At 43.0% G+C, this 235323-nt stretch overlaps 1 protein-coding gene across 1 annotated transcript; it reads right to left on the bottom strand.

The window, feature by feature from the left end:
• Positions 1–11033: 11033 nt before the first annotated feature.
• ATXN1 (ataxin 1) lies at positions 11034–234775 on the bottom strand. The gene is made up of 7 exons (XM_034063405.1): positions 234552–234775; positions 228325–228445; positions 203229–203327; positions 170724–170847; positions 100665–100786; positions 20340–22377; positions 11034–12179 (listed from the first exon to the last, which is right to left on the bottom strand). Exons 6-7 carry the CDS (start codon positions 22215–22217, stop codon positions 11649–11651), a joined length of 2409 nt encoding a protein of 802 aa, XP_033919296.1. The 5' UTR covers positions 22218–22377; positions 100665–100786; positions 170724–170847; positions 203229–203327; positions 228325–228445; positions 234552–234775; the 3' UTR covers positions 11034–11648.
• Positions 234776–235323: the final 548 nt, after the last annotated feature.

Below are 235323 nucleotides of genomic sequence, written 5' to 3'. Positions count from 1 at the left end.
AAAGAAACTCTAAAATTAAACTCATCTTCTGGACATCTCAAAAAGCCACACACAAGGACTGGTACAACTGACCATGCTGAGGAGCAAATCTAGGCCACAAGCTGATCCCTGGTGATTTTTAGAGTGTGTTGTCCACATTAGAAAAAGCACAGAATATCTTCTAAATAGCCTGTTATTTTAAATATCTTCCATCTAACATGCAGGACATAACTGTGGTAAGACCCCTTCCTGGGCTTTGGATGTGGATAAGGGCCTTATTATAAAGCACAGATTTATGCTTGTGCTGGCTTTAAGGATCCTTTTTCCTGCCCACATATCATAAAGGAGCCTGAAAGCAGAAGAGAAACAGGCCCTGTGAATAAAGGACCTGATTGCTATTCTCTCCTGCCTGAAAATACCAAGTTAGGAAGATTCCAGGCTTGTTTACCACAAACCCTACTGTGCGCTACATACTGCTCTCAGCTGCATTAAGCCAAGAGGACAGGCAGTATTAATACTCTGCATCAGTACAGCTGCAGGAGGTCACCATTCCTTTGTTTAATGTGATATGACAGGCAGGGTGAACACCTCTGCAAGCAGTGGGGTTAGACCATTGTGGCGCAGGCCTGACCACAGGTGTGTTTCCACGCTCGTGCCTTCATACGTGGGAAGAGCCGCAGTCTGCTGTCTTCCGCCTACTCCGGCTAGCGCTTTTCTACTTTTTTTAGCTACATTTCTAAACAGAATTTAAGGAATGCATATAAAAATATATATTTGTAAACGTTTTTTAAAACCTCCATACGCACACTGAACACCTTCATGACAGGTCTTTGGAGCCATTGTCCCCCACTGGGGACATGGGGAGACTGCTTCTCTGCAGGTGTGGCAGGCATCTCGTCATGGATCCTCCCACCCAGGCAGGCTGCACACTTACACCCAGTTCTGCCTGGGGCCACTTCTGCACCCACCTGCCTTCCCCTTTCACACATACCTCTGCCTGACCAGGGACTGTAAGGGAGGGATGGGGATAGGCTCTGCTGAAGTTGTCCCCTGAATTCTCCAGGCTGTGAATGACATTGATGCTAAGAGTAGTTACTGATAAAGCTTTGACCTGGGTTATTTGGTTTTCTGAATAGCAGCTCTTCCCATCATCTTGATAAGCAGCATGTTTTCTTTCGATTTCATTTTCTCCTCCTTGCTCCAAAGTGAGTGAGGGGGGAGAGAGTGGCTGCAGAAGGGCTGATGCAGTGGCATGTCTGCATCTCACCCAAGTTCATATGCAGGTTTTGTTCAAGGATAACCCTCAACTGTGTCAGTGCTCACCACTGACATTGTACATATCTAGCTCTCAGGCTGGAAAATGGAAAAAAAGAAAAGCCTGAGCCCTCCTTTAATATCCAGTCCTGTGCTGTAGTAGTTGCCCTTCATTTAGTCCCAGGTCCTGTGCCCTGCTCAAGCCTGCTGCTGCTCTCACAGGACGTGGGGCAGTGGGGGAGCTGAGGGCATGCTGTGCCTGGCAGGTTGGTCTGAGAAGAGACCGCAACCACTGACAAACGCCATGTGCCATTTGTGGATCTACCTCACTGCACATTTAACTGGTTCTCTGTTACTTGGTGTCCTGTGGTAAATGACATTTGTAAGCATTTAGTGTTAAGTGATTCCCTACCCCACCCCAACCCCATTATGTCCAGAGGAATGCTGTGAATGGGATAACCTGCTGCTTGCATGATGTAACCCAAGGTCGTGCCAGCTTCCCCCAGCAAGGCACTTGCTGAGCACCCAAGAGCTGTGTTAAGGTTTGGCCCACTGGCTCCACAGTGATTTATGCCAAAGACCTACAAGTAGGGATGCTGAAAAGGGCAATGCTAATGTCATTAAAACAGTCTGTGCTGAGCATGTCCAACTCCAGCTTCTTGAAACCTAAGGACACCTAAACCAGCTCTACTGCTCACAGCCATATGCTGGACTCTCCCTGCTGCAGAGTGCTCGACCGGGAGGGCTGACTGGCCCTCCTGCCCATGCAAGCCTGCCTTACCTGGGCACTCCCCTTCACAGGCAGCAAGGTCTTGGCATGGCAGCAGCCTGGCTCACACCCCAGTGCCTGTGTGGTGGCTGTGAGGTGCATGTGTATAGGCCTCCTCGTGGGCCTGAGGCCAGCCTGTTAGAGGAGTGGGCCTTGAGCCAGCTCCCTGCCAGCTGCAAACCGAGCCTCCCAGGTCTCCTTTCCCTGAAAGAAACAAGTGCAGGGACCCAGGGAGTGTGGGCCTCTCCCTTCTCCCCCATGGGGCAGGGGCTTTGGCTGTGCTCTTCTCTGCAGCTGCCTTCTCACTGTAGGGCATGGCGAGGCTGAATGTAGGTTGGGGCCACCCTGTAAATAAGAAGAGTTTAAAGTAGGAGCAGGAGGAGCTGCTGCTCACATTTGGAGGAGCTTATCTCAGATGAAGTGTGTCTGTATCTTCCCTTCAGATAGTCAAAGGCAGGGGGAGAAAGGAGGAGTGTGTGCAAGAAGCACAGCAGCAATTAGCCAAGCCCCTCTGTGTTGGGCCAGGGTCTGGGGTTTTCTAGTCAGGGACATAATGAGAGTTTGAAGCTTTTCCTGAACCAAGCACTCCCTGGTTTGTGCCGATTGAGTTCCCCGTCTTGAACAGACTTCCTTCAGCTTTCTGCCAGTGTTAGTGCAGTGTCTGTTCATCACCACCTCCCACCCTGCCACCTGGGGATGTTGCTTTTTAGTTGCTAATGCCAGTTTTATACCAAAAGTTCTCTGTTGGAGCCAGGAGGGCTTTTGCAACCAGCGCCAGGTTTGGCCTTGCTTATGCAGAAGAGAATAAAACAAAAAGCTCAGGCCCGGGACAGCCATTGCCTTCTGCAACAGCCAGAGCCAGCAGTGGAAGCAGGCCAGGCCCTTCTCTGCATCTGGGAGCTGCGTGTCTGTGCCCAGGCTGCATGCAGGCACAGCTTTGCGCCCTTAAGCACAGCATGGACCATCCTGCTGCAGCCTTTGCTTTGCTTGCGCTCATTCAGGTGCTTAAACAAGCCCTCCCCAGCATTTACTTGATACAGTGTTTACTGGTTGACGTTTTCATACACAAATAAACAATTCAGAATCCCAAACTCCTTGGTGTTGCCTGTGATGACTGTGAAGTGCTTGCGTGTAATTGGCCACAAAGAGCTGACAAGTATTCAGTGTTCTCCTGCCCCCCTTGGCCCTGCTGAGGTGGTGATGTCGGGCGCTGCTGACCCTCACCGGGAGCAACCGCGCATGGCAATGTCCCTGAAAGTGTTTGTAAGTTGTGAGTGGAAAGTTTTTGTTACACAATAAAGAGCTTCTCTCTGAGGGTCTGGAAAGGGTTTTATGCCCGTGAATGGCTACGTCCGTGTTTCTGCATCACTGCGAATAAAAGCAAATGCAACGCTCTCAAATGCATCTGAGAGCATTTGTGCTCTCAACCCCCCTCCATGGCAGGGGGTTGGAACTAGGTGATCTTTCATGTCCCTTCCAACCTGAACCATTCTGTGGCTCTATGAAATGGGTTGCTGGGAGGTGGGGATTAAATTGGGGAAATAACATCCCTAGGAAAGCTCTCCCATTCAGTCGGAAGCGATAAAGACAGAACATGTGCTTGCAATTGGCACTGTTATTTTATTAGTACGAGTATACTGAAACAATAAACTTGTACTGGTATACAGACAATTTCTTTAAAACAATTTTGTTCAAATTTTGAATCAAACATTGTTTTATTATAATAATGAAATAATTTCTACCTAGAAAACCTGCAAGCACCATCAAAGAAAGGGACCATAAAATTCAATAAACAGACGCGAGTGTATCCTACAAATAGACACACCACCATTAGAAAATAGAATATGAATTTTTCCATTTTTTTTAATATTTGTTTTAAAAAAGCTAGTGCAAGTACAATATTTTACACTGGAATTACAGAGAGTATGCACGCATATGGAAAAAAGTTCTCCTGTCACAATAAAAGCTCTTAACTATGTCTGTATGCACTTAAAATCTTCTCCTCTTTTCAATAAGGTGCAAAACGTTATTCCCTCCCTATTTCTCCTTTGTACTGGCCATGTCAGCTCAACTTCTCCCCAACACAAAGCTGCGATATCCCTTTTTCTGGGCCTACCCTAGGGACTACACTGGAAGTGGGATTTGCAAGAACCCTCATTAGTAATACCAGACAATTTAATTAAAAAAAGAAAAAAAAAAAGACCTTAAAAACTGCTGCTGTAGAATGGCTGAACCTGACCCGGCACGGCCAAGCGCCGGGAGCCGTGACATAGCTAGTACAAAACGGTTTTCAGTAGCTCACCCGGACTGAAAAAGGTTGGGACCCCCCCACCCCCCACTGTAACACTGCCAAAAGAGCAGCGTCCAACAAGTTAATATATTATTCCAAAAACAAAACAAAAAAGAGAAATCCAACATTAGTGAGTTTCAACATCAGCTGACTGCCGTGAAGAGTCCTACCTATGCCTTAACAGATCAGTAACTTCGCCAGGAGGCCAGTGCAATGGCCAGGGCGAGGACACAGACCCAGCCACCCTCAGTGACACAGGTCCCACCTGCCTGCCTGGGACAGGAGTTCTGCAGAGCGTGGTCAGCGAGAGAGCACGTGGGTCCTCGAGTTTTAAAGCAAACACCAGGGAGGGATCCCCACACTGGCTGGTGCCAAGGGGCAGAGCAGGGCTGTCCAGGGAGCCAGCGGTCCCACACCAGCTCTGTGCCAGCCAAGGATCCCAGCCCTGAGGTTTCAGCAATCCCATAGTACAGCAACGACAGCTTCGACAAGTGCCTAACGCTGGCTGCAAACAACACTTCCAATGCATACCTACTGCATGGTCGAGGGAAAGGGCACAGGAGCTTTGACTGCTCTAAACAGAAATGAACAAAAAGGAAACAACCTTGGATGAAGCCTCCATCATAAAATCCTCAGTGGAAGACTTGAGTCCTTTCAGCTAACAAGAAGAAAAAAAACTACAGAAACCTTAGAGACTGTTATTGTATAAATACTACCTGTTGGCTGAATGCACTTCATTGTAACACAACTGGGGCTGGCTTTCTGAGCACCCGGGGGCCACCTGGACAGGGCAAGTACTTTTGCCCTGCATGCCTACGGGAGCCAAAGCTTGGGTTACCTCTGGGGAGGGGGACGGGAGCAGCCTCAAAGCCCAGCCACCCTACCGCCGGCTCCCAGCTGCCCAGCTCAATCTTTGGACAGGAAAAGGACCCTCTCTCTCAGAAACTGCTCCAGGATCCTCTCCTTTTGGCTTCTGACAAACACCACTCTCACCATTGCTCAAGACCATCATCACTGGAAACGTACTCTGCATGAGTGGCTCTAACACAGAGGTGAGGAGTGGGGCAGTGACAGGGGCTGCAAGGCCGGACCACCTCAGGTATCGCTCTGCTGCCAGTGCTGGGCTAGGATCCCTTGTTATAAGCACTTCTTGCTCAGGGTTATACTCTTTGGGTTTCATCTGGAACAGGAAGTGCTGAAAAAACATGGAACAGCATCCCAGAGAGAAGAGAAAAACCATGGGACCGAAAGCTTTCAGGCAGGAACTAAGCAGGTCGTGCTCAGCCAGCAGCGGCTCTCCGACCAAGGGCTGCTGCGGCACTGCCAGCCGTGGCCCAGGTCCTGGTGCCGGCAAAGGGCACAGCCAAGGCCTCCCTCAAACCTGGCTGTGCCCTGTGGGCTGCTGGGGCTCCCTCAGCACAGGCAGGAGAGACTTAAAGCCAGAACAGAACTGGAGAGTGAGACTCTGGTTGTGCACAGTAGCCACCCTTTGAAGTGCCCGGTAGCTGCACTCAAGAATTGCTGCTCCAAGGTATATTTCAGCACAGGAATAAACAGTATGAAGCATGACTCCATTCCCCGGAAATGGGACCCATGTAATACGAACAGAAAATTAAGCACAGTTGTTCTTTAAGAGCCTTTTAAGTAATAATTTTTCCTGGCCAAAGCCAATACAAATCAGATCATCTAGACATGACATTTTCTATATACAAAAAACATGAAACTTTCAACCTTTCTCTGCTTTTGTATTTAAAAACTTTTTTTTTGTTTTTTTACAAACAAGGTATGAAACTCACTGTTCAAACAGAGCCATCTCTTTGTCAAACACTGAATGAATCATTCCAACATTCATTTTTCTTTTGTGCAATTGTTTAAAACATTACCTGTACTCCTCAATGTGAGTGCTTCAAAAAAAGTTTCTATTTTTAATAAGCTTCTCAAATTAGGTTTACATCAAAAAATATTCCCACAAGGTATAGTGCTACAAGAAAAGATCCTATCAGTAAAGGTAACACATCTGAAGCGAGGTCGTCTATGTAAAAGAAATTGAACTCTGGAGTAGAGGTGTGCAACGTGTTTGGAGTTCCCCTATCGACACAAAGCAAGGCTGTCCTCAGGACAGGGAATCAAGTGGGCACGTAGGCATACGTGCCAAAACAAATCACACGCATTTATTCGTGTGCAAACAGACACTTCTGTCTGGGGACGTGTGTGTGCACGAATGCGGATCCGCATCAACAAGTTCTCATTTTGCTATGGATTTCAGGATTTGGGGGGGTGGGAGGGTTGGATAAACCAGAGGAAGGGAAATTACTGCCTGCACTCTGGTGGTGCCTTCATTCCCCTTGCCTGTCACATCAGCACTGGCCAGAGCCCAGAGCGGACCCTGCTGTTACCTGTGGTGATGGGAAGATATGGAAATTATTTGTACAAGAGCACATCCTGTTTCACCCTTTGTCAAGTTCCTGGGACAACAAAGTGTTTCAACAGGCCAAATCCCCCCTGCCAGCCTGGGGCTTCTGCCCTGGCAAGCCTGAATGAACCCCAAGTCTCTTCCATCTGCCTGATTATGGTCAGGATCTGGCCCTGACTGAACCAGACTTCAGTTTCACAAAGATTTATACACGTGCTTCACAGTGAGCTCCTGAGCAGCCCTGACCGGCCAGCCTGGACCCCCTGTATGCACGTGTGTAAGTGTTTGCAGAACTGGGTCCCAGGATGTGCAGAGCACTGCCCCAAGAGGCCCCCTCTTTAAAATAACACTGTTGTTAGTGTTTAAAGATATTGAGGATTTGCTGTCCTTGATACAGGCTTCTTGTTTTAGCAGTTGCAAGAATTAACAGAATTTCACCATTTCCTTTGTACTATTGGCAACACACATTAAAATAAAATAAATCTCTGCAGAAAGTGAATTTTCGTGATTACCGACAGCTACAGTTCACGCTGAGCCTGCTGCTTTTGTATTGCAATCTAAGTGAGATCTACAAAGTTTAAAACCATGAGGTGCAGGAAATCCAAACTTGTCTGTAACATTGTACATCCCTACTCCGGAGCAGTAAAAGTGCTGCTTCTGGTCACATCAGTGTACCACACATATGCCAGCCCCATCCCTGAGTAAAAGGTGTGAAAGGTTTCTAAATGTTCCTTGATTTAAGGGAAACGAGAGTAGTGATGTCACTTCCCCATGCCGAGAAAATGACGGGAACGACAGGTCGAACAAAGCGACAGTGGGACAAAGGAATTAAAGGAATAAAAAAAGGAAGGTGTCTCCCCCCCTGCTCCCAAGGCCTGCGTCTTTGAGGAAAAGCGAGCCCAAGGGCAACGTATGAAATGAGAAAATAGGTCAACAGCAACTCGGGTTTGGGTCTCGACCAGAGGCCTCGAGGTAAGTGACATCAAACTCAAATCCCCCGTGATGTGGCCCAGACAAACTGAAACAATGCCTAAGTTAAACACTATAAGGAACAGTCATTTTATATATATATAGATATATAGATAGATTAGCTAGATAGACAGATAGATTATTTTCTTTTTTAGAAATCCCTATAAAGAGGTTCTTGTTTTATTTTTCTTTGCCCTGACTAATTTCTTGGTGATTGTATGCGTTTCGTTGTAAACTAAACAGGCCTGCTACAAAAAGAAAGAAAGGAAAAAAAGACAGAAAGATAAAGAAAATTACTGTCAGTTACTATTGCAAAGCAGATGCTGCAGAAGCAGTGGCTCAACCTTCTCCTTGGGCTTCGCCTCAGCATCTCTACAATAGCGAGTGGAATTTCTGCGTACACCCAGGGATTGATGGCACTTCCCAGGCATGGGGACTCGCTGCAAGGGATGCTCTGGGGAGAGGCAAAGCCACCACCTTGCAAAGGACTTGGTCTCCAGGGTGGCTTGTCTCTCCCTGATGGGAGCCAGAATTTGTCTGCATGCCATACAGCACTCAGCTGCACTCAGCCGCACTCCGCCTGGATGACACGCAGACATCAATACCTTTATGTTTTTTCCTTTGTTTTTTTCTTTTTCCTGGATCTTTTTTATCATCCAATACAAAAAAGGTTTGTGTTTCCTGGGGCAGGGGATGCTTGACCCTTAATATATTTTCTTTTCTTGGGGAGGGGATGACAGGGGGGGACAGGAAGGGAGTTATTAATAGGGAATCAAAAAAAAGGTAGAAAGAAAACCTATTGAAAAGAAGAATAAAATGAGGGGAGATCAGAAGTGGGTATGAGATCTAGCTAACACCGCACGGGTGAGTCTAAGTTGGCACATAAAGTATTGCACATCCTACGAAAGCCAAAGCATGGAAAGGGACAATTGTTTGGAAAGAACCAGTTATTTTAGAATTCCTCAGTCTGAAATACAAGCACAGAACTAATACATTCCTATTGCTCCAAACTTGTTTTTTTATTATTATTATTTTTTATACTTTTTTTAGTGTTAGTTGAATAGATCCAGTCAGTTTAATAGCCCCTGCTTCCTTATTAACCACAAATGTGTATGCATATGGTTGTACTTGAGATTATCTCTCTTTTCCCGAGTACACGTGAAGCATGGAAATAGTGGTACGACTGTGAACTAAAACTTGTAATTCTTTCTATTCCTTTACCATCAAAGCTTAAAAACAAACAGGAAACAAAACGAAACAATAAATTGCAAGTGCCCTGAGCAGAGTATATGGAAGATTAAGCAACTTCTCTGAGCAGAAATATTAACAAATAAGCACTAACTAAGCAGTGTGACTGTGAGAAGAAACCCACTCAGCTATTTGGTAGCCTGCTGAGAGGTTAATAAAATTCAAGGAAATTCAAGAAAAGTTTCAAGCTATTTTAAATGTATTTCAACTTTTTGGTGCACCCCAGAATACGGTATAAAAACAATTAGGTCTGGTGTGAGCTAAATTTCAAGTAACAAGTCACAGAGTCAAAGCTGGGGTTTGGGGTTAACATTTCTTCTCTTAAATAAAAGCACTGTTATTTCAGGGGAGAGGGAAAATGAGATTTAAAATACATTTGTTCACTTTAGGTTACTGCGTTTCTAACAATGGACTTTTCTTTCCTTTTCTCCCTATCAATCAGTACAGCTTCTTCAAAACTACCTGAAGGATGTGAACTCGCCAACCAAACCCAACGACACAGATGCTCGCTCACGTAGGGCCCCGAGCGCAATCCCACTGAAAGACAACGGGACCTTTCTAGTGGCAGCGACAGGCGTTAGCACTCAGCCCCGGAGTACTTCATACTTGCACCTCCCCGAGGCTCATGCAGGAGGCTGGGTGCACAGCACCTCAAAGGATCCGGCCCTACCTGGGGAAAGAAAAGACTGAATGGCATGAATCCCCCCTGCATCCTACTTGGTTTGTACCAAACTCTTGAAATGTCGCCTTTCCAATGGGAAACGATGCAATTAAAATAACAAATAATAATAATAATAATAAAATAACAATAGGTTTGTTTTCAAAACAAACAAACACCTTGCTTAAGTATAGAAATGTTTCTTGTGGAAAACTCTCTCAGCAAGTCTGAAGAAAAATTCTCAGAGGTGTCCCAGTAGGACCTGGTTCTGTGTGGCAGAAAGACCAAAAATGAACTCTTGAAAGGAACGTAACCCTATGAAATGGCCTAGAGCGTAGGCAGGTTAGTGAGTAATTGCTACATTTGTTTATGCTCTTTCAGAACCCCCCCAACCCACAACATTATTAGGTAAAAACTGCAGGAATACCACACAAATGATAAACTCAAGATGTGCAAATTGCAAGATTCTTTAAAGTCCATCTTTTTCAAAAACACTGGACAATGATTTTTTTTTCCTCTTTCCTTTTTCCTTTCTCATATTTTTTTTCCTTTTATTATGTCAGCTCGCATATGCCTTTAACTCTTTCTCAAGCATTAAAGTTTAAAAAGTGCCTCCTATTAAGTAGTCCTTTGTGGACAATGACTGTCACATACTAGTTCAGTAATTCACATTCATCCCTTTGAAACCACATTAAAACTTTCAGCATCTTGCCTGTGAGAAAACTATACATAGTTGCATGTAATTACAGTGTTGAAGAGATTTGTTTGTTTGTTTGTTGTTGTTGCTTTCCGAGCAGATTAAAGTGAGATACAGTACGTACTGAGTGTTAGACCAGGATGCTCAGCAATAAAGTGTGAACAGCATTTTAAGTGCTTAAAGACATTCTAGGTTCATCTTCAACAGCGGATTCCTGTGTCACACCGCAATTTGAAAGAAGTGGCACCAGTTGTCCATAGTCATGAACTAAAACCAGTACTAGAGTTAAAGATTTGCAATCTAACTGCAAGCCATGGATGCCTGTGATCTCAAAGGGGCAGTATGCGTCTACCTTGTGGAAGCAAATGTCAATGGCGTAACCCGATTGATTTGTCTAACACTGCACAGAAACAGGAGTGAGCCTGAGCCAGGCACATCCATGGAGCCGCAGGCCTCCTCGCACATTCACGCACACCCAAGCCACACACACGCACCAATACCTCCACCACACACTCCCCTGCCCTGCAGGACAACCTGGCAGGGTGACCGGTGCGGAGGCCAGAGAGCCTCCCCACCAGCTGACTCTGGGCAATGGAACTGCACTAGCAAGCAGAAAGGAAATGTTGGTGTGGCAGTTGCTTTTAGGAATAAAAATCAGTGCAGTCAGACCCCATGGGGGGAAAAATATATATATACATATACACACACACAAATATATATATATATATATATATAGTAGAGCCTTGAGTAAGAGTTGGCTTGTTGTTGAAAACATCAGAGACTATCCAATCCTTCTCAATACCACCCATGGGTTGTGTCCTCAGCATCCACCTGGGGTGAGGAAACCTCTTGACCAGCCCGCCACAGAGCCGCAGTCCCTCCTCAGGACTGGCGTGCACGCACGCACATGCACGCTCACACACACACATGCACCCACATGTGACATACACCTCTGCTACAGTTCCCTTCTCCTGACCTCCCCCCCAAAAAACCTGGAACAGGAACCAAAACAACAAAACAAAACAAAAAACAAAACAAGGACAAAAGAAAAACAAAATCACAGCTGGACCCTGTCCTACACGAGGTGTTAGAAAACAGGAGCCATGACAACACATTCATTTCCACTAAGGGTGTGTGAAGCAGATACTGCCCCTTCTGTAGCTCTCGATAAACCTAGTCACTGACAAACACTTGTGGAAAAACATATGCACCAGTCTCCTGCATAATACCAGCTGCAACTATAACAACAAGGTTATAACATAAACCTAAAATAAGATGATAACATGTAAATACTGGGTTATTTAGTCTACAGTACAGTAATCTGGATAAAAATGACAAGGGATAGCCTAATTTCCTTTCCCCAAACGACTTTTACTTTCCTACATTGGATCGACCTTCAATGCAAATCTTAACCTCCTGAGGAATAAAAGAAGGCTTGGGAAGAGTCAAAGGTGGCTCCTCTTCTGATTTCTCTAGTTTTCGTGTTTCGGGGGCTGACCACCTCCTCTTCCTCGTTGCCGGGGGCTTGCTGGGTTCTGTTTTGGTGAGCAAAGGTGCTGCAGGCAATCCTATTTTGTCCGGAAACTTCAGTTCACCGTTCTCAGCTAACATCTGTGCGCTTCCCTGATTAATCCCGTTTTCCTGCTCCGCATACCTGTGTCTACTTCCAGCTAGACTGTCATTCTTTGAATGCTTCAGCAAGATACTAGCTGAGTCCATGGGCTGGCCCTTTTTAATAGAGCCGTTCTTCAGGTTCTTGAGCGTGAGCGATATGCAGACGTCCCCCACCGAGAGTTTGGAGCATGGCAAATCAAAGAGCTGGCTGGTTCTCTCGGGGCAGCAGGATGACCAGCCTTGTCCAAATACAAAAAAAGGGTATTCTACCAAGACTTCCACGCTGACCTGCAGGAAGAGAGGGGACAACAGAGAGAGACAGAGGGAAAGAGAAGAGAGTGTGAGATGACCTGTGTGCATGTGCAGGGCAGGCACCACTTGCTGCCGTGGAGAGGGATAAAGCTAAAATCGCAAAACTGCTGTTCAGTTTCTGCAATATCAGTACATTGACCAGCAGCCTTCACACCTATCCTTGCCACACGACTGCTAATGCTTTCTCCAAGCTCAGCAAGCATACCACAAGGCATCAGTGTGAATCAAGCTTTACCTTTATCCAGCTGCTACAGAAGCTTAAAGGGCAAACGAGCTTTGGCATGTGGCAAACTCCATTCCCTGTCATGCCCCTGTGGTACCTAGAGCCTGTCATCCACGTGTAAATACACTTTCCAAACAGAGGATTGCTCAAGGGAAGCTCAGTTCTGACAGAGTTTTCTAAGCGACCACAAGAGTGTCATCCTCACCTCTGCTCAAACAAACATGTACTTACCAGTGTGAAACAGTTGAAAGCATGCTCATTTCCGAAGGAAGGCCATGAGCATGTACAGAGTTGTAGCAATAAGAGCAGGGAGCATGACCCTGCCTTCTGCCAGCAGCCCTGTTAACCCCTCCAGTTTCTTCCCTTCTCACACCTGCTCTCATGCTTTGCAGTTGAGTTGACCTCCTGCACTTCCTCAGGGAGAGAGGATCATTTCTCCTCCTCCTTCTGCAATTCCTGCACTGGGTCTCCTTTTCTGCACTCTGTTCCTTTCCCCTTACTTTAAAAAACACATCTGGTTATGAATCCTACCTAACCATTTTACAGGAAGCTGCCACAGCCAGGAGAACAGACCAGCAATGGGCACTCACTGCTCCTTGACCTTTTGAATGCTGGGCCTTGAGGTCCCAACATGATAAAAAGCACCTAAATACCTGCTTATCTTTGCACCTGTCAGCAGTTTAGTGCTCACTGAACAATGTTGTGTCTGCAGGCTCAAACATTTGATACGGCCCCACACTATTCACCACCCATGGGGCCAAGTGCCCACCCCAGCACATCACACGAGGGCAAGAAATTTGGACCAATACTTTTTTTAACACTTGGCATGTGATTTTAATTTGCTGTGTGTGGCACAAGTGAGGTCTGTTACTTTAAGAGAATGGCTTATACTGAAGTCCAATATCCATGGCTCTGCTTCCAAGGTCCCTGTGTCCTTAGGAGCTCTTCTCAGGCATGGTGGGCAAGATCTTGTTCTCATATTGTAACCCTTGTTTGGTAGGGGCTGAAGGGTAGAAGAACAGCTGATTACAAGTGCTCATCTCATTTCTGAGGCACCCAGCAGGCATGGAGCATACCAGCTGCCTGGAGAGCCTTCCCTGTCCCTGAACGCAGACTTACTTGAAAGGAACATCACAGCAGGCTTATGAAGCCATCTCTCACCTTGTAAGCGAGTAACGCTGTCATACCGAGCATAACTTTGTATCGTCAAAAGCAGATTTCAACATCAAAGAACAGAAGCAGTTTGAGATGCAGAGTGCACTCCAGTGTTCAAACACCTTTGTTCATAACATTAAGTGTGAACCTTGGGATGAATTTGCATGGCCTGTCTCCCAGAAGAGGTTGGACTCAATTGCAGTACAGCACCCGGCAGCCCTGATGCTTTCTTGCTAGTGCTGCTTACCCTCAGAGACACCCTGCCCAGAAGCAGAGCCAGAGGTACCTTTGCAGTTCTCCATGCCTTTTGGGCAGGAAGACTTGATCAGGGATGTCCCACAGTTCAGATGGGGACTTAGAACCAGGAACCCAAAGATTACCTTCAGATACTGACTATGCCTCCAACTGGTTAAGCCCATGCCATGCACTAGCAGTCAACTGCTGTTTATGACACAGTTGATAATGACAGAAAAAGACCTTATGATGTCTATAAATATACGCTATGTACCTCTGCAACTAGGCCAATGAGTAACACTGCATGCATTATCCTGCCACTCCACCTGCCCAACACAGTAAGCCACTATATAAGGAATTTCAAAAAGAACAGTTTAGAGGCACAAGATAACCCCCAACACATCAATTTCTGTCATATTAAACCTTTTCCAACCACAACTGTCTACCAAGAGTCATCTACACACATGGCAATAGTGTGGGATAGTGTAAGCAACAGGACCTGGTTTATGGTCTGACCTATGGAGAAAGTAGGGTGAGGTAACCATGAAAGTCCCATCCTTCTATGTCGTTGGATAGAAAACACTCCAGTGCCAGATTTGCCTAAGTATTTGCTAGAGTCTGGGATCTTATTCCATACATATGCATCTTAGCAGGGGGTCTGACTGGGAGAAGTGGTCAATATCCATATCTCCCATAGACTTAAATGGAAACCACTCTCTACACAGAGCTGTGGGCTCCCTAATGGATCATTCAGTGGACACAGCTTTTTCCCTTTATATTACTATGTCTCTCCAATTTGTTCCTTCCTGCCTGCTGTATTTTTTTCCCTTCTTTTTCTGCTTTCCCATCCTTGTCAAAAGCTATTTGTATCTGTGGGAATCGTACATGCCTGTGTGCATCATACTCGCTGACACAAGTTCCTCTTGATGTGAACACACTTTCACCTCATGTGGCATCCAAAACACTTGCCTGAACTGTCAATCACTGAAACAAATCCCAGAATTGGTGGTGGTGATAATGTGTAACACCAAATAATAAAGATGGTGAAATGCCAGAATTTCCATGATCTGTTCACAGTGTGCATGTAGCACTATCAATTTGAAATGGGCTCCCTCATGATTATCAAGCCCTGTTTTAGCTGTCTGCTTCTGGATTCAGCTTCCTTGGGATTTAAGATAACAATTCTCTACAAGCAATAGCAGTCAAAGCCCTTTAAAGTGTTAAAGTTCAGTAAAAACAACAGTACATAACTTTTTTTCTGCACTAAACCACTACAAATTAATTTTAAATCTCACTCTCCCAGTATCATCCCATGATTAATGTAGAAGAAAAAGAAGTTTGGAACTTGTTTTCCAGCTATTACAACAATAAAGCAAGAAACGAAAATCTTAGTCGCTCTTCAAGCACAATGAGGCCCTACTGCAAACTATATTTCTTTTTCTATTTTTTTAAGACTGACTAGTGAAAACCCCCACAACTGTTCAGTGCAGCCACTGAGTATCGGTGGTTTTCTATAACCCTTTGTAATTTTATTTCTCAGCCGAACGCAGTAGGTAAGGTAGGCAATTCAAACTGCTCAGGAAACCCTGGCTGGAGCTGGAACATGGATGATAGGTGCTGAAAGATCTGATGCCCGGAAAATATCCTTCCCATCATTCAGAAATGCAGCAACTTTAGTCTCGGGGCTTGCTGCTGCAACCAATGCAACAAGCACTAAAGGAAAAGATGCCTAATAAAAGTGGTTTGAGTGAACTGTATTTTAATCAATGTAAATATGCATTTTCCAATTAAGTGGCATCAGGTTTCCCTGTATTATTAACATGTGATGAAATGAGGAGTGGCAGGCTGAAACAAAGAGAAGGAAGTGGCTCTGGAACCAGTGTACAATTAAGCAGCGGAGATCTCCACAGAAGGTTTTGTTGCTGCTGTGAAAGATTCCTTGGGTCCAAAAAAGAACTAACTGTGCAGCTTGGTGGAATAGAAGATCTCCCTCTCACAGAGAGAAGTCTCTGCAGTGCCATTCTCCCACATGATGTCCCTTACTCTGAGACTCTGGGACTCCTAATGTTCCCACCACGCCAAACAACACCTTCCTTCACCCTGTACAACATGTGGTCTGGTGGGCATCCACCGGATGCATCTAGCCCAGCTGTACTACATCATTATTATAACAAATGCCTCCAGGCTTGAAGATTAGGGGCTACTGCTCTCCATGTGATCCCACCATTCCTCAGGAGAAGCAACCTCTATCCACAAGTTTACTGGCTGCTGAGTTTATCACATGAGCTCTTATCTGCTGCGCTCCCAGAATTCAGTAATACGTATCCAAAGACAGATCACAGCTGCCTCATCACTAGGAGGAAAAGGACTTATTGCCCCATGACCAGGGGCCATGGGCATCACATGAGGGGAAGGTTCAGAAAGATCTCCATCTGCAGCAGTGAACTGAGTCAGCATCTCTTTTTCCTTGTCTGTTACAGTGCGAAAGATAATGAAAAGGAGAGTGCAGAGTAAAAGAAGTAACTGGTTTGTTTGTCTGTGTGCAGATACAAGGGGAAAACTAAACTGGAGGATAGTCCAAAAAAAATACACACTAAACAAAACTAGCCAGAGCTACTAACTAGACACTCTAACAGGACTTTTCCATCTCCAATGTCTATGATTCTGCTTTGTTTACTTTTAAGGAAAATTAAGAACTGTAAGTGCAAGGTCCTGCACCTGGGTTGGAGCAATCCCAGGCACAGCTACAGGTTGGGCAGAGAAGAAATTCAGAGCAGCCCTGTGGAGAAGGACTTGGGGGTGTTAGTCAATGAGAAAATGAACATGAGCCAGCTTCAGTGTGTGCGCGCAGCCCAGAAAGCCAACCGTATCCTGGGCTGCATCAAAAGGAGCGTGACCAGGAGGTTGAAGGAGGTGATCCTGCCCCTCTGCTCTGCTCTTGTGAGACCTCACTTGGAGTATTGTGTGCAGTTCTGGTGTCCTCAGCATAAAAAGGACATGGAACTGTTGGAACAAGTCCAGAGGAGGGTCACAAGGATGATCAGGGGACTGGAGCACCTCCCATATGAAGACAGGCTGAGAAAGTTGGGGCTGTTCAGCCTGGAGAAGAGAAGGCTGCATGGAGACCTCATGGCAGCCTTCCAGTATCTGAAGGGGGCCTACAAGGGATGCTGGGGAGGGACTCTTCATTAGGGACTGTAGTGACAGGACAAGGGGTAAAGGGTTCAAACTTAAACAGGGAAAGTTTAGATTGGATATAAGGAAGAAATTCTTTACTGTGAGGGTGGTGAGGCACTGGAATGGGTTGCCCAGGGAAGTTGTGAATGCTCCAGTCCCTGGCAGTGTTCAAGACCAGGCTGAACAAGACCTTGCATGGCATGGTTAATGTGAGTTGTCCCTGCCCATGGCAGGGGGGGTTGGAACTATATGGTCTTAAGGTCCTTTCCAACCCTAACTGTTCTATGATTCTATGATTTTTCTTTCTAAGCTATACCTGAGGAATGATTAGGAACTGAAATGCAGGGATGAAAGCAAGCATTTCAGAGAACTTCGTTTGCACCTCCTGTGTATTTTGGCCTTAACATTAATGGAGGTAAATTACTGGCTTCCTCTTGTTCTTGGCAGCAAAAGAAACAACAGGTAATAATGATGAAAGTGTTATTACAAGAATAATATGTGGAATTGCAACAAGATGCAGATCCATGGGTCTTTTCTTATAGCAACTTGAATGCAGAGGAATAACAGCTAGACTTCGGGTTCTGGTCCAGTTGATATTTACTTGACTTCTTCCTAATCCAGAGTAGGGATGCTATAAAATGGAAACCTCGCATCCCTCCAGGGCTAAGGCCAGCTATTTCACAAAAAAGGCATGTAGCTTTAGGTAGGTTAATTTTCCTCTAGGTTTCATACCTGGAAGAGGGTTTGATTTGTCAGGTGATTGGAAGACAGGGAAAGGAGGGAGGATGACCTCTTTTCTGCTTCAGTGTTGTGCTGGGGAGGGGCTGCTGTGGGCTTACAGTGATAGGATACAATAGCAGCTGCATGGTGCCTCCCTGTTGACATTACAGTTGCACAGGCTCAGCTAAAAATAATCTCCTACCTCTGTCCCTCAATTGGAGAGAAAATTAGCTAATGTTTGCACAGAGCCTGAAAATACAAATTCATCACTATTATAATGACTTCCCAGAGATCCCTGGGAAGAGTACGCAAGTGAGCCAAAGCTAATGATAACAATGCTATTTTTGTATGGCACTTACTCTTTACAACTTATCCCTTGATAATACCATTTGAAAAGCTCCCTCCTTCCAGAAGTATGTATGCAACTGGAACTTAATTGTAATTTAATACTTTGCCAAGCTACACTACACACGCAGATACATCCCCCCTGTACTTCAGAGTCAAGAGGTATTTAAGTGCAGCAGCACCACGGTGCCACTGCTCAGAGCAGCACGACTAAATACTGTTCTTGCAACAAGAAGTCTAAGCCCTCTTCATGTTAGGCAATTTTCTAACGAGTAATGATTGCTGTACACCTGCTAATAAAGCTAAATGCTTTCACGTAACAACGCTAGGCTGAGGGAGGTCACAGAGACTTCAAGCACAGAGAAGCATTCCCTCTCTCTCTCTGTCTCAACCCAGGCAAGGGAAAACCGTCAGAGCTGTCCCTGCTATGCAGGGACACAGCTGATCTGGGAAGAGACCCAAGTCCTGGAATCTGCAGGAAACCTAAATTAAACCCTCGTTTCTAATCATATCTCTACGTGACTCGCCCTCCATTCTGGAAGCATCCCTGGTGGGAAACACAGCTGGGGAGTATTTTGGCTGCGATGATGTCAGCCTGCTCCTGATAGGCTTCTCCGTAAGGTGCCACTGCTGGGTGAGACCCATGTGCCTGGCCCTGGATTTTTACAGGCTCGGCTTGCTTTCTGCCAGAGGATGGCACTCCACCCCCTGCAAAGGCGTTCTTCCTAGTGCCCAGGACTACACAGCACATCGCCTGCATTGACACATCAGTGAACGAGATATGACACAAGTGCTACCTGCTAATCTGTACCCCTTCTGCTGGTGCAGGGACTGCTGGCCTGGCTGCAGGGAGAGAAGCAAGAGCGAGATAAAAACTGCCAATGGAAGATCGCTACTTTTGAAAACTCATTAATCAAAGCACCAGGGCAAATTACAGTAACTGGTCCTGATCCCAGGACAGTTCTTCTCATCACAAAGCCCAAAATGCACCAAATTGCAGTTGAGCAGTGTGTGTGTGTGTGGGGGGGGGGGGGGGTGGGGTGGGGTGGTGGTGTGGGGAAATCACATCTTTATACTGAAAGCATGAGAGGCCCAACTTCTATCAGCTGTGCAGATGCACGCACACACATGAACAAAACTACACAGGGAATCTGCATGTTAGATATGAGAAAGGGGATATGTCATATGTAGCAATTTACCATGTACGCACAACTGGGGAAGGAGAGGCCACAGACTGGTGTCTGCTCCTCAGTACCATCACTGTTTTTCTTCTCCAAACTCAGCCTGAGGTGCTTTCCTACATATGTCCACATCCAACTCCTCAATCCCCCTCTCTCATTATGGTTCTCCAGTGCTGAGGGTGTGTCAGTGAGTTATAGATGTTGCAGTTCAAGTTATAGATGTTCTAGTTCGCAGCACTCAAACTAAACGAAACAGATTTGCAATGAGATTATTTAGACTGAGTACCTATAGGAAGCAAAATGCTATCCTGTACATCTGAACTGCTTCAGTCTCAGTGCAGCAGAATCTACACTGCTCAGAAAATGGACAGCAGCATGATGATGCTTTATGTATTAGCTCTCAATATGTGTTAGTTCTCAACCTAAAATACCTTTGGGAAGTTACAGGTTTCCTTTCTACATTGCAGACCAATGAGAAACAAAAGTCAGAAGCACAGCCCAGCCACATAGATGTTTTTTTCTTTCAGAATTTCCCTTGAACACACCATTATGTAAGCTATGCAGTGTCTAAACCATCTGCAACTGAAGCCTCCATAGGACTCTGTAGTGGTTTCAACAACTTAGGTGTGTGATGGAGCCACTCCCAGGCAGTTCCAAGTTTTCAAGCCACAGAAATTCACTGCCTTGTGCCCTACCTATCTCTTAAGAGTAGTATTTGAGCTGAATCTAACCTGAGCTTTCTAGTGCGGAAGGTAAAAAGTCACCTATCAAAATGCAAAATATATCCTCTCGTACTGCTTACGCCATTTTATATTTTAATCAAAACCCATGTAATTCTTCTTGTGGGTTCTCCAATGTAAGAAAGACCTGGTTTACATCCAAGAGGCTACAATTATCACCAGTGTGACCCTGGTGGCTCCCCTGGCATGGCAGAAGGCACGCGTTTTGGACCATAGTTTGTATCATGGATGGATGTGGATGACAAAGAACCACCCCCGTGCAGATCCAAAGTGACTGAGATGTTCTGAAGAAAGCTGCACCTGGGGGAACACAGGGTGTACCCCAATCCAACACCCCTACCCCACCATGCATTGCCATTACCTGTGCTCGATGCTCCCCAACTGCAAACTGTATCACGGCAATGCCTGGGCTATGGCTGTCTTCAATCCTCTCCACAGTGCTGGAGTCTATTTTCAGGTCATTGCTAATTTCTGCGCTCTGTATGAAGTCTTCTGTTTTCAAGTCCTCTACTTTCTTCAGCTCCCCGTTTGCCAGCTGAATGATCGACCCCTTCATGAAGTAGGGGGGCAGCGTGGGGGGCGCGGCGGCGGGGGAAGCGATGGACTGCACCACAGGCAGGTGGATCTGTGCCTGCACCATGGTGGCCTGGTAGGCGGGCTGGGTGGTGAGGGGCTCCGCGCTGAAGTTCTCGCTCTTGGGGACGGCGGTGGTGACGAACGTGTGAGGCACTGCTGCAAACTGAGGAGACGACGTGACAATTGCAGGTGCGACTCCTGACGGCTCGACGTCCGCACTGCCGACTGGTATCAGCAGGGACTGGGTGCCAGGGATCACGAGGTGCTGCGGCAGGCTGCCATGGTATCCGATGGCTTGCTGCTGACCACTCAGGTAGCCGATCACCGGTGGCTGGGTCCCGGCGTAGAAGGCTGTTGCCGGCAGCCCGACAGGGAGTTGCTCGGAGGCGCTGTGGGTAGTCTGAATGACGGTGTGAGGGGACAACGTGGCCACTGCCTTCACCCCCTCGTGGCCCAGGGCCTGCTGCGGAGACAAAGCGTAGGACCTGTGGGCTGGCTTTCCTAAGTGCAAGCTTCCCTTGTCATTGAGGGCTGATGGAGAGGTCTCACGGTTGGTGGCCTGCTGCACCTCTATGTCTGCTGTGGGTGTGCTGCTGTTGGGGACTACCATGATGGAGGCTCGGACACCTGAGGAATCCCGCGTGCCGTACTCGGCAGGGCTCGAGTGGACCACCACGTGCCTGGTCTCGTAGTGATGGGGAACTGGTTTATTGCCTGCTTTGACTAGACCCATGTCGGCGGAGGGCGAAATGCCGTATCTCCGGCTCTTCTCAATCTCGCCATTCAGTACCTCCTTGGCCTGCATCGCCTGCAGCCGGCTGCTCTCAGGCTTCTTGGGGGGATCCCTGGTGATGAAGTGGCCCCCCGAGTCAGTGTACTGCACGACTACTTGCGAGGAAGGGCCGAGCGTGAGGGTGTGTGGGATCACTGTCTGATGGGGGTGCAGAGGGACCGGGATGGTTGGAGGAGAGACATTTCTGACAGTGCCCTGGGAAGAGCTGGAAATATGGACGTACTGGTTCTGCTGGGTGGGTGGAGGAGACCCAGCAGCGATCAGTCCAGGCGTCCTGACCAGGTGCGGCTCAACTTTGTGCCCCTGCTGGCTTAAGCCGCTCATGCTGGCCAGTAAAGTGGAATAAGCCTCCAGCTGGGAGCGCTGGTTTGGAGTGGTTGCAACGGCCGTGGCTGCCACGGCGCCGGTTGCAGAATTGGCTGTTGGGGAAATCAGCTGTGAGGGGATGAATCCGGTGTACGACCCGCTGTACTGGGGCCCGACGAACTGGAAGGTGTGTTGTAGGTGCGTGTACTGCACAGGGGAAATGGGGGTCCCTGACTGGGAGAGGGCAGGCGAGTACACCGTGGGAAGGGTGGTGGAGGCTGGAACGGACCTGGGCGCGCTCGGTGGAGAATAGTCCAGCCCTGCAGACAGCGACTTGTGCAAACCCTGCTGCAAGCCTGCCTCCACCGACGATGTCCCCCCAGGCCGGTGCCGGCTCCCCAGGCTGCCCTGGCTGCTGGGTGTGCTGGGGAGCCATGCTAGGTTATCTGCACGGTGGTTTTCGTTTGGCAGGACCGGCTTCACCTCTGAAGGCAGGCTGGTGGCAGGGATTTCTCGCTTCTTAGGTGGCAGGCATTCATTGCTCCGCTCTTGGTTGGATTTCATCTTTCGCCGTCCCCCCTCCACTGTGCTTGCTTCACTGTCTGGCTGGCTCTGATTTCAGTCTGATAAAAGGAAAGTCACATTTGATTTCTGCAAGGGATCCAGTGACTTCATGAGGAATCATCTCCCCGTGAGCACAATCCTCCGACAGCTCCTCTGGATTCTGCAACGAGAGGGCGGGCAAGGGAGGGGGGAAGTCACACTGTAAGCACTGAGAAATGAGAATGAATGAGCAGACACCCCGAAACAGCAAGTGAGAAAAAGAAAAACCTCAGGGAAAAAAGGCCCACAAACAGTAGGCATTGCCTCTCTTGTGTCAAGGAATAGTTGACAGCTGCGCTGTAAACGACAATGAAAAATCTTTAAAGCAATGGATATGTCTGCTAAAGCATCAGGAAAACAATTAAAGCTTTAGGCATATAAGAAACTCTCTGGCCCTAACTTGCCACATTTAGCAAGGTTCACTTGCTGAATTTCCCTAGGTTCACCTTTTTCTTTCTCTCCCTGTTTCTAAGGTGCCCGGTTCACTCTTCCAGCCTCTGCTTCTCCTGCAACAATGACATTGCCTTCACCCTGATGTGTCCTAAAAAGCACAGGAGCATGGCAAGGAACCCTGAGGAACAGGCATGCGCTAAATATTTACATTAGCAACAAGTAGTTGTTAGTGGTGCAGAGGGAAGGTGGTGGATGACTCCTGAACCCCTCGAACCCCCGCGTCACCCACAGGGTGACTTCATATCACACCAGGCAGGGCTGTAGAGGCAGCAGCTGCCCCTGTCCCCCTCCACACCACTGCTCATTCAGGGGCATACATGCCCTTCATCTACCAGCCTGAGCCAGAGATGGCTCTGAGCCAGGTTTTTAATGTGTGGGTTTTCTTCCCCAGCACTTTGAAATCCCCCTGCTACTGACACCTCACATGCAGGGGCCCAGGCAGCACTCTGCAGTGGGAGATGCTCCCTGTCATGCACAGATTGGCTGCAGCCAGGTGCTGGTACCATCCGCATCTCTTGTGGGATATGATCCCTCTGTTTCGGATTATATTTTTGATCATGGAGGCTGCAGGTATCATAGAATCATAGAACAGTTAGGGTTGGAAAGGACCTTAAGACCATCTAGTTCCAACCCCCCTGCCATGGGCAGGGACAGCCCACACTAAGCCATGTCACCCAAGGCTTCATCCAACCTGGTCTTGAACACTGCCAGGGATGGAGCATTCACAACCTCCCTGGGCAACCCATTCCAGTGCCTCACCACCCTCACAGTAAAGAACTTCTTCCTTATATCCAATCTAAACCTCCCTGTTTAAGTTTTAACCTGTTACCTCTTGTCCTATCACTACAGTCTCTAATGAAGAATCCCTCCCCAGCATCCCTATAGACCCCCTTCAGATACTGGAAGGCTGCTATGAGGTCTCCACGCAGCCTTCTCTTCTCCAGGCTGAACAGCCCCAACTTTCTCAGCCTGTCTTCATACAGGAGGTGCTCCAATCTCCTGATCATCCTTGTGGCCCTCCTCTGGACTTGTTCCAACAGTTCCATGTCCTTTGTATGTTGAGGACACCAGAACTGCACACAATACTGCAAGTGGGGTCTCATGAGAGCAGAGTAGAGGGGCAGGATCACCTCCTTCGACCTGCTGGTCACACTCCTCTTGATGCAGCCCAGGATACGGTTGGCTTTCTGGGCTGTGAGTGCACACTGAAGCCGGCTCATGTTCATTTTCTCATTGACCAACACCCCCAAGTCCTTCTCCACAGGGCTGCTCTGAATCTCTTCTCTGCCCAACCTGTAGCTGTTCCTGGGATTGCTCTGACCCAGGTGCAGGACCTTGCACTTGGCTTGGTTAAACTTCATGAGGTTGGCATCAGCCCACCTCACAAGTGTGTCAAGGTCCCTCTGGATGGCATTCCTTCCCTCCAGCGTATCAACAGAACCACACAGCTTGGTGTCATCAGCAAACTTGCTGAGGGCACACTCAATCCCACTGTCCATGTCACTGACAAAGATGTTAAACAAGATCGGTCCCAACACCGATCCCTGAGGGACACCACTCATTACTGGTCTCCAGATGGACACTGAGCCTTTGACCACAACTCTTTGCGTGTGGCCATCCAGGCAGTTCTTTATCCACTGAGTGGTCCACCTATCAAACTGATGTCCCTCCAATTTAAAGACAAGGATGTCATGTGGGACAGTGTCGAACGCTTTGCACAAGTCCAGGTAGATGACATCCACTGCTCTACCCACAGCCATCAGTTCCGTAGCCCCATCATAGAAGGCCACAGCCACATGTCTACATGCTGAGCAAACTCAGTCCTGTGGATGCCTCACCAGGAATGCTTGTAAAAACACATTTGGGTTTCCTGATTCAAACCAGGAGCCCTCACACTGTAAAAGCTCACAATTTTATATCGACCTGATTTTGCTATTGGACCAAAACAGTTTCATTTTCTGCTCTGCATCACTTAATTCACCCAAAGGCAACAAAGTCTTCCTGACTCTTTCGCTATCTGCTAAGGAAAATGCCTTAACTAAACCACATCATGCTTGGGAAGAAAACAAAGAAGGTCACAGTCTCCCCCTACCTTCCTGAAACCTACCTAGCCTAACAGGCTTTATGGAGAATGAAACACTTCCCCAGTCCCTGTCCAACCACCACTTGTTACATACATTTCCGGCTGTTTTAAAAGGTGTGCAAGAATGGGTGCTGAGAAACCGCACACTCCACATGACTAGCATCCTAACAAGAAAAGCATGCATTACATGGAAGAAAAATGGGAGACAAAGAATTCAGAGTGGATGTGAAAGAAGGTGGAAGTAGGATATAGCCTACTTTGAAGTGAATGCTGAGCAGCAGTAATAATACTTATCCTATGGCAAGTAATATTCCTTTGGGGAATTTCTTTCCCTGCTGCCTTGCTTCTAATGAACAATAAGCCTGATGTTTATATGCGTATGCAGTACTTTGAAGACATACTAGGCAGAGATTAAACCTATCTTTAAGAGCCCTCTTTATGTTTATGGTTCTCCAAACTGCTGTAAGGCCAAACCTTTTGGTGCTTCGATACAATCAGTCTTAAGTTAATTATTCCATTGCTTAAATATTGATAAACAGTAATAAAACACCAACAGCCACAGAGCTGGGGACGGGGCTAGTAAAGCACTGTTTTGGGGTGGATTCTTGGCTTTGAGGTGAGAGGGAGGACAAAGGGGCTCGAGGCACGTTCAAAAGAGCAAGAGCCAGTGATGCCTTGAGCATGGCACCCACCAAGCAGTGGCTCAGCACCGTTACCCAAACCTGCCCCAACCCGCCAGCACTGCCACCTTGATGCTGCAACCATGGCTGGATGAGGGCATCCAGAAGACAGGGTCCTTGCTGTATCAGCACAGGTCTTCCCCCTCCTCCTAACAGTTGCTCAGCGTGTCTTGGCAACAGCTAAAATTATTATATTACACATGACTTACAGATTTTTATTTTTAAGTTCGACTAAAAATAAAATCACCGAGCTCACATTTGCGCAGTCATCCTTGGCTAACTTTAGCTCACTGTAGCCCTGGCTGCCCTGGGCAGTTGGCTTTGGCAGGTAAGTCAGCAGCTCTTGGCTGAGGCAGCTGCCTGGGGACACTGTGGGGGGACACCCTCAACACAGGGCACTCGTCCTACTCCCTTTGCCACGGCCTCAGATCATCCTTCATTCTCATGTGGAGATGAACATGAGTTGCAAAACCAGAGTTTAAATACACTCCCATGGGGAAAAGTGGGGAGCAGAAGCCTGGCCTCTCAGCCTGAAACAGAGCAGGAAGATTGTACATAGGGACAAAAAGGGACAGTCTCTTTTGCTGTCACAGATAAACCAGGCTCTCCAAAACTAGTTCCAAAAGTCTAAGGCATCTGGGTTCAGCTTCTCTGCATCGTAAGTACTACTATGAAGCTCTGTGAATCATAGGATGGTTTGGATTGGAAGGGACCTAAAAGATCATCTAATTCCACCCCCTGTGCCGTGGGCAGGGACATGTTCCACTATCAGGTTGAAACCTGGTAAAATTTCACTCTGCAGGAGCTGAAGCAAAGGTTTTGTTCTGCTAAATAGCATCAAATCACTGAGTTTTGGGTAGCCTCCAAGTCAAAGCTAATATTCTTAAAAATATAAAATATAAAATATTTTGGGTTTGGGGTTTTTCTTTTGGTGTGAATCTTTCATATGGCTGATTTAATCATCACCAGTAGCAAAAGGGCTGCCCAAAACCTCCAGGAGCTCACAGGGGGAATGAGAAGCTTAATGGAGACAAGGGATGTGACATCCACAGAGTGGTGCAGACTGCCCCACTTTTCCAACCCCAAGTATTTGATGGTGAGGCTCTGAACTCTAACAGACACAGAACTGTATCTGCAAAAATGCAAATGTGCAGCATAAAACAGCCTACTTCTACTTCAAGACTTAAAAGTAAAGTGGCACGCTTTCAGCATAATTCAAGTTCCAGCAACAGCAAAGATAAGACAAGATTGAATTTGCTCAGGGAGATGACCCAAACAAGAGTGTCTCAAAGACAAGAGGTGCAAGACCTGGTTAAACTCTTCTTTGCTGGCCTAGAAATATAAACGCCTGCCTTCTGCTGTGTGCTGCAGGGTTTCTTATTTGTACATTTCTCAACTGTGGATCGGGGTCATTCTTCTGACTGTCAAGATTTCCTTTCTCTTTAACATCAGAGCTGCTGATCACGAGCAGCAAACACCAGGTAATTGTTATGCTCCTGCTTTGTATGTGTGTGTATGTGTCACAGTGTGTGCGTGCGTGCACAAGTGTGTAATTATGGCTGGAAAGGTAAAGAGGACAAAGAGATCAGGGACAGCAGCTGGACTTTGGTATCTCTGGCAGCGAGTACACATGGAACATTGCTAAAGTGTCTGGACAGCCAGTGTCCGCTGGCAGCCTGCCCACACTCAAATTCCTGGAAAGGCTTAAGGCAGAAAAATAATCACTTGGAGGAGTCACCATCTGGGCTTGCTCTGGTCCCACAGGGATCACTCACTGGAGTTCAGGACGTGCATTTTTCATGAGAAGTTCAGCGTCTCTCTGTAAGGCACTTTAAACTTCACTATGTCTCCCAAACCAGTATTTTTCTATTTATTTAATCTAATAAATTAAAACTCACGAGAGGATACTGGCTTACAGCTTGAGGCGCTGACTTCTTTTCTTCATCCAGGGTTCACTGCAGAAAAGGTAAAACCAGCAACACAAGCCTCCAAATACACTGTGATCATACACTACGTCCCACCATCCAGGATTGAGTCTTGGGATGCAGAGAAGTTGAGGCCAGACTCACCAACCACAGCAGCACATGACTATGCAAATGGTGGGACTTTCACTGCCTTCAGAAACAAGGCACATTCTGCCATCCCGTGATGTAGCTGATGTAATTTTAAGGTCTCTAAAACATCTTCAAAAATCTGGCCCCTCATCCTCTCTGGCCCCTGACCTTTCTGCAGGTGATAACAAGCTCACATCAACGTGTGACAACCAGGAGCACAAGCTGGGACCACTGGCTTGTTTGCCATACTACAGGGAAACGACACAAGGGGGATGGCCATCAGCCTTCAGCAATATTCAGGCCAAACCAGTCATTCATTGTTAAAAGGCTCCTTTGATCCCAAACCCTAATAACACCCACATTATTAGGACTTTTCAGCTTTCACATTCCAGCTCCAGGTATGACTATTCAATTCTCACATTTACCCCTGCAATAAAAAATTGAGTCTTGCGTCTGTCAGGCATTATTGCCCTGCTTGGCAAACAGACATCAATGCAATATTCAAAGAATACACCAAAAAAATAATCCTTTGAATTGAGCCTGACACAGGGCTCTTTATATCTGGGATGTTGCTGGGCAGAAGCAGCAGTAAAGTCTAATGCTCCCGCCTCATATTGCCCGCCCATCCTATCATGATAGGATGAGCGAGTAATTTTGGCAGTGCTGGAAATCAGTGGGAAGGAAGGGCACTTCATCCCACATCTCCCCTCCCCTCCAAGAAGGCTGGCGTCTTCCAGGATCAGATTCAGAGAGATTAAAAGAGACACATTGCAGAGGGCTCCACAGCTGCATTCTGGCTCTCAAATCTGTATGCCAGCTTTCCTCCCTGCTCTACACCCTGCCTGCTGCCAGCTACATATTCATAGTTGTAACTGCTACAGATTGCATTAGCCTTGCCATGTGCAGCTCAGCACACGCCAACAATAGCTATAGGAGTTTATTGTCCAATCTGACTAATTTCACAGCTCCCTGGCAGATTTCCCAGGAGGGCGAACTGCAGAGATCCATTAATAAGAAACATGAAAACCTCTAATAAAATTTGAAATTCTCCTCCCAAACCAAAAGGATCTTTGATCAATACTGCATCTGCAAGACAGATTGTCCACTGCAGCATTAGCTCATATTATACTTCTGGGAATCAGCCACAGCAAATTGCTACAAGTTTCTGCAGCGCGAGCAGCTATTCTGCACATCCCTCCTCTCCCCAGTCAGATCAGGCAGCCTTCATGCAGTATAAAAAGCATGATACAAGCAAACCTTGAGATGCCTAATGTCTTGACATTCCCATGAAATTTTATGATGCAAGTAAGTAGATACCAGAGCTGAGAAGTTAAGATGTAATAGGAAAATCCAGTGTAAGACACATTCGCAAAAGGATGGACAGATGATGGACAGCGATTCACCCAATGACATTCATGAATGCAGGCAAAACAAACTGATCATTAGGAAGCTACTCCAGTGGTTATCTATCCTTTTCTGCTACTTAGCTCCTGAATTCTGAGGATAAGAGATCTGTATGTTCTAAGCAAGGCCCAAGTCTCCTGTAGTCCTGTTTTACTACAGTTACACTGTGGTTTGGTACATAGTTATTTTGCGTGGTAGGTGCTGGTGAGCTGCACAAGAATATCATGCTAGTTTTAGCCAAGCTAACTGCTGAATGAAGAGTTGGAATTAACTTCCAGAAGTTTGCAGGTTTCTTCCATCAGTTCACCTGGGTGCCATCACATGGTTGTGCAAAATGACAGATGCCCACGTTTTCAGCACCTGTAAATGCCATGCCACGCTCTGGATGCACAGCATACCCTTCTGTGCACATGTATAGTGATGCAGTTACACATAAGCCTGAAGGACTGTGAGTAATGGGTGATCAGAGTAGATTCACAGCTGCCTACTCATTTATCCCATGGGTTTTCTTAAAAAAAACAAACCACAACTTGTTAGCAAAGGTGATTCCTCCTCTTCCAGCATGCTTTGCAGAGAGGTAGCACCACAGAGCATGGCACAAGATGCCAGGCAGGCAGGCTGGAAGCAAGGAAGCATTTTATTCCAAGAGTCACAAGCTGATCCCATGGCAGGGCTGCTGTTGGAGGGCTGGGTGCATCAACTGTCCTGCTGCTCTCCCAGTCCACCCAGTGGGTAGCATCCTTGCCCACTGGCACAGAGATCCTCTGCCTTGCAGCGCCAAACCTGAGAGCTCAAATATCACACTCAGGCCCCCAAAATACAAGACATGGGTTTATAAATAGATGATTTTTAAAATTATAATGGCAGAGGTTGTTTGCTTTTTTATTTTTTTTTTGCTTTTAACTTGCCCTTCTGCTGTGTGAGGCTGCTCAGGCTCTAAGTTTCTAGCTCTTCCCTGCAACCCACAAGGCCAGAAACGTACTATTTTAGCTGAAAGTGGAATTTCCCATCTCATAATTTGACACCAGGCATCAGATATCTAGAGACTAGTGATAAAAATGCAAGAGCTGATTACAGTGCTGATTACAGTGAAATTTCTTTGAGGGTGAAGTGCTGGACTTGAGAGCCCTCTGCCCCTATAGAGGAAGAGGGAGAAAGATCTATCTGCTAAGTAAGGGCCTGAGACCTGGGGCAAAGCCATGTGTGTGCATGTAACTCAATGTACAACTTTCTGCCGCAGCTGCACAGCAGAAAGTGCACTCAGCTGACCCTAGAGAACCACCTCTATCTGCAGCCACAAAGGAAAGATCTTGGGCTGCTTGGGCCTGGAGTTTCAGCTCAGGCTGACTGCAAACTGCACGGCCTTGCAGGCAGAACTGACCCAGGCATGACACTGGAGCACATTACAACAGCACAACATTTTACCACCACACTGCCCTGAAGCCTTTAAAACCTGACAGAGGTCTGCCAAACCTCTCCAAAGCCTTGCTACTGAAGTATTGGAGGTGGCTGTGCCAGGTCATGAGGACCAGCAATCCAATATACTCAGGAAGGCATCATCCCCCTTCATATACTCCCAGTGCCTTTGGTGGCAGCATGGAATTCATGGAGCAAACACACATATTTTTAAGCACTCCTTCACCCTCACCTACACCTGGATGGAAAGGCGGATCCTACCTATGCTGCTCCACAAGTGGCCAGATGCAGCATCTGACCTTTTATCTCCCACACCGTGCTGACTACTGCCAGCACAGGATGGCAGCTTTACTGGACTCCTTTGTCTGACAATGCACAGTGACATCCTTTACTCTTACACCCATCCCCTAGAAATGCCTCTGCAGTTAAGTGAGTGAATAGAGCTCATTTATAAACAAGTATAATACTGAAGTTACTTTGTTGATGTTTTTCATTTATCTAAAATGTGCCCAGCTACAATGGGAGCTGCCTACACAATTTTCCATTGAAAATTTCACGAGTGACTATAAACGTAGCGACACCCACTCGCCGCTCATTTTAACTTGTGACAGAAACTGTCATGCCTGTATGAACACATTTGCACCACAGATATGTCACACAGGTCTCCTTCCATGTGTCTGGAAATGCTCGCTAACATTCTCTCCTTCGGCAAAGCAAATTAGAGAGACGCCTGGCTTTGCTGCCAGGAGACATGAATAAGACCCCCACGAAAAACTACAGAAACCGGGGGTGTTTCACCCCTTTGAAGATCCAGCCAGTAACACCAGCAACCAGCAGCCAATTTGGAGAAGCCATTTTACAAAGCACAGACGCTCATGGGGAAGAATGTACCTTCAAGCCTGGCTGATAAGGGGACGGTGTGAGAGCACAACTTTGGGAGCAGATTCAGAAAGGTCAGCTGCATGCTCAGTGCCTTTCCTTGGAAGTTCTCCCTGCAGATTGCTTCTCTGGTAGATTCCACATGCTAGCAAATTAGACTATAATTAGTCCATCTGTAAAGTGTGAAACGTGAACTGACATTAAATTCCCTCGAAATGGATTCCAACACCTTGCCTTTTCTCAGGCTTCATTCAGCAAAGCTTTAACTTACAGAGATTTTGCATGAGCCCTTGCTCATAGCTCCAGCACACACTCGGTGCCCTCCTGAATCAGGATCAGTGACGGTCACCGCTGACAGGACTAGAATGTCAGCAGCTCACCCCGGCCTTGAGGCATGCAGCACATTCCCCCAGTGCTGCAGAAGGCTGAGTGAGTTCAATGCTTTCCCCTCCCCCTAAATCACCTCTCCAAGTCTTTCTTTAATTAATTTTTTTCTTCTTCCTTCAGGGTCAGCTATGGCTGGGTGTGCCCTGCAGAACTGCCCACGCATCCTGTGTAGACCTTCAAATCAGCTATCTCAACACAGGCAACAGCTCAGGGGTCAGTGCCTGTATTAATGCATATGGGAAAAAAAACCCCAGATCAGCTCTACTGCACCCCCTCTCCCCATAAAATGCCTGCCCTGGCTCTGCAGCCCACAAAACCAAATGACAAGTTACTCTTCCTGACTCAACATTGTAGGGAGCCTCGCTCCTGCTTCACAGGGAGAGTGGCAGGCAAATAGAACAGGCACAGAAGTCAAATCCATCACCAGTGTCACTTGACTGAGGCCAGCACAGCCAGGGTGAGATTGCCCCGGCTGTTCTATATGACCAGGCAACACAGAAAACTATTAAAAGAAAATTAATTAATACAAGTTTATAACAACATAGCAGGCTCTGCAGTCACAGGCTCCAGTTGCAATTAAAAAACCCACCAGTTCCAACTGAAGATGCAAATCATCAGCCTTGCTTTCAAGCAGGGAACGTTGACAAATGAAGGCGGTGTGTTAACAGGCAGTGCCAGTACTCTTAATTTAAGTATGTGAGAAACAAAGGTATGTACCATTCAGGACTGCCAGAAAGAACTTGCTTTAAACAGGAATCAAAAAGAACTGGAAGGGTTTAAAAATTACTTTTCTTACAAAAAAAGAGATAGAAGACAACCTTTTGCTCACTTTCTCCCAGCCAACTGAAGAAGGAACAAGAAAATGAGAATCACACAGCTCCCATAAAGGTTATTTATATAGGAGTTTTAAACTCCAGAACTAAAAGCATTCCTCCACTGCACATGGGGATACAGAGAATTGCAGCTTGGAAATCCGACTGGACCTTTTGTAAAAGCCACTGAGGCACGAACATGCTTTCTCACCACTGCAATCACTTCTGTGAAAGCATCTTACCCATCTGCCACTGGAAATCCGCAGCGCAGAGACAAGTGACTCCCCGACACCAGTGAAATGGACAAAAGGATGACTAGCTACCTGCAGCAGGTTTCAATCGAAAAGCCGAGTAATTATTGCAGCCCTCTCCTGTGGCTCATATGGAGCGCAGCATGGAGCTGTAAAGCGTTATGCAAGTCTAATGTGCTGCCAGATCTCCTAGAGCAGGCAGCAGCCAAGTCGCTCCCTCCCACCATTGGCTCAGCTTCATTAACTTAATCAGGTATTCATTCATTCATTCACTCACCCATTCAAAAAAAAAAAAGAACCCCCTACAAAAATTACACTAAACCTGGCAAATAGCCAGTGCCATGCATGCGAGGAGCATGCTCGCATCAGCCACCGGGGCTGGAAGGGAAAGGGCAATCTCACAGCCTGCAAGCTTTGGGAGGGGCATTGGCTTAGCACGCAGCCCAGGCACACACAGACCTTTGCCACAGCCTCCCCAGAAGCATGGAGGGAGCTGCGGTGGGGGCAGACACCAGTGGTGGAGACCATGGAATCGAGAGGAGCCCCCTGTCAGTGCAGCCAGCAAGCAGCACAGTAGGGTACTTCCCCAGAGCAACAGACTGATTAGTTAATTTGATTGTTCAGGGGGAAAAAAATGGAATTTTGGCAGGATCAACCCAATTAATTTTCATGGAATCAGAGAATCATGGAACAGTTTGGGTTGGAAGGGACCTTCAAATGTAACGTAGTCCAACCCCCCTGCAATGAGCTGCAACATCTCCAACTAGATCAGGTTGCCCAGAACCATGTCCAGCCTGTTCCAGTGTTTTATCACTCTCACTGTAAAAAATATTTTCCTCATGTCCAGCCTGAATCTCCCCTCTTTTAGTTTAAAACCATCACCCCTCATCCTATTGCAACAGGCCCTGATAAGAAGTCCCTTCCCATCTTTCTTATAGGTCCCTTTTAAGTACTGAAAGGTGGCAATAAGGTCTCCCTGGAGTCTTCTTCAGGCTGAACAATCCAAACACTCTCAGCCCTTCCTCATAGGAGAGGTGCTCCATCCCTCTGATCATTACTATGATTCTCCTATGGATGTTCTCCAACAGGTCTATGTCTCTACTATACTAAGGACTACAGAGGTGGATGCAGTCCTCCAGGTGGAGTCTCACCAGAGCAGAGTAGAGGGGCAGAATCAGTTTTGCTGCAAGGTTGCTACCCTTCCTTTTGCACATACCACATATGTGGCATAGCTTAATCCAGACTGAAGGGAACAATGCAGAATGGAGAGAAAAGAATGGGGGGATTAAACAGAAAAAAGAGGGGAAGCATCACACAACCAATGTTAAGAGCAATTGGTAATGGAAATCTCTGTTTGACCCCTGTATCTGTGAACATAAGACTTCCTACAGGCTTGTAGCATTCAAGCATCAAATAGAGTCCCTTTCCTTGCACAGCTCTTGCACTTGTTTTTCTTAGTCTTTCATGTAAGTTTGCAAAGAACGTTATTACTTCCCTCTAGCTGTCATCAGAATGACTTTCACTGCATTTTTTTTCAGCAAGCTACAAGAGAGCTGCTTTATTGACTATTTCAAAAAGCAGGCCTTGAGAGTCAGCTCTGATTTTACTGTAAAGAATTTCATGCCGTGAACCATGGTGGGCATTAAGGAAAGGGGAGAGGTGTTACATTTCCCACAGCGGAAGCTGAGCAACAGTGTGAAAACAGTCAACATCTCTTCCCCTTATCTCATTCTGCCCTGTGCGAAAAAGTCCCAGATGGCAGGTTACTCTGAGCAAGTCCGTAAGAGTAACAAGGACATACAAAGCACTGAGACCATTTCAAAATAGTGTGGTTTATGTTTAGACAATGACAATGATACACCCTGGTACAAATCCTCAGCCACAGACGTGGCTGACCTGCCCACAGTCAGATGTCACAACCCTCCATCTTCTGATATCATGGAGAGCACGTATCTTCTCTGTAGCAAATTCAACTGCCTCTTCTCTATCTAGCCTCCAAGTTGCTATTTTTCTTCAGGCAAAAAAATAAACCTAGGTCTTCTATGGTCACTGTCCCAAACCAGGATACAAACAGCAAATCAAAGACTTTCCAAAAGGGTTATAAATGTAAGGCCAACATTTAGGTAAAGGTCTGCAGTTCAGATGCACTTTGAAAAAGCACATAAAAGACCCCAAACCAACACCCGTAACTCTCACCATGCAACAGAACCCCGTGTTTGACTCCTGGGCCTTGTCTTGAATGAACAGTGAGCATTGCTGAACACTGCTTCTTTGACTGCTACATGACAGCACATAGGATTTGCCAACTAGGAAAAAAATCTTCTCCACATGCTTTTATTGAATTAAAATAATTTTAAAAGCGCATGAAATGAAAAGGTGTCTGAAGCAACACGTTTCTTAGTCCTTGGCCTACAGCACTCCAAAGTATGTAGGACATCAGCCAAGCAGCCTTGAAGTACTCTACACTCAAGTCAGCCTCCTTGAACCAGAAGTTCAATCTCAAGCTAAGGGCCTTCAAATTATCCAAGCACTTAAACAATGTGTTTCTTTCATTATCCTTGTCTCCACCACTAACCCTTCTCTAAATGGGGTCTGAAGCTTGGAGGTTCCTCCTTTTTGCTCCACCTCCTTTCCTGACACAATTATTTCATTCAACACACAATGTTAGTCCCTCTTCCTCTGCCCATGCCTAGCTTCCCCTCTCCTGCTTGAACAGCTGCTCAAGCACTCTCTGCAGTAGCACCATTCTTTCCTGGCATCAGGGCAACAAAACTCCATGAGATTCCACCTTCTGAGCCCCTCCTCCATACATGGAAGCCCCCAGTAAGGTGTGATTTCTGACACCAGAAATTAGGCTATCAGAAGGAGGACAGGAACATAAGGGAGCAGGAGAAGAAAACCATCCCAAAACACTATTTTATTCCAAACAATTTGAACATGGGCAAAGGTTCTACTTTGGTCTAGATAAATAAACGTGGTTTGAGCCACGTTTGAATTCTTGTTCTTTATATGAATCATTTCACTTCCCCCTCCGAAAGTCAGAAGAACATGGGGTTTCATGATTCAAGGTAGGAGAATGAGAAGGCAGTATTCCAGCACTGTGAAATGAGGCTAACCACACCACCAGCTCAGAGTTCACTTCTCACAAGTGTCAAGTACATTTTTTCCCTTCTGTACCTCTGCAAGCCCCAGTTCTGTCTGTTGTCATCACTCATGGGATTTACCTAATCCCTAAATGGCATGAAAAAAATCATCTTATCTTTTTTGCTGGAGAAACAGAATCATGTCTCAAGCACACACTGAAAAATTCAAATTGTATGTATTATTCATTGTAGCTCCATTCATCCACCCAGTGTTGACAGTATAAATACAGATGATGCCCATAACAAAATGCTGAACTGCGGTCCAATGTATTAGAGGCATTTCTTAAGAGATTTCCACTGGCTTTTGCTGCTTCTCTGCTCATATTCCTTACACTTCAGCATATTCAAGCAGCTGCCTATTTATACAAACACAGCCTGGAACAGGTTGATTCCCTTCTTCATCAAAGCTAATGAATACTTTAGCTGTATTCCCTGGTCTGAACTAGAAAGTGGGGCAGAGGCAATCAAAAGCTAGTAGTTCATTTAAATTCTATTATCTCATGATTCAGCTACAAAGAGGGACTTCATAACTTTTTAAGCACAGAAACTCACCTTCCTGGAGTATTATTTTTAACACTGGTGGACTGCAATGTTGACCTTTGAAATTCATTATATCATATTATACCCGGCAGGTACAACTTGTGTACAGCTCCTTTCATACACGAATACATGACAGTGCAGTTCTATGTTATTGGTACTTCTTGGACCTATGCTGGCAAATCTGGCTGATGACTGTGCATCCTCTACTACCAGAGCTCTCCTACCAGCTAGGACAGCTTTTTGCACAGCACCCACTGAAACTGTGTTTGTCCTTTTGTGGCAATAGACATGTTGGATTGCGGTTTGCCAATGCATTTCAGTCGGTTCTACCAAGAGGGCTACCTACTGGTACTACCAGACTAGAGCTAAGGCAAGACCTAGTGTGAAGGCTTATTCTCTAACCAACAATACCTTGCTAATGACAAGATTTCAGTTTCCATGTCAGCTAAGGACCTTTCAGAACCACTGTAACAGCATTATAAGGGAAAAAGATTCAGTCTGGGATGTGAGTGCTCAAAACCTTTATGCATTCCTCTTCAAACCAGTGTTTAAGTTGCTGGCAACCCAGAGAAGAAAATTTTTAAAATAAGCTCAGATGCTCTCAGTGCAAAGCAGAACACAACAGGGAGACTTTCGTGGAAGAAGAAAGTTCATGGGGGAGTCCCTTGCAAAGACTGTCTCATCCCACCAAGGCATCTGCTCCAACCAGGACAAATGGGGAATACTGACAGTCAGTCAAGTCTGCTCGTGGAGGCATCCTGTATCTCTCTAATTTGTGAACTTCGGAAGTGAGAGTTGTGTGATAGGTGTGATGCATCCCACCACTCCACAGCTTCCCCTGTGGCCATGGTGACATTACTCACCATTGCCATTCCCACGGCAAAAAGGAAAGGGATTTTTTTTTTCCTGGTTTTATTTACACTCTTTTAGTCCTGCAGTGATTGATTCTCCAGCATCAGATCTGTTTACCACAATTTCTCTCCCTCTGCCTACTCTGATTTTTTTTTCTTCTGAATGCATAAAGACTTTACATCTGTTAATCTAGTCTGTTTTCTTTTTCATATATGGTTATTGACTTGTAGACTACTTATGGTAGATATGGAATATAATGACATTTTTTGTTACAAAATGTTACATTTTCTTAGAAATGTGAAGTAACTACTGCAATGGATGATATGTAATCTCTTTCATATGACAGATGTTAGAAAAATATGGAATAACCATGAGATCATACAACCAGGGTGACTAAATCAACAACATCATCGGTCACAACTTACTCAACTCTCGAGAAGGAAAAACCTTGACAGCACTCTCCTGAAGGCTAGTGGAACTAAAACTGAAATAAGGTACACAGTTACTGTTGCCCTTGGGATAAAATTAAGTAAGAACTAATGGTTTCTAATAGAAGTGGCAGGATTTTTTCAAGGAAAATTTACATTAGGAAATGCTTATTTTCAAACCTAAATCTGTTGGAGAAAAAAAAATGTTTGAATACATTTACAGCTGGGGAAAACTACTGGAATGTCTTTGTAAGTTTCTTTTCCCAGTAATACTAAAAAGAAAAAATCTATTCCCTGGGACCAAAGTGAAGGGTTATTTTACACATTTAATGAAGGTCTAATTAAAAAATGCTGTAACTGCAAGAGAAATTTGGTTTGAAACTATCTTCTAGCTAGAATACAGAGCTATGGGCTTAACTGTAGTTTTGTAAAACATTTTTAACTATTACCTGATTTTCACTGTATCTCAGCTTTTCAAGTTTTCCTCCATTACAGCATGAGACATTTCTCCGAGATCTTGGAAATTCTCATGAGCAGAAATATAATTTCCTCCTAGCACTGATTTCTAATTAGATTAAAATCTTTCCTAGCTGGGGCAAGACCTACCCAAGCATTCTGAAACATTGCCAAGTTGATTACCCATATACATGAAAATTCACATCCCTGCTCTTGCCTGGCAAGAACCATGAGCTGCTCTGGAAAAAATGTCTTTCTTCTGTGACGGCATCATTCAACTTATCCCCCAAGGGTCCGATTCTGCCTGCAAAATCTTCCCTTTTGGCTCAGATTGCTGCTGAAACAGCACAGTATCTTCTTGATGTACACCCAGGTTGAGATGACAACTACCTCACTGGTTTAATGAGAGGGAAAAGAAGAGAGGGAAAGGAACTGCTGGCCTGTCTGGTGAATTTGGGTTGAATGAGCTGCAGCATCTCAGCAGAAGCTACAGTTCCTGATCCATCCCATTCAGTGGGGAAGGAGGAAGAAGATATGTGTGCTATACATATGCTGCCTGACCTGCTGCTGACATTTGCCAGCATGGTTAAATGAAAGGGTACCACAGAATTTCTTGGCCATCAAGGTGAGGTTACCTTGGCTTTTTGCTGTTTGGAAAAGTGGGCTAATGAGAAAGATCTTCTGGTGGTCACAACTACATTTTTCACATGGGCTGCATTGCTACAGCTTTATCAGTGAAATCTTGTACAACTTCAGGTCACTAGTGGGCTGCTGGCAAAGATGGGAATATGTTACATCTATCTACTGAAAATGTTGGAAGACTCTCAAGAATAGTAGATTTTAGCAGGTGATTTTGACAGCTATGCTTTGTGATGCCACTCAGCACAACTGCGCTGAAAACACTCCAGTGAGGAACTATGAAGGTGGGGGCAACGTAAGTAGTGACTCATCTGTATCACCTAGATCAAGATCTTCACAGGACCTCTGCTGAGGTCCACGGTAGCTGCTACTCAAAGTGTATGACCTATGAGGGCACAAGGGGAGCAAAGCATTCTGAAAACACTATGAGCTTCAGCAGAGCCACACTGCACCAGCATGTAATGGCTCTTCCATGCACTACCTACATCCATCAAAACCCCATATATGTCAGATAAACTACCAGCTGACACAAAACCAACAAAAACCCACCTGTGTACCACCTACTAAACAGATCTAATGCTCCAATTAGACTGAATGCCTCCTTGCACAGCTTACTTTGTTTATGGAGATATTTCCAGGGGAATATGCAGACAAATAAGCCCTGGGATGGCCAGCAGCAGCTGCTGCTTTCTGCATGCAGTGTTGAGCAAATCAACAGAGATGAGCTCCTGCTCACATCAAAATCTCAAAGATGTGGATGACAACCCTAGTTAATTAAAAGACACTGGATCAGAGTAGAGGAAAATTGTCACTCAGCAGTTTAGTCTTAAAATCAAGATGGTCTGACAAGAAATAGCAGCTTTCCCACATTTTCGCTCTGTGGTCAAGTACTGCTTCTACAGTTCTGGTTAAAATTATTTCCCCCCCACACACTCTGTTCTCTTTTGAACTACTGTTCTAGCATTTTTCTTCTTGATTCTGCTCATCTTAGCATTTCTGTCATTCTTGGTTGCTCTTAAATGTTAGTTTCTGTCCTTGTTTCAGTATCAGTTAAAATGCCACTATCACTAACAGCATGAGACTGAGTCAGAATTGAGACTCAGTACTCACTCAATTTGGACTCAAGGAAAAAATCACTAAAAGCCAAAAAAGGTACTGTGGATCACATTCCCTCTCACTGCTGCCCAGAAGAGCAGAACTGCACTAGTACAGTCTTTCATTAAAAATGTGTACAATTGCTATGAAGTGTTTATTGTGTCACTCTCTATAAAAAGGTTATGCTCTGTCCTGCTTGCTCCCCCCCCCCAACTTTAAGCCTATAGAAAACACATTGAGAAGGTTGGCAGGCTCATATGGGCATTAATTCATGTCTTCAACATGGTCTAAAGTTGATTGCTTTTGCATTGCTCCCATTTTAACCACATATACCAGCAGTGAAAGAACCTTCCTCAGAGGGCTTTCTTGTAACCTTGCAAGGTAGGGTTATTCTGTTCATGTTGGTTGCATAGAATCAACACTTCACAAGCAGGTGAGTACAAAATTTCTGTAAAACCTGAAACTACTGATCTCAAGCAGGGATTAAACCACACTAAATATGCACATGAATTGCCATTTGTTTTGGATTTAATGGTATTTAAGTATAATCTTTAAAGAGAAGAGCTGATGTAAGGCAACCTTTCTTTCTTCATTTCCAACCTGCCAAATATGTGGCCTGGAAGACATTTGATGCAGAGGCACTAACACAGCCAGGATGATTCTGGTCAGATAATAAAAGTAATAAAAACACTTTTTCATATTTACTACCTGAAGTCTTGTTCCTTTACTTCCAGAATTTGTTTACTGTAATGGTAACAAGATCAGGCTTTCCTTACACCAGGAATTTATTAACAAGCCAAATCCCAGCAGTAGCACACAAGTAATGTGCTTATGTAAACAGCTGTAAGAGCAAATCAGACTTTTAGAGGTTTCCCTTGTAAAAAGACAGGTCAAAGATTTCAGTAAGACTCTACAATTCTTAATTTTGCCTCCATAACACCTCTAAAGCATCTAAGAACCTCAAGTCCAAAAATATTTGTGCATATTATTTTATCAGTTGTTTTCATGCTTATTCAAGAAGACAACCTGAGCCAATCTCCCACTCAAACCTGTGCTCTCCCTGTAGAGCAGTCTCTCTCTTCAGAGAAGCAACACCACCCCAAGCAATACTGTGCGACGATAAGCCTCTACTGGCCATTTGCTCTTTCAAATACCCTTCACATGATGATAACCAAGAGCCTTGCAGTAAGATCAGAACTGGGATGGGCTGAAAGCAATTAAATGAGCAGAAATAAACTTCCTCCATGAGCATAGGCTATATTTATGCAGTGGCAACACTTGCAAAAGGGAGAAGACAAAATCTATCCTTTGCCATCAGAAAAGAAAAAGTCAGTGATGAACAACAGTCTTGAAAAATCACAGTTTGGCAATTACAGGAGATTATCTAATTACCATCATACTTATACGGCTTAATAACTTTCTGTTATCATCAAGATATAAGCACTATAAGCACTATATAACACTATAAGAATACAGTCAATTGGTTCTGATGCCTTACAGGCTAGATAATGGGAAGGAGAGGCTCTGCTCTCTGGGCCCTTGGTTTGGAGCCAGCTCAGGTTGAGTCAGTCATTCCTGCTGGGCAGCCTCTCTGAAGTGAGCCGATGCTGTCAAGCTCAGTCCAGTTCCACATTCAGAGAATAAAAACCACCACCACAGCAATGGGGTGTGCCGGGGATGGGTTTTTAAAACACTTTTTTCTAGCTTTTTGCTAGAATAGATCAATACAAATAGCCTGGAATGAGGACATTTATACACGGATATTTACTCCAAAGCAAACCTCACCAATGGTGACTGTATGAAACTTGCATACACTTTATATTGGTTTAAAACTAGAAAGATTTGCCTTGGAATAACAGGGTTTTTACCTCCGTGTAGCCCTGTTACTTTGGTGTGGAGCAGCAAACCTAGAGACCACAAGGACTGCCAAGCCTTTAGTAACACTGAGAGATGAATCTCAGTATTATTACTGTTCTCATTCTTAAAATATCTGAGCAAGTCTCAGCTTTAAGGTGCATCCCGGGTCAGGCTGAATCCAGAAGACCTACACTGGCAGAGAAGTTTCTAGTGCGTCTGTGTGGCCCAGCAGTCCACCTTAAATCCACCTAAATTAACAGTTAAAGCCAGTTGGATTAATGCAGGCGCAGGTCAACAAAGAGCTGAACAACTCTTTTTTTTTTGAGGTTGAATGTTGTGAAGTCTAAGCTAACACCACATCCTTTGGGACTCCTTTTTCTCAGCAAAGGCCGTAGCACATTAACAGGGCAGAGCAGCTTGAATGGTAGTTGCTGGGCCAGCTCGGTGGATTAACAGACTTTGTCCTCTGGGGCTGTCAGTCCTAAACCTTTCAGGAGAAACGAAATCTCCAAGAGAAAAAAAAGAAAGCCAGTGCTGGAATTACAAATAAGTGCCTTTCTGATTTTCAAATGAGACTTGAAGCATCTTCATTTTACAATTTAATATTTTAGTAAGCACTTTATTGGAAGAGACTATGTAATGGGTTAATTTCCAAATGTCATTTATCTTTACTCACTAGGGATGACTTTCTGTAATTCACTTGAGGCTGCAACACTCATGGATTAATACATCATCCTCCAACTTGAGAAGATAAAAGCCTAACAAGCTCTAACCTGCTACATAGGCTATATTTAAGCAGTACAGGATAATGATAAATATCTCCCATAAAATGTGTTCTCTTCACACTTCCTGTGAAAACTGCTGAGCGAGCCAGCTGGCGAGATGGAGCTGACGGTCCTTGCTCACAGCCCCTCTATCCACATGCCATGAAACTGAAACACTCTCTTCCCAGTGTCCCCTCAATCCTGGGCTGCTCACTGGCCTCCAGAGGTGAGGTTGCTGGCTGCCAGTACTTGTGGCTCTGCCTTCACCCCATCAGTGCCTATCCCTCTTGCCTGGCAGGCAGGGAAAGACTGCTGAGGTGGTGGGGGAAGTTTGGTTTTCCTTAAATGTGCTCCATTTCCTGTGTTGGACTAAACATTTTGCAGAACAAATTGAAGACTGGGTGTCTCCTGAGAAGTGTTTATAAAAACCAGGGGATAACTGTGGTAGGCAGAGCAGGGGCAATGCAGAACCCAGTAGGAGACCACAAAGTTGCCCAGGCTGCAAGCCAGGCTGCTTGTGGGGCCTGGATGCAAACTGAATCACTTCTCACTTCCTTCTTTCATGTACGAGTGGTGGATGCTGATAAGCATGTAGGGGCCTCACAGCAAGGACACTTAGACCACACTCCTGCATCAGAAAACTACAAGAGGTCTAGGCCAGTCCAACCACAGTCTTTTCAATTTGCATTGTCTCTTGCTGACCAGATGTTACCCCAACACTTTCCAGGACTGCTTTTAACATCACAAAAGTTTAACTGAAGTCAAGTACAATGACCTCCAGCTGGAGCTGACCTTCCTGTCCAGGGCCTGAAGCCTGACTAACCTAAACATAGCACCTTAGCTTCTTAACCTATGTGGGAAAAATCTTGCATCTCCAAGCAATGATAATTCTTAGCATCCTTCCAACACCACCTTCATGACTTTCATCGCTGCTTTACACACACTGACCACTACTTAGTAACTCCCTAGAGGGACAGAGGAGTACTACAACCCTTCATCTAGTTTGGAGAAATATAGAGCAGGCCTAACAGCCTCCCTTTCTGATGTGCTGAAGAGGAGCCCTTGGCTAGAGCTGTGTTTCCTAGCCATCAGACCCTGGATGCATGCCACTGGGAACTGGAAGGGTAAACCATTATGGTTAAAAATTACAGTTACCTTCTACAGATGTGATACGTATCCCATCACAAACTTTCTCATCTAATTACTGCAGGAAAAGAAGCTATCCTCCCACCCACCTGGACACTTTAACATGCTGAATACATCCTCCATTTAACTGTTTCAAAGCAGCATCTTAGGATAAAAGGTCATTTATTCGGCTGTGTTAAAAGCTCCCTAGGCCTTCACCAAGACTGACTGTGTGGGAGGTGTGCAGGTCTCACTGTCCTCTCCCAGCAGTGTATCTTTTTCCAGGGCAGACAAGACTAGAGTCTGATGTAGAAAAACTGAGCTTGCACTGGCCTTGCCCTGGGCTTCCTCCATGGTGAGATTTCCAATGAAGTGCTCTCACCATGCCCAACTGTGCATAATGCACTCATGTTTATGCTTCTCCTATCTATCTCTTGTAAGTTAGGAGAGCATCAGATAAAAAACAACACAGATCAAGCCAGTTCCATCTCATCCTGCTCATTCTACCTACATTTTATTTAGGCAGTGCATTTTGATTCCCAAGCATACTTCTCAGCTCATTATGATCTCACAGTAGGTTACCATTTAAACATATCCCTGACAACATACCACCACTTTTTTCCCAAAACAACTTTGCAGAGACAAGTTCAGTTTTTCAGCAATGGCAGAAACTTGACAAAATAGTAAGTTAGTAGTACCAACCATCCTTAGCATTGTTTTACCTTTGTCTAAATTTTAAAACATGAAGAGATGCAATAAGAAGTGAAGGAACAAAGGTCTATGAATCAAAGCAAGTAAGAAGACATCCTCTGTACCTGTTTTGTATCTATTTCCACTTTCTGATTTTAAATGAAGAACTACTGAGGCAAACAGCTTTTCTACCAATTCTATAAATAGCTTTCTTTGAAGATGGAAGAAGACGCTGGGCCACAAGTTTATGAACCTAGCATATCTTCCTGCAGCTTTATGCTGCATCAGTTTTGGGCTCCTTTTCTTGTTCTATCCATTCAGACCACAAGCATTTGGTGAAATGATCTGGCACTTGTTCTGTGCAACACCTCCAGCAAAACAAAGCGAATGCATTCTTGGTCACTTCATAAAGTGCCCCCACAATGACTGGACGAAGCCTTGGGTGACATGGTTTAGGGTTAGGTGTCCCTGACCACAGCAGGGGCGTTGGAACTAGATGATCTTAAGGTCCTTTCCAACCCTAACTATTCTATTATTCTAACACATCTAGAATCCCAGTTTGCTGGCAGTGGACAACAGCTGGTATGTTACAGAAAGGCAAAAGCTATGAAAGCAGTAATAATAATACAACTAGGCAGCCATAAGCAGGAATAATAATACAAGTAGGTAGCCATAAATAGTGTAAAGCAACAGAAAACCAGACTTCATTTGCAGTTTCTACTCTTGACTGCTGAATTGCATTACTAACATGAATGGCAGCTGCTCCAGCACACGCTACTGAAGATCTGGACATGAACACAATGAGGGTGCAGTGTGTAACATACGTACGACTCTTGCTGAGGGAAGAGAACTCATTCCTGCTTAGAACCTTCTTTTTTATGTCTGTCGTTTTTGGGGAATGACTTGCCTTGCCCCACTGAATACATAACACTTGAGAGCAGTGGTTTCTCCTGAGTGCATAACTCTTTTTCCAGTTATCCTTGCTTGCAGTCAAGAGTGGGGATGCACTGGGAGACCACAAGATGCAGCCACCTCCCATAAGTGACATTCTAACCCCCACAGGATTGGGCAGCTTCATGAGATTTAGAAACATAAAGTCCTGGCCCCAGAGGAAAAAAAAAGGTAAACCCCCTGTGAAATTCGCTGGGCTCGGGATTTTGTCACATGCCATCTGGCCTACTGTTATCAATATTGCTATACAAATGGAACTTGTCCGATGACACCCTGGGAGGCTTTTCCCCCAAAAAACTTTATGTAGCCACAGCATCAAGACACTTGTCAACGCAGGAGTCCCGGACAACACGGAGACGATCAATGTGATCAAGCGATTGCCAAAGTTTATTCAGATACAGTGCTCCTTTTATACCTTTACACCCGCAGGTTTCTTATGTAACAGCCTTGGATACTGAGCTCTAATTGGTTAGTCTAGAGGTTACTACCGTTTACAAAGCTAATGTTTATAACTTGTTATAATTGCGATTAAATACCTTACTCTAAAAATACAGTGGGAAACTACAACCTTGGCAGAGATCATTCGCTGTACTTTTTCAGTGGAAAATTACAGAGGCCTAACAAGACAATTGACCTTGCTTATGCCTGCCAAGAATCTTCTTACTTTACAGTAATAAGGCTCAGGGTATCGGGATCGCTCACTACATGGCCTTGGCTCTTTAAGAATTCCCACAGACACTGATTGCTGCCAGGCCACTAACACAGTTCTCCAAAAATGCACACCAGTTTTACACGTAAACTACATCTCTGCGTCTTATGATCAAGATGCTGCTTATGTCAGTCACAGGAATAAAATAACAGATGGAAATCCAGTGTCCAACAGAATACTGCAGGGTGTATGGTATCTTATAGGCAGTATCTTAGATTTCTGTGTCACAAACTGCAGGAAGAGGAAAGTCTGGGTGTTAATAGCACATGCAGGGGACAGTAATTTCTGTGCAGTTTTGAAACTGTTCAAAACACGGTTAGATCCCTGGTTTTTAGCACTGGTTATGCTTGGTCCATATATATGTATAATTTACAACTACTTAAGCTTCGGTGGAAAAACAAACACAATTTTGAACAACCTCTTAAACTGCTCCACCCTGTCCTTTTTTATATTATTATTCTTCCTTTTTTTTTTTTTTTTTTTTTTTTTTATTAACAGCCCTGAGGAAAACTCAGGAATTTTTCTAGGGGAGTTTGTTAGGAGTTGGATAGATCCATATGATAATAATGCAGTTGTCCTCAAAACTTGTATAAACAAATCTATAAAAGTAAATAGCAGCCCTTGGAGTATAAACAGAATGATTCTCAATTTTAATTTTGAGATCTTTTCCTTAACTAGGAATGATTTTTTCCAATAGTAGAAACCTCTGCCCATGCCCAAACACAATGTTTCTAATACAGAACCAGTCACTTCATAAAGTGCCCCACAATGACTGGACAAAGCCTTGGGTGATATGGTTTAGTGTGAGGTGTCCCTGCCCATGGCAGGGGGGTTGGAACTAGATGATCTTAAGGTCCTTTCCAACCCTAACTATTCTATGATTCTATGATTCTATTTCTGTGCACAAAACAACTGCTCAAATAACTTTAACTCATTTGAGTAGAGGTCAAAGCCGGTGTTTCTCTAGGTCCAGACGTAGAGAACCACTTGAGTGCATATTACTGTGAAATTAGCCTGCTTAAAGTCTCATCACTAAGAACATTTAGTGACACAGTTGGAAGGGCAGGCTTATATCCTCCCCTGAACTGGGCCACTCCAGACCTGGTTGCCACTGTGCAAGGCAGGACAATATGAGGTGAGGTGAAAACAAAAATCCCATTTAAGTGAATGAAGACTGTGAATCCACTACTTTGCACAGTGAGTAGGTTCAATTCAATGACTTATGTAACTGATCATGCAACCAAACAGCTTTATTCAAGCTTGAGTTCAAATTACATGTCCCGTGCATGAGTACAACAACAAAGTGATAGACCTGTTTCCTGGGAAGCAAGTGAAGTTCTGACTGACGCATGTTATAAACTTGCTTGAGAGAGTACACTTTGGTTTTGTAAGTGAACAAAGATATGCAACAAATGCTTCTTATTGCAGCTTGGGTTTTCAGAGAAAACCAAGACTTCCAGACAAAGGGCAGGAAAGAACAAAACTGTTTACAGAACCTTGACAGCTCTACAGGATAGTTTTTGCTTCATTTGCTCGTATTTGCTATTGATATTTATCTGGTCATACATGTGGGGGTTTTTTTGTTGTTTTTTTTTTTTATTTAATCCCTCCACTTTAAACACTTTCTCTTTGGAAGGAACAGTGCTTGCACTTTGGACTCTCAGATCCTGCTTTCAACTCTCCATTTGTTCACAGGTTAATGATATGCACACATATCTTTAAAACACAAGGAAACTATTCCAAATTTTAATGGCTTAATGTCATCGCAACCCAGCAGAGTGAGAGCTCTTCTTATTACTTCCACTTCACAGATGGGAACAAATGCGTTGACTTATTCAGGAGATGCTGCAAACTGGCACTGGCAGCAGGTTGCATTAAAAGGTCACGCTAAAAACTGCAGCGTTAAGAAAAAGACACGTATCTTCTTCAAAACACCAGCAAAATGGGCTGAGGGGAGAGGAGGAAGGTGGAGTGTGGACAACTGGAAGCTGCTACCAGTTCAGTTACCAGCACGGAGTTTCAGTCAATACCTTCATAACTACTCTATTCAATATTCTTGCAAAGCTTTCCAGTGTGCTGGCATGAGCCATCCAGAAAAAAAAACAAACTCAGTCACCAAACCAGAATAAACCAAAACACACCTTAATGCACAGTAACAGAAAGAGTTAAGTTTCAAGCACCACCAAAAATCATCATTTATTTAAAAAAGTGTTCCTTTGCACATCATTTAATGCCAGTACTCAATTGACTTTAACAGAGAAGCGAGGTATTTTAAACCTCTAGAACTGAAAAATAATTGCTGATATTCTGTTTTCTCATAATAACACTGATGCTGATGTCATTGAAAACTTATTCAGTAGAAAACTCTAGCAGTTTCTGATCGGCTCAGTACTTTCAGGGCAATGCTATCTTTCAGATTTGCTAACGACAGATTTTACTCTTGACCCTTGTCCCCTGATGTTTGTGAAATGACCCTGATCACATCGGTTATCTCCCTAGTCCTGGCAAATCATCCCAGCTTCAGTTTGTTTTAACACTGCATTTCTCTCACCTTCCACTTTGGGTACACTGTCCTTATATCACCCCAAGGAGCAACTGAGGAATTAAGAGGGATTCTTGGGGAGAGCAGAGATAAAACAGGAGGATAAAGGCAAGAAACTATTTGTCTGCAATTCTGTTAGTGGAGAAAATGCTTAAAGAGGTAACCTTGTGGGGAGCATGCCCTGTCCAATAGTAAAAAAAAAACCTTCATGTAGCTGCTCTGTAAAATCTCAAAGTATAAATCACTTCTTTGAAGCCAAATTCATGATCTGCACCATACTGGAAAGCATTTCTTCTGACATTTCTGTAGACCTGACATTCTTTCACTTTCACCCTTCTGCTTTTCATGAGAGCCCCAGGAACTTACTTGCTCAGATTGATAAAACTGTAGAGTAGAAAACACTGACTTGGATTGCCACAATGGAAACTACAATAAGGAATACAGGGTGTATATTGTGCCCACAGCTATTCTTTCTAAGTAATTCTAGGCTGAACATTTGGGGATATAAAGGAAGCATTTTGTGCCCATTGTAATATGAGTTAAGAATAGAAGTCACAAAGAATGTAATTAATCTGGTTTCCTAATGTTTCCCCTTAGTTTTATCTGGTTAGTTTCCCTTTTGTTATAACAGTAAAGTTTTAATTTGTATATTTTGGTCTGTGGAGAACTAAAAGATGTCCTGCATTTATAAACTGCTAAATGCTATCATCAAAATCTGCAAGACGTGGATGATTACCTTGAAGCAATTTCTGTAGGTCAAATCTTGCCCTTCCAAGTAAAACAAAATTAAGGAAAACCAAAGCAGAAAGGCTAGAGGATAAGAGATAATTTATAAAAGAGCTTATTCAGGGACCTGAAGCGATACAAAAAGCTCTCAGCCCTTCAGCAGAAGCCCCTAATTGCCAGTGAAAGCTTGGGTTTCTCAGGCAATTTGGAGACAGCTCCTGACCTTCTCAGCCTAATGCCTGCCCTCCACTGGCCATTCCTTTCCCTCTGGATCTGGGCACACCTTAGAGGACCAGGGTGCTGCCAATGGCAATGCCAAAAGGATCACCATTACTTTTCATGCAAAATTCTCTGTATGCATTAGCAAGTGGAGCGCACTAAACAACTTTCTCCCATTTTTTCACATCTTATCTGAACCATTAGACTAAATAGAAAGAGCTCTAAATATCACTGTCCTGTGGGAAGGCTGCATATCCTGCTCTGCCTTTCCTACCTATCCACTTACAGCTACTATGGTCCCTTTAGGGGGTGGATCACATCCAGGAGGCATGTACCTGATTCCTCCCGAATTACCATGTTTCGGATAGAAATGGCTTTACAGCTACTGTTTCTCAAAGGTGGCCACATTAAACAGCTAGGACATTGCTTCTTTTCTGCAAGGTCAACCCATAGCCATAGCAGTTTCTCTAGGGAGCACAGCACAGTAGCTCTAGACTCTGCTCTGCAAAATCAAATACATGAAAGGTTATATACGTGAAGTCTGTGTCTAACAGCATCTGAGATCGAGGGTATACTATAATACCCAGATTTCACTGAAGGTGGAAAAGTCACCACTTAAATGTACTAGGGGTTGCTTTCAGTGCTCTTCTTGCTGGGCAAAGCTTGGCTCATGTTATTTCACATGATGCACACAAAGGCAGCCTTCATACCCTTGAGCTACTCACCCAGTAACTGAGGATCCAATCATTTTTAAACAATCTCAGAGGAGCTTTAATTAAAACCCATTTCTGGCCTATAAAACAGGTGACAGTGATTGCCAACAATGGCTTCAGACTTGCAGACACATGGAATTGTGGAAAAAACCTATTTATCAGCGCACCTCACAGGGGAGTACCATATACACTGCTGGGCAAAAGCTGACCTCAGTTGCTAGGAGACTTTCATTTGCCTTATCACAGATTTAGACCAGAACAGGTAACAATCTCAGCTCCTTGACTTGCCTTCCTTCTTGGACTGAGCACATGAATCCAGCAAGCACACTTGAAATATCTGGATGGCTCTCCACCCACAGCCCCTATTAGCCTAATAAACCCCTTTCCCTCCTCCTCAGCACAAGCTGGAGCCTGCAGAAAGCAGTATAGCATCACTGCAGCGCTTGGTGACCCTGAACAACCTCAGCAGGTGCACTGCTCTAGAAGAAAACACTAATGCTGCTTTGCCACTATTAATACACCAGCACTGTGAATGGCATAGGCATGTTTATTTGCATAGGGAGTATAAACTGTGGAGCTCCCAGGTTTGCAGCTTCTGGGGGACAGCCTAGTCAGAGGACCACAGGCACTTTGGCTTATTGAGGAGTGAAGCCCTGGGGTCAGGCAGCCACAGAGAGATGTGTGAGGACAGATCCAGCACACCATACTGCTGATGGTCTCAATGCTCTGGTGACCAAGAAGGTTCACAGATCAGGGAAGAAAATAAATTAATTGTGCTTCCTCCAGACTGCCTGGCTGGAGTCATCCCTCTGCCAAGGGGATGTCCAGCCTTTGCATGGCCAAGCTGCTTACTCCTCGCACTATTAAGTACAAGGCAGGTGCTGTTTGCTGTTTCAGGGTTTTGAATTCAAAATGGCAAGTCAAATTGATTTCCTGGAAAGTGAGGAGAAGTACAGCCAAGCAGTCCCTCTACTTATCATCAGGTCTACATTAACTGTAGCAAAGACATACCCTGCAGGGCTAACAGCCATGGGCTGGCATGCCATGACAACTGCATTTTTCCCCTGGATAGCTCTGGAGCCATGCAGAGCAGAAAAAAAAACCTGCTTTTGTAGCAAGCGAAAAAGAACACAGATCCTGAACTTGTGGACAGAAATCAAGTTACCTGTAGAAGGCACAAAACCACACTGTCTTCCAGATCTTATCCTGACCACAGCCACCATTTTCACACCATATAGGATAAGAAAAGGGGAGAGATGATGCAAGTAAAGCCCTCTACGCTCATTTATCTCAGGACCTCCCAGTTTTGCATACAGATAGGGGAAATTATTCCCCTGAAACCTTTCCCTCATCACTGGAAGATCTCCAGAAGGTGAAAAAGGCATCAGTTCAAATTTCCCTGTGATCCTATCAACCCATGCTTTAATTGATCAGACTTTACCATTCCTGCCACATGAATGCCTTGTCTGAGCCGTGCAGAATGAAGACAGAAAACACAAGGCAGGCAGCACTATTTTTTTACCCCCTGGATTCACACAGCTGTGCTACAAACCTGTACCTTCTCTAAATTACTGATGCAAGAGAGAGAAACACAGAAGAAATATTATAGACACCCCCCCACACCAAGTGTACAGGGATTAGAGTGGAGAAAGCCTGCATCCTCTACAGTCATAGAGAAAACAATGATAAAACAAACCAGAAAGAAAAAAAAACACCACTGCTGACAGCTTAAGGGAAGGACGACTAGCTTTTTATTACCCCAAAGAGGTCATGCCTGTGCATGGTGAAACCAGGGCCATTAGCAACAGAGAATAGATGTAGGAAGTGTTACCACCCATGACATCCTTTGCAGCCACCAGGGAGTCCAGACCTCACACGGGGGTAACATTTTTTACTGCAAAGTGTGCTGGTGAAGAGGGTGTTCCCACAGCCCTGCCCATTCCTCCCCCTCCCTTTGCAAAGGAATAGTTCATAGCGCTTCAGGCAAACAAAGCAAGAATCAGCCTCAATCATAACCTTCTACTGGTGGCACAAACACAAACGCTGTTGGCCCTGATGCACGGAGTCAATGAAATTAGGTCTCTGTACAGACAACAGACCCTCGGCTGAGGAGACTATCTTTGGACTCCCAGGGCAGTCCCATATATCCTATCTCACCTTTTGTGTCCCCTAGCTATGGTCTTTCCCCTTGGGCTCACACTGCTTCTAATGGCCAGTCAGTGCTGGAAACCACACTCGTGCATCTGATGGCTATGTAGCAGATCAGGAAAACCTCTGCTGTCTTCTGCTGCACCAGACCTCATGCAGATTTGCCTCCCTCTCACCCGTTTCCCACCCAAAACTTAAGTCCCAAAGCCCAGCAGAAAGCAGATCTATGGATGCAATCACCCTGCTGTATGGAGATTCAACTGCCTAACACTGTCCCTTTTGTGGCTGTGCAGGCCAAGGCAAGCCTGGGAGGGCACAGCTCGAGCTGCTCAAACTAATTTTTTTTTCTTTTCTAAGGCACAGATAATGATCAAAAAAGACTAAAAGAGAACTTGACTTTTATAGGTCTTTAGAAAAATAACTGTAAGAGCAAACAAGGCAAGAACTTGTCGCTGGGGCAGGGCTCCTTGCTCCTCTACCCACAGGCAGCTTGCCCTGCCTCTCCTTCTGCCTTCTCAGCAGGATCTCCCCCAGAGCAGTGTGGTCTGCAGGCCCCAGAGTTACCATCTGAGTCTGCACGGCATCTAGCAGCATGTTGATCCACAAACAGGGGTTGTATCCACTTCCCACAAAAACATCCAGAGTAATACACAGACCAGATGGACAAAAGCAAGACATTAGAGCATCATATGGATGCCTATCAGTCAACCCATCCCCTACACAGAGGAAAGAGAAGATGTTCAAAGTAAGCTGGCTTTTGCAGGCATGACAGCTGTTACACCGCTTTTTGGCAGGAACTGCAGTTCTTACTGCAGACTTGTCACTCTCCACCCCTTTCCCTCAGCTCCTTTCCCTCAGCTCCTTTCCCTCAGCTCCTTTCCCTCACTGACCACCTCCAAGTGAGCAAGCAACTTGGGAAGGCTGATGGCAGCCCCACAGTATCTTGGGACAACTGTACAGCAGTTGCTTCCCTGCTGTATATTCCTAATGGTTTCTGCCTACTGGCCTCTTTTCTGGGACACTTTTAAGGATGGCCAATGAAAAACATGGAAGTATCTAGAAACACTGGACTGGGATATAGTCTTTAGCTGCTCATTAATGGCAGTGCAATGGAAACGAGTAGCACCTGTGGCTCTCCAGCCTTCACCATCCAGCTTGCTAAGGCTTACTCCCTGCTTTCACACAATTGATTAGTTTGAAAAAAATGTTTAGCACAAAACCATTCATTTAATTTAACTATCCACAGTGGCCTTGGATAACATGCTTCACAGGTCCCATTCTCAGACTCATAATGATCAGTTCAATCCCCTGCAGCCCTAAATCCCTTATTTAACAAGCACCTTTGGATCCCAGTACAATATTGCACAGCTGACAAAGCAGCAATTAAAGAGAAATATTTTTTAAAGGTAGGGATGGTGAGAGAATAATCAGAAATACAATTGTCAGATCCCTGTGTTAACTAAGGACACCACAGAAGTACGGCTCATCCAGCCTCCTCACCACTTAATGTGAATAAACAGCTTACGAGTGGGAGAGGCTGAAAGGGGAGCAGCCTCCTTCCCTGTCACGGGAGAGGGAATGTGATGATCACCAAGTACCAGAAAAGCTCCCATTTGTGAAACCCGTGAAGGGAAGGAGCTTGCTCCTCCTCCCCACAGCTTCCTAGCAGCGATCGTGAGCTCCCAGCACAATGTCTCTCATCACGCCATCTCATATGCATGTCATCTTCACAATGCAGAAACACAACTGGGTTAAAAGACAAAAGCTTTCTGATAGCCTGGCTTTTTCAGATGCCTCTGTTTCTGGACATATGACCAAAGCCTTTAAGCTTGTGCTTTCTGAAAAGCAGCCCTGAACCTAAACCAGTGCCATCAGGCTTTCCCAGAGCCATACAGACAAGCCTTTGCAGCCTCAGAAAACACAGCACGCAGTCCCTGCACCTCAGGGAGAAGAAGGACCTTCAGGGAACAGTGCAGGGTACCACTGCAGAGTGGTTCCTTTTCCACAATGGAAGGTTTCTGCAGTGTTCAGCTGAGTCTGAGGTCTCCAGGCACGACAGCTCCCCTCCAGCCGCTGGCCATCCAAGTGTTTCTGTGAGTAAGGGGTCAACAGCCTTGCAAATACAGCAAACCACTGGGAAGGAAGGGCTGACCGACTACCCTTTACACAGCTTGCCTAATGGCTGGCGTCACTTGCATTAAAACACTGACCATTAAGTTCGGTCCCTGGCAGGCTGCAGTGAGGCAAGGCTGTATTTTTCAGTTAGCTGAGAAGCAAAATAAACAGTGCAGTCTTGACCTTGCACTCCTTTTGCCAATAAAGCTTAACCAGGGAGCAAGGGGAACAAAAACCCAGCACATATGACAGTGTGCATTCTTCTCCCTCCAGCACGAGAGGGGCTGGCTCTTCCCTTGCAGAAGTGCTACTGTGTACGTCCACCACCAAGCTTCCCGTGGTACAACCAGATGCATGAATATGCGCCTACATATATCCATCCACAATATAATGGCCTGTACCTCGCAAGTACAGGAGAGCTGCACTGCTGTCCCTAGAGGTTTCCCTATGTACAAGGACTGGACACTGGAGAATGGCTTCTGCCAGTTCAGTGAAGCAATTGCTATTGCCTAAGTCTCATAATCAGCTTTCTTCTCAAAAACGTGGCCTGGAAAAGTCTTTAAATGGCACGTGAAGAATAGTCTTGGGGTAAGTCATTATCCTTCCAATGAAAACAAATTGGAAAGATGCATATGACGACGGTACAAATGCTGCATGCTAAGTGAGTTCTAAATAGCAAAATCCAGGCTTTCCCAGGAAGGGTTCAAGATTAGACTGGACTCTAGATCTGAAGTCTGTAATAGCTTGCCTCTGCATTACTGTGAGCACAAGAGTATGGCAAGCACTCAGCTCAACCCTCCCCATGTTACTGGCCTGTGAATACAGCCCTCCTCTAGGTTGGCATCAACTGCCCTAGCTTCTGTAAACAAACTTATCACATGTTTAAAAGTAAAACAGAAGGGAAATGGGCCAGGAAATTATTCAACATAGCTCTGAATGAGCATTTCAAGCAGCAGAGTCCCATAGCTACCACTGCTGGGAACGATCCCCAGCTAACAAAGACATAAAAAGACCCACCCAAGTAGGAGAAGGGCTGCAAAGCTAAGGAACTACAAGAAGCCATAAAAGGAAATACATTATTAAGGAAAAAGAAAAAAAAATCAAAGCAAGAACACCAAGGGGAAAGAAATAAGTCTCTGGGATTAGCAGGCAGAAGTACAGATTTAAGAGATCCATTGTGTGAGTAAAGCTTTATAAAAGCTTACAACACAACAACCTTTAAAAATAGCTTTATTTCTATTGCCAAATCACCACCATAACCTGCATCAAATGAAGTTACAATCTGTCAAGGAGCTGAATGCATTGGCTTTAATGTGATTTCATGGTACTCAGTAACTTACAGGTTTAGGACCCTACCACTAAGTGCTAAATTGTCTAGGAAAACATACAGGAGGAAACAACAGTAAACCAACCCTGCAGAGTTACACTATGCATAATCTTTCACATATAACTGAACGCTATCAGCTGTGACAATAACAGACACATTCAACACCCCAAAGTGGAATTGCTATGCTGGTGCAGAGTACTGAACACTTTTGAAAAATTGACTGTTTTCCTTTAGCTGTTTCATATGAGATTACAGCAAACAATCAGGCTCTTTCCTGTGTGCTTTGGAGTGGGGTTACCCTTTTTTCAGTGACTTATTGCTTATAAGAGCCAGGAACAGTTATGGATAACAACAGTTAGGTTACCTCCTATCCCAAACCATCCCTCTAAATCCCCACCTTGCAAAGCTTGCTGGTCCAAAGCACCAGTTACTCCAAACTCCTGGGAGATGAGGTTGGTGAGGTTGTGGTTACATCCCTTGTGCCGTAGGCCACACTCACATTTAAACGTTTTTAAACCTGGGCCTTTCAGCTTCTTAAGAGCAAGGCCTGGCACTGAGAGGTGCATTGACAAGCTGTTGGGTGACCATGACAGGGCTCCCAATGTGCTGCCTCATTCCCTGGCATGACTCAACTAGGGAGAATGGCATGGCCAGAAGGCAGCAGCCAGGAAGATGGTTGGCACTGCACTGTGCCAGTCAGCACCACTGAGCAAACCTGGGATGGACATTCATGAGAGACCGCATCCCTGTGCGAACAAAGGAGACTGAAGTTAGGCATCCATAGGCAGCTGGCATTTGACACACCTAGAGGTTTCAGGAGTTTCTTTTGGTGACTAGAACTATTTCTAAACCATTTTTGGTAAGAAAATCACACTGACACTCCAAGCCAGGGAGATGCCATCAATGGCATTTTCATGCTCTCCTTTCTTTCAGGAAAGAGAAAAGCTTTCTTTTCTTTCAGCTTAGAGAGGTAACTTACACAAAAGTAGCATCACACTTTTCATTATTATTGTTTTCTTATGGTGTCTTCAAAGTACATGGTAACAACCACAGGGGAGAGGACTTATGCTCTAAATATTCACCTCAAGAAACAACTAGGTGCATAACTTGCACGAAACCAGAAGAAGAGACGCCACGAGGAAAGGAACTACCTAGAGAGTGAGCACGCTGCAGTCACCTTTGAAAGCAGATGATGCTCTGGGTGTGAGTACTGATGCTGGCAGGGTACAAGTGCGACAGGAAGAGCCTCCCCAAAAAAAAGAAAAGAGAAATAATTTACAATAGTTAGGGAAGAAAAGACCCTGCAGGTCGTTTACTGCCGCTCAGTAGGTTGCCCATCTTCAAGCTAAGCCTGCAATCCCAGCAGTGAGGACTGTGGAGCTGAATCAAGTTTGAACTCACCAGCAGGAAGGTTCTAAGAACAGATCAGCCTGGTAGCCCTGCCTGTGCGAGTGCTCATCACAAGGCTGTCAATCCCTGCTCAAATGACTGGAGACCAGAACTGAAAGGGATGCTTGTAGGTCAGGTTTAATCCTCAAGAGCCTGTGGGTGGGTGAACAAAGAAGGGGTGGGCTTGTATGTAAAAATAAAAGACCGCAAGACACCTGGTTCTCAGTACCGCTACGAGTCTATTCCTTCCAACACCATTAATAGCATGCCAGACTTCACAGAAACAAAAGCAAGCAGCCAGGCTTTCCTCCCTCAAACAATAAAATAGAAGAGTCAGACAGAAGCAAAGATGGAATCAATTAGCCCAAGATCTTTTTTGATAAAGGTTACTCAAATAAGCCACATACAGAAGCTCTCCCCATCTACAACATTTCTGCACCATTATTTGTAATAAAATGACACCTCAGCTTGCAGAAGGTGCCACACTGGATACTAATAGCACACTTATTATTAGATTTTCTGCATGGTTACATAAGCCTGCAAAAGGGGAAAAATGTAAATGACTCAAGAAGATATTCTTCTTGTGGTTATCATGAAGCCTTTAGTATCTGAAGATTGAAGATGATTCCTCCCGGCAAGAAACAATCAATTTTTATGCTTCATTAAAAGAGTTCTTTTAGTACTTTTAAGAAAATGCTCAAAGGCAAGTCAAGCAAAGAATATATATATATATATATATTTAAATATAAACATTCTGTGCTAAATTTTACTCTCAGATCTTCCGAATTCTTCTCCTAAAATAAAACAAAGCTATGCATGCAACTTCATGTTTATTTCTTCCTCGTAATCTAGCTGTGATCTGAGGACATTTCACACTATCTAAACCCAGCTGCATGAGCGTGCACGAATTTCGAAGAAGGACATAATAAGGGCAAAAGCAAGGGAGGTATGCACACACTCTGGTGACAAAGAGGCAAGAAGACTCCAGCCATTATACAAGGTCATAAATCAACGTCAGCCCAGCTAGAATAACTTACTCATGTCAACACACTGGCAGTAGGTGCTCAAGAATCTGTCCAGCTGCATGACCAAGGGCACATCTCTTCCATTATTCAGAAACGTACAGGTCATAGCAGTGATCTCTTAAGGACGTGATGAGTGTATAATCCCCAGAGGACCTTTTCCCTGAAATCAATTGGTGGTATACACTCACCCCAGAAGTCCACTTCTGTACCCACCGGATCTAAGCCTGATGACCTCCCTCTGGAAATATTGTCTAACATGACACTTGCCCAAAGGAATGATGGGTTAGGCCACAGCTATTAACCAAATTTATCTGGTATGAGTTTACAGGTCACTTACAGGTCACTTACAGGTCACTTAGCCGTATCACAACACTGCACACAGGAGAAGCAGATGCAGGAAAGGTTTAATACACGCTACGGCATTTGCCCGTACCTATCAATGAACAGAACACTAATTTAAGAATCATGTTGTCTCATACTTCACTGCTGTACAAATGGCATATAAATGCTGCTGTTACTGGTGCACAGTGTCTGCTCGCAGCTTAGGTAAGAGAGATAAATCTAACACAAGTTCAGAAGGCTGGCTGACAAGTAGCTGCAAGGAAGAATCAGTGTTTTTCTTCCTTTAAATGTAAATGGTGTCTAACAAACTTACTTTTTGGAGGACTCAGCACTCTTGCCTTCATGCATATGGAACAACCCCAAGCCCACAGCAAGCCTCTGGCAGGAGCAGGGAACCAGGTGGACATCACCAACACAGCAAAAGGTTTTGCCACTGCACTACCAGCTCATCCAGCCCACCCCTACATCACTAAGAAAGCATAACAGCTGGCTCATCTCATCTCTGCTAAATGTACTGCTCCTGCAACTCACATGAAAATACATACAGTGCCTTCTGAAACACTCATTGAATTGCCCAAATGAGGAAAGATTTAAGGTACCGTTATCACTGTCTGTTGATTTTCTGAAAAAAAAAAAAACAATCAAAAAAAAAACAAACCAAACCCAAAACCTATGGTAAAATTGCTAAGCCTTTGCAGACAGAGTAAGCTGTGGCAAACACCACCCAATTCTTGGAATGTGGACGCGGGGACTTTGAAAATCTAGACCTTGGGCCCACTGTACATGAGGATCTGGTTCGAGACCATCTTAAGAACCTGAACATACACAAGTCCATGGGACCTGACGAAATCCATTCACGGGTCCTGGAAGAGCTGGCAAATGGAGTTCCAAAGACACTGGCCATCGTATTTGAAAAATCATGGCAGTCAGGTGAAGTTCCTGATGACTGGAAAAAGGGAAATATAATCCCCATTTTCAAGAAGGGGAAAATGGATGACCCAGGGAATTACAGACCAGTCAGTCTCACCTCTGTGCCTGGCAAAATCTGGGAGCAGATTCTCCTGGAAGGCATGCTAGGGCACATGAAAAACAGCAAGGTGCTTGGTGACAGCCAGCATGGCTTCACTAAGGGGAAATCCTGCCTGACCAATTTGGTGGCCTTCTATAACGGGGCTACGGAAATGATGTACAGGGTAGAGCAGTTGGTGTCATCTGCCTGGACTTGTGCAAAGCGTTCGACACTGTCCCACGTGACATCCTTGTCTCTAAATTGGAGAGACATCAATTTGATAGGTGGACCACTCGGTGGATAAAGAACCGGCTGGATGGCCACACGCAAAGAGTTGTGGTCAATGGTTCAATGTCCGGCTGGAGACCTGTAACGAGTGGTGTCCTTCAGGGATCGGTGTTGGGACCAGTCTTGTTTAACATCTTTGTTGGTGACATGGACAGTGGGATTGAGTGTGCCCTCAGCAAGTTTGCTGATGACACCAAGCTGTGTGGTTCGGTTGATACGCTGGAGGGAAAGAATGCCATCCAGAGGGACCTTGACATGCTTGTAAGGTGGGCTGATGCCAGCCCTATGAAGTTTAACCAAGCCAAGCGCAAGGTCGTACACCTGGGTTGGAGCAATATCAGGAACAGCTACAGGTTGGGCAGAGAAGAGATTCAGAGCAGCCCTGTGGAGAAGGAACTGGGGGTTTTGGTCGATGAGAAAATGAACATGAGCCCGCTTCAGTGTGTGCTTGCAGCCCAGAAAGCCAACTGTATCCTGGGCTGCATCAAAAGAAGCGTGACGAGCAGGTCAAGGAGGTGATCCTGCCCCTCTACTCTGCTCTCGTGAGACCTCACTTGCAGTATTGTGTGCAGTTCTGGTGTCCTCAGCATAAAAAGGACATGGAACTGTTGGAACAAGTTCAGAGGAGGGTCACGAGGATGATCAGGGGCTGGAGCACCTCCCATATGAAGACAGGCTGAGAAAACTGGGGCTGTTCAGCCTGGAGAAAAGAAGGCTGCGTGGAGACCTCATAGCAGCCTTCCAGTATCTGAAGGGGGCTTACAGGGATGCTGGGGAGGGACTATTCATTAGGGACTGTAGTGATAGGACAAGGGGTAATGGGTTGAAACTTAAACAGGGGAAGTTTAAATCGGATATAAGGAAGAAATTCTTTACTGTTAGGGTGGTGAGGCACTGGAATGGGTTTCCCAGGGAGGTTGTGAATGCTCCATCCCTGGCAGTGTTCAAGGCCAGGTTGGATGAGGCCTTGGGTGGCATGGTTTAGTGTGAGGTGTCCCTGCCCATGGCAGGGGGGTTGGAACTAGATGACCTTAAGGTCCTTTCCAACCCTAACTATTCTATGATTCTATGATTTTGTAGTTCCTGTATCCAGGCTGTGGTACAGGAGGCCAAATTCAACATGTTTTTTTTCACTTGAACTACAGATGGAAGGAGCTATGTTTTACTTCTACATCCCCTGATAAGATGACCTACACTACTGTAGCAAAGCCAGGGTGCATAAGGGTGCTGGAAACAGGCAACCATTACATTCTGGAGAAGTAAAAGTACTTTTTTTAAGTCTTCAAGGAACTTGGGGCTTCTACCTTTGACCTATTTGCAAGATGACTTTGGATACTGTTGGTCCTTGAATCCCTTCAAGAATTTTTGTAACTCTATGAATACAGTGTTTTGAACAAAGCCTTTTCTGACCTGCACCTCTCCAAAAAGGGTTTACTGTAATGACGACAGGTAGCTCTGCACAAACACCAGAGTACAACTGTGTTCCTGCTCAGTTCACCACTGAAAATGGACTTTGTGTGGACCAGTATTTTGAACCTTGTATTCTTAAGTTTGGCTTCTAAATCCATTTTTAGGTACCTAAAAAAATGCTTCATTTTTAGATGGGCTCAGCAGCTGCACCTCCTTTTTACTTAAACAGAAGATGCAGTTGTTCAGCACCTTTGAGTATCAGACCAGCTTTATTTAGGTTCCTAACTTCAGTCACCTGTAGAAGAGCAAAGTCAAGTGAGATCTGTATCTTTTTCAAAGTGTCATGCTTTTTATATATGCAAATGATAAAGCTGCTGTATTAGAGAACACAAAACCCAACAGAGCATACTTGGAGCCACTTGTCCCACAACATACCACATCTAAGTAATTCCATTCAAGTGTAAATGAGACACGTTGCAATTTCATGATTATTTACTGTATTTGTTTAGTACAATCACCTTGCAAGAAGCTGTTAAGCACTTTATTTGCAAGAGCTGCAAAAATTGCCCACAGGAATGTGGATACAATGTGTCACATTTTATTTTTTTTGGAAACATGGAAAAAAATCTGTATAGGAAAACAAACAAACAAACAAAAAAAACCCAGGAAAACATCCTTGGAAACCTGGAAGAGGTGTGATTCTTCTGAAAATGCAGCCCTCAAACCAGAAAGAAAAACGCTTGCTTGCTCTTCATACAGGTGGAAGCTACTCAGATTCATGGGGGTATAGGAAGTGAAACAAGATGAAAAAGGACCAGTGTGAAATGTCTTGACTAACCTAATGTACCTAGATTGAATTTTTAAGCAGGTTATTACATTAATTATTTACAGTCTTGCCTTAAGAGGGTGCAGATTTTTGTGTGTGTATGCACATTGGGATTTTTTTTACACACTTATAACTGCTGATACAAAGAGTTTTGTTCTGTGCCTCAGAAGAAATGATCTGATTCTGACTTCATTTACACTGATCTAACTCTTAAATCCAACAGTTACATTGCTGTAAAATTACTATTATCAAGGGGAAGAACATTCTAAAATTATCCCTTCAGCAGAGAGCACGAAGCCTGAAACTCTCAGTGCTTTCAACACCATTTTATCGGGACTGTGATCTCGGAACGGCTGGTAATGCAGCCAGCCGAAGCCATGAAAGGGAGCTTTGTGCCGGGCTATACACAAGACCATGTAAGACTTCCAGCTTTTTGACTGGCCAATGGGAATGTTGCTCTTAGTAACACAGCAAGATTGATTAGGTACAATAATAATAAAAAAAGGCATTTTGAAAGACAGCATTGGAATCAAGTTCCTCTTCTATGAAAGCTGCTGCACTGCATGCAAGCAAAAAATGCCATGTTGTCAAAAAAAGGCCAAGTGCTCAAATATTTTAGATACTCAACTAGTAAGGACATTCAGAGATTTGTTTATAATGGGAGAAACCTCAACCCCCTCTGATCCAGAACGAATGCAGTGTGATCACTCTGGTGAACCACACACAAACCTGTATCTCCAGAGTATGACCCTGTGAAGGGTAAGATAGTAGCCCAACTACTCTCACTATTGTGATGTTCGCTTTCGAGATCTTGTTCTGACTTCTGCTGGTAGCTCACTCCCATTGGTAGAGGCTGGCTAGTGAACAGAAGGCGATCTTCCCTGGGGAACTGCCTTCCTTCAGAAGGCTCCAGCAGACATGTCTCAGACAGGATGCCAGGGAGGGGAGAGAAGAGAGACAGCTGCACTGAACTAACCGTATCTCTGATGACCCCATGTCCTACTTCTTCCTCTTCGGAGCTGTTTTAGAGGATCTAGGCTTAGAAATTGGATTTTTTCTGGGAAGTTAGAGGTGGAAGGGGGCATTCATGCCAGCCAGCTGAAAACCAAAGAGGCAGCTCCTTCACAGGGTGCTCCCATGGCACAAGGAATGGGTTAGGACCAACATTTCTGTTGCATGTTGTTGATTTTCCCACCATAGACTCCTGCACCAGGTAAGAACTGCACTCAACATCTAACCTGGAACCGTGCACATCTACACATTACACCACAGCAAAAATTTCACTAAAATGTGCTGGTTGCAGAAGGACACAAAACTATCAGCTTATCTTTTCTCAAGATGATTAAGAACGAACATCACAGAACTGATGTTTTACTTGTCCGTCAAAAAGTATGACTCACTATGGGCAGGTGGTGAGCACCCTACACCACCACTGGTACACAGCAGGGCTTCCTGACTCCTTTGGGCTGAGCTGACAAACAAGTAGTTCTCACCCTGCTACTTCCACTCTGCTTCTCCATGCAAAGGCCAAGCATGACATAGTCAGTCCTGGCTTTCTCCTGGCTCCTGCCTGCTCTTCAAACCAGGTAGGTAGCTGCCCTGCCACAGGAAGTGAAGACAAAGACGCTGGTCACAAAGAAATAGTGAAATAGTGATGATTCAATGCTCCCAGCTATCTCTTAGCCCATGGGGATGGCTTTTAAATGTTCCCCTTCCACACTTCGCCTCTCCGTGACACCTTCATGCAGTTCAACTTAGATTTTTGGCTGGGTAACCCCTCTTGGATCCTTGGGACTTTCCCCCTTCATCTGTATTCCTAATCCATGCGCCTGTTTCTTAGCATTGATATAGCTACCCACGAATACATACTCAAATTGTATACACAAAGAAATGCAGATCGGATCAGCTTTACTGCAAGGCCCGCAGAGACAAGCCCAGCTAGTCTCTTCCAGTGCTATAAAGTTTGCAGAGCTGCTTTAAATATCTCTCTTCTTCAGAACACAGATTGGCTTGGCGAGGTGGTATATACACATTACTCTGTATACTGTGTATGTGTGAACATATGTTTGATAGCTAGATCACTCTATTCCAATACATAAAACCGCGTATACACTTGTTCTTTTAAAACCTCACTGCTGCTGCCTTTAGCAGAGGTTCCCTCCAGGAATCTCACTCCCCTCTGACCCTCTCACCTCCGGGAAGATTTTTCTCCAACCATCAGCAGGACGTCGCAGCTGGCTCCAGAGCAGAGAGCAACGATGCTGCGAGCATCAGCCAGAGGGGGCTGCGAGAGTGTGTTGTGAGATCCAACAGCCTTCAAGGGCTCAGGCTGCCGACTGTGCTAGAGGCTTTTCTCGCTTGCGTAAATCATTTCTTGAAATAATAATGCTTAAAATAGTTTATCAAGTCTCCAGGTTTCTCACTTTTTGATGCACACAGAATTAGGCAGCAGGGATTGAAGATGTACATCTGCACACCGGTTGCCTATTAGGGCCAGATATCTGTGTCTGAGGCTGTACACAAAATGCAGTCAGATTCTGATGCTACCAAACTCACAGGGACAGTGCCGTGCATTTGCTCGCCAAATCACCGTCACCTACAGTTTGTTAGCGTGGTCTCTGTCATTCAGTGTTTTCTGATCCAGCTAGAGGTTAACAGTAAAGAAAAGGGCCAGACTTCTTGGGATAATGCATTTGATGGTGATAAAAATGTTTCCATGGAGCTTTTAGAGCAAAACAAAAATTGCTGCCCTTTATCTGATGTGCACACATTTCATACTTGCAATATGTCTAAAGTGATTTTATGACTAAATCCTGGGAAAAAATGCAAAGAATGCTTGGCTAGAAGCATACTTTTCCAGTAAAAACACAACATGGCTTATTAACTGCAGCACTTGGAAGAGGCTATTCAACATGAAGTGAATTTTTTTTTTTAGCTCAAGACCGAAAACATGTGTTCAGATATACGTTTTCTTTGGCTTCAGGCACCAATTTGACTGACTACATTAGCAGGGTCTCCAAGCCCTTTTAGCGTACACTAGCTTCAGCACAAATGAAGTGGTATTCTATTAAACATGCCAGGGTACTGCCGCTGAAAGCAAGGTTAAAACCTCCTGACTTTTTCAGAATATATGAAGCGGAAAATAATGGAAACAAAAAGCTGCATTAGGTACCTCGTTAAGATTTTTGTAGCTGCTGATCAGCAACCTTGTTATGGCAACAGTTTTCAAAGTCACTGCAAGAAATGTTAATTGTGGCGATGGTGGGGTGGGGACTATGCACAATGAACTGCGGGAGCAGTACTATTAGTGTTACCGTGAGAACAGATTATGCCATTTCCATTCTATCTTTGAATTCTGGTGGGTGTAGGGTGATGTGACTCTGAATGATGTCAGATTACCCAGCCTACATTTTTCTTGGAAAGAAGCTCCTTCCTCCACTTCTCTAGCAGGAGGGCTTATAAATACTGCGCTTAGGAAATCTCAGCTTCATCAGACTCTGAAACGATCCCCACGCTATCTGGAATTTCTCTAATCGGACAACTGGAAGACGTACGCTTCTTGAATACCTGGAAACACCAGAATATGCTTGCTTAGGCTTGTGAAATGGTGAGAACCAACAACAAGGGGTGGTTTTCTGGACTAATCCCCAGGAAACAGGACTTCACTCTCCCCAGTGTGGGCTGCAATCCAGCCGATCTCGGGCACATTTGTAAGTGGGTCACAATGTCATTCCTCTTCTCTCCCATTAAAATTCTAATTGTAAAAGCTTTTGTCTCTAAACTGCAGCTAACAAACTGGCAACACTGCACAAAGGGGAAGAGTGCAACTCAGTCCAACATGCCTAAAGGGTACACTATCTCTGTATCATGCATGGATTTGCACACCTTTGCTTCCCACCTCCTTCCCAGGTCTATCACAAAAAGCCATCAAGTGGAGGGGTGCAGCAGGACCAGCCCAGCACACCAGCCAGGGTTGCATATGCATCATCAGGCACTAACCCTTGGTTGTGCAGCACCCAGCCATCTCCCAAGATGCACCATTAAATATAAAAAGCGCAAGCAAATTTTCACCCTCCCTGTGCCAACACACACACATACACACACACATACACACACACACACACACACACAAGGCTGCAGCCTGGGTAGCCAAACTATGAGGATTACTCAGTTTACATTTGAGACATATATTTATCTTTACAAAGATAAAAGATCTTAAACCCCCGTGAGGGGGAACACATTCTCCCTCCTCTCAATCCTGAGGTGTTTTTCCCAACAATGCAGATAGCTCATGCCAGCACTGGCTCTGCTCAACCAGATGATTTTTTTTTCCTTTCCTATCAGGAGGCTGCAGACCGTGCATCTGTGCAAGAATAGATTAGGACAGATATTTTTATTACCCCTTTTTGTTGTGCTGTCATGGGTGGGGAGGGGAAGAGATGCTGGTCTGGTACAATCAACCACAATATACCCAGAGCCTGACATTTCTCCCCACTGTGGCAGTGCATATGAGGGTGGGCATGCTCCTTGCTCTCCCCCTTCTGTATCAGGGAGCAACTCCAGTAACATACTCAAGCCAGTATTAACTATCTGGCAACAGACCCAAAGCATCAAGCCCGCAAAGAAAACAAACATCAAACTCTGCTTATTTCCACTGCTGATGAACTCAAGCAGGACAGAGACAGGGTGAATTATGCTCCTTTCATGTGAAAATCACATGCACAACACTACTCTTCATATCGCATCAAGCAAACTCCCAGTGATACTAAAAAGGGCATAGAGATCTGCTAATGCCAGACCTATGAGATGGTGCCTCTATTAATCATCTAACCTCCAGCTTTTTAAATGCTTGAAAAAGACCTCTCTCACAATGAAAAAAGGAACTGCACATGCCATGTTCAGAAGCATTTGTTTGTTTTGTGGAAATAAATGCACAAACTCGATTATTCTTTTTCGTAGAGAAAAATACGATGCAGTGTTCTTTTTTTCCTTTGGTTAAGACAAGAAGAAAAAAAACACCTCCACATCCAAAATCCAGAATTTTAAAACCTTTTAAAATGTCTTTCCAATATGCGCTGAAGCTTTAAAAATCAATTCTGAAACTTGTTGAAAAGGAAAAGAAAAAGTAATTTTCAGGTTTGACAACTCTTCCTGCACACGTACACCCTTACATAAGCACTCGTGCAAACTTTTCTACTAGAAAAGTCAGGTGTACAGGGAAAGAAGTCTGTCCCCAGGTATGCACAGAAATCCCAGCCACACTGCTGGAAGATGGAAAGATGGAGCAGCCTTCAGTATATACCTGTGCCAGGAAACACAGAACTCCTCAGCTCTTCTTACAAATCTGAATATTTAAATGTGAAGGGAAAGTAAGAGTAACACCATCTTCTTTGAGGTAACTCTGCTGGTACAAGTGTGTTAATGCTGGCTACAGATGTGCTAAAGTGTATGTGTGTAAAAGGCAAAGACTGTTTATGATACACTGAAACATTAATTTTTATTTATCACAAGACCAGTGAGCAGGGTTTTCCCTCTGCTGAATAATTTCACCCCTGGCTCTCACCTCTCCGCTTCTTACATTTCTGCTTGCTTCGCCTATAACCTTTTGGTGCCTACTCTTTACTCCTGAAATACTGTTACTGCTGAAGCATTTATATCTCATCCAAGATGCTTGTCTCACACTTGGTACACCTGATGAGTCCTAAAGGGAGCTGCTGCCATGTAAGGCTGATTCACTTTTCACTTAGTGCCACCTCATCTGTATCAGTGTCCCACTTACCTTTACAGTTACAACCCAGACTCGCTGATACACCGTCCGCAAATGTCAGGCTGAGCTCTGAGTTGTCTGTTGCTCACTTCCTCTGCCTCTTAAATCTGTGAGCGAATCTCTAAGACAATATTCTGTTGACCTAGTGCAATTTTTCTGGTGCTTAATTTTTGTGTGCTTATCCTGATCTGCAAAACAGCACTTTGCACGTTATGGTTTGTTAGTGAAACATATGCAGTTTTTCTCCAAGCATCTTTCTTGCTCCTTTATTCCTCTCTATTTTGAGCTGAGAACAATGTCAGACTGACAGCTCTGAAGACCAAGGTATTTCAGGGAGAGAAGCCAAGCACAATTCTTCTATCAAAAGCTAAAGGCAAGCTCTCTGCCTTCTTTGCTCTGCTCTAAGAAACTGCACTCTCTTTCAGTCTGCCTTAATCACTGAAAGTCCCTGTTCACCAAACCAATGTGCTGGGCAGGTACATGACCAAACTTGTCAACACAAATCCATTTGAAAGACCAGTACTCAAATCCCCAAATCCCCAACCAAGAGGGATGAGTTATACTAATACAGGGGGTTGCTCTCTACTGCTATACAGTCCCATATCTCTGCAGATGATGGACAGTCTCAGACAATGTGCCTGTGCAGGAAGACTTCAGCAGAAAGCTGCAGGGAGTCTGGAAATACAACCTCCTGCTGCTGGAGGTTGTATTGGAGGGCCAAATGAAGCCTTCCCAGCTGTCAGTCCAAGCAGTTGCACCAGCAGAAGGTCCCTGGCTGAATCGTACCCACACAGCCAAAACGGCCAGTAAGAGTGAGCACCTTGTTTCTCACTCTTCCTCTGGGAGAAGTAGGGGGAAGACTCTTCATTTAGCCCTTGAAGAGAAAAAAAAATGGATCTTGTCCTTCCAGTTCTGCTGTCAGCAGTGCTGAATGCTATAAAATCCTCATCTGATTTCTTAGGGAGAAAAAGGTGGCATCAAAGGGGGAAGAAGAGCAGCAGTAACAGGAAGCTACCACCCAGAAACCCTCCAATCCCACTCTTAGCACTTAAATGACTTCTCCATCCAAGAAACTATTTTCACTGAACAAATAAAAGCATTGCCATACCTTAAAACATTCAGTAGCTCAGAAATTATCAGGCTGGCTTCTGAAGAGAAAGTTAAGTTTGTACCACAGAAATGTTGTACCATGCCTGCTGTAACGGCTGCTGAAGAAGGCAGCACTGCAGTTGAGTCATTAGGTTACAATTAGTTAACAAAGGATGGGAGAGACAGGCATTTCATAGATTATTCTGTTGTGGTTTAACTCCAACCAGCAACTAAGCACCATTACCAGTGGGATGGGGGAGAGAACTAGAAGGATAAAAGTGAGGAAACTTGCGGGTTAAGATAAAGATAGTTTAATAGGTAAAGCAGAAGCTGCATGCACAAGCAAAGCAATCCAAAGAATTCATTCACTGCTTCCTGTCATGTGGCAGGTGTTCAGCCATCTCCGGGAAAGCAGGGCTCCATCATACCTAACAGCTACTTAGGAAGACAAACACCATCACTCTGAATGTTCTCCTTTCTTCTCCACCCAGCTTCATATGCTGAGCATGACCATACAGTATGCAATATTCCTTTGGTCAGTGAGGGTCAGCTGTCCCAGCTGTGTCACCTCTCACCTGCTTGTGCACCCCCAGCCTGCTCACTCGTGGAGTGATGTGAGGAGCAGGAAAGGCCTTGGCTCTGTGCAAGTACTGCTCAGCAGTAACAAGAACATCCCTGTGTTACCAACACTGTTTTCAGTACAAATCCAAAACATCACCCCATACCAGCTACTTTGAAAAAAATTATCCTAGCCAAAGCCAACACAATTCTTTTGAGATTTAATTGTTAAGGACACATAGGCCTGTTTAAAAACTACCTCAGAATCTGAGCCTAGAAGGACTACTTACAGAAAACCACAAAATAATATGAGGATCATATTTTCTGTCGAACTCTATAAGACTTAGTACAAAGACATGTGTCTCTGTCCTTCTCCACCACTGCTGCAATTCACTTGCTTCCTGACTGTATCACAAACTTGGAAAAAGCAAAGAACACCTCACAAACATAGCTAAAAAAGAAAAAAAAAACCTGCTACTTTTCTCCCAGATCTGGACCATACACTTTAGCTCAAAAGGTTCCCAACCATTTCTGAACCATTTTTGTTTTCTACAGGCATACGCTTAGGAAGATACAATGCTGTCTGAGAGATGACCCCAACTGCTCCTTTGAAAAAGGCTTACAAACAATGAAAACAACAAAAGCACACTAGCAAGCAGAAGTATGGTTCTGTATTTGCAGGCATTACTCAGTGTCAATAAATGCTGATAAAAAAAATGAGTATATCGGGCAACCAAAGCCCAGAGTATTACTATGTGACAAAATAAACCTTTAAAACCTCGATTTTCAGGCCAAAACCTCTTTTGGGGCTGTTGAAAGTGTCCAACCAGCCAGCAGCAGACTAAGATGTGCACGGTGACCAACTGCTACATTGGTTCACCAACATCCATCACATAAATTGATTAAATATAGTCTGCATCAGTCAGTTAATATAGGAGAAATAAAGCCATTGTAATAGAATATAGTTTGCAGGATCAATACTTCCTGCTACGGAAATAAATGTTTCGACAACACCTTGACATGTATTTCTCTCCAGTATCCCATCCATGTTCTGCTACTTAGGTGAGAGCGAAATCATTAACCTTGCTTTTCAGAGACTCTGAAATCCGTACAAAACCCAGCTGTGAGATCTAAGCCTGTATGAAGCCACACAAATCCTCTTCCCCACTCAGGGGGCTCTTGGAGAGAGAAAACAGTACTGAAATACCAGGCAGCTACAGATGCAGGATGCTGCCAGCCTGGTCTGACACTACAGTGGAGTTCTGCATTGGGAACATGGCGCAGGAGCATGGTCCCACTCTCCTACCATTCTCAACACAAAATATCTGAGGATGCAACCCACACAAGCTTCAGGTGAACAGCATCTTAGCATCAGACTTTTCTCTAAAATTTCCTAGCATGGACTTGACCTGAAGGAACTGAAAGGAAGGAGGCAATGGGTTTATGTCCTTAGATTATGCAAGAGTAGCAACAAGAATACAGCATCAGCAACCCAAAGCTCCACCACCACAGTAGTGTGGGAAGGGGAAGGTAAACATTTCCTTTCCATGCTGTTCTTTTAAAGAGAACCTAATGGTATGGAAAACTATGGTGGATATGGTGCTGCAAACATAAGTAACATAAAAACTCCATGGGCTTATTAAAAACAAAATCCCTCATTTTCATCATACAGATTGTAGCTTTCTAGCTTATTACCCAAAAAAAAAAACCCAAAAGTGACATAAATGTGGAGACCAAGCCCCTACATGAAAAGTGGAATTTAAGAACTTATGACTTGCTTGGCTAGAGCAGAAAAGTGAATGAGTAAAACAGGCCCATTCTGCTCCGTCATTCTCACTCGTAATGGCTGTATGAAGCTTGCCAACAGCTCTTCCTCAGCCTTTGAGAACAGCCGTAGGAGCCTGTTCCAAGTGAAGTATAAAAAAGTTTATCACTAGGCAGTTTTACAGTAAAGCAACTTCTGCTCTCTTTTGTTAGCCTTTAATCTGTGTTTGTTTTTTTAAATAGGTACAAGAAGCAGGGGCAGTTACAGGGCAGAAAGCTGAACAGAGAGCGATTTTTGTGTTTCCACAAAGAAATCCCTATTCAAATGCATGCTAAAATACAGCACTCTTAGAAATCCCCCTGCGATTTCCAGCCATTGTCAGTGTTGGTACCACCCATAGATAACGGAGGGAGGAAGGGGGGGGATGCCTCAAAGGTGATGTTCAGACCCCTCCCCTACACAGAACCTTTCCTGTGCCATATTTGGGAGCTCTGCCTTTGTTCAGTCTAGATCAAATGGCTCCAGTGATGTGGCTTCCACCCCTTCCCACCAGGGATTATTCCACAATCTAACAGAATTTACTAGCTGGAAGTTTTTCTGGATTTCAGCCTGCATTTTCTGTGCTTTTATCCCATTACTCCTAGTCATACTGCTTGGACCACCCAAAACAATTCTCCAGAATTGGATATTTATATTTCTTGGGTGCAGGACTGGTAGTTTTAACATCACCCTGTTTCTTCCCTCACTTTATCTTTCATTCAGACAAACCACATGCATTTAATTCTTAATCCTTCTCTTCTCTAGTCCATGAATCACTTTTGTTGCAGCTGTCTGAATTCCCTGCAATTTGCTAAAGTCCTTCTGGTAATGAAAGACTCACACACATATGAACTTTGTATCTCCTAAAGCTCTGTCTGATAAAAGACAGACTAATACACATGCACACAGAAACACAGCAGACGTTTTCCAAATTTGTTCTTTTTATAGAAAGAGCTTAGCTTCTTTCAGGCAGGAAGCAAAAGGCATTTGTCTTTTTAAGTCCCTTAACAGAGGTGGAAAAGTAACATACTGTACTTTTTTTTTCAGATAAGAAACTGCCTGACTCCCAACTGTTTTCCACAATTGCTCATTCTGCCTTGCAAAAGCAGTGTATTTATCAATGCCTTCATCTTCCAGGAAGAGTGCTTTAAGGAAGCTCATGTGGAAACTTCATGTTCTAGTTTTCAGAAATTGTTTGACTCACCTTCAGAAACAGATCAGTGAGCTGCTTAACAGTGCCCTATACCTGCCTCTATCTCTCTTCTGCCTCCTTTTTGTTATAAAACCTGGTAGAGATGCAGATACAAACAGAGAACCCAAATTCGGCATTCCTCTTCCTTAGGATCAGGAATTTCCTTAGAACTTCACTTTTCTGATGAGAAATAAAATAATGTAGAGAAGGGAAAATCTCTTTTAGGGTCCAGGGTAAAACTCCTGCCACCCTGATGTAGAAGTGCATCTTTGCTCCACCAGAAACTGTGCTGATATTGATCTCTGTGCAGCCACTACCTTCTCCCAAAATGGGCTTTTAAATATAATATATACTTTAATATGTTGAATCCCGAATACTTTTAAGGTGATTCAGTAACTACCAACCATTGTGGAAGATTAACTTCCTAGCTTTAGTTTGGTGCCAGATATATAATAAAGAGCTTGATTTTGCAGACAGATAAGTACATGTGACTTCAAGTTCTACTTAACTGGAGCAAGAATAGGAAAAAACAAAGGAAAAGAGCACATACAACATCCAAATGCGCGTTAAGCTGAACATTCATTCACTGCAAGGCAGGGCAGAGGGAGAACAGTCCTTGCAGGTTGATGCCACTTACCCACGGCAACTTCTCTCCTCTAGCAAGACAACTATGGATATCTAGCACTAGATGTCATTTTGTTCCTTGAAAATGTTTAGGATATTTTTATAGCAATAAAGTTGCAAACAACAAAAAAGCATGTTCAAATAGCCACTGAAAACGTGTTTCCCTTTCCTAGTCTTATCTCTATGCTTACACTATCCAACACACATTTTTATTCAGAAATTAAATAAGTCATCCAAAACTCTTCTTTACTCTCTCTTTTCATACCAACAAAACATGTACATACGAATATCTTGAGCATAAAGAGAAACTCTTAAAGTCATTATGACATTATTTGTACCCTGAAGCGAGTTATAATTTGTATGCACCCTGCCAAGTTCTTTCTGTCAAAGCTAAAGTAATTATTAGGAAGTATGAAAGCAGGTGTCACTTCTGGCAAGTTGTAAGATGGCTTTATATTCTCAGTTGCAATGGGATAAAAATGATTCCTAAAAAGAGCATAGCAGGCTATTACTTTACATCCAGTATATATGTGAAACATAACAGTTGTCGCCTGTATTTTTTTTTCTTCTTTGGTATTTTAATTAAAGATTCAAACTCCTAAAAGACAAAACCTAAAAATATGTGCAAAATCAATCCCATTTTGCATAATTTCTATTTAGTTTCATAACCAACTGTCAAGCCATCTGACCCTCATTTGCATGTGCTATAAGGCAGCCAGCCGAGCTCGCTTCCACCGCAGTGAGACACATACTCTGTCCCTGCTCACTCCCACGTATGAACCTCCAGCTTCTTGGATGAATCTCTGCTACAGTACTTCAGGACAGAGGGGACAGTGATTGTTATGATTACAGGACCCAAACTTTTCCAACTTGGGTGCCTAAATTTAAACACCTAACTCCATCTTTAGGCATCTGAATTAGCTGCTAGCATTCAAAGGTGCCAGGCACCCAGCATCTCCTACTTGTTTTTGTCCAACTTGCCAAAAAAGAACATCTGCTTTTAATTAATTCATTGAGAACTGCAGGTATGCAGGACCTTTGAAAGCCATCCCACTTACTTCAGTCGCTAAATATAAATCCAGGTGCCTACCTCTAGGCAGTAAACTTTAAAAATGCTGAAAAAGAAAAATATAGCCTTATTAAATATATATTACAAAACCACTTGCAGATATACTCATGGCCTTTGGAGTCTTTTTCCATACTTGACATATGACATGATATAAAAGTAAGCAGATCTGATTTTGTTGTAAAGCAGCATTTCATGCTGTAACTGGAGTACATACATTGCTAATAATTAACATATTTATAATAAGGCAAGTCATTCAGGGAAACTTTCTTCAAAAGCTGCTCCTCTTCCTTGGATAAGTAACCAAACAAAACAACCCCCAAAAGTGGCTGTATTTATGCTAAGAGTTTAGGGAAATTGCAAATTTACTAGTGTATTTATTATGCAAGTTTACTTTATTTTTTCTTTCATTCAGCCAGACACCCACATTCTTGACAGTGTAGAACTTGAAAAGATTTTTTTGTTGTTTTTAATTTAAAAACTGCAAACAGAAGAAAAATACAGGCTACCACCTGCCTCTGCAAATCTTTCGCGTGTGCATTTGTGCTTCTGAGCACGAAGCAACTGACTACCTTGTAAAGAATAATATTCTCACACAGCAGCAATATTCCACCCTACGGTAGGGCACTGTCTCAAAAGACAACATGACAATGCATGTATGCACGTACGTAAAACCAGTCCTGCATCTGGGACCAGGATAGCATGCTGCAAGACCAAGAGATGCTCTCCCAAGGGCTGCCCAGAGAATCTCCTGACTCTGGAAAGGAGCACTGCCCACTGGAGTCAATGGAGAAACTCACAGGTCTGGGGCTGCCCTATTTTTAAGCAGTATTTGGCAAGTAAGTTTATGCAACTATGTGTATATGTTGTGAATGTGCAGGATCACATCTAAGCTTTGGATTAAAAAAAAATCACAGGGTGCACACAACATGCGATTAGTTTTTACCTCTGTGGGGCAAAAAGGGCTGGTATTTGTAAGACTTAAATCCGCACAGCTTCAGACATTGTATTATAGCTCCAAATGAGGCACAAAAGCCTCAGAACAAAGAAAAAAAATCATTATTACTGTTATTATTTTCTTCAAAAAAGAAAACAACACCACCAACAAATCCTACAAATTGCCTCAGACTGCAAGCAGAGAAAGGAAAGGAGAAAAGAAAGCGGAAAGCAGAAAGGAAAAATATGCCTGGGCAATTCACAAAGATATTTCTGGAAGTTCTACATAAAGGCTTATGTAACCACAAGGGGTAGGACAGTCCTCCACAAAGGTCTGGTGTCCACCTGTCCTGCCTGCAGCATCCTGAAGAAGCTGCAGTTTGCTTCATCAAGTAAGCTGTTACCCTTCTCTCACCACAAGCCCTGCTGGCACCATGACCACATGGGCCACCACTTCCCTGCCGTGCTGCATCCCCAGAGCTGGTGCTGCCCCAGACCTCAGTGTGCGAGCTCTCTGCAGCTGGGGTGGCACTACAGACTTGTCCTGTCCTGTTGATCTTCAGTTCGTAAACGCCATGTCTCGCTTCTCATGCAGAGCCCACTCACAGGAATGCAGGCGACCACCATCACCTCCTCAATTATAGGAGACCCAGAAGGCTGCAACCGAGCTCACTTTGAGGCCATGCTGAGGCAGGCTTATCCCTGCACCTGGTCCAGCAGCACGTTGAAAATGGGCTTTTAATCCTTGCAGATAGGCAGTTGTTCCCCCTACCCACTAGTAGCAGCCACATCTTGCTACCACTCCCATCGAGGCAGGGAAGAAACGCTAGAGCTAATGCCCAGCCATCACAGCCGCAAGGAAACCTGACCTGGTGAAGCCGTCAAAGCCATTTCCAGCAGCATACAGAGCAGATACCCATTCTGCTCCTCTTCATGCTGCTTCTCAGTGCCTCCCCTGCACAAGGGAATGGAAGCTGGGTACAAAGCGTATCTACTACACTCCCTATGCTCAGTGCAACAGGATCTGCCTTGCACACTCACCCTGCCCTTCCCACAAGTAACCTGCCAGAAGCATAGAGAGATTACAGGGGTGATTTAGGGGAAGAGAGACTGATCCTTCCTTGATACCCCAAGCAACTGCTCGACATGGTACACGTGCAAAGTGTGGAGGGGGGGGGGGGGCATCTCACTGTCGGGGATACCTCTTCCCCTTACTTCAGTTTGGACCTATGGCTACAGCCCTTATGCTTCACAGGGACTGCAGTACAGCACAATCAGATACTCTGCAACCTTAACAAATAACCAATTTATGGGTATGCACACATGCCAGACAAAGCAACAAGAGCTGCAGATTTCCCACCTCACGTAGGAGGAGGTGGCTGAGCTGCCGGCCAGCTGCTCTGCCCTGTCTCCTCTTCACCACAGAGCCAGGTTGCTCCTCCTCACACACAGCTCTGCAGCCTCCAGCACAGCTCTGCCCAGAGACCAGCAGAGGGATCAGCAGCTCCCACCTGGGTGACTTTTGGGGGAGTGAAGCACTCCAGCTTCAGGTAGGAAGGTTGGAGAGCAGCCCCCTACCTTCACCCTGCTCCCACCACGGCTTGCTCCGGCTCTGGGAGCTGGCTGGGAACAGCTCTATTTGCTTTTCTTGGACATTCCCAAACTGAGGGGGGGGGGAAACAACTGCCAGAAAAAGAAAAAAAGGCAGCAAAGCAGTAGGAAAAAGCTGGAACAGGGAAAACCCTCACATACTTAATTGTCATACATATTGCTTGGGGAAGCATTAGGCACAACAAGCCATCACCCACTGAAGTAGGTCTCCGCTGTGTGTCACAGCGCTGCACTACACTTTATCAGGAGCATTGACTGGACACTGGCAGGAGACAGGTCTCTGCTGTTCCTCCTCTCCACCCAGTTTTGATTTCAGCAGAACATTCTCCTCACATTACTTTGGTTATCACTTAGAAGGGAAAATATTCTTTCAGTGCACAAGACAGAATGATACTTTAGGACTTAACAGGAAAGCTTCTACACAAAACAAATGTGCTTCTGGTATGAAGCTTTGCTGCCAAATGCCTGGATGAAGCATGCAAGACCAAACACATGCATACCTCCTCAGCCCCACATCGAAGAGAAACACACTGTCCGTGGGATGTGCTAATGCAAACCCGTGTGCTCTGTGTCCTGGCAGCACAGGCTCAGAGCGGCAGTTGCTGCTGCTGGCTTCCAAGGACCTGTAATTTTGTCTGGGAGGCAGCAGGACTCTGAAACAAGGTCTTGCACATTATTCCCAAATGTCTTTCTCGATGAAAAGTCTCCACACCATGTGATGGAACCAGCAAATGTTTCTACAAGTGTCCCACTGAAAGGTTACTGGGAGGATGTGTCACTCCTGTGAGATCAGGCTGATGGCAAAAGCCCAGCTACATGGGGATGGGCTGTGCCATTAAAAGCAACGAGACAGTGCCCAGATTTGATTTACTTTAGGGAAAGCATTCTCCAATGAGGTTTGAGATGGGAAACAGGGCTGCATTTTGTAGGCGGAGAAGCAGCAAGCCTTAGGAAGAAGCGTTGATACCTGCAACTGAAATAAACCTAGCTACAAGCTGGCGAGGCTTATTTGAGAGCCTCAACACCTAAAGCACAGACACGTAAATGTGCTCTTCTGTACACTTGTGCCAGTGCTGCTTCCCTAGCTTCTCAATGCCACAGCTTTGCAACTGAAACACCTGTGTTTTGTGCTACAGTATCCTGTCATGCAGGAACAGCCACAAGAAACACTGCATAGAGACTGAGGAGCACCACTCATCTTCCTTCTGGTGCCAGCAGGTAACAGCAGAGAGCTGCTGACAGAACAAGGACATCGACCTCACTGAGGGCATTCCCAAGGGAGCATTCAAAAAAATCACAAGTTCGACCCTATTTTCCCTATACTGTATTACCCCCAAAACACTCTGAGTAGCTGCTTTTGAAGGGGCTAATCCACCTACCGCAGTATTTCTGGCAATGACTCACAAAATCCCACACGATTCTGATACCATTTCCTTGATAAAACCAGCTGCCAAATGAAACTATACATTTGGTGCTTTAACAAAAAAATAAAATAAAAATAATAATAATAAAAAGACCAAATCTTCTAGCTGTTATTAGTAGTGAAGCAGTGAACATGAAACTGACGGCGTGCGGTGTGAGAACAGAGCTGATGGCTGCACACAGACCCCCTGCAGACGGAGGTTTGAACAACCGGTTCTGCCGCCTGCCACCAAGAATTTGCCTTCTTGTATGTTGCAACTTACACAGATGTTCGCATAATTCCTTGCATATGGACAGCAAACAGAGCACTCATTTCAAGAATGACGTGATTGTCTATGTGGTAAGGATAAGAAGGGAAAACTTTCGACATGCATCCAATGATACAGCTAAACGAGAAGCCAAACTTTTCCCAAATGCACTGCAAGGACTTCTCATGAAGTCAATGACAAAATTCAGACGAGACTTCATAGCACTCTTTCTTCCTCTCATTTTAAAAACCTCAATTAAATTACACTCAGGCGTCTTACAATGAGATTCAGGAGCACAAAACGTATCAGGGCACCACAGTATTCACTCACCACTGCAAAACATTAACTAAACTTGCTCTGAAAAATGTTTTAACTATTTATAGAGAAGCCAAGGGGGGAGGGGGGAGAAGAAGATGCTTGCTAGGCTTTTTTTTTTTCTTTTTTTTTTTTTTTTTGGCAGACTTCATCTGAAAGCAGCCAAACTCCCTTCTGCTTCTGTAAGGCAAACTAACAGAGCAGTGGGTGTGCTGAGGTCACAGGAAGAGAGTACTCAAGCTTGTGCTTAATTTTGGGACAGCCTTGTACCAGGTGCTTGGTCCAAAAACTACTGAATTCCTTCAGGACAGATGCCAGCCCCAAGCCTATTGCAGGTTAGCAGCTGACATTTCATTCACTTCCAAGTGATTCAGGATCACAGCATAGGAATTAAAAAATACCCAGGCCTTCCTCGGGGTGCCCACTGCCCTGCAGGACAGAGCTGTCACACTGCACTGATGAACTGGGAAGGGATGCTGGAGGAAAATCACCCTTGTGACAAGTAAAGCATAATACAGAAGCTTGTATTTGGTTCATTTTCAGAGCAGAAAAGGTAACAAATTTATGTCCAAATAGATGGCTGGAGAGAACATGCAGCATGCGAAGGCCAATGCCAAAAAAATCCCAATTAATTGGATTTATTTTTATTTGATATTTTTAACATACTGAATGAATTCCTGAAAATAATAAAGTTACATACAGAAAAAAGCAGTTAAGGTCATTTCAGAGGTACTTTCCAGCAACACTTAAAAAGCATGCATGTCTCTCCAACATAAAACAGACTGCAAAGGGCTCTGAGAATCAATTTGCATATCGTTCTCCCTAAAACAGCATTATCATCACCAGAAATCTCAAGTATGATCCCACCTTCCTTCTCAGCTGGGCAAAACAACAGGTCTTAGGACCTGTCATTGGTTCAATGAACTCAAATGCTGTAAAACTGCATCGTCAGCTGCTTGTAACATGCAGCCCTCCTCTGTATATTGCTCTAATGACCTGAACACCCAGGACACAAGAATTCTACTTCAACTCCTTGTCCTGACATTTTCTTAACCAAAGAGTAACACAGGAATAAGTAAGACAGCAGAAGGGAGTCACTTTGGAAAGCTGAACAGCACCAAACAAAACTGCTAGCCATCTTTTGGCAAGGCAAAAGATTTGTATAATACTTTTTCCTCCTACTAGATGTATTTACTCTTAAAAATCTATTTCCACTGTCACTATTTAATGCTGCACATTGCTCAGTGTTTCTGAGAAACTGCATGGAAAATCACAGCATTATGCTTGTTAAATTGACCCTACAGGGCCATACCACCAGTGTATGCATCATCCCAAGAGGCAAGCCTGCCAAAGCCATGCTGTGCATATCATCACTAAACGCAAGACAAAATGCAAATCTGGCTGTATCATAGCTCATTTGCATAGCTCTCCATCGGTTTTGCACAACCTTTTTACAAAATGCCAATTTACTTCACTTCCCTACAGCTTATTACCACTGTGAGGTACTTAGAGCTTTTATGCAAGGCAGATTTAGTAGTTAAAACATTAAAAGGCGTAATTAAATGCCTTTTGAAAATAGAACATACCCTTCAACATGACAACATAAGGCGCAGGACTCTGGGATACAGAAATGTTAATGTCCCTTTGCAAAGGTGCAGACCCCTCTCTCTCACATGCCTGAGAGCAGCACAGCTTTTTCTGTTGTTTTTTTAATCTGATCTGCAAAAGCAGAAATATTTGCTTGCAAACTATGAAGGGCCTGAATCCAGTTACTGAGTACACATTTCACTCACACTGATATCAGAATGGATGGCTGCCAGTTTGGTGTCTTGGCTGGCATTCAAACACGCTGATTGCTGAGTCTCCTTGGATTTCATGATTTAAAAAAAAAAAAAAAAGAAGAAAAAAACCCCCCAGCTTGAACACAAAACAAAAAAAACTCCACAAACATTTCTGAGATGCTACTGGGCTAATTTTCTCCCTCAGACTCCGGAAGCAAGCACTTACAAGGAACGCTTTCTGTCAAGACAAGCAGCTAGGGAGTTTGGACTTTATCTGCAAAGCTATGATACAATGAACATAAGATCATTCCTAGCCCAGCAATTTTCACATGTGTACCAGGGGCCAGCCCCCATTCAAGTCAACAACAGAGGAAAAGATCTGTTTACACTTCCATATCTTAACTTGACAGAAGAAAAAAAAAAAAAAAGAGGAAGAAAAGCTTGAAATGTTCTGAGACTTATGTCACAGCCAGGTAACACAGAATGGAAAGGTTGTTTGCCTTACACAAACCTATTTTTTTACCTCTTTTTTCCTCACTACTTACTACCCAAATCCACCAGGTTGAAAGGAAAGCCAAGAGCTCCTTGAAGCCCCCCTGCTCCCAAATACTTCATCTCAGAGCACATTACTTGACGTGGCTGGCATGCTGTGTGAGCCCTGCTTTCTCTGGCACGGCAGCAGACGCTGTAGATCAGTCCACTTAGACATTTCAATTGAACTTGACAGGTGTTTGTTAATAGGCTCTACAATACATTTGGGAAGGTCTGCCTGGAATTGTAAAATGGTTTATTATGACAGTTTAATAAGCCCAGGGCAGACAGCTCAGTGCATTATTTTCTAAGGCTGTAAATGTGAACAAAATCTGAACTGTCAAAAGTTCCATCTGAACTGGACAAAATCTGAACACATATAACTTATAGCTAACCCAGTTAATGGCAAATGCATTTATATAGTATCTGTGTGTATCCTGTCAGGTCAGTCTGGGAATCTCTCTGCTTCTTGCAGGATCAGTCCTTCATTTATTACCACAATTCACAGAAATCAGGTATATCTATTCAGTGATAACTGCTTGGGCTAATTATTAGAAAATTCAATTTTTGCTAATTTGCCTGAGGGGAGGGGAGCATTAAAATTAACTTGATACATTTATTTAACTTTTTACAGTATTATTATTATTTAAAATTTATGACAGCATTGTGCCCAGAGGCACCAGTGAAGATTGGGATCCCACTGTGCTCAGTATCCCACACTGCATGTGCCTGAATGTCTTCCCAGCATAATTTTGAGGCAAAGGCCCCGTCCCAGCAAACTGTTATGCAAGTGCTTGCCCCAAAGACTGGGAGCAAGGCCATGGAATTTAAAAGCCCATTAGTTTTGCTGAAGTGAAGCAGGTACATTAAGCCACCACATCCTACCATGCAGCCTCATTTCAGCACAGCATTTCAAGAAGGGTGAAGACAGGCAAACTCACCTTTAAGGCTGCTCCTCCACAGCTAACTTACCTCTCTGTGCCCAAACATCACATACACTTTGGAGAAAATTTTAACCCCAAACTCACTCACTTGTGGAGCAGATGGAGTAATGATTTTTCCAGAACTGCAGTGTTTTATTTCAAAAAGTAAGCTTGGTTACCTTCTACTTTCTTCTGCTTCTTTTTCTGCTGCAGTTCACTGGAGCTGTTTTAAGGTTCCACTGAATGTATCAAGCCTTTTACATGCCACTGCAACCTTGCAGCACAAAGTGAAATGGAGGCAGATGAAAGAAAAGGAAACCATCATTTAGCCACACACAAATTCTGTATATTTTGCATATCACTCCTAACAGGGCTAGCAAGCCACACCAAAAAGACTTCTGTTTGGGAAGAAAGTGACATTTGAGTCACTTTTGTTTTTATCATTAGATACGGGGACATCAAACATCATCTCTTGCCTAATGCCTCCTTTTCTTGTTTCTGTCTTATGAACAGGGTGCATGTTTCTGTGGTCCTTTAGAGCACTGCCTGCTTGACTCAGCACCATGACATTTTCTGTATGTGCAGACAGTCCCATAACTGATGAAGTATGTAAGATGCCATCCATGGGTCTGCTGAGCTGCCATCCTAGCAGGATGTGGTACCACGCTGGTCTTTAGTACCAGAAAGTTAGAAAAGGAACAGGCCACTAAATGGTGTTTCTGCTGCCAGCAGAAAACACCGGGTTTGTTGCTGCTACCCATCCCCCTCTCACACAATCATTTTCTGCTGAAGAACATGCACCTGAACTCTGTCGGGTTTTGCCCTGGGGTATATGCTTTGCCCATGCTAGCCCCATGAGTGAGACAACTTTAGTTAGATTACGCACTGAGATGAACTACTTGGAAGGGAAAATTTAGTCCTTTTTAACCTCTTACTCCTAATGGTTGGCTCCATTCTTTTTAAATCCCAAAATAACAACATCCATTCTTTGACAACAGGCTTTTATCAGGTTTTAAGAAATATGAAAATCAAGCTAACCTGCTTACTTCAAAGCCATGCTCTCATAATTCTAGCTGGCACATCATGAACAAAATGGTCTTTAACTAACCTCAAACAGTCATCTGGAGAAAAACAACATATTTTCCCATGTCATCACCACTATAGCACATACTAACCACAACTATTCAGCCTGTCAATTTTCAGTTTATATTATGATAACTTTACCTAAAAGCATTTTGTGGTTCAAAAACAGCAAGTGCAATGCCAAGGAAACATTTGCTGAACTGACGAGCACGGCAGCTTTGGTGTGAGGAATATGTTTTCTGCAGAATGGAAAGCAAAGTTAAAAGAAATTTTACTGGGGACAACAGACTGCTCAGAAACTCCTCAAAACATTGCTTCAGGTCGGCTTAATCCCACAGTCTGATCATGGTAAGTTGTGAAGAAGAGGCTTAGTTTGGTCGTTAGGAAGTGAATTTTCCATGAAAATCTCCAAGAACCGTGATGAATGTTAAAAGGAAAAGCTGAATCTTTTTTACTTGCATCAGCATCTCCACTTCCACACATAGGAAGGTTTTTTTACAACCACTGAGCATTTATGAGATATAAAAATGTAGAGATTCCTGGGAGTCTGAACAGGGAACTAACTATGTCAGAGGCACAAATGCAATGCATTATAAAAGGATGTTAGCAAACACACTTTCAACCATGCAATCCCCGTGATTCACAAGGAATCAAGCATTACACAGTCTTCAGTTACTTTCCTTATTTTAAGGAGGACAAAGGCAAACACCTCCTTAACAAAGCACTGTGATTCAAATCCTGTACTAAAACTCCCTCAACTTGGACAATCGTACACCCACACTCAGGTTTCAAAAATATTCTCATGCTACAGAGCTGCCTGTGTCATTGCTCTAGAAGCAAACAAGAAGTCACTTCATTACACCCCAGGGACCCAAGGCAAGGAGAGGATGGTTGTGATTGGAAGACTTTAGCTGGATGCTTAGGTAGGGACAGCAAACCGAGCAAAAAAACCCTAAACCAAATGAAAACAAACAAAACCCCCTTGAGAAACCTAGGAAAGCACTCTGCAACCAATGCTATTACTCTCTTCTTTGTACTGCTTAGCTCGAAGCTGACCCACAGTGGTACCATGCTGTTTTCCATAATAAATCTACTGGTAGCTTTGCCTTTGTGGGCTGCAAGAACAGCCTGAGACACTTAGCTTTGACTGAACTGTGACTTCCTATGGTGAAGCTTAGACACACTGGGGCAAGCTTTACTCCTGGGGAGGAATGCATTTCCCCTCCCTGGTTTTGATGGGAGACACACTGAAGATGCTGTGCTATCCCCAAGGACATGAGAATCAAAATGAGAATCAAAAGACAAAGGGCTGCTTCACCACACATTGTTCTACTCTCCTCACTCTATGAATTAGGAAGTATGTGTGTTCCTATGGGTCCTTTCTGGACAAACCTTGTGCCTGAAAGAAAGAGGAAAATGGTAAGAAAGGGGCAAGGATGGGGGAAATGGGTAGGAGCCCTGCAACTGAGCTTGCACTTATTCCAAAAGTGAGTGGTTATCTGACTGCAGTGCCTCACACCCAAGACTTACAGTCCGAGACACAAGTTTGAGCAGATCTTCCATGATCTCACAGTGAGTCTGAGATTGACTGCATCCAGTACTCACAAAATACACAGCTGCATTCCTCCACTGCTCTGACAGTGATTTATGTCAATACATGTACCGCTGCTAATACGCACTGAGCTCCTATTCCAGATGCCAAAGCCATAGTCTGCACAAAGCCGGGACTGTGTAGTGCCCAGGCACAGCTTGCTATTAGCTGTATTTTCCCTCCATCTCATGGAAGCTTTAGGAAAGCCAAGAGAAAGCCAGTAGCATTGCAAATTGTGTCCAACCACTCACTCAATAAACTAACCTAATTTTTATTTATGCAAGTGTTGCAACTCAGCAGCTCTACTATGGGATCCCAGAAAGCATGAGACTTTCTTACTTTAGCAGGCACAACTGCATACTATGTCAACTACTGAAAATCTCTGTGTACAGCAGAAAATATTTTGAGTCAACAGACTGAAAAGCAAGGCTGCTGGATTTTTTGTTTGATTTTACAGCATGTTTGACGTTTTCAAGATAAGATTTAAGGAGATGTAGTATCAGATTTGAAATCTTACTTCTCTGTTGAATCTTTCATTACTTTCAGGCTGTGCAATATGCTTTAGTTGGATTTTTTTTTAATATAAAAAAAACATGTTTCACAGTTGAGGCTTTCTGATGTTCACAGTACTTAAACATGTAGAGCCAACAGTGAAGCCAACTGAAATTAAAGGGATAAAGGGGTGCTAAAATGGTGAATGTGCCTCAAGTGTTTACCTGAACAGGAACTAGATTTAAGTATGTGATCAGATGTCCCTAAAATAGGTCTTTTTTGTCTAATAATAAGCACGAATACCAGTATACCTTGTGTATCAAAGGGCAGCAAAAGCTGTGTCTTGAGGAGAAAGACTAAGCAGAGAAGAACTGGAAGAACTCTGGGCATAAGAAGTGATTGTTTCATTAGAAAGAAGATTAACACACAGAGGCCAAGGATAAAGTTGAAACCCAAAAGGAATGAGTCAGGGAAGTTGTTCCAGATGGCAGAGCCATGTGGGATGTGACTCCACTATCTAATGTGGAAATAAAAAGGAAGAAATGAAAACTTGCTTCTGAAAGAGCATATAGGACTAAAAGGAAAATAAGAAAGAACTGGGAGCAGTAGAAGGAAATTAAAGGCAGAGTGGTGAAACAAGGCCTTCAGAAATTCTGAAGTGCAGCAACACTACTTCAACACCACTCAGCCAGTCAAAAAAGGCTCTGTCACTTCACTCTGGAGAAACCTGAATATCTCAATATCAGTGACTGTCCAAGGCACATTCCCCTTCCTTTGGGGTTTGACATACCATGTGGACAGCTTCTCAGGAGCATCTCCCGGCAGGTACTGAAGGCACAGATGACTTGCAGTAGCCCATTACTGCTGCTTCCATCCTGCTGGTATGTTCAGCATCATAAATGAGTAAGATGTAGTCTTGAGCAAATTTAAGATTAATGGGAAATTTTAAAAAGTGAAAATTAGGCTAAATATAAGACTTATTAACAACTCCTTAAGGGAAGTGGAGGAAGCCATGAGGTCCAGCCCCCTGAAACTTACAAGGGCAAAACACTCAAAAATGTACTACAGGCAAATGTCCCATCTTGTCAGAAAATTAGATGTTGTATGATCTACATAAATAGGTCTTCTGCAACACTTCAGTGCAAACAGGAGGTACGTGAAAATAAAACCAAAAAGCTAATAAAGTATGAGCTCATAGACAAAACCTGAAACTATTCTAGTCATCTTCCCTTTGATTCAAAAATGTGATTTTCAGCCAGAAGTTAGAGGTCTTCCTAGACTAGTTAGTCCATTCACTGCACAACAGCCCAGACTACCATCTGCAAAATGATTGCAAAGGAAGGTTTTTATTTGGGAGCCAGTGTACACCATCCTCAAAACCTCCATTCTCCTTCACGCATACATACACAGGCACATTATGACCTCTTTGGAGAGTCTTTTTATTACCATTTAAGTATTCAAACACCTACCCAAAGTGGGCTTTGACCAGGGCCTACAAACCTAATTGCACAATAGTCAGAAGTCCGATATTAGAGATTCTTATTAAAATGGCACAGAAGTACACATCAAACATATAAATAATCCCTGAAAAATAATTACAGATACATGTCTGATCTTGACTTTCTGTACTGAAGGACTAACCTAAAGTCTATGAAGTCAATAAAAAGACTCAGAGACTTCAAAGCTGACTTTAGGCTACAGTATGATGCTTCCCAGTCATATTCCTTCCCAGTCATGGCTTCTCCATTTCAAAGCAACTGAAATTTAAACGTACCTAAACTAACATTTTGAAAATAACTGATCTGAAGATAGTTCAAGAGTCTTGGTATTCATATGATTATTCTTGCAGAAGTCACAGAACCTTTGGTCAGCTGGCTACTTGTCCACCTGTCGCTTCTCAGTGAAAGGATGCTTACATAAATATCCCTTAAAAAAATAAATTTGCAAATCTGTTCTCTCTTGCAAAGTATAGACTTATTCTTCAAGACACAAGATGAATGTGATTGCTTTAAACTATCTTGGTTTTATCTGGGTGCATAAGTGAGACATCTAACTGCTACAACCATGTATGTCAGCATGCCAGACAAAAACAAGTGGTAAAAACCAGGCTGCAACTCTTGCGTATCTTTCATGCTTATTCTTTCAGCCTTGAGGATGTTTTCTTGTTAGTCAACTTTCAATCTATCTATTGTATATACAGTACCATTGAAAAACAGCACTCAAGCGTAGAGGATAAACATGTGCCCCCACTGAGTTAATAAACACAAGATAATAAATTTACACCCCTGTGAATATTACTACTACCATGTAGCTGCCTTCAACGTACAGAGCAATACAAAACCGAAGAGCTGTGCCAAATAAGTGAGAGGCCCTATGCAGAAAAAGGCCAATGCTCTGGAGCCGTACAAGGGAGAAATTCAGCGGTCACTGAAAACAGGGCCTGCCAGACATCACATGTGCATAATGAAGACAACAAGGGAAATTTGTCATAAGAATGGGCAGGCTCTTCCACTTGGGATACATGGGGAGAAGTCCCACAGTTAAAGGAAAAGAAGGCAGCTCTAAATTTGCATTTACTGCTAAACGCAAGCAACATGGAGGGGAAAGAGTGCAAGAGCTTTGCCAAAGGTGCCAGGAAAGATTCAGAGTTCTTTGCAGCAGGGGAACCCAGCTCTGCCCAAGAGAGGACTGAAAATATCCCAGGAACATATGGAAGGCATGTTCAAAGCAACCAGAAACAAAACCACCAGTAGTATTTCAAGCAGCAAATTCAGTCAAAGTCCTCCTAGTAACATGTCCCATTCTACCCAACAGAGAGCAGTATTTGTGCTCTGCATCTCTGCTGTCCCTCCGAATGCACCCATCTTTGTACATCATCTTCCCTCTGGCACCCTCCAACAGCTCAGCCTTGCTCCGCATCCTTCCAGGTTGGCACCAGGACAAGCACTACCAAAGCCCACTGGACACAGTGGAGGGACTCACTAAAGAGAGTTATCAAGGGCAGAGCTTGGCTTGTCCCTTCCTCCTCAGTGTCAGCACTCACTCATGCCTCTCACCTTCCCTGGCTGTTGAGGTCAGCAATAACAAAAATAATCTAGGAATTTGTCTTTGAGAATTCTACTTCCTGCTGGATTTGGTGGGAATTAGGCAAACCAATATTATGGGAGTGGGGAAATGGGGATGGATAAGCAGACAAGACAGACATCATCACAGAATCACAGAATCCCAAGGGTTGGAAGGGACCTCGAAAGATCATCTAGTCCAATCCCCCTGCAAGAGCAGGGTAACCTAGAGTACATCACCACAACCACACACACCTCACTTCCCTGGAATCCAAGCTAAAAACACCCAGGCTCTGGAGCAGAAATACTAATGAAAACATGTCATAATGCCTTACCAAAGAGTGATATCAGTATCATTATCTCAATTTTATGGCTGCAGTACTGACTGGTCATGACATGCCTCAAGTCACCCATCAGATAGCTTTTCTTTCTGGCTCTGCCACCACCTCTCCTGATTGTAAGTCAGTGCTGTATCATTGGAGTCATCCCAAACTGCAGGCTGCACAAGAGGAAAGGGCTGCAGGAGTCAGTGCACAAATATCTAAACACCGGCTACTCTCTTTGCAGATGGGAAGGAAAGTGAAAAATTTTAAAGGTATAATAGAAACCAAGAAATTAAATTCTCCTTCCAAAAGGCAACACCAGCCTCTACCGGGTTCAGTGAACTAGGCAACATAGATGCGTTTCATGACCAGGCAGCATAGGACAAGACTGCAACCAGCATATACCACAGAGGTGATTGTTTAAATTAAGAAACAAGACAGAACCAAACTAGAAATGCAGAGAAGGCTGAACAAGGGAGAAGGTGTGATCTGAACTCCAGTTTCACCATCAGGCATATTCTCAAATTCCCAGGAGACCCACTCTAAGAAACACATAATATTTCCATAGTGCTTCAACTCTAGACATGCTTAGCACTATACAGCCAAACCTTATCAAGGCAAAATTTTTCCCATTCTCCTTTGTTGCCTTCAAACATGAAAGGATTAAGTAATAAGTAATGGGTCAGGAATCCTTTAAATTATTCCTTATTTATTAAAGCAATGCAATTTCACTTGTCTTATCCCTTAGGTTTCAAATTTTGCATATCAGTATTACCTCTTACCACAGGAAGAATGTTCCTATCATTGTAAGTTGAATCTAAAGAAATCAGAAAATAAGAAGATAGGAATTACGAAATTTACTTTTTAATGCAAGAAATGTTATAAAAGAGCAGCATGAATTGTCATTTTATTTCTCTAATTACATATCCTCTTCTGTATCTCTTCCTTTCTTATTGTTTTCAGGTAAAGATCAAGTATACAATTTCTCCTCTGCTCCACCACAAAACAGAAGGCAAGCAACAAACCCAGCAACACTTGATCTCCGCCATCAGTCTCCTACCTGCTGTCAGCCTGTTTGACATCAGCGGGGTAGAAATGCCTCAGACTGGATACCACAAGCTCTCCCACACTGCTGCTATTACTAGTCTTAAGACTGATGGTCCACACAGATAATTACATTTGTAGTGACAAACACTCCCTGAGATCAAAGTTTTTGAAGCATTTGTTTTGAGCTGCTGCATAGCTACCACTACAAGTTATTGCATATTTTTCAATGTCAAAAAAAGCTCTGCATGGTGATGTCAGGACACAGCACTGCCCTCATTTTGTGACTAGCTTTGTCAAGGTACCAAATTCTCCTTCCTGGTACACCTCTGAACTACATTAAATCAAGTGTAAGGATGCTGTTAGAATGGAAAGACTTTCACGAATGCAGTGATTTGATACGCAGGAATGATTCCCCAAATGAGTTCTCAAACTCTGCTGCAAGCATGACCATAGTGTCTGCTCTGATGAAGTGGGTAGGCTGGATGAGAGCCATGTGTAGCATCTTCAAGTGTCAAATAATGTTTAGATAAGGCACTGGTCTGACTAAGAGCCATAAGAAAGCCTCCTACAGTCTCCGTTCCAGTAAGACAGTTTACAGACAAACAATCATCAATCTGCAACTCCACGTCCCCCACACCATCCTCACCAAAACAAAATGGAAAGACAGAAAAAACCACAGAACTGAAGAGATACTTTAATATGATAAATGTTTTCTACACCAAATCACTTGGGTTTTCCAGCACAATGCAGACACTGAGACTGAACTCATGGGAGTGCAATTTCAGTTTCAGCTACACTGGTAACATACCGGTTTTGCACAACCACAATCAGATAGTTTGCTTTGTTCTTTGCAACATCTTGAAGTCTTGAAGGAACATTTAAAAAGAAATGCCTTCATTGAGTTTATATGCATTATGATATAAGCCTTAAAATAACAACTGTAATTCATTTAAGGACCATTTATCTTGCTTCCAGTTGCTTTCCCAAAGAAGCAATCACCGTTGCTTTACGCATTACCTTCAGCGCTGGCCTTATCAGACAACAGGCTTTGTTTTGGCATAGTGGTTTCCCCTCCTTGACCATGGATAAACACCGCTCCCTGCTGCACTGAGGCTCCAGTCCTGACATGCCAGACAGCCTTAAAAGCCTGCACAGGTCAACAAGGACACTCAGGGCTCAAGTTTGTAACAGCAAAACCAGCTACTACAGGCCTACGAGGACCACGCGGTGTAAACGCTGTGATTCATCCCCTGCCACTAGCGGTCCAGTGCTCTTTCATTTGCTGCTCTCCCCTTTCAATCCCAATACAGTCGTTTCAGTGAACAAAGCTCCTTCCACTCTTTCAAACCATTTTTATGCACTTAATGGGTGCAGTTCTGGGAGTGAACTGGAAACTGCCAGTCCTAACCTGACCAAGGAGCAACACTGAATCTGCAATTCTGATTGAGCTGACCTGTTAGGGTGTTCCTGGCAAGATCTCATTAGACAGCTTAAGTGAAACCACTAATAGTTGTGATTTAAAACTGGTGAAATATGTGCACTGCAGTAAGAAATTATCTACTTACTGTTTTCATGTGTGGTTTATAGAAAACAGACTTTCTTTAGAAAATGCAGAGTACACTGCATTTCAGAGCTCACTCTGAATCTAGACTATCTCATACAGGCTCCGGGGGTGCGGCGCAAGCACACATCCCTTCACAAGAACAAAACACATCCTTCTAGTACTAGACACACTGAACCAGTGTTTACACACTGATCTGCTAACAAGAAGACCTGGGAATTCCAGAACACGAGATTTATATTTATTACTATTTTACATTAGCACAGAATGTACCAACTTTGGGCACTTTAAATTATGAGCACTGCCATTGCACATTCCCTTATCAGTCTTTCACACAACTGCATTACTGAAGCATCCCGATAAGAATGTCTAAAATGTCTGCTATGCTTTAAAACAGCACACTCTTCCTTTTCAGCTGTGACCCAGCCATTACAGTCAACAAAGCTCATTCTGCTCTTTCAAAACACTTTCTACTCACTTAATGGTTGTGATCATATTGACTGTCTTGGAAACTGCTACTCCTCAAAATAACACAGAGCAGCTATTTATTCATGGTAGTGGCTTGACGCTATATTTTGAGGACTATCATTTCACAATATAGAATGAAACATGGACATCCATCTTTTGACAAGAGTTCTAACTGTTACGCTTCAGGCTTCATACGCAGAACATTAATGCACCTTTGAAATGAAGAAAATCAGAGAACTGTGCAACTAAAACAAACAACTTGCCAAAATCAGCATACACTTTTGCACTTATTTTTACATTCCCAGGCTCACTAAGATCAATGTCTATATAGATAGGCATGTGTGTATATGTATATACATATGCATTCATTCTCAACTGCATTTCTCAGGAAGGTGCCAGTCAAGAGGAACAACAGTCAGGAGTGTAAAATGCCATTTCTACTATAAAGAGCAAAAATTGTTTTATTTCTTGTCATTTAGGGTTGTCGGGGTTTTTCTTTGATTGTTTCTTCTAAAACCTGTCTTCTGTAAGCTCAGTCAATGTCTTTGAAACAGTATTTGATAGCAAACTTACCTATATTGCTGTAGCTACAGCTGGAATTGAATGTTAAAACACTGAATTATGAAAGTCATCCATCCCTGTACTCATTTCATCCTGAAAGAATTCCACCTGGGACGGGAAAACAAGGGAGAGGTGGAGTGGGGAACTCACAGCTAATTAGTCAGGTTTCACAATCTAATTCAACCTGCCAACCCACTTTTCTGCCAGTCCTGCACACATAAATAGGATGAAAAGCAGAAAGAACAAGTTTCTCACACTCTGATTCCTCAGTCTCACCATTTCCAACTGTCTGCATGGGCACTTCTTGTCGTCTGTCACCCCGCCTCCCTGACTTGGAGCTCCAGACCACCACCTCCAAAACCAGAAGTCATTCTCATGCAACAAAACAAACAGGACAGAAGACACTTCACAGCATGTGCTTTTTCTGACAGCAAGGATACTACAGGCAGTTAGTTGTTCAAGACTTTCTCTAATGCTTAGCACCTTTACTGCCATCCCAGCAAGCCACCCACAGCTGAGTGATTCTTGATAGCACATACAATAAAACTCCAGGAAATCTATGTGCTTCATAGCCACACAGTACACACTCCTGGACTTGTGCTGTGCAGGCTCAGACATTTATATGGTATGGTACATTGCAGGGCAGGGCTGTACAGGCATACTTGTTTCACTCTCACCAGTGTCAGGCAGCACCCTGCTCGGTCTAATCAGTATAATCAGAGAAGATGTAAGGGAAGAAGTAGGACTAATTAGCCTGAGCAAAGCACCTTGTCAGGTTGGGAATCTCTGCACAGGGCTCAGATGCACAAATAGATGTATCCATTGTGACTGAGCCTTTCTTACTCCCTGTAGTCAGCAGATATTTCATTGTACCCTTACTCCTGAAATACGTCTTGTCATCTGAGAATGAAGTGGGACGACTCCTCAGGTCTTAACACTGCTTTTTTGACACAAAAAAACCTGCAGGGGTCTCACAGACCGATATATGATTTCTTTCTGATATCTTTCTGATATGCTTTCTCCTGTTGCATATGCTTAGGCAGATAACTCAACGGGTCTTCCCTTGCATTGTGTTTTTTGAGAGAGGAGGATCATATTACGTTTGCCATGGAATTGCTTTTTCTACTTCCTTGTACACCCTTTCTAGGTATTGAAGAGAAAGAATACAGTACTAACAATAGTTTCACTACTTCATTGTACCTTCTCCATCTTGAAATACTCTCCAGATGGAGTTTATTTGTAAGTAAGCAAGCAGAAGGCTGACTGAAGAGAAGTGATAATTACATTAGAATAATAATAACAACAAGAAAACCCAGAGCTAATGAAGACTGCTTGCTTCATTGAATTTAAGAAGAGACTTCACTCTATAATGAAGACGTATAAAGCTCTGCAGCTCACTCACCCTTTCTACAAATGATATCAGGAGCAGCAGGACTGCTCACTAAGCCAAACCCCTTCAACTGAACTGGTTTGACTGGTCAACGATAACAAGAAGGAAGTGCTTGTACTTGTATCTCCTTGATCACTCTGCAGGCTATCCCTCACACTGAATGAAGATAGTTACACAAACATTTTAATGGTTCTAGTAAAAGTGAAAAAGAATCCTGGTAATTCTCACTGTGGCTCTAACGAACGTATCTGAAGTTACAAGAGCTTCTCGCCTCAAACAGCAGTAGTACGTGACAGTCTGAATGACAAAGAGACATTATTTTGCCTTTTTATCCCATGAGAAGCTGATTCTTTAACAAAGTTGCTGGCAGTGCATGGTTTTATGAGAAAACAAATAATACACCTCTCAAAAAATGTAAAACAAGCCCAAATCACTTTAACTATGAACATGAAAAGTGTTAGCTCTTCCAGTTGTTCCACTCTGAGTGCCAAACTAACTTTCACTTCACCAGAGGTTCATTTACCTGACATTTCTTTTTGTAAACTATTTGCATCAGAAATGCTAAATGAAGCTGGTGAAAAGTGAGGTTTTATCTGCCAGAGACACAAACCCCTGGCAGCTGAAGGCTTAAAGCTCAGTTTGCCCACTTTTGCTACTGTGGACATCTCTCCACTGCAAGGAATGTCTGTAGCTCTAGTCACAAATGTCCACTCACTAGGGAAGCCAAAACACATTTTGCCCAGCTTCTTTTATCTGGCACAACTTCTGTAATGCTTTAGCAGGATTCACTGCTGTACAAACATTGGAAATGACACAAAGTGAATTTATGAATCACCCCCACAGTTCTGAGTGAAGGTTGCCTGAAACAGAAACCCACAAATAACCTTCCTCTCCTCATCTAATGCAGCCCTCACTCCCCAAACAGATTTCTTCTATGACTAGTGCAATAATTTGATAATACCTTGCACTAGTGCAATAAGCTTGATTTGCCATAGTGGGAAGGCATTTTCCCATTATTCAAAGAACTGCCAGGAAAAAACATCAGAAATAAGTAAGAGACTACAGCATTTCAGGTTTTCTTAGCCCATCTCTACTTCTGATACCTCAACAGGGAAAGAAGCTAAGACAAATCCTGTCAACATGCTGCTTTATCTTCTTCCTTTTGACCTTTGTGCCATCAGGTGCCTGTGAAACATTCATCGGTGCCTGCAGCTGGAAACACCAATGCCGATTAACAACTAGGAACGTAAGACTCCCTGAGAAGGATCACTGATAGCATCAATACTGCCAGTTTGCTTAAGAGTACATAATATTCCTTCCTAACATAAGCATCCAAGGTTAACATGCCTGGCAGGCTACAAACAAACCTGGAATAAATATGAATGAACAAGCTGTTCAGGATGGCATTCTGCTACAAAGGGCTCGTGAACCCTTTTAACTAATCTGCCAGTAGCAGCAGCCTTCCTTTTTGAATGCACACTCCAAACAGAAAATAGAAAAAAACCCTCCCCTCTAGGAGAGCTTGATTTATATTCTCTTCCTCCTGCTGCTGCCACAAACGTTATCAGCTTTGAAAGAAGCATCAGCAGACTACTAGATACTGTCATTGCCATCGTGGGTACAGCAAACCAGGTCACTAGTGATGCTCACTGACATAGCAGCACAACAAAACAGCAGTGAAAATGAGGACAGGAAGGAGAGCAGCAAAAGAAATATTCTCACAGGCATGGGACACCTGTATTTTGGTCATCTTCATCCTAGACACAACTTGCAAAGCTGCTAGAGCAGCTTTCATGCTGTGCTGTCAACCCATGAAGGCTGGGCTTGGTTCCCAGGGCTTCTTCTTGGCTTCACTAGAAGTCTCCTGAACCAAGGACTGCTGCAAGTAAGGACCTGAAGTTTCCCTAGTTGACACCACCAAGTTAAAAATAAAAGCAAGCATAAGCTATACTGCTGAAGTAGAGAAGATGCTTTGCTCTCATGGAGCAAACTGCAACCACCCTGGTTTGTAATCATTAACAAACACATTCACCTGTCTTCCTTGCTGTGTTTACCCACTCCAGTGCACTAGTACCGCCTGGACTTCTCTAAAGCCAAATCATGAAACAAAGCTGACAGCAAAAAGCTGGGACAGCAGTTAAAGTGACTGCCAAAGAGAAATCTGTTTGCTCAGGCAAAAGCTGTTCTCAGTCCAAACATGGGAGTCATAATCTTACAGCCATTTGCTTGGAAGACAATGAAGGGAAGGCAGAACAGACTGGGAAACTACAGCTTGCCACAGTAAGAGAAGAGTACAATCTTTGTGCCCAGATTTCTTTGCTCTGCAGGATAAGTTTTACAAAGCTGACAACCGGTAGCAACATGTAGTGGCCCCAGGCATCATGCCTGCCTATCAAAGACTTGGATTTTAGCCCTGGAGAAATTACAACTTCTCAGTTCTCTGGAAGCTATATAGTCCAAGAAGAAAGAAAGAGAGTAATGAATGACCTAAGTAAAAATTATTTTAATACACTGATTGCATACTGTAAGTCATAAACTTAGGGGTGTGGAGAGAACTCGGGGAAGATGGGGAGGAGGAAGACATCTTGAATTTGTCAGCACCAGCATAGCCACAGATCACAAAAAGCAACCAATTTGGGCTGCTATGACAGTGAAGTCATCTACTGGAGTGGTAGAGACTGGCACACCAAATGGAAAGTATGGATCCAATATATAAGCCATGAAGAAAAAGGAGGGGAAACTCAGTAGTTCAGACTGGAAAAGACAGCAGAGAAAAGACAGGTTCAAAAGTCCTGAGTCAAGAAGCCAGTCAGCAGGTGTGTGAAGAAGAGTGAGAAGAGGGAGATAAACCCAAGGATGCTGCACAGAAGTCAATTAAAAGGCATTTGGCCTGCAGCAGTTCCCAAGTGCTTGTGGCTTACGGCCTCACCACTGCATGTTCCTCTGCAGGACTCAAGGCCACTCTGGCCATCTCTCTGATGGGTGGCAGGAGCCAGCAGACACAGCCTGGCTCTCCCATGCTGCCCATACACGGACTATATAGAAGATTCCTCACCACTGAAACAGCCTTGTTGCTGCATGCCACCAAGGCAGGTTTGCACCCATGCACTCAGAGGAGAGTGGCGTCAGGGACAGGAAAGGGGGTAAGCTTCTGCACACAGTAACTCTGCTGTATTTCTTCAATGTCCACGTTAATACAGTGTTCATCAGTTAAAACTGCCAAACCAAAGGCCCAAAGCTACAGTCAGAGACTTTTTCTGAAGCCCTGCAAGAAACCCAAACTGCTTCAGCTTCCTCTCCCAAATGTCAGCCTTGAGCTGCTCTTGTCTGGCTGGCAGAAGCATGTGATATGAAATAAAAGCCAGGAAATAAGACTTTCTGAATAAACATTTATTTGGTGAGAAATACTTTTGATTTTTGGCAGACAAATGTCAGAAACCTGAAGCCCTATGTATAGCATGCCTACAGAGTGCAACTTCTATTTAAAGGGAAGCTGCAGCTGTTTGTAGCTCTTAATGAAGAATAATGCCTGGGAATAAATTACTGCCATTTCTGAGAGATATTTCTCAAATGGCAGTGATTCTTCCCTTTTCCCCCTCTCCCTGTAAATACCAAGTGCCACATACTGGGCAGTTGTTCAGAAGAACGGACACACACAGCTCTTGCTTTTGTCAGCAGCCTGGTAATTTCCGTAGAAAACCATGAAGTGGTTTAGCATATGGATACCAAAGTTATTCAAAAGCAAAGACATTCAGAAACATTAAGGCTACATGTGTCAAAATGCCTCATCACTCTTCCAAGATGTGCACAACTCATCACTGTTTGAACATGCATCACTGCCAACCACACCACAAACTCAGCACCAAGGTTTTGGAGATGGCCACGCTCAGAAAACCACTGTAAAAGGCTCACTAGTGTTCAATTTTCATCACTTGTGTATGCCTCCTCCCCAAGGGGCTGCCACAGCAGCAGAGTGGAGAAGGTGATGCTCTGGCGAGAGGGTGTGAAGGGGCTGCTGCCAGCTCAGCCAGATGCCTCAAGCAGTGGCACTGACATCAGCTCCAGGAGCTGTGGCTCCCTGCCTCACTGCAGGTCCAAGTGCCAGAAAAAACAGCCTGGGGCCTGTGGAGCTGTACAGACGAGATAGGACCATGGCAAAAGGAACAAAGAGGGCCAAGCAGTGGAGAAAGGAGTCAGCAGCTCAAAAATGGGATGGAACCGGGGCTAAGCCCTGTGCAGCTGCAGTCCCCAAGATCCTCTCTGAGGTTAGCCCTTATGGCAGCAGGTTCCCACCACAGGCAGGCATGGAAAGCCTGTCAAGAGACAGAAGCAGGGATGCTTACTATCCTGACATCTGCAGTTTGCCCCAAATAAGAGTCATAGATATGAGATCAACTGTAGACTTTTCACTTATTGACACATACTGGATTTAGAGATTTATTTTCCATTTCCCACAAACCGTGCCAGAGGTTTTCACATAAGCACAAAAAAAAAAACAGTAAAGAAATGCCTGTGAGTGAGGAACACGAAGAGTTTATTCATTGCTCCTGTCAGAATGTGTTTGTGCTTGTGTGGCTAGCACTCCAAAAAAGCTGCAGCATATGTTTCAGGATGGAAAAAAAAACCAACAACTCAGGATACCTAAATCCTACCAGAAAATTGCAAAACCATATGCTGGAATTCTCAAGGTACCCTCCTGCGAGAGCACAGGAGCCTCACGCCACTTTGTTTTTACCCCTTACTAAGTGAAATAAACATTCCTCCTTAACAAATCCTCCTGACATCCCTTTTTATTTTTGCTAAAGAGGAATATGGACTTGATTTGAACAAGCTCTGCTGTTCCAGAAATGTGCTTCATCTGAATGAGGAGAGCAAGAGAAAGGAAGCAAGACATTTGTACTGTTTAGTAAACAGGCAGTTTCTAGGTGGATACAATACACTGGTCCCAATTTACTGCCCCCCCCCCCCCGCCCCAACCTCCCTTCCTCTGAAATTTGCCTGGGTGGCAGGAGGAGGCAGCGGAAGGGATGAGAACAGCTACTGCTTGCAGTGGAAAGGTCTGATCCCTTTCCATGCATCTCAATGTGACAACGCCCTGCAAACACTCACAGACAAGAGTAGTATTTTTCAGTAAAATCATTGTTATGCTGGCATTTCCTTTTAGCAGAAACAGCATCCATCCTCATCTCTAGTATTCTTATCTTCCTGAGAGGATAAAGGGAAGAAGGGAGGGGAGAGGAAGAACCTGGCTGACCACCTCCTTGCAGCACTGTCCTCCCAACAGAGCCAGGTGGCAGAATATGCTCTCAGGGAACTTCTAAAGAACTCTCAATCATCTATGAATGACTCCCAAAAGAAATCAGTCCTGGATGCCAGGATGAGAAAGTTCTCAATAGCACTTTCTTTCCAGCAGTACCTGGTAAGAAGAGCGCAACTTCTTCTGCACACACCTAGGACTCATGAGTACAATTCAGGGTTTTGCCACTGCAATAGCAGACCACCATGCTGCACTTTTAAGTGGGCTCATTTTAAACCGCTTAGGACAGGGCAGAATGCACTAATTACACTGACAACATCTTCAGCAGATATTCCAACCCTATGATTGCCTCCTTCTCTCATACATTTTATCTGGCTGATCCAGCACACCACATACCTTGGAGGACCCAGGGAATGCTCTTCTCCACACGAGTCAGTGCTGCTGTCGCAATCAGTGAAGGTGATTGCAACATCTTGAACAAACACCTCCTGTTATCCCAACAGCTTTGCATGCTAGGACAGTTTATTATTATTATTATTTAAAGCTGCCCTCCTCTGTTCTAGGATGTCAGTGTGCAAAGTAAGCCCTTGTGGTTTCAAAGAAGTCTTTTAAAGTGTGGGAATAAACTGATATGGCCACATCTGCTTGGATACATAAGACAGTGAGAAGCTGCAGGTCTCAGAGGCCTCTTATTCATCTTAATGAGTTACTAACTTGGCAGTGTAGTGGTACTAGTAGCTAACAATTCCAAATGTCAGCTTTGTTAACTATTTCACTGTAGATCAAAGTATGTGGGAAAGGGCAGAGATTATGAAGATTTTTCAGTGTCCTCTCTAACATGTATTTTGCAAGTGATTCTTGGAAAAGCAAGACTCTGTCTCAATCTGCTTCCCAAAATCTAAACCCGAAAGTAAAAGCAGAGCAAAGGAGGGCATCCAGCTTCCAGGGAGCTAAAAGACATGCCCAGCACTCAGAAAATATATTTATATTTACTAATTGTATAAAAAGCACAAAAACTATTTGCTCAAAACTGGAAGAATCTGTAGCTGTTTTATCACTGCTAACATCCTGAAGGACCACTGCATACTTTGGGCATAAGGATTTAAATATTAACCTAACTCTGAAATTACCAAGGTTCCTTATTAAGATAAAAATAGGGATTATACTCAAATTTGGCAGGCAGAGAATTCTTGTTTTCCCCCATTTTTGAGGATGTTTGTATTTCAACCCAGAAAAGCAGTGGGCTTCATGAGAAAAACAAAGAACATAAAAATATGTATGCCTTCTCTTTAGCCATCCCTCATGGGAACAGTTTCTTTTATCATATGCCACAACTGATCAGGGTCTTAGTTATGCGACTGTATTTCCCTCTGAAAGGTGTGCTATTTAATTTCCCGTGAACACAAACCTCTGAGAGAAGCATTTGTATTGAAAATCCTCAAACTAATGTAACAAACTGATCAAAGCAACAGGAGTTTGGAATACCAGGTGCAAAAAACCTTATTAGCATTCCCCTCACTTGAAAGTGACCAAACAATTTCAACCACTGCACAGGCATGTAGAGAACTCCTGAATCTGACCTGTGATTGCTGAACTGTTATCCATAGTTTTTTTCATTCCTCTTAGCCTATGAAGTCACATGCCTTGAAATGCAGGCTTACATATTTAACTAAAAAGGGATAGTTGTGTGTTAAATAACTGTAGCAGTCCACAGAAAAGAAACCCAGCACCTTTCCTTAGATAACACCATTTTAACTTTGAAGCCAATAAAAGAAAGAAAAAAGAGAGGGAGAGAAATTCAAGCCTGGCTTTGCAGCACAACCCAAACACACATGCCTTTGGTTTCAGCAGAGAGAAAAGATGCTCAATACACAGGGATGGAAGCAAAGACCAAAGTGCAGATACTACCCCCCCAAAAGACACAATTGCAAGTACACGTTATTGCTGCTAGGAACTCACAACATTCACTGTTTTTCCTCGGGGAATTCTGGATTATCCTTTAGCATGAAGATTTTTCAGAAACTGACGGACTGCTCACAGGTCCTCACTGGCTTTCCTCTTTCAAATAAAGTAAGTTACAGCTGTAAAAGAAAAGCAAAACAAAGTAAGAAAGGAAAGCAAGGAATAAAAGGGGAAAAATCCAGAGAGATGCTTCGCAAATAAACAATTGATTCCTAAATCTCCTTGAAGCAAATACATTTTTAACGAGCTCCCAGGACGGAGATTCCAGTACAGGGTGAGTGTACATGAAACACTGATCCAGCGTAGGAAGAATCATTTGCTCTTCTTATTACCAACAATTAAAACCCAGTTCAGAGGCAAAGAGGCAAATACATAATTAAAATAGTTCTTGGATACTTCTGTTGCCATTGCAAGAGGAAGAGAAAACTGCTTAGGGTTGTTGTTTTGGAAAGTGTCTGGAAACAAAGGCCACGGTGTGCAGAGACATGTACACAGGAAGATTTTTGTTCTCAATGAAATGCTCTAAGTGGACACAAACACTATCTATTTCTGTGGTTATTTGTAATATTGCAGCAGAGGGGTACTGAAACCAAAAATACACATGCACTTGAAGTGTTCTTCACTAGGAAGTTTTTTCACATCTCAGACTTAATATCATGTGGTTCTTTCATACTTGTTTCTTGACAAAAATTCTTTGGCACCAACGTTTTGCCCTATTGTACAATGCACTGGACTATCTCCAGCCTTTTTACTGGGGTCTGGGAATATTGCTGAGCTTCACTTCTATGTGAACCTCACATACAATACTTAAAATAGAGCATGTATTTCCACAGGGCCCAAATTAACCACTTTTCCTTCAGCCAGGTTCCCAGGGTCTACCTGTGCTTCCTGAATTCTTAGTTTCACTTTGTGCCACAGCTTTGTGGCACCTGTCCTATCTCCTTGAAGCCAGGCTCCTCAAACACTTCACATGTGATTTTCAAGATTCCTGCACACAGATCCCATCCTACCAGTGTTATAATGGAATCCATGTCCCTGAACTGAAAATGTGCAGGACTGAAGTCTACACCTGAGACAGTGCAAACTCGCTTTATTTTCAGTGCAGGAAACTAGGCAATCTAGAAAATGATGAATTTGACCTATCTTAAGCATCTGCTCTAGGACAGAATGAATCATTCTCTAGAAAGGTCTGCCTCTCTCCCTCCATAAAGTGAGTCTAGACACTGAGCTCAGATTAGATGGCTACAAATGAATGCAGATGGGTCTCACCCTTCCTGCAGGCAGGAAACAAGTCAGACAGATGGACAAGAGCAGTTCATGGGTGAAGAACAGGCAATGCAGTGATAACTACTCAAAAAGGTTTACAGCCCTGAAACAGTCTGGTTTAGTTGAACATACAAAGCAACAACAAAACTTTCTAAACTCCAAACCAGTATTTGCCCAGCTAATCCATTTTTGGTATAAGACTCCTCCAGGATTTATTGGCTGAGGCTAAGCTCTTGCAGAGGAGCATCCATGAACCACTATCCAGCTGGTTGGCACTCTCTAAGACACACTGGCAATGATAATGATTACCACTAGTCTCTTACATGCATCTTTGTCTTCCCACTGATGGACTGCAGCAATGCCAGATACCTATTACAGAAGTCTTCCCAGCTTCAGAAACCCTCAGCTGGAGGGGCAACTCCTGTACGACAGAGACACTGCAATCTCAAGAGCCTTCAGGTACCCAGGCCCTGTCTACACTTCCGGAACTTTGATCACCAGCTTCTCTCCTCTACTAAAATTAGATTCTGCTGCTAATCTGATAGAGAAGCACATCATCAGACATGGCCTCACAAGATTTTTAACTTTAGAAAGTAGACCAAAAAGAGAAAAACCCCACAAACTTACTGTTAAATCAACCCTCAAAATTTTGCTTAACCCAAACCAATTAATTTTCAAGCCATTTATTTTTTCTTTAGAATTATATGAATCTCAAGATTGGAAAAAACCCCAACAAAACAGCAAGCTCAAAATACTTAAAACATTTTATTTCTATGTGTTAGCATTTTGTTTCAAAGTGTTAAAATGAAACATTTCAGCATTTTAAAAATTCTGTTTTTTTCCCACAATAATTTGGCAATCCAAAAATCTCCTAAAAATTCAATTTTTTAGTCTTCATCTCTTGTCATTCAACATTCAGAGGAACCTGAAAATGGTGTCCGAAGGACTATGAGAAAATATTTAACATTTCTGCCAAAATTAGACAACTTCTAATTATTTTTCGTAAGAGCAGGTAAGTTTACTTCCATGTGAGTCCCATACCAGATTTTGCAGCTGCAGCTTGCACAGACTCTTCTGAGCTTCCTTGGAGAGGCAGCTGTGTATAACACTGGGCTGAAACCCACCACACTCAGTCAAAGTCCTTCCACTAACTTCAACTTCTCCTACGTTGGAGATATTCAAGGCCCGCCTGGACAAGTTCCTGTGTGATGTACTCTAGGTTACCCTGCTCTTGCAGGGGGATTGGACTAGATGATCTTTCGAGGTCCCTTCCAACCCTCGGGATTCTGTGATTCTGTGATTAGGATTTTGATCCTATTCAAGCTAAAGAGGGCTCCAACTACTGAAATGCTGCATGCTAACTATGCTTGATCTTGCTCAGTCTGGAATTTGTCTTCCAGACCCCTGCCAGCACATGGACACAGAAACAAGTCACAAGCAGTATCTGTGCAATACAGTGCAGTGGTGTTCCATAGCTGTCATTCTTCTCCATGCACTCTTATTTCCTAGGAAAGCTGACATGAAGCAAGGTAGCCTACCCCTCAGGGAGAAGGGTGAGAGACCTTGTATTCACCACAGGGTGCCTTTGCACCACGCACACAGCCAGTTATTATGGAGAAGATGATGTGCTGTAAATTCACAAGCTAGTTTAATCTGCTACAACTTGCTCACTTGACCTTAGCCGTAGGCGCTTCTTTCTGCAAGGGGCAAGACATGTCTGCCTGCAAATGTTCCCAGACATTTTTATGCTTAAGATTTAAAGAAAACCAGGCACAAATTTCAAGACCTACAGGGAGATACGCTGCTCCTTGAAGCACAATCCCAACCTGAAAAGCAAAGCACTCATTCCCTAACTGGTACAATCTTTAGGCTATGCAGATCTGACGGGCTGCGATTACATGCTCTTCTTGGAACATGCAAAAGAGTCGTAACTTGGAGGGACCCACCAAGGAAGGCTGGTTTGCAGTAACAAGGTCTTAAACTGAAGTTTCAATGTGATCAATGAATCATTATCACATACATGGTTACTGATCACATCTTTGCTATAAATGGGAAGAGTTATGCAAGGAACCTGTTTTTCATGGTCCCACAGCATTGTGGAAATTCAAGTATCACAGCATGGACTTGCTTTTGACTGCTAAAAGGACTCTGAATCGAAAGATTAGAAGTGTAATTGAGAGATGAATAGACTTCAAATCAAAGATCACGGGAGTACTTCTTGGGAGTATTTAGATACTAAAATTGGACCCCAGGGCAATCAGCAAATAAGAACCATAGTACAAGTGAGCAACTGCAAATTGGCAAAACTGAAAACCAGAAGCTGGCTCTATGCAATAATCTGCATTTATTCCAAGAAAAGGTCATGCTCTACACTTTGCTTTGAAGAGCAGGCAGTGAGAGATCACTTTTTCTAGTCCTTTCCTGCAAGTTTTTATTTGCCATTCCTTGCTCTCTTGCATGATGTAATTTGGTTTTCCTAATTCACAAATCAGCATAAGCTAATAAAACTGTTTAAGAGATGGCAGTGCTGTTCCCAAGTTGTTTCGCTGTTCGCTATTATCCCACAACTAATCCTTCAACTCAAATAAAACTGTAATTCATTTCCTCCTTTATTCTCTCTCTGCATGAAATAGTTTTAGACAGGTTCAATCCTGCCCCACCGCAAATGGGAAAGGAGAGGTTGTATCTTCCTGGAGTGTGTGTGATTTCAATTACCTAATGTGCATATCATCTATCACATCAGGAAAAATCTTCTAAATTATCTTCAACAAGTTTAGCTGATTTTACACATACAGAAAAGATTCTAATGGAAGGAAAAAAACACAAACAAAACCAAGACCACAAACCAACCATGAATTAACTGTCTTTTAGATTTCAAGTTAATTAAAACTTCTCTTTACCAGCCATGCCAAACATTAACCATCTGAACATCACCCATTTCCTGACATTTTGTCTAGTGTACAAAAGCTGCTCCTGATGCGGATGATTCATTTTTACATTAATTGCTCTGCTAGTGTACAAATGACTTAAATCACAATTATGCCTACTTTAAGGCTATATGGTAAAGGAACATTGTCTTAGCACTAAAGAGGCTTCCTTTGCATAAAGCAGACAGGCATCACTCTCATTTTTGTTTAGCATCCACTTCTCATCTGAAGCTTGATTCTCCATATCTTTGTCATACAAACAAGCACTGCCCATGGCTTTGCATATGATCCATAGTGAAATACCAAACTTCACAAGGTGTGAAGTTTGTGAAAGGTGAATAACTGTATCTTGGTGTAAGGGAATAGTAAATCAAGTTGTCAGCACTTTGAATATCCAGAAGGTCCTAAACCAGAACACCAGCACACAGATGATGGGGCTCAGACAAGGAAGCAATCCATCGTGCCCCACAATTTGTAGTAAGGGGAAGAAGACCTATGCTACCTTCTCTAGCTCTGTGAATATATCCATGGGCCACCCAGCCTAGTACCATCTTTTCTGTGTGAATGTTATTTCCAGTGTGAGTGCTTACTCACTGTGAAAGTGAAGTGCTCCAGGATAGGAACATCTCTGTGCAACCAGCAAACTGGATTTGCACGTGGGCCTGAAGGGGTAAGGCTGCAGCTCACACCCTCCAGTACAGGAGCCTCTATTGATGATGACCACTGACTGCATAACTAACTGTTAGTCATCCAGAAATCAGTGTCCCAAGATTTAATCTAAAATAAGAAAAAACATTATTCATCATTATTTCATCCACAGCAGGCATTTTTCACAACTAAGGCTCAGCTGAACCACCCTTCATTTCAGCATCAACCTGTGCAAGCAGACTGGGAAAGGAGTTTTCAGCCCTACTCACTAGACATTTGTCCTTCCAAATCTGTCATCTGGAAACCACGGAAGCAACTTTGCTCCAGAGTGGTCCCCACTGCTCTCATTACCCATTCCCTAACCCCAACACCATCAAACAATTGATCAGAGAATAGATGAAGGTTCATCACCACAGGGCAGTTGTAAATATGAAAACACACATGCCAACTCAAACTCCCACTCTGTTTACATGATGCCTAATAATAATACAAACACAGATCTGACTAGGACCTCCAAGTCATCACCTATACACAAATAACCTCTATCACAACCATACTTGCTAACTGTACTTTGGTAATAGGCAGTTTTTCCAACAAAACTTGAGGTTAAACTGTGCTTATCCCCGTGCTTCAATAACTGTGCTTAGTTTCTAAGTTCCACAAGATTTTCCCCACAAAGAGAGTACAGTGTAAGTTATTAAAAAAGCAGGTAAAGAGGTGAGCAGCGGGTGCAACTCACGATGCCATCAGGTGAAAAGAAAACCAACATGAGTTGTCTGGGTTGTTCTGTCTGAGAAGCAACAGTGTAGAACTGGAAAAAGAAAAACACCTCCTATCAGATGCTAATGATACATTTTTTACAAAAATCCATTGCCCCTTTAATATCAATACCCCTTACTGGCCACTTTCTCGTGGTTATCAAAGCAGGAATAGCGGGAGAGAGAAGGAATTTCAACAGAGATTTACGTTTCTCTTAGCATGCCAGCTTTCTTCACTCTCACACAGAAGTTTTAAGTGGAAACAACTCTATTACCTGTGTGTTTGTAACACAGTCATTCCTACAGGTCTTCTGAGCACAAGAGATTGAAAAAAGAATGCGAACGGTACATAATAATTTAGTTAGAGCCAGTGATGTTGAACAGCTATAAGCAACAAATATAACCACTCTGGATGCTTCTGTTATACAACATAAATATTTCTTTTTTTCTTGCTATTATGCAAAAAAATGCAGCTCAGCCCTGAGTTAAGACAATGAGCCTTCTGCGTAAAGAACTTCAGCACCCTTGTAACTTGTTACAGATGAGAATTAGCTCAAGGGCTAGGCCTTTGTTAAACATTCAGATTTCTCACAAACGACTGCCACAGCTCTCCTGCAAACAGACGGTGTTTGAAGGGAAATCCAAACACTGTGAGTCCCAAAGCATAGCAGCACCAAAACCAACAGCTGATCTTCTGTTTATTTGCAATATTTTAAGAAGTGAAAGACAAAACCACCTGAAGAAGATAGTTCTGTGGGTTGTAGCATTAAAAAATACCAGCAAAAAGGCCTGATCTTTGGTGGCAGCAGTAACCCCACCAGATGCCCACTGCAGCAATTCCCTGGTGCCAGTAAGATATAAGCTGGGTCCACAGCCTTTGCCTCGCTGGTCTCAGCCACAGGTTTCCACAGCTATTCATCTGCCTACTTACACAAAGCTTTTGGGGAGCAGCTTCCCCGTAGCCTCTACCCGTGCAGCAGGTTGGGCTGAGGAGGACCCGAGTAACAGGAGCCGCCAGGCTGGGACACACATGCGAACACAGGCACAAACAATGCCACCACGTGAGCCTTGCTTCCTTAGGAAGCCAGCCCAGAACCCACCCTTAACCTTCTCCCTGCTTCCAGCACAGCCACGTCTTCTGCGCTGCTGATGCAATGTGAAACACAGGGCTGGAAAACAAAGGCACTATTGACTAACTCTTCTGCAGGATTAAGATGACTACGCTAGCTTACAACAAAGATTTCAATGATTTCAACACTGAGTGCTAAGTAACAGGAACACGGCTTGGCAGTAAATCTGGAGATTACCTGTTGAAACATTAATGGCAAACACCTTTTGATGTGGGCTGCTTTATGTGGTGCAAAAGCCAGCACTGTAATTATGCACTTCCTTTCTATGAATCTAGTATTTAAAAGTAAAGTATTACTCGGGGGTGTGTGCACGCGTATGTGTGTGTATGTGCATGTGCGTGCATGTGTGTGTGATACCGGAAATACTCTACAGCTGAGCCTGTGATTTACCAGCATAGCTGCACGTAGTAAATCTGCAACAGGGGACCTCAGCTGTTTCATTCATCTGCACCAAGCAGAGGGCTAAAACAACTGCCATGCTTGAGACAAATGCCATTGTGAGTCACAGCAGCCAGAGTGCAAACATGTTTGCTGTTGGGTGAGTCAGACTATCACATCCTGAATTCACAAACCTTCCTATAAATAATAATTTCTAAAATTGTTGCATTTCTTTAATACAATACAATTCTAAGCGTGATGCCTCATCTATGAAGACTTTCCTGACTACAAAGAAAATGTTTTTCTCCTTTTCCTTTTTCTTCCTGATTACACGTATCTACCTATAGTAGTAGGCTGTCTATGGTGACTGACGCAATAACTGCGTCAATTCATACGTAGCAAAATGCAAACATGGCTTAAAATGGGTGACAAATAAGAGACAACCCCAAAAAAACAAAACAAAAGAAAACCCCAAAAAACAAACCAAACAAAAAAGAAAACCAAGGAGAGAACTAAACACAAGCCATAGGGCTTTTTGCTTACTGTAAATGCTTTCTGTATCAGCACTTTTTTGATGCTGTAATTGTGACATGCTTTAGCACGTTCAGCATTCAGAGAAAAGGAATGCCATGCTGGTATGGGACACAGACCAACTGAAAAAAGGAGTGAGAAGTGCTGGGGAAGTGATGAGAGAGGCTGTGGCAATGTGCTGCATGTGGGCAAGGAGGGACTGGGCCTGCTGCCGTGCTTGATAGCGTATGTATACACAGCAAAAGCATGGCCCCTGCTCCAGGGAGCGCTCAGCCTTGATACAGCATACAGCAAATCACTCCTCCCCGCCATGAATGAGAACATACCTGGTAACAAAATTAATGCAATGCACTGTAATAACTGGTAATGATTATCCATGACTGCCTTTAATTCAGGAAAGCATCTGAATCAGAAGTCATGCAAGAGCCTTGTGAAATAGGGCTGAACTTAAGGATATGACCAAATTTATTCAGGAGAGTGTTAATAAAGATGTGTGATGTCTCTGTGAGCAAGGAAAAAAAAAAGTGATTTTATATAAGGTTGTGGGGGGATGTCTCTAACTTCATTTTCAGTTAGGAATTTGTTCTCATCTCATACGAATAGGAATTCAGACACATAAGAATCTCGTTACACCAAATCAAGACAGTCTTGCTTTCTCCTAATTATTTTGTGGAATATCCACTCAGAAGTTCATTTCTATTACCTTTCTCAGGCAAAATAAAAGGCCTTTTAGAAAAATTTTATTGCTAAAACAATGAAATTCTCCTGGGAACGACTTCGTTATGGAAATGAAGTGACAGCTTCTTTTATCTAGCCAAGCAGCAAGTCTGCATTTATAAAAGGCATTCTGTGCACGAAATACAGTGAGTGGGAGGACATGAAAATGCTATTTTTAATCCAGATTTCAGCATTCCTCCCATACAGATCTCCTGGAATAATAACAGCAACAACAATAATGATAATTAATAATGCCAAAAGAGGAGTATCATCTTAAAGGTGAATGGCATGCCAGAAAGGAAACTGTAGATAAGGACCTGTAAGTTTTCGGGACAAATGTAAGGTTCTTTCAATTAAACTGGCATTTTGCCATGAATTTCACAGGAGTCGAGATTTGCCCCTATATTTTATACTGTAATTTGGGAATATAAAAGGCAATAAATTATCATTACGTGTAACATATGGCGCATCTCTACCATTTGTTTTCTTGCAACAGTTGTTACTGTCAGAAATACCACTAAATGAGAAGTTAACTGTGGAGCTGCTATTGTCACTAGGTTTGGGTAAGTGACCATGACAGCATTTAGACTCAGGGAAGAAAGCAAACCTTGAGAAAATCCAGGACCAAGAAATGAACAAAGGTAGGATGCAGACTTCGGCCCAAAGCTTAAAAAAAAAAAAAAAGAAAAGGCACTAGAAAGATCCTTTTCTGCTTTGCTGACCTTTGGACCTGAACCGCAGCAGCAAAGACAGTGAATTAATGTATATACAGCAAGTGTGCACCAAATCCTTCCTCCCTGCCAGAAATACACCAGCTCCAGTGAGCCTGGTTTGTAATTATCCTAGGGCAGAAGTTAGCCCTGATTATCCGAAGACTGTTATTCAGTTGTGCTATCACCTACCAGTAGTAATTAGGATGAGCCTTTGCATTTCACACCTAATAAAAATTAACAAGAATGAGCAGGCAGTAACAAAACGCATGGGAGGCACAGGCACGCCGAGGTGCAACGTGAAACTTGCTGGTGCGATCGCACTTGGAGTAACCCCACCACTGGAAAGCCCCCATTTCACACAAAATTAGAGAAAGCTGGAAAAATCACAGTCTTTCCCTTCTTACACTCGGCAGCTCTAACACAGAAACACGTTTGAGTCTGGCACTGACTCATGTTTCAAACTCAGGAGCACCCCCGAACACACACGCCTGCACAGAGCCCCCCTGCACACACACATGCTGCACATCCCCTGCTTCACACTGCTGCCAAAGAGTACCAATCTTGTCAAAGTGATTTCCCCCCACGGCTTTAGTCCAATGCAAACCCCTCACCAGCAGTATAGCACGAAACGTGCAAGAACCAGCACCCTTGGCATGCTACACCCCAGTAAAATATCAGTCACCTAACTACTCAGGTACACTCTGTTTCCGAAAGCTATTATGTAAGGACTGTTCAGGGCACACTTGGAGGCACTTCCACTCTCTCACTGTACTACAAGACAAATTTTCATGCCATTAACCTTTATTTGCCTTTCATAGAATAAAATTTAACGCTATTAAAATATAGGGTTTCAATTTGGTATTTTGATCACCTCCATCTGCTTCATGGGAAATGTATGGTGGTAAGAGAGAAAAAAATACGTAGGACTGGAATAAGTTATCCCCATTTTCCTTTTTTGCCCATTGCTTGCTGCCAAACAAGCTTGCTGCTGGTCACTTGCCTAGTTCGCTGCCTGTGAATGCTCAGCTGGGCATGTCACCAGTGTTTAACCCTCAATAAAATTAAATCATAATAACACTTTGCACTCATTTTGGGTTTTACGTATTACAAACACTGTAAAAAAATAAAATTACCTGCACACTCCATAACACCTCTGCAAGGTATGTTGAGTATTATTATTCATACATTATGCACAGGGAAATTTCACTGGAGATGGGATAATTGACCTGCCCAAAGCTATGCAACACAGGTGCTCATGTTTCCTCATTCTCTCCTTATTCCAGAAGACCAGTTTCAGCCTTTCCTGAAATTCAAAGAGAGTTAGGTCCTGCCTTCATTTCTGCACCTTTCTGCTGCTGAGAGAAAGAAGGGATCAGGTCTCTGTACCCAGGGGTACCAGTGGTATGTGGATGGCATGAGGGTGGTCCCTGGTTGCATTGTGGTTGGGAACAGAATTGACTGGACCTGCGGCACTCCTGTTTCCACCTTCTTGCAGCAAGTGAGGATTAGCTGCAGAGAATTTGGTCTGGGTAACATTATGAGCCCCTTTCACAAAAGACAACCAAGTTTCAGTCTCTGAAGACACCTAGTACTGCAAGGAGGATAGCAGCGGAACTCTGGGGTGTATGGATACTGCACACTGCTTCTCAAACTCCCCCTCCCTTCTCCTCAACCACAGAAAAGGGTAATATGGAGCAAATAAAGGTTTTATCCAGGACAAACAGTGGCAGGGCAGGAGCAGTGCCAACTTCCTGCTCTTGTGGGCTTCTGCCACCCCTGCCAAACATCAATGACAGAAAAGGCCAAACTGGGCTTGCCTGTAGCTGGTGCTGCTCCCAGTGTGTCAGATGCACCTGAACTTTTTAACCACCTCTTTGAGGTGAAAACCCTCATGTCACAGGCTGGACAAAAGAGTAATACAGTCAGAGATCCTGTTACAACACCAGCTGTTCATCCTGCACCACTGCCAATAGCCACAGTGTAGGTGGGACCCAAATGCGCTTACTACGTCAGAAATCACAGTTTTCTATCTGTAAAAGATCTGTACCCTTCTGTGCAATGACACGATTAAAGCAGAAACCTTACCTGCTAGCACTGCCGATGTAATTATCCTCGTTGAAAAAAGGGCTTTTAATGGCAAAGCTCATCCCAGTTGACAGACCAAGTAAGCCCTACTTTTGATCAAAGCAGTTAGATTGGAAAAGCACTTGAACACTTTGATCAGCTCCAGAGCTTAGACAAGGCTTAAGTAGAGGGGTTTATCTCACCTAACCTCTCACTTTTAACCACGTTGGGTTGGGTCAGGGCCAGCTTAGTGTAACCAGATCCTCAGTCCTAGCTGCAAGTTTTGCTTGCCCTGAAGCACCAGTTCAAGCCAAAGCCTCTTTAGCTATCCCACCTAAGAGCCCCATCACCCTTGCAGATCAGCAGATGAGCTCCACAGTTTAAGTGGATTAACTGTGCTGAACAACTCTGCTGCATCCAGTTCTTGTGTCAGCAGTGCTTGAGATTCAGTCACCAGTGATCTTACATTCAGCCGTTCCAAGAGGTTTTGGTGCAGAGGACAAAGATGAGCTAAGGACAAACCTGAACTGCCTCCAGGCCCTGGGAGAAACGAAGGCTTGTAGCTTAGGTTCAGTGGGCATCCCAAGAGAACCACTGAGCCAGAAGTGTCAGCAAAGACTTCTCCCTACACACACCCTCTCTGGCACCGGGGTTTGGGGTTGGCTTTCCACTACACCACACCTCAAGGATGAAAAGTATCAGCTTGACACACCACACATCACCTTGTCATGACTTCTTCCACAAAATCCTCAGCAGCAGCACACAGCAGAGCAGTGCTTAAACCAACGCAGTAACAGGATGCCTTCCTGATCCCACCTACCCTAGCCACCTATCTTAGTCTGGGAGAAACAGCCTGTACTGTGTCTTAGCAGCTGTAAAACTTGCTTCCAGCAAACCAAGTCTCTCAGAAATCAACGAATTGCAATTTCCCAGGTACACCATATCCTTCTCCCAGCCACTCCTCCCAAAGGCAGCAGGCAGAAGTGCCACATAACATAACATAATCAGTGTGAAGTTGTAACAGTGTGGGAGAATGTGGCAATTCATGGAAAATGTCATCGACCAAAAGGCAATTAGCAGCAAGTCTAAATGCAGAAGCAGAAGGGAGTGGTTTCCTAACAAAACAAGCCTTGTTAAAAAAATAAAAGAAAAAAACCCAAACCACCCGAAAACTTGCTTTCCTCAAAAAAAGCAGCATTCTCAGGAGACTGAAAGCATGTGAAAAAAAATACCAAAAAACAACCTCTGTGAAGCTTTCTGTAAAGATTATTCTTTACAGACAGATTTGGCAGCCCTTTCCGCTCTGTCTCCTAACGCTATTGAGTATAACTATGTTAAGTCAATAAGCAAAGCCACTCAAAGTTGGGTTGTTTTTTTTTTTTATTTTGAGGTTTTCTAGGCCAAGAAAGGAAGCTGTGCGATACGAAAGTTTTCAGAAGTGGGAGTTGTGCCTGCCTTGCTTCTAATTGTAGTGAAACTGTCAACCTCTGTGTTGTGTTTCAAGACTTTACACTTCAAAATCATTCCCTCTGTGCTTTGAATTCCTATACTTTTAAGTTAACTACTTCTAAAAGTGCTGTTTGAAAGATGGCATCTTCAACCACATTTAATGTTGAGAATAAATCTGAACTTGCAAAGTCTCATTGGGTCCCTGCAAAAATGCCATTTTTTAGCACAGTTGACAGCCATTCTCTTGGAAATTATTTGTGCAAAAATTTAGTTTAAATTACTTCATATCAGGACATGTAAGAGAAAATGTGCTTTTCCTTATAAGATAAAAATAATTATGTTCTTTGTACCTTAGATGACAAAAACACCAACATACAAGCATCAAACAAGATTGAAACCAATTAGTAATCTTACAACCTAAAATCCTACCAATGTGTAGGCATTTATTAATCATATTTCAGAATGAGCTCCAGACACACGTGGCTAAAAAAAACCCAGAACTAGGCTGACTTGCTTTCTCCCTGCTAAGAGAAAGTGGGCCCATACACTACAGTGAGAATAACAGGCACACAGTGCCCCTGGAAAGATGTTTTCTGCCTTTGAGCAGAATCACCCCATCAAAACCAGAATGGTAAACTCATAGATAAGCTAAATTCCTCTTCAGTGCCCAGACCCGATCAAGTAAGGAGACAGATCCATGCCAAACTGCAGGGAACTGGGGGAGGTCAGCGCTTTCCAAGTGCCTCTGCATACATTTGAATTTCAGGGTAATTAGGAGGCCGTGCTCCTTTCAAGCTGTCACAAACCCAGTAATATTTACATTGCTTTGGTTTTAATTATTTTAAAACACAGAAGATCATTTCGGGAGAGTGAAGACAGGCTCAGTAAGGCTTGGGTATATTTACCCTTTTGTTGCTCAATGTGGTAAAACCAATCCAGGGTAAATGTTCACTGATAAATAATTGGGGAGATGGAGAACTGGCATGTAAATAGCTCAGAGCATGCAGGCTGAGAGTCAGCTCAGCCAGCAACTACATTCTAGCTAGCAGGACAGTGCCCAGTGCAAGGAAGCCCCAAGACTGACTCCTGTTCCTGAGTAATACTTCCACTGAACAGAAAATTATACTGCACCATGTGGGGCTGAATAACTTTGAAGTACTATCTTGAGGTCTGCCAAAGTTTGCAGTGTTCCAGACGCCAGGTTTCAATTTAAGCTAATCTATTTTTCATATCCTCTCCCGGACTCTCATCTCTCTGGTTTAAAGGAGGACAGCACAATACTTAACCCTGGGGAAAAACCTCCTACCATTGCTAGTGAATGACTCCCCCTCATAGCATTCAGAGATTGCACTAATCACCTCACAAGGAAGTCCCACCTCACTCTTTGCTCACTGCACGGTGGATGCTTGGCTGGGCCAAGCTGAGGTGCTACAAACAAGCTCCCACGCTGGCACTGGTTATTTCTGCACTTGGGAAGCAGGGGTATGTGGCCTTCCCTCTGCAGTCCTCTCATCACCATTTCTCCATGCACAGATGTGATTCCTAACCCCTCTCTTTCCAGCCCAACAGAAAAATAAAGCCTTTACCAGACAGGAGCAATGCTGGCAAATTGCCTCCTCCTCCAAACTCCAGCACCAGCTTGGGCAACAAGTGAGGAAATGCAGCCACGTCACATGGGAAACAGCTGAGCTATCGCAAACAACAGCCAGCAACCCTTCTAACAAGCTAGAAAATGCCCAACCCAATTCTAGTTTCCAAGTGGAAAGGTTGCCCTCTGCTTCAACAGTAGACTCTGGCTGAGCTGGATCACCTTCTCAAATATCCGTTGTCTGCCACAGCAGTCCAGCAAACATTGCCATCTAATCATCCTCACAGTATACAAATCTCTTCCTGGCTTGGCACGAAGTTCAGGGCAAACTGTTTGCTAATCCTGCATTCATTTCATTTTTTCCCCCCTTTTCCGCATCATGTCAGTCATCCTTGTCTCCCAGCATGAAAGAGTTAATGGAAGAAAGAACCACCCTAGCATGTGCTTCATGCAAGAATAAGTGGACTGGCCAGCTACCAAAGCAGATTGTTAAAGACTGCACTGAGCTCCTGATTTTTTTTTTCCCTTGACTGCAATAAACCTAAGAATTGAATGTGGCCATAAATGTAAACCTAGACCACATCTGCTGATAAAGCAAAGTCTTTGTACTTGCACAACTGCCGTTAAGTGTACACAAAATACTTAGATTTCATGAATTCTCCTACATTCAAAAACTGACCTGCAGTCTGCCTGAGGCAGCCAACGTGAACTGCACGCTCAGCAGAACTGCATATTAAAGACAGATTACGCTATAATACAAAATCAGGCTGCTAGGAAAGTGAATCATTTGTGCAACTCTTAAATGCTCAGAGTATTTTGGGCACACTTCATCACACCAGATTAAAACGCGTCTATTGTGGTTCTCATCTGAAAGGCAGTGCTAGGTAACAGGTTTGTGTTACTTGCCCCTTTCATCACAGGCTCAAGCAAAACTAGTGCCTTCAGGATTCTGTCAGACTCCACTATTAAACTTTTCTTTTAATTAATTGAGGCTACTCTGCTATTTGAGGATTTTTACATTGCTGCAATTGCATTAATAGCTTGGAGAAGAAAGCATGTGTGTATGCACGTCATTTCTTCCCAAAATCTCTAGGGAAACTTCAGCTGCAGATTTTGGCCATCAGCGTTCATGCTGATGCTCAGAAGATAATTGAATTCTGATACAGAATTCTAATTCTAACTTATTTCTTGCCAAGATACTCCCTCCTTACATGCATTCATGTCAGACATGAACTGTGTTTTAGCAGAGTTTTCTTGATTAATTATTACCAAAACATTTGGAGGTTTCTCCTTCATGAATCAGGCATAGGCAGCTAGGGCCTACATAACAGGACTCAGTCTCTACAGTTTCATTTTGAATGGCATAAATTACCTTGGGTCAGCTTATTTCCATGTTGGTTCATGCTCTGCTCTGCTGTGACCTTCCCTGAGGATGATGGGGACCCACTTGTTCCAAACCTCCTCATTTCCTGTTTTAGATTCCTTCCTATTTCAAGTCTACTGTAACTGACCTGTAGGCATGAAGTCCATCCTGGGATGTGGCTAGCAACCCTTTCTACAGCCTGTATGATTATTATTTACATGACCATTATGAACATTATTAACAACAACAAAATATTTTAATCTACACTGCTAGCAAATTCAATTTTCGCATCTATAATAAACAGAATTCTGCAGACAAATAGACATTTGCTCTTACATGCTGGGTTTGGAGACACAAAAAGAGGAGGTGCATTTCAGATCGCCCCATGGCATGTCTACATAACAGCGCACCCTCACATTAGGCAGAAGTCAGTGGTAACCCAGTCTATTTTCAGTTATCCAATACTTCCTAGTTTAGGACTAGTTTATTAAAAATTAAAAAAACCCACAAAAAATAGCTTATGATAAAAATTCATACCCAGAATTCAAAGAACTGTATTGCAAGGTGCACCGAGATTCCATGTATAAGCATCAATCAAGAATTCTGGGTGCTTCTGCAGAGGGATGCTTAAATTTGTAATTCATGGGGAGGGCCGTCTCTTACAGCCAAACAGAAAAAAGCAAAACAAAACAACAAAACCAGACTGCAACAAAAATGTAAAAATGAAAGTTGGATTTTGAGGTTGAGAGTGGTTTTGCACAGGAACTGCACAGACCCCATCTACTGGCTTTTTGGAAGACTGAGAATTATTAGCAAGGCGAGTTTACCTTGCACTGCATTTATTTACTGAGCAATGCCTGTGAGCTTAGTGCTTGACAAAGACACAACAGCCTATCCCAGGTGAGTAACAAAGTAACAAAACAATCCAGACCTGCCAAAACTGCTCAGAGCTTATGATGGTACAAATACAGGTAAGAGGCAAAACCAGCCACCTAAATCACAGCATCTTGCACATTACAACAGAAACATAACAGAGGAGCTGGAGGAGAAAATACTCCAGCTGGAAAAGAAAGGCCTTGGTTGTGCTGCATGCCTGCTGTGGGACGTGCCTTGCTGCCCTCAGAGCTGATGGGTAACATCCAACAGAACAGGTAAATACAGCAGACATGCACCCACAGCAGAGACTTAGGTCAGTGTGGCTGTTGTGCCACCACTGTGGCACTTGGGGAGCAAAGTCACTGTAAGTTTTCACTCAAGAAGGTTACATGCCACTTCATACAGGCTTCAGCCACTGAGTAAGAAAGAGAACTTGAGTTACACTGAAGCAATCAGGATCTTTGATCATGGCAAGTCAAAGAATCTGCTCAGCTATTCTGAAAGTTACCCAAAGCCAGTGTAATCTTCCATTCTTCTAATAGTCTGCAATGCTTTAATAGCAGATGGCAAAAGTACTGAGATTAAATCCAGTGGTAAGAGCAGGTGGGAATACTGGCAGTTTTGCACTGGAATACCAAATTGTGACACATTTTTTTCCTGACAAATCAGTAAAGTTAATATAACCACATTGCAATGCCAAAGGTATCAAGGCCAGAATTTGCCTGTTCCTTTCTAACTCCACAGCTGTTGGCAGGGGCTCACAGAAGTGGCCAGCAACAATACTGATGCTGATCTGCAGTCTTAGGATACTAAATACATTGAAATCTGTCAATAGTTTTCACCTTAATGTGAAACTTTCACAGGCATGTAGGCTGTTACTGACATTTGTACTGAAACACATGGGGGTCCACAAAGTGGATTAGGGAGAGCCTCAACCTATTTTGACTTGTGACCTACCCTGGATTTCAAATGAGTATCTTTAGAAGGCCCTTGGTATTAATTTACCACTGCATTGTCACACAGATGCATAATAGCTACAATTTCTAGCAAAAGCTGAAATCATAGAAATTTTATTTGCATATAGGGTCAGAGCTATTTTGAAAACAGATTTTCAGTTATCTATGATGTTTGGAGGAAGTCACTGCTGCAGAAAGAAAATGGCATTTTTCCTCCGTTTGCTACTGTCTATGTCAGAGACCAAAGTCTGCTCCTGCATCCAGCACAACTTCAGCAGATTGGCCTGGGGTGCGAGCGAAGTAATGCATTAAATGTGTAATTTTCAAATAACAGATCAAATTTCTTTTAAAATACTGTCTTTCCTCAAAGCATTTAAAACCAACCATTTGATAAGAAGCTACTGTTGCTGTTGACCCCTTGTTTTCATCTTCTGTGCAAAAGTTGTGAAGGTACAGTACTCCTCTAAGCTGTGTACCAACCAAGGAGAGCACAATGATGTGAAACTGGTATTTGTGTTTTGTCAGTACGAACACAGGTGTGTCTGCACCAAGCTGTGATAACTGTCACCACCTCAGAGCAATTTAGATCCTCACTTGTTTGTGTGCCAGGCAATCTTCAGAGCTGCCTGAAGATTCTCGCACTTTTTAATGCTAATATCTCAATAACTTCAGCTACAAAAGCTCCCCAAATTCAAATATCATATTCATCAATTTCTAGGAATACACCAGAGTTTGGATGACACATTATTCCAGTGCTCAGCTTTTTCTGGACACCAAGGGATCCTAGATGTCTTAAAACTTAGACTCTCTTCAGCTCTAACTGGAGCCAGATCAAGTGTCCAGGCCTGGCACCTGACCCAGGGCAGTGCCAGAGCATTTCAGAAACTAATCCAATAGCTGTGGAGGTGCTTTTAAGAACCCTCTACAGAAGGTGCTTCTGCCAGCAAGGTTTAACAAGGTTTCTGCTAGTGACTTGAGACGACATATTGAATGTCAACTGGTATGTTTATGGTCTTTAAACACTGAACTTCCTTTCAAACATCTAATAGGGCAGATTACTGGTTTAATACTAATGGAAACTGATCAAAGGACCCTAGATTATTTATCTGGCTTACCTTAAAACCTTTTCCTGCTTTAGTTTCCATGCAAAATATATCAAGAGTATTCCTATCAATGGAGAGCCTGTAAACTAAGCATTTAAGGAGACAGGAAAACTACATTTGAAACTGGGTTGTGGATAAAAATACCAGAAACTCCCCAGACCAACTTAAGGACCAGCTCCTCAGGTTTTCACAAGAGCTACTTTGGAAAATAAACCTTAGGGAGCCATGCCATAAAAGGACATCTGAAAGTGCTGTTCCTTATCTACAAAAGGCAGTTTCTTCTCTGTTGCCATCACGGTTCATTTGGCTAGGGACAAAAGTGGCTGGCAAACTAGCGTAAAAAAGGAACAAGTAAATACTGGCATTTTAAGTGCTGTCTCTAGGCTTAATAAACAGCTATGGTCAAATGACATCCAGCCAGCTCTGTCTCAATGCCTATTTGAAGTGACAATGGTTGGTAACCACCTGGATCAAGGCTGCCAATCTATTTAAATGCAGAAATTCTTTCATGATTTCAAGGCAGAACAAACATTTCTTTTTGTCTGTACACCTTTTAGAAATCATGAACAGCAACTACCGAGCAGAACATAGATGACTATTAAAAAAGCCAACAACAATTACTGCTATGTCTAAGAATCAACAAAAAAACCCACATACCAGCATACTCAAAAGGCATTTGCTCACAAAGCAAACTCACTCCATGCAAGCCCAAGCACAGAAACCTGACGGTATCTCACAATTTATGTTCTCTCAGCAGGTTGTACTGGGTCCTCCAGATTCCGGGCTTGCCTTGGAAAGCAATTAAGTTTCTAGCACTTCTGGGAGCGACAAAAGCGCTCACTATGAAAACCTGCATGCTGCACTCTCGCTGAGTCTGCAGCCTGGCAGAGTGAAACAAGGCACTGAGAGAAGTGTGAACTTCCCCCACTTAACACATCTGGGAGTGTAGTACATAAAGGGCCACCTCTAAACTTTGATACTATTTCCAAATCATGTCTTTGTCCAGCACCCAAACAGCCAGCTGCCTCTGTGACTTTGAGAATGCTTGCAAAGCCACCTCTCAGCCAGAAAAGAAAACTCCTTTCTCCTCACCAGCCCATTTGCAGGGAACTCTGCAAGTTCAGCTAGCGTGAACTATTCTAAGCACTCAGCAAGATGGGAGGACCCTTACTTACATTGCACACTATGTTCAGAAACTGCAAAGACACCTGGGTCCTGCTGTGCTATTCACTGTACAAACACACGTCAGCAGACAACACCTGCTCCATGGAGTTTACAACTTGCACACAGTAAGCTGTACCTAAGGGAAGGCAAGGGCAAGAAGCACACATACGAAATGAGCAACAGGCATTTCCTACAACTAGTGTGTAAATGCTGCTTCTGAATTACTGTAGTTCAGGAATGCTGGCTGATCAAAAAATAGATCCATGATATGCCGCTGGCTGAATAAAACAGAGTAACAGCAAATTCAAAACTACTAAACACCCTGGCCCCAGTAGCAAAAACCCCAATGCTGTTCAAACATCAGGCTGCCTGGACAAGGCATAACATCTTTACCTCCTCAAGGAAATAAAAATAAAAGCCAGAGCCATTTAACACCACTGTGCTTATTCCAGCTATACTACAGACAGAAGTGATCTTGTGAAGCCAGAGCAACAGTGGTGAGATGGGCTGACAAACAAGGCAGCCTGATGGTCACACACTGGTGGTACAGTGACAGGCTCTACAGGAGCTGCCCAGACTTAGAGCCAAGTGGTTTTGTGTGTCAAGGTTTGTATTGGGCTTGAGTGTCAAGGTTTTGTTAGCAGGGGGTCTACAAGGGTGGCTTCTGTGAGAAGCTGCCAGAAGGCAGCGGCTATGTCTAACAAACCTAATGCCAGCTGGCTCCAAGAAGAACCAACCAGTGGCCAAGGCTGAGCCATCAGCAATGGTGGCTCTGCATTTGGGACAACAGACTTAAGAAGGGGAAAAGTTACTGTGCAGCAGCAATTGCCACTGGAGAGAGAAGTGAGAATATGTGAGAGAAACAGCTCTGCAGACAGCAAGGTGAGTGCAGGAGGGAAGTTGGTGCTGGAGCAGAGATTCCTCTGCAGCCTGAGGTACAGACCATGGTGAGGCAGGCTGTCCCTCTGCAGCCCATGGAGGCCCACAGTGGGGCAGATAGATGCCCAAAGGCTGTGTCCCCATGGGAAGCCTATGTTGGAGCAGGCTCCTGGCAGGACCTGTGGCCCTGTGGAGAGAGGAGCCCATGATAGAGCAGGTTTGCTGGGAGGACTGGTGACCAACACTGGAGCAGTCTGTTTCTTAAGGGCTGCACCGCATGGAAGGGACCCACGCTGGAGCAGTTCATGAAGCCTGTGGAAAGGGCTGATACTGGAAAAGCTCACAAAGAACTATCTCCTGTGGGAGGGACCTCATGCTGAAGCAGGGGAAGAGTATGAGGAGTGTTCCCTGAGGAGGAAGGAGTGGCAGAGACATTGTGTGATGAAGTGACTGACCACAGCTTCCATTCCCTATCTCCCTACTCTGCTGGAAGGGAGAAGTTGGGAGTATGCCTGGGAAGAAGGGAGCGGTGGGGGAAGGTGTTTATAAGATTTGGGGTTGTGTTTCATTATCCTACTCTGATTTGACTGGTAATAAATTAGTTTTCCCCAATTGGAGTCTGTTTTGCTTGTGATCTCTGTCATTATCTCAACCCCTGGGCCTTTCATTATATTTTCCCTCCCCTGTTCACTTGAGGAAGCCAGTGATAGAGCAGCTTTAGTAGGCACCTGGTGTCCAGCCTGGGTCAGTACACCACACCAGATAAATACAGAAGGGCAACAACTTCCAGGCAGGGTGATGAGCCACCTCCTTTTCACTGCAAGGCAAGCTCTCCTAAGAGTGCACACAAAAGCAGTTACTAAGGAGTTCGTCCTACATGGGAGGTTGGTCCAATCATGGGGAGTTGTTTACTCTGTGGCAAACAAACTTGCTAAGACCAACATTTCTCATGTTAACTTATTTCTATGCCTTAGACTCTGCATATCTGGTTTTCAGAGCTGCTGAATCCTTGTAACTCCAAACGAAAACAACTGGAAAGATGCATACTCAGCACCCTGGGAAGCGTCCAACAGGTGTTCCTGTATTGTTTTACTTGTCAGTGTACAAGTTTCCTCTGTTACACAGTAAGACACCTAACTCCTTGTACACTGTGCAAATAAGAGATATGGATAATTTCAAATAGCGTAATTTTCAAAATGCCTTTTAAGCCTAGTCATGAGAGTTAACCCAGCTCTGTTTTCTTGCTGACAACATCTCTGCTTTCATAGCCACATTTTTTTTGCATCTCTCACTCACCTGTTGCTATGCAAAGACTTATAGGTAAATGATTTATCAGGAAGACCTGCAAAAAATGACCAACCACAACTTTCTATCAGATTCACACAAACATTTCACCTCTTATCTCCTTCAGTTAAAGTTACAGACATTTTTAAGAGCCAGAGCTAAGCAATTCTGGAGATAGAACTGTGCTTAAAGAAGCGTACTGGCAGATATGTAAGATGTTTTAATGTCCTTTAAGCCCTCTTTAAAAGGCTTAACGTCTCTGAACAGAGAGTACTGAGCAACTGCGAATTCAGTCACAAAGAGCTCATTACATAGAAACATAGGTAAAAAATGCTAAGTCAAGAACTAGAAGTCAAGGAAATACCAGAAATATGGCCAATTCTTGATTTCATGATCACATAGGGGCTTTTTCCGCAGGAAACGGTGCCATTCATGGTATAGTAGAGATGGTGTTACTGAATAAGCAATACTCAGTAGCTTGCTTCATTCTCACTATTAAAAACAATCCTGCACCCTAGGCTTTAAAGTCAGAACAAGCTATTTCCTTAGAGGTTATTTTCTGGCTGTCACTGTATTACCTAACCGCCTGAAGTACTAAAATTAGTGCATGTTCACAACACCCCTGTGAAAAGGTTTTTTCCCCATCACACAGACAGAACTGAGACTCAGAGAGACTGAGGTTGTAGACAAAAGTCCCTTCCAAACCCAGAACCACTGCTTGATGAGGTTTTCCTCCCACACACGTGATCGGCACCAGCTGCCCCTCTTCCTCCTGACTGTCTCCCTTGAGAAGTGCTAGCAGTCTGGTGTAAAAGTGTTTTGTAATCCGTTATGGTGAAAAGAAACCAGAGTGGCTACAAACTCCTTTTTATGGTCTTTAATGCTAACCTAGTTTTGCCTCCAACCAGCTGGAGAGCACTCACTCCACCCCAGAGCAGACCAGACCAAAGACAGTCATCTCCAAGTGGAGGTGCAGTGAGCACGTGGAAGTTTGTGCTGATGCAGGCAGACCTAAAGGAGGAGATCTGCACATAGCTGTAGGTCAAAATCATTACCAGGACTGAAACTTTTAAATGCAAACAAACAGCTCTATTCCACTGGAGGCACCAAGATAACTGCAAGTGGAAACAGAGGACTGGATCTTATGTGAACCAAAACTGCAGGGTTAAGACACACAACTTGCATTCACAGACTTGTGCTCACTCACAGGGACAGCAAGAACAAGGGGTATGAACATGGGGAAAGAGAGGCATTTGCACCAGGTACTAGTGCCAGCAAGACACTTGTTGCATCCTCTTGTTGGAGATTGCTTCTCCACCATTGAGCTGCTTAACAAACTGCCCGAATGCTCCTGATCATGAATATTGAACAGTGCAAAGTTAGACACTTGAAACAGACTTAGCAGCAGTTTAATTAAACTGTGTGGTTTCACAACAGGCTTTTCATACTGATGCAGAGGTACAGCACTTGCATAATTTAGTTTGCCATCTTACTAGGGCTATGAGGCTGCACTATAACAACCAGAGGTGAAATGGTCTTGTATTTTCACACCAGACAGAACAAGGAGCATTCCTACAGCCTCAGGAATCACAAACTCCATCCCAGTGTACAGAACAGATTTCCTTCTGACCTCCTCTCCTGTGGCTTCAGACCTGCTGTTTCCCTCATCAGACTGTTTATCCCAGTTTCCCTCTGAGTCCTCATCTTAATCTCAATACGACCCCTGACAGTCGCACCAGCTCCAAAATGCTGTGCCCACACTTCGTGCTTGCAGACATAACCACCCCCTTCATCTCCTTGTTCAGACAGTCTCATGTTTCCCAACACTTCTCCTGAACACATCTCCCATAGCTTGTGTTCCCTCTTCATCCATTCCTTCCCCTCTGAACCTGTTTGGGCAACCAAAAGCTTTGCTGAAAATTGGGGAGGACAACATCCTTCCTCCTACTTCCTACGCCTAAGACCACAGTGCTCCCTGGTAGACAGATGTAGCATTATAAAAGCAAGTCCTACATCTTTAAAATACAGTATGCTCAGTGCAGCACTATCTAAAAAGCTCCTGCTGTGTAGGTACAAAATGAGACATTTCAGAATTTATAAACTGACTGATTATGGACACGTTCTCCTGCAAATTACATGGTAGATCCCTGATACCAGGGCAACTCTACAGCCAAATTTCAAATATCCACCCCCAAATGTGAAGCTGCTACACAGCTACTCAACGTAACAGCTGGCCTATTTTTTAAGAAGGTACATAAATGTAATGGTTTGTATCTTGCTCTCAAGATAACCTGAATCATTCATGCTGAAATATAAAAAGGAAGAAAAATAAACATGAAACTGCCACCGAGTTTGGAAAAATGTCACTTTAAAAGGTTATCCTGGAAAAATACTAAATGTTGTGCAATTCTGATTGTAAGCAGTTCTATCAGCTCTTCTTACATTACCTGCTATTTCCTACAGCTGTGAGAAAGTCCCTTAAACAAATACATGATGTAAAATAAAAATGAAAGATTATAGGCTCCAGTGATGTCTGGACATACCTCAATAGGAGAAATACAGACTGTAATAAAGATAATGCCTACTAAAGAGATAATAGATGGTGAATGCAGAAGACAAGACATCTTTGTACGCACAGGGTTTTTGATTCAGATATGCAGAAAATAGGAAATCCCAGTGTCACAGTCACAGCCTATTTACAAAAATTAAGAGGAAGTGTTGATTGGTTTCTGTAGACACAAGCATTGATATTCACACTTGAATCAAACAATTGTTCTTATGACTGGAAGCGAGGACAAACTCTAACATTGTAGCTCAGTAGATACAGAAAGGCAGCAAGAAAATCCTGTTGATACATAACCTTCACCATCTAAGAATCAGATGATTCAGCTATAAGAAAGCAAATAAAATCACTTTAAAACAAACACTTAGTTCTTGCTTCATAAAAATATGTAACTTTTCAGGAGATGACTCAAATGTGAAAGTCTGTGGTCTTTGCTCCTGCAGCTGGGTGGGCTGTATTCTGATCCACTATGCAAATGATTCAAGTGTTTTTCATTTTCTAGGTGCCAGTTGCACTACTTAACTCTGTGCAGAGGGGACCATCATGGCTGCTGAGCCTCAGAAGAACAGAACAACTGGATATGAAACATTTTTTCCCCCAAGGTGACTACCACCCAGGTTTACAGCATGACAGAGAGAGGATTGTGAAGTTGCTTTCTCCTCAGGCAGCACTTCTGAAACAGAGGCAAGAAGTCTGACTTTGTAATTTTATTGAAAGAGGGGTGAGCAGGCAAATTCTCCCATGGAACATTCCAAATTTATGCTTTGCAGAGCATCTTTTCAAGACTGATGCTAAACCTCCCAGATTATAGGAAAGATACAAGCAGAGGAAAGAAGAAAATGCAAAATAGGTCACACTTACATGGGATCTTTCCATTTGTTGGATGGGACCTTCCTACCAGGACAAATTTCACTTGTGGACCTTGGTGCTTACTACTTCCCCTCCTCCCCACATTCTTCTGTGGCAAAAACAGAAGAGTCTTAAAAGAGCAGCAGGCAGGCAGCTTCCAAATGTAGGGGTGGAGCAGAGCTACAGATGGGCTGATCCCTCAGGTTCCCACTGGAAACCATGGAGCTGGGAACAGGTCTTCAAGTGATCCTAAAGAACTGCTGGGACTTTCTGAAAGCCTTTTAAGATAGAAGTCACAGATCTGAGCCCCATCATACTGTATCTCAGAAACTTTGTTTAGTTCAGGTGTCCTCAAACATCACAAACCCCACCTATTTCTAGTCAGAAATATAGAAATACTTGACCTTTACTACCCATAATAGACGATACCTACACTGGCAGGGTATGAAGCATTACTGCCATAGCTTTGTAACCATGATGAGAGGTGTAGCAAAAAGTTGACTTATGGACATGGGACAGGTACTCAGGCACTTGGGACTTAGGGACATGGCTTAGTGGTGGACTTGGCAGTGCTAGGTTGATGGCTGGACTTGATAATCTCGAAGGCCTTTTCCAACCTAAATGATTCTATGATTCTAGATCAGGGGTAAGAACAATGGAACCATAAAGGAGAGCAGAGCACTCAGAAGCCAGGCTCAGAGCTCAGTGAAGAATGGCTCCCCACACAACTGAAGCCTCTGCCTGCCAAAGAAACTTAATTTTCAAGTGGCTGAACTTCACAGCAGAAGCTTGCTTAAAAATGAAGACACATGCTTAATCCCAGGGGCAAAGTGTAAGAGATTTTCTATTTCCTATGGCATTACAGGATTAAAGTAATTTCCCTCTTTTCATTATTTTCTCACAATTTCAATTATCTACACCCAGATTTATTGCACACTTAGAAAAGAAATACTGTTGAAGGGCCACATCCATCAAAGTTCTTATTTCATCCCTCTGAAAACTGGAATTCTCACCAAGGCAGGCCCTCTGCACATAAGAACTGGACAGACTTTAATATCTTAACTGCTTTCAATGGAATATAAGATCTTACATGTTAGGAGTCCTCTAGATATTGGTAACACTATCCATAAGCAAATAATGTAGGAAAACAGACCTGAAATGTCCATGAAAGAGAAACTGCTTTTCAACAATACAAAGCACATGTTCACAGAGCTCAGAAAATTAAATTCTTGTCTATAATATTTATTAGTTTCAAATACAATGTACCAGAGAAACTTGTGCCTCAACGAAAAGTGGAAAACACAAAATTTGATTGAGCTATGTCTCTTATGATTTCCTAATATCAATTAATTGCAGTAATTAATTAATCAGATCACTCTCTTGTAGTCTTCTTTATAGGGTCACAAATTCATGCAAACGATTAACTTCTTCCACTACTTTTAGTGCCAAAGAGAAATCTTTTGCAGGTTACTCGGTTTAATACGTATCTTTCAAATGTGCCAGTTTACTAAGGAGAAAGGAACCAAAATATCCTAAAAAATTGACATGAAACAGCAAATATTAGGCCAGAAATGCATAAGTAGTTAGGAATAAAATACCAATAGTGGAGACAAAAATAGCTCTTCAAACCATTTGTCTTTTCAAACCTCCCTGTTTTTTCTTTTTAGGTTTCATGCTTCTTGTAACTGAATGTTTCTTACACTTGCACTGGGGTCTCTCAGAGCCTCCTTCCACTGAGATAAAAATACAACTTACTCTCAACCATGTTATTAGCAATCATAGCAAGTGGTTTTATTTCTTTTTTCTCCATGACCTTTCTTGAGTTGTGCCTACTTTTTCTCTAAAAGCAAAAGCTGGTCGATGCTCATCACTTTTTTCTTTCATTAAGCACTCAAACAAAAAGTGATGCTACCTCTTATTCAAATGTGTATTTCAAGCCGTCTCCAGTTGGGGACACACACACACAGCTTAGCTTTCCAACTGGCAAAACTCTGCCATGTATTTTCTTCCCATTTATGAGCACTTCTTGTATCACATCCACCTCTACTTTAAATTATTTTTTTTTAATGGGTGACTTGTTATCTGAAACAAATGTTTTCCTTGGGCTCACAAGAGTCAGCTTTTATGCTACCCCAATGTAAGCTGAAATGAAGGCCAAAGCAACAAAGCCATCAAAAGGCACCTGTCAAAACAAGAATATGTAACTGCTGGTAAAAGTCAATAAATGCTGAATCTTTTGTGACATGCTGGCATTTTGTTATAGTTATTCCTCCCCAATAATTAACAGATGACAGTTAAGGGCATTTTACAATCAGTGACCCATCTATGCTGCTCAACCATCTGATCTGTCTCAAGGTCACTGTCTTTAGTAACTGTCTTTTGTAACTGGCTAAAAATTACATCATCTGCCCTACTATAGGATGACAATTACATCATTGATCAATACCTGAGATCTGAGTGTTACCAACAAATTCATATTAGGGATGAGTTACAACTGGGTAGATACCACAAAATGAAACTCCTGTTTGGTTCAACCCACATCCCCATTAAGACTACATTATAAAACTATTAACTCTATTACTATTATCTGTGCAGAGCGAAGCAAAAATGTGGTGGAGAAAGTGCCACAGCAGCATGAGCTTTGCAAAGACAGAGAAGATGGTCTTTGCTTTGAAGAGCTTACAGCAGCCTGGAGTGACAAGAGCAACGGAGGGTAGAAGAAAGAGGTGTAAGCAGATGGCAACAGACCACATGTTATTTCTGTAAGCTTTTGGTAGCAGTGCAGTCTGAGGCAGTCACATGTTCACCTTCAACACTGACAAGTACTTTAAGCTATTTTAGTTTCCTCTGCCTTGAAAGAGACCTGGAGTAAGCAAGCAGCAAGCTACTATGTCTCAGTAGAAGACATGCAAATTGACAGCCCTTGGGTCACCTGCTCCCCTGAAGCTGGTTTGGTAGTGAAACATGAGACTGCCTTCAGTGAGGAAAAGATCAGCCAAATGGAAGGAGAGCGAGTGAAGGCTCAAGCAAAAGAGGATAAAAATGAACCACTTAAGAGTGAAATTGGGCAAAAGAGGCTCAGGGAAGAGGGGTAGAGGAGATTTATATGCAGTTTGGGCCCAGAGTCTGTCTTCTGGCTGCTTTTGCCACTGTGCCTCTTCTGGCTCAAATCTTCAGGAAGAGACAACTCCCTTGCTTGTCCTTCTGGGAACCTGTTAAAGAGATGAAGCTTTCTCTGTCTACCTTTGCTCATCCAAGCCTCAGGCAATCCTCAGGACTAGGGTAACACAAGCAGAGCCCCACTGAAATGTTTCTTAAGAAATATGTACAGTGAGATTCAATAGAAGGTGATAACTCACCCATGGGGAGATATATAATATACAGTAGTATCTAGAGGCACCGACCTACTTGGCTTCTGTACAGGCATACAGTGAATGACAGCTCCTGTCTCAAACACATGAGCAATACAGTGGAACTGGAGTACCAGGGAGAAATAACTAAGCCGACATTTTCACCCCTGAACACTAAATACACTAAATTAGGCACAAATCCATGCATTGGAACCTACATAGCTGGCCTTCACAGTAGTGCTGTGTGTTCCCAGGGGCCCATTAACGTGAAATGGAGGGTTGCAGGTGACTTGCCTGCTCTGGAAATCAAGCCAAGACTAACCAGATTTGCTAGCTCTTACCTTTAAAGATACGGCTGTGAAATACAGACAAGACTCTAGCACCAGCATGGTTTCTAAAGCATAAATTAAATGTTGAATCTTACATACATTGAAACTGCATGTCCTGAAATGTTTATAAAGGCACAAACCGATTTGACCATTTAAAACGCTAGATTTTAAAACACTTTATTTTGCAGGATATAACTCCACAACCTCAAAGATAGGCAACCTTCTCTGACTTCTGCTGTCAGATACACACTGTAGATATTTACTGCCTATCACTCCATCTTCTCCTTATAAACACACAGACACACGGTAATCATCTTTAACAGGAGAAGCAAGTAGAAGCATGGTATCAGACACCACAATGAACTCAATTTACAGAAGAGCTGGCAGTGTGTGCTCCCAGCCCAGAAAGCCAACTGTATCCTGGGCTGCATCAAGAGGAGTGTGACCAGCAGGTCAAAAGAGGTGATCCTGACCCTCTACTCTGCTCTCATGAGACCTCACTTGCAGTATTGTGGGCAGTTCTGGTGTCCTCAACATAAAACGGACATGGAACTGTTGGAACAAGTCCAGAGGAGGGCCATGAGGACGATCAGGGGACTGGAGCACCTCCTGTATGAAGACAGGCTGAGAAAGTTGGGGCTGTTCAGCCTGGAGAAGGCTACATGGAGACCTCATAGCAGCCTTCCAGTATCTGAAGGGAACTTATAAGGGTGCTAGGGAGGGACTCCTCATTAGGGACTGTAGTGACAGGACAAGAGGTAACAGATTCAAACTTAAACAGAGGAAGCTTAGATTGGATATAGGGAAGAAATTCTTTACTGTTAGGGTGGTGAGGTACTGGAATGGGTTTCCCAGGGAGGTTGTGAATGCTCCAACCCTGGCAGTGTTCAAGGCCAGGTTGGATGAAGCCTTGAGTGATATGGTTTAGTGTGAGGTGTCCCTGCCCATGGCATGTGGGTGAGAACTAGATGATCTTCAGATTCTTTCCAACCCTAACTCTTTTATGATTCTCTTGTTGTTTCCTGTTATATCACAGGTTAGAGCAAGGGAGTCAATAACTGTGTTTTTCTGGTAGGGCTCATCCCTGTATAACTCTCACCAAGAGGCAGACAAACTCACTGCCTTTGGAGTAAATAGCAAGTCATGTTTTGCCTCTGGGGGCTCATTACAGTGCAAGGGTATTACTCTCATTTTCTCGTAATAAATCCTTTACTTTCAAAGTCTGGTTTGAAGTACCTAAAATTCAGTGTTCAATGCCTCAGATCATATTTGCAGCAGATTTAACAGGGCAGTGCTGCTGGCCTCCAGAAGGTACTTTTTACCCATGCAGACTAGAGAATAATGATACACAAGAGAGGCTAACTCTGCAATTCCCTGTGCCAGGTCTGTGCTGAAATAACTCCACTGATTGATGAAATTAAGATGGAATGAGACTTCAATAATCTAATAGTGAATCAGGCCATAAAAAATAAAATCTGCATTGTCAAAAGTGTACTTGACTCAAAGAGATTTCTTTCCTCATTCCCTGTGCAGAAGAGCTGTGCTTTTATTATTTTCACATGAGGAATTTTGAAAAAGCACGACTTGTAGGATTCTGGGCTCTGGGTTTTTTTGACTATAATGTTATGCTCCCTGGGGAAGCTCATCACAAAGTTAAGTGTGAATTCCTCACAGGTAACAGGAAATTAAAATACAACAGGAAAATACTGCATCCATCCAGCTTACCATGTAGCTTATCAAGCAGATAAATATGAAGTTAAATAAAAAGTTAAATGCTGTTTCAGTTTCATGACTGCTACTTCTTTATCCCTGTCTCAGAACCCAACTGTGTTCTGTGGAGGAGGAAACATGTCAGTGCAGCAAATTTCACCTGCAATGAAAAGTAATTTATTGTGCCTAACTGTGAAAAGCAAATTGATATCATCATCTAGGAGTTCATACCTCACAAGGGTTTTTTCTGTAATTTGCCTTTCTTTTGGAAAGAACTAAGATTAGAATAACAATGCAAAAACTTGCAACTAGTATTAAATTAAGCTGAATTTCATGGGAAGTTGCTGGATGAGAAAGATTGGAAGATGTATGCATGACACAAAAAGAAGTACAGTATGGTTATGAAAAGTAAAGCTATTTCTTAATTGCTAATAAGATACCTTAGTCTCAGATATCATGAAAATTCCAACAAAAATAACCTTTTCCTCTTAAAATGTGTTTCTAGTAAGCCAGTTTGTTAATTTAAGAAAAAAGAAGTAAAGAGTAAAAGAACTGGACATTATTTCTTCTGCATTACCTGAAAGACAATCTGCACAAGCACAACCGAGAAGGAGGAGGAATAAACTGGAAATCTAAACAATACCGAAAAATTAAACCTCCACCATGAAGCACCTCACCACTGGATTCCTTTAAAACACACTTAAAAATACCATCACACTTTTCCTAGCAGCAAGGATGATTTGTTTTTTGCCACTGGAGCATTAGCTAGCTAAAGTTAAGAAAACTCAAAAGGATGGGGTGGGACAAAGGTTAGGACAGGAATTGCGTACATCCCATTGCTTTTGAACACCTTTGACTGCGTAAGAGGGACACAAGACAGGACCTTTACAACAACTGGTTTATGTCTGCTGTGGCAGACTTCTTCACTCTGCAGCTACTCTTTTTTCAAAGAGGTAAGATATAAAAGCCTGAGCTCTTATGAGACCACCAAGAATAATAAACTCCAGCCTTTTGCATTGCTAAAGTATTATATATAACTAAGGAGCCTCCTGCTCTTCAGATCCACTGCCAGCACCTTCCAATACGCTTGCTTTCCAGTCTCTCCACTTTCACTCTTTCCTATCCTTTCCCAGCTATTTTCAGCTATCCCGTATGCACTTTACTGATGGTTTACCTCCCATCTCCTGTATCTTCCTGACCCAACTCTCAACCTGTAGCTCCTTCACATATTACATGGCTTTTCAATTTCTCTTCCAGACACGGGTTAACATCCTGCTGATCCTTCTCCCTGCTGATAATCTGTTTTTAGTAACAGGCCCTGGTTTGTTGTTTTGTTTTTTTTCTTTTTCTAACACCACAAACTCAAAAAAGGCCTAACAGGAACCTATGGAGCTGATAACAGATTAAAGCATTGCTTTTGGCTTTACTTCCCTTAGAAGGCAGGACATGAAAAAAATCATCAAAAGAACAGATCAAATTCATAAAAGCTAACTGGAATCAATTCTCAGGACAGATGGCTTGACACCCCTTCTTGTCCAGCTAAGCACTCAGATCACAGCACCTTGCCATTATATAATTTCAGAAAGAAGGCATCATCAGCATAAAATTAGGGGATCTTCAGGCTGCGCTGCTCAGAATGGAGCGTGGAAAATGCCAACCAGTTGACTCCTGCAAGAAGCCTTCCCGTATACAAAGGGAAGGGATTTAAACCCCACAGTGTAAGAAAAAGAGGAAAAGAAACACATAGCAATTAAGCACAATGCCCCCAAATGAGACTGCAAGTTAGCAGCAACAGTACCACTACAGAGAATGCAGAGCTTCTCTGTCTTGGCTACATCAGGCTTTCAAGAGGACAGCTTTTCTCCTTCCTTAGTTGTGAAGTACGACAAAGCTGTAGAAGACAGTTATCCTTTCTGACTTTACCACAGAACTCAGTTAAAGAAAGGCAATACTCATCACACCAAAGCCAGAGGAATTGTCTTCTGGGGATGTGTTTTCTATTGAGGCTGGGGCCCCTCTGACTGCCACTTTTTAATGAGGGTTTCTCCCTAGTGCATCTCAATGAACTGCAATCTCCTCTCCCAGGTTAACCTTTACCACCATCGCTGAACACACTGATGAAGATGATGAACAGTAAAGTGGTGCAATAGATTAACTGATGGCTGATACAGCAAGCGTGTGGCATTACTTCAGCGACAGCAGCTTACAGCACAAAAATTACTCTTTTCATCCTTTACTCCTCCACCTGCCGCCCTTCAAAATGAGCACCTTTCACTTCCTGATATGGTAAGAGTGACTTGTGGAGGGAAGAAACCTGGAGAAAGCAGAACTGCACACTGGCAGCAGTGAGCAAGAAATAATTTGCTTTACAAAATGGCCAGGCCCCCAAAGTCCCAAGTGCACAGACAGAAATACTACAAACATACTCAACAGCACAGAAATGTCTTATCATGCAGGCTGCTCTAATAGCAATGAAAAACTCAAATCTGGCCAATTACACTGTGAAAGCCTTTTGTGCAACGAGAAGGGGACTTGGAAAGGCCTTTTCTTTTTTATTTTTTTTAAGAAACAGCAAGGAAAAGGGCACTAAGCAGGGAAATGAAGGTGAGAAAAGCAGAATCCTCTTTCAAAAAAAACACTTTGATGCTCGCTGTTGCTGAGGAAGAAGAGCTGTACCCAAGTTGTGCACACAAGTTGTCCAGTTTCAGGATCCAGTCTGCTCTCACTGACAGCTCTTCCTCACTGCCAACAGCAGCCTGCAGCAGAACTACTGCTTGTGCTTTCTAGCAGTGAAAGTAGGACCAGGAGTATATTCAAATAGGTGTTTACAGGTACTCTCAGTTTTAGTCTCAAACAGCAGAAACTGGTGGTAGTCAGTAAAGGCTTGTTAAGCACATTCAAATGAAGTCAGAGCATTTCTACAATGCAATTAATCATGATTTATTTGAAGATATGCTGTTAGCACTCCCTTTTTCTGCTTCCTGAAACTCCAATTAAAGAGGGCCAACCCTCAATCTGAAACTGTTTAATCTCATGTGTTGAACAAAAATTACGGGGGAAAAAAAAGGGGGGGGGGGGCTATTATCTAAACCAACAAAGTGTTCTGGGGGGGAAAAAAAGAATTCTTTGCATCTTTGAGCAGAACAAATGTCTTAAAATGAGGTTGGGCAAAGTAGATAGCAACTATATAGCAAACTATAGCAACTTTGGAATTTGCAAGCAAAACTCTTTTTTATTTAATAAGAAACTAAGTTCGTGTTTCTGCCATCACTGCTGTTAGTCCCCAACTTTCTACTGTTCTCTATGCAACGTCTGCATGTGTTATAGAAAACAAATCTAACAGTGTCTCTGAAGCAAATGAGTGAAGATACAAGCATGCCTTGTTTGTGGTAAATTAGCTATACATATTTTAGAATTTGTAGTTTGCCTGTTTAAAAACATTTCCAATGGCTCAATGCATTTAAGAGAGAGATAATCCACTTTTACTTTCATTAATATTTCAAGTCAAGTGCTTAGATACGAGATACACTAGGCTATTTATTCAAACATTTTTGTCCAATTTGGCAGGAGATGGGTTTGGTGACACTGCATGGATCTCACCCATCACATCCCATCTGCTAAAACAATCTCTAAAGAACTGCATCCCATTAATAAGGGTGGATCCTCTGCAGCAAATCCTGGTGAACAGACCATATCCATGTACTGTCTTTGTACTACCAACCACAGAAAGTGAAAGCAACTGATCATCCTAGCCTTCAGGTCACAGGTATTCCCTAAAACCAAGGAGCATGGATGAAAACAGCACTATAACCACCAGTCAGAAATTACTTCAAACTCATCGTATCCCAGATGGGATGCTTTTTTCAGCAAGGTTCTGCTTCAGTTCCTGCCCCCACTACAGACAGAAAGTATCATAGCATAATACAACAATGCCATGACAGGGTTATAAAGCAAGTTGGACTTGACTGTATGGACAAGCTCATTTTACAGTTCACGGACAAGCACTCTGTTCCTGCTCTGCTAGAATGCACTGTCCCAGCACACACAACGTTAGCACAGTGAATTCAGTAGCACAGAAAAGGTTTTCAGGATCCAGGCACTTGGGAAAGGATTTATGAAGTAATTTTCCAGCAACATTTTGCAGCAGCAAGTTTGACTTACTTCTTTTCTCCCTCCAGGCCTTCTGAACCTGGAGAAACACTGCCTGACTGTCCTCCTTGTGCCAGAACAAACCATGTTCTCTGTCACTCGGACTTAGCACAGTAAACTTTTAGGTACTGATGTGAGAAGACAGAAAATAAACCAAAACAAGTCACACAATCTTGTGGACAATAAACATTGGAACTGTTTGCAATTTATAGCCTTGACTTTCTATTTCATTAAACAATAACCAGATTTTATCTCGGAATATAAATTTACAATTTGAGCTGTACATCCTTACTGAATCAGTTGTAGACTTATCAAGCATTTACTTTTGTAGGGGTTTGAAAGAGACAACAGTTTTGTGATCCTGCCAATCTTTTCAACTTTTATTTACCTTTATTCCTGCTGAATGACAGTGCTCTGGTAACATTCTGCTTGGCACAGATATAGAAGACCTAGACATTTATTTATGTTGCTCCATGTTTGTGCAGAGGATGCACGTCAAGAGCAACACAGCATACCTGCCTTGGCTCCCCTGTGGCTGAAGCTGATGTCCCTGCAGCAACCAGCACACTGCTGAGCTTGTGGTGATCCAACAGAACACCGGAACATGAAAAATAAAAATGAGGGTCTGAGAGGAACATGCAAAGCTCACCACGGAGGTGGTCTGAGCTTGGCTTTGAGCAAACTAAGATCAGAGCATTGGGTCATGCTACAGATGAGCATCTAAGCAATAACAAGTGCATCAGATTCAAAACTTCAGGTTTTAAAGAGCACAGCAGGTCCCTGGAAAGAAGGACACCCAGCCAAACCACAGATTTTTATCATAGTATTTATGTGTAATGACTTTTACCATGTTACTTATGTGTGTGTCCATTAATATAAAGCAAACCATGATGCATCCAGGAGATTATTAATCCCATCAATAACAGAGTGTAAAGCCATAACTCTTTGACCCCTGATGTACATACTGCAGTACTATTTGGGCTTCCACATTGCAATACAAAATGGAGGGTGGTGAAGGGAAAGTAACATGCAGCACTTTCATAGTAGATTTTAATACTGTGTGTTACAGGCCAAAGAAACAGTTGGCAATTCATGTCCACTCCTCAGCCTGTACCCAAGTGGTCACCAAGGAAACCTGCCCTCACTCTTCTGCTATGCCACTTAGATGGCACATGTGGCACAGGCTGACATCTTCCTTGCTACAGCCCAGCTAACAGCATCGGCTTTTAGGCCAAACAAAAATAATGACCCCTCAAGTGAGTCATACAACTTATCACCATTTATTATCTACGACAGTTGCTTTAATAGTGTTGCACTGGGAATTCAGTTAACCCACCCTGCAGACTGGATTTCAACAGTACTGAAGCCTCTGGCTCTTTCATCAAAGGTTTGAAAGACTTGGTGTTTTTTCATTTTTTCTTCCCCCTTTTTAATGTCTCCAAAAAAAGTGTCACTTACAAAATTTATGGCTGGCCCAATGGCAAGCCTGGGCTTGGTTTGTAAGAATGCTGACAAGCCTGACTTCTTTAAGAAAATAAATTTAAAGAAAAATAAGACAACAGAGAGTGAAACCATTCCTAGCAGAAATGAGAAATCTCTTTCTTCTCTCCAGAGATCAGGCTTACAATACTTTAACGTATACTAAACTGCTTTTCTGTTTGTTTTTTTTTTTTAATTGGAAAGATATCAGACAAACTTCCTTGGTCCTTTTTTTCCTGCTTTCCCTGATTTTCTGAAGACTGTGGCTGATAAATACTATCAATTTCAGTTAGCAGCTTAGTCCTAATCAGGTCATATCACAGTTCATTGCCTGGGGTCCTGCCCAACATGCAACACTGGCTCAGCAGAGCCATCCTCAGTCCCCCCCGTTGCCATAGATACTCATCAGTGACCTCCTGACACATTTACTTGGCTGGCAAACAGAAACTGTCATCACATCAAGTCCTGGTCCCTCTTCTTCTCACTGTTAGGAATACCACTCATTTTCCTAGTGGCACTGAGGCACTGAGGAAGTAGTTGCATTCATATTCACTCACTGAAATTGTGGTACATCTACACAGTGAGATCTGAACCACTTCAAGCATGCCTCCTGCAACTCTGATGCAGCAACTGAAACCACTCATACTAACCCTGAAACACACACTGAACCCTCTCACAAAACATAGTGCCAGTGGAAGGCTCCAAATGAGAAATCCAATTTCAAGATGAAACCCCAATCACAAAGAGTTTTATTAGGTTTGGGATTTAGCACGGAAGTGCCTGAGATTTCTGTTTTAAATTATTCCTCCCAGCAGGCTAGCTTTCTTTTTACACTGCCTTTCCTTTCCTTCTAAGGCATTTTAAGATTTTTGGTTTTACTAGAATCTGGAGAAGAAAAGAGGCTACTACTACCTTTCCTTGGTTTGTAGAGTTGGAGAACATCTGGATCCCAAAATAATATGAAAAAATTAAAAAAAATCCCACAAATACTCGAGTTTACTTTTCCTAAGAATATGCAAATTGCAACAAAGGAAAACTACAGAATATCAGTCTTCCACCAAATAAGTGATTCAATTTTCAATCATGGAAAAAGAACTATATTTAGAAAGGCATAATACATTACTTTTTCTTCTGGTAAATTCAGCGGAATTAAGAGAACCAGATGGCCAAATATCTATGTAGTATTCAGATCTATTACAGTGATGCAGAAACATTAGAGAGGAGGAAATCCTACACGTCTTGAGAGTAGCCTGGGTAGACCACATAATAACAAATGAGATCATTATGCACAGCCTTGAAGCAAATGGTCTTTTGGCTTTCAACAATTGATGTGAGCCATGGAATATCAAGTTATTATAATTTTTTTCTATTAAAAAAAAATCCTGAAGCACTATTCCTTCTGATTTAGCACAAAGATTATACAATGAAGAACCTCTACTCCCAGTAAATAATCATTTGGCAACTTCAGTGATCACAGAATTTGAAAAGGCTGGTGTTACAAAACATTGGTTTACTATTTAAGTGCAAGTGAAAAATGAAAAGCACAGCTCTGAAAAAGCAACACAACCACCAAAGCATCACTGATGCTCACAGCAAAAAAAACACCCAGCAAAGGGGAAACATTATTGCCACTTTAACACTCTCAGCAAAGAAAGCTTCCCAGACAAGTTGTGTCAGCAGCCCCACAGCATCCTTTCACAACAGAAGGAATTTTACAGATGCAGGTCAATGGCACTGAACAGCACATTTACAACCATCAATAAGTATTAAACCCATCCCAGGTTGTTAAACTGCAGAACAGGGAAAGAATAATGCCATGCTGAGAGCCGTAGGGTGGGACTTGGGAGACACCAATTCAACTCCCTGACATGCTGCTCTTTGGGCCACTGTATAAGCCTACCTCCGAGTTTGATTTGGCCATCTGAGCAGTGGGAGGCACTACAGCTTCTTCATCCGAGGGGAGCACCATGAAGACAGACACAAGGAGACCCAAGATGCTCATGCACTCATTGACTTGTTGCATGCAGATTCCCTGTGTGGTCCCTGTAAAACAAATCCTACATCACTGTATTCTGCTCTTTACTGAATAGATAACTGTAACTGGATGGGATGGAAGAAGGAAGCGAGTAACTTCAAATTTAACATGACAATGAAATTCTGCCAACCTTTCCACTTGAAAAATCACTGGTTTAGACACACTCCAAAAATAACAGCAGCTCTGTTCTAACTTTATAGCTATAGTTACGGTAACATTTTCAGTACTACCATGTTTCTGAAATACATTCAATGAGTATTTTAAAAGTTTTGTTAAAATAGTTTTGGGACGAAAACGGATGTTCTGTTTTCTTAGGCTGCAAACAAATGTGATCAGAGCCGACACGAAAAGCATTTGAACTGTGCAAACACTATTTTCTTCTATAAACACTGACAGGAAAGCACCTACCAATGCAGCCACAACTTGGTCCAACTGATTAAAAACTATTTCAAGCCCTGTCTCTATACATTGTGTTAAAAATAATTTAATGCTCTGTTTCATAACAGGGAACTGAAAAGCACAGTGACAACTGAAGAACCATATGAAACAGACTCTGGTTTTAAAAGATGTTCATGGCATGGATGATCACGAGCACATTTTCTAATTGTACTTTCCTTTTTCCCCCACAGATTTTCGTATGAGAATGTTCTACAATGACACATCCCTTGAAGGATTTCCCTCCTGCTTGCCCACAAACTGTCCAGCCCCCACAAAGCTGAACGGATTGCATATGTCAGCCCAACTAATTAAATCAAGCTTACAAATAGCTACCCAATCATTGTAGGATATGTACCTACACAGTGTTTTCCCACCCACATCTTACTTGCGTATTTCATGTTTAGACAGCCTAATATATTAATCAGTGTGAAAAGGGCAAGAAGGCTACCTTAATAAGACCATTTATACCTGGTTCAAGACCTTTTTACTTGCCCCAAGAGTGAAAAGTGGCCTTCATGTGTATGAAGATCAAGACCTGGGTTTTGCATGTTATATATTACTGGTGGGAAAACCCTGCATTATACTTGTATGTTTGATTTCAGTGGTTAAAGTCACCAAGAAGGAACATTATCCATAGCTATAGGTCACAAGATTCTTCAGTCACTAGAGATCTCATTCTAGAAGACACTGAATGTGCATTGAACATTTTAAGTCCTGAATAACTCTCCCAAGAACACTACTTGACAGGGCCTTACACACAGAAACAGTCTGAGGATGACTTCAAACATGATCTTTGAATTTGTCCTGGTTTCAGCTGTAACCAGAGCAAATTCTGTATTTTTCTTCCCAGTAGCTGGCGCAGTGCTGTGTTTTGGCTTGAGAACAATGCTGATAACACACCAATGTTTTAGTTGTTGCAAAGTAATGCTTACCCTGATCAAGGACTTTTCAGTCTCCAATGCCCTGCCAGTGAGGATGGTCACAAGAAGTCAGTAGGAATCAGAAACAGGACACCTGACCCAAAGTAGCCAAAGGGGTATTCCATACCACAGCACGTCATGCCCAGTATAGAAACTGGGGGAAGTTACCCAGAGGGGCAAATCACTGCTTGGGTCAGGCTGGGTATCAGTTGGTGAATGGTGAGCAACTGTATTGTGCATCACTTCTGTTTTCCGAGCTTTCATTTAACATGAGCCAGCAGTGTGCACTCGCAGCCCATAAAGCCAACTCTATCCTGGGCTGCATCAAAAGGAGCGTGACCAGCAGGTCAAAGGAGGTGATCCTGCCCCTCTACTCTGCTCTCATCAGACCTCACTTGCAGTATTGTGTGCAGTTCTGGTGTCCTCAACATAAAAAGGACATGGAACTGTTGGAACAAGTCCAGAGGAGGGCCATGAGGATGATCAGGGGACTGGAGCACCTCCTGTACGAAGACAGGTGAGAAAGTTGGGGCTGTTCAGCATGGAGAAGAGAAGGCTGCATGGAGGCCTCATAGCAGCCTTCCAGTATCTGGAGGGGGCCTATAAGGATGCTGCTGAGGGACTATTCATTAGGGACTGTAGTGATAGGACAAGGGGTAACAGGTTCAAACTTAAACAGGGGAAGCTTAGATGAGGCACTGGAATGGGTTGCCCAGGAGAACTGTGAATGCTCCATCCCTGGCAGTGTTCAAGGCCAGGTTGGACAGAGCCTTGGGTGACATGGTTTAGTGTGACATGGTTTGGGTGACATGGTTTAGCCCATGGCAAGGGGGTTGGAGCTGCATGATCTTGAGGTCCTTTCCAACCATAACTATTCTGTGATTCTCTTGTTGTTTCCTGTTATTACTGTTATTATTATTATTGGTATTCTTTCTATTATCAGTATATTTGACTTTATTTTAGTTATTGGACTGTTCTTATCTCAACCCATAGGATTTGAATTCTTTTGATTGTCCTCCCCATCCTGCCCAGGAGGGGGAAGGGAAGGGCTGAGCAAATGGCTGCTTGCTGCTGAGTTACCAGCTGAGTCTAATCGAAGACACCACTATCCCCCACCCCCCTTTTTTCTTCTTTCTTTTCTCTTCACAGTTCACATTGTCTTTGCTCAGTTCACTGAATTGAGGTTTACAGCAAGAAAACAGAATCATGAAACTTGATTGTGATTAACTGGTAGTACCACTGCAATTATAGCCAGAAAAATACCCCACTGCTTAAAACTCAGTATATTTTTATCTACATATATGTGATTATAAGTAACTTCCTTGACACCAGATGTGCCATGTTTTCTATGCACATCGCTGCAGCTTCAACCTATCTCTGCTTAACCCTTTCAAACACAAGCAAACTGGTATACTAACAAATACAACAAAACCAAAACCCAGAAATCAACTTCCTTGTGGTTTCCTTAACTGAATTAACTGTGTCTTGCCCTATGCAGGGGAAACCTCAGTGTTTGCGTACCTGTGAATTGCTTTTTACGCTTCTGCAGTTAATTCAAACATTTCCCCCATCCACACCAATGAAGCTGTTGCAGGCAAGGCATGCCAATGGCTCACCCAAGGACAGCAGAGCAAGCATCTTGCCTGCAAGCCTACACACCCCATCACAAACCACACACAGTTATGCTAATTAAGAGGGGCCTTTAGTACACATTTGGAGAAACATCTGAGTTCCTGTCTCCATGATGCAATATAGGGAGTGCTTTATCAAATGTACTTCATGCACTTGACACCAAAGCTGGCTGGAAAATAGCTGCCAGCACTACCCTTAGCTCCATGTTCCCATGGTCAGCAACCTCTCATAGCTGAAGCCACATGCTCCTTCTCAGCAACATGACACAACATCCAAAATATCAGCCTGTAAGGGGAAGGATCAGCATAAGCAAGACAGGACTTTTTGTAGGACTGGATCAGGTTTTTGTTTGTGTTTTTTTGAGCCAGTTCTGACATACTACAATGCTAAAGCAACACCATCCATGTTAGTGAATCCAGTGCAAACCACTGTGTCAGCTTTGGCATTTTCCTTCTAGGAGGAGGACTATCCTTTAACTTAAAATCCAATACACTAAATCTACTTTAAATGATGTACTAGAAAATGTTACTTAACCAGAAGGCCTAAGTAACAGTTCTGTATCTCGATCACAGGCACAGCATGAGCAGCCACAGCTCACAGTGCCTGTAGCATGTACTACCAGCACCTTGCAGGCTTGGAGAGGAGAGCTGAGGTGTCACTCCCACCCTCTACACCAGCAAATGTTCAGTTTGTCAACAGAGAGAGATTCTGCTAGGAAATGAAGAGACTAGCAACTCATTTCCATCAAACCACTGGGCAATAATAAAAAGGGGTTCACTTAACAAGAGCTCATTTAAAATAAGAACAAATTAAGGAACACATCATTTCAGAGGTGTTAAAGGATATTTGTCCTTCAGCTATAATCAGTGAAAACCAGACACAAACTTGCAGTTTGGCATGGGAAGGCCTCAAGAGAGGGAAGATGTCTTCAGTCAGTGTCACTGAGTTCAGGGACCAGTGGATTAGGCTGAGAAGATGTACTTTCTTGCATAAAGAATAAATGTACACAGTCAGGTTGAGCAGATAGACAGCTATTAAAAAGCTTCATAGATAACCCTCTGGCAGTATCACACACATAAAACAGATCCTGAAGAAATTTCATAAGCAACAGTCCTAGAGCTCAGATACCATAACGCAGTTAAGATCCGAAGAATATGCTTTTAAAGTGGCACAGATGATTGTCGATTTATTTCATAGGAGAAGACCAGCCACATCTGACAACACACTTCACGAATCATTAACGCAGTGGAATTCATTTATTGCTTCTTATTCTCAGTATTCACACAGAGAAGGAATTAATATTATCAACCAGAGCAATACCAGCTTGCTAAATGGTGATCCATTTAATTTCAGGATGCTGCTCCTGCTAAAACTGACCGAACACATTGTTCCTCCTGATCACTTCTCAAAACGGTCACTGTGACAGCACAAAGCCGGAAGGGGCAGTTAAACTGACACAAGTTGCAGTCTGCGGCACTGTATGTTTTTTAGCACCGCATTTTGAACTCGGAACTGAAAAGAAACAATTTGAAGCACGTTTCAGTGAGCAGCTGGCAAGAAAAAGGTTGCAATCCTAGACTTTTATAGACATTTAAGCCTGTAGTGCTTCACTCCCACTATTGTTCTAAATGTTGAATAGACACCCTCCACTCCACACACACGTGCACACTCACACGCACTCAGCGTCACACCCGTGTATTTCACTTCTAATAGTAAACCTGGCAGAAAGGAATTTTATTTTTACACTTTCACACCACCCACTCCTAATTAATGTCAATCAGTGTCTTCTGCATAGTACACACTGCAAATATACATGGCCTTATCTGTGCTGGTGGGGGGTGGCAAAAAATTCCACTGTTGCTAGAAACTGAGTGGGCTCCACATGATGGATTCACACAGAAGAACCTGGAGATGCACATCCCCCCTCAGGGGTCATTAAAAATGCTCTGACTTTGGGGGGAACATTTCTGTTGGTTGATTTGTGCTTTTCCCCCCACAGATATGAAAAGGTAGTAAAATTCTGCAGTTCGAAAGAGTCACTGCAGACTTCCTGAAGTGCAAAAGGGAGCAGGGACTTGCCAATACATCTCAGCAGCTGCCAGGAACAGTGGCAGCAGTGGGAGCAACAGCAAGGTAATTTTGCTGGTGACTTCAGTAAAGCCAGTCCATGCTGTTTAGACAGCCACAAATCAGAGCCAGACAATTAAAAGTACTGTCAGTTACCAGGTATGTGCCTATACTTGAGCTCCCCACCTCTCCTGATAACTACCACAGCATCAGAAGTGAAGGTGGGAAAATCTTGCCCCCCAAAACCCAAAGCAGACAAACTTGGTTTCCCAGCACACACACACCACTCAATTCTTTTTATAGCCTGCTTTTCTCTTGGATGCAAAAGTAAATCCAGCTCAGATCATTTCCCTGCCTTAACTTTTGTACAAGAGGAAGACAGAAAGCTAAAAAAGGAAAATTAGACACTTCATGAAATCCTTGATTAAGACACAGAAACTAACAAGACAGATGGGCTGAAACATTCAGGGAGCTTCAGTTCATCAGCCCATGTTTTTCAAAGATCTACAGTAAGCTATTGTCTTCCCCATTTAGAGTTTTTAAATCTCACTTTTCATTGCAATAATTTAACACCATTTCTAAACTTGGAGTCCCCTTGCCGGGTAGTCCAAAATAAACCTCAGTATCTACTCAACTGGCAAACAGCCCTAGAACCTAGCGATGGGGTTTTTCTGCCCGCTTTGTTTGCTCTTTTTTGGGTGCAGGTAATGGCCACTGCTGTTAGCTCAGAGAAGGTGAGCTTGAGGGGAAGCAGAGAAGGGTGGCAGCAAATCTGGGGAGAAGCAAGAAGCTGCTCAGGTGGCACCCAGCTGCATCTCACCCTGTTCTGCTACGTGCTTTGCTCCCTTGTGTGCACTCACGGGAAGTTTGCTGTCACTGGCCTTAGCTGGGTTATTACCGTGCAGGCAGAAATACAAGGCCAGCTACGTAGCTAAATCCCTCTTACAAATGTTCGTCTCCTGCGGGCAAGAAGCAGCAGTCAATATTGAAACCTCTGAAACAAAGCACTGATTGTTCCTAGCAAGGGTGGTCTGCCCCTCCACAAGTTCCTTGCTAACAACAAGGACTCGGGCTGGTCTGCTCTCCTCTGCATCCCTCTTGCATCAGAAATTAAGTCTCTTTTCTGCAGGGTGGACAAAGCAGCCAGTCACCCCGGAAAAAAAGGAGGGGGGCAGCGAGAAGAAGAAGAAAAAAATGAAAAGGGAAATCTGTGACTCTGCACTTGGCAAAAGCCAGCGATCAGCAACAACTGCTGAATGCTGAGTCACTTCTTTCCGCTCCACCTGGCTAGTGGCTGCCCAGATCCATTCAGCAGAAAGCCTCTTTTCATCAAAACTAGCATAAATCTGGAGTAATTCCCTCTGTTTCAATGGAGCTGTTCAGGATTTACGGCAGCATGACTCAACACGCAGAATCCTGGCTGTTAAGAGCTACAAGCACCAGGTTTTCCTGCAGGAGACCATGCTGCTCTGCTCTCGTGGGCCGTGATGCTACCCGTGCAATCGAACTGATGCTGCGGCTGGTTTTATTTTTCCTCATGCTGTTACCTCCAGCAGATGCTCTGTGACCTGGACTTTTAGAGAAATCACCCTTTTTCATGTGCTTCAGGAGAATTTTGATAATCTATGATCAGAAAAATGTTTACTAGCTTGAATTAATTATTTTTTGCAGATTTATCCCCCCCCCCGATTTCATTTAGTATCATAATTTGGTTTTTCAAAGATTTATAAAATCATTATTTTTGAACATCTCACTGGACTGTTCCCGTGTATGTGAACTGTCACTCTGTCTGTGAAACAGAGTTCAGAAGACGGCAGAAATAGCTTCTGTGCAGATGATGTGTGAATAAGCAAGGGATGAGATCAAGATTTAAGGAATACCAATCAGCTTTACCAGACAATTATCTGCTCTATTTATGTTCTCAGCTTAAGAAAAAGCATTGCTAGAAGATTTATGCATGCACTTGAAGGTTTCTATAAGCAGGGAAAGACCCTAAGAAAACTACATATATCCACCCTCCCCAGCAGGCAATGCAATGGCAACCAGAATAACAAATGGCAAACAAGCGCAAACGCCAACCTTTGAAACAGGACTATTTCAACTAAAGAGATTTTCTGCTTTACTATAAACATAGCACCTATGCAAAAAAATGCATTCACAGATATACTATGATTCTATACGAGGGGACCAACAGGGTTTTTCCAGACAAATGCAATGAGTCTTGTCTGTCCTGATTAAGTACACGTACAACATTCAAGAATAGGATGTAACTGCCTAGAAGCAGTGGCAGTTCCATGTAGTCCTTTCAATACAGAGAACACAGTGTGCTCTACAAATATTAATTTAGCCTGAACAACCAGCGAAGTATACAAATATTACACCCAGCTTCAACTGGGGAAGATTTGAGCAGAGAGGAACAACAAGGGGGATTTTCAGCAGTGCTTCAGGGAGCCAGCTCACAGTCAGGGAAAGCTGGAATCTTGCATGTCTGCAAGTAGCTTCGATAGCCTTGACCTGACCAATTTCCTAGACATGCTGTAAGCCAGAGCCTGAAATTGAAGCACTGCTTGTTCTCTTCAGGAGACCCAGATGAGCAAACACTTTCTGCATCCTAACTGATTATGCTGCCAAAATCAACAAGGTGGTGTCCAAACATGGGTGCACCCCATGGCACCTCCCAGGTCCTGGTTCCCCAACCACAAGGCCTGTCTGGAATGTACTGCCTTTCTTCCTTATACCCATGCCAGAGCTGTCTCCCGATGGAAATCCAGTGGTGAGACCTAAGTACACTGGTTTTACCCAGAAGTAGGAGCCAGCCTGGAGACAACAGGACCTTGACCCACAACCTGGAAAACAGGAGGCTCAGTGGTTTTGACATGGTCCAAGAAGAGCCACCACAGCCACTTAGCTGAGCAACAGCAACTGCATACAGATCCCTGTTGGGTATCATTACTTCTGAAAAGCACTGATGGGGTAAAAGCAGAGCAAATCAGCACGAGTTTCACCAGATGAAAAGAACTTCCTGGATTTTCTGAGAAAGGATTATGCTGAAGAAACCTTGGGGTTCAACTGATGAGGACAGGGCCAGAGCACAGAATCACAAAATAGTCTGGGTTGGAAAAGACCTTAAGGTCATCTACTTCCAAGCCCCCTGCCACGGCCAGGGGCAGCTCACACTAGACCATGTAACCCAAGGCTCTGCACAACCTTTCCTTGAACTCTGTCAGGGATGGAGCAACCTGTTTCAGCATGACGAAGTCCAAAGGGTCTCACTGCCTGTTTTGCGTTTTAAGTTCCATCTCAAATCCAAAGGGAGGAAAGAAACATTTGTGAAGCTGAAGAAGCAGACAGGGAAAGGAGAGCTGAAACAATGTGGATTTCATTGACCTGAAAAGAATGATGTCCTTGATCTTTTTTTTTTTTTTACCACTCCACAGAACAGCAGCAGAGGAAAGTGAAAGGCAGAGAAATGGTTGTCCTGAGGACAAGGTCTATGCACTGAAGATGCTTCTACCTGAAGATAACACCTTTAGAACAGCAACCCAAACAAAATGATTCTCATAGCAATCATGACACTTCAAACTATTTGACACTTTTCCTCAAAAGCTTTGGGCTTAGCTCTTCACAACTCTGGCAAATATTTTAATTAGAATCTTCCATGCCAACATCTGCCTCAGACTGATCTGTGAGAAGGTTTCAGCAAAAAAATTTCATCCATCCTTGAGAAAGAAAATAAGCAAATAAAATATGCAGCTTTGACTGAGTTAAATTTATTTCTGCTGCTGTTAATAATTTTTTGAAATATTAAAATGGCTTCAGACTCTGGAGCAAGCCTGAAAATTTGGCAAAAGGGTTATGCTGATCAGAGATTTTTAGCTATTCCTGGGGGAAAAAAAAAAACCCACCTATATTTGCTTGATTTTAAATCTCAGGGGAGGGGAAAAAAAATCAGCAGCTAAAGTCTTCAGACCTTTTATCAGTGTAAACTTCACAACTCAGGCTTCAAGAGAGCTCCAGTACAGGCCACAGCATCTATGAAGGGGTCTGTCCTTACAGGACTCACTGCAAAACAAAAGATTGAGCTCTGAGCAGCTTTGTGACTTTTTAAATCAAGAAACCACAATTAGTAAAGAAAGATTAAATTATTTCAGTGTACTGTTCTTTACCTGAATATGTAGAGAAACAAGGAAGGGATACAAAAGAAGAGAAGAAGCACAACTTTTTTTAAAAATTAAGCCCGTAGGAACAGCAAAGAACAAACATTTAAAATATCCCCACCATAGAACTTACACAGTAAATCTTTTCTGGTAACCCACCATGCCTGTATTTAAGGTTCATGGACTGCTATTCTCTAAAGTATTCTTCTCTTTCAGGAGCAACACTGAGAGAGGGTGACATTGCAAAGTCCAGTTGCCCTCTGTATTCCAAGGCACCTCCCCTCAAACACTCCCAAATGCCATCTCTTTCGTGTTAGAAATCTTCCTTCACAAATTTCCCTTTTCTTTTTTGTGAACTGTGCTTTCTTTTTTGTTTGTAAACAAAGAAACTAACAAAAAAAGCCAGAATGCAGCAAGTCTCTGCCAGAACTCAATTAATAAATAATGAGCATTGAGTGTTTTTGATCATTTCCTTCTGTCTCAGCCTCACAAACTGACAGTAAAACAGTGTATGGCCCTTTACAGAACAATTTTACTATCACATTACATCCTCCTTGAAAATTAAGCAACAGAAATTTCACATTTTGAATGGGAACAGCTAATCCAATCTGGTGCAATGTTACCCACTGGGAAGTCCAGAGAGAAATACGCTGCAGGCCCAAACAGCAGGATTTCCAAAGCATCTATCTAGTCACACAGCAAACCCTAGCACAAGCTGCATCAACTTCTTCCCTCACTCTGCACTATAGAAATGTAACTAACACTCATCAACTCACAGAACCATAGTATTCTGTTAGACTTTTTGCGTCATGTGGATGAACATGTAACTTGACCTTGAGTTCAAGCAGTTCCTAAGGATGTGTGAATCCTGAGGGGTGAAAAGCAAGAAAGGAGAGGAGTAAAGACATCCTATCTCACTGCTACAACTGGAGATGCAAGGATGGAAGAAGTAATACTTGTAGTCAAAATTGGAAAATGGGAAAAATCGAAATAACAAGCATTTGGAGAAAGGGAAGAGAGTGATACCTGCTGGAAAGTGTTCGGTCACCTGGAAAAAAAAAACAAACAATGACTGGAGAACACCTTTTGCTACAGAGACAGTATAGGAGAACAGAAGAAACACACATACAGAAACAACTATAGAAGCTGTTTCCAGCATTTTCTTTAAAAATAGTGGCCAGGAGAACAGATTCCCGTTCTGCCTCTCTTGCTGTACCTTTACTTGGTGGGAATATGCCATTTTATATCAGCCACACACCTGCCTCCTTCATTTATAAGACACAGGAAACAAAACCAGCATTAATAATACTTTTTTATGTCCTGATGTTCCTGAGCACACCATCTGCTTACATCTGGAAACTGCAGTGAGGTGCCCACCATACATACTTAATTGCTAGGATTCATGAAGTGAGTGAAAAGTCAAAATTCCCATGACTTCAGCCCTAATTTGTCTAACACCAGCACCAAGTGATCCCTATCCAAAGCATAAACACATTTCTTAAGAACAGCTTAAATGCCAGTGCTTTAAAGGGACGACTAGTCCTGTGTTGTAATCTCTCTAATGAATAAAATTCAATCACATCTACAAAGAAAAGTAATCTGTTTGTTGGCACATCACTGAAAGGAAGCAAGTAAGAGCTCACAATACTACAAGACGTAATGACAAATGTAAGTGAAATTACCCTTTGAATAATTTGTGCATGACCTGTAAGTTTTAGTGGGCTACAAGGAATACAAACTCAGCAGTTTAATTCTGCTCTCACACCAGTGCTTTAATTTTTTTACATATATACATTTTTAATGCATACTTACTCTCTTTTTTAAAGACTTTAAACTGCTTTGGGTGCAACAGAAGGATTGAATTTGACCTCTTCAATGAATCATGCACACAAGCTCTCAACGCATGTGGACAACAAAATAAAGAGGACAACTTTCCTCCCTTGCCTATTTAAGATATTGCTGCCTTTCAGGCAGACAGTGAATGCTGCATTCAAGTAACAGAACATGTATTTCTCTCAGTAACTGCAGCTATAATTATAGCTACTGCTTATGCTGCTTCCATCCTATTAGTGTTATGACTGTCCAAAGCTTAACACTCAACTAAATTGCTGTAATTTCTGATAAATGTCTACTTTTTTATGTAACATTAAAAAAGAAAACAAAAAATCCACCTTCAGAATGTTACTCCTTTCCTCTGTTACCGTATTCTGCTTCTTTGGCACCAATACTAAAACGCAATACAGCTTCCCCTCTCTTCAATGTCTGGCAACCTTTTCTTAAACCAAAACACTGATTCAGTGGATGTTCTGCCCACTAATACAGATAACATGTCTTTTCCAAATCTGAGTCTCTTAAGGACAATGCGGGGTAGCTTTATTTGTAACCATTCACCAACAAGTATCTCATTTAGTAACTAGTAAGAATTGGCTTTTAGCATTTTCCTCTGCTGTATGTGGTATTTGCATGTGGTTACCACATATTACACAAAACAGTGATCAAAATAAATAGCCTGTGTTGCCACATTTACTCATACATGGAGTACATAGCTTAGGCAAGGACACATTTTGCCTCTTGTGTATTTTCATTATGATGAAATAAGGCATAGGCATGAAAAATCCATTCCCCTGCATGGAAATAGCATGTTGGGCAGAGTGGCAGCAATTAGAAACCAGATTTAGTGACTCTTATTTCCCTGTGCTGACAAGAAGAAAAGACTCTTGCACAGTCAAAATGCTAGACAAATTGTAGCATTTAAAGCAATCAGTTACTCCTCCTAGGTTTCAGTCTGTTTCATTGGAAAGCAACTGTTTAACAGTATTATTAAGGTAGCACGCCACGATTTATTCTTACTCGTTTTCAGCTAAAAGAATTTTTTCCTCTTGCATTTCCTTTTCTTTTTTTTTCTTTTTTTGTTTAAAGGAAGGATGCCCCAATAAGCAATTAATGAGAAAAAACAGCACAAAATACAATAGCTCGATTTTTTATAGGGTCAGGTGAAGAGATTGAAAATGTCCATTAAATCCAAATACTACTTCAGTCTTCCTTCTTGATCACTTACTATTTTGCATATTTTCCTTTATACCCTTGGAATAACAGGCAGGCCAACTATATCACATTTAACAGATTCATCCTATACTATCATCCCATACTTCCGATAGTTGTGTGCATTCTTGTAATCCGATCCCAATAAGCTGTAAGAACTAGGAAACAGACTTCAGTGTGTGGTGCTGTGGCATTTTGGCAAAATTAAGAAAGACAGGAAAAGAGAAAGGGGAAAAAGTAAGAGAAGGAGAACAGGAAGGAAAGAGAAGAGTAGCACTTAGTTTTTGCATGGGAAGGTATGCAAATAGGACAACCACGGTGTTTCACGGTAAAGCTTAAGAGGTCTAAAAAGTCTGAAACAAGCAAGACGCTGTGAATTGATCTAGGAAGCTGAGCATCTGCTGTTCCTACTGCAGCTACAGAAAACAGATCACTGTCTTGCTCAGGATCAAGCTTTTCTGGGTCACAGACCATCGTATTGCCTCCAGCACCCAGCATGATGACGGATGTACCAGCTGTCATGCACAGGTGCTTCCAAGCCCCTTCCTCAACACCACTGCATGCAGACACTCAGCTAACACTGGCTGGTGAGAGGCTGACCACATAGACACTTTGGCAAGCATCAGTCAGCTCCTCCATCCTGATGCAGAGGTCAAGCACAGCAGCAATAGAGAAACTTGTTTTAGTCATAAAATACTAAGAAAGTCTAGAAAAAGCAAAACCATGACCACCTAATGGAACTAAACCCAAGTCATTTTCCCCCTCCAAACACTCTGAGGGAGCACGAAGTAACCTCAGTAACTTAACTGAAAGAAGTCCTCTATGAAGTTACTTCTCAATACTTGCAAAATATTCTTTGAAGTTTTTCAAGCATTATGGGAACACATGAGTGCATGTGTCAACCTGTGCATCTAGCCAGTCTGCTGCTTCTCTCATTGAAATCAGCTGCCCTTAATTTGAACAGTAGGAAACCTGGGCCTTTTCTACCGCTGTGTTCCTTATCAGAGCCCTATAAATGTCACACCTTTATTTTATTAGTGAAAGACATATTTTATAAATTAACAATAAAAGCTTTCTTGTATGGGAGGTTCTTTGGCCCCTGTTGCGACTCTGAATTCTTGAAGGTTAGATAAAGTGGTCAGTAGAAAGAAAGAGAGGAAAATGCTCTGCAATATCCTTTTAAAGAGCCTCTGCAGTAAAGACAATAAATAGCTGATTTGTTACATGGCTTTGAGGGCGGTCACAAATGGAAAGACCACACTTAAATGAACTTGTTCATGAAAGGAGCAGCAGCTTGTCCAGTACTGTATCTACATTAGTTAACTCTTCTTGTGATTCAAGTCCAAAACTTCATATTGTTCTATTTCCGCCTATTCCTCTGCTCTAGATTCCCTTTGTGAAACTTTTATCAATGGAAAATCGAGGGAGGGGTTTCCAGCTGGGAGCCCAACAAAAAACCAGGAGGTTCAGTCTGGTTTCCTCACTTGCGCTGCAAGAGCCATTTCAGCACCAGTAATAAAAGAAAAACTACACAAAGAAAGAAAAGACATGACCTGAAATTATTTTATCATCATAAATGCGCACTGCTCTTTATTCTCCAGTACAGTTAGTCTCACACATTGCCACAATAATTTGCTACCTTGAACAGAGCTCCTTGCAAATAACACTTATTCATGTTAAGGGACAATGTCAGCTAGAATTCCAGGGAAATGCAAAGAAAAAGTTAACAGCAGCATGGGTCAGATCTGCTCTTTGTTATGCCCTTGCAATTTTTAACAGAGTTATAGCTGCAATGTCACAATTAAAATAAATAATAAAATACAATAGCCTGATTGTGTCCTCTGTGAGAGGTGGGAAAACATGCACAAACAACAAGGGAATGTAAGCAGCACACTGGGAGCCATGCAAAATGGATTTAGCACAGGCACATCTACATGGTTACACCTGGGGATGTCATTACAGCAGCTCTAGTGCAAGCACAACCACAGACAGTTGCGTGCTTACATTAGACTTGTAACCTTGGAAGGTGATTTTGAAAATGAGATCATTTGCACTAACGGGATTTTCAAGGTAAGTCAATGGGTAGCTTTGGTCTCATTTAAGACCAGAAAAGACTAATAATCATGCCCTGAAACATCATGGGACCGCAGAGCATTCATCTTGGGAGAAACTTCATATAATAACAACAGAGCTCACATAAATGTACAGAAGCACTGCTCCACACAGATGATAGGCTCCTTGAACTCTTGAGCTATTTACTGCAGCTATTTTCATACAGCACCAAGAAGCCCTGGCCACCACCAACTTTCCAAGCAAAAGGATAGATGCCTCAAAGCCTTCAATAGCCAATTATCCAGCTATTGCAGACTCTGCAAGTGTCCCAAATACAAGAAAAATCTTTCTTGCACATACACTGCCTGCATGAGATAGCTGTTCAGGGCACTGTGCCTGTAACGGCTCTGCTGAGAAAATCGCCTTTAGATGCAACAGAAATCAAGGCTGCTATCACTGCAAGGCAGTAGCTATCGCCCCAATCACCTCAGCTTGGAAAAGCTGCAATAGAGCAAGAGCAGCAAAACTGAAAGAAAAATATTAGATGCAAAGTCTGCTTAGACCTGAAGAATACTTAAAGATATATCTTGTGATGGAAGAAAATCAGCAGTCACAATCATCAAACAGCCTGAGTATTCAGAAGGCACCTGAGAGAGCATGGTATGGTACCCAAATTCCCAGATTTTAGCCTGTTGGACAACTTCAAATAATATTTTCAAAAGGTCATATGGATCTCAGGTACCTAAACCATAAAAAAAAGGTTAACTAATAAACCTTGAGAATTGTCTGCTAGCATTCTCTGAATATATATTCCAGACCTGCTATAAGGAGCAAGTCTCTGGGTACCAGGTATCTGCCCTGTAGATATTCCTACCAAGGGAACAAGATGCCAAACAAGAGGGGATGCAACACTTGCAATGTTTGTGATGACACTGGCTTCATTCCTAATGCCACAAAACCCAAACCTTTTTAAGTAAGCTGCTGTAAACCTGGTATCTACTCCATTTTCAACTGAACTTTCTTATTGTGGGTTATGTCTTTCCTAAGTAAAGACACAAACTTCATCAATGACTATGGCAAACCCATGCCTCTGGGTTATGTCTCCAGTTCCAGCCATTTACCTTCTTTTCTGCAACACAGAGAGAAATTCTCATTAAGTAGCTGAATGTGAAGCAGCTCAGTTGAGAGTTAAGAAAATGCCTAATTCAAAACTAACTGAAGGGGCAAACTATATGTGGAAAAAAATTAAGTTGTGTGAAGTCATATGAAGGAACTAAAGGAAGTTTATACGATCCTAGCACACAAGAACCGTAACATGCTACAGAAAAAAGGGACAGGAGGAAATATCCTTGAATATAACACTTCTCAGCTCCAAATTTAGAAATCAGAAACTGAGTAAGTGCCATTAATCAAAGCCAGCAAGGAAATTTTCATACCATTTCTGATCACCACTCCACTCTGTCTAGGGTCTGATCTTTCACAATGATCAAACTCTGAGAAAAAAAAGAAAGAAAATTACAGAGAAAATAAAAACAAAATCACCCCACCCACAAGTCAAACCTAATAATTACAAGCGAAAAAATGAAGTGGGCGAAAAAATTACTTCCTGTCCCTGCAGGTAAGGTTGAAGTCCTGAAGCACCAGATATGGGAATAATTAATTAGAGACCAACAAGTTAAACAGCCTAACAGGGTCTTTTTAATTTATTAAATATATTTTGCTTTAATCACATTAATTTTTAAGAAATGTACAATAATCTTTGTAGTTTAAAATGACTTTGTATTCATTTTTTAATGGAGAGTATTTTTATTCGTCTAATATATTATCCTTTCAAGAAAATTATCATACTTGTCTACAAGTACTTAATGAGGCACTAATTAATGCTCCTATTTCTTACCATTTAAAACTCCTTTGAGAAATGAGGTCAGAAACCTGCTTTAACGCAAAGATATTTCTTAAAAGCTGAATGGGAAGGGACCCAAAAGACACCTACCACTCTTCTTGATGGAAGATATCCCCTTTGAAAACTGAAGCCCAACACGACAGTGATCCCTCTGGATTAACTTGTTGCTAGCCCCCTGCACAGCAGCTGTGGGAGGATGCTGGCCCAGCAGCATACCCCTCTTCACAGCTCATGAACAATGAGAAGTAATTCTTCCACTTCTTGTTTAACAGGACAAGCTTTACTTTTTCCACTCCCATCAGCAGGCAGCAGGGAAGCGGAGAAGCTGCTGCCTCTCCCAGGGAACACAGCTAAACGGTTTGTCCTATTACAGCATGCTCCAGAAGCCACTTATTCCCCGTCTTGCTTCTGCTGAATGCCCTGACACAACGACAGGCAGCTCCACCTCCTCCACCCAGAGGGCCCTGGCTGAGCCATGGCACCCAGCCAGCGGCTTCAGCCATCCCTGAGCCTCGCCAGGAAGACGGTAGGTAAATTTGGGTAACAAATACCTCCCAGAGCAGGAGTGACCATTCTGGACTCAAGGAGCTGCTGCTGCAGGTTTAAAGAGCAGAAGCAAAGACCAAGCACAAGCGATTCTGAAGCTTTCAGGAAGTTTGCAGACACCCATGTACTTCGCTGCTGCGTTTGCTCTGCATTGTATACTAAACACAATTATTGAAGAGCAGCTCCATGATGGGAGGAGGAGAGGACAGGAAGGCTTCTTTTTGGCATAGCTCCTTCAGAGTTCAAAGGGTACATATGGTCTGCAAACACAGTGCAGGGGATAATGTAACGATTAAAGGAGGGATCGGGGGAAAATGAGAAAGCAGTAGGGACAAGCAGTGATGTTCTGGACCTGCAAGACTGGAATTTTTAATAAAGGAATGGTGGGGGAAATCAACACACACACACACCCCACACACCCCCTTATTTTAATTCCACATCCAAAGGGAGGGATGGATTGTAGGAGGCACCCCACTTGAAGGGAAGACCTCTGTAGAGCAGAACCTGAGCACTTCTGCTAGGGGCAGAGACCATGAGCCTACAGCCTTGCCAGGCACAAGGACCTGCAGGACTCTGCCCAAAGAACAGGATTGAAAGCAGCCAGAGATAACAGGAAGGGTACCACAAACACCTCCCAAGAAGCAAGAGGGGTTTATCTTGGAATAAACACATGTATGCAGTGTGTATACCAAGCCTGCGGGGAGGGACAGCATGTCTGCCCACTGAGTTAGGTGCCTGAATAGCACAGGTCCTGATTTGCCTTGCTGTGCCCATGTAGCCATGCAAAGGGAGCCACATGAAAGTCAGCAGCCTGTGAGACAATGCCTGCACCCACCCCAAATTCCAAAACCTGCTTGTGACCCTGTGTCAGTTAGGGTAGAAACAAAAGCCTGTTCTTCCCACTGCAGGGCATGTCAAGCACAAAAATAAATAAATAAACAACAACAACAAAAAAAAACCCCTAAACCATCCACAACAATCCTCCGTTGCAATTTCTACATAATTATTACACAACAACTGCCCATAATGAGAGAATGAATTTATAACCACACACGAGCTATATTTACCAGTGGACTGGTTACAAAGCAAAACAGCAGGAAACCACAACGTGTGCCTTCATATTAGCTCCTTGGTGGTGGTGCAGAGCAGGGCTGCCCATACAGCAAGCAGGGCAGGCTGGGCAGGTGAAACCTGGGCACACTGGCCAAAGAGGAGTGCAGCTCTGTGGGGACAGAAGCTGGACCTACCAGGGCACAGATGCTACAAGAAGTTTAAGGTAAGAGGCATCAGCAACCCCTTATGTAGAGGCAGGGCTAGAAAGACCTGATTTCAGGGTTTAAACAGTTGGCCACCCAAACAAAAACTGAAAGGAGTCTTGCCCCCCAACTTTCCCAGCTTCCAGAAATTTTGATTCCTAGAGGAAATTTTTAAAAAAGGCAACACAGAAAACGAAAACCACCTCACAACTGGAAAGCGCAGCCCCCAGGCAGTCAGGACCCAGGAGGTGAACTGTTCCTGCCCCTTGGAATGAACAGTCACTCCCAGGAACACTTTGCACTCTTCTCCCATCAGCTGTTCAACAGTTGGCCCCCTGCAAAATGGACACAACTCAACCCAAACTGGGACTGGAGGACTGTGCTTCATGAGGAGGCCTGATGAGGTGAGCAGCCAAGCCCAGGCTGACAGCTCTTTATGACAGGGGAGAGTTGATTTGGGTCTGTCTACCAGCCACCATGCCTTGCTGAGCTCAGGGAGCGTTCACAACCTTCAAACACTGCTTTTCAGGCACAACTGGCCAAAACCACCTCACAGCTTTGGATGATACTGGAAGTGCAACCAGGCCAGTAGACTCGAGGAAAGACAGTCAGCACACTCATGAGAGCTCCATCTTCTCAGGCTGACGCCATGGGAGCAGGCAGCACCCCGCTGCCAGCAGCACCCCTGACCACCTCCCCCTGGCTGCTCATCCCCACCTCTCCCTGTGCCAGTACAAACCCTCATGCTTTCCAGGCTGGTGTGAGAATGATGGTGAGATAGATCCAGGAACAGATCCTGCTGAAAACATACCTTTTTTTTTTTTTTTTAGGGATTATTTTTGACTTGGATCCTTTCCCAGACCTGGCTCAGAGCATGACTACACAAACGCTTATGTCAGCATAAGGAAGTCATCTGATGAGCACCCAAGGGGGGGTGGGCAGGACTGCTGCTGTCGCCATCCCAGCCACCTTAATGAGCTTGTAAAACAGTGGCCTACAGACAGCAGGTTAAAAAGTCACAGAGGTTCAGTTAAGAGAGGAAGGCAGATGAAAAAAACCCAACACTATGTACACATCTTACGACTCACTGCCATGTCAGGCTGCTGCTAGAACACAGCAAAAGCACAGGGCCTTGCCTTGAGGAAAAAGGACCCTTTGCTCAGCTCCACCACAGCCTCAAAGCAGAAAGGCTCTCAACATACACCCAGGGAATATCTTGCTCCCTATTCGTTCCTCAGCAGCATATGCAGAAAAATATGCACCTTATAAACCACTGGTATCTCAAAACTACCTGCTCTCTCATCTTTTTGGTTAGCATGCTCCCCTGCCCTGCTCTGTCTCTGGACAGCCACCAAACAGCCTAGCCCTACTTCAAGGTGGAAGCATAAAAGCAAGACAGGGAAGGTGAATGGAGAAAACAACTCCTCTCCGCTATGGGTGCAAACCCACCACAGCAAACAGAATAACCCTAAACATGTGCTATGATGGAGACAAAAATCCATGATCACTGCTTCTGGTGTTTATGCTGACCAGCATGTTATTTTGGTCTGTGGCAATCAGCAAACCTGTCATGAAAAGAAAGGATGCGTTGGGCTTGCTATCGATTGTTATAGTTCCTGTCTGAGTACAATCTTATAGTCTTGAAATGTAGCCCAAAAGGGCACCACTATTCTGTAATTGAGCTGCTTTTGGAAGATGAGTCAAAAGCAGTTCCACACACTTAGATCTCTTCTTGAGGTTGCTGACAATTTTTCCTGGCTTTACAACCACATTTTCTGATTCTTAATGTATTTTCTTTCCCCTGTTGCTGAAAGAGCCACACAAGTAAAGAGAAATCTGACTATCCCAGGAAATTATGTAACTGACTATACACAGAGGGCTGTCAAATATGCACAAAGTAAACTAACTGAAATAATATGATTTTTTCCCCCTCTAGTATGCTTCATTTATAGTCATTGTAGGTGTTACATGTAACAACAGTAAGTGGAACAATTTTATACAGCATTTTCCATATTCAGACAGCTATTCTACGTCCCCCTGTGCAGCAGACAATTCTTATAGCTCACTTTGTATTACAGCAACATAGCAAGGCACCTCAAAATTAAGCCTGGAGCAGCAACTGTTCCCTAGAACCAGGGCTAAAACCTAGCCTTATGAGTGGATGCATCTAGAGTCAGACCATCTTTTTCTCCCCAGCAAAGTTTGGACATTGCCAGTAGCTGGCAGGCAGCAGCACAAGCCTCTGATGGCCCAACTCTTGCCTCTCAACACAGGCAACCAACAGCATGAGCAATGCATGGGGTAACCCCCAAAACCCGCTATTTTGGGATGGCACATGTACTGCAAAAGAGCTGCTATACACTACAAGGGATGAGCTCCTGCTTGTGAACCTTGAAAATATGCTAGGTAAAAAGTACATATTGCTATTTAGCACAAAGCTTGTGGAGATGAGGAGAGGCCTTGATTGACAGCACTGCTCCCTTCCTATTGCTCATAATGGCAAAGAAGCAACACTCAGTTGAATAAAAAAGCAAATCATGAAACACACCCAACTCACACCATAACCAAGCCAAACAATAAAAGACAAAAATAAATGCATCCCAAGCACCCACTGTATTTTATGTTCTTTTTCTCATCAATTACAGTTCCTGTGATGTTAATAATATGTACAGTGACAAACTCAGAGGACACAGTAAGATGCACAAGGAGAAGGTCAATGCGTGCCATCAGACAAGCATGACACGTCACACTCAGAAGATAACACACCCAATGGATTAAGTATCATTCAGTACTAGTCACCATATTGCTGCATCCAAAACTGGATCCAAAAATACACAGGAAAACACATATTCCAAACATGGCTAAAACAATAGTACCAAGCAAAATACATTATACTAACTCAAGTGTTATGACAAATTGTCCTTCTTAGCTGGAAAACAGAGAAACATGGCCCTGAAAAAGGATCATAACAACACTGACCTAACAATTGTTAAGTGTTCATATTCAACATACGTTCTAGCATATTCATAAATCAGGTGTTTCTGAAGGTAGGGAAGATGTGAAAATAGGTTAGTGAGTTAAATGTAAATGATAAGGAAAAGTCGAACGCTTAAATCAGAAATGCAAGCTAAGAAATATATGCACAAGCATGTGAAATTTAATGCAATTCCTAATTCAGGTATCTCAGATCACACTTGTCTTTGTTTTTCAGGCCTCAATTTCAGAAGTTTATTATTTTTCTCATTCATGGTTTCAGAAGGACTGCTGTCTCTTCAGCAGTGAAGTTCTTCCCTCCAATTCACAAAGCACATTCCCACTGACTCCAACCAGCCTACGGTTAACTACAAATACAATGGGAAAATTTGAGGTAGGTTATTGCCTTTATTTTGGGTTTTTTTTTCCAATGTGCTATTAGGCTATTTATAATGAGTATCAAATGAATACTTTTCTGAATTAAAAATTAGGACAAACAAAGGCTCTAATATTTTACAAACCCATTTGATGTGAAATACTAGATATGTGTTCTAGGCCTCAATTTTTCAGACCTTTATTATCGAATTCTGACTTTCATTCCACTAGCACTCTCAATTTATTAACATAAAGCTAACCCTTGTTAATTTGAAATAATGTTTAGGATACCTACTCTAAATTAATGGAAGAAATCAATAAATTCATCAATCAACAAAAATGAACAGAAAAAAGATAAAATACATTCTGTTCTATTACTAAAACAATAGTTTAGTAAATCCTAAATGGTGTTTTAATTATTCATGCAGTATCTCTAATGCATTAGTGAATGCGATGTATAGCACATCCACTTAAAAAAAAAAAATCTTAGGTCCCAGTTCAGGAATGTGGTTCCTTTGCGGAATACAAAGGAGGCATCTGAATACCTTCTTGTATCTGATTCTATATACTCAAGTACTGTCCTGCCTTGGATTCAGAATACAAGACTACTTACTCCCCACCACGTCTCTGCTGAGTGCAAACCCATACAGAAAGTCAGGCAATGTTGCACAGTCTGTATCAGACCACATGACATAATCACAGGAGCCCCTCTCCACCACTCCTGCCACAGCCAACAAGCAAATTTCCAAGTTGCAGCTTGAAAGGGGAGGCAATCCCACATCTTGACACCCTACTGAAAAAATGAGGATAAAACAATGAGCTAGTGAGTATCTTTGCAAAGAGAAGACAGGGTCTACATTCTGAGTCTGCCTTGCTGAGACACTCCTCCTTTTTCACCAACATGCAAAAACTCAGTGCATTTTCTGTACAGAGCACTATGCCATTCTCACTCATTCACTGCCATGCTCAGGCTGCACATACTCAGTAGCTATGTGTAAGTAGTAACAATCATTCCTGTCCCAGGAGAGACACCAGTAGCACAAAGCAAGCTGCAAAACCCATGAGTGAAATTCTGGGTGGAGGTGGAGTTTTTCAAACAATGATGGTGAGCTCCAGAAGGGAGGCTTAAGCACACAGAGCTCCACAATTACTGGCCTTTTCCGTATCAGCAGGGCATCATAAGGGTTAATAAGCCACTACTGCTTACATTATTTATTAATCCACACCTCCCTTACTTAGCAACTTCCTCCTTAAGTCCTGGCATCTCTTCTCCACTCCCCTCACCATTTTGGATCCTTTTCTTCCCAAGATTATCATCTCATGGAAGTTCCTCCTCCCTGTCCACTGCCCACAACCCAGTCTTTGTCCTGGCTCCCTACAATGCTCCATGCCTGGACAAGCTCCACACTCACTCTGAATTTATTGCTCTCCTGCTCTTCCATGCCTGTGAAGCAAGTTTTCAATCAGCCACTCTTGCATGCCAGGATGAGAAGCAGTGCATGGAAGCTGGAAACACATGAGCAAGCTCATCAGCAACAGCCACCAGGAGAGCAGGACTTTGTCACTAGAAACCTAAGGTGGGAATGCTGTGGGTCTTACTGAGTTCAAAGCCGAAATGTTTCTGTCTAGGATGTCTGTTTGTATCTCAAGTCACACAGAAGCCATTAGTACCAATAATGTGTCATTACGGGGGCGTCAGCAGAGACTCTGCAGCTAAGGTTAATTTGAGATGCATAATTTAAAGCAGAACTAAAATCCCTCCATTTCACACTTTGATGACTGAATTCAAATCATTCTTCAGATTTGACACAGCAGCTCTTAAGGGGACAGTTGCACTCATCCCTTTTCTTCCCCCCCCCCTTTTTTTTTTCAAATTTTACAAGCTATCTATTGCAGAACAAAAAATGTTCTCCCTTTACAATCACTTTAACCTGTTTTCCCCTCACATTTCTTTTCTGCAGCTTCGTATTTCACACATTCATTCTGACACATTAGAATACGCCTGATACAGGCTACTTCTGCGACTTAAAAAAACACAAGACTGAGTTAAAAATTTCACTCATCATAACCTCAGTGATTTTGCCAAGAACAGCTGACAACACTGCTTATCTTGAACATACCACATCACTTAGGTAACAGTAGTACCCACATAATTTTCTGTCCTCAGAAAGTACTCTGAACATCCTGCTAAAATACATGAGACATAATTCTTGGTTTTCATGCAGAAAACTGAGGCAAAGACAGAAGCATGCTATGGTTCAACAAGTGCTTCAAGCTCGTCCAAGTCTCCCAAATCTACTGATAATTTGTTTTGTCAGGCAACTTCCCTGAGCACAGCTGATAAAACACAAAAAATAATTAAACAAAACGTCATCACAACAAAACAAAATGGCATGATAGGGAGATCTCCAAGCTGCTCATGCAGAGATGCAACACTTCTCTATCAAACGCCTTCTGCCTTTTACTGTGTTTTCTTCAATAAAGCTCATGTAATGTTACCAAAATGCATAGAAACATAGAACGACTTTTATCATCTGACACAACTCAATTTTGCTCTGAACTTTCAAGAAATCACAGTTCAAGCACACAGACATTCTTTGGAGAACTGCCCTCCACGCTAAAAATGGCAATGGAATTGCACAAGGGGAAAGGGGAGGAAAAAAAAGAAAATTCCAAGAAATCTTTGACTCACCCATTGTTATTCATCAGGTTTTTGGAGCAGAGAATGGAATGCCATCAAGCTGAAACTGACAGTGCTATTTTCTGAACTCTTAAGTGATGTCAATACTTCACACAGCCCCAAGTGCTGAGAAAATTTTTCTCTGCAAAATTTTAAGAATGACTCTCAAATTTTATTAGGTGGTGGTGGTGGGAGAACCCAGAGCTAAAAGAGGCACCTGAAATTAAACTACGTAGGTGTACTTTTGAACACTGAGATTATTAGGCTTCACAGCTTCGTGCTATCTGTGACTCAGACTTGGTGCCACGGGTGTCAAGAGACCTGGGACCTAACTGGAGCTCTGTGGAAACCTGCTGCTTTGTGTCTTATCTTTCTTTTTTTACTATATAGTAAAAAATTCACCCTCAAAGCCAGACCTCAAAGCATGTTTTTGCACTCAGTACAAACCTGAACCTTTTTAGTCCACAGATTTTACTGTCCAGTTAACTTTCATCTAGCAAAGCAGATTTTTCTGCTGTTTAATTCTTAAGTTTTTCAGAACAACATGATGTCTAACAGCCAAAATGGCTTCAATAAAGTTCTGAAAATAACACGTACTCTGGCACGCCAACACACTATTTTTAATTGTAGCTCATTAAAGATGTAATAGAAGAAGAATTACATTCACTTCCAGCACTGTTCCATCAATGCAGTGAGATAATCATGCTGCTGTATCATACATAAAGCACTATTTATGTGTAGTGGTTTAGGTAATCTAATGGAAAGACAGAAAGCAGTGATTCACTCCTTGTTCTAGCTGTTGCTGCAACATGGCTTTTGCCTATTGCAGGGCCCAAGCAGGCACACAGAGTGATTGGTTTCAAATGTTAGTAAAACAGAGACCTGGAAAATGAAAAGAGACAAGTCAGTTGAAATGCTGAACGAAAAGAAAAAACAGAGAGGGAAAAAAAAAATCAATCTGGATTGCAGATGAACAGTACTTTAGAGAGCAGAGTACAAATGCAGGCTTCTGAGGTAATTTAAACCAAATGCAGACTGAAGCTGAAGTAGTTTGGTGAGTCAGCACAGTGAAAGGACACTAAAATTACATGCGAGAAAAGTGCAATCCTTTTTGTATAACGCAGTGCATATTATTCCAGATTTACCAGAAAAAAAAAAGGTCATGGTCTCCTTTGTGTTGTGTTGCCTTCATTCCCATTTGGTCTCAACCTCTACCTTCCAGAAACAAACTGCATGCAGGCTGACTAGCTATCAACTCTGCTGTCTAAGACTTTCATTTCTTTTCCACTAAAATTTCCTCTCTAGACCATGGCAACACTAATAAACAATCACTGGCATGAAGGCTACTGACCACCTTCCATGACTACTTTCCTCTGGAAATAAAAAAATAAATTAGTAGTTAAAACCAAAACTGCAGAGAATCATTACAGGCTCTGACAATGATTAAGTGTCTCCCAGATTCTGCCATCCCAGAGGTTTCAGCTACATACAGCTTGGTGCAGACCAGGATTTCAGCACTAAATATGCTCACCATCAGTCAAGGAAAAGCTTAGCCTCATATCTGCCTTGAACGTTTCAAAAACTATAGCCATTTTTAAACTTACAAAGCAATTTTCATCTCCATTTTCATCTCATTCTTGCCTCATACTTTCACAAGAACGTAATTCTGTGAAAGCCACAACAATCGCTTGTTCAACGGAGACTGCCACTCTCTGAAGTGCTTTCTGTAATAGATTTGTAAGGACAGACGTGGGTAGAAACGAATAATCCAAAAATATCCACAATAGATAATGAGCAGAGACTAGAAAAAAAAAAAACACCCCACCACATACTGCAAATGCAGCCCAAATTGGAACAAATGTCTACAGTAGCAACAGCACAGGAAGAGCAAAATGTTATTGTACATTACTGGCATGCAGCCCGTAATTACAAAAAATACTGCAGTATTTCACAGTAACAGCGTAAAATATTATCATTTCAAACAAAGCAGCTGCAGCACCCTGCCCACAGCAACCACATTGCATAGAGCCGGGGGGGAGAGGGCAGCCGGCTGCCAAAGGACTCCCTGCTGCAGAGGGTGAGGGGCCACAGGGTCAGCAAGCCCTCAGGATGGCTTCTCCTCACACCCACGACTCTGCCAGGGCACAAAGAACAACCGTGCAGCAGCAGAGGGTTCCCACATGGTTCCAGCAGAGCCCTCTAACAGAGAGAAGCACACTGCTCGCTCTGCATTTGGCCTCTCACTGTAGTGTACCTTCTGCCAAATTGCATTTCACAGATTCATTAAAATCCTGCCCATTCCAGCTCCTCTGTGCTAACCCATGATACCCGGCCCCCTCTAACACTATCCCAACAGGTTTTAACAGTGGGCTAGCAAGGGGCTCCTGAGCATCAGCTGACATACACTGAAGCTGGAATGGCTATCATTTACCTCCACAGATGCCAAGCAGTTGCTCTCCTACCTATCAGCAAAACGAAATACAATAAGCACAGTTTATTGGCAATGCTCTTCTTGACCACTCCACCCAAAAACTGCCAGCACAGAGCAGTCACACCGGGGCAAACAGAAACACCCCAGAAGTTACAATTAAGTCCATCTGCTAACTGGCATGCACAGCACACAAATCAGTAGTCCTATATAATCATTCACAGAAATAACATCTATCACATTGGGTTTCTACACGGATCATGAAAAAAGAAAATCTAAGGAGCCACAGGTTTTTTCCAAACTTTATGCACTCAGAGAACTAGCAAGCAAAGGAAAAGAAATGCACAACACTGAACAGTGAGATTAGAAGGAAATGCTGCTCAAATGAAAGATACTTATTTCTAACTCATTTCCCTGTTTTTGGCTGGGATAGAGTTAATTTTCTTCCTAGTAGCTGGTGCAGTGCTGTGTTCTGGCTTTAGTCTGAGAATAATACTGATAACACACTGATGTTTTGGTTGTTGCTAGGGAGTGCTTACTCTTAAGTCAAGGACTTTTCAGTCTCTCATGTTCTGCCAGTGAGGAGGGGCACAAGAAGCCAGGACGGAACAGAAACAGGACACCTGACCCAAACTAGCCAAAGGGGTATTCCATACCACAGAACATCCTGCTCACTGTGTAAACTGGGGGAAGTTGGCCAGGAAATACCAGTCACTGCTTAGGGATGAGCTGGGCATTGGTCAGTGGGCGGTGTTGTGCATCACTTGTCTTTCTCAGGTTTTATTTCTCTTTCATTTTTTGTTGTTTTCCTTTTCATTACAATTATAATTATTGCTACATTTTATTTCAATCATTAAACTGTTCTTATCTCAAACCATAGGTTGCACCTTTTTTTCTGATTCTCCTCCCTATCCCCCTGGAGCAAGGGTGAGTGAGCAAACAGCTGCATGGTACTCAGTTGCCAGCTTGGTTTAAACCACAACACTCCTACTTCCTATACAGGCTGCGAATAGTACAGATTCTCTGGATGAAAGTGCAAAGCCTGAGCTTTGCCTCAGCTGTCAATGCTGCCTCAGGTATTGCACATCTCCCCACAGTCCAACAACTCAGAAATACACGAACACTTCTGGGCAGGATCTTTTAGAGATGTTCGAATCATCACAAAAACTGTTTTCATACTGTCAACCAGAAAGATGGTGCTTTTAGGAAAGAGCAAATTAACTGCCATACCTAAACACCTCTGAGCTCACCAGCATTTTTCATCCTTTCCATGCCAGCTTTTCCCTGACAAACACAAAGGAGGCTGTAGTACATATATGCAATAAACTGCAGTAATGCGTGCAGTAGACTGAAATACTGCATTCACTGGCTTATGGATTCAAAGACCGGGTGGCTGGATTTGACTCTCTGATGTATGTAACAGATGTGTAAAGTAACACATAACCAGATGCCTCTCTAGTAATATACAGCTAGAGACTGAAAAACCGTAAAAAAGTTGTGTCCAAGGGCAAAGAAGAAGTGAGAGAATAAGAGCAATGTCCCGTATCTAGCAAGGAAATAAAAGTTTAGGCATTATGAATTTCTTCTTTACATACAAGAAATAGATTTTTCTTATCTGTAATTCAGCTATGGTATTATGAGAGAGGGTTTCTAAGCAGCTGGGGAGTCCAGCCACCGTGACCTATTTTGCTCCATGCTAGGCTGATCAACCGTCTCTTGGTGTCTGTGAAACTTCAAGGTCCTACCTCCAAAACTTCCACTGTGACTCCAAAAAACTTCATCCAGAAGGGAAGTCTGACTCCTCAGAAGAAAAACTCCTCTGGACAAAAAGCATATGGCTGTGTAACAGTAATCATCACAGAGGCCCCTCTCCACCCCCTGAATTGGTGTGTCCTGGCCACAGTGGCTTGGAGAAAATAGCTGGTGTGCTTTCACAATAACTTTCTAAGGCAGATGAGAACAGCAGGTGAGAAAAGGCGAGAACGGCAGGTGAGAAAAGGCAAGAACTTGTTTAAAAGCCTCAATTTAAAACTTCTGGGTGCTCCCATTTTATGAAGTAAGTTAAAACCACTCTCAACTAGAAACTGTGTGAACCAGTGACTTCAGATCTGGATCCTGCCTTTTGCAAAGCTGCTGGTGGGCCTGGATCCAAGGCTCTGGTTCAAGCTCTTATCTACTCCATACTAAAATTACTTATACCATACGTCCTTTATAATAAATAGCCTCATGGTAAGGAAGCACAGTATTGGCATGTTTCGTATTTACATCACTCTTCTGAAAGCCAATGCACATGGTTTAAAGAAAGAACTGGAAATATTACAGTCCAAATACTTTGCCTTATGTGGTTTACAGCCAGCATAGTCAACAGCTATGTAAGCTTCACCCATTTTTACATGGTGTGTGAAGCAGGGCAAGTTCCAGGTAATGCCCACCAGGGCTGAGTAGATCAGGCACGTCGGCAGCAGTACAGGCACAGCCAGATCCCACCACAGCAATGCACTGAGCTGTGCCACTGCACTCTCCCAGCCCCCCACAGTGAAGGTCTCCATTCTCCATCACCACCACCTCCTCTTTACAAAGGCTCACACACGCTTACAGAAACAAATGAACAATTCCATTATGTGCCTGGCAGCCTGTGCATTTTCTTTCTGATTCACAACAGAGGTGCCCCATTGAAAAGATCCATATATGGGGGGAGGGGGAGGAACGACTAAAAAAAATCTAAGCGAGTCTCCAGCAAGCACACGTATTATCAAAGCCTCATTTCCACTTAACGCTAGTTGCTTTGGGAACTAATGCAGCTGACTTGAGAGGAAAACACAAACAAACAACCTCTTTTTCCATCAGCTGGGGGGGGGGGGGGGGAATCAAGCCAGGGCCATCTTTGCTGAAGAGCTCCATGAAACCAATAGTTTAAGAGAGCTGAGGAGCATGGACGGGCGACAATTTGTGACTGATCACTGCCATCTGAACATGGCACACTGACAGCTGAAAGAAGAGCAAGAAAGAAAGGCAAAACAAAACTGGCATGTGTTTAATCTGGGCAGGCTCAGTCCTCTGTATTCACTCCCAGTGAAAAACACAAGAGAGGAGAAAGTTGGTCCCTTTGGGTACTCAGCTTAGCACCCATGTAACTCCCTGGCACACACCAAAGGATCTTCTGCAGGCACACAAAAGGGGGCAATATTTATTCACATGCTGAAAAAAAAAATCAAGAAAGGGAAGGAGTAGTGCTACAACTTAATATACCTTAAAATGAGTCTTCCGCCACCAAAGAACTTGCCTTTCTTTAATACTCTGCAGATGAGCTCCTCCTGCACTCTCCGATACAAAGAAAACGAAAAAGGATTCAAGTTTTGTGACTGCAACAGAAAGCTGATCAAATTATTATAAAGACCATACAGGTGCTACAGAGATACCTGTAGCTTCCCCTGAGCTTCAACACATGCTTCCTCCAAGAGCAACAAGGAGGCAGCTGTGAAAGGAAAATCATACACATTATTCTGGTCTGACATCAATGAAAAGAATACAGGAATAAAATTATTTGGATTTATGCTCTGAAGAGCTAAGGAGGAATGCTTGCCACCAAAAGAGTCAGACAGAGAGAAAGCAAAGGTGGGCTGAGAGTGATCACATGTGGGTCACTGCAGTGCACTCCTGCCTCTCTCACCAGTTTGGACAAGACTGTCACACTATGCCTCAAACAGGGCTCACTCCAGAGAGGAAGACATTTCCCCACCTGAGCCACAGGGATGGGGAGAGAGGGGAAGGCGAGAATCAGAGCCCCTAAAGGGCACACAGCAGCCCCTAAAGGGCATACAGCAGCCCCTAAAGGGCATACAGCAGCAGTTTCAAGCAGATTTGCATCAGTACCTCATTTCACAACTACAAAAATCACCTCAAGACTCCTACCAAGATAGTCTCGTATTCCTTTTTGGACTCACAGTCCCTAGTGCAAGACCTGCACATGAAAAGGAGCTGGCTACACTGATTTGCAGAAGTTTTCAGATAAATCAGTACAAATGCCTACAGGACTATTACAATTTCCCACGCAATGGCTCTTGTCCACTAACCAGAAAGGAAATATTTAGCTCCCTGAAGTGAGCCTGTTGATTTCAAAAGAAACTTAATAGCTCTATTCCTACAAAGCAAATACAGAGCAATCACCAGGGGCCGGCTATGCTCTCGTCTCTTCTGAAACACGGTAAGCAACAAGGTCTGCAAATGCCACCAGCCAAAGCGGTTTGATATTCTGCACATTTGTGGGATTGTATCCCCTGCTTCTTCCATTTTCAGTGGGTCTTTTTGATTCTGTAGCTTTCTTACAGCAGTTTTGTCTCTTTCAGCACAGTTGTAGGGCAATACAGAGTAAATAACTTGAAATTCTTATTTAAGAAAGAGGCTGGTGATTTTAGTTTTCATTTATGCAGCATTTTCAGCGGTTAAAAGTTTTACAACTATAACATTTTCACTTTGCTAGACAAAAAAAAAAATTAGGAGGTCATTCTTTTCTAGTGAGACATGAAAACAAAAAATGACAATTAGGGGGAAAGGGTGAGCTTTTGCCTGTTACTCTTGATTACCTTTATTAAGAAAATTATTAACTCAGGAACACACAATTCCACCTCACTCAGGGAACTCTTAGTTCGGCTGCTATTCAAATATCTAAGTGCAATCTGCAACTCTCGTTATGAAATGGGACGTTATTTGCTTTCTACATTTAACTCTACTTGTTCAAAGACATGCTGATGGTGCAATTAAGGCAGATACATTATTAAAGTTGGCACAGAATTTACAGCCTCTGTTAAAAAGTTTGGTACTTCAATGAGGCGCTTAAACATAAAAATGAGGACTATATATTTAATACAAAAATATCACTTACGAATGCTATAAAATCAGATGACTCATGACATTATCACCAACAGTAAGAGAATTGTATATGCATTTTTCTGGCTGTGCATTGTGTGTTCTTCAATAGCTTTCTTCTGCACAGTTCCCATATAACACAGACTCCAAACTTGGAAAAATTTAGGCCAATGCCTAACTTTTCAGGGAGAATAGCGTCATTGATTTAAAGAGCGTTTAGCCCTTATAAATGTTAGAGTGATTGCCTGTTTGTGGGATTAGACCTCATGGGGCCCATTTTCAAAAAGATAAGTGCATTACACATTTTTGCTGCTGTTTCTGGGTTTGCCATTAAAGTTCTCTCCCTCCCTCTCCCATCTGTTTTCATTGCCTCCGACAGAAATAACACAACACTCTGGGGTAAATAATGACTAATTTAATTACAAACTAACTGTAACTTTTGCAAGACCCTCCAATAACTTACCTCGAATCATGTGAGTGTTTCAAGATGCAATTGTAAATCTTCTTTTCTCCCCTTTTCTCACAGGAGGTATTGCAGTCTTTTTTTTCTGATGTTTTGCATTAAAACACTCCCGGTACTCCAGGATCTTAAATGAAAACAAAACAAGAAACACTCAGAATGAAAATGTCATTTCAAGCCATTGGTGGGTGTCTCAGGGGAAATCCCTGACCTTTCTCCAATGTATATTTCATTATCTAAACCAAGTGTGATAACTCCTCACAGCAGAAGCAGCATGAACACTCCTCTGTGGGTTGTCCTTAAAAATAAAAAGCCCCAAAATCCCCTAAAAACAAAAACACACACACCACACCACAACCCCACTATTCTAGACCACTCAAAACCATGTTACTTTTAAAACCTGACAGATAGTATACTACAAAGTATTAATCTAAAGCACAATACAGTATATACCAGACTCCACAAATTTATGAAGGTGAAAAGAGAAGAAAGCCCAGAGATACAAATCAGAAAAAAAAAATCATTATGTAAAGTAACAAACTCTTACATGGGAGAGCAATCAGCAGTTTTATTATTATTACTACCGCTCTTGTTATCACTAATAATACGTATACAGCCAACTCCCTAAATCTTCACTGAATTACTGTAGTATTTCTGTAGTAGCAGCGTGGGGGAAGTAGTAGCTGTGCTGGAGAAACAGTGCAGCATTAGCACTACAAAACCCAGCCCGGCTGACGAGAGAGGAAGGAAGGGAGGAGGAGCGACAAAGCAAATGAGTAAGAGAAACTGGCAGGTCTGTAATACAATCAATTTTGACATTCTCCACCATCACCAAAAAAGGTCTGAATGAAGGGGTTTGAATTTTCAGCAAGTGCTGCTACCAGAAGCCTTTCTCCCCAAGACTCCATTTCACCCTCCTCCCTCTCCATACCTGCAGCAAGGCAGGCCAGCAGCTGGCTGGGTATCTAAGCCTCCAAACAAGGCTCTGTCGGCAGGAAAATCCCCTGGCTATGAGAGGCAAACACTGCCAGACAGTGCAGAGTTCGCCTTCCCTCTGAGAGCACAGTCTTGCATTTGCATGGCCCCTCTGGATTACAGGCATCCCAGTTATTTCTCTACAAACAATTTTTCGGACCAACAGCTATATTCATTCTTGCTCTGTAAAAAGGCTGAAAGACAAACTGTTCCCAGGGCTACACCTGTGCCTATCCCCACTGAAGCCAACAAACTTTCAAAACAGTGAAGAAGAGGGGATGTGACCTTGCAAGCATGTAAGCCAGATCACTTTGGTGTTCTTCCTCAGCTAGGACAGACAAACAGCACCTAATTATTTTTACACTGCTTTTAATTAAGAAACAGACAAACTATCCACAGCCTCGTGTGGCTGTATGTACTTCAGAAAATACAGCTTTTCCAAAAACATAAAGAAATTCAAAAAGTACAGCTTTCAATATCACTGTTTATTCCCACACACACACAGAGAAAACAACCCAAAACTCTGAGCAGGCCAACACATGTAAGGGGGAAAGTGGGCTTGCCTTGACACCTGCACAAAGGCTGTGCCTGCGTCACCGCTCCCCTAAGCTGCTTGCAGTACAAACAAATCCAAAATACTCCATTTAAATTACCCTGCTCCTTCACTCCACCATGCCTGTTCTCACACAGTGTTGCTGCTTTCAAGGAGCCTGCTCACACTCAACATGAGTAAAGGCTGCAACAGCTAAGCCTACAGACTTGCAGGAAGAGGACAAAGCCTTCTAAAGCTGCGACACAAATCCAGAAGGCTGGAAGTTCAAAGTGAAATAAGGACAGTCTGTCCGTGACTCATGCCACCTAGAAACCATTCTTAATTTAAGAAAGTGTTAAAAGGATTATTCTATGGAGTGTCAGCCTGCTGAATCAACTAAGTTATGCTTCTCATTTTTTTACCCAATACATATACAAGGTGGCCAGGGATTCTATTTTAAGATTAAAATCAGCATAAAATCCTCCTGTTCTCACTTACATACTTATATTTTTAATGCTCCATTTAAAGAGACATAAATGCTGTTTGAGGGACAGACATCCAGCTATCCCCCAGGCTTTTTGCACGACCTATGGGCAAATGCTATGTGACACTTCCTGAAGGGCTGAAATAGCTCTGAATGACACTTGAGCTTCTACAGGGCAACTAAAGTGTTAGAGTTTAGCTCCTAATGCACACTGTCACGTAACCTAAATATTCCTGTGCCTCAGTTTCCCCTTCCTGTACAACAAAGATAAGAGTATTCCCCCATCTCAGAGGGCTGACACAAAGAACACAACACCCATGCTGATTTAGTGGATAATCTGGTGATATGGACAAAGTTATAGATCTCTCAACTCACATGAGGCTGAAACTTGACATCCACAGAAAAAGGCCCTATAAACCAAAATGAGGAGTGAGTCATCAGCCTGGCCCTCAGAAACCATTTTGCTGGATAGCCATTTCGCTCGTACAACTCTCCTCTCTTGGGTGCTCCCAGCAAGCGTGGGGGAGACTGAATGGATTCACTGTAGTCACAAAACAGTTTTACAGCTGGTGAAAAAGGGCCTATTGTAGCCCTTCATTCTACTATCTCAAGCAGCATACATTAATTTGCTCTACAGCTTCCATTACCCATCTGATCCTTACAGAAACAGAAGTAGCAAATCAGGGTTAGACAAATGAAAAGAGATTTAACTGTGACGGAGAAAATATTCTGGTTTGCTAAAAAAAAAAAAAACAAACAACAAAAAACCCAAACCAAACAAACCAAAAAACCAAAACAACAAAAGAATCAACAACACAAAACCAAAAAAACAACAAACAAATAAAAAAACACCTTTAAACTGGTTCTGCCCTGTTTTTTTGGGGTTGGTTTGTTCATTTTGCTACATCATAACATTGTGAGCCAAATTTCACAATCAGAAAGGAGCTGCAGCCCTGCCATACGCATATGAGTTCTTCCTGCTGTCACTGTCCACTCAAGGCTTACGCTCCTCTGCATTTATGGTATTTGCTCAGTAACCTGAATGGTATCAAAACCAACTGTGACCTCTTAACACAGAACTATTCAGTCGCATGTACAAAGCCTCAGTCGACACTCAGATAAAGCTGGACTTTGCAAAAACATGTAAGTAGATTTGACAGCCCCCTTCTAAATGTCTTGATTTTCCTCCATGGTGTCTGTTGAGTCAGGGAGAAAGAACAGTCCTGAATTACACACATTCCTCCCAGCATTCAATTACTCCACTCTCCCCCTTCTGGAGAAATGAATGCAGCTTCAAACAAATTAAAGACGAATTTTGTCAGCTCTTTCATTCTTGCTGGTGCAATAAATGAGGTGGTACTCAGCTTCTCTAGCCCCCAGCAGAGGCAAATGAAGGTTCACTCTGAAGTACAAATCACCCTTCCTCTTCCCATACACACACTCCATACACAGCGTTAACCCTGACAGCTGCAAAGAAGCAGAATTTGGCCAGAGTCCCCTGAAAACAGCAGCATATCACACCTGCAGAGTGCTGTACTGCTAATCCCCAAGCATTTAATGATGGTCAATCAGCACACACCTCCCCAGAACACTGTGAGTCTGGTCAAAAAACTCACAGGGTCTTTTTTTCTGCCTCCTGGCTTCAGAGCCACAGGAATGCAGCAGGTGCTGTGCTGGTCGGCACTCAGAAGGCAGATATATTTTGCTTTTCAACAAAAGCTGAGGCAGAGAATACCCCTTGCTTTGGAACCTCAAATATCACAAGAGTAGCAGAATGATAAAATGCACCAGTGGGACCCCTCTTTTTTCCCAGCCTTCCTTCATTTCACAGCAGTACCTCTCTCAAAGGGCTGATGGAGCTGAACAGACCGAGCTGGTTTTCCATTCTAGTCAGCTTGTACATTTCCTAAGTTAACACAGTGTGGCTCTGACGAAACCTGATAAAAACCCACAGCAGTGGAAACAAAGAATCAAGTAAAGAAAGAAATGAAACCCCAGGAAAAACTGCAAATAAAGAAAGATATGATATGATCTCTGCTCATACTTTTTGATTTGGGCAGGCATGTCTACCTCCAAGCCTGGGCAACAGATGGGACTGCAGCCTCCTTTGCCAACCTCAGGCAAGCAGTTCTGGGGTGGACCTGGACAAAACCACTGTAGTACTATCACACATGACAGTACAGAGCCAAGGCCAGATCAGAGGAAATGGATTGCTAAAATATGGCCTCATTTGGGGACTAGCTATGAAAGATGGAGAAATAGCAGCACCGGGCTCCCTGCACACCTCCTGTAATCAGGACAGGAACTGTTTTCCCCACATCTCCCAAGAACAGGCCTGCTGCCCTCTCTTGGCTCTGCCTAGGATCTGGCAGGTTCAGACCCATGCTCCCACCCGGTACTGACTCTTGCCTTCTGCTTGTAAGTACAAACTCCATAAATTCCCTTTCTTTTCTAAACAGCCAAAGGGTACCTGTATTGCATGACTTCTGGAGTGAGGACTGCTGGCCCAACCTCACTGCCGCCATGCCATGACACAGCCTACTTATCATTTAAGGGTGACTGACGCAGGGCCATGCTCTCTCACCTACCCAGAGAGGTGTTAGGTGTTTCCAAGCCATAATCACCACAGCCTACCAGGCACTGACCTCAGGCCCTCCCTGGTACCTTAAGTGCCTCATTATGCCAGTGCCTGAGCAGAGTACGAAGGCCAGAGAGAGTCTTGACTGCACCACAAGTCAGCAGCCTTGTCCTGTGGCAGGAGACCCTGTCATACGGGTGCTTGTGCTCACGGAGGCACAACTGTCCTTCACTCCCAGCTTCTGAAAAACAAGAGCTATGGGCGAACAGCTGACTACCATCCACTCTCACTGCCTGAGCTGGTCTGCACAGTAACACCCTGTTGTCAAACTTCCGCGTGTTGCACATCAAAAGCAGCAGATGAACGTATCTCTCAGCTAAAGTGCAAGTACAGTTTAGGAAGAGATTTTTAAGAAAACTGCCCAGAGAAGCTGTGGCTGCCCCATCCCTGGCAATGTTCAAGGCCAGGTTGGGCCGGGCTTGGAGCAACCTGGTCTAGTGAAAGGTGTCCCTGCCCATTGCAGGGGGGTTGGAACTGGATGATCTTTAAGGCCCATTCTAGACCAACCCATTGTATGATACTGTGAAAATGAAGTAATGCATGATTTGCAACATCCAGATACATTCTGGGTTCTTCAAATGAAGGGCTCTAAAACAAAAAAGGAGGACAGGTCTTGTATTTTTTTCCTATTCCCTTCTGCTTTACTTACGCAACTCACCTACCTGCCAGCTATATGAAGTCAGATTCTGAGATATAGTTGTTTCCTGCCATGTATAGAAACAGAACAATCAGTATTCCTTATAAATTTACATATCTCCAGTGCCGCAGAGTACAGGACACCGGCAGAAACCTGTGGTGACCTTTGTTGCAGGAAACTTTGGAGGCCTGACCATAAGCTTTTTTTAGAACAGAAATTTGACTAAGCTACAACCAGCTCGGCACAACTGTAGTTTGGTCTTACTTTTTTGAGATCAGCAGGCCTATGCCAGCAGCTTGGCCACTGACTTAAATCTTCCAGGAAGAGGAAAAAAAGGCCTCTGCCTGCTGTCAGTGAGCTGGTTGGCTACAGAGCTGGTTGGCTTTTGTAGCCACATCTACTCTCTCAATCAAGGACAGATAAGACACTGAAAAAGACAAAGTTTTTGTGTAAGTCTACTAGTCCAGACTTTAAAAACAAAAGCAAAACCCACTGTACTACTGCTTCTGTCATCTCTGCTTGAACTTCCTTTTCTTCAACACAAATCGTAACATGAGCAAATACCGGATTTGGTAGTAGGCTCTCTGGGCTGACAACTGTCAGATCCAGAAAGCAGGACTGTCACATCTGCCAAACTGACTCTCACACCTACTCTCTAAGGTAACATCATGTATTTTTCAAGTCATGCTAGCAATAATATAACATTACATCTCACCATACATATGTTCCTCCTCTGCCTTAGGACACACAGCAAAAAGAGCCTACACACAGAGGATGCCCAGCCAGTATCTTACGATGAACAATAACCTCAGTTCAATGTAGTATCTGACCACCCTCTTTAACCTAAGGGCATGAACACTGTTTCCAGTGACACAAGCTCATGTCAACAAGTCAAGCACAACCTGGAGACACAGGTCATTACTGGTTAAGCATCTAATGTGCACTTGGCATTGTATAAGCTCCTTAAAAAAGTTATAATCCTCCTTTCAGTAGAAGATACCTTCTTTCTAACTTCTCAAGAGAGCCTTCCTTCTCTGAGGCCTACTCACACCAACCTTCCTCTTTCAGTAGTAACTATGAAGAAAAGGGAAGAAAGAACATTAAGAAAGAAAAATTATGAAATGTGTTTTACTAAGTGGTACAACTACAAGATTATATCACTGAAATACACCTTTTTTCCACCCCTTCATCCCACAAGGTCTCTCTCGGGCACAGCTACTTTACTGCTTTCATTCAGATTAGGGATGTAGCTTTTAAAGCAAGTCTCCAGATAATTCATCCTGCCTAGGTTTTTCGTGGCACTGTGGGGTGGTCCTGGAGTATGTGAACTGAATCTCCCTTGGAAGGAACTAAACTAGAAGCATCATGTTCTCCAGAGCAGGCAGTCAGCAGCACCAGATTGCTCAGAAGTAAAAGCAACCCTGAAATGTGCCTCTCTTATGCACCTCAGGTCCCAGCACCAAGTTTTTCACTATAGGGATATTCTCTATTTGGTTCACATTACTTACTAATGTAGGCATAATCATAAAAATAAAATATTCTCCTGTCATTCATCTTTATGCCACCAAATAAGATAATCTTATTATATTCTACTGTAATATTGCAACAGTGTAATAGTGACAACAGCAATGGCATCTTGAAGTGAGCAATGTAGAGAAGAATAGATCAAAGTAGTTTCAGCTAACCTAATTTCTGTAGTTTTACAATGAGTTCTTCTGCTCTTTATAGTATTTTCTCTTCATCTTGCACCAAAATATTAAGGAATGGTTATAAAAAAAGTCAGAAAAATCCAACTGGATAAAAAGACAGAAAAATGTACCACCTTCCCCCCACTAAACCTCATGAAAATAATAAATTTCAGACATTAGTTGTAAAAACAGCCAGCTGAAAATTTTAGGCAGTAGTGCTTTTTTAAGGTGACTATGTTGTCATCTGAGCTTATGTCAAATATCCTCTGGTATTTTTTCTCACAATGGATCTTATGTTCTCTTGCCAAATTTCATTAAAAAGACTCCAAAAATCTTGACATTTCTCATAACTGAAGTAACAAGACAATCACCACATCTGTTTTCAGTGCATGAAAGGTAAATAATCCTATGATGTGACATCTAACTTTCTCAGCTACCTTTTGCCACCCATTAAGAAATACCTGCTGAGCCTGCGGAGGTTTGCAGGCCACATGGAGGTCTGCAGGCCACTAGCTAAAATCTACCTGTCTACACAGCCCAAGATGCATATGGAAAACATTATCAGGAACAGGAAAAGGAGCTTTTCCTTGTAAGCTGTTTGCCCCTAGCAGCAACAGGAGTAACACTCGACAGTTTGACTGGAACACTTGCAAGAAACACCTGGCAGCAAATTCACAAGCAAGAGTGACATTGACCACTGTGTCGAAGACCTGGCTGAGGCCAAGTGAACTGCTTTCCTAGTGCTCAAATACTTCTTGAAAGCTTCTCCCTTCATGTGCCTGCCACTGGCCCTCCATGCAGTACACATCTCTGAGCTGACTGTGAGCAGGAAGCCCAAGTGCAGAGGAAGTATGTGCAAAATTCACAGTCTCACTTCACCACCACTGTCCATTTTCATTAATTAAATGGGGAAAGACAGCAGGGGAAGCTGGGCCCTGACATGACTGCTACCTACTTGTCCTCTATCTTCAAAGCACTGTGGAACTGTATTCATTTCCTTCAAAGATAACTGTTTCTATGTATTAAGCCAGACAGAGATATGGTTTCTAATGTGGTCAATTTTTAAGACAGCACAGCTTTGTGTCTAACTCCTCGCTTTGCATTTTTGAGTGCCATCTGAGAAGATCCTGGACCTTTAATAACAGTTCTGTGCATTTAAACTACATTCACTAGTGACTATGCACAGGACAGAAAACGTAAGTGGGCTCCAGCCTCCCAGCCCAGCTGGACAGGGCAGCACTATGTTGTATCTCTCGTATAGCCCTGGTCACATCACTCTGTCTGCCTCAGGCTCCATTTGTTGATTGCATACCATAGGAAACAGGAGTGAAGGTGCTGTTGGTTTAGAGCAGAGGGAAGCTGGAAACCTAAAATACTATATTTATTAGGGAAGTGTGGGAGAAGTAAAGAAAATAAGGATACCAAGCTGTCGTGGTTTAAACCAAGTCCACACAGCTCATTACTCACTCCCCCCCTTGCTCCCCCAACTCCCGGAGAGTTAGGAAGGAGAATCCAAAGAATGTAGCCTCCACGGGTCGAGATAAACACAGTTTAATAGCTAAGGTATAACATAAATCACTCCTGCTACTACTACTACAAATAATAATGATAAAGCCAATAACAAGTGAAGAGAATACAACACCTCACCAGCCACCGACCCATAACTCACCCCACTCTGCCCGACTGAGCACCAACCGATACCTCCTCCATCCCCCCAGAGCTCCAGCCCTTCCGGGTCTCTCCCAGTTACATCCTGGGTATGACGTGCTATGGTACGGAATACCTCTTTGGCTAGCCTGGGTCAGGTGTCCTGTCTCTCCTTCCTCCCGGCCTCCCCTCCTCCCTGGCAGAGCATGAGCTCAGAAAAGTCCTTGGGCAAACCAAACATTTGAGCAGTAACTCAAAACATACTTGCTATCAGCAACCGTTCCCAGCCCGAAAGTCAAAACACAGCACTGCACCAGCTACCAAGAAGGAGAAAAATGACTGCTACTGCTCAAACCAGGACACAAGCAATCCCATAAGGAGTAGAGTGCATTAAGGCTGGTTTCTTGTGGCTTTGCCTCTCATGGGTAGGTGACACCATGCACAGTAAAACACATTCTCTGAGCAAAGCCAGCCCTGTGTTGGGAGCACTTGCAACAGCTCACACCCCACTGTACTCTCACATCTGTGATAACACGGGAGAGCCTTTCCTTCAGAAAGGTCACCAATTGCTGTCATCATCCTATACCCAACTGCCTGTTTCACGAAACTGCTAGGAGTTCAAGGATTTTGTGATCTCAACCTGTCAAATTTAGCTGGAGTGGCCAGAGGATTCCAACATTATTGCAGAGAGACTGATAGTGTGCTCCAGAAAGAAAACAAACTAAAATATCCATCTGGCCAATGAAAAATTTTGATGAACTGGCAAAAATCAAATGGATCTGATGTTAAAACTGGGAACTGTAGTGGCAGTTCTGCAAGATTCATTAATATCAAATCCAAGCAGTCTTGCCCAGGGAGGTTTATTTTACTTATGCTGGTTGGAAACACAACTTTACTTTTACTTACTGTGAATAAGCATTCTGCTTATGAATAGTACTAGGTACATGTTCTGAGGAACTAAATTTTAATCTTTCCTCTGTTCCATTTCTTTAACACATTCCATTTACTACTGTAACTTGTTTGTGATATTACTAAATTGCAACTACAGAAAGTGGGACAACATTTTGTTCCTATGCAAGACAGGAAAAGTGTATCTGTAGATTTAGGTACAGATAACAGATTCAAAACTGCTTCAGATGACACAGGACAAGTAGGTGTCTGGGGTTTTTGGAGAGAGGTGCAATAAAGAAAGGGTTTTTCCCCTGGAGGATCAAAACAAGGTAGATAATGTCAACATCAGGAACAAAGCTAAGCTTATGGAACATTCACAATCTTGTATGCGGCTATGTACGTTTTGTTAATTTTGGTGAACACAGTTTGTAAACAGAAAAAAAAACCCAACCTCTAATTTATTTAGGATATTGTACCTCTTTGCATATACACACGTGTACTAGTGTGGGCTGCAGTGTAGTCTAATCTCTTCAGCACTAAGTCATACCTAGGTTGAAACTGCTTTCATCCTCCAAAGATTTGTCATGACAAAGCTAGCATGCAAGTTTCATTTTCTAGAACCAAGCAGTGTCAATTTTAATATTACAGTGTTTTTTCCAACATTCCTCGATCTTACACCTAGGGTTTCTCTTCGGTGTCTACAGCTAGCAACTGCAACACCACATAACTTTCCTATGATCACTGTCCTGCAGAAAATGAAAGTAACTCTTCAGCCAGTCTCTGCAGGATGGCCGAGGTTTGCAAGGAAACAAACTGCACAACTTTCTTTCAAATGGGCAAAACAGACACCGTCTTGCTTTCAGTAACTGGTGTGTTACTATAACAAAAGCCAATGATAATCACATAATTGCTTTAAAAGAAGTAGAGCAGTGTCTAAAAAGCTACAAACAAGTCTGGTACTAGATCATGGACTCACGTTTCATGTTAAAATGCACATGCCTCAACACATAGGTATATTTTTAAACGTAATATAAACTAGATTAATCAAGGTAAGGCTTTAGCAAAAATTAAAGATTTTGAAAGCTGGCAAGGACCATTATGCTCTTTTAAGACTTATGCTAATTCATAGGACAGGCCACACCATTTCAGCCTAGAATCTTCTCTGCAGGGAATCATCTTTCCATTGTATATGAGTGAGTAGCTTCGAGTTCAAAAATTTCCAGCACAGCATTTTCAGAAAAACACCCAAACTCTATCGAAAGGTTTCATCCACCCATGCATGGACTACTTTTCTAGGCCTTTTCACAGTTATTACCAGGATCTTGTAATTACCTTTAAAAACAAACTGTCCTTGATTGTGAAAGTGAACTTGCTCTCCCAAGTACCAATGAATGTGATTTCCACCAAGCATTGACAGATTTGTACTACAGAAAAATGTTTAAAACAAACTGAAAAAAAAACCTTCACTCCCATTTCAATATTTCCTTTCAGAAATGCTTTCCACGTGTCTTAAAAGCTTCCTTAAATTAATATCTGCTATTTAAAATTTGTATATTTGAAAAAAAACAGCTGATCTGCACACAAAAGCATGAGGTATTGTAATTTGTTTTATCCTTTTTGAGCACTGAAGATTACTGGCATACATGAACAAATTCATACATGAACTGGCATACATGAACAAGTGGGGATTCCCCCCACTTCAGATCCCATCAATATCACAAGCAACCCCCTGGAAGCAGGAAAAGACCTGTAACTTGGAGGGTTTCTGCATCATAAGGTTTTGCTGCAAAATCTATCTGAATAAGCCAACAGGGCTTGCTCAGGCTCCAAACTATTCATGTGCTTAACTTCAGGGGCTTCAGGAAGTAAGCAGAAGCTCAGATTTGCAAGTTAAACACCCGCACAGCCAGAACTGTAATCCAAGCCAGTCAGCAGTACCACTGTTAACTGTCTGGTGGAGTCAAACATGTCTCCTTTCCTCCCAGCTCTCCCTCTCTTTGTATTTCCAGAAGCAAGAAGGAGGATAAATAGGCCTTCTACATTAGTACTAATCACCTGTTAGTCACAGTAGTCTGAAAGGCAAACTGACACATCCACCCATTTTTAGTGTTTCCAGTATTTATATAATTATTTCTTCAGGACTGTGAAGTAGATGCCAGTTATTACTAGAATCTGGCATGCAGAAGCTCATGTATATGAGAAAACATGATCAAACAATATGCAGCACATTAAAGGAAGTTTATAACTTCATTCCTGCCCTAATACTTTGTTTTTATCTCCTGAAAATATTTACCACACCACCTGATTAGGCTGAGCTGCTTATGTATTTTGAAAATACAAATTATGCCATCAGTCATTCATTGTATGACAGTAAACTTGCAATTACAGCAACCCCGCAGGCTTGCACAGTGCACCAAGGTAGGTACAATCCAGCCCCAAGTGTCTGCACAGCATGAGACTACACAGTCCTTACTGAACTTAAAGAAAACTCAGGCAATAGAACAGCTCATGTCATGCTCCGAAGAGCAAAGCTTAGACTGGCTCTAACCCTGTGCCAGAGGGAGCTGAGCCATGTCTCCGGTTTATCTCCGCAGGCAAGGTGAGTGGGAAGTGCTCGCAGAGGAAGAAGTGACTGGCACACTTTCCCAAGTGTATAACAATGCTACCTTAAGACTGATTTCTCAGAGTTGTGCATCTATGACAAGAAGTTACTGGACCTCAGTCCTATGTTAAAACCTACTGTCATTCTTTCTCTTCCCTTTCCTACAGTTTGCTTTTGAGCTTATGCTCCTCATACAGAGCAGCACTGAAGATTTGGTCCTTTGCATGTGTGTAGAAACACACATCCAGGGTGTCACCCTTTGCTGGGAGGAGGGGGATCCAATTCTTCTGGACTGTGACAGCTCAACATGATTTGCCCTATAACCACTGAGATTGACAGGCAACTTAAGGGCCTTGAGAAATCTACTCTTTAGCTTTTACACTTATCCTCAATTTTATCTCTCCTATCACACTTAAAGCCCCTCCCTACACAAAACTGGCAAAAGTATCTGCAGCAAACTAGTAAGCAGAAAAGCAAGAAATTACAGTGTATGCATAAAATTCATGCTGCCTCGTATTTATTTCCAGTCTCATGTATCTATCATAACACAATTAAACTATTCCCCCAGTGCTAAACAGCTGGTTTCCTCTCTGTTGATGTGATATGCTATCTGGATTCACATGATACTGGATTCGCCCAAGGCTGCAACTCATTCAGCAAGCTAGCACAAATGCCATGTCCCATTTCAGATCCAAATGAGGCTTTAAAACATTAGCCTAAATCTGCATAAGCCTCATGCCTGACTCATTCAGGGCAGAGATCATTGTGTGAGCAAGCTTCCCTGTGTTCAGAAGTCCCAACCCAACCAGTATGAGTGGAATGAGACAGGTAGCCGCAGAGGACTGCCCTTCTGCTTCTCCTCATGATGTAGAAGGGAACAGCAATTGGTCCCACACAGATCTGCATGGTGCCAGTGATCTATTTATACAGCTCTAGCGGGCTGAAACTGCATAGAAACTGCAGCCATCTTTTTAGCTCTCAAACAGAAGAGGGGTGGATGTCTCTAATTCTGATTCCCATGGTGTTCCCTGCAAAAATGACAATCATTTTACTTTTGCGTGGGGGACAGCTGCTGGTGTGTTTTGTATGTCTTTATAACACCTTCAAGATTCTTACACCTTAAGGATTAGCACTTTGTCACTGAGGTTTAAATTCCACATCAGTCATTTATAATATGGCAGCCCAAATAAAATCCAGGATAAAACTCCTCCACTAGGTCAAGTTAGCCAGTAGGCACTATGACTTTCTCTCCTTTTTTTTTTTCCTTAAACGTATGATAATAATAAAAAAACAAAAAAAGTCATTTAAAGTCATACTATATCCAACTGTCATTTGTAAGACTTTACTGTATTATTAGTCAGAGCTTCTGGTGACAATATAACCCACAAGGCTGAAACTTGAGTGGTTTATACATGTCATCAGAGCCTTAGATAAAAATGCCACCTTAGAAAGTGGGAGTATTTAATTTTCTATATTACTTTTGTACTAGTATAAAGCATTCACTTAATTTAAATCAGTGACTTCTTTTCTTAAGGTATTTACAGCTCTTCGATCTTCTACAAATAATCTAGTTCTTTTTTTCAGATCTAATAGTGCTGAAGCTCTTTAGGATTTGGTTGCTTTGTTTTGGTTTGGGCTTTTTTTTTCTTTTCTCTATTTTTCAAAACCAGAGCACAGTGTTGCAAATGCCAAATTATAACCCCCACGCACTAAATACCAAATTCTTTTTATGAAGAGGCATGGATTAGTTATTTGGTTAACAGCTGCATGGTGTAGTGGCTGGTATGAGGTATCTGTATAAACACATGTCCACAGGCTGTAAAACAAATTTTCAGTTCCTGCAGAAAGGCTAAACCACACTGAAAACTGCCTTTGGAAGAACGCTGTCACTCAAATTCACCACAGCCATAGTTGTGGACAGTACAAATAGTTACATAGTATCAGTAATTGTGTACCATACCTTGATTACTGACTTTCCTGGCATTGAAAAAGCTCATAAAAAATGGACTGTTATCAGACCAAAACATGTAAGAAAAAAAAAAAAACAAAAACAAAAAGTCACTGGAATGAAAATTAATTAATTTTATAGGAGTTTCCCATCAGCTTGTATAGCTCCACTGCATCTCTGCTGTATTCATAGCTTGCATGTATGTGCATGCATGCACGGATACATACCCACAATTTCAAGAAGTTGAGGACAAAGAAAGAAAGAAGTTTTATGAACAACCAATGAAGTAGAAATTGAAGAACTGATTCAGCAAACCAATTAACCACATGATTAATTTCCGTTATCTTCAGTGGAACTTGACTACAGTTGAATTGTTTTGCTGAATGAGGGTCCTCAAAATACAGTGCTCCTCAATCCATTTATCTGATAATGGTTTTAGGTGGAAAGAAACACTTGAAAAGGACTACATGTAAGGAAATGCTCAGGTTTAGCAAACTAGAGCCTTGTATGAAGGAGTTTTACTAGTTAGGAAAAACTCCATAGTGGCCTTGTAAATTTTCATCACCTCTAGCAGTTTCTGAATAATGCAATGGGCTTTCAGGCAGCTGTAATATGCACAAGAAGTTCTACAATGTCTCAGCACTTCCTAAGGACTCGGAGCAGTAGGACAGCCTTGTAACACAAGCGAAGATTAATCATTTTCTAATGCACAGTAATAAATAATGTATCCCCCATAGTACATAAATTAAAGCTGTAATTCCATCCTGATCCTGTGATGACACCAGAAACCTAAGATGGAATTTCAGCCTCGTTATGACCAGTCAGGATACACATTATTCCTAAAATGATGTTCTGAGAGTTGATAATGAACTGAGAAGTTCTGAAGGCATTACCAAAAAGAAGTAATGTGTAATTACAAGCAGAAAGCAAAACTATTAAGTCAGATATTGTTTGCAGAACTTGCTAAACTTAGCAGTGAATCTCATCCCTGAAAAGCCCACTCAGCAGATTTCTAGCAAATCAAGTAAAGAGCACTGCTACTATCAAAACCCTGAAAGTTATTCTAGTATCACAGAGCAATGCCTCCATCATAGTAAACAGAAAGAAATTACGTGCTAAAAATCAGGTTTGTACCATTGCAGAGTCCTTAAAATGCTGAATGTACCTCCTCCCACAACCATACACAGTATTTTACTCACAAGGCAAACAAGTATCCTACAGGTGCACCATGACAGCCATAAAGTATCAGGAGAAAGTCACAAATCTGCTTTCCCATTTGGAAAGAAAGCTACTGAGCAAAGCAAAACATTCATCATGACAATTGTTTAGTCCTTCTGATTAATAAATATGTGGTTTACACACTGTAAATGATCTAAAAAGATTTCATGAAGAACATCATCCTAAAATTTTCCCTGCAGATAACTTCAACAAGCTTTATTAAGGCTCTAAAGAGATTTTACAAGTCTAACAACAAGCATTCTAATGGAAAAAAGTTTTTAAGTATGATGACAGGCAGCCAAAACAATCATCTATCTAGAGTTAACTGCTATATTCACCCTGGTCTTAGCAAATCCCTCAAGATTTCAAGCAGGCCTGGAACCAGTTTTCTTTCAGACACAAGAAGAAAATAACTTTCTGACCATCTTACACAAACAAGGCATGAAACTTAACAGGATCAGCTGTGGCCTGAAGTGGCTGAAGTTCTGAACTTTTTCACACAATATTATTCACAAATTTCTCTCTCTTCACACCTTTTTTGATAATGTGAAATTCTAAAGTCATGCTCACTCTCTCTTGCTCTCCCCCTTTACATTCTAGCTTACAGTGTTGTAAAGAAGAGCAAGGAAAGGGAAGCCTGAAAATTATGAGGAAAAGTCAAACGAAGTGGTGCAGGAAGTTGGTATTTTTAAAAGCTGAAAATGTGTAAGCCTAGAGTAACTGGGTTTGAGTATCTGATGCCTCCCCTCAAGCCACCATATTATTTGTCCTTTACCTCCCCTCTTTCCACTTCCCCTTTTTATAATGTAACATGAAGTGTTCAAACCTGAACACCTTGACTTATATTTCTTTCATTCATACTTGAGCATCTTAACAGCAACAGCCTTGTATTCAAGGGGCCACTCACCTGGAGATACTTAGTGATCCTTCCATTCTCTTTTAATCACTCTGGTAACTAGTAAGAGTTAAAATCTGAATATAACTATTTAGATCTCTACATCTGCATTTAAGGACACCTGTTTTCCAAGAGCCCATTTTCTCCCCTTTCACCTTTCATGACTATCCACATAAATAAAAAGGTATCAAAAATCATGAGACAAGGACAAAGAAAGCAAGACAATCAATGCCTAAAGCTCCATGCCTCCATGGTATCACCTCTAAATAGCAACTTGAAACCTACTCAAGAGACTTATGTAAGTCATGACTCAAGAACTAAAGCAATGAGTGTCAAAATATTCAGAGAGACAGTACCCTCTGCTCCTAGTAGTAAAGGAGTAACTGCTGAAAATATGTAGTCCTTGCACTGTAGGAAAAAAAGCAGTAAGAACTTAGAGAGCCACAAAATCACAGAATGGTTTGGGTTGGAAGGAACGTTTAAAGATCATCTATTCCAAACCCTCCACTGCCATGCACAGCAATACCTTGCACTAGATCAGGCTCCTCAAAGTCATCCATTCAAGATCATCCATACAAGCCAAAGCTACACACTTCAGTAACAGTAGTACCTTACCAGAAAACCTTCAATCAGATGTGATCTCAGAGGCTTGTTATATCTCAAATACTAATGTAAGCTCCAGAAAAAAGTAGTAACATAATGCCTGAAGTATGCCTCCAACAGCTTTTACTCAGGACTCAGAGAAAGAGATGGTTTTCTATAGGCTCTATTACCTAGTAGGTTACATTGCTCATGAAACACTGTGTCATAAGGAATGGCAATCTAACAGAGACTAAAAGGTGACCCTGTAAATAAATGTCAGCTGCAAAATTGAATACCTCTCCTGGTCTGAGCTGAACAAACACTGCTATATTGACAGTGTAAACAAAATGCTGAGAAGAGAAATAAATCTCCAGTGAAAGAGAAAGAAGGAAAAAAATCAAGAAGTAAGCAAAAGGGATGTGAGAGGGAGAGGGCACAAACTTAGGTTAGTGTAACTCTGACTGACCAATGCAGACTCTTCTCATACTCATCACTATACCATCTGTGCTTATGTATAAATAGAAGGGTTACCTATCATGCTATAATGTTCTCTTTCTTTGTGCAAATATCATTTTCACTTTTATATATTCCAAAGACTGTGTGACTTATTAATTCAGAAATTAATCTAAAATGAGGCTTATGTAATACACACCAGATTGATTCACGATCTCATTGCACTAGTCATACAAACACATACTAGAAATCAATGTTTAGAACTCCTTCCTCTGATCCGGGAATTGCATTACAACACTTGCACTCTAAATTTAAAGATATCATGTACACCGAAGTCTGAGCACTAGCCTGTTAATTGGTTTTCCTTCATTGCTCATTAGCTCAGCACACAACACAAGACATGTGGGTGAGGATTCACACCAGCAGCAGCAGTGAAAATTTCAGTGCTTGTAACCCCAGGAGAGGGGCAGGACTTCAGGACTGTGCAATTACAAGAAGGAGGAAAAATTATTTTTAATGAGTCCCTATGCCTGACACACCACAACTTGGAAGAAATGCCAGCACTTGTCACAACAAACTGTGTGGCGAGGACTTCCCCACCAACACTATACCCAGTGATGTGGGTTTTTCACCACAGAATTCTATTTTCCCCCCTGGAAAAAAAGGAAGTTGAAGGAGGAAAGTCCTTTTTCATAACATTTTTAAATTATTAATTCCACTAACTTAAAAAGACTCATGACTAATGAGTTGCAATACAGGCATTAAGAATCCAAAAGCAGAAGCTCTTGCGGCCCATCCAACTATTGATGCTGATTTGCTTCTGACAAAATATAGGACAAATGAACATACTGCAAAGGCATACTGTGTTAATTATTCTGTGGTGCCATGTAGTAACCCTGATGGAAGTTCAAACTAATTGTGACGGATACAGATAGAAATGGTACTATATATAGTTTAAATTTGTATTCAGTCAAGTTGCAGCTATAGCATGGGAGGACCAAGTGGCAACACGGCACTACTGCCTAAATGATATAGAATCATAGAATAGTTAGGGTTGGAAAGGACCTTAAGATCATCTAGTTCCAACCCTCCTGCCATGGGCAAATCATCTTATGCTACTAGATTAAGTACTCCCATGAGCTAAAACATTATAGAGGGATAAGGTCCTGAAAAGCTATTTGAATGCCATTTTTTAAACTTCACTACAGCTCCAGTTCTCTGTTATTGATACCAACTTAATGAACCAGTTTGCACTGCAAGCCCAAACCAAGCTTAAAAAGTCAACTGGTTAGTGCACAGTGCTGAGAGCACCGTAGGGAGCACAGACACTTACAGACAACACGCTGCCAAAACAAAGCTTTAATTTAGGGGAAAAAAACTCTGGCCTCTGGAATGGCAAGAACCGCCCCAAGATAGGAACTGGGAGTACATGGATAAACAGAAGCAATGCTATGAGTCTACACAAGAGTGATTTCCAAAACTCATCCTCCCACAGCTTTACCAAAAAGCAGCTGGGTGAGCTCAGCAGCAGCAGTCAGATGCTGTTGAGTACCCCTGCAGGGCCCTGAAACCAAGTAAACCCTGAAACCTGCTCACTGCTCACTCAGCCCGGCCACCGAGGACACCCATGCCCAGCCTACAGCCCATGGGCTACAATGCTGACCACCAAATGCCCGCTCCAGCCTGCCACCCACTGGCACCCATGCGCCCTCCAGCATCATTTGGTTCTGGGGAAACAGCAGAGGCAGGCCCACCCCAGGGCACCTCTGCTTCAGCTCCTGCAAGCTCAGAGCACGTTGTGGGGTGCAGTTCAAGCAGGGTTTTATACCCAGCCTCTCTGAAGAGAGCAGATCCCACAGCAAACTCCACCTGTCAGAGGGGAGCCAGGTTTGAACCACTGCAGCTCAGACTCACAAAGGTGACACAGTGCACACCTAAATGTGGACATACCTAAACATATAAACTGTACATATAAGCTCACAACAGACCCACATTCACATGCATTTACAGGATACGGTCTTATTTTCCAATGCAAAACTTTTGTTGCCTCACCCACGCTACCCACAAAAAGAAAAAAGTAAATTTAACAAATCTCCATTGGCCTTCCTCAATCATTAATCATATCAAACTAGCAAACATTCTGGCATCAATGCTGTTTAAACAGCTTTCTCTCCACCCAAAATCCACTGGCAAATATTTTCACATATAAGATGACCATCCCACAACCCTGCTTCTGAACACTAATCTAAACTGAGTTCTCCAAGCCAGCATGGTAGAAAGTTCCTCTTTGGGAGGGGGAGTGCAAGAAAGAAATGAGAGAGGGGCCTTTAAGATGAAATAAAAATAGACTCCCTTGATCCCACCATGCCATAGCCCAGACATTCTCCCTGTGGGGGAAGAAAATGTTTCTTACTGCAGTGACAGTTTTTGTAACATTTTTCCCTTTATTCCCCCCCCCTCCCCCCCCAGTGCAACTTTGCTTCCTGAAGAATGCTTTATATAAAAGACATGACATTTGGCAACCCAGCTCTGCTGCTCAGTGAAATTCTTTGGCAAGTGCCCTACGTGCTGACTGCATTAAGTACATCAGTTTACTTATTTATTTATTTATCTAGGCAGAAGTCAGAGGGAGCAAGCCATACAATTAATGTGCAGCACGGCACTGCTCCATCCAAAAAAAATGGGAGAGGATCTGGGGAGGGAGGGGTGGAGCCTCCCCTTTTGGGAAACTTCATCAGGCACGGAGAGCTGGTTCTCCAACCTCAAAGTGTTGCTGATGCTCTGGGGCATACACAGTGATTCTTGGATCTCAGGCATTTAGTGAACATCAATTAATTAATTAATTAAGCCTCAATTCCACAACAAAGGCAGGTACCATTACACACCTATTTTGCATATGGGTAAAACGAACCGCGGAGTAAACCTAAGCCTGTGCCGATCTCGCCCAGTGTCCTGAGGCAGGAGGTGCACTACCTTGCTCTTGCCGAGGTGAGAGCCTCCCAGCAGTGACAGGCAGGAGGGAATGGCACCAGCCGCCTGCACACCCACACTTCCTCCCAAATGTGAAACAAGAAAATTGAGAAGTCTCCACATGCCACCATCTTCCAAGGATGCAGCCATGGCACGTGACTGTGAGGCACACGTATCTCCATCAATAAGCACCAACATCCTTTGCACCACATTGTGTGCTGATGACATACCTCAGTGTCATGTGCAGCAAGTCAGGGACAGCACCATTCATATGTACCATCCATGGGCATGCTCTCACAAAGCCACAACATTTAAGGGTCAAGGACTTGAACAAGCAACCCCCATTCCCTATTCAAATGCCATGTGTTGGGCCGGAGGGCCATATATTTGTGGATTGGAGTTATGGAGTGTATTAGTTTAGGCTTACAAGAAAACAAGACGCTTCTCAGAAACAATATAATATTTTTGCTTATGATCACAATCAGCCCCATTTATTTACACCAGGGACTAAAAGCTTGGCAGCGCCACAGATACCCAGCAATAGCAAATTCACAGCACCATGAAGTTTTCCAGGGAAACAGGAAGGTGAGAGGGGAATGGGAGAGGACATAACATACCTGCCCAGAGACAGGGGTAGCTAGTCCCACAAGCTCGGAAGGATGAAGCTTCTGCACTTAGCCATGTGCCCTCCTGACATTTTCAGGTCAAGCTGCTAGTAGTGAAGGGCCCGATCTATCCAAGGCACACACACAACAAGGGAAATGCTTGAACATGGCCTGGTGCCTTCCATGGGAAGGAGTCACCAAGTCTCCAGCCAACTGCAGATCAGGCAGAGAAAAGACTTTTCTTCATCTCAGAGAGCTGAGAGAGAACTGGAGAGTTTGCCTGATCAAGTGGTGCTGCTTCAAGGGCGCAGATAAATCTATCATGCACTTAACCTTTGGAAAAGTTTTAAGCAGCTTGGTCTAAAAAAAATGTTACACATTTAGCACTGAAAAGTGTTTTCTACACACGTCTAGAAGAGACAGTTGTGTGTTCTCACCATTTGTGTGCCCCAATGAAGAAAGCATAATTTTGCTCCTAAAAAAGAAAACTGACACAGCAATCTAAACACATTTTGCAAGAAGAGTATGAGGAAAACTTTATTTCTTAAATGAAAATATCTGGCATTATCCCACCATCCTGTTTTAAAACTTTTTCTTAGAATTTCTGTCCCTCATTTCTAGGCTACATTCTATGATATCAAAGTAGTTACCACAACAACAGTATACAAGCCCAATTCTACAAGGTTTATTCAAGGCAAACACATTTCAACCAGACTGCCAGTTTTAGCAGAAGTCTGATGTGACCAAGGGCTCAGGACAGTAAGACAGAGAACTCAGCATCAGTTTAACTCTACAGCAATCTTTGCCAATCATCTGACCTCAGTGGAGCACACACCTTTGAAAAAGGATTTATGGATCTCAGTGCTGAAAAGGGCTAAAGGGACATAAACCTATCCACAAAAAGATCACTGTGGAAATTCCCTTCACCTGAAGCAAGGAAATACCAGTCCTCCTCTTCAACCCAGAAACAATACACTAGCACTTCAAGTGGGGATTTCAAGCTTGGTGTAGTGTGTTACCAACTGGCACACAGGATGCACACCTTGGTCTAGGAGCTGATTCTGGAATTACAGGCCAAGAACAAGCAAGGAAATCCTCAGCATAAGCTGTCTGAAGCTGTGGTTTCATTAGCCCAATATGCAGGCAAATTTGAAGAGGCTTTGGATCTGTGTGCTTATACTACATATCTACATATGAAAGATGCACATGTCCCAGTGCAAAATCTCACACCAAAACATTAACAAATTTTATTTTAACAGAAGAAACAAGTAAAGTATTTTAGGGCAAGCCTGGCAATCTCAATAGCCTCAGGTGCAGAGATGCTATAAGGATTCAGTTACACAGCCTAAAACATAGTTACAAATGGTTTACTTGAGGAATCACAGAATCATTAGGGTTGGAAGGAGAAGGACAAGATTATCACAGGAAGACAAGACTTGGAGGTAAAGGGTAGGCTAGGACAGAACACACGAGAGAGGGACAAGACTGGGTTGTTTTTGGCTTCACACCTGCCAAATGAAAAAACAAGCGTGAGTCATAGTAAAGGTAACTCAAAGTGTGATGTGAGTGCACTGGAGAGCTAAGCACACCACAGTGCATGAGTCAGCAGCACAGATAAAAAGAGTGATAAGAAGCAGCAGATGGGACATGTCTTTACTAAAACGACCCTACAGGACACAGGCGTCCTTTGCTCTAATGAAGTGGTCGTGCCAAGCTTGTGCTGGCTCATAAGCTTGCAAGGCCGTGAACCAAAGAACACTGCGCACAGTCAGAAAAGCAGCAGGCAAACAGGTGCTGACAGATCCACATGCAAAAAACCACTGAAAAGCAAAGCAACAGCAACCCCACCGCCATACGCACACACCCTGACGAGTGCTCTGGGACACCACCCTCGGAATCACTCAGTCAGTGGGGTGGGGAGGAAGAGAAGGGGGAAGGAAGCTGTCAGTGGGATCATGGCATTCAACCGGGCTGACAGCCAGCTTTTCTGTTCCTGCTAGTCAGACTCTGCCTTCCTGGTGGGTGCCAAGGGCAGGAGGCTGCAGCACTGCAGCCCCCCCAGCCTCTTTCTGCCTCACGGAGCCAGGAGGCAGCTGCAGCCACACAGATCATAAGCATCTCTAGAAACCAAAAGAGCAGCTAGGGCTATTTGTGGAGCTATACTCCAGCATACCTGAAGCTCAGGTGGCTTTGCAAAACACCAGTTTAAAGCTCCATCTTTTAATTGAGGATTCCAAACCCCATTTTGCTGTGAAAGCAGAACATTTAGCCTCAAGAGACCAAGCACCACGTTCTTGGATAGCACAAACCATACAGTCATACACAAGGCCATATTACCTGTGAAAAGCAGCTGCTGCTCTGACCACATAAAATGACCTGCAATGGTGGTTCTTCACTGTCAGGATCCCTACTCACTGCACTTTTGAACCTAATCAGAAAAGACGAGGGCCCTCTGTCACAAGCTCAAAGAGGACAAAGATGTAAGGCAAAGCTCCAATCACCTTTCATCTCATTTCTTGGCTGAGGTAAAATTATACTCTGCCTGAGAGGGTATAAGCAAAATGCTCTATTTTTAGACACAAGAACCTGCTTCATCAGGTTCATCCAATTTCTAAGAAACAAACTTTGGCAAAGGTCTGCATTTGAGGGGCATGAAAGATGACTTGTTTCATTTTCTTTTAGTGCAGCTCATTGCATGACAAGCATAAATCTAGAGCAAATCTACTTTAGCCACATATACATGCCAGCTGTTTTATTTGGGATAGTCTCTATATTCTAGCAAAACATATATATATATTTCACTTATCCCAGTCTGTCCTGCCAAAATAAGCATGCTGTGTCCAAGTATTTCAATGGAGTTAGAAGGTGTGTCTATTCCCCCTGCTCCAAACATCCTTATTTATAGATTTCAAAAGTTGGCAGGTATGCCGAGGAAGAGCAGCTGCTGAGCCTAAGACACTCCGCACAGCAGATCTGCTGTAACAGATCAAACAGGCACAGAGAGAGGGAAAGAGAGAGGAACTAGCCATACTCTCCTTCTTCACACACATCCTTGCTTTCAAATGCAGCTTTATGGAGATAATGACAGTAACTGCATGTCTAAAATAAAGCTGGACTGAGAGCCAAGGCTCACGCAGGCTCACTGACAGCAGAGCTTTGCTCTGCACTTTGGTCATGGACTTTTCTAACCCAAGCATGTGCCTTCCAAGAAGTAGGTAGAGGAATTGCTTTCCTACGGACATTGTTAGCTTTAGTAAAGGGGGAGGGCGGTCAGCCTGTAAGAGAAACAGTGAAGTTAACTTTTCATTTCCTGTCAGTTTTAATCTTGTCTAGAGGTTTTGCTAGCTGCTACTTCCATTTTCTGGCCTGCCTGCAGAGGAACTGCTCTCTTTACTCGTTTGCAGAAGGTCCCTCTTAACTGACTGCAGTTAATGTCTCTGGTACTCGTGAAATCCACCCAACCCTGCCCACCACCCACTGGCTGCAGCAGTAGTGAATCAGTCTGCAACCACAAATCACTGCACTGACCTCCCTCTTGTAGCTCTATAAACAAGCGTACTCCTGATTACAGCTTCCACTCACAATTTGTTTAAAAGCCAAACAAACAAAAAGTTTAAAATGCACAGGATTCATGGAAGTTGATGCACAAGTTTTTTTTTTTTTTTTCAAAGTCTAATCTTCTTCTATTTCCCCTTGAAGGGTCTGGCCATGCAGAAACACCCTTATACCCATTTTAATGCTGATTTTCACACTCCATGGGCTCTTTGAGTTTCTTTGAGCTCACGATGACAGTGTTTCTATATATTCTGCAACCGATCCCTGAAACGCACTGCACAATTTGCACATAGACACAAAGTGTCAACTAACCCAATTAGCGACAAATTGTGATCAGAACTCAGATGCACGCTCAGTGAGGACTCCTTTGTCCTCAGCACGGAAATGTGCTGCAAAAACATAACTCCCACCACAGGGCTCTTAGGCCCTCACCACAGAGGCTGATAAATCGTGACAAAGCATCACTGACAGTTCTGCAAAAAGGTCTCTACATCTCTTGGCCACAGCCCTCTGGCAACATACACACTTCTGTACATCTGCTTTCTAAAGAAGCCATCAGATGCACACATCCATCTAACCCAAGATGTAAGACACAGCTAGGCAAGGGTGACACCCTGCATCAAAGGTGGCTGAGGATGGATGTCGAGCTAGGAGAGCAGAAGGTAAAGGTGTAAGCAATAGAGCACAGAGCTCACACTGGTTAAGTGTTAACCAGCACAGTAGGTGCTAGGAGCGGTAACTTCTTCCCGTGTGAACTCTGACCAGAGACAATGACAGCAAGTGTGCACAGAAAAGAAGTCATGGCTAAGAGTCAGCACCACATCTTTAATTCCATCCCCAGGTTCCAAGAACCAGCCTTCATAACATGCACTAGGTACAGAAAATTTGTTTGTCTTGCAGCTTTACTTCCAGCTCCTGTTTGCAAAGCTCCCTGAGAAGAAAAGCACCAGACTCCATAAGTGATCAGTGTTATCACACTTGATCCATATGTGCCTTGAGCTTGCTGCCCCCATGGGACCAACAACCATTGCTGCTTTTTCCTCAGAGAGATTATGTAGCACAGCAGAAAATAAAATTACTGACAGCATTCCTAAAATCTCTGAATAGTGCTCAGTCTCACTTCCTCGTTTACAACTGGGTGAATTTGAAAGACAGAGCCACTTTTGCAAGATCCAAGAACGTGACTAGGAACACAACGGCAAAGCCTCAAGCCCTGTTCCTCTCCCCAGTCTGCTATGCAACCCTCTCCTCTCCCTCTGGGCACAGTGGAGTTAGGTCACCACCTCCCACATACGGACTAATATATAAGTGACCCCTCTCATGCATTTACATGTGTAAATTAAGACAAACTTTAAGTTGTGATGATCCATATTACATCTAAATACTGAACCTATCAAAACCATTTGAAGTCAGGTTGGTTTTTTTAAGACGTATTTAGAGCAGGACATGTTTGCTGCTGAAGTCTCAAAGACAAATACAACCTTGGAACTAACAGCAGTTACTGACTACACTTCTTAGATCAGGACTGACTGATAAGTTTGCAGCAGCAGTTTCTTCTGCCAGGCTAGACAGGGTAACTTCATCATTTCAGTGCATTTAGCAGGCTGAGTTGAATACTTACAAACATCAGAAAGGAACTGGAAGTTGTGAAAGTAAGAAAATAGGAGTTCAAATAATTTCTTAACAGAAGTGATGTGCAAGAGTTCAGGATCTACGATCAGTAAACCTCTTATCTAAGATACCATGACAAAAAAATTGACTCAATAGCTAAAATTAACTGTTCCTTTTAAAAATGGCTTAATTTTAATGCAAAACAAGGGGGTTTTGTTTTGTTTTTGGTTTTTCTTTTGTTCCCTCCCATTTCCCAGCTCCTATTTTAAGGAACCATTTAGTTACGTGACAGAAATGTTTCAAAATCTCTTTTTGTGCATTTTTGCTGAGTGTTTATTTTCATGTGAATGTAGCCTGATAAAAGTCACATGCAAAAAATATAATCTAGTAAATAGTGAAGAGAAAACACAGAACAACTACAGGCCCACAGAAAGCTATCTTGCACCAGATCGCTGGTGGAACACCTGTGGAAATATAACATAGACTAAGTTTAAAAAGAATATTTAATTTCAAGTACTGAAATCATTCCCTTCTTTAAGGACCATAACTAAAAAGAGGAAAAGCAAAACAAATTTTAGAAGAAACCTTACTTTGATAAGGTTTTCCTGTTTGCTGATTTTAATCACAATTGAAAGCAGGAATTTAAGTCCCCCTGATGAACCCTCCCCAGAAGCAGCGGTGCTGATTCATTTCTCATGAGATGGGACACTCAGGATCATGAAGAAGAATGTGAAGTTTGCTGACGCATGGCAGATACACAAGGACAGGCACAAATGCATACCGGCATTTCACATTTAAGAAAGGCAACAGGCTAAAATACATGCACATATATGCACAGGTGAATACATGTCCTCTTTCTGTTATCACACTCAATCAGGACACAGACCTGCATAGCAGCAAACTAGAAGGAGGAAGCGTTTGCAAAGAGGTATCAGCCAGCAACTCTTGAGTGCTCAGGGCAGTTCTTCCAGATGCAGAAGCACGAGGACTGGCTCAGCAGCAGGTTTCTTGGCATAAGTACAGCGCTGCATGGCCGGCGACATGAACACGTGGTGATGTCTGACTGCTCGGAGTTAGTGTGGATCCTGCCAAGATTACGATAAGCCTTGCTAGATCCGTACTGGGCATATGGTGACTCTGCACCATTCTCCGCCAGTGCTCCTAGTCCCAGGATGACAGTGACAAAACACTGCTCAGTGATTTCAAGCCTAGAGCTGCATTAGGAAACGAGGAGCCTGGCTGCTCTCACCAGACCCAAACTTCCTGGCCCTATGAACTCATGAATGTCTCCTACATGTGTCCTGCAGAACCTCTGCCACCTAGGCTGCTCCCACAGACTGTAGCAGCACAGACCTGCTCTTCCCTGTCCTGCCCAGCAAGGGGGACAGGGAAAGCTGGGTTTCAAAATGAAAAATACTTTTTTGTTCTGTAGCAGCAACTGAGTTAAAAGGCTTCAGGGGACCTGCAGAAACTTGCAAAGTCATGGAGGTGATCCTCCACAAGAGCAAAAGGAGGAGGAAAGTGCTCATAGGGATACCGCAAGCCATTTCTCAAGTCAGGGCGTTACATTATGGGGAAGAACCTCCCCTTTCCCTCCATGCTCCTGCTCCCATATACTGAATGGCAAACACATGGGGAGATGCAACCATGGTGGCTGCAGGAGCTGCCAAAGTGCTTTCTGGCTTAAAGAAGCAACGGACAAGCTTGAGGTTTGTTCTTCAATTGCTATCTCATGCACTTAATGTAAAAAGAAAATGGAGAAGAATAACTCATGTATATAGATAGTAGTGAGGTAATTAAAGCCTAGTTCTTCTCAGCCTGCTCCCTGACTCTAATTAAAAAAGGTACATAAGTGCATGAACATTTAGGTTGAAAATCCATCATCCCTCTTTTACAGCTCTACTGTAAAACTCCTATGCCTCACGGAGTACTGCTGGCTTTACTATGGCCACGCTATGTATTAGTGAGTACTGATTGTGTTTGCACAATATTTCAATAAGCACAGCCAACCAACATTACTTCCTCTATTTCTGGACAGAGTAATATATTTACAGGAACAGCCTTTTGAAATGTTCCAGTAAAATTAGCTTACTCAGATTGTTTCTTTAAAAAAAATAAAATAGAACAGAGAGCAGAAGGATAATGTCACCACTGTTTTGTGTGTAAATCAGCTGTCTATTTACCCATGATATGCTGCAATAACAAATTGCCATGATCTCTGGAGTTATTTGTTGGGTTATTTGAGATTACCTAAGTGAACAGGATCACAAAAAGTAATAATCTTCATTATTTCCTGGGAAATGACCTTCAGAAGCATGTGTTCCATCTCCTTCCCCGAAGCAGCACCCAAAATATTCCTGAAGGAAGTTTGTCTGTTTTACAGAAACCCCCAGTGATGATGCTTCCATGGCTTTCTCAAAGGCAAATACCTACAGCATCAAAATACCCTTATCACTTGAAAGTTTTCTTAAGTGTTTACTTAAGCCTAGCCACTTCGAAATTAAGTGCATTTCTTCTCATCCTAACCCGGCAGTTGTGCTGTACAGTTTATTCCCTTTCTCCCTGTAGGAACCTTCCACATACTTGAACACTTCTATCACGTCTGTTACTGGCCTTCTCGCGTGTAGACTAAACAATCCCACTTCTTTCATCTTCTTTCCCAGGTCATGCTTTCCAAATCTTTGATCATTTTCACTGTCTTCTCCCTGGATGCCATCCAACTGGCTCTTGAGTATGTTGTGCCCCAAACTAGATGCTGAGCCATTTCCAATACTGAGTGGACAGGTTATTTCGTGCCTTTTTTTACACACCCCAAAACAGTGCTTTTTTGAGGGACAGGGATGGGTCAACCTTGTTCCTTGTAGAATTGTATGACACCAGTCTCAGGTCTATGATCCCCTTCACATGCACTGTCCTGCACACATGGATGAGGCCTGGAGGATCTGGGGCTCTTCCCTGCAGGCGCTCATGATGGAGCTGCAGGGCCGCCATCTCCAGGGTTGGAGTGGAAGCAAGCAGGGAAGGGAAGGATGAGCTGCCCACTTTGCAGAGCACTGGCAGCTCAGCTCCCAGGGGACTGAAGAGCAGGACATGCTGCAGGCTGGTTTTAACTGGTGGTCTGGGAACCAGCTGTGATTTTGAACACCCTATTCATCTAAACCAGGCCAAACTGCCTCCAGCACATCCCAATTCCAGCTCACAAACCTTCTGTAGGACCACTACTGAGTCAGCCATTCTCCATCCTGTGTCATGCAACTGGGCATTTCTATCCCTGTATGCTGCTTCTGAGTTTGTATCCTGGTATTTTTTAACCCAAACCACCCATCCACTTAGCCAGGGCAGGTCTAAACTTTAAGCCTGCCCTCCAAGAAGCCTGCAGCCCCTCCATGATTCTTATCCTATGTAAATTTAATAACTGCTGTCTCTGCTCCATCAATCATTTCAATAATGAAAACAGTATTACCAAAACCAGGAAAGACCCCTGGGGAATCTCACTCACTCCAGTCTTGCAGTATAACAGCAAATCATGAATAACTACTCATAGTGGCAGGTGAAATTCTGTGCACCTACATTTCAGACTGGCTGACCAGACACCCAGCCTGCTTCAAAGAAAGCATCCAGAGCCCCCTGTTAAAGAGGCAGTAATTTCTATCAGACAGAGAAGTCCAATTACATTGTCATGGGTGCTGTTGTAGAGTCTTTGCTCAACACTGCCATAAAAAAATAACGCATGCTGACAGGAGGAATCTGAGGGTTAATAACCAAGCTTTAGGCTGACAGAAGAACTTCAGCTGAACTGAGACAGCAGGAGCCTAACTTTGCTTCCAGCAAGCAAGAGGCTTGGAAGAAGCCAAATGAAACACAGTATAAAAATGACAGGAATTTTGTACCTGTCACCAACTACTGCCGACCTATGAGTTAAAGAAGATACTCTTACAGAAGTGTGGGTTTGGCCTGGTTTGGTTTGTTGGTTTTTTTTAATAAAAATCAAAGCATTTTCTTAGTTCTTTCAGATGATTTTTGAATTGCATTCCTTACTTACTAATTGCATTATTGCTCCTTAATAGCCTGTCCTGCTCAGGGATTACAAACAAGCCAGCCAGCCAGCAAAGACATCTTCATGGCTCTCAAAACCCACATTCATGCTTTAATCAACCACAGAAAGCATCCCCAGGCCCACACCAGCACCAGGAGAAGCAAGTGGCAGTGGCTGTTGCCTGAAACAGGGAGAAAGGGTAAGTTCCATGGAAAGTGAAAGGTGAGGCAGCTTTCCAACACTGGCTCCCTTTGCTTGCCAAAATAGCAATGCCCTGGCCACGCCTCACTCCAACTTCTGCGGAAGATGCGCTTGCTTCCCAGGAGGGTTTACTCTCGCAATGCAGATGTGCTTCACTGAGGCAATTGATTTCTGTTGTGTAATGCAACCCAGAATTAAACAGTATATGCTATTTGGTGCATTTTTCGACTGTAAACCGGAAGTTACTGCGGAGCTGCTGCCAAGAATGTTAACACTCTCATTTTAGCAGGAAAGAATACATTGTATCTCCCTCCTCCCACAGATTACTCTTGCCTTGTAATTTTGCTAAATCCTTTTGTACTTGTCAGTAAAACACAAAGTAGCACATCTGTGTGACTTATTTTCAACTTTGGTGCCTGCGGGTATCACCAGCTCAGGACCTAACAGAGCAGCACCAGAGGCAGGCACACGGTAGCTCTGGGAAGAACCCGGCCAGTGACTGCACTGAGGTGCACAGAGTTCAATCATTCATCTCATGACCTACAAAACTGGGGTAAAGAAAAATAACAACAATCAGCAACTGAACCTGCAACCAACCATTTCCAGTCCCTTGTGTGAACCAAGAGGAGAAACATGGCAGATGCTGAGGCATACTTTGAATACAAATACACATACATTTAGATTCTTCTTATAGTTTCCAGGAGTTGAACAATGCCACTCCTCTTTAGAGGAATACAGGTCTTTTCTAAAATACAGTAACCAGGTTTTCCATAGCAGAAAACTCGCCAAGGTAATACTGCTTGCTCATACCAGAAACACATCCCAAATTACAGTCATTTATAGCCTCATTTTCATTGACAAAAGAAATAGTATTATTCTTTTCTGACAAATATCAGTATGCTGGAAAAGTAACAAATTAATGCTTATAAACAGGTATCAAATAAAGCAACTATCAATCATTGCTACTAAATTTCAATTAAATCATACCTCGAGTAAAAGAAGACTGAAGTAAAAACAAGCTATATAATCCAAAATCAAAATAAAAATCTGTCTATCACACCAAAGCAGAGTAACTCAATTCTGAGCACTGAAGTACCACAACTTGTTAAATGACTGGTCAGCTAATTGTTACTTGCAAAGCTCCAACTATGCTAAATGAAGCCACATGTAGAGATTTAGCAAAGTACTTAGGCATGTGCTAAAGTGGAGCTGCATTTTAAAAAACATTTTTTATGTGACAGAGAGCTTAAAACTCTGGAACTGTTCATGTACACCTCTACAACTATTCCTTTTTAGAGACAGAAAATATTCAGAAAGTGATTTGCACTGTCCACATTTTAATGCTACAAATCAAATCAGTATTCAGCCTAAGCTGAATATGTATTTCTGGAGACACATCAGAAAGAACCCTGAGGATTAGTCCTGACACAAAAGGATGAGGGAGTTGCTTGCTGTCATCCTGCCAATTTTGCAGAACAGAAGAGTTAGCAAATGAGGCATGAAAAGATGTGAGCAAAGAAATTCATACCTGTGAAAAATGCAGCAATATTAGGTGTGCAAGAAAAGTACAGTAAGTCGGATCAGGCCAAATCACAAGAACCACTGACCAGCTGAAAGTCCTCTGGGCCTCAGCTGGTATTACTCAGTATTACTTAGCACCCTTAAGGCTAGTTAAGCTTACAAGTCGTCCTCATTTAATGCTATAAATTACATTTGAATATTCAGCACTTAACTTTCTAAGGCCCTGACATTCAACCTGAATCAACAGTAAGGCATCAGCGCAAGCTGAAACTGTAGCTACATCAGGAAAATCTTCCTGTGTGCCTTCATTTCTGTCTTTTAGTGTAAAGTACAGAGTTCTCTCTTTTTTTAATTCCTTAGCGTGATAGCAGTATCAAGTATACCTAGCTTACTGCTTACAAAGCTCATGTTCTGAGCTTTGAAAATCTCAGCTAATGCAGCTGGTGGCTTTCAGAGTCCAATGACAAAGGGGGGGTGTTATTCAAGCATGTAGGTTCATGCACACACATGTGCAGAGAAAGTGAAGAGGAAAGAGGCACACTGCAATCCTCTGAACCAGAACACAGCAACCAACCACATTCACTGCAGATGGGCAGTCATGTTACAGAACTACAGAGTTGACTCAACATTACCGTGTCTAGCAAGGTGGGCTGACAGGTTTCATACAGCAAAGGCTAACTCTAGGGGAGGGGAAAAGTTGAAGTGGAGTTCCACACCTGCCTGGAGATACCTTAAAAGTCACTTTAATTCATCTGATACATAAGAATCAACAAAAAATAGGGAAAATAAATTAACTGAGGAACAAAAGGCTTAACTTACTGAGTAAGACACCACTTCAAGAGGTTTCCCCACTTTCCCCGCTGTAAAGCACTTCTGAAAAATTCAGCCACTGAGCTACTGCTTTTCTTGACCTTTTCACTGAAAGAGAGCAGAGTAAAAACAGGAAAGAGCTAAAACGATATGCAACAAAGATGCTTCATGTTAGGAAAGTCTTTTGAGTCACTGCTGCAAATTCATTCTGTGTCAGATTTGCCAATACAATAGAATCACAGAATCATAGAACAGTTAGGGTTGGAAAGGACCTTAAGATCATCTAGTTTGAATGCTTGCTAAAGACCATCTATAAACAGCACCAGCACTCAAAGCGTGTGTATTGTCTCTCAGCTGTTGCAGCAACACCATACGATGCAGCGATTTAGCATTTGCATCTGTTGCTAGTTTTCCACACCCAAAAGCTCACTTCATATCTTATGACTAATTCATAATGCCCTGAGTCCCAATGAGATTTGCTCTTCTGATTGCCCTTTTCTTAACAATAATGCAAATAAACATGGAAATAAATCTATTATCTGAGGAATCCTTCCACTAATTTTGTTCTTTGATGGTTTGGTTGTTTTAGTATAGCCAGGAATCAAGAGTAAAGTGGATCATAGCTTAATATAGAGTGTGGCTAATCTTCCTTTTGCCTAATGCTGGTACACTATGGCCCAAATACCAGAGATTTATTTGATGTGTACATGCTTTCAAACATTAGTAAACAAGTTACAGCCCATTATGAAAGAAGAGCAAATCCAAACAGTTGTGAAGCTCTTTATGTACTAGATTGGCATCAGCAGCGTAAGATACTTACCTGCATGTGTACTAGCTTTATAGTTTTGGAGACTATCTCACCAAGATACATCTGTTTTAAAAATATAACTAAAAGTAAGGCTGAGATCACTTCCCACATCCTGATGCACTGTTGCCTGAAGCATGATGGAACTGGCAGAGAGAAGGGCACAGTATTTCTTTGCTCTCTTTTTTTTATTGATCGATTTTATTCCTTATAGCCAAAAAGAGGAAGAACATACACTAGAGCCTCATAAATGTATACATATTAATTCCTATCAAAAAAAAGCTTCTTTCACTTCTCATTTCTTATTCTTCCATTACTTTAAAGAATATGCTACAGAATATGCAGAATTACTCTACCAAATACGGGAGTGTTTTATTTACTAGACCTATCAAATTAATTACTATCCTACAATCTGTAACTAAAACGTTTTTGTTGTTGTTTATGTACAAATTAAAACAAATGGGCCCTTTAGAAGCTGGTCACAAAAGCAAAATATTAAAGATTATTTTGAATAATGAAGTTTTAATTCAGTACATTGGAAGAACTTAAGTGCACAAAAGTTACTTACATGTGGTAGTGCTCCTGGGTAAGAGACCTAGTGTAAGCCTACAGTACTTTAACACACACAGGCAAAACCCACCCAAGCTGCACTGTCAGGCATCAATAAGCCATTCTCACAGTATGATGCATTTTTTCTACCTAGTGGAAGAAAATGATCCCATGCTCACATACAAGCTTTAGAGCACAGTATCTAACTCCCTGCCCTCTCACATACATACGTGATTTTCAGCAAGTCTCCCAGTGTTTATAGTACACACACATACTCCACGCATAGGCTACAATTGGACACCAGCAGTCACTTGCCAGCTCTGGCCTAGATTTTATCCTGTTCTCTGCTGAACACTAACTTGAGATGACTCAGGAACAGTTGCCTGTTTTTTCACCCACAATAAATGTAGAAGCCACGACAGAGGTAGAAAGAAAGTGGGGGCTGGAAAGGGAAAGACCTTTCAAACAGCAATTCAAAAATCTCATCTACATAGGTGTAGAAAACATACGCTCCTGGAATGAGCTGTTCAGATGAAGCCTCAAATACTGGATGTAAAAGTATATGGCTGTGAAGGAGGTTTTGTGAGAACAAACACATCACTGACTGAGTGATGCCAGGATACCACAAAAAACCACAGTAAGAAGAGAGGATGCCAGTGTCTCAGATAAGCAGTTATGGCCCTGTTTACTTAAACTGTTCTGTTGAATTCTTCCCATTTCAGGCAGAAAACTTTGATTTAAGGAAGAGACTTGCAGTTCTGTCTGCATAGTCTTTTTTTCCTTCAAAGCATTAAAGAACTTCCCTTTTCAAAACGAAATTAACAAAGTTTACGTCCAAACCCTCTCTGTCCCAAAAATCTCAAATCTGAATTCTATTAAAAGCTGTGTTTAGTGCAGCCAAATGCTCCAATAATATATTTAATAGCCTGTAATATTTTTAATGCCCTACTGCCTGAAACCTATGATCTGGAAAGCCAGCCAAGCACACCCACCCAAGGGCAATGACTGCTATGGGGAAGACTGTTATCTCCCTTGGCTATGGCCCTCTGCCATCACTGGCATGACTAGACCAGGGACTCTCCAGCTGCAGAGAGCAGGCACACAGACCACCTCTCTGGCAGAAGGATGCCTGAAGGAAGGAAGACAAATTAGAAATAAAAGCTGTGCCAAGCATGTAAACATAAAGCTACTCTTTCAAACTTGTGGTCCTGCAGTTTTATGGGTGTGTTTTGTTATTTGATTTTACTGGACCTTCCTTCTAGCCTACTGCTTCCCTCATATCACTTAGGCTTCCTCCCATCCATTCCTACCTCACATCCTTCACACTGGAAGATTTCTCAGATCACTTCCCCAGTTCAACTACTAATAAACTCAAAGGAAAAAGTCCCTTGACAGGAGTGGGGACCAGAGCAGGCATCTGCCTCAAGCTCAGGTATGAGCATCCAGAACACGCAGCACCACTTCTCCCTAGTCAGCCTAAAAGATGCTTGGGAAAAGCATTTTGATGCAGATTTCACACTTGCTGGTCATGACACTGGAAAACCGAGTTCATGCTGTCACCTGACAAAAAGAACTGCATGTTCTTCTATATTCTACGTAGGAAAGTAAAAATACCTTTTCTAGCAAGTTATGCAAAGTAGAAACAGCCTCCTGGCACTATTAGAACTGACTGGAAGCTAAAATAATGCTAATTATACAGTTCACTTGAACTCCAGGAAGGCTCCGTGATTCCTAGCTGTCCTAGCATGAAGAACACTGCCTGATCAAACACCCCCCTGGGCATATCCCTGTCACCATGCATGGGCAAGGCCCATCAAAGCACCAGGAGAACACAGACTGGAATTGGGCAAGACCTGCTGCTGCTCCTCGGTCACTCTGTACAACAGCACCAATGGGCATGAGACAGAAGCAAGGCCATCCCCATCCAAGTGAGAATTTACTCCTATATGTGGCACAAACCTGTGCTCCATCTCAGACTTTCCTAAGCATCAAACCTCCTGCTGAAGAGTATTTTCCACTCTCTTGCCAGTCTGACTGCTCAAGATTAAGCAAAGTTGCAGATGATTCCACAGCTTGTTCCACATTATCATGCCAGTGGGTTGATGTGAATCCACAACAAAGCAAGTGAAGCAGCACACTCTGGTATGAGCCAGGCTGAACTTTCAGGACTGCTTTCTCTTGTTTTGGGACAATCTACCAGTGGTGCTGTGAAATTTCTAAAAAAACATCAGAAATAGCAGCAAAAACAAAAAAAGGGGGGGGGGATTATTTGCATATAGCTACATAATGAAATGAGGGGGCTTCACTTCCATGCTTCAGTATCTCAAAAATGACCATGGGAGTATTATCATATACCACAAGGTCTCACAAATGGATAGACAGTTGTGTTCCCACAAATACTAACAGCTTATTCCCTTTTGTAGTGAAAATAAGTAGAAAATATTTACCCCCCAGGGTGATTTTTCCTGCAAATTCTCAAGTTCTCTGAAAACAGCCATAACTTCAACGCTGCTCACGGAACGTTTGGCAACTTTAAAGATGTTGTATGTTAAACACTAATTTAACATGAGTTCACTAAACTACCCCGCAGTGTTTTCAAAGTCATCCTTACTTCAACACTTTATTAGATCAATAAAGAATTTTGGCTATCAAAAAACTGAGCATATATTCAAAGAGAAAGACAAAGGTGGACAGGAAAGAAGCAAGAGAACGACATGAAAATGAAAAAACACAATTAATAATCCACAAAACCATCAGTGCACCAAAATGATAACTTTATGATCTCACTTCGCGTCTGGAAAGGCAGATCAGACTTTCAATCTTTTCCCATTTGCAAGCTCCCTAAGGTTTTGCTGGTAAAAGCAAAGCCCTACACAGAGCAGTGGGGTGCCAGCTGACAGCAAGCTTGCTTTCCTGAGTCACGGCTCTTCAGAGGCAGGCTCTCAGCCAACCTGTTCACAGACCACAGCCTCTGGTCACTATTGCCACCACAGAGTACAAACTAAAAACCACCCTTACACTGCAAACCAATTAACCAATGTTAACCAGCCACGCTTGGCAGTATGCAACCTCCAGAGAAGACTGCAAGTTGCATTTTCCCTGCAGTTAGGCATGCATGGTGCAACACTGTTGTACCCATTATACCATGTTGTATCCAGCTACCCCAGAGCGGCAATGCTCCTGAAGGACAGAAAAATTGGGGTTATAGACATTATGCAGCATTTGGAGTGTATTTTAAAAACCTCCAAGCCTAGCAATTAAATTGCCTTAATATTTTCTGGGTACCCTGAAACCATGCAGGTGTGCAGGTTTGCAGGGAGCCCCATATGCCTCATCCCTCTAACCTATGCGCCAGCTGCACCATCAGCATCAGACACCTGCTCTCAGGGTAAGCCTGACCCTGCAGCAGCATGGAAAAGCAGGAACACTCTGAGGAGCAGCTGCTGCTCCGGGAACACTGACACACCATGGTCTGGCAAGCAGGGAGCACCTTGTCACATGTCCGCATGATGGAGGGGACTGTCCTCTGCTCCAGGGAACACTGTGGGGCTGGCATTCAGGAAGGCATGCAGAACAGGGGAAGTAACCAGCCTTGAGCATGCACCCACAGGTGCTCAGGGAGACATGAGTGGTGGGGTTCAAGCCAGGAGCTAGCCCAGAGCCCTCCCTGACCTCAGAGGCTTCAGGAAAGGCTCATCAGGCTGTGCCACCAGCATCTCTCTACCACGCAGCTTGCTGTAGGGGGGAGGGGGCAGGAGACACCCCTGGTAAAGTCAAATGCCTAAAACACAATGGACTTAGTTAAGGGCTCGTGGGACACCTACAGGGGTAAGGCATAGATTATAACAAATGCATTTCTATTTAGTTCTCTTCATCACACAAAAATCCAGTGACTACAAAACAGCCTTCCTGAAACACCACAGCAAAAGGCAGGGGCAGACAGGAAAAATTAAATTCTGTTTGCCTCAATAGCACACAGGCAGGCAAAGCCCCAGCTTTCAGGTTGAGGTTAAAGGCCCCTAGCACTGCCATACCTCACATGCATCTCTGAAATGTTCCCCCCACCCCAGGAAGGAGAGAGGTCAGTCTACTCTCCCAGCATTTAAATCCCTACTCACAAGGGCTCACATGTAATTAGGCACTCTGTGACTGGAGGCATAAGCAACTTATTTTGCCTTGATCAAGTGATGCCAGCTGAAATATCTCTGGACTGGACTTACATGAGGCTCTCTGGTCTGGCATGCACCTCTTCCAAGCTGCCTCTTGTTTTTTCTAAAAGGCAGGGCAATAAACTGCACTCAGGGAAGCAGAGCATTCAGTTACAGGCTTTGGTACTCCACACACATTAATGAATAGCACAGCAATAATGTTAAAAAAAAAACAACTTTCTGGGTCACAGTCCTGACTGTAAGCTTTAAAATGACTAGCTGAGAAACCAAATCCCCACCTGCCTAGTGATTCAGCTTTGAAAGCAAATATATATAATTATTTAGTGGAGGGAAGCTGTGGACAGTTACATCTCGGGGTATTTCCAGAAATGACAAGTATTTTAAAATGCAAATTCACAAATTCTGCAAATTCTGCAGCATACGTAATTTGAATACCTAGTGTACATCCTGGCCACACACCACATTGCTAGCAAATACCACAGCACAAACAGTTTTTCCAAGACTACATATATCCCCAGTGACACATTAGACCGTAGTTTTAAACAATAATACAAAGATAAAAGCATGTTGTATATGGCATGCTTCAGAGCAGTTACCATATGCTCTGTAAATAAACTATGATTAATAGAGCCCTGATGTACAATAACACGTTGGCCACTCACAGCTCCATAGAAGATTATTCCATTCACCATAAAAATTAGCTGAGGATTAGGCATATGTCGCAGTTTTTCATTCATATTTTTAACTTGGTCAGCTCTAAGATACTACTATTGCAGATTAGGCGGGTGGGGGGGGGTATTATTCTTTAAAGGTCTGATCCTAATTCCACTATTAATTTGCACTAACATCAAGGGAGCAGGTTCAAGAACTGTATCAGATTAATTTTATCTTAACAATTTACTTTTGTGTGCCTAAGAGCAGCTATACAGCTATAGAGCATTAAAAAAAAAGGAAAGAAAAAAAGATCCATTTAACCTATTAGCCTGCCACTGATAGTAGATGTAGCTGATACTTTGGGAAATAGTTGAAAAAAAAATAGAGGAACTATAGTATGTAAAAAAGTAATCTGTTTCAGTCTGATTACTCCCAGTTTGGGCTATATTTTGCAGCAGTTCAAAATCAAGATGCTTTTCTAAATCTTGCCATTAGGAACAGACAGTAAAATAGATCTATAAAATCCAGCAGCAACTCTTCTTGTAATAGGCCAAAGTGTCCTGAGGACTTTATTTCCTTGGGTTTTATTTAGAACACAGGTCTGGATAGTCAGGTGAATAGCTGGTCACAAAATAAAATGTCATTTAGTAGTTACAACCTAACCTAATACTGGGGAGATTCGCCTTCCGTTCTTTGTAGCTCTAGAGGCTCCCCAGATCATCAGCGTTTGTGCCTGGGCAAAATGACTTCAATACAGTAGCAAACTGGAGTTCTTCCAGGACATTCTCCATCCACTCTGTACATGCTGTGAATCATCTTACAAACAGCACAGCCTTGGAGAGCAAGATTTCCATGTGTCACTACCTTGTCCAGGTCTCCTTAGTGAAAATTCAACAACCTGAGCAAGCTAAAACGTCACTGTCGTCGATGGGTTTGTGTGTGCACATACCGGGTTTGTGTATGCACAGCAGTAGGAGGAAAGGTTTTGCATTTCTTAATAGAAGTACTGTTATTTCACCCTTTGGAAAGGAATGCTGGTGACTGCCAGGGACCCGGGATTCTCCAACATTCCCCTGCGAAAGGTACTTCAGAGGGGTTCTTTCTGCGTAGGTTACCACTGCTGAGACACAAAGGCATTTCAACAGTTCTAGCGACCTGCACAATTTCTCCTCCTACCTACAGTGGGTAACACACAGCTAAAGGAAGCTGCCTACGCTTGGCAAAGCAGAATGGTGCCTCTTTGACATAAATATGTTGCAGCACCTACAACTATGAGTACATAAATATTTCAGAAGGTAAATTCACTTGGTTTTGTTTGGTTGGTTTTTTAATAAATACCTATCTTTTTAATTTGTCTGGTAAGCAGCTTGTGCAGAGAGGAGTATTATACGGCACAAAAGTACCCTAAAATCGTATTTGCATTCTAAAGACAGAAGTTACCATTAATCACATCTGAAAATAAGAGAGCCTGAAAGTACATTTTTGAGAGGAAAAAAAAGCCATAACTACCAAAACACTTCCCGAATGGAGGCTGACAAGCTTTTCCTTCCTGTCCCTCGAAAAAAGAACACTCCTTTTACTAGCCTGCACATAGCAAAACAGCTAGAATCAAACTGGCACAACCCATGCTGGCAGTATAATGCCAAAAATGTGCTCTACGTACTCTGTGATAAGGAATTTTGGAAAGCAATGCACCTATCAGCACTATCAGCAGCTAAGTGACTTACCAATTCATCTACATAACAACATAATTGCCAGAAGCTATCAAGAGATTTATCAGGAGCAGGGTACCATCCACAACAACCCTGCATTACACAGAGTGACAGAACAGAAATATTCCTGTTCCTCCAATGGGCTTGGCTTTGGTTGGCCTCCTCTGTTTGTAAAGTATCTCCAGTGATTCTCATTGGTCTCTATTTTGCATGCTTTTCAGGGGAAATTTGTTACACAATGAATGCAAAAGCAATGGTCCTTGGGCTCCATCGCACAGGTAGACTGCAACTTACTATTTGTATGTGAAGTGCTGTATTCTTCTGATCTCACCACACATTTTTATAAGAACCAGTCAAGCCATAATGAACTTACATTAAGGGATTGTGCACACACTCATCTGCACAAACATGTGAGAAGAGCATGCCTGCCTGTTAAAATAAATTGTGGTCTCTATGCTTAGAAATTAAATTAGAATTAAACTTAGAATTAAATTTGGCTAGGGATGTTAAAGATAACAGGAAGGGATTGTTTAGGTACACTGCAAATAAAAGACTAGGGACAACTTAGCCCCCCTCTGGAAGCTATCAGGAGAACTGGCTACCCTGGATTTGGAGAAGGCTGAGGTTCTGAATGACTTCTTTGCCTCAGTCTTCACTGGCAAAGGCTCTGATCGTACCACCCAAGTCTTGGAAGGTGGACGCAGGGACTGTGAGAATGAAGACCTTGGGCCCACTGTAGGAGAGGATCTGGTTAAAAACCATCTTAAGAATCTGAACATACACAAGTCCATAGGACCTGATGAAATCCATCCGCAGGTCCTGGAGGAGCTGGTGAATGAAGGTGCTAAGCCACTGGCCATCGTATTTGAAAAATCATGGCAGTCAGGTGAAGTCACCAACAACTGGAAAGAGGGAAATATAACCCCCATTTTCAAAAAGGGGAAAATGGATGACCCAGGGAATTACAGACCAGTCAGTCTCGCATCTGTGCCTGGCAAAATCTGGGAGCAGATTCTCCTGGAAGGCATGCTAGGGCACATGAAAAACAACAAAGTGACTGGTAACAGCCAGCATGGCTTCATTAAGGGGAAATCCTGCCTGACCAATTTGGTGGCCTTCTACGATGAGGCTACGAAAATGATGGAAAGGGGTAGAGCAGTGGATGTCATCTACCTGGACTTGTGCAAAGCATTCGACACTGTCCCACATGACATCCTTGTCTCTACATTGGAGAGACATCAATTCGATAGGGGGACCACTCAGTGGATAAAGAAATGGATGGATGGCCACACGCAAAGAGTTGTGGTCAACGGCTCAATGTCAGGCTGGAGACCAGTAATGAGTGGTGTCCCTTGGGGATTGGTGTTGGGACCAGTCTTGTTTAACATCTTTGTTGGTGACATGGACAGTGGGATTGAGTGTGCCCTCAGCAAGTTTGCTGATGACACCAAGCTGTGTGGTTCAGCTGATATGCTGGGGGGAAGGAATGCCATTCAGAGGGACCTTGACACACTTGTGAGGTGGGCTGATACCAACTTCATGAAGTTTAACCATGACAAGTGCAAGGTCGTACACCTGGGTCAGAGCAATCCCAGGCACAGCTACAGGTTGGGCAGAGAAGAGATTCAGAGCAGCCCTGCAAAGAAGGACTTGGGAGTATTGGTTGATAAGAAAAGGAACATGAGCCAGCTGCAGTGTGCACTCACAGCCCAGAAAGGCAACCGTATCCTGGGCTGCATCAAAAGGAGCATGACCAGCAGGTCGAAGGAGGTGATCCTGCCCCTCTACTCTGCTCTTGTGAGACCTCACTTGGAGTATTGTGTGCAGTTCTGGTGTCCTCAACATAAAAAGGACATGGAACTGTTGGAACAAGTCCAGAGGAGGGCCACGAGGATGATCAGGGGACTGGAGCACCTCCTGTATGAAGATAGGCTGAGAAAGTTGGGGCTGTTCAGCCTGGAGAAGAGAAGGCTGCATGGAGACCTCATAGCAGCCTTCTAGTATCTGAAGGGGGCCTATAGGGATGCTGGGGAGTGACTCTTCATTAGGGACTGTAGTGATAGGATGAGGTGTTACAGGTTAAAACTGTTTAAGTTTAGGGGTAAGTTTAGGGGTAAGTTTAGATTGGATATAAGGAAGAAGTTCTTTACTGTGAGGGTGGTGAGGCACTGGAATGGGCTGTCCAAGGAAGTTGTGAATGCTTCATCCCTGGTGGTGTTCAAGGCCAGGTGGACAGAGCCTTGGGTGGCATGGCTTAGTGTGAGGTGTTCCTGTCCATGACAGAGGGTTTGGAACTTGAGGTCCTTTCCAACCATAACTATTCTATGATTCTATTAAATATATCTTTAATAAAGCAACCTGTAGCCAAATCTTGATGTTACAGAACTTACAATACATGCAAAGCAAGTTTCAGTACAGATAGTAAAGACGATACATCCCCAAGTGCCCTTTCTTGAACCCACATATATTCATGTGTTTGTACAAGTCAATCTAAACCAGTTTGTAGCCCTGTCGTATTAACCTTTTTGAGACAGACTTCATCAAATAGCAAATGGGGGAAAGAGGGGAAGACAGAAATAACAGGAAAACATCTCTTTGCTTCCAACTTTACCTGAATAGGGATATTCCCAAAACTGGATATAAAATGTCCAGTCTTGACATGTAATTTTGCCCCAGTTTTCATAAGGATTTTTTTTAATCTATCTGAAGGGCTTTAAAAGTTTTGTGTCTTTATCTGATGAAAATGCTGTCCTTCCTCCTGCAGTCCTGGCATCCTTTGTGGTGAGACTGTTTCAGTATCAATATTAATACTCAAATGTCAAGCTTGTGACACTACATTTCCTCTGCTATTTAAAGCATTCAGAACAATTATTATCTGTAAAATATTAAACATAAAATTTTTGCTACCTGCTTACAGTTTCAGCAGCCCTAGCTGTAACATAAACAGCATTTATACCAGTCACATGCAATTTTACAGAGATGTATTGTTCAGCTTTTCTAGCAGCATTCATACCTTCCCCAAATGGGCTTTTGTTGCTTTCAGCAAAGCTACAAATCTCTTCTTTTTTCTGGAGACCTGAATATCAATTGAATTTATAGTATTTAGTATTTCAGACTTTTGTTCCACATACATTCCCTAACTGATAGCAACTTGTAGCTACAATGTAGCACTGAGCTTTTTTTTTTATATTTATGGAATAATATTTTTTCCTTTTTTAACTTCTCTTAAAAAGAAGAATCTTTCATTTTTGCCTTTTTTTTCCTGTTTCAGTACTTAGTTGAGTCTCTTTATTTTGTAATTCTTTAGACTGTGGTTACATATCCTTGGCTATAAGGGGTATTTTTTTTATAACATGTAGGTGTCTTTACAAGCAACATACCTTACAGCTGCACAGCTGAGAATGCGTCAAATTGCCATTCCGTCCTACCAAACTGAGAAAGTTTTGAAGAAGCTTTCGTATAATAGTACAAACTGAAAATAATTAATGCCTACTGCTGGATACAGAAAGGTGCCTATTAATTAGACAGATATGTTTTTCTCCTTGTCAAAGAACAGTTTTGTAAGGTATGCAGGAAAACCACATCAAGCCTTCCATTAACAGACAACACTACAAGTTACATATCAAACTGAAATATCCCAAATAACTCAAGGAACGCTTTCTTTTTGGTGTATGGCTGTATCATGCCGGGAAGTACTTCAGTATCACTGTACAGGTCAGTTATTTCCACTGTTCTCCCTCCCAAAACTGGAGGCTGATTTCAGAATGTGCATGCTTCTTTCACTCTTAATTAACTCACTCCTTGAGCCAAAGGGGTCTGATCCTAACCCTCTAAAAGTCAACAGGAGGAATGCCAGTGGGAACAGGGCCTAAAACAACATGTCTACAGTAGTCAACAGCTATGAGTTATATAAATACTTGCTAGTACCTCTATACTGACTGGTCATCAACTTTTCCATTATAAGCCTTGTACTTGGGAATGTCTGTATGCTGGATGCTATCCATACTTCTCTCTAGCCAGCTGAAAGGAATTTTTTTCAGAGTGATACAAGGCACTCCCTCTCCTCTGGAGCCAGGCAGACAATTAATGGAACCCTCATTTTTCACACAAATCAACAGAAGCCTACCATCTTAGGCTGAAATCCAGTTTACCTGCTTTGCTACAATGTGTTTTTGCAGGGTCATAAAAAGAAGACTTGGTTTTGTTTCAGGAAATCAAGGGCTACCAGCTTTTTCGTGTAGTATGTCATGATGTGAAATAATTAGGGCAAGAAATGCAACAGTGAGGTTTAAGCAACAGCTTATGAATAATGTGCCCTGCAACTCTTCATCATTCTGTTTACACTGCACTGAGAGTTATAAATGAAGTAATAAACAGCAAAATCCAAGCTGCCAAAATAAGAAGCCTGTCACAGATGCTTTCTAAAAAATAGCAGGGGTAACACTAACACCACAACCAGTATTCTTCCCACTCCAGTCACAGAAACCATCCTTGAATTTGATCTCCTGTTGCACCCAGAAGGACAGCTGTGATTTTCTACAGAGCCACAGCACTATTATAGCTGAATTCATTATTTTAAAGTGTTTGAAGTACCTTGAGTATGACAGAAGATACAGAAAAACAAATTCCATTGGACAATATGCAAGTCATACTAATGTTAATTAATTCACACTCACAACATAAGCTGAAGATGTTCCAAAAAAATCCATTATGGTATATTCTGAGGATAAGTACTAGAAGCAAAACACAAAACTTGGCTTAGTGTAACCAAGCTACCAACGCAACTTTATGCATCTTTCTAAAATGAGCCCGTCTTCCTTCTCCTTCCTGCTCCTGAAGGCATGCTAATATAAGGCAACCCAACTACACTGATCAAGAATCAGTTCTAGAAGTAATCCTTCTTTCTGCAGAAATCAGTTGTTAAGAGGGCCAACATTATATTTTTAGGAGCAACATGAATAAAATGTGAGTGGAGCTGCTTCATGCATTAGTTCAGTGTCTAGCTGAAGGAACAGGCATACATATTGCTTTGACCTCTCACAGTAAAATATGATTGTTCCTTCCCTTGCAGGACTCCTCCACATCTACTCGTTCATCTTCATGTCTCCCCAGGCATCTGGAAGCTGAACCACACAATGGACAGGTATTTGCAAAACGGTCCTACCACTTTCCAACCTCTTGCCCACATAAAATATAACCCTGCTGAGAAGAATTTGCTCTGAAGCCCCAGAGCACAGTGCTCTGCAGAATCTGGGCCAGAAACATGACAAACACCAGTAACCACCACTAACTAGGTGAGGTGAACCCTATGTGGAGGCTATCTCACAGGAGGCTCTTTCTCCAAAGCCAAGGCTTCTCTGAGGTTTTATCTGAGGTATGAATAAGCAGAGTTTATACACTTATGTTGTCAGGTGCACAGCTTTGGTATCAGTAGTAACCACAATTTCTTTTGAAGTCCTGAACTGAAGTTAAGAGATGACCCCAATCAGCATTCACACGTCACAGCTTTTCTCAAAACACAAGATGACAGAAAAATAACAAAACCAAAAAGCCCAGCAATAAACACCAGTCATACATGCCACAAAAGCTCTTATTTTCCATGCCCATCCAGTAACACAAATTGTCCAAAGACTGAATACTGGCTCTCCACAAAGGACCTCTAAGCCCATCAGTGTCTCAGCTCCCTGCCAGCCTGCTGGCTCCAAACAACCAGGCACTTGCACTTAACAAAACTGCTCTCAGCCAGCTACAGCAATGCACTTCGCATCCAGACGGCAGCTTCTTTTCATCACATACCTACTTGTACATGTCTCTGTAAAACACATACTCGAAAACTTCACTAGCATGACGTGAAATCAGTGGCTACAACTGGAAAGCATCCTGTTGCTAGCCAGAAAGGAAGAGCACGCAGTGCAATGCTGAATGACTGCCAGCAAGGAGGAGTTCCAGCTTCAGGCCTTAAAACCACTTGGAAAGCTGTTGCTGGGCTGATTACGTCCCTTCTGAAAGGGTAAGGCTTCAGAGCAGTGTGTGCTGCAGATTAGACATAGGGCACCCACACCACCAGCAGAAACTGCAGATCTGAACTGCCACATGTACTCTGCAAATAGCCCTGGTGCGTACTCACAGCGTAACATGCCTCTGAACTCCACTGTTATAAAAATAATAGCCGTTATCAGGGAAACCGTAGTCCATGGGCAGTGACCACTGAACTCCCCCTGCAACGAACCAGTCCATAAGAAATTCTAAACACCGAGTGAAGGATGTGGTAAAACTCTTACAAAAAAAATTTAAAAAAAAATTAAATAAAAAGGGTAGTGTCTCCTTGAAAAAAGGGACAAATTGGCATTTGCAGTGTGTACAAGATGTCTTGATACACTTTCCTGATTCCTTTCCAGTAACTATTCAAAAAAGACCATTTAACAAGCAAACAGGTCTTCAGCACAACAAATAATAAAAAAGAGAGCAAAGCTTGTGCTATTTAAATATCATGAAACATTCTGCTAATCATGCACAGATGGAAGTACAGACGCTTCTGCCAGACGCCTTGTTCAGAAACTTTGCTCTATTTTTAATTATTTGATGCACAGAGGACCTGTTTGCTGATTAAAAGGGCACTGCCTTTAAAAGGACTCCATCAATATGGAGTCTAGTCTTGTTTTTAATAGAGGATTGTAAAAGTAGTAACTTATACCTCCAAGCTCCCTGCACCGGTTTTTATAATCTTACAAGCAGACGGCTGTTTTTCTTCATATACTTCTCTCACCTTGGGAAACTGTCCACATACAGGAAAAGTGAAACTAACTAATCTCAAGCTATTGTTAAATACAATGAGTAAATCCATGTATATTTTCTTTTAACATCTTTCAGTTTGAATCTTTTTTGGTGTTACTTATAACAAGAAGGGGTATCAATTTTCAGATAAAAATATTATTTTTTGACAATTTTTCATTTAGTTAAAAACCTAAGGTTTTTGAGAAAACAACACCTCCAAAATTATCAACCAAAATACTTACTAAATTGGTGTGGTGGTTTGTTTTTGTATTTTGGTTTGGGTTTTTTTGTTTGGTTTGTTTGTTGTTTTGGTGAGTTTTTTTCAATCTACTATAATCACATTATCATTCCAATAGTCAGTTCTTGGCAAAAGCACAGTGATAACACACAGACACAAAAAAACCCCAACCAAACACCCCCACATTTTTTCCACTTCACACCTTCTGTGAACTTCACTCATTCAGTGGGTACTTCATTCCTGTACTTCTCCATAGCAGTCCAGGAATTTTTCCCTTGCTGAAGAGCCTCACTCAGAACACATACCATGTTCAATTTCTTTTCTTTTTCTGAATGAAGTGCTTTTCAAACATTCTTTCTTTTGTTTATCTTGAAAGTTTTGCAACCTGTTACTACAGAACTCTGCCACTGGAGCAAAGTCAAGGTGTGAGAACAACTGGAAGTCCAAGGAAAACTGCCCAAGCTGTAACTTTTGTCCCACCGGTATGACATGTAAAAAGTGTGTTGTATTTTTAAAACTTACTAACATTAACAGTTTGAAGTGCTGCTATTAATACAGTAAAAGAATCCTTTGATTAGCAGACCACATGATATGATAATAAAGTAACAGTGACCCCATTATCTTATGAACAGATGACCCAAAGGGGGTGGCTCCCAGTTCATGCTCAGGTAAAGAGAAAACAACTGAATGACTTATATTTTAATTACTCTTTGTTTTTACAATGCCAGCATGTAACATTATGCAAGCAAACATATGCAACTGATTTGTCAGAGACCAGCTGACAGGCCTGAAAAGCAAGATGCCTGCTGAAGAGACACTGCAGCTGAAAGCCAGGGACCAAAAATCCAGCGTTCAGCCAGGGAAATGGGCACCCACAGTGAAGCCTCAGAGCAGAAATAAAGGGGGTTTTCCCACGGACAGAGGGAGAAGGCTGTACGGAGCAAAAGGCTTGTCCAGGCAGATCATCTGGGCTGCAAAGCTCAGAATTCAGCTATGACTAACAAGGAAGGAAGGGAGGTAGATGAAACAAAATTCAAATTGGCAGTTCTGCAGAAAATTACTGAGGTATTGAAACCTTCTGAGCAGAAATAGATTTTAGACCCATAGAAACACACACAAAAAAATCAAGCTGAAGAAAGGGCCAACACACCATCAAAGTATTGTGCAGGTAACAAACACGGCGAGGGAGCTGTACAAGTAGGTCAGATATGCAGCAGCAAGAACTGCTGAGCTCGGGAGAATCTTGGTAGAGAAGGGGGTGAGAAGAAAAATTAATTGGGCAGCAGTAAAAGAATAAAGTCTGGCAAAGGCTAAAATGTGACAGAGGAATGAAAGGGCAAAGCACTGCTTGGGCTATATAAAGAAAGGTCGTTCTAATTCACCAATACATCCATCTGAAGCAAAAGAAGGGAAGAAGACAGATGACACTTGACCAAGGAACAGTTTTCATTCTCTCTTCACCTGAGGTAGAAGCCAGGCAAATCCTCAGCTGCTGTACCTACCAAACTCAACTCCAAACAAGCAGTGTCTGAGCAGCAATACTGACCTGCCAGCAACAGCCCCAAGTCCAGAGGGCCAGACACACCCCAGAGACCCTGAGACAGATCCCATGCTCTGTCACACCACATTTACACCCATGTGGTTCCATTTAAACCATCTAAGTAAGGGAGGTGGGAACCTGACCCCTTACTCCACCACAGCCTTTGGCCGAGTGCCTCAGTGCAACACAGAACACGCACAGCTCACACTGAAAAAGATAAGGAGCATAAAACCTCTGGTTGCTGCAGCACAAGCTGCTCAGCACTACTGGTTTCACAGAGGCACTCTGGCTGAGCTATATGAACAGCACCAAACACTGCAGCCAGCCAGCTGACAGCTCAGATGAACGCGCTTCATAGCAGAGCTGCACACGTAGCAGAAGTGTGTCTTAGTTTGCATTTCTTCCATTCCATACAGCCAACGTGACATTCAACAAGTTCTACTCCTTAGGCAACAGGGGCGTACTTGACTGCTGCTGTTTTATGTATTTCATCTGCTTACTATAAACCTTCTACCTACCTCAATTTTCTTTAGGGCCTTCTCTGGCTGTACTCTAGCAGATAACAACATCTGGATACTAGTGTCATGTAACAAATGTCACACTTCAACTCTGGAATTACTTTAATTTACTCTGTCACTACACACTGTATACCCCCTGAATCTGCTGCTGAGCTACAACTAAAATAAACTGGCGGTGACCACCAAACGGTAGGATGCATGAATGCTGGCTTGTATCATTCCCATAGTTGAAAACCAAGCAACACGACTGAATTCTTCTGCCAACTTGTGCAAATATGGAATAAAATGCAGACTTCTACTTCTTCTTTGGTCCTTCCAATATTGTAGGATCACATGCATTTTTAGGCCACAATATAACATACTTTGTGCATCATCTAAACAAACATGCAGTGCAATTTTAAACTATAGTTGGTCCATAAAGTCACAGAATCACAGAATGGTTTGGGTTGGAAAGGACCTTAAGTTCATCCAGTTCTGACCCCCGCCATGGGCAAGGACATCTTCCACTAGACCAGGTTGCTCAAGGCTCAAGTCCAACCCAGTCTTGAACATTTCCACGGATGGAGCATTCACAGCTTCCTTGGGCAACCCATTCCAGTGCCTCACCATCACAGTAAAGAACTTCTTCCTTATATCTAATCTAAACCTCCCCTGTTTAAGTTTGAACCCATTACCCCTTGTCCCATCATTACAATTCATGATCCATGATCATCCTCTTTCCCCATAAAAGAGAACAAAGGCATGTTACAGAGACAGCACTGCTGTGTCACTTATCTCCCTATCATTTACTTAATCAATTGTCAAGTTCACAAAGGAAATCACGAGTGATTTCCAAGACTGTGTCATTAACAACAAAAATGTCAGGCCAAATCACAGCAGATATCCAAGAAAATTTAGCAAGAGTACTAAGTAGGAAACCTGAAACTCATCCCTGATTCAAAGAGGAGACAGACAAGACCTAAGCAAAAAGGTGAGGCAGCTTCTCAGTTCTGTGAACTAGGAGATGTAAAGGCAAATCGTTTGCCTGTATCTACCAGTTCATATTTTGCTATTCCATCAGCAAGTGTTGCTCATAGACAAGTCACACTAACGTGGCCCAGGGTAGCGGGTGGGAAAAAGGAAAGGGAATCCAGAGTAAAAAAAAATGTAAAATGTAGGATTTATTAGTTCTCTCATTTATAAAGTGTGGTGGGGGGGTACCATTTAATTTGGATGTCAGGGAGACATAGCAACAGAGAAACTTCCACTATGTGTTAATGAGTTGGGCTCTGTTTGCTTGTTTTAAACCACATGCTCAAATCTTAAGACACTAGTATGCAATTAAAATCACATGTTAACTGAAAGATCATGTTCATGATATTCATATGGTAGTGGTTTACTTGCATGAATATTGATAGAAATACCAGCATCAGTGTGTCTGGGGCCAAACATTTTTCTCAATAGCTCTATCTTAATGACAAGCAACCATTCATTGCCTTTCTTTGAGGAGGGAAGAAAATACCCTGGGTCAGATCTGGAGTCCTTGGGCACATCTCTTCTGAAATGACAAGCAATGGTGCTTGAGCAGAGTCTCAATCTCTAGTGAGATGCTGGTAAGCCTGAAGAGGAAGGTGAAATGAGGGTGGAAAAGTCAGTTTGAGAGACCACATCTGGGCAGGTGGTTGAAGATCAGTTCAAATCACTGGCTAGCAACCTTGGCTACCTCTGTAAAATAAATAGGACACCATGGCTTGGGATGCAGATCCACAGCAGCTATAATGGTTTGTAGAAGTATCTGTCAAGGGTCAGCTCCTGGGTGTGTAAGCAAACCTTTCAGGTGGGGCACTCTGCTCACCATCACATTTCTTTTCTGATTCTTATGAAGGATTTCTGCTTTCAGCAATGCCTGCACAGCACTACCTGAGATATTATGAGTCATTAAAAAATTAAATAGGATAAAAAATAAATTAAAAATAAAAAAGAGAGAAAAATATCCAATGACCTTCTGCTCGGTTTAAATTGCTTATTTTATTATGCTCCATACTTGCTGCATTTTATAAAATTCAAAATTTTATCTGTTTTATCTTCTCACTTTTAAAACATGACAAATTCTGCAACAACAAAAAATAATCCAAAAGGCAAAATGGAAATTAATTTTGTATTAAAAATATTAAAAAACAATCATGCAAGCCACGGCAAACATACAGGCAGGCAGAAAGTAACTGTGTCCCTGTTTGAATTCTGTACTTCAAGCTACCTTTGATCAACTTGATTAATATTCCTTTCAAAAGATTTTATAGCTGGTGTACTTCATGAACACAATTAAGGTAGATTAATCTGTTCTGAATTCTATGTTTCATAAAATTACTGTTCCTCTGATTAATTTTACAAAAAACACATGTAACAATGTACAAATACATTTTTCTCATTGATAAAACAAGCCTGTGGCACAGCTTCCAGTACTGGCTAAGAGATATCATTGTGAATACCTAATAAATCAGCAAGTCCGATGATGCAATGTCATCTGAGCTAACACACAAAGTATTAAACTACTTCTTCAAGAAAAAATAGCCCAATTCTCAGCTTATAACACCAGTTCAACTAAAATCCAAATCTTCAGGTATCAGCATCTGCAGGATAATGCCACCAGCTAGTCAAAGTGATTGTAGCTGATCCACAACCCCTCCTGTACTGAAGTTAGTAATAAAATCTTAATCAAATTCAAAGCCTGGTTTCACATGGTTGAATTTCAGAGGCACTAGGCCTGAAGAGGATCCATCTGACTCTTGGCCCGCAAAGGAGGCTCACTTTGACCTTACCATGCCTGCTGTGAGAAGGCTGATGTCACTTCACCCCATAAATCCCCTTGCCCGCCGCTGTAGCTAAGCGCTGCTGAACTCAGGTACCCTCTAGCAACACTGTGATGTTGTAATTAGCAGTGAGACTGGAAATGCATTCCCCAGCCAGAAACAACGGTTGCTGTGGCCACTAGAGTGAAAGAATGTGAAAAAGGATTGGGGAAGAATAAAAAAGACAGGTAACAGTAAAGAAAACACATTGACAATTTATCTCTCATTAAGTGACAAAATAAGAGTAACAAATTATCTCTCATTAAAACAACACAGCCATCACCAGTATCAGCTGAACTGCCAAACAAATATTAAAAGAAATAGTGTGCTTTTTTAAAGAATAAAATTTCCTTTGAATTGATTAGTTTAGTGGAGAGGAGAATGATATAAAGAATGTACCTCTGACACAAGCTTCTGCTTCTGAATGTCTTAATTATGTTAGGTTTTGCTTTAGGGCTGTTCGGGTGTTCTGGGTTTTTTTTTTAGAAATTATATATTTACTCTCCTTTCTCTAGTGCAACAGTAACCTAAACCCCTTTTTTATTTTTTGGCTAATGCTGCACATCACCCACATTAAGCTTACTGTTGACTGTGAACTGTTAACATGTCTTAGCATGGTTTCAATGTTCCTATGGCAAGGCTAAGCAGCATTTAGAAAACAATGATATCCCCAGGCCCGCACTGTAGTTTCAGAAGCACAGATTAAGCATGGTATTCTGCTCAACAAGCTCATCACTGTTAAGTAACTCATCAGAAAATAAAGAGGGAATTATCAAATGGGAATTGCCAAGTAATTAGTTCACTGAAGCAGATGACATACAACTGTTTAAGGGAGGGGCTTCCCCGTTAGTCATATGTCAGAGTAGAGCCTACTAATCTGTAAATAAAAATGCATATGATTAGTGCTATGGGTTTTTAACCACTAGCGGTACACGGAGAATAAACTTACAACCTCTTCTAGAGCAATAATCTACTAGGATTTTTTTTTTCTCTTGCATACAAGTTAATTTTCAAACATTCTGGATCTACTTGCTCTCAGCCTATTTGGGGAAAGCTATGAATACAGGACAGTACCAGGCAAGGCATGTGTTCAGGGCCTATGGAAGAGAAGAAATTCATTTACTATTATATTAATTCAAAAAATCACTCTCTACTCAGCTGATACACATAGCATTGAACAGGAACCACACCAGTGAGAAAATATTCACTAGCACATAACTTCAGAGCACAGTAAAGGAGGATTAAGCCTGCTTTTTGTAATTATGCTCCATTAAAGCCTGACTTCCCATTAAAACCTGACTTTCCATTAAAGCCTGACTTTCTCTCAAGTAGCTGGCCCCACAGAAATGTTACATTTACAAAACTACAGGGCCCTTCACTAGTGGACCGTGCCAACAGTCACAACTATACTGCAATACGAGTGAGAAACACTTCAGCATTTGTACTTTTTAAAGAGCAAGAGTAACTCAACAAATCCTTAAGTCAGGTTTACAGCTAGTGCCAAAATGGGTTGATCACTGCTAAGCAACTGATCATAAACTAAAGAATTAATTATCAAACTTATCAAAGGATGATTTGCCTCCACCACAGTATCTCACTGCCAAAAAACCCTCAGTCAACACATTCAAATTCAAATGCTGTCACTGGATCTAACTTTCACCCAAGAGCATATCCCTGGTACCAACGCATGGCAAAACCCAGTAGCACAGCCTGCCCACCACACACACCCAAAGGAGAGGGGCAGGAGGAAGACATGCACAGATGCTGAGGCTTATATACAATCACACATCACATCTAGTCATCTCAGCCTTTTCGGCCCTCAGCACATACGAGTTATCCATCCCTCTAATACTTTCACTAACATCCGAATGCCCACACTTTAAAGTAATGCTAACAAGTTGCAGCACGTGGGATAACAAGTCTCTTGTTCCATCTGCAGATACGCCTTTTTGAAACAGGAGTTGGAAGGTGAATCAAACCTCAAGTCATGGCTTATATCACATTATGAATGTGAGCCTTGTGTTTTTAAGTAGACAGATCACTACACCCGACTCCATTTACATTTTAGAAGGCGTTAGAAAACTTTCAATCAGTCAAACATCAGACCTGCAGTATCTGATGAGGGAACAGAGAAAAATGTGAAAGGTCACAGACGAGGTGATGAGGTAGGGCTGAGGGGACCGCAAGGCCTCCTTTCTAAGGTGTCAAGTCTGCATTTGTATCACTTAATTTAATTTACCTCTGAGTTACACACAAAACAAGCAATTTAAAAAATATTATTTCTGATTACTATCCAGTTATACCTAGCTCACATCTCCCTTCCACTTGTGCTCTTAACACACTAAGTATCTCCATCACCCACCTTCTTTTAGTCCTACAGCCATTGTAGGCCTTCATAGACAGTACAAGAGGAAAGAAATAAAACCAGCTACGATACACTGGACATAAGGACACTGATATGCTAATCAAAGTCACCACTGGATACACTAATATAGAGACCAACTGGCTCTTTTCATGTTCCCTACAAAGTATTTTAAAAGGGCAGATTGTTGTCCATTTACAGAGAGCAGGTCCCAGCAGTCTGCATGTAACAGAAATTATGTCTTATGTACAAAATAAGCCACGTTAGGTAGTGTTCAGACATATGGAAAATTCAGAAAAAAAATCTTACAAATGGGCTGTGGTTGCAAATTCAATCTGATACTATAATATGACTAATAGATATCAAGTGACTCGACAGTGGAAAAGATTAAAAAGAACTTTTTAGTTGTTAAAATATTCAGTGCCTCACGCAAAGATCCTCCCAGCACAACTGGTTATAAGTAAGCATTGAGTCGTTTGCCTACGTGGAAGAAGGCACTGCATGCTCTGAATAAATAACAGTAACTCTTATTCTGTAGAGCACACTAAAAAAAAAATTCAAATCATGATTTTAAAAGTATATCTCCATTTATTCTTATTTTATTTTTACTATACCTTGTGTCCTTATTCAGGCAAGATGTTTTAGCAGGCTGTGGAAGAACACTGTTTGAATTGGAAGGGTAAGCACACCTGGAGCTCACACACACAATGGTGTTACTCCCTGAAGCCATGTGATTCCTCATATGAATAAAGCCATGAATGCACATGCAGGCCCATTAGGCTTTATGTAAGGTTTCTGAGATCTCACTTTGGATACGTTCAAGCATGGCCTATGACAAACTCCATAGTAATAACACAGATGTGCCTAAAACAGAGTGGGGCTGTTGCCACCTTCACCCCGAAACAAATGCAAAAGCCAGAAACACAATGGGCCTTATCAGGCGATGCTCTATCTTGAGCTGTGAAACCTATCTGTGGCTGCTCCCCTCACAGCAATGGGTCATGTTTCTTTCACGTGTTACTACTGTGATCTCTCTGTCTCTTACATCCAGTGACAGAGAACGTTTTCAAGCAGGCAGTCTCTACCGAATAGCTTTTATTTCACTTATTTAGGTATATAGTGGGCCTGATTTCAATTGTTCTCCAGGGAAAATGAGAACTAACTAATGAGGCCACATAAGTACCCCAAACACAATGACTAAAATGTCCAATAACAAGAAAAGAAGCCAAAACAAATCTGATCTAAGGCCTACAGATATAACACTACAGTTCAAGCTGTACTGGTACAAAAAAAAAAAGCAGCATAGTACTATACTTCTGTTATGCCTCTGCATCAGACTTAACTAGGTTAGACTTTTTTTATCTGGAATGTTTGTTTAATATCTAATATACTATCTCTCATGCAATCGCAGGAAATACCAAATGCTAAAATATGCCAGGTGACTTAGCAATACAATGTGGCTAACACAATCTGATTATTCACAGGATTCGACCAATACATTATAAACAATTACTAATTCTAATTAAGAAATATAAGCCTTTCCTGGAGTAATCACTTCTGCAAATAAATACAATTTCATAACACCCAAGCTAATTTTGGAAAAAAAAAAAAAAGGAAAACAGAATTATCTTGTGGAAATTATTTCCTAACAAAAAGCTTCCTTCTACTCCATCTCCCAAGTCAATAGCTGCTACCAAGTCAGTTTTCTTCCACAACAGAAGGACGAAATGTGTCAGCACACAGGCACTTTGTCCGGTTTTTCACTCTCAAAGAATTCTTATCACTCCAAAGAGATACAGTGGTTACTATCCACCCCCATCATTCAAGCTCATTTGTAAACCGTAACAGGCATGTCTTTGCATGCAACTACTTGCTTAGACAACTTCCCTTTAAAGCACAGCACCCTTCCCAGCAGCCACGATAATATGTAAATTATGTGCTGCATACTTTTCTATGATATGCTGTATACATTAAAAAGTTATTCTGCAATGGAGACTTTCTGATCAGCCCCTCATAAATAGAACACTACACTAAATAGGTTTTCTGGATGTAAATAGAAAAAGAAAAATCCTTTGATTTTCTGCAAGTAACCACTACATTTAATTTTCTTTTATTTACAAGACACAGGCAATTTCTCTACAACCCTTTAACTTTTTTTTTTTTTAAAGCATTAGTAGTATTGCCAATCCCAAGCACTCAAAAATCATACAACAGGTCCAGAAAACCAGGCTGGCTTAATGACAATCAGATTAAAGAAATAAAATAAAAATTTATGTTCTTTTTATTGGCAGTATGATCATTGAGCCTTGAGACTCGGTTTTTTCAAGGTATTCTCCACAACCATATGGGAAGGAGAAAGAGGAGAGGGAAAGCAGACTGATATATGTGCATTATTATATCCTGTCTGGCTACAGCATTTTGGAGTGCGTGGGGGGGGGGAATTAGAAGAATCTGAAACATTCCTCAAACCAGAGTAAAACAGTAAAAGACACCCAGGCATGTCAGCAGTGATTAGTTATCCTGGGAACAGGACAAAGTTTAGTGGTCAGGAGGAACTCAGGACACTGGAAAAGTCAAGCAGGCTGCAAGCAGCTAGAACCACTGAAAACATTTGTAAGAGTATAGGAAGGATTTATACAATTTTACGCGTGGCATTTTACAACAAAAGCAAAGCCTGTAAACTTTTCCATTCATACTATCATATTTTAGTAACTAAGGTGAGCATAAAACCACTCATCTGGAACCCACTGTCCTGCAAGTCATCGAACTGAATCACCAGAGTTAATGGAATTTTTCTGACAAGAGTTTCTCAAGGACCTCTACTGCCAGGCAAGGGAAATACAAATATATCACGGGTTGGTAATAGAGCAGACACAGGTAAGGTGTCCACACTGATGAAAGCCAAGAGCAAACAACATACACTTGACAGAGGAAATAAAAAGCATTATATTCTCACCTTAATGGCAGTGTGTATCTGTATGATGAAGAAAAAAATGAAGGTGGTCACTGTCCTACAGGGGTCAAGAATAAATTCACAGCTTGTATTGCTTGCCCATGCGGCTTGGTCTGTGATGTGACTGTTGATCCAGGAGTTGAGGAGATGGAAACCAAAACAAAAAGAAAACCACAGTTAAGAGTCAAACAATTTACAACATGCTAAGACAACCCAATGAAGATTGAGAGAGACTGCTTTTGCTATTACTCAAGCACTAATAAACTATACATTTAATCCTGCAGAGCACATATAGTAGAGAGCAGAGCCCATTTATTCAAACTGAGTGCTCTTTTCCTAAATGTGATCTTAATGAGGTGAAGAATCATAAGCAAGTTGAGATGACTGTCTTCACTGCCAACAGAACATATTTTATTTGAGGAGGAGCATCATCCAGAGAACATACTGCTGCAACTACTATTAGGTGAAAAATAATTCAGCTTGGGGAATATAACATTACCTTGTGCAAATGCTGATGGCATGTTAAGGGTTGATGCATATTACTGCAAATTCCCAAATAATATAAACAAAACTCTATCAATGTGAGTTTTTTCTTCTATTTCTATATTTATGCTCAGCAAAATTACGAAGAACCAGCACTGAATTTCTGCTGACATCATATATTAAACAAAATACATTTTGGTTTTTCACTTGGAATCTCACCAAATATTTTTATCACTCCTGGGACAATAAAAGGATTTAGTGGGACCATTTCTCCCTCATTTTTGTTGTTTCTGTTTATGAAGATACTTACTCTTTCCTATTTATGGAAGGATTTACACACATACTTAACTCAAGATAGGTTCTTTAATCATTCCTCATTCAGCAAACCCCCCACTGGGATGTATACTAAAGTAACTGCAGACTGGGACCAATGCACACACAGAGATTTGCATGTGTTGTACAACCACCTCAAACTACAGCTTTGAGGAAAAAAAAAAAAGGAACCTATCAAGCATTACATTCTCAACACATACGCTGAGATCAAAAAGGAATCATGGTCATAGATCCGGGTTTTTTTTTCTTTTTTTCAAAAGTCAGGAGTTTGAAAAGTTTCTTATATTTTAAAACATTAGTAATGCATCAGCTCAGCCAAACCCAAGTGAAAATCTTAAATTTCTTTATATAAAGAATGTGAACCACTGAACAAGTCTCCAAAATGCAGTGCCTTTGTCCAAACACCTATTTATTTACTCAGTTATTGCACTTAAGAGTCTTACACAGAAGTAAAATGAAAGGATGCAGTCAGGATTTTCAGTATGCAAAGCTTAGGCTACTGAAGTGACTGGAACCTAGCACATCATTTCTTTGCAATGAAATATTTACCTGTGCCAAGCCTGCCATATTTCTGTTTCCCGTGCCAATTATACCCTTATTTGTTAAAGTAGAATGGTTACAGCAGTCTGGGAAGAGACCTACAACTATGTTATCTGCACCCTGTGAATTGTACACACTGTACCTGATCGGTCCTCCACAGCAGCCCCATCATTCACAGCCTGCATGCTTAGCTAAGGCTGTCACAGAGCCTGAATTCTCTCAAGCGGCATCAGCGTGAGCTGCCTCACACGCTGGAGTAGGTTTGCAGCCAGCTAGTGCTTCAGACCATCTATGCAATTCTGACACACGTTTCCTTTTCTGCCTGCCTTACTTCTTTATTGCATTTCCCCTTCAATTAGCACACCACAACAAAAGCAGCACACTGTATGAGCAATGACAATGATAATCCTGACTGCCATCTACTAAGATGTACTGCTAAACTTCAGGAAGGGGAAAATTAGGCCTTCATTTTGTTTTACTACCCATATTAGTAAAAAGATTCCTTTTAAATACTAATGTTCAAATCCTTAGCTGCTTTTCAGGTGACTGCATTTAAGTGTCTATTTTCTTAATTAACAGGAAACTAGGCCACTGGATCTATTACATAAATTTTTTTGTTAAGTGAAATTCCAGGTCTCTTTTAAAACAAGACTAGTATTTTTTCAAACCTTTCTAAATAAATTCAATCAGGCCAGAAGGGCAAGGGAAAAAAGTTGCACTGTTTACTTCCAAAAAGTCTTTTAACTCTGTATACATGGCCTTTTTGAAAATAATTACTTTCTAATGCTCTTAGTCACACAGGTAATTTGTCTTACAATAAAATATGTATAAGCAGCATGCAGCACACAAAGGCTCACTCTAGAACAGTCGTCCTGCATGCGATTATTCCACTCTCTCCAGCCAGTCCTAACAGGCTCTTCTATTTCAAGATACCTCCTCAGTACAGAGGCCCAAACCAGAGGCGGCCACATGGAGCAGAGGATATTCTCTCCTAACCAGAAGGGCAAGTTTGCCGAGGCACTGAAAAGCAGCACTTCGGGTGTAGGAAACTGCCCGTGAACTCACCCCCTGTCCCCTTGCCACGCCGAGGAGAAACTCCCCTGCTCGGCAGGCAGGCTGAGACCTGCAAACTCATCACACTGACCCCGAGACTGGCGGCTGCCTGGCACCGCAAGAGCTGAACCACCGACAGGCATTTCTCATTGCCTCCTCCAGCTCCGGTGCTTTACCATCAGCGCAATTAAAATATCTATTTTACTGAGATATTTCTGGCTTGCATTATGTTCCAGCCTGGTACTACAAACGCTTGGGAGCTGTGGGTGCTGATGATTTCTCATCATTGAGACATGAAATCCTGTGGGCCAAGTTCAATATTAGTGTAAGTACACGCAAGATTAGTGACTGGAATAGGGGTGTTAACCACTTCTGCAGACACTTAATGTAGCTCTTTAATCAGGCAAAAATCCTATTTAAGCCCACAATGCTTTTTCCAGTAAAAAGATATAGAGAAAATAACAGTGATACGCAGCAGATCGCCTTCTGAGCTCCGTTACTCTACTACATGCCTGGATTAAGTCCAATAAATGGAGTTATTCTAGATATACACCCATGTAAGTGGCTCACAATCCCTTCCCCTGGAGTTGCTCCAGATTTATGACACTGGAGCAGAGTGCCAAATTTGGTGCCTTTAAAAATTTTCATTTGTTTGTGGAAAAGCAGCTTAAAACAGTGATGTCCAAACACCGAGAATGAGGACGAATATACATTGCTCAGTTAAATACGTTTTTAAGACCAATATGCTGTTCTAAGCTAATTAGATAGCATATTCTTTCAAGGTACTATAAACTTTGTGGCAGAAAATCTCCTGTTCTATGGATATAATATTTTGAGGAGCACAAATGAAAAAAAAAAAAGGCAAAGAAATACCAACACTGGAAACAAAGCATTTGCTGAGGAGAACATTTGTTTTAATACTGTACATACTTAGCTTTTTACCAAGAGAAACTGAAGTCAGCTTTCACCTAAAACACAGAAGGGCCTAGACCTTGCTAAGAACTATGAAGAGGCTTAACAAACCCAAGCGACAATAGTGATATCAGGTATCACCGACTTTCATTTTACTGGCCAGGAGGTATAAAGTGCAGTACGTGAGTGAGTGCAGAATAACAAGCCTGCAGCCTAAAATGTGAATGGCAACTGTCACAATCTCACAGCCACCAAACAGTTAAACCAGCCAAGGGGAAAAAAAAAATAAGAAAAAAGAAAAAGGAAAACTGAAGAAACTTTTATGCAAGCTTTTATAAGCCAAAGGCATTTTTACAAAGTACCACACCTTTGTTAACTTGCTAATAATAAACTCAATGGAACTGACAATTTGGCTATAACCTGCTAAGCGTGCCATGCACCGTCCCATCTGCCTGACACTACAACAAGCAAAGAACACCCTTTCTGAGAAGTTCAGCCATTCCAAAACCACCACTGGCATCCTTCAATTTTCGGCAAGCCCGACGTGCTGGTTGTGCTGGCTGCACACCACTGACACGGCTCAACAGGGCACACATAGGGCTGGAGGCAGCCCTGTAGGTAACCCACCAGCCATACACACACCTGACTGGACGGTGAATACGGTGAATACTGTCTGTTACCATGGCAGCCTGATCTAATTACATGACTGATCAGGGCTGGAGTAAGTGCGCTGAAAGCCTACACTGCTGACATGTCACTACATGATGAGAGAGACAGACAGGCAAGCGCAGAGGAAAATCTATCGACCTCTGCCTTATGTAAAAAGTGAGGACCCTTTTAAAAAATAAACCAACCTGCTGCCCGTAAAATACCATGCTGGTTTTATGACAAATTAGGTGCAATAACGTGCAATTACAACTTACTACTATCTCACAGCATCGCAAAAATAACCACAGCGTAATATTTTCCCCGGCCATTCTCAATCTTCCTCTCCCTCATTCATAACCCTTGCTCCATATCATAAAGCTGAACTGTCTCCATCACCCGAACAGAAATAGATTAACACAAAGCTGGGATTTTCCTTTAGGGGAAGGCTTCATTCGAAACTGAAATTAAAAGTCCTTGACTTCTCGGTGTGTAAGCAGAGTAACTCACTACGCCTGACCACAGCTGACACGTAAAGTAACCACCGCTGTGTAAAATACATAACCGTGAGCATTAAAGGTTAAAGTGTAACCTGCCCTACAAAAATATGAATTTCTTTACCATATGAAAGGGAAAAGGTCCCCAACAAAGGTCATCTACCTGCACCCCTGCTGATCCGTACACAGAGAGCATTTGTGAAGAGGAAGGTTTTACAAACACGGATTTCTCTGCCTGCACACAACAGGAATGCTTAAAATTTTTCCCCCAATTCTATCTGGAGTTTGGGCTCACCGGGAAGAGAGATGCTGCTTTGAGGAGTCCCTATTACACAGCATACGGTAAACAAAATAAAAATAGCCCGTCGCTCTCGTTGTCTACACAGTGCATTATATAACGGGCTTCCGACTTGTTTTCTTTTCTATTATTACTCTTCAGTAATTCCTCCTCTTCAATAACATGTAAATCGCTCCCAAATCTGTCATTTTATTACCACCGCTATTACTATTACAGTAGGAGCTAGCGTTTTCCAGCATGCTTTAATATAGACTTTAATATTCTCAGGATTCGCATTAAAGGATTTGGCACCCACAAACGTACGAGGGGTCATTTATTTGTTTTCTGCCGGTAAATTACCATGCCTTAGGTAAGAGAAAACCCAAACACAAAACCCCCAAGCCCCCACAGCCCAGCCACCCAGCCCCGCTCAAGCCACCGCCGGGGCAGCGGGAGAAGGCGGTAGGTGAGCGACAGGAGGGCAGCGGCCGCCACCGCAGCCGAGCGGAGCCCCGGGGCGGCGGCAGTGGGGTGAGCCCCGGCCCCACTCCCCGAGGCCGCCTCGGGCAGTCTCCGGCAGGACCCCCAGTCCCCCCTCACCACCCCGCGTCCCTCCCGCCCGCCCCGTCCCTCCCGCCCTGCTCCCCCGGTCGCCAGTACCGGGTGGCGTCTGCAGCCGGCCTGGGCCCTGAGTGAAGCGGAGCGGGGCCGCTGCCGGGCACATCCCAGCCCCAGCGCCGCCTCCTCCTCCGCCGCCGCCTCCTCCTCGCTTCATTCACCCTCCGGCAGCCGCCCAACCCCGTACTACATACGCCGTGCGGCGGCGACCGGCCCTGCCGGCACCCGGCCCCGCGCTGCGTCCCGCCGGGCCCGCCCGGCGTACGCGCACCGCACGGCCCCCCCGCACCGCGCAGCCACACACAGCACACACACACGGACACCGCACCCGCAGTCCCACACGCCCCGAGGCCGCCGCGGCGAGCAAAATGTCCACCGTCCCCACGGCCACACACACACCCAGCCCGGCCCGAGGGGAGGCGGGGGGGGGGAAGCGGTGTGCGGCGGTGAGGAAGGAGGAAGCCGGAGGGGAGAAGCGGCGAGCAGTGCTGTACGAGCGGCTCAGCTAGCGGGGCCGCCTCGGGCCCACCGCCCGGCCCCCGCTCCCTCCAGCGGCGGGGCGCACCGTGTCCCCACATCCCCGCTGCCTCCCTCGGCCATTTCGCGGCCGCCTACCCCCCTCGCTCCCGGAGCCGGGGCTGAGCCCGCGGCTGCGGCGCCTGCGGGCCGTGCCCGACCGTGCCGTGGTGGGCCCGGGGCTGCCGCCGCTAGGCGGGCTATAGCCCCACGGCGGGGTGGGCAGTGCGCTCCCCTCCCCCCCGGCCCCGTGTTTTTCCAGCTGGAAACCGCCGGCGGTTTGCAGTCTAAACAAGGGAAGAAGCCGGGGGGGGGGGGGAAGGCAGAAAACAGAGGAGGAAGAAAAAGCCACTTACTGTAAAGTGTCAGTGGAGGTGGGGTTGGCGGGGGGGTGGGGGTCAGAGAGAGACTCGCACACAAATGTCTTCCTAGCTGATCACGGGGCTTGGGTCTGCTTTTTTGTTTGTTTGGTTTTTTTTCCTTCCCCCTGCAGTGACACAGGTCCGGGATGGCTCCACCACCGTAGTAGAAATGATGTCTGCGGTACAGCGCTCGCTCCCTCTCCGCTCTCCAGCATGTAAATGGGTAATAGAAGCCAAATATGGAGCAGTTGGCTGCCTCTGCAACAGCTCAAGGATCCTACTTCATGCAAAAAAAAAAAAGGGGGGGGGGAAGGGAGGAGGAGGAGGAGGAGGAGGCAAGGCAACACTCTGGCTGGCGGCCAAGAGAGCCACACAGATTATTGCATACGCACGGCACCGCCGGGCCAAGGCGGCCTTAACCCTTTGCGGGACCGCCGCCGCACGCTGCCCGAGGGAACGGCGCCGACGGCGGGTCCGGGTCGCCTCGTCTCGACACTTACCTCCTTCCCCTCGTAACACTTCCAAGGCCAGGCTGGCTCGCCACGGAGGGATTAATCCCGGTGCACTCCACTGGTCCAGAGAAGTCCCCGCTCCTGTGGCAGGCTCCGTCGTGGGGATCTCAAAGCACTTTGCAGGCGGAAAGAAATGAGCCGGGAAAGGGGGGGGGGGGGGGGAAATAACAACCCCAGCCTATATTGTTTAAGGAGGGGGGCGAGGGGGGTAGAGAGAAACAGCTAGCGAAGCATGCTGTCCTTCAGAAATGGCA

This window comes from Melopsittacus undulatus, chromosome 1 (genome assembly GCF_012275295.1).
Source record: "Melopsittacus undulatus isolate bMelUnd1 chromosome 1, bMelUnd1.mat.Z, whole genome shotgun sequence".
NCBI lineage: Eukaryota > Metazoa > Chordata > Aves > Psittaciformes > Psittaculidae > Melopsittacus > Melopsittacus undulatus.
This window is presented reverse-complemented; position numbering and strand designations above follow the sequence as displayed.

Excerpts from the sequence above, each read along its gene's own strand:
- ATXN1 (XM_034063405.1), bottom strand. The coding sequence starts at position 22,217 with ATGAAATCCAACCAAGAGCGGAGCAATGAATGCCTGCCACCTAAGAAG. Across the intron at positions 12,180-20,339 it reads TTGGGGAGCATCGAGCACAG|GTCAGCGTGGAAGTCTTGGT; the intron begins GTAATGGCAATG and ends CTCTTCCTGCAG.